Source organism: Anoplopoma fimbria, chromosome 18 (genome assembly GCF_027596085.1).
Source record: "Anoplopoma fimbria isolate UVic2021 breed Golden Eagle Sablefish chromosome 18, Afim_UVic_2022, whole genome shotgun sequence".
Classification (NCBI taxonomy): Eukaryota; Metazoa; Chordata; class Actinopteri; order Perciformes; family Anoplopomatidae; genus Anoplopoma; species Anoplopoma fimbria.
Window position 1 is genome coordinate 5,924,488 of NC_072466.1, and position 231,648 is coordinate 6,156,135.

At 40.9% G+C, this 231,648-nt stretch overlaps 11 protein-coding genes across 21 annotated transcripts; 6 read left to right on the forward strand and 5 right to left on the reverse strand.

The window, feature by feature from the left end:
• The first annotated feature begins 68,638 nt into the window (after window positions 1-68,638).
• dll4 (delta-like 4 (Drosophila)) lies at window positions 68,639-78,509 on the forward strand. Of its 2 annotated transcripts, XM_054618302.1 has the most exons (11): window positions 68,639-68,848; window positions 69,048-69,308; window positions 69,660-69,717; window positions 70,386-70,649; window positions 72,908-72,968; window positions 74,218-74,348; window positions 74,585-74,754; window positions 74,865-75,084; window positions 75,593-76,319; window positions 76,680-76,788; window positions 77,270-78,509. In XM_054618302.1, exons 1-11 carry the CDS (start codon window positions 68,795-68,797, stop codon window positions 77,273-77,275), a joined length of 2,061 nt encoding a protein of 686 aa, XP_054474277.1. In that variant the 5' UTR covers window positions 68,639-68,794; the 3' UTR covers window positions 77,276-78,509. The 2 variants fall into 2 exon arrangements, with proteins under 2 accessions (XP_054474277.1, XP_054474278.1); XM_054618303.1 differs by lacking the exons at window positions 68,639-68,848; window positions 69,660-69,717 and having other exon boundaries at window positions 69,289-69,308.
• A 4,267-nt stretch (window positions 78,510-82,776) lies between these two features.
• chac1 (ChaC, cation transport regulator homolog 1 (E. coli)) lies at window positions 82,777-84,783 on the forward strand. The gene is made up of 3 exons (XM_054618739.1): window positions 82,777-83,391; window positions 83,696-83,731; window positions 83,874-84,783. Exons 1-3 carry the CDS (start codon window positions 83,221-83,223, stop codon window positions 84,255-84,257), a joined length of 591 nt encoding a protein of 196 aa, XP_054474714.1. The 5' UTR covers window positions 82,777-83,220; the 3' UTR covers window positions 84,258-84,783.
• Window positions 84,784-86,628: 1,845 nt separating this feature from the next.
• ino80 (INO80 complex ATPase subunit) lies at window positions 86,629-123,110 on the reverse strand. 5 transcript variants are annotated; one of them, XM_054618673.1, is made up of 37 exons: window positions 122,983-123,110; window positions 121,690-121,755; window positions 121,102-121,293; window positions 120,702-120,862; window positions 120,488-120,555; window positions 120,110-120,256; window positions 119,848-119,968; window positions 119,503-119,708; window positions 119,336-119,389; window positions 119,027-119,230; window positions 118,687-118,885; window positions 118,123-118,211; window positions 117,797-118,012; window positions 117,303-117,383; window positions 116,726-116,821; window positions 115,770-115,829; window positions 115,482-115,624; window positions 114,824-114,908; window positions 114,602-114,719; window positions 114,330-114,415; window positions 112,989-113,156; window positions 112,482-112,615; window positions 112,079-112,146; window positions 111,763-111,856; window positions 111,414-111,630; window positions 108,832-108,972; window positions 107,810-108,035; window positions 99,123-99,250; window positions 93,754-93,848; window positions 93,283-93,355; window positions 92,638-92,796; window positions 92,442-92,544; window positions 92,233-92,321; window positions 91,599-91,754; window positions 90,962-91,133; window positions 88,942-89,157; window positions 86,629-88,370 (listed from the first exon to the last, which is right to left on the reverse strand). In XM_054618673.1, exons 3-37 carry the CDS (start codon window positions 121,251-121,253, stop codon window positions 88,087-88,089), a joined length of 4,809 nt encoding a protein of 1,602 aa, XP_054474648.1. In that variant the 5' UTR covers window positions 121,254-121,293; window positions 121,690-121,755; window positions 122,983-123,110; the 3' UTR covers window positions 86,629-88,086. The 5 variants fall into 5 exon arrangements, with proteins under 5 accessions (XP_054474648.1, XP_054474647.1, XP_054474649.1 ...); XM_054618672.1 differs by having other exon boundaries at window positions 86,629-88,367; window positions 91,599-91,757; XM_054618674.1 differs by having other exon boundaries at window positions 86,629-88,367; window positions 91,599-91,757; window positions 118,123-118,190; window positions 122,983-123,109.
• A 3,595-nt stretch (window positions 123,111-126,705) lies between these two features.
• On the reverse strand, window positions 126,706-133,397 carry vps18 (VPS18 core subunit of CORVET and HOPS complexes). The gene is made up of 9 exons (XM_054618441.1): window positions 133,178-133,397; window positions 132,229-132,370; window positions 132,010-132,101; window positions 131,038-131,288; window positions 130,406-130,759; window positions 128,984-130,246; window positions 128,614-128,823; window positions 128,192-128,428; window positions 126,706-127,641 (listed from the first exon to the last, which is right to left on the reverse strand). Exons 1-9 carry the CDS (start codon window positions 133,275-133,277, stop codon window positions 127,345-127,347), a joined length of 2,946 nt encoding a protein of 981 aa, XP_054474416.1. The 5' UTR covers window positions 133,278-133,397; the 3' UTR covers window positions 126,706-127,344.
• A 1,378-nt stretch (window positions 133,398-134,775) lies between these two features.
• On the forward strand, window positions 134,776-136,606 carry rhov (ras homolog family member V). Its single transcript, XM_054618367.1, has 3 exons — window positions 134,776-134,980; window positions 135,733-135,791; window positions 136,160-136,606. The coding sequence occupies exons 1-3, from the start codon at window positions 134,776-134,778 to the stop codon at window positions 136,604-136,606; spliced, it is 711 nt and encodes a 236-aa protein (XP_054474342.1).
• Window positions 136,607-152,192: 15,586 nt separating this feature from the next.
• pigh (phosphatidylinositol glycan anchor biosynthesis, class H) lies at window positions 152,193-155,137 on the reverse strand. The gene is made up of 4 exons (XM_054618777.1): window positions 154,435-155,137; window positions 153,009-153,218; window positions 152,810-152,893; window positions 152,193-152,681 (listed from the first exon to the last, which is right to left on the reverse strand). Exons 1-4 carry the CDS (start codon window positions 154,609-154,611, stop codon window positions 152,610-152,612), a joined length of 543 nt encoding a protein of 180 aa, XP_054474752.1. The 5' UTR covers window positions 154,612-155,137; the 3' UTR covers window positions 152,193-152,609.
• Window positions 155,138-156,210: 1,073 nt separating this feature from the next.
• Window positions 156,211-164,090, forward strand: zfyve1 (zinc finger, FYVE domain containing 1). 3 transcript variants are annotated; one of them, XM_054618263.1, is made up of 13 exons: window positions 156,211-156,292; window positions 156,650-157,152; window positions 157,224-157,467; window positions 157,785-158,045; window positions 158,491-158,705; window positions 158,883-158,989; window positions 159,959-160,067; window positions 160,155-160,252; window positions 160,435-160,552; window positions 160,844-161,014; window positions 161,544-161,724; window positions 161,812-161,925; window positions 162,406-164,090. In XM_054618263.1, exons 2-13 carry the CDS (start codon window positions 156,664-156,666, stop codon window positions 162,636-162,638), a joined length of 2,340 nt encoding a protein of 779 aa, XP_054474238.1. In that variant the 5' UTR covers window positions 156,211-156,292; window positions 156,650-156,663; the 3' UTR covers window positions 162,639-164,090. The 3 variants fall into 3 exon arrangements, with proteins under 3 accessions (XP_054474238.1, XP_054474239.1, XP_054474237.1); XM_054618264.1 differs by having other exon boundaries at window positions 156,258-156,468; XM_054618262.1 differs by lacking the exon at window positions 156,211-156,292 and having other exon boundaries at window positions 156,481-157,152.
• A 90-nt stretch (window positions 164,091-164,180) lies between these two features.
• On the reverse strand, window positions 164,181-169,299 carry wdr21 (WD repeat domain 21). Its single transcript, XM_054618265.1, has 13 exons — window positions 168,876-169,299; window positions 168,643-168,791; window positions 167,557-167,714; window positions 167,367-167,449; window positions 166,908-167,010; window positions 166,611-166,754; window positions 166,432-166,481; window positions 166,237-166,316; window positions 165,882-165,974; window positions 165,543-165,640; window positions 165,213-165,389; window positions 164,987-165,101; window positions 164,181-164,802 (listed from the first exon to the last, which is right to left on the reverse strand). The coding sequence occupies exons 1-13, from the start codon at window positions 168,986-168,988 to the stop codon at window positions 164,558-164,560; spliced, it is 1,608 nt and encodes a 535-aa protein (XP_054474240.1). The 5' UTR covers window positions 168,989-169,299; the 3' UTR covers window positions 164,181-164,557.
• A 538-nt stretch (window positions 169,300-169,837) lies between these two features.
• On the forward strand, window positions 169,838-189,595 carry dpf3 (double PHD fingers 3). Of its 3 annotated transcripts, XM_054618636.1 has the most exons (12): window positions 169,838-169,910; window positions 177,482-177,642; window positions 178,770-178,877; window positions 181,707-181,840; window positions 181,982-182,077; window positions 182,321-182,393; window positions 182,894-182,935; window positions 184,733-184,870; window positions 185,004-185,132; window positions 188,477-188,589; window positions 189,277-189,358; window positions 189,509-189,595. In XM_054618636.1, exons 1-12 carry the CDS (start codon window positions 169,879-169,881, stop codon window positions 189,574-189,576), a joined length of 1,176 nt encoding a protein of 391 aa, XP_054474611.1. In that variant the 5' UTR covers window positions 169,838-169,878; the 3' UTR covers window positions 189,577-189,595. The 3 variants fall into 3 exon arrangements, with proteins under 3 accessions (XP_054474611.1, XP_054474612.1, XP_054474613.1); XM_054618637.1 differs by lacking the exon at window positions 182,894-182,935; XM_054618638.1 differs by lacking the exons at window positions 188,477-188,589; window positions 189,277-189,358; window positions 189,509-189,595 and adding an exon at window positions 185,981-186,054.
• A 4,551-nt stretch (window positions 189,596-194,146) lies between these two features.
• leg1.1 (liver-enriched gene 1, tandem duplicate 1) lies at window positions 194,147-205,707 on the reverse strand. Of its 2 annotated transcripts, none has more exons than XM_054618478.1 (9): window positions 204,763-205,707; window positions 197,381-197,655; window positions 197,059-197,145; window positions 196,884-196,957; window positions 195,958-196,062; window positions 195,722-195,840; window positions 194,966-195,107; window positions 194,769-194,865; window positions 194,147-194,597 (listed from the first exon to the last, which is right to left on the reverse strand). In XM_054618478.1, exons 2-9 carry the CDS (start codon window positions 197,595-197,597, stop codon window positions 194,449-194,451), a joined length of 990 nt encoding a protein of 329 aa, XP_054474453.1. In that variant the 5' UTR covers window positions 197,598-197,655; window positions 204,763-205,707; the 3' UTR covers window positions 194,147-194,448. The 2 variants fall into 2 exon arrangements, with proteins under 2 accessions (XP_054474453.1, XP_054474451.1); XM_054618476.1 differs by lacking the exon at window positions 204,763-205,707 and adding an exon at window positions 198,191-198,231.
• Window positions 199,960-209,999, forward strand: stx7l (syntaxin 7-like). Its single transcript, XM_054618479.1, has 10 exons — window positions 199,960-200,043; window positions 202,539-202,632; window positions 202,839-202,908; window positions 203,276-203,366; window positions 203,516-203,653; window positions 207,030-207,076; window positions 207,163-207,253; window positions 207,366-207,438; window positions 207,929-208,011; window positions 208,459-209,999. The coding sequence occupies exons 2-10, from the start codon at window positions 202,548-202,550 to the stop codon at window positions 208,552-208,554; spliced, it is 774 nt and encodes a 257-aa protein (XP_054474454.1). The 5' UTR covers window positions 199,960-200,043; window positions 202,539-202,547; the 3' UTR covers window positions 208,555-209,999.
• The last annotated feature ends 21,649 nt before the right edge of the window (window positions 210,000-231,648 follow it).

Here is a 231,648-nt window from a genome sequence, read left to right on the forward strand (position 1 = left end):
GTATTTTTTTGCTGCTAGAATAATGCTCTGAATATCGAATTTATAGTACCTTTAAATAATGTGCACATCAGTAATATAAATACTTTATTATAAACAGCTGATGAAAAGAAAATTATGCTAAATGGTATTTTAACATTTTAGAATTTAAAAGCACTAAACTTCTTTAAAAAAAAAAGAAAGAAATGCCTGCATATTCTTTTCAAATCTGGTGACAATGGCTCCAGATTGATGCTTTTCATCCCAAACATTTAATTAAGAGTGAGGTCATGAAGTGAAACTTAAAATAAAAATAGTGTAAAAATAGACAATGAAAAGGTCAGAGGGCAAAATACATACTGGAAAGAAAATTGGGAAAAATTAAAGTATTTCTAAAGCAGTTTTCTTATCCTCCATGAACCAATCTGTCTGCGTTTAACCTCTACAAGAATTCACAATGCTTTTTGAACAATATATTAAAAGGTTCACATTTTCTGCTTCAAATAGCAGTGTCCCATTAGAGTGCCTCCATTTTTAGATTAAACCCCCACAGTCAGCCGGTAACCACCTCCCCAGTGATGGAGCACAATAGTTCACATTGTACTAAATCCTCCTTCAATCCTGTCTCAGCAGCAGAAAAAACCTGCACTGCTAACACCTCCCCACAATGTACCCACAGAGCTGTTGGCAGCAGCCACCGCAGGGGGAATAAAAGATGAAAATGATTCATGTGATGTTATGTTGTGCTCCTCTGTAAATCAGCCAGAACAAGTAAACAAATTTATGTCTTCTACAGAACACAGAGTGTGACAAGTGAGGGAAAAAATATGAGTGAAAGGTTTTATTTTATCCTCTGTGTCCTTCAGGAGCCTGAAAGGGGCTGATTTATGTTGGTCTCTGTGAGGCCATGTATGAGTGAGTGTGTGTGTGTGTGTGTGTGTGTGTGTGTGTGTGTGTGTGTGTGTGTGTGTGTGTGTGTGTGTGTGTGTGTGTGTGTGTGTGTGTGTGTGTGTGTGTGTGTGTGTGTGTGTGTGTGTGTGTCAGCCACCTTACAAGACAGCTGGGCTAGCAATTCTCAGTTCTGGCCATTCCTCCCTAAACTGCCAGGCTAAACTGTGATGGATGGAGGTCAGAGTTCCATACAAATCAAAACAGACAGGTGACAACACACATGAACAACACACACACTCAAACACCTGCATTATCCGGGCTACACATCCTCCATCCACTCATATTCTCCACAGCAGTCCTAGCTGCCAGATTGTCCATATTTGCTATTCCATCACACCATCTTTTGTGATGCCGAGGGCACCAGAGACCGGACTTGTCACCATTAAACTGGCCGTCAAATTTAAATCTACTGTAAATGACCTGCCATCAACATTCAGGCCCAGAGCTGAAGGAGAGGATACACCATTCACGCTTATATGTCCATTTAATGCTCTCACGGTCTCATGCTTATGGTAGAGTAGTTCTGACATGCTGATGATCACTGCCCCCCGCTGATTCTGACTAGAACTACATCATAATGTGCTGCCTGCTGAAGCAGAAAAAAGGTCTGCAATATGTTACACCATGAACCCTTAGACATTTAAAAAGGAGCTGTGAATTGTTGTTATAAAGTGATGCTGTAAAGAAGCAACTTAAGGAATGTTTTGCACTGAAAAGTAACACAGGAAACCAAGCGTAAATGCAAAAGTAGATATCATTTATAAATGATTCACTTGTTTAGGGGGCATCTCCAAGACCCTAAGCAGCTGCTATGTTTATGCGAGTGTAAAACATATGGTGATAAACACACAAAACTGCTACTAAATCTAAATGTTTCCCAGAGGAAGACACATAACATTGGTCGAAAATGGAAATGGAAATTGAAATGCTGAAAGCTCACACTCTAAAGAGATTGATTTTCTATACTAAATTGCCATTTCTGTGAGGGGACATTGGTCTTTGGTCTTTGTAATTTCCTGACACCCATTTTTCAATAGTGATCAATAACAATTTGATAGGTGTTATGCTGTAAACGATAGATTCCCAATGTTTTCGACACGTGTAGTGTGGAACAATGTAAAACTCCTCATTACCTAAGGCAGAACAGGAAATGCATTATTTTACACCCTGTGGCAAGGAGGACAAGTGTATATTCGTGTGAGTGTGTGTGTACGTGTGTGTGTGTGTGTGTGTGTGTGTGTGTGTGTGTGTGTGTGTGTGTGTGTGTGTGTGTGTGTGTGTGTGTGTGTGTGTGTGTGTGTGTGTGTGTGTGGTTGGAGGACAGGGGAGGGTAGTGAGGTCGTAATTAGCAGTTATAGTAATTAGACTAAAGGTCGATGTTAACAAGACAGAGTATCTAATTTCTCACTAGATATGAATCTGCACACAGACCGCAGGCTGTGAGGACACACACACACACACACACACACACACACACACACACACACACACACACACACACACACACACACACACGACACACCATTCGTCATGTGTACACAAAAAAAGTGAGCTGACATTTCCATTCTGGAGGTGAGGTGAACTTGCTCGTGACATTTTGCCCCCATCGCTTAAACTCCCCTCTTCTTCTCCTCAGCGCCTGCATCTCATTAATGCTGATAGCCAATTAACATAAGCAAGAATTACTAACCTTTCCCATTTCTCCTCCGTACCACTAATGACCCCAGTGTGCTCTGCTACTTATCTTTATCCTTGCTATCCAAGACACAAGTGAGTTCATTTCCATGCCTGGAGCCGGAGTTAATGCGGCAGCACTCATGAGGAGGAAGATGAATATAGTTGTGGTTCTGTTTATTGTCATAAAGGGCACCACCATCTAACAGGGGCTTTCATGAAGATTACATCTAGAGGTGAACCACTCAACCATGAGCACTTACTGCCAAGCCTGTCCGATCTTTTTTTATTTTATGCCTTCTATTTTTTACATTGATAGTGCCAACCTTTATTTGGTAACCCCTGTATCTTATGCTACAACAGTGTCTCACAATAGGTTAAACACAGTAGGCGATGCTCTGCACTCTGCATGGAAGGTACAAACCAGAAGAAAGCTTTAAAAACATCACAAAGAGAACTGTGCATGTTTTCCGGGCTTGTGCGATGTCTGTGCAGAGGTTTCGAAAAAAGAAAAAGCTTTTGAGACGCACATATTCAAGGACTGACATGAATGATTCACACTACTTAGCTTGTAGGAAGCAAATGATAGCGTTAGACAAAGTATTAAAAGCTCAACAGCCTGCTCATGCTTTGACGCTTTTTTTTTCATTCTTCCACACAAGCTCAGAGGAAGCCAGGAGAGACACACCAAACAGGGAAAGGAAGATATATAAGGGACCGAGCCTCGCAGCCCAATCCATCACTTCCTCAATTAACATTTGATTAGGGTAGATGGTGGTCTGTATCGGCATTTCATTAGCAGCAGTGTCAGTATAGCACCTTGTCAGTTATGTTAATGGCCTGGCTGGGATGGAGCCTTGCAGTCACACACCAAAAAGTGGAAATTAGAGCTAGGAGCGATAGAAATAATGAAGATGTCCTCCTCCCTCTTATTTCACCTCATTCTGCCTTCGAGTTGGTAAAACAATTAGCCTACATTTCTGCCTTGAAACGTAATATTTTCTTCTCAGAGATGCACTTATGAGGAGGAAGTAATAAGGTCCGTAAGCCAAACACACAGAGGAAGAGATGAAACACTCCTCTGTAGTCAGCTCTTGGTTCTGTTAGTCATTTTCTATGAGATAGTTACCTTACCTTGGCTTGCACATCTGGACAGAAACAATTCTTTATCCCTAGCAGACACTTGATTCCAAACTGAAGCAAACTGAAGTTGTTGATCACTTAAAGCCAGTTAAGAGTGGTGACAATATCAAACATTTAATAAAATTGCAAAAAAATTGCAAACTGCAAATTTCCCCACTGCGAGACTCATAAAGGATTATCTTATCTTATCTCTTAAAATAAGTTGTTTTTTAAAACAACCATGAGAGGTCCTTGAGTTTTCTGTCAAAAATGTGCACAAAAGATATTAGGCTGATAGGATTAGCTGCAGACAGACAGATAAGCACATGCATGATGAAACGCAGGATCCCTTACAGATGGGCTAGTTAAGTTTATTAGTTTAGTTTAGTTTATTTGCACAATTGAAGAATATAAAAACATAACATAGATACATAATATTACAGTGCAGGAAGAGGCAGAAAGCCCACTGGGCTTATTTGAGGCCTCCACCTATATAATATAAAAATTACTATAACGAATACAAAAAGAATGTGCATATGGTATGAAATATTGTTGAAAAAGCATTTTAATTAGATTTAAGAGTTAGGAGGAAAAGAGAATAAACTGGTCCTTCAGATGCATTCAAGTTACCATCAACTTGCAAAAGCGTCCTTTATTTACCACTTCATCTGAAACTCACTCAAGTGAAGACATCTGGATTGAGACAGGGGTAGATGGAAAAAAAGATGGATGGATGGAGGGTGTGTGACCTTTACTCCCAGCACCTTACGGGGCAGGGATATTACCCAGCAGGCCTCTGACTGAACGGATCGATCCAGGTGCAAGGCTCGGCCAAATCAATACCAGCCTTAATATAGTCCATACTAAACATTGGCTTTCTAATGAGATACCTGTGGCAGTTTTTTACCTCACTTCCCTAGTTAAAGTGCCGATCATGTTTCATTTCACTCCCATCTCAACCTCGGGCCCCTCTGAACTCTGGGGGCAGCTGCAAACATTGAAGTTAACATTTCGGTCGATTTCAGTGTGAAGTATTCTTATCTATGTTGTCTAAGGCCATTGTCATTCCTACCAAACTATCTCAAGGACTATAAGTGTGTGTTTGTGTAAGCAATTTTAATGAACTATGTAATCAGATGTGTGTATTTATGCATTTATTCAAGATAAATCCCAGTGACCTCCTTTGTAAGTTAGACTATTCTTATTTTCTACCTCCAAGACTATTATTCATTAATTATAAAGTTCTTTATAAGTGCTGCAGTTGGTTATATTAACATGTTTTGAGGTTATGTGACATCTGCAGCTCTGGAAGCTGTACGGTGTACTTTGTTTGACAATCATCTAACGACAGCACCCTCATGTGGTGAAAAGCTCCTCTGCAATGATCTGCATGTCTCCTAATTTGTATTCCACAGGTTGGAGTTTGTTTTTACCTTTGCTTCGAGAACGTTAAAAAGTTTCCATCCGAAGCTAAACCAGGATACCAGTCAGTCTCTGAAGTTGGATCACTTCCACAAAATGTCAACATTTGTTCAGACAACTGAAGATTATTCAACCCAAAATGTCACATTTGCATTCTTTTGTAGGGCCAATTCCCCTGCAGCTCTAATCTGAGATACATCCTTTTACCTTCAGGCTAGACTTTTGAACTGATAAGGCATCTCACCACAGCAAACCGCAGTCAATACATTTACAGATGGCTATGAAGTGATTCTCTCACAGAAATCTTTTTTCTTTTCAGCATCAAAAGTGAACCAACCCTGATGTGACTACAAATAAAGGTGACTTATCTTTAGTTCTCATTTGATTGGCCGATTCAATGGTTCTTGAAATATTTCCTTTCCAATAGTCTGAAAGTTGTCTCAGCTAAAAGACACAGACGTATTGTATGAGTACACACAACACCAACAACAACAAGCTGTGAACCCTTCTCCAGCAAGTGCTCAGGCTCTCAGGAATCACAGTTCATATTTATTGAGGCCAGTCTGCTTTTTGAATTCCTGGATAAACCTGGGAAGAAGGAGTCCTTGAGGAGGACCGAGGGTCCAGGATTTACTTCATTCTTCCCGGTGCCTCTTGCCCCCCTGGCATGACCTGGATAAGGTCTGATCGCACTGCCCTGCCCTGGGAAAAGGGAAGCCATTAACAGTCCCGTGAGAAGGACACATTCAAATAGGAAACCATACAGAATAAACACGGCGTGAGCTCACCGTCGCGTTCCCATGACCCAAAATGACTGGATGTGAATGGGTGTGTATGTGCGTGGGTGTGTGTTTAGTGTCAGCCAGATAACCAGGAGTGTCGTGTGTTGATCTAGACAACTCCCTGCATTAGTTTAGACTACAGCTGGCACCTCACATAGCAGTAACCATGCAGGAGATTTGGATCTTGGGATGATATATGTAGGTAACCGCACCGTAACAGAAGCAGGGACAATAAAAAAATTAAACCTAAATAAAAAACTATGAAATACAAACAAAAACTAACACGTTAGAAAATTGAGAGGCTTTCTTTCTACACATTAAAACAGTTTTCCAAACAAAAGTGGATGTCAAATAATGATGAAAAGGCAATTACAACAAAAACAATTATTTTAATTAGCGACTAATCTCGCAACTTCCTTCATTTTTTAATAAATTGGAAAAATACAGATTAAACAAGCCCAAGTTGAAACCTTCAAAGCTTTTTTTTTTGTCCTTTTTTTGGTCCAACATTCTTAAACACAAATATATTCCATTTATTATCACGAAAGACAAGAGCAAGCAGCAAATGTTCCCATTTAAGGAGATGGAACCAGATAAATTGGGGTATTTTTTACTTTAGAATCAAAGCATTCTCCCTTTTTTTCCAACATTCTGTCAATTTTTGGAGGGTTTGTATTTTGTCAAATCGCTTCTCAGTTCCAGATGTGAGATCAAAGTCATCTCGCTCTGAGTCAGCCGCTGCCCACTGAGAGGCAGTAGAGACCCAGTGTTCAGCACACCGCACATGCAACCTTAAGTGCTGTCTACGCCTGGAGCCAAGCATATCAAAACACTTTCAAATATTTCTTGATATATTGCAGGCAAAGCCACATTAAATCAAGCCCCAAATTCACCTTAATAAAACACATGATACCAAAAGGCTGCAGAACAATGATGAAATCTCACCACATTACTCCAAGTCTACATTCACACCACATAAAGAAAAAGACCATTTCTATCAAAATAAAAACACAGACTTTGTGCAAATCTTAACACTCGAGGTTTGAGTTACAGCCACACCTCGGAACGATAACAGTTTTGCTGTTCATTATTTCATGAAGATTTACTATGTGAACAATTTCAAGCTTGAGGGTCTTTAGTGGCGTCATTTCGTTTGGTGATGAGCCAAGCACACTTAGCCGGAGGTTGCCAACACCATGTCACCCCACTTTCTCTGCCCTTGGACGGGCAATCAGAGCGAGCTTTGCACTACACACAGGTCACATCCTCAGCCGGGGCGACCTGAGAGTTGTATATATTATGTATACGTAAATGTGGTGTATGACTAGTGTGTGAGTGCGTGTGTGTGTGCAGGGGGATCTCCTCAGGGTTTATTCAAGGAGGCTTTGATTATGCTAGAATTGAGCCTATAAGGATAATAGACAAGAAAGACAAGGGCGGGTTTGCCTCTTCGGATACAAATCAGGAAAGACATACAACTAAATAAAGAAGGATCTAAGAAAAGTACAATTACATGAAAAGATGAGGGTACACTCGTATGAAAATAGTATTTCAGAAAAGAGAAATTGATATTTCTTAAGCTGATCTGTAGCTAGGTTTGTATTGTATATTCAATAAAGCATGTAAGAGGAATAGTCTTTTACAATGGCTTCATTTAATTTGTGCCAGAAATCCAAATAGAGCGTAGGCACGGACAGATTGATAGAGGGGTTTACAGGCTCAGTGATGGATATAATAGCATGTTTATCTTTACAGGCCTGATGTTCATGCATGTGTTTGTGTGTGTGTGTGTGTGTGTGTGTGTGTGTGTGTGTGTGTGTGTGTGTGTGTGTGTGTGTGTGTGTGTGTGTGTGTGTGTGTGTGTGTGTGTGTGTGTGTGTGTGTGTGTGTGTGTGTGTGTCTGCACACATGTACCCATATTTCTGCCTGCCTTCTTGTGTGTCAGATCTTCTTTATGTGAGTGTGTGCATGCATGTATTGTGTGTATATATCAAGGGGGATGGGGGTTGTCACTGAAAGCATGGTGCAGATTAAAAAAAAAAAGGGGGAGTGTGCAAAGGAGTAATGACAAGAAAGAGGGAGCCGAGGGGTTCCCAAGGCAACCTGCTGCTCCCTGGCCCTTGCGAGCTGGCGTGGGGGGCCCTGTCTCATCTTGTGTTGTGCCTGAGCACCTGCACACTGTTTGCACAGGCAACAGTGATTATTTTGATGATCTCTTGGCTTGCTGGAAGCCCACATCGCAGGCCGCATCTACTGATCTAACATCTCCCTCTGGATGTCATTCATTTATTCAGCTGGAAATGTGGTGGGGAGATGTCATATACGCAGTAACAAAATAAAGACCCAGCCCAGGAGTAGAGAAACAATCAGACACTGAATCCAAAACAGAGCCTGGCGGTTGCGACATGCTTGGCGTAGCCTTAAGCGATGGATCCCCGGTGATGTGTTGCAGCCTAATTTCTACATTTTTTAATCAAAGTAGGGGATCTCAGTGGGAACTGGATTGGATTTGAGTCGATGACATGTTGGAGGATATGAAAGCATCGACAGCATTTGATGGGTCACAGTATGAAAAGGGTGGCAAACATCAAGCTCTTGAACATTAGGCCACTGAATCACAGGCTGTGTGTTTCTGTGTTGGGCTGAAAGGGAAATAACAGCACGACCATCTCCGGAGTATCATATCAAACTATTTAGAAATCATAAAAAGGCCATAAATAACAATTACACTGCACGACTGTAGGGAATAATGGCTAGACTGGGGTTTAGAAGAAGAAGACAAGTGCTCTTAGTTAGTAGCAAACAGCTGAGTCTGACAAAGTTATTACCACATGACATTCTGTAAAACTCATTTAGTTTTTAAAATGAGTAAAGTGCCTTGGTCTAATTTGCTGCAAAATACGGGATTTGATTGGATTTCAACACATTTTTGGGCACTTTGGGGCAAAAGAAACAAGTTGAAAACACAACACTGACAAATGAATCATGTTATAAATTAACCGAATAGCAAATTCTTAATTATTTATATATTAACACAAAGCAATGTTAACATACATTTCATTGTGTTGTGGAATTGATGCTGATGAGAGCAATTAGAGTGAATCAAAACAGTGAAGTTGCTGGCCGGAAAAACAAAACTATAATGAGCTGGAAGAAGATAAACCTTCAGACGAGCGGAAGGGAACGCGGAGTCAGCTAATAATGATTTGTGAGTTTTTCAGAATGCACCTAAACATAAGCATAGTAATGTAATCCATTGGTTATATAAACCTATTGATCACAGCAGCTTTAAATCATCTATTTTGTTTTCTTTCTTTCTTTTTATATTGTTTATAATGCATTGTTATTATAAATCATATCTTATTAAAATGCTTTTTCAACAATATTTCATACTATATGTATATTCTTTTTGTATTTGTTATAGTATTGTGAATTTTTTTATATTATATATAGGTGGAGGCTTCAAATAAGCCCAGTGGGCTTTCTGCCTCTTCCTGCACTGTAATACTATTTATTTATCTATGTTATGTTTTTATATTTTTCAATTGTGCAAATAAAATAAACTAAATATTTAAAACAAGGTGCGTCGGTCTGTTCAAAATAATGATGATTATTAGCTGCAACAACAACAAGCTACCGTCTTCAGTCACACACACACACACACGTTACTCTTCCTGAAGACCTTTGCATTTCCTGTTAGTCCCAATAATGCAAGAACAAGCAGCTCTACTTCCTGGTTCTCAGGCTGGCGAGGAAGGAACCACAGTCTGGTCACACGGTGCTCACCGCTTCCCTCTTACCCCGCCCCACCCACCCTCTCTCCGTTCTTCACACTTCTCTCTCCCTCTCTTAGTTTTTTTTTTCATGTCTCATACTCTAACTCTCTTATGTCATTGACTTTTTTTCCTCTCTCCTCTCTCACCTTTGTCTCCCTCCACCTCCCACACAGGCCCACACACATTCTCACTATGTTGAAATAAAGGACGACTACCTCTTGCAGGAGAAAGCACGGCGCACAAACAAACACGTAACCGTTTTCTCACTGGAGGCAGGATGTTCCCCCTAGATCGAGAGGATATTTTTACATGTCACTGGTATGGCATGAGAGTAAAAAACACAGCTTCTATATTTACAGACTGTGTTTATCTGCTGGTGTGGAAAAGGGATGTGGAAGTTGTGTTTAAAAAGATACAGCGGTGGAGAGTTTTGGAATAGGACAGGACAAGAGCCATCAGTAGAGAGATAATGAGAGGGAATGGAGCTACAGAGAGGAAGAAAAAAGGACACAGGCAGTCAATTTGCTATGCGCTGTTGCGGTAAAGTGCAGGGAAAGTGATCTACTGTCTACTCATCTCCTAAAAATGGCCACTCAACACCCCAAAAACCCTGTTATAAATCATTCATTCAGGCCTCCAGAGCACCATACGGAGACTTGCTGATGCAGTTCCAGAACAAGTGCCCGACAAAATAGTGCTCTGCGCAGCTATGTGTCCCCATAGACGTGTTATAGCATCATTGTCTGGCTGTGAGCGCCGTGCTCTTTGCTCGTGCTCCCCGTGGCGTGTCCCATTAGTGGGCTCTCCTCGCAGGCCACAACTCATTCCCGGCACAAGCCCAAAATACTGCATTATTAATCAGCCTTGCTTGTTTACCCTGTGTGATCAACCTTCAAAGCAACCAGTATGATATGGCCACACGTGTACACCCGGGCATTCACGCGTTCACTGTCCATGTACGCACACACACACACACACACTTTATTTACTCTCCAATATTATACCCCTAGGCCCGAAGCCCTGTGGGAAAAAAAATTGGCGCTCTGGTTACGGGCAACAATGGTGGCATTTAATATGGGTCATGGTTACTAGGCAACCACAAGCAGAGTGGACTGGTGTTGGATTACTGATCGTTTCATAATTAATTACGGATTATGAATAATTGATTGAGGAGTGTTGGGTAATTTACAGTCGTGTGTAAATGGGAGCCACTCCACTGCCTTACCCTCAGAGAGTGTGTGTGTGTGTGTGTGTGTGTGTGTGTGTGTGTGTGTGTGTGTGTGTGCATGCATGCATGTGTGTGCGTCCACATGCAAATTATATGCATTTATGCACACAGCATTCATCTCTAGTGGTGTGAGGGGTGGATGATATTTATAAGTAAAAAAAATCAATTGTTTTTTGTTTTCATCAGTCTAATAATAAGATTATCAGTATGCAGAATTTTCTTGATTTTACCTTCTTCATATTTCCTTTTTCTCTGTCTATTCCAGTGATGAGGAAAATACTGAACGGAAAACTGTCGTCGTCAGTTTGTGGTTCATTTCCAAAACAAGCCAGATCGAGTCCAAATGTTGGGGGTCAGTGGAAAATTCCCCAAGTTTCTGTCTGTATTTCTGTCTTTTTTGATGATGATGATAATGATGATACAAAGTTATAACAGGGCCCTGTTGTTCTGGGTACTGGCATAGAAGCATCGATGATTGGCTGCTTTAAAGAAGTGTGTGTGTATTAACAGATAGATTAGAAAGAGAGGCAAAAGAAGAGAGGAGGATGTAGGTGAGAGGTAGATAAGCGATGCGTAGGAGTTTGAGTGGGCCGAAGAGAGAGGGAGAGAGAGGGAGAGAGAGGGAGGGAGAGGGAGGGATGGAGCAGAAAGCAGATCTGAACAACGGACCAGCGAGGAGAGAAAGCTTTATTCCTTATTTCAAGCTGAATTTTAAAAGCAAGACTAGCTTTTTTGAAACAAATGTTTTGATCAGTGACTAGGGATTAAGATAGTTATCATTAACATGTCTTACACTAAAACAATAATTTTGCATGGCATGACAATTTGAGTACAGTTTATTATGGCTTCAGTGATTGACCTTAGATCATCTACATTTGCTGTTCTGGAGGTGACCAGTAGGGGTCAATGACCAACGCAAAGTCCTCTTATCAAATACAACAGACACTGTGGGTGTTCAAGTGGCATGGCCTTGAGAAGAAGAGATAGATGGATGGATGGATGGCTGGATGGATGGATAAAGTAGATTTATCCATCTATCCATCCATAGATAAAGTAGATAGATAGATAGATAGATAGATAGATAGATAGATAGATAGATAGATAGATAGATAGATAGATAGATAGATAGATAGATAGATAGATAGATAGATAGATAGATAGATAGATAGATAGATAGATAGATAGATAGATAGATAGAATTAAGTAAGTACAATTTTTTCAAGTTGTCTATCCTCTAGCACTACAATCTGTTACTATGGAAACACAGAGATATGTCAAAAATATGTTTTTACATTGGCATTGTGGGTAAGGAGAATGGTGTGAGGCTCTCAAAGAAGCTGAAAAGGAAAGATGTCTAAAAATATATGATCTTAAAAGTTTCATATCAATGTTTTTATGTGCAAACAAACTGTTAAAGGAATACATAAGAACTGAGATAATTCTAACAACAGCCTATTTTCAAAAACATTCTGACATGACTGCTGTGATACTTAAGCAGAAGACGCTGTGGAGCAATAAAGCTGGTATTACATGTCATCATTAGGATTTCTTTTGAAACGGCATAAAACACCAGAAAGAAGGAAAGAAAGAAAGAAAGAAAATTGACACCACCATGTAAGGATTGAGCGGGAGATGCTTAAAAGGAGGGAGGGAGAAAAAGCACGGGACTGCTAACCCTGACCCTGTTGATATGTAATATACTACTGATTGTAAGTCGCTTTGGATAAAAGCGTCTGCTAAATGACTGTAATGTAATGTAATGTAATGTAACCCTATCATTTACCTCCTTCTCCCCCGCCATCACTCCTTCAAACCCCTCACACAAACACACACACAGTAAACAAGAATCAAAAGTGACGCAGAGTTTTCTGGAAACCTTTGAGTAAGAAGCAGGAAACCCGAGACATCCAGGCACTCATCTCCTTAAGACAATGCATGGGCTTTTTTTGGCATACCAACAAAAACAACTTATTTTTCCATTAAATGGAAAAATAAGTTGTTTGTTCAAGGGTTCTAGAAAGACACAGAGATGCCTTTTCTGATCATTTCTCTGTGCCTTTCTAAAACCTTGATGTTATCTTTATTGGAAAATGAATCTGTTTTGGTAGAATGGTTTTGGTTAGTTTTATCCACACAAACAAAAATAATAACCAAGTGGGAAATGTCATGGAATAATTATGTTTATTTTTTAAGAAAAACAATGTTGACTGTCAGTTGGAAACGAGAAACAAATGAGGGTTGCCCGTGTTAAAGTCTGAGTTTTGTTGACTCATCCGTCCACCCTGACCTCCTCCCTACGCGGACTTTGTCGCTCTACAACATCACTTGACTTCCTCGTTTCTTATAATTACTACTGCCACTAGATGGTTTGTCACTCGAACATTAACATATATTGCCCTATATCAAATGAGTGATAAAATGGGTGGATGGACAGTCTGGACAGGAAATACAGCAATCTGATGGATTAAAAAGGGAGCATGTAAAAGCAAGAATAAGATAAGTCCCAGGATTGACCCCTGAGGAACACCACAGTTCAGAAATGCAGAATCAGACACTTTGTTAGAAATGAAAACTAATAAGTGACGATATAAATAGTAAGAAAACCACTCTAAGTGACAATTAGTTGAAATCACAATTTCTGAGTAAATCTTTTTCTTTCATACCAATTGAAAAGGGTGGATGTGTTTGAGTGAAAGAGAATGTGTGTACAGGTAGGGGGTAATTGTGGTGAAAAACAATTGTAGAGGGGTAAGAAAAAAAATGTTAGTGGCGAGTTGCAGGAGATATAGTACATTTGTGTATTTACTGAGCAGTAGTAAAGCTGCCAAGGGGTCAAAGTACAGACATAAAATAGCCTGTCAGCACCACCGATAAACTGCAGGCCTGCTGTCCTGTCCAGTTGTGTGTGTTTATTAGCACGGTTTTGAATCCGCGCTAATGGGCTAATAGACTATACAGCGTGGACAGCCAATCCATCACCATGATAGCTGTTCCAAACACAAAGATTAGGTAACATGTCTGTTAGGTAACATTCAGGAACTGACTTTGAATTGTCCCTAAGGTGCGAGTTTTAACAGATGCTTCAACATTCACACTGGTTTCCTGCTTTTTTTTTTTAAAGCCCTTAGAGATGTCCTTATTTATCGTGGCAGCATCCTGCATAAAATTAAGAAGAAGGCTGAATCCGCTTTTACCACAGAGTGGCTGTGTTTATCTCTAATGGGCAGGCTAGCTAAGTGCATGTGTGCAAGCGTGTGCACAATGACACTGACATCCTCCATCCTCCATGCTCATCTGCCTTTAAAACCTATTAATTAGAGCGCTGCTATCGCAGAGCTTGTGGCAATCTATCTGTCGCTCACTCTCCCTATCTCACTTTGGACAAATAATCTCTCTCCTTGGATCTGTCCCTCTTTGAATCAACGAAGACAGCTTTCTCTTTCCTTTGAGTGACCCGACCTGTATCTTTAATTTTCATTCTCTCAGACCGTCATGTTTATGCAGACAGTCTCACAAAACCATGCCAGCGTACGTTCATAAAGGACTATTTGACCTTTGCTTTCTTTTTTCTGTCTGTCTTTCTTTCTTTCTCACAAAGGTTGAGAGGTAACAACATGACTATTACAGGTTTACTGGCAAAGTCAGGAAGGATATACCTGAATAAACACGCACTGTGTGTATATGTGGGTGTGTACTTGTGAGTGAGCGCATAGCCCACGCCGTCCTGCAATAGGTAGTTGTCCTCTTTTTATACGTGTGTTAGTGTGTATGTGTGTGTGTTTGTTTGTGCATATCTATACAAATAGAATAAACTGTTTGCCTACATACTGTACTACATGTTTAGGAGTGTATGTTAGTCTGTGTGTGAGTGTGTGTTATGTCCACGAGAATTTGCGTGTTTGTGGGACAGGTTGTAATTTAGCAAGGGAACAGAGAAGCACATGAAGGGGGCAGGACTCAGGGGAGCCATCAGGCTGAACTCGCTGTTCCCCGGGACGTGCCCCTGGAAGAGACCCGATGTCACTCGGATAAAAACAACACACACACCCTGTCAAACAGCAGGGAGGATGGATAGATGGGGAGAGGACAGGGGAGCGATAAAAAAAAGATGGAAAACAGAATAATGACCGCCACAGTTTAATGGACAAAGACGGATGACAAAGAGAGAGATGAATAAGATACAAAAAAAGAAGGAAACAAGACATAGAGAGATAGGAAGAGAAAAAGGGAAGAGTGAGCAACCTATGGTTCCCTGGAAATAGCACGTCATGACACTGTAATGTTTTATAACAATACCTCACACTTGAACCTTTACTGGATTCCATCCCAGTGGATGGCTAATGGCTAACAGATAATTGTTTGAAGGATTAAGTAGAAATCTACTCAGTGTTACTGTTCAAAGCCAGATAAAATATCCTTTTTGTTTTTGTTGTAGGTCTCTTTAAACTGGACGGAGAAGAAAAAGCATGTTTTTTCATCACAATTGCAGCACCACCCTCCTTCCCCTTCCAAACAATTCTGCATGGTGTGAAGAACCAGCACAGCGGCAGCAGTCCAACAAGTAGAAAGCAGACTTATGTGACAGCTGTGTTGGATAAAGCGAATGCAGATGATCCAATAGGCTGCTGTCACTCATGCATCTCATCTTTATCACCCATGAGCCCCACCATAAATATAAAGGCAACATCTGTGGAACATCCAGCCTTTACTCTGGGCTGCAAAGATTTATGAGAGACATTTGGGGGAGTTCAGATGGATTCATAGTATCATTAGAAGCTGAGCAGAGAAGAATGAGATGTGTTTTGTGCTGTTATAAACGTGTAGACAGCAGGCTCTAATTCAAATTTAAACCCAGTGTTTTCTGCACTGCTGCTCACATCCCAATTACAGAGACTTCCTAATGGATATCCTCTTGTCTCTGCTCTCTGATCCTCTACTGCTCCTCAGGGATGAGGCCCTGTTTGTCTGCAAGTGCATTTGTGTATGTGTGTGTGTGTGTGTGTGTGTGTGTGTGTGTGTGTGTGTGTGTGTGTGTGTGTGTGTGTGTGTGTGTGTGTGTGTGTGTGTGTGTGTGTGTGTGTGTGTGTGTGTGTGTGTGTGTGTGTGCTGCATTACTTTACTGTATGTATGCACCGTAACTGGATAGGACTCTATTCTACACAAGCATCCTCAGGGTTGTTCATTGCAGGTTGTACCGTATGACCTGGCGGGTGACATTTGACCCTTTGCACTGGTCTGTGAAGTGAGCCACCTCATGGAGACTGCTGGTCAGCCAGAACATGCATGTCAAAGGCTTATGCATGACATTTAGCATTCTAGTGGAAAACATAAAACCATTAATTATCCATCTATCATTTTCATTTTCAAACTGCGATCCATAAGATACTATGATATAACTTTACTATAGTTTACTATATTTTACAATAGAATATATATATATATATAGTAGTATAGAATAGTATACAGTGTATGATATAGTATGGTATATAAATATATATATATAGTCTACTAGACCATACTATATCATACCTAAATACACTGTAAATTATACTATACTACTCTATACTATACCTTAATATTCTGTACTATACTATTCTATACTGTACCTCAATATACTGTTGTATACTATTCCATACTTTACCTTTATATACTGTACTATACTATACAATAACTTAAAATACTCTACTACTCAATACTATACCTTAATATACTGTACCATTCGATACTATACCTTTATATACTTTGCTACTCAATACTATACCTTAATATACTAAACCATTCAAAATTATACCTTAATATACCGTACTATTCTATAGCATACCTTAATACACTCCTTTACAGTATAATATACTGTACTATCCTTTTCTATGCTTAACCTTAATATACTATATTATACTATGCTTAAAACAAGTATCATATACATACAGGTACACATAAAAATTTGAACTTGCACACCAGCTGGCAGTGATAATATCAATATTGCCTTTTGTATTTATACCCACTATAATAAAATTGTTCTTGTTTTTGTTCCCAAGATTTAATTTGATCCACAAAGTCCTTCTTTTGTATATCATATAATTTGATATTTACAAAAACAGGCTGGTTGGTGTAACTGTGTTGACACTCACAACCTCTACACTACTAAATCTACGTCAGTGAGGAAAAAACACTCTGTTTTTGTGTCACTAGTGATGCTGGGAGTTCCAGGAAAAGTGTTCAATTCCTCTTCCTTTTCACAGAGATCAAACAGCAAAGGGATATTTACTGCTTTGTTTGGTTCTGAGGTAGTTCTGAGGCAGATTAGATGCAGATGGAAAACAAGAAACGCTTTACTTGCAGTCATAAACAAATTGACATGTGAAACAACAGAGCAAATGGCCTTTGCTCGCCCTTAACTTTAATTGAGTGTTTGAAGCAGACAAAAGACATTTACGACTTGTGATTTTTTAAGGATTTTTCATATTAATATTGTTTTACTGTTTTATAAGGCATCTTCAGTCAATAAGTTGAGAAATAGAGTAACAGATTTCCAGTCCATCTCCTGGATGATACTTGCTCTGATCACATCCCATTAGTGGAGCATTTAGTTTTTACCCCAAAACATTAAAAACACAATACACATGAAACCTCTTAGTATGGTGGCCCATTAAACACTCACCATAAAAACACAATCAGAAAAAGGTTTAATAATAAAGCTATATTAAAGTCTTGTTCGAATGTAAACGGGAGCATATGGCCAGTAAGTGTTAAATGGATGACTATCAGTACAAATCACTGATAAAAAAATCTAATGAAGTCCGTTATGAGAAGCAAAGACAAGCAGAAACAGCTGTTTTATGATTTGAGTGTATAGGTAAAGCACACCTGTGTGTTTTTCCAAGTAGCAATTAACGCCCAGAGTGATCACTGCAGTTGGTTCTTCCATGCCATTTTATAGTACTATTGTGATATACATGACAGGTGTTTCATTATGTCTGCCTCACTGGTCATTATTTGACTGAACTGTTGATAGAGACAAACAATAAAACAATGGAAAGGAGGATGAGTAGGCTTCTTCAAACATCCATAAGTTTATGATATACAAAATGATGTGTTTTATGCTCTAGTTCAGTTAACATTCAAATAAATGCATTCATAAATTTTAACATCAGCAGATAAAAAATATTTTAATAAGAGGATAGACTTAAGACTTTTACAACTTTTAAATGATTAAAAAATAACATATAAATTCAAAAAAGGACAATTACTACACTGATTCATATTTAAGTCCCATTGCTTCATGACATTTAAAGAAATTCATCTTACTCTAATGTATGCTAAATTGGCATAATTGGGATATTTATGATGTCTTAATGTGCATTCACATGAGCACTACATTAACACACATGTCAGATCAGTGCGTTTTTCTTTCTCCAGCATTTTTTCATAAAAGGGTACAATATAAACCAATATTTCCTTTGGTGTCACACAAGGAAGACAATTGGGCCCTCTTCTGTTTCCATTTTTAACAGTTGGTTACCATTAATGATAAAAATCTAAATGCTGATAAAGCGGTATTATGCAGAAGGGATTACTCCACATCAGTGGATTTACAGTAGAATTAAATTGCTAAACTACAACCCATCACTGAATTGATGAATAACCAGACAGATTATAAATCCTCAAACTAATCCTTAAAATAACAAAAGGGGTTTTTAATTAGTAAATGCCTTTGAGTTGAGTTCGTGTGATACCAGTAGCACGGTGCGTAGCGGCCAGTGGGGCATGCACATATGTAAGAACATAAAAACATGCACGCATGTAAACAAAGCAAGGAGAAGCTAAAACCAAACCGTCATTCAAGATATAACACGTTCAGGTGCTTTTTGAGATATTACTTTGTGTGTAATAAATGTATACTCCAGCGAAACTAGTAATCATAATACAGACCCTACATAATGTAAATCCTGTACGGGTTAATTGAGGAGTCCCTGTGCTACCAATCTGTTTAGGTGAAAGCACATTTCTAGACTCATCCTCTAATTTATAGGGTGGCAATATAAGAAACAATTGTTCATCCGTTCCAGAAACAACAAACCTGTCAGTGGTCGCTGCTGATCAAAACATGTCATCATGCTTGGGATTACTAGAGGGGAATAACTAGGCCATAGAGTCACCCTGTCAACTTGAATCTTTCTATTTTACGATCATTTATTTTTGTTAAGTCACCCTAGGTATCCAATCGATCCCTGTCAGGTCCTCCCTGTCCTTTTGGCGTTCGCCTGTTAAGTCCTGTTCTGGCAACAGTTGGGGAGCTTGGCTGTAGCGGCCATCTCCTCATCCAGATGAATAGTGGCCGTTCCAACGAGCAGTTGTAGAGCGTCTGGGCCCCAGGCCCCAGGCCCCAGCTGCTATCTCAGCTTCACAGTCAGTCTGCTGAGTGTGAATATTCATTTAGCTGGCCAAATAATGATAGGCTCACCAATGTTTGTGTTGCTGCCTCAGGGGTTTATATGGGGGCTGAGGGGCCCATTCAAACACATGAGGTTCAGTTTATTGCCAGCAAACAATGTAACATGTTTTTAGTATATGTCTCTTATGAGCACTATATGATTGTGTCATACACATTGTTTTAATAATTTCATTAAATAATAGTACATCACACTGCAGGCATATAATAACTGTACTTTTTCTCTGTGCCCCTGGGATGTGGTCTAAAGGAAAAAATGAGAAAGGAAACATGCATTGCCAGGCGTACCTATTATGATTACGTTACATGCACATTCTTCAGCCTAAAGTTAACCACAGAATTTAACCAAAACTATGGTGTTGGGAGCTGGCCGGCCTGACAGGAACCAGAATAAGTAGTTCTGGGTCTTTGTTGGCCCACATGAGGCTTCATGATCCTGCAGGCCTGGATGGCACAGGGACGTTGAACAGCCTTAGCATCTTGCTCTACTGAACCAAGTAATTCTCTGCCAGTTGGAGGCTTATAGAGACACTCTGCTCCCTGGGAAGACGCCTTTCACAGCTACAACACCGACAAATCACTATTTTCATGGCTTGACTTCCCCTCCAGAGCCGGGGCTCTTGCCCCCATGGTATACTTATAGGAAGACGGTTAATTCCCGGGTGTCTTTTACCCGATGCTGTTAATAAAATTGGGACCTCTGACTGGGCGGGAAAAAGACTCTATTTTGGGGGATAGGCGTAGGACCAGATGGTCAAATGCCCACAATTTTCTTTCCTCTGCAAATTAGGTTGGATGAAGTCAAGGCAGCTGCTGGGGAACCATGGGGGATTGGGAGGATACTGGAGGTTGACATGTTTTGATTCAAACCAGGGTCACGCCAATTTATAGAAAAACTCTACGAAAATTAAACTTAAGAAAATATAAAGAAAATTCAACAGGGCTGACGTTACAGCACGTAATCCCTTAGCAATCTCTCGCTGTGTCCAATAATTCCTCTACGCGACAACGACAGCTTTGCAGATTTGCAGACAGCTCCTTAGGTCTTGTACACCATCTTTTGGATAATTCATCCTGCCTGTTTAGGTGAACATACCACAGGGAGCAAGTGTGGTATCCTCTTTCCTTTCCAGTGGTCTCCTCTTCTGTCCCTCCTCCTCCCCTTCTCTCTCTCTCTCTCTCGGCGGCGGCACTCGTGGCGGTAGAACGGATCCTCCAGGTGATCGAGTTTTCAGCCAAAAGCACCTTGAATAATTAAACACGTGGTGGGCGAGCCTGCTCAAGTTTCGCGGTTGATTCAGATTACCATGTGTATACAAACAGATGGGGGCGCGTACGTAGGCACACTTAAACTCACACGTATTCTCTTCAGCGTAAGGTACACACAAACACACACAAACACACAAATACGAACACACTTCCCAGTATCGCCGGGCTCTTGGCTATGCAGCTTTGTGGGAGGCTATCTCGCATCATTATCTGGCTTTATGGGCCAGCTACCTCGCTCACTATCTGCTGCACAATCAACTGTGGCTTCAAAACAACTTAATCCCTCCGACTGGCACAACGTGCTGTGTTGTTGCTATGCCGGCTAGATGTCCTGCACCAGGGTACAATTTCACACCATTGTATCCCACTCAGCCCGGTAGTTATGTTTATCTTTAGAGGTATTATGGAAATGCATTTTTCCCTATGAATGAGCAACAGCACTTCACTGATGATTTAAACATACTTCCTTCATGCTGTGGTCACTAGATTAATGGTGCCAAGCACAGGAACTGTGAGTCTTTTGTTTAATCATGTTGGTTCATGGCTCCAAAGGCTTAAGCAACACCTTACTATGCTTTAAACATGGCTGCATACAGTGTGTGGAAATGTTTTGTGAGTGGATATGTAAAGGGAAAAGTTGTTTTTTTTTGTTGCATATTGCTAGGGACACTTTTACTGTGACACTAGTTCCCAACATCTTTAGCTTTTGACTATTTGCAGCCACGCAATGACAACTCTTGACCTTTGATCTCAGGAGGTGTTTGTCAAGAAGCTGTGAGACGTTTAAACAAAGTGTTCCCATCTTCATTTTATTACTTTTTGGCGTCCTGAAGAATAGAGAACTCACCAGCACTCCTCGAAAAGATGATTTGATTTTATTAATCATGCATTATCATTGTCATTATAAATCTAGCAAACTTTCAGATTAATCAATCCTTTGAGGTTCCCCACTGCTGTAAAACACGTCTTCTGCTATAAATGTCACCTGTGACGGACGGAGTATTCATATTCTTCAATGTGGCATAAGAGGCAATACTCCACTACTAAAATAATACAGTTTAAGTTAAATTCCTTCTTAAGTAAAAGTAAAAAAAATATATAAATATATAAATAAATATAAACACACATACATATTTAAATATGTATGTATATTTATAGAGAGAATTGCAGGACTATGACTATTAACAAATTGACTTACATTTACTTGTAAACAACGTTTCAACTATGTATTTAGCAAATTTGACCTATGATACAGGCCTGTATCATAAGATGATACATGCTTTCTATGAAAAAACTCTGTCAATAAATGTATTACATACTTTCCCTCTGAAATGTTTTGGAGTAGCAGTATAAAGTAACATAGAATAGAGTGGTAACTCTAAAATATTAAGTATTGATGTGGAAATAAAATACAGAAAATAAATAATTTCTTCTTTGATAAATTCTCACATGGACATTTAAAATATTTCCCTAAAACCTACTGGTATGGTTCCTGCTGTGCCACATGGCGACCCTGCTGGCATCACCCCTCTGCACTGTGATACCGGGTGATGTCACGCACCTGGCCGGCCTCTGCTGCCACTGTGACACCCGATCGCGTTTGGCATGGCCTTGGCGCTGTTCATGGATGTTGGTACAAGTGTAATGTGACAGCTCGTTCCTTTCACATGGCATCCATCTGATGTCGTCTCTACACACACTGATAGGCTTATGCTGCTCAGTTACAGCACTCTTCACTTGCCAGAACACGAGAAACGCAGATCCATTCGGATCACTCCTGTCAATTGGGTTGGATCAGGTGTGCATTTTGGGGATACCAGTGGCTGTTTTGATGTAAACATTGCTTTGAAGATGCTGCGACAGGCTCGTGATGTCGTTCATCACTTTCATTCACATAGCAAATGCACTGAAACATTTGTCAACTTCTAACAATAGGATTACAACAATGCAGCCATCTTACAGGTCAAAGCTCAATACACTCATGATATTAATAACAAAGCTAGAAGTAGAAACGGTTAGCATACAGTAAAAACATCCTAATTTATTCCTTCTTAAGTCTACAATGTGCAAGAACTGTGTTTCCAACATGGACAAGAAGTCCAAGAAGTGCTCTGAATAGTATAAAGTTTGAACATTTACAGTTGTTACATATAAAGTTATCTTTATCAGCTGATGAAGAATGTGTGATTCGAGTTGAGACCTTATTTTGTCAACTGCTGTTTCCAAGGTGACGAATAAATTGCCGACCCAATATAGTTTTCCAATTTCCGTGAACAAAGAATAAAACCACTTCGACATAAAAACTGAACTGAAGAATGAAAATGTTTTAGAAAATGTCCCCATGCAGATAGAAAACAAATATCTGAACCTGGCAGACGACAAACATCTCCAACAAACTGATTTTAGATCTGTGGAAATCTACGGTTTTATTAGGTTGTTAACATTTGCAGGCAGCAGTTGAGATCACTGACACCCCGTTGTGTTAAAGAATGACATCATTCGCACCCACTGGCATGTTTAATGCCTGCAAATAAATTGGAGTCATATCAGGTCAGATTGAGTCGATAATGCAATAGGCATGCGTACAACATGCCACAGTATATTGTAACACCCTTATCCAAAACCAGAACTTCACCTTACTGGTGAACTTACTTTCCAGACCTGTGCATACTCCATGCGGTCACAGAGACAGGATGACAGAGCGGAGTGGTTTACACCTGGTAAGGAAACAACCATTGGTTTGAGTGTGGCGATGGGTATGGGAGAGCCTCTGGGCTTCCACCACCTGCTCCATTTCTCACATTCTGTCACACCTTAGAGGACATATCTCATCCGGTCCACAACCCAATTACTCCACGACACGTTTAACTGCCATCAAACGCTGCACAGCGGGGGTGCAAGGGAGCCGCACAGAGCCGGGCTGTTGCCATGGCCACTGTCACTCAGCAGATTTCCAAGGATGGAAAGAGATGGAGAGAGCTCTCTGATTGGTTGTTGTATTATTTTGAACCAACAGAGAGAGGGCCAGCACTCACAACAATCACAGACACTGTTGTTATGCAATTGAACGACTAGAATATGCACATTTGGGAATACTGGCTGGTCTTACTCGCTCAATTGGAAGTGCGTCAGCAAAAGTGGTTGGAGGCAAATTGTAGTATCTCTCCCTCTTTTGCGTACCAGATAAACCATGAATTAACTCTATGTGCTCCCTCATCTACGTGCTCCCCTATGTGCTCTCTCATATGATCCGTGAGGTACACCACCCAAACATTCATTTTTATGTTAGAACACAAAGGTTGGCATACTGCGTTTTCAGGCAAAACATAAACAAAAACAATATTATGTCTGGAGGCTAATCCCTATCAAAATACATAACCGTCAATGCTATCACCAGGGTGGAGAGTTCCTGGTAAGTTTAAAGGGAAAACCTGAGTTTGACTCAGAGGCTCGGTTTGAGATACAGTGGAAACAGAGACATGCAGAGACACAGAGGAAGAGAGAATGAAACGTCACCAGCAGATGATAAGACACCTACTTGTCTCAGTCAAAACCTTGTCTTTTGCCGGGCGGATAAATGGAGAAAAGCATTTAAGTGTACAGCAGTGCTAAGGCCTTAAAGAAAAGCAATAAAAACTACATTTCAAATGAATGTGACAGAAAGTTGTGGGGGAAAAAATATTTAAATTTCACATATTGGGAGGCGTCGGTGTTGCCGAAAGGTCTATTTGCAATGTGTCCTGGTTCAATTTGGGCTCAAAATGTCTAGAAACCAGAATCAGAAACGATTTTTTTTTTGCCAAGTTTGTTTGCACATAGAAGGATGGACAAAGAAGGACATTTGGCTTGGTTATTGGTGAATGACAATATTCACAGTCAGAATCAAAACTAAAAATATAAAAGGGTGTGCTATTAATCCAGATCCTGTCGAGGTGTGGATGTAGTTCTTGTGAAACAGCAATGAAGTCATGTGTTCCTATTTGCTACTTGTCTTGGTGACAACATCGACAACAGGAACAGGACCTGACTAACTATCTCATTTCCCCTGAGCTTTGTTTCCTCTGACTCAGTGCCTTTAGACCATGAGAGCAAGAAAACCCATGAGCACACCTTCCTTGTTAATGCATTTAAATACACATGCTTCCTATTCTAACAACCTGTATTTGTATTTGCACACATACGAGAACGAATAAAACATTTTAAATGGTATCTTGGGACATTTTGGGCATCAAAGCGGGGGAAACTCAGCGCTGCTCCATCATCATAGAGAGCTAATGTGGAACGGAACCCGGCGCCTGGGTCTTTTAAATATCGGACCCAGAGATACTGTACAAGAGGACAGGAGGGGCGGGCGGGGGGGTTACTAATGGGGACCAGAGGTCTGTGGTCTACGTGATGCTGGCCAGAGAGACCAGACGGCCGATGACTGACCTGGAAGGAGGAGGGAGTGAGGGGGGGGTCATTAAGGAGCTGCTCCGGCTCTAATCATACAATAACACTCCTTCTTTTATCTACCTTCGGCTCCATCTCACCATGAGAAAAAAACAAAAAACTGAGTGTAATCCAAGCCCTGGTACAGAAGTTCACTGATGAGTCCTCGTAAAGAAACATCTGCAAACCATCCACTTGGAATGAGACTCAAAATGAGGGGAGCTTGCCCAAAATCAGGAGGATTAATTGGATTATTTCGAGGAGTAGTTGCTTTTTTATTGCTATGAAACTATTTGCATTGTGCAAGAAGGCATGGCTGCGATGTATCTTCTCGTAAAGTAAATCTCAACCCTGCTTGCCAGGGGAATGTATAATGCGGAATGTTACAAAGACTAAACGTTTGTGGTACAATGTACAGTAGAGGCTGGATGTCTGCAAGCAAACTATCTAACTGAAGTAACTTTCCAGTGTGTCGTCCGCTTCTGTTGCAGGTTTGGGTGCTAGCTAAATAAAGTGAGAGCGTAGCATATTAGCACCAAGAAAGCTACAATAAATATACAATGGAATCCAACGCACTGAAAACACACATTAGATGTGTGAACAGGCTCATTCAGATGATTTGCTTTGACGTTTTCATTTGTGAAGATTTTATTAATCATGCATTATCATCGTCATTATAAATCTAGCAAACTTTCAGATTAATCAATCCTTTGAGGTTCCCCACTGCTGTAAAACACGTCTTCTGCTATAAATGTCACCTGTGACGGACGGAGTATTCATATTCTTCAATGTGGCATAAGAGGCAATACTCCACTACTAAAATAATACAGTTTAAGTTAAATTCCTTCTTAAGTAAAAGTAAAAAAATATATAAATATATAAATAAATATAAACACACATACATATTTAAATATGTATGTATATTTATAGAGAGAATTGCAGGACTATGACTATTAACAAATTGACTTACATTTACTTGTAAACAACGTTTCAACTATGTATTTAGCAAATTTGACCTATGATACAGGCCTGTATCATAAGATGATACATGCTTTCTATGAAAAAACTCTGTCAATAAATGTATTACATACTTTCCCTCTGAAAGTATTCATATTCTTCAATGTGGCATAAATAATTTCTATGAAAAAACTCTGCAATAAATGTATTACTCCACTACTAAAATAATACAGTTTAAGTTAAATTCCTTCTTAAGTAAAAGTAAAAAAATATATAAATATATAAATAAATATAAACACACATACATATTTAAATATGTATGTATATTTCAATGCAGATCTCAAACTGATTAAATAGTCCCGGGGAGGGAGAGCGAGAAAAGGGCATTAGTTAAGAAAACAGAGGCGATCCTGAGAGCGACGGGGGCTCGGCTTATCTGCGCAGTGAGCCGGGGCACTCTTGATTCATTCTGAATTAGCTGAGTCGTGTGTGCTGAAATAATCATCTACTTGTTTGTTTGCTCAGGCTTTGGCACAAGCCTTTATCTAGCTGGCTAGCAGTCACACCTCCCTCCTTCCCGCTCAGCCTCCTTCCACTCTGTCTGTCTTTAAAAACTCAGTCTGGGTGATTTACAAGGAAACACAGGACGGAGGGTCACTGGAACCTGTCTTACAAAGCCACCACTTGTTTTTCTGTAAGCTTTGGCGCTCCATCAGCAGCTGGAGAACATGACCGGGCCGGGTAACTGACAAGCCCTACAAGGAAAACCTGCCTGTCAGACCAGTGTTTTTAAAAGCCTTAAAACAGAGGAACCCCCCACAGAAAGTCACACCTCAGACCGCGCTGCTCGGCCTTGGCATGACAGCCAAAAAAGACAGTTATTGAGATGAAGTTATTGCTCTTGTGTGTGAAGTGACAGTCTGTAAACTGAAGTGAAACATTAATTGGCACTGCAGCGGCTGAACTGTTAAACATAATAATACAAAAACACGAAGACGCACGTCTCAAGTTTGACAGCCTGCCTGAAACTTTGCAGCAATATATAGATAACAACCGTCGACTATGACAAATTATCATTAGAAATCACTTCGGAATTGACTGCATCTGCGAGGAAACCATGAAATTGTACCCAGCATGCTTCATTAATTTTGCAGATGTGCTGACTGATTCACTTATAGGGCTGTGCAAATATCCCAGAGACTGAACAGAGCGGATTACACAGACAATCCAGACATCGGTGCTCTGGCTAATTATGGTCATTACTCAATGGAAAAAAAGTCTGTTAAAACACATTTAATGAAATAAAGCAGGGAAGAAATATTTTGTGATCTATGAATAAATGAAACCAGGTTTTTTTTGGTGAATGTCATTTCATAATATTTACACAGTATGTTGCATGAAATAAGGCACCAAATCCTTCAAATCCGAATCACTCGGCTTTTATGGCTTTTTTTGACTCCTCATCGAGGCCTCATTCCTCACCCCCGGAGCCATGAACTTTGAGTTTGCATGCATATCACATTGGCACAGTCTCCAGTTTGATTTCCATTGTGGCTGGGTCTGTCATTAAGAGTGCAGGAACAATGGCTAGAATGAGTGGTGCCACAGCAAACAGCTCCCCTGTGAATCCAAGCACAACAGTTCCACATCGCGGGAATGTGAGCTTTAGCGACCATGCCGTGCCCGCTCTCGAGCTGCAAATCATAAAATGACAATATTGTGACCAGTAAAAAGCTCGCTCCCCACACACAATAGCTTTAAATCACTGCATAACGGAAAAATGGTGGGTGTATTGCAAAAATGATAAGTGAGAAAGCAGCCTGTGTCTCTTTGGCCCTCTGTGCCCTCACCGTGACCTCTCTGTGGTTTACCACATGGGACAGATTGTGCTATTGTGGGTGTGGAGCGCCAACTGCTGTCTGCCAGTTGCTCAACAAAGAGCCCCACAAACACTTTTTGGGCTCTCCTTAGAATATTTGCAGCAAGATTCAAAGAGACGTGTATTGGCAGGGGCATGTTTATTTAACCGTGGCACCCAAAGTGGTGCTCGATGATAGAAGACACTTGACTTCAGCATGACGTGAATGTTTGGAGTTTCCACCCTCTACGTTTGATCGGCTCGGAGATCTTTCTGTGCCCTCTTTCACTAGCTTTCATCAAAATCCCCCTCTGCCATCACTTCTTCTACCCTGCTGTTCCTCTTCTTGGCCAACATCACTGGTGTGTTGCATTAGGCTGACATTAATTTGTGCATGATGTGTAAAATCGGCACTCTCAACAGGCAGAATCTGTTTCTGCCCTCTAGGCAGCAAGTACATGGAGACGTTTAACTACAACAGGATTTTAACTAGGGACAAATACATTTTTTAGATGGATTGTGTAGTTCAATTCTTAAAGGAGCAGTTTGAAATTTTGGCAAATAGGATTTCTGCTTTTCTGTCGAGATTCAGATAAGAAGATCACTCTATTTGAAGCTCAGTATAAATACAGCCATTAGCCAGTTAGCTTAGCATGGCATACGGACATGAAACAGGGGAAAGAGCTAGCCTGATCCTGTCCAAAGGTAATATAATACTCCTACCAGCACCTCTATAGTTCATTTATTAACAAGATATGTATTGTTTTGGTTATCTGCTCAAAAAACAAAGTGTAATGGACAAATTGGGGTTTCACCAGGGGTTAGGCAGGTTAGGTTTTGTTACTTTTGATAAAAGGTCCCACTCATTCCAGTCTTTATGCTAAGCTAAGCTAACTGTCTGCATATTCTTTGTGCAGTCATGAGAGTGGTATCGATATTCTCATCTAACGCTCTGAAAGATACAAAATAACCATACAGTATTTCCAAAAATGTCAAACTATTCCTTTAAAAATAACATACCTTTATTTTATGTCTCTAAAATGTGTTGTGCGTTCACCGTACTAAGAGGTTCAGCTGCACCATAAATAAAAACAGTGTACGAGTCAGTATTTTGCAAACACTGTGCTAGTAGTAGTTGCTTACCACTGCAAGAACAGGTGCAGAAGTAGCAGCGGGGGCACTAATACCCGTTATAAGAGTCAATCCCGAGTGAGAGCTAAACTCTCACCTGTCAGCACACCACAAACACACTGCTGCATGAACCAGCTTTTCCACTCAATTACACCCATTGGCCCTGTGGTGGCTTCCACTGTCAGCAACCAGTTTAATGAACCGCTACTCTGCATATTGGCAAACACTGAGCTCGATCCTCATCTCTTTTTTTTTTTCTTTGGCTTTTTCAGCCTTCATTGCAGCCATGTAAGAATCATGTTAGGAAATGAATTTCAAAATGGGGCTAATTTGTATAGTAAAATATATCAGTGCCCTAAAGCTTTATAAGTATTAAATGGTTGGAGCATCACCACAAGGGCATCCTTTTTCAGTGAGTCAGAGGAGAGACTGCTGTTTCCAGACCACATCACTACTATCAGCGTTACTTAAGACTCCGACCACTCTCACACATTTACACGCACACACAGAAGGATTATGCTGCTCGTTTGTAATCTCAGCCTCCGAGCGTAACTGCGTATGTGAATGAGTAGATTACCCACAAGTCAGAATGACATGCTGACAAATAGACACTTTTTTCTATAGTAACTCATACGGAGATAAGGAAAGGAGGCAACACCACTGCTGCAATCATAATGCAACACTTAAGATGACAATGAGGTGGAGAAAGAATTATTGGAAGCATTATAGATGCCCTGTGGGGTTTTCTAAACACATAAAGTTATGTTTATAAGAAGCGATTCATGCCAAAAGTGAAACTGCTAAATGCATTAAGCATCTCATGAAACAGCAGATTTGTTTCTGTATTTTAAACTGTGCATTGTTTATATCTGAAATGACCATATGGCATCACCTGCGTGTCATGATACAAACAAAATGGAGACCCACTTGTCGAAACTTGCTCCAAAGTGGTCAAAACTCCACAGGGATACTTTAAAATGTCCAATTTCCTATTTTCATACCTCTGAAGTACAAGAAAATGGATAAAGAACAAGAATGAGGACATAGTTTTACATCTAACAGTAACTTCACTTCTCACAAGGAGTGTTATTTGTCCTGTTGAAGGAGCTTTCCAAAGTTTGACAAAATGTGTTGATGACATAAGTGTTATTTGAAAAAGGTTCCATTACACTAAAATGTACACATTAAAAATGTAACCATGGTTCCCTTGCAGTAGTACCATGGTAACAATAGCAAATATGGCCAGTAAGAAAGAGAACATAGTTAAAGCCCTGCATGTTTTCAGATTGTAAGAAGACTAATCTGGTCTGACTGGCACTTTATAAAAAACATATTGAGGCTTCAGTGGGAAGTACCTGTTATCTTTGTTGTTTGCTCTCTGAACTAGCCTCAAACTATAGACTCCAACTCCCAAAACTAGCAGGAACAACAGACATCCCTTCTAACTCTCTGCCAATCACAGGTTTCACACAAATCACTGTCATAGGTAGCTGAAGTGACCGCCAGGCCTCACAGTTTCTAAGCTTACAACATGTTCACTGACAACATTGGAAATCTCAAACTCCTGTCGCTTAACACAGTGAAACTCATAACACAACAGTTAAACACTTACGTGTCATCCAGTCTGTTACATATTAGTCTTTCTTGGGGAACTTTTGCATAAATATGATGCTGTAGAAGGAAATAGAGAAATACAGGAAATGCCAAGAGAGAGATTCAAACTGGGAAAGTTGCAACTAGATGGTCAAAATCTTAGAAGCTTAAAGCTTCTGTTTTTTACCCAGGAAAGATAAATTACAGGACAATTCTTGCATGCTATGATTTCTGGACAACTGTTAATTCATTGAAGCAGTTTTTCTTCAAACGTATTCTCTGAAAAGGAAAATGGAATTACATCTGGTAGGAGTCAACATGAGGCTGCTGTTGCTGATTATGAGATGAAGAAACTCTCTGGGAGACACATGTTTTCAGTCTTCCCCTAGTCAAACACTGTTTAATAAATATTGAAAATTAATAGTTTCTGGGATTAGATGAAGAAGAAATGGAATTGGATTAAGCTGTGTATCACCATTTTCTCTGCTGATGAAGGCAATGTGTGCAAATTGACCCCAAAATAATTGTCAAATTTGTTATTCGACTCATAACTTACGTATACTGATAAGTCTTTTGTCAAATGTTTCCAGTTAAACAGTACTTATATTATATTAAATGGTATCATTGAATCATGAGAAGGGACCTCCGCTGCTTTGTGCCAAATCTCTATATTCCCATGCAAAGCTAAATGAGAACAATGTGTAACTGTTTGATGATACCGCTGCTCTCTGTGGCCAGTGAAGGAATCTTACCTCCTCACCCAAAAAAAAAAAAAAAAAAAAAAAAAAAAAAAGCTCAGTCAAACACACACATTTGCGGCGACAAACAGAATAACCAAGAGACATCAGCATTACAGCCATCGCTCCCATCACAGACACATTTACACTGTTTCCCATCCAAAAAGGAAATGACCTGATTCTATCGACAAAAACCTCGGCCCCAGAGAGGAACTTTAATAAACTTTAAAAACCTTGTGTGCACATTTTAATAACTTCAACTATACCCACAGTAATCCCCCCCCACCCCCATCCGCCCTCCAGCAAAACCAATAATTTCAAACTTGGCTCCTTTTGTTCAACGGCTTGGTTTTTTGGTCACGGCTTGTTTGCAGCAGGATGCTCTCATCAAAAAACTAACATCCTTATATTGGACACAGGTTCGGGCGTACACAGTGTCACCGTCTATGGCTCTTATCGTTCCCAGACAAAAGCTCGCAACTGGCTCGGCATGGATCCGCCGCGTCGACACAGTTTGTCACAAACGGTTAGATCCAAACCTTTAAAGAGCTTCCTGTGTGTTAGCCCAGCATCTGTTTTCTATCTACCCCGCCTCACAAAAGCACCCCGACCATGGGTAAGGAAAGTACCTGAGAAAGAAGGGGATCATACTGGGCGAGCGGTTGTAAGACAGCGGGTGTGTGTGCTAATCACTCTCATTTTGGAAATGGCTTTTAGTGTTGCTGGTTTACCTGGGTCATGGCCGAGGAACAACACTTCAGAGCTTGTTTTCTGTTTACTGCCTCCATGCATCTATCATAAAACTACAAAACAGGAGTTCATGTTCCAGTGCTTTTTACTGTTTATTAGCTTTATGGAAAGACAAAATATGTCCCTCTTTGTGTGCGGCCTGTTTCCTTTTTTTTAACTGTTTAGATAACGAGACCAAGCTAGCTGAGACTTGATACTTTATTTAGATAAATAATGTGTCTAGCTGTCTTAAAATCACTTTGGTAATCCAAAAATAAATAAATAACTCTTAGGGGGATCAAATTTACCAAATTTCATGGCAATCCATCCCATGGTTGTTGAGACATTTCACCACAAATCACAAATGTAAACCTCATGGTGGTCTGTAAGCTTTGTCCTGTGAGGACCTTGAATGTGTGTACAAAATACTTTACGGCTATCGATACCTTAAGATATTTTTGTGGGAAACAATGTAATTGACCCACCGACCAACAGATGGAAAATGCCATCCCCAGAGTCATGTCGCTATCAGTAGCGTGCTACTCAGTTGTGAAAAAGGCAAGAGGCATGGACATAGAAATGAAAAATATTGAGAGCAAAAGTTGCTGGATCTACTTGGAGCAGAAGGAGAATCAGGAGTTTTCTGTCTTTTGCACTTTCCAAACGCCAACAAGTCAACTGAAAAACAGACGAGTGATCCTCTTCCAAATGTACTCAATCTCTCCTCTGACTGATTGACCTCTTGGGACTTTCTACACACACACCATTTTTCCTTTTCTCAGCTTGTTATTTAAGACGGCATTTGATGCCTGAGTCGCTGCGTCTCTTATTCGGCCAGATTGCTTAACAAGCGTTGAGAGCTGAACCGCGTGCTGGCGCCTAATATTACAGGTCGCTCAGGTCAGGTACAGGTAACACCTCAAACCCTGCAAGCACTCGCCTCAGCATGGGGTGTCACCTGTCGTTTTAAGGTTCGAGGGAGACAAGAAGCAGACTTTTCTTACTGTCTGACCGTTGAACTTTGAACATTGAAGTCTCTGATCTCAAAGGAAGTGGCCTCATCCAAATTGAGAATACTGACCTGTACTGTTACATGAAAACAGCTATTAAAGGCTTATGATTTCCAGACGTCAGTTTCGGTCTGTGGGATCAAACAATGCTCTATGTCAAGGTCTATAAGCCACCTGAGCTGCTTTTTTTGCAAAGCTTCCCATGTGTGGGTTCTGACTCTTTTACAATGTAAAGCTCTTTCAAGGGGTCGGAAAAGCAGCTATATAAATTCTCTCCATTATTGTCTGCATATGTCGGCACCATTGTGTGTCGTCCCCCCCACACTGCCTTATTGTGTTCTGCCACATTTCTAGACTAATGGTTTAAACAGAAGGAGAGCCACCTGAAGTAAGTGTTTCATCCGTGCTACCACATTGTAGACCCGGAAAAGAGTGCGAACTGGAGAGTAAATGAGCTTCAGCCATATACTGTGAAGAGACAGGAAGTGCAATAAAAAGGTGTTTAAGGGAAATATTTTATATATGTGTGCGTATATTGTTAAGGTTTTTTATCAGAGTTGCTGAGAATGCCTTGAAAAAAGCTGAAACCCAATCAGTGATGCTGTAGCGTGATGCTGCCAAAGACGCTGAACTCTCAATTGACGGAGGAGCTGCATCGCAGGAGTTTGATGGAGCGGAACAATTTCACGCTTCATCCCCTTCCCGTTTTTTTTTTCTTCCAGGTGCCTGCCCTTTGTTTTCACTTTCTAAGTACGAGCACGTTCTCTGCAGCCCCAAGCTGTATTTACGATAAAATAGTGGAAAAATAGACTCTTTGCTTTGACCTGTCAACTTGTCCTCACCGTCAACAGGTTGAGCTCCCTCCACTCCTGCCATGGGGGTGACACATGCAGACAGAGCCATGCACACACTGTAATATATGCTCAAAAACCACAAAACTGTACACAATAAGACCAAGGATGCACGCACACAAACAGTTTTCAAGGGAACGCAAAGATCACATTTGTTTCCACACTGTTTTTTTTTTTTTTATTTCCATTGTGCCATGGTCTGTTTGTTACAGGGGCATGGTGTCAGGGAGATAAGAATAACAATGCACCAGCGAGCACGAGTGGCAGAGAACAGTTTATGAGAAACTGAGGAAATGTTCATGCCATATTTCGATAAGGGACAATGTAAACTATTTGGAGTGTTTTCAATAAATGGCATCCGTACAGCGGTGTCAACTGGAAATCACTGAAAAGTATTCGCGACCAGGATTCAAGGTCTCATCCAGAGTGCTGTTATGTGGTCTGAATGAAGTGTATACTGTAAACACAGACTCACAATTTCCAACTCACCCATAAAAATCCAGCCCCTAAAAATATATATGAATATTTGACCCAACTCAAGAGCTCTGGGCAGATGTGTTCGCCTACGAGATAATTCCTTAAATATCTCTCCAAGTATGAGAAATATTTTGGTCTGTGACAATAGATCAAAGCTGATAAATCTATTTAAATTGATGGTTACATTGTAAATGTTGTGTGTCACTTCGTAGTACTATTTAATGTCACGCAAGGATTCTGCCTTTCCTAGAAGTTCTTTTATTAGTCCATCTCAAAGGAGTAATGTTTAACCTTTCTTTACACTTAATGCATCTTAAGTATGATTTATATTGCATGAAGCAGTTTCCAAAAAAAAGACAGCTTTTTCTCCCTCCCTCTAATGAGAAATCTGCATTTTGAAGGTTCCTCCCTTGTTGCTCTTTTGGCCTACAATGTTTTTCTCTCTCCTCCACTCAAAATCCAGATCCAGACGATCACCAGGCGAGCTGTCATTCTTCCAAGCCTCTGGAATGTCGGTAAACCTCCTGCTGATTTCACACATTAGCAAAAAAAAAAAAAAAAAAAAAAAAAAAGATTGAGAGGGAGTGGCATGGCTTGTTTGTGACTTTTGGACACCATGTCAAATGGACTACACTTAGTAATTAGGCCTCGGATTCATTAGGAGACAATGTCATCCGCATTGCTGTGTGAAATACCTCTACAAACAAACACAGCGGGAGACAGGAAGGGGACTTATCGCTCTGACTTTGGCTGATTCAGGCCAGAGGCAGCACTATGGGACTGATGTGCACAGATTGTAAAGCCCTCTGAGGCAAATTTGTAATTTGTGATTCTGGGCTATACAAAATAAACTGAATTGAATTGAATTGATGTGACATACTACTATTTCCACTGCAAGAAAATCGTGCACATGAACACGCATTACAAATAAATGCCTGGCAAAAAATATGGATTCAATTGATTTTAAGGCTTTCTTCATATCTTTAATAGCAAAAGTTGCATAAAAAAATCAATCAAATGTTGAATAAAGATTAAAAAAAAACAGTGTGGAAACAAATGTGATCTTTGTGTGTCCTTGCAAACCACTTGTGTGCGTGCATCCTAGGTCTTACTGTGGTTGATGCGTTGGAAAAACAAAGGTGTTTTGTATTTGGTTGTATATGCATTGTGTTTGTGTGAGGCTCATAATACGCTTTCAGCTTTCGAAAGTGTCTTACTGCAGCAAACTAGATTGAAATAAACAAACGATCAATCTTCCTGTCATGCCAGCTCTCAAGGGGATTCGCATTTCTCCATTCAAGTCGAACTACAAAGTGCTGTCCATGCACTTAATTGAATTTCTCCTTGGAGAAAAAAAAAACGTTGAACTCCACAAAACAATCCCCTCAAGCGTGTTGTGTGTTGAGACTCCAGATCAGCGCAGCGCACTGGTTTGAGAGGCTACAGATAAGAACGCTCCGAAACAAGATCACACACGCAGGACAAGAGATAAGTGTGTCCACCGTGTGCCTCTTGTGTAGGACAGTAACAAAACAAGGAATAATGAAAGTACCCTGACACTGTATGATCGATCAGATAGAAACGGCGTTGACATGAGTCTCATATTCAGACGCTGTGCAAGTCAGTGCACGATGGCTGCTGTGATGTTGAAACTGTTGCTTAAGAAGAAGAAAGAAAGGAGGATGAAATGGTTTGAATGATTACATCTAAAGAGTTGTGCTGCAACTAGAGAATACTTTACTTTAATACTTTAATCAAGATTGTGTGTGTATTTGTGTGTGTGTGTGTGTGTGTGTGTGTGTGTGTGTGTGTGTGTGTGTGTGTGTGTGTGTGTGTGTGTGTGTGTGTGTGTGTGTGTGTGTGTGTGTGTGTGTGTGTGTGTGTGTATAATTGGACAAATGCTAACAAATGTGCACACATAATAATGATTGTTGTATGTTAAATCCAAGGGTTCTTAAGATTATTAACAAGATAGGATGTTTGTACTACACAAAATGATGCAACTGGTAGAAGTAGTCACTATGACATCACCCAGTGGTTTATGGACTGTTTTGAAGCCTAGAGTTCAACATTTTGGCTGTCGCCATATTCTTTTTTTGCAACCAGAAGTGACTCCAGAGGGTGGAGCTAATTACATTGAACGGTGTGTAAGACATATTTAGGTTAAGAGATCAAAGACCAAAAAAGTTTGGCAAAATTGTCTGAATGAAATTTGAATTAGCAGATGATCACAAATGACAAATCCCAATGTGAGGTTGAGGCATACTGGTTCAAATGTTAGTAAGAAAGCATGATCCCCATATTCTAAACTCTATCCTGCAGCTTGTGCTATGATTGACAGCTCCAGGAATAAAAGTCCACCTTGCGTTTAGAATATTTACCACATATATGTGTTCTGAAGTACATGAATAAATCATGCTGTCCTAATATTTGGTGTAGAGACACATTGCAGCTGCAGTGCCCTGGTGGCCTAACAGGAATCAAGGCGTCCGGTAAAAGACCTTTGTTGTTTTCTCCATCTCTCTTTCCCCTCATTTCCTGTAGTCTGTCTAATAAAGGCACACAATGCCCTTTGACATACCTTAAGATAGTACATCTATAAATATGAGTCCACATTTCCTGTATTTAAAAAATATATATTAAATGCATAGAGTCCCGAGCCTTAACTTTATCTTGTTTTTGATCTATTGAGGAGAGAAAAATATAGACGCTCAAGTTAAAGCTCAAATTTCATTTATATTCAATGATTAATATTCGGATTAAGAGTAGGTCTGTTGCAACAATACAGAGTAAATTCTGCGGAGCTCAGATGACATCATCACAAAACTCCCCATTTATAAGGAAACAGCTCCACAGTGGCATTCATCACACAGGCCTCCACAACGTACAGGTTTGCTTGATCTCCACTGACACAAGTTTAATTAATGTGTCACCAAATTACCCTTGAAACTAGTCCCAAACCTGTAGTTCCTCTATGTGGACATTTCCCAGAACACTCAAGGAAACAAGCATTTACCTCCGCAATCATAATTCTGACATCATGAAACTGGTGAAATATTTGTTTCTCACAGCTGGAACATTTTGGGGATAATTGAGCCGATACATCAGCAAATACAGTTTTTTCCCCTAAGCACAGAGTCGAGGCCGAAGACCGACGCACCATTCATTGAAGTGGACCAATAATCATCACGTTTGTCAAGTTTTTACTTTATTGTTAGAGGAGACTTATTGTTTGCAGGTAAGCTGATAAGAAATGCATTGCTCATATGTTTCCACAATACATCACTGCACTACAGTATACATCGTTGTTTTTTAATGATTCTACACTGTGACTTCAATTCCTGAGTGACATGAGTTGAACTGGATATAATTGACGTTTGCCTTGCCCAGATGGCTGTGTGTATTTGTGTGTGTGTGTGTGTGTGTGTGTGTGTGTGTGTGTGTGTGTGTGTGTGTGTGTGTGTGTGTGTGTGTGTGTGTGTGTGTGTGTGTGTGTGTGTGTGTGTGTGTGTATGCGAGGCCATGTGTTCCACTGTATGATGTAGGGGCTGCGTGTTTCTCCCACCAAATCACACTCTGGCCAATGTCACTCTTATGCCTCAGGGAGTAAATATCCCTGGGAACTGAGCCCCTGATGAGAAAACCTTTAGAACTGAATTCACACATGTACACACACACACACACACCCCAAAAAAACCTTGTCACAAAGACAAAAACACGGAAATTGCAGCGTAAATAGTGACACCAATCTTGATTTCATAACGTCAAACTCGGCCAGGAGATGGATATTTTCATGCACAATCAAGACTAGTCCCAGACAACAAAAAGCATCAGACACTGAGGTGACCACCCTGACTCCTAATCGCGTGCATTGAAATCTGATCCAAAGCCAACTCACACAATTAGCAGTCACCACGACATTTGTTGTCGACCCACATGGGTATACAGCCCAATTTTAAATTGGACTTTTTTTTTTTTACTTAAGCCCTCTCAGCCCTCTGGGAGAAAGTATGTGTGTGTTGAGGGGAGGGGGGGTGGGGGTTGTTCACTCACAGAGAGATCATTAAGAGCACATGCCATTTACCAAACAAATGGCATCAAACCGTTGCCCATTAAAAGGGAAATTACTCGAAAATTACCCCCAAGTCAATTAGGCTCATTATTTTTCCTTCAGCATTGGGGGAGATGGGGGTGGACCATAAGGGAACCAGTCACCTTTATCAGTTACTTGTTTCAGTAATTGTGTCACAGGAGGTCAAAAAAAAAGGGAGGATTCAGGGGGGTTTGAAACACCTGCTGGATAACAACATGCACACAACCCTGAGTGCTGAGCAAAGTGCCCGAAAACAGGCCGGTTTACAAGAAAGAAGCAACCCGCTTGTTGTGGCGCGATGGATCCGTGCTGTTGATAAGAAACAGAAAGCAACATGTTAAAGCTCAGGACCGCTGTGATTGAAGTGGGGGATTCTGGGAGTCTTTGTTACAAACCAGACTGTACTGACAACAATCAGAATCTATCTAGATGTGATAAGGCTCCGCTCAGATATGTCGTACTCTCGTGTCTGTTATCTGCTACCACAGGCTGTCTGGGTTAGTCAGTGTAATTGTACTTCATGTATTTGTCCTGTACTGCATGCAGCAGTACAAAAAAAGTGAAAGTGAAAGGAAATATGAAGACTGAGGTGCACAATTGTACATCGTCAAAGGGGTAGTTTGATATCTTGGGGAAATATGATTATCAGCTTTCTTGCCAAGAGTTAGTTGATAAGATCAATAGCACTCTCATGTTTGCACGCTACGTATGAATCTAAAGCCTGTTAGCTTAGATAAGCATAAAGGCCAGAAGAACGGGGCTACAGCTAGCTTGTTAGCTTGGAACACCGAGTTTGATCACAGTAGTCTGATTCAAGGCCTTTAACTAGTAGCACCAGTGAAACAGTGGCACAGACAAAAAGCACAGACAACATTTGAAGAGGCGTTTGCTCGAGGCATATGACGGGAAGAGTTGAGCAACATTATGAACACAATAACAATCCACATGTCCAAGGACGTGGTCATGCAAGAGACAGTCAAGAAATACGAAAATACTTCAGCCAAACTGCTATCCTAACATTATACCCACAACACCAAAGAAAGCTGAAAGCAGAGCTATGACACGGGCTCCCACTTTTCCATAACAACAAACCTCAAGATCAGTTTATAGTGGTTTTTTACAACAATATTTTGTTTTGGAAAAGGATGTAGTATTGAAGTTGTTATTTTTTGCATCAATGTAGTGGTTTATTTTTGCACACGAGTCAGTTTGCACAATAGAAAATGTTCTTGCATTCTGACTCCTTTATAGATTGTATGTACTGTATATATTCCTTCAAACACTATTGTAAACAAAGCTTTTTAAAAGGCCATGAAAAAAAATAAATGTAATAATAAAATACTGTGATTTACCATGAAGCTGCCTGAATCAAAAAAGAATAATTCTGCCCAGCACTACTGGACACAATGATATGATATATGATATAAACTGATGATATAACTTCACTTAACTTAACTAAGCTTTCAGCCCAGTTATTAATCTGTAAACGATTCAATCAAATTTGTAAATTAATCATAATTTCCAAATTCCAATAGCTCAATAAGGATATATCAAAAATACATGTGACTGCACACACCAATGTCACTGTATAGTACACACTTTTATTCATTAATACATTTTTGGGGAACACGTCATTTAAAGACAGTCGCTATACTTAACAGTATACTGCAATAAGCTTCAGAGATATTGTAAAATATTAAATGTAAGGGGCATCCCAGAGATTTTTGTTGCTTATTTCCAGGCTCCACTCCACTAAAATATATAAAAAAATAAAAATAAATGTATATGAGTATATTCAATCTTGGTGCGGTTGCATGAGCCAATGGGCAATATCAATGAGTCAAACAAGCTGCAGCTGATTCACGTTAAGTGTAAGAGTTCTAAAGGTATTATATACACAGATGATGTGCCAATATGTTATGATCTACACACACAAAGAATTAGCATTTACTCATCATTAAAAGAAAAAACTGGGTTGAGGGGCACTTTAGACAATTGAAAAGCACTCTATGGTTCCTACATATGGATCCCACTGCCCTCCTTAAGTGCAATGTTAGAGAAGCTATCCGGACTGCATTCTTTACAGGCACCATACCATTAGACTGAGAGAAGTAAAAAAAAAAGCAAGAGGGCACGCCATGTCACACAAAAAGTAATTGAATCGCTTCCTTTAAGCCATATTCAATTACTGCCACTCATAAATGCACTTAGGTTAGCTGTCCTATGGGTCCACTTATCAAGTCGGAGCAGCAGTCAGGATGCTCTTAAGGAATAACAGTAGGTATAATTTGGCAATGCCGGGTTTCTCAGTGAACAGTTATTGTCAAAATACAGTGTCACAGTGATGTTTTCTTGAATTGCTAGTTGGTGAAGGGGAGGGTTTGTCCTTGTCCAGGCAAGGTCAGTGAAGGAAAAAGTGCTTTTTCAACCAAATTATTATTACTCCCTATTATTACTTTCTCACATCTGCTCTTCTCTCCTAGTCTGACCTTGACGTTAACATGATGAAAGCTTCAAGCTACAGCGCGTGTTTGGAAGCCATGCAACACAAACAATCTGAAGCTCTTTGTGCAGCTTAAGTACACGAGAACGTTACAGGCTGAGGTTAATATTTATGTATAACTGTATATGGTCAAAGAACATCCTTTTTTGCAGGTTTTTTTCTTCAGTTTGAGGCCGTTTGCACTACAGTTTTTAAATTTCGAGCAAGTAAATGGGAAGAGAATTTCATTATAGGGATCGATAACGTATAAGCAGGCTATTTGCCCATATCAGGAGGAAACACCGGTACACAAGTACCTAATTGTGCCTGATGGGGGGAGGTCTGCTGACTCTGTTTTGCTGTTTCTGTGCTCCCACCATCATTCAATTCCCCAAATGATGTGTGCAGTAACCCAGCTGGTCTCGTCCTGGGCTTGGATCAGAGAATACAGTAGGCTTCCTTTGAAGGGATCAAGGAAAAAGACTCCTGCTGGTTAACAAACAGAGTTCAAAACCTTGCTGGCTGGAGGTTAAAAAACAGGGTAGATTTGTTGTAAGCAGGACCGATTTTAAGAACTGTGGTGGCTTTCATTGATCAATGAGTATGGTGCCATTATAACAAAAGGGGCAGGCAGAGAGGCAAAAAAAAAAATGAGTGAGAAAAGAGTGCAGAATAAATAGAAAATGTGAAATATATAAGCCAAAATCATAAAATGAACTGTTTTCTGCATTTGCCCAACAGATCATTACTGTGTGACTACTCCAGGGGATCAGAAAATACATATTACGGGAACGAACCAGCGGGGCGGACAACAGAGTAATCAACAGAAGGATGAGAATAGGACACGAGTGTCCTGTTTACCAGGTGAAGAAAGGCTTTGATGAAGGTTGTAAAGAGCGCAGGGGTTGAGGAAGTCTCTGCGGAGTCTTAAGTGGGCTTTAGAGAGACTATAGTTAGAGAATGACAAAAAAACGTGTGCAATATTATTTTTATATTACCATTTTCTTTGCCATATATAAAATATTGGAGTAAAACCAAAGCATTTGTGGATGCCAGTGATTGAGTGTTTGCTAAACCCAGTCCCAATCTTAGTTATGTTGTTATGACTCTCAAGCTTTCTGTACCCAAGCAGCACATATTCAGTTCAAATTGATAAAAGTAATACTCAAAATCTTTCGTAATTTTTTAAGCAAAGGCTCTTTGATTTCAAACAAAGTCATTTCTACCCATAGGAAAAAGTCTGTTGCTTATCTGCTGTTCATTCTGATTTTGTGAGACTAACTGGAGCTTCTCATTTTTTTACAAAATCATAAGAATGTTAATCGACATACAGCCAAGGCAAGTATGATAATGAAAAATGGAAGATCTAACATGTTTGGCTGCTTGGCTAACACACTTTTTCATATTTTCAAATTAAAATAAGTGCTAACGATGTGCTCCTTTGGCTGGAAAGTAACACTCGGCATGAAGGTAGTGAGCTAGTAAATTTACATTTTTAATTATTTTGCTGAATTTATATCAAGACCCTTTTTAAAAATACATCAATAAATAAATCACCTTTTTAATAATCCTTAAAAACAACAACAAAAAAATAGGTTGACCCTGCTACTGTTCGCACCAGAACCTGATTCAGATCATTAAGAATGTATGTAAATAAAACGTACAGTTCTTAATGTCATATTTATTCAGACACTTGTAAACCATGGCTCGACCCAAAAGCATTTTATCTAACCATGTTCCATTTTTACAACAGTTTCAATATTACGAGGGATGATTGAAGAAAAAAAAAGCCTGCGTCTAATGTTGGGCCTTGGAAGAAGTGTGAGGAAGGCAACAACCCTCCAAAGATCAATGGGCAGCAGCGAAGGAACGGGAGGAGCTTAAGTCCACCAATCCCAGCAGGCCTTGGGGAGCAGCATCTGACGCAAAACCAGGAAGCCACCTGATGTGAGAGGGGTCAGATAAATGCAACAGAACTGACGGTCACACGGGACAGGTGCTTCCTTAATGATACACATCGCACTCGCACACACACACAAACACAAACACACACACACACACACACACACACACACACTTGCAAACTATATTAGGCCTGTTGCTCATCTCCTCCCTCAGCTGTGTCAGAGGCTTTCCCAGACATCCAGCCCACGCACACATACATACGCACACACACACAAACACACACATGCATCCTCAGACAGGAGGGGCGGGGTCGGGGAGGACAAGCAGGCCAAGGAGGACGGAGGACAGGGCACGCACGCAGACGAGCCTGACAGCAGGCAGGAAACTCTAGAGAGCAGCCACTGCTATTTTCCCTCCTCCTCCTCCTCCTCCTCCTCCTCCTCCTCCTCCTCCTCCTCCTCCTGCCTCCTCCATGCTCTCGGTTTCCATTTCGGACAAAACAGGTAGAAGAAAAAAAAAACGCAGTCATGAAAAAAAAAAAAACTGGAGTGCTATAAAAAAGTCAAATAAACCTTGAAGAAGGTTATTTAAAAGGAAACGGAGCACCGAAATAGGAATGTCTCCTGTCCTGTTGCGTACGAGAGGGATTTGGATGGCTCATCCTTCCTATCGTGTTTCCTCCTTGCAGTCTGCAGGAAACGCATACATCGAATACAGAGTTAGGGGCTCCAGTCGGGCCGCTCCGTATCAACTGTATATATACCGCGATTGAAGTATGATAAGGCAGGGAGGAATGTGGGGTTCATACGTGCACAGACTGCATTAATAAAACAATGGGACCATCACGGGCTCTCGAGGGGGTCGTGAGAGGGGACGGTCGGGGTTAAAGGATGGGGGAGGGGGTGGGGTAGTCTGAGTCAGAGCCGAGAGGTGCACGTATGCAATCCTGCTATTAAACCCACAGCGCACACATATGCACACACACATGGACACACACATTTGGAACTTATTAGCCGTCTGACCTAAGGCGGGCTGCAACCAAAGACGAGTAACTGCTCACTCCGACCTAAACTGGGCCACAGGTCTTCATGGCTCCTCAAAAAACTCTGTGGTAGCTTGACAAAAAATAAAACATGTAATTTAGCCAAATCATAGGAAATAACTAATTACATATGATAACAGAAGTGCATCCTTTTTGTCAGTTTGTCAACCCTTTCAATTTCAATAGTAGCTTTGCTCTTGTTGGAAATAGGGCTTGGTCGTTTAGTTTGGGGTTTTGTCTCTAAGATGTGATTACAGCTACTAGTTTGGCTCTTCCGGGGCTTATTTATGGGGCGAAATGGGTTTGGCCACAAGTCAAAGAGGCCAACGCCAAAAAGATGAAGATGCTCTGGAGAGCTTCATTTAAATTGTCTTACATGAATGAACCAATGCATGGACAAACTCTCCACATACTCTTTGAATATACGCAGATTCATTTTTATGAGAATTTGGATGACAGGAAAACATGAAAACTCGTGGCCCAGGGAGCAGCAATCTTTTTTTTTTTTTTTTTTTTTTTTTTTTTTTTTTTTATGACAGGAATGTTTCAGTGTTTTGCTGAGACCCAGGCGGGCGGCGGGTTGGGAGGGGGGGGGGTCTAACCGATGCTGCTCAGGCCCACTTAGAGTGATGTAAAGTAAGTCTGCCGTCTGTTTGTGAGCGTCAGTTGGGCACAGTGGGATCTTTTTTTCCCCCTTTGTTTGTTTTCAATGGCCCATACACAGTCTGTATAAACCAACAAAAAGAAAAAAACTATTTTAATTACATTTTTTTCTGCAACTCTCTCCGTTCACTTGTTCTCTGGGCTGCGTCGCTGCACCTCGTACCCACGAAACACTCTGGGATTGTTTTGAGCTGTCCGGCGGAGGAAGGAAAGCGGTGTGAGAAAGTGGCTGTTTTTTTGGAGCGGACAGGAATTGGCCTCACGGCGCACGGTTCCTCTCCTCGCAGCGGGAACAATGCCGTGGCGTCACACCCCTGCACTGACCCTCGCTGTTTCACATGGAAAAATGTTCCCAGAATTCCGCTCCCAGGCTTAGAGGTATAAGGCCAAGAGCAGGGAGGGAGAGAGAGAGAGGGAGAGAGAGAGAGAGAGAGAGAGAGGGATGTCAGGGAAGGTAATAGGGTAGAGGAAACCTATGCTACCAGGAGCATTTGTAGCCATGGCGACCTAAGCTACCACTCCTGAAGCTGATTAGCTAGATGGAGGAAAGGGAAGGCGTGGCTATAAATCACGCGTCCCACCAGCCAGTCACCATCATGTATAGCTGGGAGTACAGACAGGGCACTCTCTCAAGGTAACCCTCGTAAAACACAGCTTCAACTTCTTGCTTTGTCACAGTGCCGCCCACTTTCACTCCCCGGCTCATTACCACATTGTTGCCCCTTTCCCGCTCTTTGTATAAAAACTAATCAGACTAATCAGCTGATGTAATAGAAGATGTGATATTGGCACGCAAAGCTTTTACTTCCCCTAAAGTGGACCTTACGAGAGCCACATTAGGGAAGCCAAGCAAAGTAGTTAGCTGCTCTCCTGCTGGTGTGGATGTTGGGCGCTGCAAGCCACTAACGAGGTAGCGGTTGGCCCAACATCGGGCAGCCGCAGCGGGGAAGGGACATGGGTGGGGCTCCTGGCTAGCTGTTAGTTGTTAGTTACTAATATTCACAAAGTTAGGTTTTGGAAATGAGTGGTAGAAAAATAGGTTTGGCCATTGATTTCTTCTCTTTTAAACTTTTTTGAAAGAGAAAAACAAAAGCGAAATCACAGCTCGCAGATGTTCTGACTGCAATCACTTTCAGTTTTACCTCCACATAACCCAAACTTTTGGCTGATTGTTTGACCCATTGTGTTTCCCCACAAGATCAAAGCCATACTGGTGGAAATGGTGAGTACAAGCTTATCATTACATTACAGTCATTTAGCAGACGCTTTTATCCAAAGCGACTTACAATCAGTAGTATATATTACATATCATTCACCCATTCACACACTGATGACAGGCTACCATGCAAGGTGCCACCATCAGACTCTAACTAACATTCATGCAACATCCAGTCCACACCGATGGCAAGCCTTCGGGAGCAACTTGGGGTTAAGTGTCTTGCCCAAGGACACATCGACTGCTGAAGCCGGGTATCGAACCACCGACCCTCTGATTGGAGAACTACCTTGCTCTCCACTACGCCACAGCTGCCCTTATCATATCCCATAGAAATGATGGCCAAAATAAAAAAAGACTGAGGCTGTTATAAACAATAGTTATCCTTAAAGAGGATATCAAGGAGTTTACAAGCTATGCCCCAAAATGTGTTGTTTGTGCTAAAATGGATAAGGTTATACCAGAGTTCAAATTGAATGTCACATCTTCGTGCAAGAATTTCATGAGAAACTGACACAAACTCTAGTATTCACATCAACATAAGGTCCATCTATAAGTCATCTGATTGCATTGGTCCTTATTGCCTTTAAGCCAATTCATTTTAAATTCATCATAACAATCTAAATGTAGCTGATTCATGTCACACTGCAGAGAACAAGGGTCAAAAAGCATTTTGCAATAATTCATTCACAGCGGCCATAAAACTATGCTATTGTGCTGCCTTGCCAGTAACATTATACCCCTGGTGCACAAAATGCTGCTTGCTGAAAAGCTATAACCATTTTATATGCCCTTGTGAACCTGGAGTGTTTGCATAAAACCCCAGTAAAGAAAACAGTGCTGATCTAGCAGGGGAAACGTGGCACTGTGTGTTCATGGCTCTCTCTGGGAGGATTTGGCATCATAGCATGAATTCTAGACAAAGATTAAATATGTGATTTGAGCTGACATGTTTAGAATGAGGTGTTGTTTTCCATCCTCCGCTGTGTGGAGTTACTATAGGGAGTTCGAAGGAAATAAGTTAAGTAAATTTGATATTTTAAGTAACATCAATAAGTATAATTTACTGAATAAAGCATCAAAATCAATATTTCTCTGTGTTTTTTCCTTAACAACAATTGTAGATCAGGCTCTGTGAGTTCGGCGGCCATCACTTAAGATATACGCTTCAGACAACGAAAGATGCTGATTAGGACAATAATACGGGTATAGTAAGGGCGGCACAGTTCGCTAAATATGTTATTGGGTGGCCTGGTATTTTGATTTGAGTGCTGAATTGTTAAATTCATGGATGACTGAAAGAGCAGCTCTGCTGACGTGACAAAACATCCTGAGCTCATTAAAGCATGAAAAAAAATAACAGATAACTCTTTTCCCAAAGAAAAATCTTGCATGAGATCAATAAACCATCTAAGTAGAGATTTGTTCTTGCTTGTTCTTCCGTTTCTTACAAACAGACGTCTGCGTGGACAGTAGAGGTGGATGAGACCAGGAAGAGGCGAGAGATGAAAGAGGAAGCTGGCTGTGATCTGAGAGGAAATGGGGTGAGGAGGAGGAAACTCAGGGGGATGCCTCCCTGCGTTCCCCTCCTCAGTTTTGTTTTAACAGTATAGTTGGCAGCGCAGCGCTCGGCCTTGTTGGCACTGAGGCAGCAAACAGTCTCCGCCCTGCACAGTGACTCACCCTGCTGGAGTATCAGAATGAACGCTACGCTGCCAAACCTTCGTTCATCGCCTCTGTTTGTCTGCTGCACTCTGCTCTAATCCTCTCTTTCACAACTGCACAGTTGTACTGGCTTTTCTCTCTGTTTGCTGTCAAATCTTTTGTTTTTTTATCTAATTATTGAACTGGGATATTGATTGATTCTGCACTGATTGATATGGTCATTAGAGCCAAGTTCATCTGTCATGATTTGTTTTATTCTTTAAAGGAACAGTGTGTAGAACTTTTCAGGTTATATTAGTGGAAATGTCATATAATATTCATAACTATGTTTTCATTAGTGTATGATCATCTGAAACTAAAGAATTGTGTTTTTGTAACTTTGGAATGAGCCATTCATCTCTACATAGGGAGCCGGTCCCTTCAAGGAGTCCACCATGTTGACCAGCCATGTTTCTACAGTAGCCCAGAACGGACAAACCACACTGTAGTAATGTGGGCCGCGACCACAGTTACCACAGTTTTGCACGTCTTGGAAAGGGAGGAGTGGGCGGAGGGGTGTTTAGTTGGTTGCAATCTGCTACCACACACCATAACCTCACACTGTACCTTTAAATTGGTAGTTCAACATTTTGGGAAATACGCTGATTTGCTTTGTAAGCGAGAGTTAGATAAGTAGACTGATACCACTCTTGTGTCTGTAAAGTAGATGTAAAGCTACAGACTGCAGGCGGTTAGCGTAGTATAGCTTAGCACAAATACTTGAAGCTGTTTAAATAACCTACAGCATAGTCTACTTTTATACTTCCCAACGGGTTTTACACTTCCTGTGTTTAGGATGTAATTGTTTTTAGAGCACAGTGTTTTTTATTAAATTAAAGTAATATTACAGTATAAAAATGTTTTGTTACTAGTTTAAGTCCTGCATTCAAAATATGACTTAAGTAAAGTAAGGTCCACCCACCACGTTCTCTAAGTTCTCTAAGTCTAGTGGGTGACACTGACCACTAAAGCTCCTTGATCAACATCTTATATGTAATTTATTACATCCATAAAAAAAAAACTAAATGTAAAAGTAGTGGCGGCGGATCCCTGGGACATAACCCCCTGGGAAAACAGAACAAGTAATCAAACAAGTCTTAACGTGTTATTTAGCTTTTGTTGCCAGCTGTTTTCCTTTTTCCCAGTCCTAATGCTAAGCTAAGCTAACCAGCTGGTTTGCGGTCCCTACATTATGTAACTGCACAAAAACTTTCACCATAGGACAGTGTTGGCCAAAAGTGATAAATTATATTTTCTTAGGGTTGATGGCGGGCTGTATGCTCGTGCCCCGACACATTTAGGCTGTAAACTTGCTTGCGTTTCCCTCCACATTTTTGGAGAATGCTCAAACAGATTCCAAACTTTGAGGTGACTGACCTCTGTCAAAATTATATTTACAACCCTTGTTTTGAAACGTGTAGTGGGATTTTCATGCAAAGTGTTTAACTTTTATCTGAGACATATAGATATGTCAAAAAATATTTCATATATAGTATTTCATCATCAAAGTGGATGTGGTCAAAGGTCTATAAACTTTTCTGAAGTGTGCTAAGTAGGCAAGCTTGTTGTTTATATGTAGAAGTTTATGAGCGTGCTGCAGACAGAGACCGTGTCTGAACAGGACTCAGACATGTAAAGTATGTTTCTTCGACACATTCTCATAAAATTGACAGATTGATGAATGGTTCCAAAGGTGTGAATATCAATCCATTCTGATCCATTACGCAAGAGGCTGACAAGTGTTTGGATCCACTGCTGAGCTATATATGGATATAAGGAGTGCACATTTAAAAAACAAACTGCAGATCATTTCCTCTGAATATATGCTTTTCCTTCCACAGTCGACTTATAAATTCAAATGTTGAGCCATGGCTTCACGATCCTGATAAATATAGCTTACCTTGGTTCCCACACCGTAAACAACCTTGTGATGTCAGTGATGATCCCGGGGCCAGGATGAGGACAATAAACAGGAAGTGGCTCAGCAGCAAGCTGCATCCCATAATAATCAGGACAAAAACACAGACAAACAATCCCAAATCACAGCAAGACACAAAGTGACAGATAACACGGACAAGAGACCCCGAATCTCTGCACAAACTCACAACAGCCCCAAAAGAAACACGCTGGAGAAATCCAAACAAGCCACACTCACACAGAAAGTCCCGAAGCCAGAGAAGAGAACATTGAATGCACCAATTTACAAAATCAAAGACATGTAAACCCAAACAATCCAGTAAACAGAGAATAAGATATATGGAAACGACTAGAGATGTCAGAGAAGCATACAGTTGGCGTACAGTCATATTAGACTTGAAAGAACGACATGTGAATCCAATGTTTTAAACTGAAGCATCACATTAGATTGTTAAAAGCCAATAGCAGTGCCTCATTTCAACAGCGAGACTCCTTCTTTTGCCACCTGATCTGTGTCAAGGCCACATAAACCCACTATGAACCTCTCGTGTTGCCTGTAAACAGCTGGAGCCAATGTTTTAATGCACTACAAACACACAGAGACAGCGGCATACTGAAGAGATTCCTTAACTAGCTCTGCCCCGACAGCAACCTGAGGTAAACCATCTGCACACTGTTTCTCTCCCATTGGTCCCAAATCTACATCTCTGAAAAGCGAAAGAGTCTCACAAGTTGTGCATTCTGGGTAACTTACAGCTAACATGTTAAATTGCTTCTTTCATTGCTGGAGGCAAAAAACACCTTTTTTTTTAATAGGGTTACTAATTTGCCTGCTGTGCCATGACAATGAGCTTTAATCTGAAAAGCTTTATGCTGTGAAAATTCTCGAGCTCCAAATCAGACAGACAGACATCAACAATATAATGTAGCATCATCCTTTCTAGTCTGTCTGACCATCACTTTGATCCACACTGAAATATCTTACATTGATTGGATTGCCATGACATTTTGTAGAGCAATTCATGGTCCCCAGAGGTTAAATCCTGATGACTTGTGATCCCCTTACTATTTCTTTAGAACAAAAGGCAGGCTTACATTTTTGGTCTGGAGTCAAATGTGAAAGAAAATAGCAACTTTAAGCATGCTAACACCCTTAATGGTGAACGTGGTCATTGTGAGGATGTTAGCATGCTGATGTTAGCATCAGTCAGAATTAAATCTAAGAAAGCTGCTTGTATTTAAACAAAAAATAGTCGGAAATCTTATGTTAAAGGAATAAAAAAGGTTTTTGTTTGAAAAGATTATATTCATAAAATGGAAAAAGTCTCGCTTTGGCATCTGTTCTGAAACTCAGGTATCATATTGGCAACAGTATCGACCAATTTAAAATGATTAATGTTTTAAATTCCATGAGTCACATGAATCATAAAACCGGTTAGGACTTTCAAAGGAAAAGATAAAAAAAATAACATTTAATATTTGAGATGCATGTCTCTACGTTTATCCTTTCTTGTCAGCTTTTTCACGTGTCTCTAAAATGACATCATGCTGGACTCCTCTGCTGGCAGACAAAGTCCTAGGATGAACTCTGGCCATTATACTGCTCACTGGAGTAGACGTTTGTCTGGAGCTCCTTCCTTCATCTGTGGGCCGACAGACTCGCCGAGCCTGTGCGGCTCTTAATCCTGTTCACTTCCCAACTCTGACTACTGACCACAGTCAAGAGAGGGGCGGGGGTGGGGGGGTCGGACGGACTTGAAAGGCAACCTCGGTGACTGTACTTCACACCTATTTCTCTGCGTTCACACACAACAGCGCTGACACACATGGATGCACACACACACTTTGTCTCCCTTCTTTCACACACACACACACACACACACACACACACACACACACACACACACACACACACACACACACGCACACACACAGACAAACACGCAGCTGCCTGGACGCTGAAGATAAGGAGCTGGAGCTGTGAGAGAGAAAGGAGGGGGGGGGGGTTGTCGGATGTGTGTATGTGTGTGTGTGTGTGTGTGTGTGTGTGTGTGTGTGTGTGTGTGTGATTTTGGTGGTGGGGGGATGGGAGACTACTCTACAGGACGTCCTGAGCATGGTGAGCTTCTCACCACGTCGAACCACACAGGGCTCACATATTATATGAAAGATCAGAAAAACGTAACAGTGTGACAGCTGATGAGCAAATGTTCAATCCGTCAAAAAGGACATTAAATATCGACGATGGTACATTGTTACAGTTAAATCTGCATCTGGCTCAGCTGTTCTAAAAAGCAGCTGTTTATGTTAATGAGGGGCTAATATATTATAGGCTGATGCTTTAACCATGACCAGTGGTTGGGAAAACAACAACAGCAGCAGATACACAGCGTCGATAGCAGCAGGCGTCAATGGAACTGCCTCTCCATTTCCCTAACGACTGCACCATAGGAAGAGAAGCAAGGTCTTCTCAGCATTGATTTCCCTCCTGGGTCCATGCTGTGTGTGTTTTTGTCTGTGTGTGTGCGTGTGTGTGTGTGTGTGTGCAGCAGCAGCCATCCTAATGGGATGTGTTGTATACAGGGGGGGGCCTGGGAAACAACAGTGTAACCAAAGGGAAGAGCAGAAGGAAAACAAGGACCCCTCCCTGTCCGCGTACGGGACAAACATGTTTGACACACACACACACACATTGACACACACCTCCTCGCTGTCCTTTCAGGCTTATCTGGAAGAGAGCCAAGTTCCTTTTAAACACCTTTCTCTCAGTGAGCTCGGTCGGCCACGTCTCACATTTGAAGAATATGTTTTGATGTCAGATCAGACGCGGTGCGGCTCAGCTCGTGCGTCCCAGGCTTTAAGTTTTTCAAATTAGGAGGAAGATGAGGGCCTCGTCTATCTCTGTGTACACTCGCTTTTCATCTTGTTTATTGGCCAACATGCCCCGTGGACCTGAGAGCCGCCAGCCAATGACAGGCCTGGGATGGGAACTGGCACGGTGCCCCCGGCTAGAGCAGGTGCAACCAGAATGGGGAGATAAGGAGGACATGCTGACAGATCTGCCGATCAACTTAAAAAAAAAAACACTGATTGAGGCGATTGATGCGAGGCTCCTTTTTGGCTGAGGGGGACACTGCCGCATTACACAGCACCCATGTGGGGGCGTGGGTGGCCCTGTTTGTGTGGGATTAGAGGTGGGACGGGTGGGGGGGGGGGAGGGTAAAATAATGCATGTGTGTGTTTGTGTGTGTGTTAGTCGGCTCTAGTGCCAGGGCTCCTGTGCGACATCGTGGAAAATCCTCCTCAGCCGTTTCCTGTGGGTCTCCATTATCAGGCCTCGTTGATAGACCAGCTTTTCCCCCCTACTTCCTGCCTCGTTTCCTCCCCTTCCAACCCGCTTCCCCTCCCACACTCTTTCTCAATCACATGAATCACCGCTGCCACGGAGAGGGCGAGGGGGCTGGCAGCGGCTATAAACTACACTCCCAACCTGCTAATAGTCAATTTACTCTGTATAGCTTTCACTGTACAATGAGCTCATTTCTTTCCCTTGAAGTCATGTAAAGCAATGCCTGTTAAGTCGCATGCATCGCTGCACCACTCGGGATTATATTTCATAATCGCGCTGATTTCACTTATAGTTCTACTTAAACACTTTAACGTGAGTTCCCCCACTTCTCTGTTGGATGTGAAACCAGTTTGCCAGTCAGGATGGAGCTTGTCCTGCTCAAATGTCCTTGGCAAGGCCTAAAAACTCTCTCAGTCTCACCGCAATCACAGTTTTTGCCAAGATTTCAAAAAGAGACAGCTCTGGATGTCGTGCCACTTAAGCTTGAGTGATGACACTGTTTGTCATAGTTCTGAATATACAACTTCAAGAAGTGTTTGCCAAATTTTGCAATTTGAACATTTCTTCAAGTTATGGGGAGTTTAAGATGAATCGTCTGTGATAAAAACTGATTGTTTTAGAGTTAAGGGTATTTTAAGACACAAAGCGTTGGGGGTCGTGCTCTGGTCGTATGACACTTGGCAACATATGTTGTTGCCAGGACAACATCAACAAACACAGTTCTACCTGATGATGATGATGAGGGCTGAACGATGGCTGCAGGTCAATAAACACACAGAAAGAGGTGAAATGAGAGTGAGCTTCAAATGCTTGGTACCTTGCATTCATTTCAGTGTGAATCGATGGGGGATGGGAGAGCATTAATGAAAAAAAAAAAAAAGATAAGTGTTTCTATTATATGTGTCAATAGAGAAGGAACACAGTGTATAGAGAGAGAGAGAGAGAGAGAGAGAGAGAACGTGAGGTTGGAGGGATACAACATGACTAATCTTGCTGTCTTCCATAAAAAAAAGTCCACAGTAAATCTTTTCTCTCAGCGTCCTGTCAATCGTGCACACACGTAGAGAAATTGATCTATGGCAGCGATCATCGTGCCTTCCAGGGAAGGTAGGGTTGTTGTTGGCTACAGGACGTGACACAGAGCATGTGTGAGGGCCCTGATAGAGAGGCAGAGGCCGATGAGAAAAGGAAAGAAAATAAAGAGAGAGAGGAAAGGGAAGCACTTAGGTGTGCTTGATATCCTATCAGCGCCCAATACCCATCTCAGGCATGGAAAAACACCATGAATGGGATTCACAGCTAGGGCTTTTAAAAAAATCAGCCGGAGCAGGCTGAGCACATTTTGGACCGTGGACGGGAGCGAAGATCAAATGGTTTTATGGATAAAAGCTTGCAAAACAATACCCAGTTCCCCGTGTGTGTGTGTGTCCGAGAGCCAAATGTGCAGCCGCAATACCAGTTCCTTTTTGTTCTTGAAAATGCTCCTCAGATGTTTGACGCAAGACCAAGAGAGGGAGGGAGGGAGGGGAGGGGGGGGGGGGGGGAGACAAAACAAACAGCAATTAAGGTAGTTTGTGAATCCGTTTGAAAGGCTTCAAGATCCATCCTTTAGGAAACATCTGCCATATTGATGTATGAGGCCAGGAAAAGACGAATTCCTTCTAACCCAGTAAAACAAACCTTAGCAGTGGCGAGTTGCCTATCCATGCATTTCTAACCCGGCGATGTTACACTAGCCTTCCTGCGTGCTAACATACAATAAAACACAAACACTCATACACAAGGTCTGTTTTTTTTGCTACAGTCCAAAATATATCCCTCGTAAACATTTATAGTCTAAACACAGATAACACCCGTATCACTTTACTTTCAGCTAGAAAATTCCAGACAACCGTCCAATGGGCCAGGATAAGAACATATCTTTGGAGGCAGAAAGCTTTTGCATATCTCGGAAAGAAACATTTTTCATAATCCCAGGCAAATTGTACAGCTTCTATGTTCCGTGTAGATATGACTGGAATGAAAAAAAGTTCAAGCATCTCAGCTGTCGGCCAGAATAACCCCCGAAAGTCCCTGAGAGGAAGCAGACAAAGAGCAAACTACAAGATTTACTGTGAGAGATAGATGGGAAAGAAACAAACAATAGCTTTACAAATGCACCGTGCACTTTCCTGAACATTAACGCATAACGATAGTAAAAGCAGAACTAGGGAAACACCACCGTGCTGTTTACTTTACACAAGTCTTTCGGGAAAACATCCCCTTTGGGAAAGCTGGGATTCATCAATCTGTAAATCTGATATATCAGGCTGAATAAAACAGACGAGTGCTGTCTGGAGAAAAGATAAGATAAATGGGAGAACCCCACAGTGAAAAACAAGTCTGACATGCTGCTTTCATGTGCATGTCGGTGTGTTTACACTCCACAATAAACCATACAGCTTGGTCGTGCAGCTAAAAAACTGCAGACAGAGGAGAAATCCAATATGGCGGTGGCTTGTGTGGCTTGTTGTGCAGTAAACAGAGGAGCAGGCTGCAGTGTGCCTTTGTTTTTATGTCAACACTGAGCTGTTCATCCAGAGCACAAGAAAACACACACACACACACACACACACACACACACACACACACACACACACACACCTGTTTATCTTTCACCTTTGACCTGCAACTGTATGTCACCTGTTTAAAATCTCTGTGACTCCAGAATGAATAATTTAAATGACTAATAGAAGCTACCACCAGCCCCCGGCTAACTTAGCTTAGCACAATGACAGGAAACGGGGAAATAGCTAGCCCTTCAAAGTTAACCTTTAAAGTGCACATAATTCCCCATAATATACTTTAGCTTTTGTACATTAAACAAAAACAATATGTGTTATTAGTGAGCTTTAAACGTGCTGGTAGGAGGATTTTTGTTACCTCTGGACAGAGCCAGGTTAGCTGTTCCTCTGCTGTTCGTCTGTATGCTAAGCTATGCTAACTAACTGCTGGAGGTAGCTTCATACATAGTATACAGACGCAATGTTGGTATTGATCTTCTTACATCACTCTCAGAAAGACAGTGAATGAGTGAATTTGCCAAAATCTAGAACTTTTCCTTTAAGGATCTCATGCTACTTTATATTTATATATTTTCAATGTGATTAAATGAGCAGATATGTCTTTTCAGTTCCTATGAATTTGAATAATTTACATAAGAAAATGAAAACCGAAAGCAATGTCATCTCACGTGACGAGGAATAGAATCAATTCTCTTTCTTCAGTAAATATCAGTCTAGAGTAAATATTAGGAGGAGAAGTTAATCATTTTAGCGTAGGGCTACCCTGATCTTTATTACGATCCGTCACACTGACTGTTTTACATGCTTCATCCTTTCTGTCCAATGAAGTCACGGCATCCGGGTTGAAAGGTCAGCCAGACTGACACAGACAAAAAGAGCAGTAAATCTACTGTGAGGGACTAAAAGTGCCGTAAATCCATTTATCTTTTATTTGACTTTGTTTAGTTCAGTCAGTTAGACTAACTACTAAATTACAGCAACCGTCAGCGCAGCTTGCAGGTTTCGGTTGTGTAGTAAGGACAGGCACAACAGAAGACCCCCAAGACCCTTGAATAAATGGTTGAAATTGGCACAGCTGGTGTTTTCCACGCAATTTTTAAAAAAGCAACATGTGAACGGCCCTTAAGAATTAATGTACTTCTCGTTTTTTTCAGTTGCTCGGCTGGTTTATTTCCCTGACACTCAAATACAAATTGAGTTGCACTTTGTCCTGCGTTGTGTACAACATGAGTCATGTATTTCTCTGTTGGGATATGCAACAGGAGAAATATATCATACTTTGCTTCTATGCTGTGAAACAGAGAGACCTCAATAATCCCAACAAGCTCACAGTTTTGGAAGAGAAATGTGTTTCTGTCCAACACTTGATTCCTTCAAGTGTTTACAATCACGTCATGCAATCATAAAACAAGGTTGCACTTCAACGTCTGGATGAAATATCAAAATCAAATATGTAAACATTTGTGGAAGAAAATCGCAAAATAACCCAAAAAGCGTTTTGTTCCGTGATCTTGCAGCCAAATGTAGATATTCTCTCCCATGTTTTTAAAATTGTAAAAAGCATAAAGGAAGACATCAGCAGATACGATGCCAGTCCAATAAGGAACCCCGTTCCAAAGTGTCAAATTAAATACTCAAGCAAGATTAATGTTGTAGCTACGTGTGTGATTGCGTGGCAACCAAAAGGCAACAATGCAGCATGTTGTTTATGGGATGCTTATTGATTCAGATGCAACCGCAGGAGATTGCCTTTGATCATATAGATGCAAACATTGCATTTTATACGGATTTATGTTTTTCTTCTTTGCAGCTCGTTTAGATAAAAAGCAGGTTTATTTACAGGGAAAGACGCAGAGCGATTTGGCCTGCGTCAGGTCTGAACGGTTAGATCAGAAGCCAGACTCAGACAATATCGGCCAAAAGGAAAGATCCATCTGTCTGTTCCTTGCTGAGAGGAGCGTGTAGGGCGTAGAGTGCACACACACACACACACACACACACACACACACACACACACACACACACACACACACACACACACACACACACACACACACACACACACAGAGACACATCCCATCACCAGCTGGATCGGAGAAAGCAGCACTTTGGGAACAGTTGACACGCTGATCTCTTTAATGGTTACATCCTCCACACCCGAGACACTACACGCTTTTCATTAGTTTAAACTCACTGACTGAAAAAAAAAATTACATATTGCAACATTCCTTCCCTCCCGATTCACACACGCACACACAGCTCCCCCTCCGCTCTCACACACACATATACACACTATCCTGTTAACCAACCCCCACTTCCATGCAATCAGAGGCTCAGAATAGGAAGGAGGGAGAGGAAGCGGCCGTGCATTCACAGGCTGGGAACAAGGAGAAGGAAAAACAGCCGGAACCTGGAATTTACGGAGGAAAAAACAACGGCCATCCAAAAATACCTCAGGACCATCTCCGCAGATAAACAGAAACATCATTAGTCTCATCCTCTTGCCCAGGACAGTTTTCCTTACACACTTCCTTTCATCTCGACTTTGCTGCTAGCGAGTCAATATCGAGGAAACTTCAAGTAGCGCTGCTTTTTTACATGTATTTGCCAAAAGTTCTCCTCAGATCTTTCTCTCCAGCTTTCCTCAGGTCAGGAAAGACACGCAGAAGGTCTGAACCTCATTAGGCCCTGAGATAATTAGCGCTAACCCCTTAGCAGTGGGTCTCCCTCCCTGCCGCTGTGGGATGAGTCCAGCCTCTTACATGTCTTATTTCATTACTTTCCATTGTCATTTACTTCCTAAAGAGGTTTCATAAAGTTTAGCATTTGCTGAACAAGAGCTGCAATCTGATGTTCCCTCTGAAATGTGTCAGCATGCAAGTGACGTAGATATAGGGAAAGAAAAAGATGATCATTGGGGTGTAGCAAGGCTGAACCATCCATTATGATAAAACGTTAATGTGAGTTTTACATAAAGATCTGCTCCATTCAGCAGATAGAAGTTAACCAGGTTGTCAGTGTCAGTGGACAGCACCGTGACAGAGCCCTTCCTGTGGCTAAGAGGTCAGGTTCACTGACCCCGAGGTCATTTCCTCTAACCTCTTCTTCCTAATTGATTCAATTTCCAGGCCATTGGTCTCCTATTAGGATGCTCTAATAGACATATACCTCCTCTTTCATATACCCTTCCTTTGTCTCCAAAAAAAGGACAAATTTTTCACTCCGTGTTACTTAACCTCGTCATCCTCTCCACATGTGATGTCAGTTAAGTGCACAACTCCATCCCCACAACGCATATTTGTTCCAGACTCTCAAAAAAATGCCAATAACCTTTAAATTACATAATTAACCTTTCGGTGACATAGTGGCGTCATCTGCTCAACTCAAGCGGAACGCTGTAGATGTGGGTCAACAAGTGGAAAAGAAAAAAGAAACGTGGCGATTGTGTCATCTTCAGTTTACCCGAGCTAAATGACAACAATGTCTACGCACTCAGTTACACCCAGAACGTCTCCAAACTGTCTTGAACCAGATCCAACTGCTTTGTGTTTACACCTTAAAGTTACATCTGGCACTTAATGTTTACTGCTTAACGGCCTCGACTTCATTACAACTGCATAAAAAATTAAGAGCTTTAGGCTAGAGGTCATTTATATCCTGTAATATTAGTTCAAGATCAGCATGCAACTTATATCAAGTATTTTTTCCATAGTATTACATACTATGTTGATTTAAAAAACATGTTTTTGAAGCATTAAGAAGTGTGGTTTTGATATGATCAGATATAAAACTGCAAATTTCTTTCACTAAACTTTAGTTTGATCCTTTGCCCACCAAAAGGTAGATAACAGCACCGTTTCTGCACCGACCTGCACAAGTGGTCGCCATTTAAACACAGTGCACTTAACACTAAGATCCCATTATTAGTGCTGATTCATTTTCCTGTTGCGAAAGATCCACATCTTCATTACTCGCACTGAGACATGGACACGTTGTTTCAACTGTCACTGGTTTCCTCGTCCCGCTGCAGGTCAGTTTCTATGATGAAGATACTGACAGATGCATGAAGGAGACATGTCAGATGGGTGTTAATATCCGTAAACAACTCAACCCAAGTCAGACCCGTTTCTGTGTGCATGTAAACACATTATGACATCAGGGTAATTAAACTAGTTGTGAGGACTCCAGACTGGTCTTCGTCTGTTTCTTCTTATGTCTGTTTGTTCATTCAATTTACTTTGTGCGTTTGTTTGTTTACGCAATCGAAACAGACAAAATTTCTCGTGGAGATAATGCATCCCACCACTACACAATAAAGCCTGAGGCGAGATAGTTTGTTTTGCATTTGCAACAGGGATTGAATTTTGAAATTTGGATGAGTGATGAATTTCGTCATCCTTGAATAGAATAAACTTCTATTCTTCTATCAAAGCACTGTTGGATAAAGTTTCTGGAAAACAGTAGGCATTACCGACAGTGATGATGCAGATAATGCTTCATCAGCAAAATGTTGCTTTTTGACAAAAACTACAGACCACACAGTTGCCAAAAAATAAACAAGGATTTCAATTTGCTTGTTCTTTCTTTCTCTCTCCTACACTGTTGGCACTCAGCCTCAAGTGGGTGGAAGAATTTCTGTTTTCTTTTTTTTAAATGACAGTTCAGGGGATGCAAAATCTCATGTTTGCTTGGATACACTGGAGCTAACAAACAGTTGCAGGATTGTTGATTAACTAAAAAATATAAGATCTGACAAGTAAGCCACGTCTGGCTGCTGATGCAGCGCTTCCTCTGACTGCGCTGTCCCGCTCTCGCTCTCACTAAGTGTCTTCATCTGCAGCAGTTTCTGTTTATTAGTTTTAGTGTTTGACATTTTCCCAACGCAACGTCTTATTCAAACAAGCCTGCTCCGAGCACGCTGCTTTAATCACAAACTCCTCTTTTAGGGTAAATACAACTGGATCGCCTGTCAGATAGGCATTTCACAAAACTAAGTTTGTGGTTGTGCGGTATGGCATTTCAGACGTGTATGTGCACACACGTCCATAGGTGTGTGTGTGTGTGTGTCTGTTGGCCCCACTGAGAGCGTTATTACAAAGAGCCAATAGGAGCGAAGGACCACACTCTAGCACATCCTGTTTGACTTGACCTCAGAGGATATTCTCCTTTCCCAAGCAAACAAACCGCCGGGCTTTTGGATCGTACCAACGTCGGAGGGGAAGGGAGGGGACGGGAGCCGGGGGACGTCTCTGGTGGGGAATCAGCGGGTAGAACGCAGTTTTTTTGCAGCAGAGAGTGGCAAAAGAGTTACTGCAAAACAACATTTAACCTCCGAGAAAAACACCGGCAAAAAACTTCAAACACTTTCCGTAAACATATAATCGTACACTGATAACAAAATAATCAAACCCCAAATTTTCACGTACTGGCTTCTTTGAGCTTTCAACCAAATCTCTTGGTCATCTTCAGCAAACAAATGTTAGTATATTGAATAGTAATCATAATGAAGACACATCAAGAGAGTATAGATGCCACTAGGGCCGCAACTAACATTTTTTGGGAGATTGTCAATGAAACTGTCCATCATTTTCAAAAATATTTTATTAAATAATTTGTTTTGTCTGTAAAATGTCATTAAATAGTGAAAGATACAAATATTAATTTCCTACAGCTTAAAGTGATCATTTCAAATGGCCTATTTTCATCCAAAGCTCAAAAAAAAAGATATTCAGTTTACTGTCATATATGACAAAGAAAAGCAGCAAATCTTCACATTTGAGAACAGGAAAAAAAAGTAATTGTTTGGCTTTTTTTTGCTTTAAAATGACTAAAACAATAAATTGATCATCAAATTAGTTATAAATGAACACACACAAAACAACTCGATGGGATTGTTCAGTTTATTTTAGAGTCACACCCTTACAAACTGGACCCTAATTTAAAACCAGCATTTCAAATATTCTTCCATGATATCACTCAGCCTGCCCCATCTGACACTATTGTATCACTGACATCCCAGCATTTGTTTTGCTCTACGTATTATGCAAAAAGACGTCTCCTCCTCTTGCTGGATCTGATTAATCCATTATTTGGTTAAGTCGCCACAGCCCACTCCCTTCAGTCTCCCCGTGGTGTTTTTTTCCTCGGCTAACGGTGGGCCAGCTTGGTGCTGCTGCTGGGAGACTATTGGGATTAATGCCGCCGACTGACACTAATCTCATTGTGGTTGAGGATTTGGAGAGACTGTGTACACCCACTTCACTCTCACTCCCAAACACTCGCATTTGTGGCACCAATCCGCTGGGACATCTATGCACGAGGTGGTATCTTGTGTAGTGGATTCTCTCACTCACTGCTCATTTTATGGTTGGTTTGGTTTTTAAATCACTAATATGTGAACTCTTGAAGAACTTTGAAGATGAAAAGATGTGAATTTGCTTAAGGCAGGGTTAAATCGGATCATATCGGCCCAATTATGTATTTGTTCAGATTTAACACACAAAATAAAAAATAACTGTGGTTTAGTTTTGTATTAACTGTGTTAGTTTTCATTTACCACATGATAAAGCAGTTATTTCACAGCAGGATTCCTGTCTAATCTACGGTCTTGATCCTGGACTACATGTTCATAAATTTGTTCCAAGCATTATTAATCAGAGAGTGGTGTGAGTCCTTCCACTTGTCTGAATGAATAATGAAGGTTCTGTGTTCATGGTGAATTATATTCAATGCTCATATCAACTTCAGGAGCTGCTGTCACTATATTTAGCCTATACAGCCCTGTGTTTCCATGGCTACATGGGTTGAAGTGTGCTGAAGGCAGCACATTCATACAATCTATATACTCTGAGATCATGTCAGTAATCACAGCATGACTTCTGAATCATTTCCACCTGGGTCCCATGATACGATCCTCCCTAAATGTCATTAACTTACAGACATACTGCATCCAATTTGAAGGGGGTTTTCCTAAATGCTCTCAGCCCACTGTGGCCAATTTTCAAAGAAGCCTTTTGTTTTTTTGTTTTTTCTCATTTTAAATAGAGTGCAATTTGTGCTTTGGTTTGATTTTCACTAAAAGTGTACTGAGTGAATTCTGCAAAGCCCCTCTTTAGTTACACTCAAATCCAATCCATTATGTTTAGCCTGACAACTAAGACTACTTTGGTTCTTGCCTTACCCTTATTGTGCTTTGAGTTACCAAACTAAAAGGTCACCTTAAAAACCCTAAAAAAACATGCGTGAACTCTGTAAAGTTGACCGCGACCTCCTCCACCAGATCATGATGTTCTCAGGAAAGGTGAGTTTTGATGACCATGACGACACCTTCCCAGTAGTTTTGCACAACGGCTAAACAACCCTGTTGGTTCATGTTGCCGGTGTACTCGTCCAAAGGCCAGGTGAGTGCTGGTGCACCGCTGTTTCTAGTAAACACCGAAAAGTCAGAGAAAGGAAAATAAAGTTCCAAAACAGAACATGGGGGAGAACATTTATCAAGGCACACGGATGAGACGTAAAGGGGCATTACGCTCCTGTGAAGCCAAAATGTCAGTCGGAAACTAATGAACTTGACCGTAGTTCTTTGTTTTAGTGTGTAAAAGGTCATGATAACCTCCGTATTTGTATCCAAATACTAATTTGTGGATCATTAAAAGTATATTTCGACTGTTATTTCCATTCCCAACAGAAAACTATTAACATGTTTTTATCAGATCAAATAACACATAAAGGACTCTGGGTTTGAGAACCTTTTACAATATTCAACTTCCACATTCAGTCATCAAAGAAACCAACAAATCTTGGTCCGCTCCACCTCTGCGGGTCACTTCCTTCACCTGCAACCGGGGCAAATGAGAAATCCAGAAAGACTCGACTCCGATGGCTGATTTTCTCTGACTTTGTTTTATGTAGGTCACCGTTGACTTCCTTAACGGGGGTTTTCAGGTGTGGCTCCGAGGGAACACCAACATGAACCCGAGCCTCTGGAGAGCAGGTCATAAATCTACCTTTCCTCCTCTGGTCTTACAGCCGACGTCACTGTCAATCTTCTACAACATATTGGCCTCCCTTCACTTAAATCATGTTTTATAATACTTTTACGATAAAGCCCAGCTGGACTTCAAACATAAGTTCCATTACAGACAGCATATATGTCCGAGGGGGGGCCTCCTGATCAATATAACAGGTGGTCCGTCCGCCAGCTTAACAAGATCAGATAAATATGACCGACACATATATGTAGTACGTCTGCTGTCATATTCTCATAACTGGAAGTCTAAATCTATTTCACCTGCTGTGCTTCTGTTACTTTTTCAATAACCTGCATCAAAGATTGTTAAGACGCCTAAAAACTGCCACGGCTTTAAACGAAAACGTGTGTTATCTGGTAACGGCCGAATCTGCTCCTTTCTTCTTTTCACCGTCTGCAGTCTAAAGGCCTAAAAATGACCATTGTTATGGCTTTTTGTTCTAAATTATGTATAGATAAATAAATGATTGTATACATAACATTAAAGACATTTTGTTTTGCAATTTGAAAATTACGATTACAGAGATGGACAACCAGAGTTAGGACTTGTATTGATTAGATCATTTTGCAGAATTAGATGGTATTAAATTACGATTCTAATTGAAAGGCCCAGTATTGCCAAATATGAGCCTGCAAATTATGACTATCTCTAAACTGATGTTAACTGCTAAACCTACTACCTGCTTCCTAAACTTTTAAAAGATCTCTGGCCATTTCTGGGACTGACATTGCTGAATATTTATCACTTCTGACTGGCGATGTTCCCACTATGTTTAAGACTACCGTAGCTGACCCTCACCTTAAGTTTTCCCTCATCAAAATGGAGTACAGAACGTGTCACATTTCAGGTTGCATGAATAAAACTGACTTGGCTTGGCAGTGAAACAGCATATCAACATAAAAGTTATTTATGTTGCTCGGTTCAAGTTGCATTGCAGATGTGTTCATGTACACGGCAGCTTTTCACTCCTCTTTTTTTTTCGGATGACTCATAAAACGCAGGTGGTAAAACGGGAGGCTGACGTCACGGCGGCGTTCTCGCTTCATATTTTATAGAGCAGCATTCTCCGCATTCCAATCGACAACAATAGATATTCACACGTCTGCTCTCCGACAAATCCACCTGTATAAGCTTCCTTGTCAGAAGATCACGGTTTCGTTCATGAGAAGTGATCAGAATTGTGAGAACAGGAACTGCAGCTTTCTCTCCACAAAACCACAAACGATCATAGAAGCATAACCCGCAGGTTTTCTAACTGAAAAGAAGCGAGGGGGAAGCAGAAGAGACGGGAGACGAGATGCTCTTCCTCGTCCTCCATGACACCCACACACACACACACACACACACACACACAAAGACAAGATTGTGCACACACACACACGTGCAAACATCAAAGCGTCTGGATGAAGACTGGAGTATGAACCTCAGTGTGGTCAGTCAGGCCCTGCTGTGTTGCTGGAAAGCAAAGGGCTTTGATGCATCCTCTTAAGATATGCAGGGTCCCAGCTAGTGGTTTTAGTGAATGGGTCCAAATAGCCTCGGCATGAGAGCAGTTGGTTTGTCGTAGGCTCCAGTTGCTGCCCGGCATTGCATAAGCGTGTAATAATACAATGCTTTTTCAGCGAGGCACGTTATAAATAAAACCACAGAAAGCATTCACTGACAGCAGCTAAGCTCTCTCCGTAGACATCGCACAACATGTGTTTGACGTTTTCTTGATTCTGATTTTCCAAACTTATCTTCACCCTGAACCGTTTATGTGTTTATTTTTTGACAGAAAGTTATAGCATAGTTCCCTAAAAAAAATGAAAGGGCTGTTAAGGTAAATCAACATGTGAGATGTGCGGCCCTCATGCAAGCAGAGACCATCTGACTTTGACAGCATTATGATAAAGTACAGCCGGCGTGTATGCTTTGTTTCAGCCGTGTGGAAAAAAAAACATACGGCTCACATATCATCCACTTTTCTTCAAAGTGAAGTGAGTTTTGTGTTATCAGCTGTGCCCACCTGTTACACCTGCTATAAACGGCAATTGTCACCTTTTTTATGGCAGTTTAGCGGGTAGCTGGATTGGAGACATATGGCCATAAAAAGGAGATAAGATAGGTAATATTCACAATTAGAAAGTATTATTGGCAGGACAGGCAGGGCAATAATGAGGGTAAACCTGCAATCACTACTCAATTCACCCATCCAGGACATAAAACAAACACTTTGAGTGCAGATGAATAATGTTGCTGCTTAGCACTCGGACACACTGTGCCGATAACTTCAGTTACTCTGTGAAGGGAATCAAAACCTGCACTTTACCAACACCCAAAGATTCTGTGCTCAGCATGAGATTTCCAAGAACCAACAACACCGTAATGTCAACAAGTAGCAGAATAAGCAGCCGGCTGCATGTAGACACAGAGAAGAGCCGCATGACAGACGGACCCGCAATGCCATTGTGTCTCTGTGGACCCATTGGAGACACAACAGGTGTGTCAATATGACAGGCATTCAACCATCCACTATGTCGGCCTCATATAAACACTGAATAAATATAGACGCTTTCCATTTTCACTCTCGGCAGCGCACAGCTACCATACGAAAACAGATGGAACGCAAACATTCAGGGATCATGTGGAGGTCAAAGGAAAATCACAGACGGAACCGAATATTTAGAATAAATATAATTTGAAATAATCGTTTTTAGATCCACTTTCTATTGAGATAGATAGATAGATAGATAGATAGATAGATAGATAGATAGATAGATAGATAGATAGATAGATAGATAGATAGATAGATAGATAGATAGATAGATAGATAGATAGATAGATAGATAGATAGATAGATAGATAGATAGATAGATTTTTCAACAGATTTCTATCGCAACATTGAACAAAATATAAACCACAATATAGTCAATGACTTAAAAGCAAATAAGAAAAATGACAGATTGGTATTCACTTTTGAATATAATAGGTTTTCATATCTTTGTATGCCACTTTTAAAGTATTATTTACATAAAGTATCAGATGCACAACTGCACAGTTAACAACACTTGAGAGTAATGCACAATGTTGTGGTACTTGATAATGTCTTCAGTGACCTTATTATCATATTTCACAGAAGCCTATACTGTATCCTCTCTCTCTCTCTCTCTCTTGTGGCATAATTGTGGACAGAATTGTGTTGCTGCATGATATTTCCAGTTTCTGCAACATGGGAAATAACACATCCTTGTGCATGTTATTACTGGATTACTGTAGTTCTTTCTCACAAACGCACCACTGATGCCAAACAGAATTGAGATGAACAGGTTGGAGGAAATTGGCTCGTCCCCTCCGTGAACAGACGAAAGAAAAACGGTGCGTCGGGGCTGCCAGTCTCCCACCAGATGGTAAATGAGAGAGACACGGGCGATCGAATAACAAATACAACCAATCAGACTATCAAGAAACAGCCCATGCATAGAGGGGGAACAAAAACATTAAGGGGGAAAAGCAATGGGATATTCAATTCATACCTCCAGACACAGCATTTATGTAATTGTATTTGTTTGTATTGAATTTCTTTAAATTCTTTGATTTCTTCTTTAGTTACTTTAGGGACTATTTTTCTTCTGGGCTGTTTAAGAGTGTATATGGAGGGATTGTATTCAATATTTCATTTTGATTGTGTCCTTAATTGCATCCTTCAATATCTAAGAGTCTTTCGGGACTATTTTTCTTTTGGGCTGTTCCTCCTTATTGAGTAATACAATAAAAATCCATTACTTTAAGAGTGTACATAGAGGGATTTTATTCAATATTTTGATTGTATCCTTAATTGCATCCTTCAATATTTAAGAGTAAAGTTATTTTTCGTCGTTGCCAACTGATTCAGGGAGCAAGACATTGTCAGTTTATCACGGGCCATCAAATGAAACATGTTATCTCAATCCTGTCATTCCTATTAGCTGTTAAAGGCCATGAGGAAGAATAAAGCAATGTTACAGATCCAGGTGATTGTGTGTGTATATGTGTGTGTGAGAGAGAGAGAGAGGGAGAGAGAGAGAGAGAGCTCATTTGCATACAGCTGAATAGTTATGTCCCCCGTCCCGCACATTACACCCGCATGAGGGCGAAAGAGAGAGAGAGAGAGAGAGAGAGAGAGAGAGAGAGAGAGAGAGAGAGAGAGAGAGAGAGAGAGACACGCGTCTCAACAATAGGAGGCACGCTGCCTCTAAACCGTGAAACGCATGGGTGGGCATGAAGGGGGAGATGAAACACACCCCGAAATAACATGTCACTGTGGGCCTGTGTGTCTGTGCGTAAAAGGGAACGCGTTATGGATGATATTAAATTAAAAAAAAAACAACAACAACACATATTTCATGGGTTCATTTATACATAAAAGGCATGTGATCTGCACAGTGTATACCTAAAGAAAAAAAGAAAATGAAATATGAATTTCTCCTTCAACAGCAATTGAAACAAACTTCCATTTAATCGCATTTCTAGTTCCATTGTTGGTGGTGCAGCCCGAGGGAGAGGCTGTCTGACCCCACAGAGAGTGAAGGTCTGGAGAGGAAGCTGAGGGGCTAATTAGGCGTGCAATTGAGTGGAACCAAGGGCAAAAAAAAAAAAAGGGGCTTTGCAAGGAGTAAGACAGTAATTGAATTCCTGCTTTTTCCATTCTCCAAGTTTGGGCTCTCCTTTATTGTCCTCATCCACCGTCCACGGTGTGTGAATGCGCATTGTGCGCTAAAAATAAGTCAACAGATGTTTGTGGCTTGTTAATAATCGCCCAGTTACCCCCATGGTGGTCAGCCAGCCAGCCCCAGTGCCAGTGGGTATTAAATCTGGATAATTGTTGTTGGGTTGGAAGGGAAGGGGGTTGAATATGTAGAGTGGGCGGTGTCAGCGTTGTGATTGACAGTTTATGTAATGAGCAGAGCAGTGCAAGTCTATATATGTGGGAGGAGACGCACCGAGGTTCATTCACGAGTAATAAGACGAGAGGAGAACATCCGAGGCGCACCGACGCACCGGAGCACCGACAAGCTCAGCGGAGGGACCATTGTGGAGGACCATTGTGGAGTACAGCACCATGCGAGGAGCCTGCTGACAGAGAGACGCGCAGCTACACTGGATATTAGTCTCCCCCCCTCCACCCACCTCCACCCTCACCTTCACCTTTTTGGATAACTTGGAGACGCTTCTTCTCTGGACGCTTTTTGACGCACGCCAACGGGGGAGCTCCCTGGGAGTGAAGAAGGATTTATATTTTTTAGAGATTCTTCTTTTTTTTTTTTTTTTTTTTTTGCACATTTGTTTACCTTGGTGTAAATACTTTAGGAATAGGAAAAAAAAAAAAAAAAAGGTTTTGCTGCTTTTACTGGCTGGTGACGCGGCTGCCTTGGAGAAGCGAGAAGGATGGCAGCCTGGTTCACCTTCACCGTCGCAGTCAGCACCACGTTGATATCACAGGTATGAGGGAGGAGACGCGTCCTGCACAGACCTCCCAGTTAACAGATGGAGAGACACTTTATGTCATGTTGTTTTTCTTTTTCTTTTTTTTTTAAATCTTTTTTTAAAGAATATCTTTTTAAAGAATAAGCAAAAATGTAACAGAAGCCACCTTTTTTTTTTTTTTCTTCCTAAATCCTATTTCCCCCTTCTCTTTTAGGTATTTGGATCCGGTGTTTTTGAGCTGGATCTCCACGAATTTAAAAACAACAGAGGTTTGCTGGCAAATGGAAACGCATGCAAACCCAACTGCAGGACTTATTTTCGAATTTGCTTGAAGAACTATCAGGCTGTGGTCTCGCCAGGTGACTGCATCTTTGGAAGTACAATGACAGCAGTGCTGGGGACAAACTCTTTCAGCGCCAAGGACAGTGGCACTTTACCCACACCGGTCCAGATACCGTTCACCTTTGGATGGCCGGTAAGAGCGTGGAGCAGCACGTCCACTTTATGTTTCTGTCTTACTATGTTATGTTGTTTATGGGGAACTGCTTTGCATTTTGGGAGCGCACCGGTTATTGGTCAGCTCATCTAATCCACATCATTAGGTAATACTGTGACGCGACCAACAGATTGGGAAAGCTAAGGCGTCGCTCATTTCATAACCGAGGAGGCTGCATGCAGTGAGCATTGGAAGTCATGTTCAGTGGAATTGAACATTTACAGCAATCAGAATACAATACAAAAGAAAAAAAAATGTTGTTAAATTATGAGCTTTGTAACAAAAAAAAATAGAACAAGAGATATTTATTAATGTGTGTTTTGTTCTTAGGGGTCATTTTCACTAATAATTGAAGCCTGGCATTCACCTTATGGAAATCTACCTGTAGGTAAGTGCAACCTTTTTTCTTTTTTTTTAACCACAGGAGGGAGCTCTGTCAGTGCATTTAACACACACGCCTCTCCAACTAGTTGACCATTCTTTGCACAAATTGTACAAAAACAAAAAACCCCAGCTAAATGTTGGCTAATAGATAAAGCTCAGTCACTCCAACATTCCCCTCTCCACCTCCTCTTAATTGTTCATAATTTCACACATTTTCACGCCTATTCTCTTGTTATGAACTTCAGAACACCTTTTTCATTCTTATACCCAATACAATTGAACTTCCTCTGGTTTATTTTGGTCGTGGGAAAGAGCCGTGGGCTTTGGTGAGAATACACAGTGCCTGCCAAAAACCCCTGACTGCATCTTCCTGTATTTTACACCTTACTCTGTTCCGCCCTTTGGAAGAGGGGACTGGGCCTGGGAATGTTTTTTTGCTGATGGAAAGAAAGAGGAAATTTCAACCTGAGTTTATCTTTCATCTTGTATGGGATTTGATAAGGGATGCAGCTTGGTCCTGGGCAGATTATTAAAGCGAAAGTGGACGGCTTTTGAACCCACAAGTTATTTATGATGCAGTTTTTGACATTAAACCACAGTCACTTCAGGACACGAGCAGGTCGTAAGCTTAGATAGCCTGCATTAATTCTGACTTCCTTCCCTCTTTTTCAGATACCAACAACCCAGACTTTTTGATAAGCTTCCTGGCCATCCAGAGACAGCTGGGTGTAGGAACTGCTTGGTCTCAGGATACTAAGACTGCACAGCAGACAGAGCTGAGGTATTCGTACCGGTTCATCTGCAACGAAAGCTACTACGGGGAGAGTTGCTCCAAGAAATGCGCTCCAAGGGACGACCGATTCGGCCACTACACCTGCAACCGAGACGGGCAGCTGTCCTGTCTGCCTGGCTGGAAAGGGAAATACTGCGAAGAACGTAAGAAATCTTCTATTGGGGCCTTTTCACCTGGCTGATTTACTGCATAAACACCGGTCTCGCTCCCTTCATTGTCAGTTGATACTGGAGTTTTGTTGTTCAGTGTTGATCTGAGCCTGCGGCGATGTATTCTTTTAACACGAGCAGGGTCATCCAGATGTTTTGCAAATGACTTAAAGGCAGCGGAATCTGTTTTCTGCCTATTGTGGTTTGATAAGAACTCTTTGTAGGAGTGAGTAGAAAGCACTTACCTTTAAAGAGTTGCTACTTCTGCGAGGTCTCCTCATTACGTTTGACCTTTGCCCTTCATCATCATCATCATGGCTTTCAGTCCTGGAGAGGAAAAACAAAAAAAAGATTTGTGAGCATGTTACAGATATCAGTAGTTATTAAGCGGAAAGATAACCCTAAAAGGTCATCACCATTAAGGCCACATGATGCTGAGTGCAACTACCAGACATGACTTAATGATATCTGGCAAGTCTGAGCGGCAATTTTGGTTGCAGAATGAATATTACAGCCTCATGTAATTTGAAATCACATAACTCTTGATGTGTAGCCGGTTGTGGGTTTGTGGACACTCATTGAGTATGAGTTGAGGGACAGACGGCTTAGCTTGACAACAGGCACATTATACTTTCGCTAACCCACTTGGCCAAATCACAGAACAACACTCCCATGTTTTGGATGGCTCTGAATGGGCCCCGTGAGGAGGCCCCGGTGCCATTTGGCTGCACAATAACCCACGGGGCCCCCCTTTTTTTCATTTTTTTTTTCACCAAAACAAATTAATCAAAGAAGTAGATTGGAAGGAGGCACCGTGAGAGTAATAGTTCCCATGTGCTGGATGTGTGGCAGCATTGGGTGACAGCGGAATCTGTCATCGGTGTCACTCGGTGGTGAGAGAGAAATTGGCATGTGCTATTTTGACCGTGGCGCCAAATTCTAACCAGATGGGCTCACGTGCCGCAATTACAGACACATCAATCGTTTGTGACTACAGAAAATATACATGAGAAAGACAGATTGGGCATCTTTCAGACACTATAATTTCCCCTTTTCGCTCTCACACTGTCATACATCAATGTAAAGGAGCCGGTCTATGGGCCTACATGTTTAAGGAAGTTGAAGAAGCTCCATATTAAAGCACAATAAAGCTCACATTATATATGTTTTTAGATAACCATGGGCCAGAAGTAGTAGATCAAAACCATCCAAAATCAAACCAGAAGCAATTAGTTAATTAACAAAACTGTCAAAGTAAAAGCACCACCTCTTAGTTTATCTATTTCCTCAGCTTGTCAACATGAGATGAGTTTACACAGGTGTGCATTCACCTGGCGTTTTTTTTTTTTCTTTTCTTTAAAACAACACATGTATGTCTTTTGTACCTCCGCGCGTGCCCTGTAACATAATCCTCAAACAAGAGGGTGTGTGTGTGTGTGTGTGTGTGTGTGTGTGTGTGTGTGTGTGTGTGTGTGTGTGTGTGTGTGTGTTTGGGGTGTGTGCACGCATGGCATCGATAGGAGGAGCGACTGCACGCGCCAAGGTTAATCGTGGCGTTATTATCCGCCACGCGCCATCAATGTTCGGTCCCCCACCCCACCCTACACCACCACCACCCCCACCCCTCCATTGTTGGGCGCGTGGGGGCCAGTAGCAGCTGCAAATATGGTTGTGGTGCACCGCAAACAACAATAGTGACAGCTGTCCGCTATTGAGAGCGAGCATCTGTTCGGGACTAAACCGGCCGCTTACCGTCAGCCGCCTGATATGCTGCCCCCTGAATCAGTGTCATGCAAGACCGGTACACTTAAAGCAGCACAAACAAACCCCTCAACCGGTTTTTCCTTCACACACACACACACACACTCACACACACACACACACACACACACACACACACACACTCATCCCATGGCAGCTGAGTGAGGCGGACAGGTTTAGATCTAATGAAGGCTTCTGAGGAAAGTTGAGACAGATTGAGGCCCTCCTGTACTTACAACATAAATGTTCACAGTTGGCTATTTCAAGGGAATGAGGGGCTCTGTGGCCTTGGTTATTATGACGTATGAGGGTTAAATCACCTATTGATTTAACTTTAGGAGTATTTCTGATGAGTAGGACACTGTGTTCGCTTCTTATTTGTGTTTTAAAGTTGTTGAACTTAATATTTGATATATTTAGTCTCTGCAGGCACAGTTCTGCTAAAAAAAATAATACAAATAAAATAACCAGGTTTTCTTTTTTTCTTGCAGCTATCTGTCTGGAGGGCTGCAGCGAGAGGAACGGAAACTGCTCCAAACCTGGCGAGTGTGTGTAAGTATTAATAATAGTGAAGTGTTGAAGTATGCGTTGGCCGGTTGTGTAGGAAGGAACACGTTTGGGAACGGTGTGAGTTACATCCAGGTGGAGCGCTTTGGTTGTGTTTCTCTAAAAGAAATCCACTTTTTGGTTATGTTCATATACGACTAATCACATATAGATATTTCATCCTGAGAAGATTAAGAAAAACTATTCTGGCATCCATAACATTTTATTAAAAGAGGTTAAAGCTCGCTGAATAAACAAAATATAAGTATTTTCCCTCTGTGGTCTGCACGCATCACTCACTGACTTCTCTTCTTCCCATATTCCTTTCTTGTCACTACCATCTATCACTCACCAGCGGGGATAATTCACACACACACACACACACTCGCTGTGAGAAATTCCCCCTGAATCCTATTTTGCCCTCTTTTCAGACATAAATCCATCATTCCAGTCACTAAAACTGACCCAAATGTAGGCTAAACCCTTGTGATACCCATCACCGTAAAGCTGCTCACTTGGCAAAAAAAAAAAAAGAAAATGTTGAAACCTTAAAAGTACATCGTCAGTCCCACGATCTCATGGTTTTGACAAGGTTGCTGCGCTCTGTGCTGGGAAACAGATTCATGGGAAACAAGAAAAAAAAAAAATGCTTTGGCTTGCTGCCAGAAATCATGAAAGCAATATTTCACCTTTGTGCTATTATGTTAGCATTACTCATCCTTAATATACTGCACAAACCTTTAGAATTGTTTGGCCTGTAGCTACTGCATCCACACTGTTTGTAAAAATGACAACGCTTACATCATCCTTCACCATGGTTACACAAAAAAAAAAAAAAAAAACAATGTTGCTTACATGCAATAACTGATGTGTAATGATGTAATGAGGTTGGGGACAACATAATCACCAGTGCTGATGCATGATTTCAATTTACACTTCATCATATGCCTTCAGAAAATAAATACTTTTAATTTGTCTTTTTTTAGTGATGGATTTATATGAGCACTTAATGACTGTATGGTCTGTCTGGTTGCATGATTGATGGCTGATTTCTTAATGTAATCGGCAGCTAATCCATGACGGGGCCATGAAGCATAGACGTCTGCTCTCGTCTAATCCAAGTGGACTGTTTAAAAAGAACTTAAATTGTCGGTTTTAACCACCAGATTCAGTTATGTTCATTCACGGCAATTGTAAGATCTACAATATGAGGAATAAGTGACTAATCAAGGAACACATTTCATTGGTTTTGCAGATGCAGAGAAGGCTGGCAGGGCACGTTCTGTGACGAGTGTAAGAAGTACCCGGCCTGCAAGCACGGCACCTGCCAGCTGCCGTGGCAGTGTAACTGTCAGGAGGGCTGGGGAGGCCTATTATGTGACCAAGGTACACCGGACTACTTGGACCACTGCTGCTGTCCCTTCTTTTAAAAGATCTTCTCATATTACCTGTGCACTTGTTTTCATTTGAATTAACTTGAAAGCATTAGTAAATTAGGTGAAGTGTTTTCTTTTGCTTTGCACACATCCGGAGTAGAGAGTTGTTTTCTTCTTCTTTTTTGTTCGTCCTGTGAGCTCCCTGTAAACAAACACTCTTATCTCCCCCCCCCCCCCCCCCACCAGACCTGAACTTCTGCACCCATCACCATCCCTGTGTGAACAGTGCCACCTGTATGAACACGGGACAAGGCAGCTACACGTGCACTTGCCTGCCAGGTTTCACGGGGGTCAACTGTGAGCTGGAGATGCAGGAGTGTGACAGCAACCCCTGCAGGAATGGAGGGATGTGCACCGTAAGTTGGAAACAGACACATTTCATTCAAATGATTCACGATTCACTGAGGCTAATTCTATATTTCTAACTGTTTGCCTAACTTTTCCTTTCTTTTTCCAATTTCCCCAGAATTTGGAAAGTGGCTACATGTGCACGTGCCCCCAAGGTTTCGAGGGCTCCCACTGTGAGCACAGCCTGCTGACGTGCGCCGACTCCCCGTGTTTCCACAGCGGCAAGTGCTGGGAGAAGGACAATGGCCGCAGCTACATGTGCGAGTGTCCCCGCGGCTACACGGGACTCAACTGCGAGAAGAGAGTGGACAAGTGCACGTCGCTTCCCTGCGCTAATGGTACGGCCTTCCCTTCCCTCTTTGCCCCCAAGCCCCCCCTCTTGTCTGAACTTCCCTTGCTCTTCTCCCCCCCTTCTTCAAATTCCTGCAACTGGAAGCAGTGTGGAACAACAGGAATTGGTGGGAACTCGGTGTCTATTGTCCTCCATATAAACACTCGGCAGCTCAGAGCAGCAGCTTGTAAATGTCGCCGCAGTTTTTTGATGAAAGGGGGACAAATAATCCAGCTCAGCTCGATTTCTGTCTTCTTGTAAACACTGGGGGGGGGGTCTGGGATCGGTTTGTGTTGGGAGAACAATACAGGGTGCTGTGGTCACAATGTGGATTTGATGGAGATGTGTGAACTGAAGAGGCCTCATGGGAGGGTTTAGTGGTGATCATGTTCTTTATGATCTTGTGAGGCCTTTTAATGTCTCATTTAGAGAATCAGTAGCTGTTGATACTAATTCTTCTTCTTCTTCTTCTTCTTCTTCTTCTTCTTCTTCTTCTTCTTCTTCTTCTTCTGTAGGTGGGCTGTGTCTGATCCACGGTGGCCTGCGTGTGTGTAGCTGCCGTGCAGGATTCACCGGCCAGCGCTGCGAGATCAACATCAATGAGTGTGCGGGCAACCCCTGCCTCAACGGAGGCACCTGCCAAGACCGGATCAACGACTACACCTGCGTCTGTCCCGCAGGCTACGGAGGACGAAACTGCGACAGAGTCCTGGATGAGTGCTCGCTTCACCCGTGCCTCAACGGGGGGCTTTGCACCGGCGGCGGCGGGCCGGGCAAACCTCCGGTGGCCTGCATCTGCCCGTCAGGCTTCACGGGGCCACGCTGCGAGTTCTTCGCCGCCGTCACCAACGAAGAGATTCAAGACAGCTTCCAGTGGGCGGCGGTTTCTCTGGCTGTGGGCCTGGTGGCGCTGCTGGTGCTGCTGTGTATGGTGGGCTTGGCGTTGAGGCACATCCACAGGCAGGCCCAGAGAGAGCGGGGAGACACGGAGACCATGAACAACTTGTCCAACGTTCAGAAGGACAACCTGATCCCAGAGGCCCAGCTGAAGAACACCAACCAGAAGATGAGCATGGAGGTGGACTGTGACTCGGAGAAATCGAACTTTATCCATAAAAACTATCACTTGGACTCTTACCACTCTAAATCGAAGGAGTTCAAGGATGAGAAGTCACAAGAGGATAAAAGTCATATTTATGACAAATGTTTAGAAGACAAGATGCCCTTGAGTAGAATGTACAGGTAAGAAGAACCATATGCACACTGCTTGCACTAAACTATAATGTAGATGTATGATAATGTGTAAAGCACTACAATATTTCCTCTATTAATGTTTTCATAAAGTGGTGCTGAGTGGAAATTACTGTTAAGTGCTCTCACTCGCCCACTGCCTCAATTCTGATGTTAGAACCCAACAATGAGCCTCCATTGTTGTTATTTTTCCAAACTTGTAAACACATTGTTCCTCATTTACACTTAATATATTTTATATTGGACAATAGCTTTCTGCTGCCTCGCTGTATATGTGCACGTGCCCTAATGCACAGCTCTGCCATGTGCTTCTAGTTTGTGTTAACACAAGGTGTGATTTGTGTTTTGCAGTGAAAAGCCAGAGTGCAGGATATCAACGATATGTTCCTCAAGAGACTCCATGTACCAGTCGGTATTTGTTATAGCAGAGGAGAGGAGGGAGTGCGTCATAGCAACCGAGGTAAGCCAAAAAACAAAATCACATCTTCATCAGCATTTTTTTCCACAGATCTTCCACTTGAAATGCATCATGTCCCAAGGGCATCATCCATCACTAGCGAAACCAACATTTCTGACAGAGGTCACTGTAGGAAGACTGAACTCTAGGTATTTGGACATAGTGTCGGGGGAAAGCCCGATCAACTGCATTATTGGTTTCTGTAAATTACTTTGGCTATTCTTTATCTTGGCCACGTGATGACCTGAAGTCCGAACTTATACTGATGCCTCACATATGTTTGGCTCCGCTTGGTCTCAGAGGTGCCATGTTTTACTGCTGTGGCATTTAGAGGAATATTTTAGATGTTCATTTCCAAGGAAAATATAATGGTGATACCGGAGCACATGACCAATATGAGGTCAAAAAATGCTAAAAGAGAGTTTTGGCATTATTCTGTTATTTTATTGTGGTGTAATGTTCTCCTTTTTTCTTTTTCTTACAGGTATAAACTGTGAGGGGTCTGAAGGCGAGGGAGCGAGGAAAAAGAAAAGACACAATCGAGGCAGAATGAAATATTCTGGATTGTTTACAAATTTGGAGAAGAGAGACTGGAGATTGTTTTAGATGTCCACTGCTGCTCTGGAACACTTGAGAACTGGAGAGGGGCAGAAAAAACCTCTGCTCTGCGTTAAAAATATAGAAAAAAAAAAAAGAACAGAAACTGAGAAACTTTATGTTGACCGAGTGTTTGTATGCAACATAATGTACAGTGAAGGACCTCTCTCAGTGGTGACAATGGTCGGAGGGACTGGTGAAAAAAAGACTGACTACACAAAGGTGTGAAGACCCGACAGAATAATCCTGGACTGTGGAAGGAGGCGAAGGTGGAAATCGTTACCCCTCCTACGTGACCCGGCCTTGTGTGATAATCATGATGACTTTGACAGCCAACCAATCAGTAATGAAAAAAAAAAAAAAAGGTGCCTATGATTTGACCCCTTCAAATCCCCCCCACCCCCCGCACTCACTCCTGCCAGCTCCGCCTGCTATGCAAGACTCAGGGTCGAGACGAGTGAACTCGCCCGCTGTCACAATCCAACTTCACAAACACTGAGAGTTATGAATGTCTGAAACTAATCTTCAACTGTCAATCACGTGAAAATGACGTTTTTTTGGGGGGGACTTTTCCATGCAACGGTGAAGATTAGATTGCAGCCCAAATTCACTAGAAGCCTTAAAAGAGGGGGTTTGAATGCTAAATTTGTGCCCTTGTCTGTTCTTGGATCATTTGCACTACAAGAAGAAGAAAAAAAATTGGGGGGAAAATACTTTTTAATCAACATGGATTTGAGGAGAACAAACCACAGGAGCGCAATAGTCAGTGCCAGCGAGATCCAAGAGAAAGGAAACGTTTGCATAGAAAAGTGTTTTTTATGCAACTCAACTGAGAAAAACAAAGAGACTCATAAACGAGGAGAAAAGACTGTCACACCACTGCCTGCCTATAATAAATTTCAAAAAATACAGAACCAATAATGTAATTTTTTTAAATGATTATTTCCAGAGTTTAATTTAAATATGACACACTGCTCTTTATATGTTTTATAATATTATTTTGTATATAATGCATATTTATAAGGACCAAACTTCTGAAGAATAAAACTTCCTCGAAAACTGTTTTTAATTTGATGTCAGTAAAATGGAAAAGGAAATTATTTTTGAGGTGTTTTTCAAATAATGAAATTGAGTACAAATGATGATCAAATGTGTCTTGTATTTATTTATTCATTCATTTTGCAGGGGGGATATTATTGAAGCTTCATGCTGTACTCCCAATTCATACCCATAATGCTCAGCTAGTTTATGAATATGAAATCCAGCTGCTGTCCTGCATTAACACATCATATTTCATGTTTTGGACAGTAGATAGAAACATAAAGCCCCCTGAATGTAGCATCACTACAGTACGTCCTAGTGATTCCTGGAAAACGCCTTTGGCTGCCACCCCTCTCAGTCACCCACCCTCGGTCTCTCTCCGGCCCTAAATTGGCTTGAAATTCAAATCCGTTTCCACGGATACCACCCCCTCAAGCTGGAAATGGCGAAACAAAGCCAGGCGCAGGGCAAAGGGGAACGCCCCCACCTCACCACAACCCACCCAGCACCCCTCATAATGCTCGCACGCACACACACACACACACACACACACACACACACACACACACACACACACACACACACACACACACACACACACATAGCCAACCAAACAGATGCCGTGGGGGAGCTCGGAGTGAGTCTGCAGTGCCATAAAAACAGCAGCATATGCCAGGCCTCTCGCCCCGTGTGCATGACACAGAGTGCACAGACCTCCTCCCATAAAAAAAACACACACTCGAGTACTTACAGGCTCCCCAACTGCTGGCCTCCCCTTCAGGGTTAAGAGCAATATTTCAATGCCCGGCTCTGTACCACCCACTCCTGCAGACAAAGCTGGGGAGAGGGCCTGGCACCCAAACGGGGAGCCAGTTCTGAATCCACATAAATACAAATATTTTTTCGGAAAGTTGACTGATCAGAGCTATCTGCTTAGTTCTATTGTCCTCTTTGGCTTTTAGAAAATGCGTTTTTTTCACATATATATGCCCCAACTTGTTGATGTTGTGAGGATATTGTGCATGCATCGGTCCTAAAAATTGTTCCAGTGTCTGAAACTCCATTTTTTGGAAATGTTTCATCCACATTATCAAATGCAAACCTCCCGCCAATTAACAGCAATCCTGCGACAGTCAACACCCCCTAATCATCAGCAATCAACACTAGGCAGAGAATCTGGATGGCTTTTCCCCTCACACACATCCTGTTAGTCTGTTGACCTAGGCATCCTCATCTAAGGGCTTGTGTGTTCATAAAAAAAAAAAAATACCTCGGAGAAGGGTGCTTCCGGCCTGGCTCAAGAAAAACATACATGTTATCACGCCGATTAATCATCCAGTTAAAGCCAGGTTCTTTTCAGTCTGTTACCTGACCCAGCCTGATAGTACTCTGGAGTTGATTCCCACCATCAGCACACCTATAAGCAGACAAACACACCCTCTTTCACACTTGAACGCGGTGGCAAACACATGCTAGAGCTTTGCTCTTTGGCCTCTGGGTCCCCACCGCCATGGCCAGGCGTTTTCATTGTGTTATAATCACAGCATCCTGTTTGTGACCTGGTGACATCAGTTCCTGTTTCCTCCCTGATTAAAAAATGCAGAACATGCCGGCGTGGGTCGACGGCTTTTCTCACGCATCGCTCTCTTCAATCTGCACTCGGGTTTTCAGGAAACAACCCCCCAAAAACAAGTGAGAGCGCAGACAAACACGCTAATCAGCAACTATTTGTTCTGAAGAAGGAAAGATGGGGCAAATATGTGACATGGATGTTATGAATGGAGAATCAGGAAGCAGATTTGAAATTGAAATCTTTCTATCTCTTTATTAAAGGATTGTGGAAGTGACTCTACATAACACTTTTCAAAAATGATGATGCTTAGTCACAATCAAGGGTGCAAAACTGCTTAGCTCTGGCTTTCTACAATCGATCCTCAGTACCTGTACTCCTGACATGCATGTACATGTATACTTACATCATGATGCTGTTACCCAGTGCTCTTTAACATTGCCCTGTATCGCTCTTGTAGTCGTCTCGCTAATTAACACTAGGTGTCAGTAAGAAACCCACACACAGGAAATAGGTTGTCAGTATGCCAAAATAAAATACTGGGTGTTTAAATCTAAATCAACATCAACACTATCAAACAGCAGCACACGACCTAAACACTTTGGAGCATGAAACACTGTTTTCAACATGTATTATTGTGATTTCAACCATAAATCAATAATTCACTCCAACCTACTTGAAGAATTTGAGACGTAATCTGTGTCGAGGGTGTTTTCTTGCAAGAAAATCAACCTTCTGCAGAACTCTAGCTGCCCCTGAGCTGTTACCCAGTGACAAACTCCTGACTTACAAAAGAATGCTTGTATCATACTCAAAAAACAACAACGTGCACCTTCACTTCTGCAGGAGTGATATATGGATTGCTGCCCCTACCCCTCTTAAACCAGAGCAGCATCTTGTTTGTCTGAATTTACTCCATATCTTGCAAACTGGAAAAAAGAGCAGAGAAAAATTCCACACATGTTACTACACGAGTTTATATTTTAGTCAGCCCGGTGATCTGAATGGTGATCTATTTTAAATGCATTAGTTTGACAGCAAAGACAAACAGGCAGGGGGGATATTTGATGAATCAACTGGTCATCGAAGCAGCGCACTAGATTAGATTACAGGCAATGCTGTCAGTGTGGCTTAGCGAAGCCTTCAGTGGCCTGTGCTCGGAGCAGTCCAGAGTGACTGTGGCAGCAGGCTGCAGGAGCGGAGGGACATGAAAGGCCAAGGCATAATGGGATGGAAGCCTGTGCATGACACAGGGTCGCCCAAAGGCCTGGATTGTGTGGTGATTTAGATTTATGAAGAGCTGATACAGTTGTCTGGCCTCTTATCAAGGCAGTTAATGCCAGCTATTTATAGATAATCTATCTATTGAGAACAGATGAGCCTCTACTATTACAGTTTATCAGATCCAGCAGGAGGGATGGACATTTTTGTACACTTGCTCAGGTCTTCCATCTCCCATCCCTTTTTTGTTGTGTCTCTGCGGTGGACAGTGTTTTGGCAGTTTTGATTCACCATTTCTTCTATTTACTTTTGCTACTTTGTGTGAAGTTTTTGGTTTAATAGAAGTGTACATTTGTTGTCCACATAGTCTAAACCTGGGGTGGTTATCAAACTCAGAAATCACCCATGCCTAATAATTAATGAGCCTACATTTTGCTGCCAAAGTAGGGTGTTTTTGTAGGGTAAAGTGTATTAAAAGGGACTTTTCAATCAGAACTGACCCAGCGGTGAGCCAGCCAATAACGTGTGACCTGTCAAAATGACCATACCTGTTGTGTCAACAAAAAAAAAACTGTGATTTTAAAAAATACAACAAATTTGACAAGAAAAATGTCTTTCCACCTTCTTTTAACAAGTTCTCTCCCTGGTGCCAGAGGTTGAGATGAATGAGGTGTTGTCCTTAACTTTGACCTCTGTCTGCATTTGGGTCTGTGAGCTGTGGGACTAGATTACAGCCTGTACCTGCCCTGACTGATTTAAACATCTGGGGCTTATTTACCTACTCACATGTGAGGAGTGCACTTATCCTATTCGTAGTAGTTTGTAGCACTTACTATATTCGTATTAGTCTGTTGCAATTATTGTTTTCGTAGTAATTTGCCTCTGCACTATACTTTTGCTCTGGTTTATGCTTTTAGATGCTTGTTTAAGAAAGGAGATGCACTTATGACTTCTGGTGACTAGTAGTTCTCTTGAATACCTATGTTGAATACACTTCCTGTAAGTCGCTTTGGATAAAAGCGTCTGCTAAATGACTGTAATGTAATGTAAATGTAATGTAATGAGTGATTTCCAACTAGGCTTGTATTGTAATTGTATTGTGTTTAACTTTTGTCTTCCTTTATTATGATATATTTTCTTGTTGGTAATGCCACATATAACAGATCACCCTATATAGGCATCTCTCTCCTGGAACAAGTCTGATGCAACGTCTTGGTTTGTTGCTTTGGTTGCTGCATTGGTCTGAAGCCTGAAATGCTGAGGGAAGTTGCATCAGCCAAACCGCTCTGAACCCTTCAATGAATGACAAACCAAGCGACCAATCACACAACGAGTCAGTTTGAGTGACACTTCAACGTCCAATCAATTTCAAAAATGAGCTGTACGCCACAAGTTACAATCCAGCCAATAGCAGTACCCAGTTTCATTCGAAGCCCCGCCCTTTTTGGCGCACCAGAATATGATTGGATAAAACGCGACGGCGGACGAGCCCTCCTTCAATATGATTGGTTAAAAAAGCCAAAGTGGCCACGCCCACCTGTGCTGGACAGTATAAATACATAAACGCCACTGCGCCATGTTATCGAGGAGGAAAACGAGTGAAAACGTCGCTGCTGCTCCACCACGAACGCGTTTAAATCTCCATTACCACTAAATATAACCTCCATATTTTTAACTCATCCTCTTTAAACCTCGCACAGTGGCCTACTGGCCCAAACTTGTCGTTTTCTCACCGTTTTCCATTGGTTTTGAAGGCCGAAATGGCTGCCATGTGTTTTTAAAGGCGTAATGCGGCAACACTAATGCATCGGGCAATGCATCATGCACGGAGGAAACAGCTGCGAAACTCCATCTTCGCCACTGCAAAGCAGCTGGGCTCCAGTACCGTCAGAGGTATACCTGCGAGCCAGCCGGTGCCGCTGCTCCTGGACCGGAGGAGGAGGAGGAGGGGAGACCCTGAACACCAACACTAATCAATAACCAATCAATCATCAATAATCAATAACATGAAGCCTCAAGACATCGTCGCCGGGAAGCCCAGCATGTGGATCTTCGGGTACGGGTCTCTGGTGTGGAAGCCGGACTTCAAGTACAGGAGGAGCCAGGTGGGCTTCATCCAGGGCTACAAGAGGCGCTTCTGGCACGGAGACAACTTCCACCGCGGAGACGACCAGCTGGTGAGAAGATTGATGTGTTTAATGTGTGTTTTTATGTGTTTTTAATGTGTTTTTATGTGTTTTTAATGTGTGTTTGTAATGTGTTTTAATGTGTTGCTTCACTTCACTTTTAATTGATTTTGTCACTTGTTATTTCATTTTTCTTTCTTCATGTGTCTTCTATTGCAGGAAGCACTTTGTAAACCTTGTTTTTTAAAAGATGCAAATAAATAAAGTTGTTATTATTGTTGTTATTGTTGACACACAATGCATGGATTGCTTCAGTGACTCACTCATTTTTCTCTCTCTCTCTCTGTCTCTGCAGCCCGGAAGAGTGGTGACGCTGATTGAAGATGATGACGTAAGTAGGGGAGAGCTGTACTTTCCTATGTGGTTACTGGTGATGCTGCAAAGGAAGGGGAGGGGGGAGTTTCCAGGCTTCCAACTCCCATCTTCTACGTCATCATGACTAATGTTTCTCCCCCCCCTCTCTCTTCTCACAGGCGAGCACTTGGGGTGTGGCGTTCGAGGTGACAGGCGCCGAGGTGGAAGAGTCCCTGAAGTACCTCACGGTGCGCGAGACGGTCCGCGGAGGCTACGTCACCAAGACGGTGGAGTTCTTCCCCGAGGGCGAGAACCAGCCCCCGGTTCAGGCGCTGGTGTACATCGCCACGTCGGAGAACGCCCTGTACCTGGGGCCGGCCAGCCCGGAGATGATCGGAGTCCAGATCGCCGTGAGCAGAGGGAAGACGGGCCACAACCTGGAGTACCTGCTCCGACTGGCGGAGTTCATGAGGCTCAGCTGCCCACAGGTGGAGGACCATCACCTGTTCTCCATCGAGGCGGCGGCGCTGACCGTGGTGTCCTATCTGTTAACGGCCCAGTAGCTCGTACCCTTTGTCTCACTAGCTTAAATAGTGGAGGAACACATCTCACACACACACACATACATGAAGTCCACCTGTATTTAATGTCGTAAAATCTAACTACTGCTACTGAAATAATAATAATAATAATAATAAAAGGGAAGCATGATATTAGGTGTTTTTTTTTTTTTTTTTTTTTCTGATTTATGACCTCATGTTCACATTGTAGTGTTAACTCCTGTTGCACGTTGGTACATCCCTTTACAAAATGTATGAAGAATGGGTTGTTCTTTACTGTAAACATCTGTGCAGTTTTGTTTAAAAAAAAAAAAAAAAAAAAAAAAGCACTTTAACATTTTTGCACATTTCAAATAACGTCCGTTCCAAACTGAGTACACCAAGGAATTGTGTGGCAATTCCACAAAAAGCTGCTGTGGTGTTGTGTCTATTTTTTTGTTTTGTTTTGTTTTTTTAAAGGCGCGGATCTGTTTTAAAAAGTTGCTGTTGGCAACTTTTTTATCCAGTTGCAAATGCCAATAAAAAGTCAAAAGAACTCATTTGTTTTTGTTGTTTGTGCCTTCGCAGTACCTCTGAGCCAGGGACGTTTGTTTTGCAGAACAACCTTTTATTCGCTAATTTTTACGAAACAAATCCTATATGGTGTTTGGTTCATGGCCTCGGATCAATCTAGTAAAGCTTTATATATATATATATATATATATATATATATATATATATTGCCTCCTTACTCTTGTTTTTGCAGTTAAGAAAAAGCTGGCAATATAAAAATATACTCCTGAAGAACAGGACAGTGTAATGGGTCCATATCCATCGATGGAAAGGACACAAAGGCTGAATTAAACACAGGCCAGTGGTCTTTTATTTTGAAAAATCTGAAGGACACTAGATGATTACAGGGATAACATAAACTTTCCCTACCTATAGCTTTTATTTTCTTATGGAATACTAAATCCTTACCTCTTTAGGCCTTTAAAGATCCTTCAAATTTAATTTACAGAGAAGGAAAACTCAATTGTTGAAGCTGTTCACAACACATTCACATTTAGGTCATAACCTGTGATGAGACATTGATTTGTTTAAGATGTCACAGGCTTAAAATGTTCTTAACAAGATGGAAAAAATGATGTCACATTTTACATATATGGATGTCAACTGCATACGTACATGCCACGTTTGACAACCATACAAGGCCTGAGGCTTGTTCCAAGAAGCAGGTTTACTGAGAGACAGTCGGCTAGAGATCTTTACAGACGACCTGGTTTCAGGTTTCGACTGCGTTGCAGAAAGTACTCGGCAGCATCATCCAGAGAACTCTGTAAACCTGCTTTTTGGAACAGTACACACATACACAAACATACATAGGACACTCCCAAAGCGCTGGCCGGAGGAGCTTGTAGACCCTGGAAGTCCAGAGTCTATCTAGTCACAGAGGGCTTATGTAACCACCGGCCGGGAACAAGCCCAGACCTGGAAGTCCTGTGTTTACGCTCTGCTTAGTGTTCATGTCAGAGAGCACCAGGAAGCAAACTATGAGAAAATATACTGGCATCCATTCAGATGCACTTCAGAGTATTGACTTCTCAGACCTTAACAACCCACAAAAGAAAAAATTCAAACGTACAATGTATTTTTTAAAAGGTTTGAGTACCCAAATTACAAAAAAAAAGAAACTGCCTTTAACATTCCCACCTCCATCCTCAATACAATGGAGCTGAGAGGAATTAAGTTTGGTCTTCTGAAAGCACTAAAACTATGTTAGAAAAAATCAACACCAACATGTCTTTTCCAAAAACAATGTCCCCGTTACTGAGGTTCAAAGGGACTATTTCTTCAGTGGAAAGTAGTTCCAAAGAAAACCATCCACAGCAAGGTCCTGAGGCAGAGGGACATCGTTTCTGGAAAGACTACAGTTTCATCTTTTGAATGTAATTTTTCAATGCTGAGAGCAAACGTAATTAGGTCTTCATGTAACATGTGGGTGCGTAAAAGGTTCGTTCCAAATTAGATTTAATTATTTGAATTTCGCATAGTTTAGACAACTATGTGTGTGTGTGTGTGTGTGCAGTACTCTGAAGTTGTAGTTTGCAGACAAGGTGAGAGATTTTGACCTTAAAATCTATGATTGCATGTGTATATTTGGTGCCCGAGACCACAAAATGATGGTTTCAAAAAGCCACAGATGATTCAATACTTCTGTGATAGTCTTGACATTTTGCAAAAACAATTTGTATCTGAAAACAGTGTGCAAAGCGGCAAAAACCTGTATAAGTATTAAAAGGTATAGTTTATGTTTGTTATTATTTTATCCATCTGTGAGCAATGTAAGATTAATGACCACAAAAAAACGAAATGATTCAAAATAGTCAGGAAGGCTGATTAAGCACTCTTTTTATTTTCAGTTGGCTCCTCCTGTTAGTAAAATGGCAGACGCATTTCTTCGTATGTACACATGACCTATAAAAATAGACAGGCAAATGAGGGGAAAAGCCAAAAGAAAACGTCGCTCTCATCATTATGTACATCAATATAGAACATCGGATTTTTAATCACACTATTAACACAAAACAAACAAAGCCTATAACAGATGTAGTGCTCAACTTAGGACACTGATGCAAACTTTCGTTCCTAAAACATCAATGACATCAAAGAGAACAGCAGACTCATCACGAAAAAAAAAAAAAAAAAAAAAAAAAAAAAAAAAAGAAGCAATTTCTGAAAAATAAAAAAAATGGCTTCAGTACAATTTACACAGTTTTACAGATGAATACCCCATTCGCAACAATTATGAATTGCCCATTTATTTTCAACATAAATGAAATAACTTAAGTAAAGACAACCAAATAATCTGAGTTAATTCATAAATTTACTGTTAGCAGCATTGCCGGATCAACCAGTACTCCTCGTTTCGGAATATCATTTTTTTCCACATCATCCATTCATTCATTTTCCCATCGGACAAAAAATATAAATCACTGATTTTCATTTCCGTCTGTAACGGGGAAAACATTTTATGGACAAAAAGATTTTCAAAATGCTAAGACCTGCCATGTTGGTATGGGTACTCACGCGCATCATTGATTACAAAAATAGGAGCTTTAGTAGAAAAGCTGTCGATATTGTTTGGTAAAGTTTGGGGGTGGTAAGGTGTATATATATATATATATACACGTTCACAGCTCTGTGAAATGAAGAACCATCCGACAGTTTGCACTGAGCATATCTACACAACAATTAAATAACCTAATGTACATGTGTGAGAATATACAACACCAAAAAAAAAAAAAAAAAAACGGAAGACGTGGCTCAGTGCATTTGACAGTTATACTCCTTTGCCTCCTTGAACTGGCAAAACATTTCAAAGCCCTTTAACCTACGTGTGTCGGTTCACCTTTATGTTGTAACATCACAGCTAGGTAGCAAATCAAAAGAGCTTCCTGTCACGAATAGAAAAAAGTACAGTCTTGTCTTCTCAAAAAAAGCATTTGGAAATACTTTTGTCGCAATGCAAACAAAGATACTCAAGGCGGATTTTGTCCACTGATCAGGACTCATTAAATTAAAACCGAGAAATGTGAAGGCTGGTTGGGACTGTACCTTCAAATGATTGTGTGTGTGTGTGTGTGTGTGTGTGTGTGTGTGTGTGTGTGTGTGTGTGTGTGTGTGTGTGTGTGTGTGTGTGTGTGTGTGTGAAGAGGGTCATTTTTAGTTGCTGAGCCAGCAGATGCAGCATGGTCCTCCAGGTAGTGAACCTCTGTTACTATATTTTTTCTGCATTCCCTATTAGTTTAGGCATAAAGTCGCTGTTGGGATCACAGTGAGAGCAGGTCAGTTATCTGTGTGTGTGTGTGTGTGTGTGTGTGTGTGTGGTGGGCACATTTGTGTGTGTACAGTTTGCATCATCGAGCCCCGGGACCGCTGGGGCCCTTGCCCTTCCTGACTGCTCCGTGGCTGCTGTGGTGGTGGTGGCTGTGGGCCAGCTGTTTGTGGGGGCTCGTCGTCGGTGTGGAGGAGCCTCCTTTGCCCTGGGGGAGGAGCTCCTGCTGGGGTTGAAGGCGGGGCTGGTACCGGACCGGCCCAGGGAAGGCTGCAGGGGGCTGGACGCAGCGAGGCCTGCTGGAAGGAGGGACGGACATAGGCATAGGTTACTCACATGGTGTGTGTGTGTGTGTGTGTGTGTGTGTGTGTGTGTGTGTGTGTGTGTGTGTGTGTGTGTGTGTGTGTGTGTGTGTGTGTGTGTGTGTGTGTGTGTGTGTGTGTGTGTGTGTGTGTCGTCATGGCAAAATGTGGTCCTGGCGTCATCTACGTTAAGGGGAACTACCAAAAAGCGGTTTTGAGTACTTTGCCGCATGTTAATATGTCTGTGGGCAGATCTTGTCACCGCCATGGAGCCACAAGCGTGCAAGGTGCAGTCACCAAACTGTACAGGTATGTAGGTGAGATCAAAAAGAAGTCAGAGTTTGAAGATGGGTGTGGTCAAAACAAGAGCGTCTGAAATAGTGGATAGGAAATGGGAAATTTTACGCCTCTGGCCTGATTCGGCATCTCAACAGGTGTGGTCACACCGCAAGATGATCTCCAATTAAAAGTTATTATCTTTGTCTTGGGTGTCTCTTCTTTTTTAACTCTGTGCAGGGCTCACCAGTGTGCATGCATTGGTGTGGAAGCGTCCCCATCGTCCACTAACCTTTAGAAACACTGTAACCGTAAGCAGCATAAGCTGCCGCAGAAGCAGCCGCCGCACCGGCCATCGCCCCCGCCATGGCCGCCGCACTGCCCGCGGTGGACTTGCGCCCACGTGCTTTCCCTCCCGACTTCGTTCCGCCTCCTGAACCTTTGGGCCGCCCCCGACTCCGCGCAGACCTGCCTCTGCCGGGACTGATTGCTTCGGAGGCTGAAACGCCTGAGGGAGGAAGGCAAAGACATATAAGTAAAAAAAAAAAAAATCTGAAATAGTTTTTTCAACCAAAGCAACTAGTACAAGTACTTTAAATATATATATAATGGAACATTGTAGACAGACAACACATAAATTAAATAAGTTTGGCATGATTGACATGTACCCAGTCCTTCAAAAACACTGACATGATAGTTTTACTGTAATATAGAAGAATAACTACTTATCGTTACTCATCATTACACTAAGTACAGGCTAAGGCAAAAACCAGGATTTTGCTCTCATTTTCCAAACAGTTTGCAGAACTAGAGCCAGCTCCTGCCTCACTGGTACTGTGCCTAATCCCTCCATTACCTTCTCCCCCTCTTTCTGACTCCCTACTCTCCCCACTGGCCTTCATTTCTCTTTGCATGTTTCCATTCCAACACTGTATAAACGACACTTCTCTGAGAAAGTATGAGCCTCTTCTATCACATACACCCAAACACAGATGAAATCCATCCACATACCCCTCACCCTCACTCTCCCTCCAAGGCTAAATCTCACCCTTCCTCCCTTTACACAATTGCTCCCTCATTCTAACCTTCATTCTCTCTTTTAAACCCGTCATCACAACACCATTCACACCTCTGAAAGCACCAACTTTCTCCCAGCATGCCTGGCTTTTTTTTTTTTAAAATAATCTCTCCCCTCCTCTTCACATGGTGGCCAAAAATCCCAAATGGGTTTCAACAGAGCAGCATGTATTTAGGAGGGATTACTTTGTTGCATCGCATCCAAAGTACAGATATAGTGTAGAAGCAATGTAAACTCTCCATCAATCTGGATCCCAAAAGTACAGAACATACTTAAACATTGAGGCCAAGGCAACATAAAGCTCTCATAAATCTAAATAATCACCTGCACAGTACATGTGAGGTAACAGACAAGCCTGTTACAACACCAGTCCTGATAGTGAGGAGAACATAACAAGCAGGGCTTCAGTGTGCTGCAGTGACCTTCATGTGAGTCACACAGATTTGCTTCTCAAACACTGTTTCACAGATAACGCAGGTTATTTGGCACATTTGGAGCTTTTAGGATGACAGATTGCATGTACCGATATTATCTGAAATCAGGAAGCCATCAAATATGAACATTTTGACAGTGTACACTACTTGTGATTTATGATAAGAAAATGACGCCCCTATAGGAGGCAGAACAGTGTTATGCACTGATAACATTCACAATATCCTTTGGGGATAAATTAAGGAGCATTTTTATTGTTTTACTACTGGAGCTATTTTGAACTACCCTTTTTTTTTTTTTTTTTTAAATAAAAATTATAATATGTTTGTAGTAAAAAGTTCAATGTTTCCCTTAAAATGAAGCAGACTGAAGGTATAAAGTTGCATAAAAAATAATTACTGAAGTTCAAGTATCTAAAAAAAAATTCTAAATGACTTGTACTTGAGTAACTGTACTTAGTTACTTTCACCACTCTGTAAATTTGACAGAAATTACAATTTGAGTTTTCATTATGCAATTAACCCCAGAATATTATCGTATAATGTATTTAAACAGCAATCCAATGGGAAATACCAAATGTTAACGGTATTTAGGAGATTAATAAGAAGAATTTAGTTAATATTTTACAGACTGCAATTGCTGAAGCTTTAAGTAAAATCAGGGCTATAGCTCCAACATATTTTTGGGGGAATCTGACAAGACAATATTCCATTTTCAATCATTTCTGTACGATCCTGGAATAAGGCAACTCTACAGTGTATTGTTCAAAGCTCGACTAAAACTTTTTTTTTACCCGGCTCACCGTTCATGTTGTCAGAGACTGATCCAGACACAGAGGACGGGGAGTTGGTGGCGCGAGACTGCGGCGCCGAGGACACCGGGTCGTCCACGATGACCAGCATGTCGCTGCTGCTCTCGTCCGCGTCGGCGTCCGGGGGTAACGAGCCGGGCTGGAGCTCGCTGCTCAGGGAGATCTGGCCGTGCAAGGGAACGCACACACACACACACACACACACACACACACACAGGCAGGAGGTCAGCACCACAGGGAATGAAGGGATCGGGCCGGCACAGCAAAGGGAAACAATAAAGGAGCAGTGTAAGGAACAAGGAGGAGAAGAAAGGGGGCATTTAGGGAAGAAGAGAAGAATGGATGGGATAGAAAGGATGTAGAAAGTAAGAACAAAGAGAGGAAGAAGGAGGGGAAGCAGAGGTGACAGAAGGATAGAATAAAAGAAGAAAGTAACACATGGAAACAAAGGAATCAATAACTAAAAAAGGACGTTGATTCACGCCAAAGTGTCCTGATGGAGCAGCCATTACCACTCTCTGTAACATAAAGTCAGCCCTATACAGTATTTCCATCCTCTTCCACTTCCTTCACATTAATAAAAGGACACTCTCGCCCTTCTATTTCCTCCCCCATTGATTCCCCTCACCTCACTAAAGGGACTGGGCATGGCCGAGTCCATCTCAACGCTGATGAAGGAGTCGTCTCCATCTGCGGAGAGGTTGGAGTTGTCGGCCGAGGGCGCATGAGAGATGACCAGGTTCACCTCCTTCTTCTTCTTGCTCTCCGACTCCTCGTTTTTCCTCTGCTGGTTAGAGCCAGATAAAAAAAACACATTCAGCACTTTTGAAGTCCATGAAACTGTTTCTCAAACCAACGGTTGGGTTTCCATGAGAACTAAATTTGACTGTTTTTGGTGAGTGACTTATTCTCTAGCTTCACCGAAAAGGACAAACTATACATAACATGTATCATATATAAGAAATAGAAAAATGTTATATCCAAAATGCAATTAAGTTTGCTGATATTAATCATGCTTACACTTGTGTTTCTTCTAGTAATGTTTGGAGTCAGTACTGGGTATTAAGATATTAATGCATCCTTTCCTTTTCTTCCTCCGTTACCTCATTCCTTCCATTCTCATCTCGTTTTTTATATTTCACATCCCACATTTGCTCTATCATTTATTCTTATTCTACACTCTTTCGTCTCTTTGCTCTACTGACTGCAGACTGAGATGGCTGCTGACGTTTGAGGTTCCTGCTGATCGTGTTGTACCGTACCTTCTCGGCGTACTTCTCCCTCTTCCTCTTGCGTTCCTTCACTTTGCTGCACTCTTCCACCTGCCTCTTCTCATCCTGTCTCTGACGCACTGGAGGAGAAAGACAATGTTTTTATTATTTTACTCCCTCCTCATAGTCATGGTGAGGATTAGCTTTTTGAGCAAAGAAAACTGAATTCAATCAAGACAAAGGTGCCTTAAAATACTCACGTTTCTTCTCCAGCTCATCGTCGTCCAATAGCAGGCTGACCACCTCTTTGGGTTTGAGTGTGTCTGGTTTGAAGTTGCCTCCAGAGATCACCACCCTTTGGATCTAATTACATAAGAACAAATGATTTAATTCAATAATTGAAGCTGTTGTCATATGTTTTGCTTTGACAGAATGAGAGCTTGTGTTTTTTCAGACCTCGCTTTTCTCCTTGGCCCGCTGAAGGATCCTCTCCTCGATGGACCCCTGGCAGATGAGCCGATAGACGGTGACCTGCTTGGTCTGACCCAGCCTGTGAGCTCGGTCCATGGCCTGCTGGTCCACCGTGGGGTTCCAGTCGCTGTCGTAGAAGATGACCTGGAGGGAAACATCTCAACTTTACTCTTTCTGCTGTACTGTTATTGTTTACAGCACGGTTTCAATATGCGTGACGACAGTAATTCCTGGGACCAATTGGAGGGATGTGTTATCCCAAGTGAACTCCGCTTTAATCACACAGATGTCTCGTGTTAACGGCCATTTCAAAATCCTTGTCATGAAAGCTAATCCCACTTGAACAGGGCTTTAGGGACACAGAGGGAGATTATGCTGAGAGATGCTGATAAACACAGAGAGAGAGAGAGAGATCATCATTTATATATGAATGATCACCCCTACTGCAATGCACACACACACAAACGCGCAAGTACACACACTATTTTGTCATCGACAAACTATCTTTCTGACTCTGTTGGTAAAAGAAACTTGGCAGGGAATGTACAATGCAATATTTAGGAAATATTAGCACAGTTTAAGCTTTGTTATTGTATAAAGTGTTTTTCCTTCAGTGTGTCGGTGACTCACGGTGTCAGCAGCAGTCAGGTTAATGCCGAGACCTCCGGCCCTCGTACTCAGCAGAAACACAAAGATGTCCGTCCTACAGAGGGCAGAGGGGGAGGAGTGGAAGACGGGGAGAAACACACAAAAATGGAAAGATATCATTTACAACTGTACAAGTACAAATATCCACACACGGTATCATGGCACAAAATTAAGTTACAATGTAATTTAGGAACCATTCTCAAAAACTTTAAGCCCTCCACACCCCGGTGCCTCGGAACTGAACGCTAATGTAAACCAGAACATGTGGAATCCATAGGAATTATACGCACACACATATTTGGACATACACGTGTAAGATTAAACCCTTCGCTGATGGCTGCAATATACAAAAAAAAAGGCGGATTTACAGTTAGGTAGCGGCTAAAAGCGGGTGTTTGGTTTCATGCACGCATTCACACACAAACACTGTAGATCATATCTATCTTCACCCACCGGCTCTGGAAGTCAGCCACCATGTCTCTGCGCTCAGAAATCTTGGAGGATCCATCGAGGCGCATGTAGGTGTGCTTACGATAAACCATGTACTCCTGGAGAGAAGGGAGAAAATAATGAAGAGAGAGAATTATGTCGAGCAAACTCCTCATTTTATTCTTTTTGAGTGTCTCTTAAAATTCAAATATTAGGAAATGTTTGCTATAGATACGTTGTCATAAGCTATCAGTCACTTTAAAACTGGATCCAGGTTTGCATGGAGTTCATGAATAAGGTTTTTTTTATTCATGGACTGAACTAAACTTTCCTGGATCGCCATTAGTTTTCATTTTCAACCCAACAGACCTACAACCTCTTGTCATCCAAACTTGGAAAAAATGGAATCTGAAATTGTTTTTTCTGAATTTAATAAGTTCTCAAACATGCACAGCTAATTGAGTCCTTCTCTGGAGGAGCAGATCAACCCTGCAGTTCTACTTGCTGAGCCCCAAGGGTGAAGAAATACTGATCTTCAATGTAAGAATTTCAGTCCGACAGAAACGTTTCAGTCCAAAATATTAAAATCCCACATTTCTTAAGCACATTTGCTGGAGTTGAAACCTCAACCCCGGCCAGAGAGACACACTGAGAAAAGCCGAATTTGATACTCAATCCCCCCAAATGTCTGCTAAGCTGTCCGTGTGTGTGTGTGTGTGTGTGTGTGTGTGTGTGTGTGTGTGTGTGGGTGTCAGATCTGATGGGAGGGGATCTTTAAGTGCAACAGCAGTGATGAGGTGACATGTTGATCTCTCTTTAAGCGCTGCCCTGAACCCTCGACCTCCTCACTCAAACATGTCCGTGCCCCCCGAAAACCAACGGAACCGGCCACAATCACTGTCGCACATCACAACTCACCTCTCGCAATCATTAACAATGATATCAATGATTTGACAGTATGTTTTCTGTGACACCCCCCCACCCAAAACCCGTCATGACTCTCGGGGCCTCAGTCCCGGCAGGGCCTGCCCTCCTGGCTCGGTTCCCAGCAGCCCCATCTGCTCTGAGTGAACACTACATTAGGGACCATTAGCCCGCTGCTCGCCAGAATGCTGCTAACCTTGTTGAATCGGGTTTTGATGGCTTGCCAGCAGGATGTTGCAGATATTGTTGCTCTCACACAAAAAAAAAGCCTTACTCAGCTTTCCCAATCTTAAAAAAATCATCTGCCTTAATCATCTGAAAAAAAAAAAAAGGTTTCAGAAGTAGACCTGAGGCCTCTAAATCTGTTACAATCTCTGCAACATTCAGCTGACATGATTTAAAGCTTGTCCAGTCCCAGTGTGGACTTTCTCCCAGAGCGCTGCCACACTGAAACCTTTACCTCAACAGCTTGCAATTTCCTCTCGTACTTTGTTTGGGTTGGTGTTAATCATAAGTGACACTGCTGTATTTCTGCAGTTTTTCACATATTTTTGTAACGTGTTTCATTGGAATGTTGAACCTTTAACTCGTCAAAATGTTAATCTTGTTCAAATAACTGTCAGCAGCCTATTATAGAACGTATTTAGTAAAACAAAATCTGTACGTCTGTGATATCTGACAACAACAACAAACGTGAAATGATGTATGGGAGGAGAGAGGCATGGGAGAGCCAAAATTTGTTTAAAAGCATGACAACATTTCCTCTTATGTCGCCGCACCTTTGCACTTAAAATCATCAGAGTTGGCACCTGGATGTGCAAGAAAAGCAGCGCTTTGAAAAAGCAAGGGCGTGGTGGCAAGTTTGTTACTCAACTTCCCAAACAATAACGAGCCCCTAAAGTCAAGAAACACAGTGTGTATTTATTGCAGTTCTCCGGTTGGGAACATGGTGTCACAGCGAACAGTCTGTTCCCAACTCGTCAACTGCTAAAAATACTACATAAAGAGAAAAGAACATGTTGTGCGGCACGATGGATACACTTCTGCCAGCGAAACAGTGTAGGCTGCAAACATTGGCTGAGTTATTTCACGTCAGTGTGTCATGACTGTTTTAGGTGTCAAAAACAACCATTGAACAACTTGTTTGAGTTAAACAATTAACTTAAAAAGGACTGATTTTACTCATCGAAGTCCGTTTACTGGTTTTGGGAAGTACAAATAAGTTGCATGAAGTCTTTTGTAACTCCAAAGGGAGGTGCAAAAAGTCTGATAACTAGCCTTCAGTCAACATGGAGGGTGAGCCAGACTACTTTTTGATGATTAACAATCTGTCGGTTGCCGAGATGCATTGTGGGTAATGCAGGCGGCAAGTTTTTACAAGGAAGAAGAATGGATGGAATAATAACGACGACATCACTGGTTGTGTTGCATGGATTTTGATGCTTTTGGTTTCATACTGTTTACCATGAGTCCCACAATATCATAAGAGTGCAGTGCTAAATGGGTGGAGTACTCCTTAAAGGGATTTCATATTGGTTAACAGGCTCACAGTAGCTTCTGGGCCAGTCATATCTAAAAACAGCATCCCAGTTCAGACTATTGCATGAACATGGACCATGACAGAAGATTGGACAAAGCTGCAACACTATCCATCCATTCATCAGAGCCTCCAACATTCACAAAAAAATAAAACTTCACTACCCATGATCCCTATAAGATGGATCTTAAATTACACTTTTCCTTTATATTTACAACCACAGTGTAGCAGAAGTCAGAATGTATCATGACACAATCACAGTCTCATCCATGCTTTGTATTGCGTAATGGGTCACTGTATCTCACTTCATGAACACAAATCTGCTGCTGATTTTCTGGCTGCAGTACCAGCAAGTCATTGTGGGCGTTCTCACCAGCACTGCAATCTCAGCCGCAGACTTACAGTGCTGTCTACCCAGCCACAGACACACAACTCAAGCAGGAGGGCAGTGACTTGGCAGTGCCGCTCCACTATCGGCTGCTGCCAGAGAAACTCAACAATGTTATTTTTTTTGTTATTTTTTTTAATCTTCGGGCCACCCGGATCCCAAACGATCCATCATCCGACTACGTGATGTCACCAGAAGAAGCAGGCAGCCGACCGGCGACGAAAACAATGACGCTAATGACAGAGATTAGCATCAGCCTCTCCTCCACTCGTTCTCTTAGTCACAGTCTCGTGTTCAGGAAATCAACTCCATCTGCAGAGTTTTCATCCCCGACCGATGACAAAGATAATGTGGTCTAGGAAAAGTGAAGCCAGAGTGGGAGAATACATGATTTTTTATTCGTGAATCTCTTTAACCCATTTGTAGAGGAGACGCTGTCACAGCTTCACATTACTGTATGAGGTCACTTATACTGTGCGGCTGCCTCATTAGACCTGGAGAACATACCTTGGTGGGGCAGTGGGAGGAACATTAACCCTTTCAGTAGGGCTGGCCGATACAGCCAAAATCCTCTACCAACATATAGGTCATTGCATATCTCTATAACATGGATCACAATATGGCATCTATTATGGTTATTCAATAAATCAATATATGTGAAATAACCACATGTTTAAAAGCTTATGTTTGTAATCTCCTATGTGAATTAAATACTCGACAAATTTACACTTAACTTAAGTGAAAATGTAACGTTAAATTTTCAAGTGAAATAGACGCTGTTTTTTTCTGGAACCATGACAGAAACAGTATAGAAATAGAAACAATAGACTTAACTTAATAACTTTTACATTTTTTAACTATCACATTCGGTTTAAAGCCATCCTTGTGTGTCCATTCCAAGTGTGTTACTCATTAGTTATGATGATTTAGTGACTTATTCACATTGTAGGTATTATTAACCCTAACCCTAAACCATCCCAATGAAGTCAGACAAGTTAGTGACACAGTTTGATTCGAGTTAAACCTGATTTAAAGTTTCACATTAAAATGACTTGTTAGCTCATAGTTGCTGTCAGGTTCAACAAAAACATCATAGATTACACTGGTTAGTTGTGCTACTGTTCTGTAACAAGCTATCATGAATGACACCTGTACAATTTTAGTAAAAAAGCATTTTGTAGCAAATCTTTCTAAGCGGACCCAAATTACTACTTTTATATATTATCCATTTTAATCTTGATTGCAACCATTCACTTGTGCAATTCATCCTTATATCAAGCTAATAACAATCTTTAAGAAGCGCATAAGTGGCCGTAAGAAGACGTGTTTTTTTGGGCCTGGGACTAAAAGGGTTAACGCGGAATTGAAGTAGCCTGCATTATCAAAGCCGTCTTCCCATTGCTGTTTTCCTTCGACCTTAAAACACAAGGCGATCCCACTGTTTCCCAGACACACAGGAAGACAGTCCTTAACTACCTGGGCTGGGTCCTTCTTCCATCAAAAGATTTGGCTGTGGAAACAACACTGCACCGTGTGAATGGGGGAAGGAATTCCCAGTGACTTCATGCCAGAGCCTTTTGGCTCCATAGTGATGTTTGGAACAAACATGGAGGCAACAATAGAGTATTGCTCCGACGCTGTTGACACATGATCACCGGCAGAATTGCTTTGCGCCATTATTTTTCCTTCAGAGTCCAGATTTTACAATTTATTTGACCTTCAACCTCATAGCCTCTGACTTTCAAAACAGATCACAGCTCGCCAAGAAGCTTAAACAGAGACAGTTTCTCTGCGTTTGATGTAGTGGTTGTCTTCAGCATGAATACAACAGTTACCTAAACAATATGATGACGTATCGGTGTTGACTTTGTGCCCATCCAAGCAGCTTAGATCACTTATCCTCTGTAGATAAAAGTAATAAAAGTCCCTAAAAAGTCCCCACTCTTTTCTCCCTCTCTCTAAACCCCACCTTTTGTCTTCTGCATCATTTCTCTCTCTCTTCTAACCCCAAGGCCCTTGCCACTCCCATCGCCCCCCCTCTACCCTCCACCTCACCCCTTTTCCTCATTCCTTCCAGCCATCCCTCCCATCTGGCTGCCTCCCCTGCAGATGAGACCCCGCTAATTAGCCCTGACCTGTTAATTAGCCGTCTAATGAGTCCGCTAACGAGGGACAGGCAGGCTGATTAGAGGTACTGGAGCTCAGTACCTCGCTAGTGGGAGCCGACCAGTTCAACAACTGGCTTGGAGCAACACGGGTTTATGCAAATGTGACATTAAAAAGGTGTGTTTTGAGAGAACAAGATTTCCCTTTTGTGCAATTGATTAGGGTTGTTGGTACAAGTGTCTGTGTGCTAACGTGTGTGTGTTACACATAGGACTCTTTTTTTATGATTCTTAAGTCTTCAATAATGGCACAACTAAAACAAAATATTTTATCAGTTTCAGTAGAGGTAGGTAATCCAGTGTGTGTGTGTGTGTGTGTGTGTGTGTGTGTGTGTGTGTGTGTGTGTGTGTGTGTGTGTGTGTGTGTGTGTGTTCATACCTCCAGTAGGTCTATCATGCGGGTCATCTGGGAGTAGATGAGGACTCTGTGTCCGTGGTTCTTTAGCCGACTCAACAGGATATCCAAGGTGTGGAGTTTGCCACTGTCCGTGATCAGGCTCTCCTTATCTAAAAGAGGAAGAGACAAAGAAGTTAAAACCCCAAACTACCTGGATCGCAAGAAAGACTTATTTGACACAGTGAGAGTTTTGTAAACGCTTTTCTCTTGTATCCAAGTGTGTGAAATGTCCTTTTAGATCATTAAAAAATCCTGAAAACGCCTATATATGTATTATTGTTTACCAGAATGTAAAGAACTCAAAATCAAAGCTTGTCATGTCCCTCTTTTCCCTTATTGCAAATATTTAGTGTGTTTACTTGATATCTTTCGTAAGACGTCTGCTTACAAGCAGAATACAGAAAAGCAGCCCAATCAATTCAGAGGTTATTAACTCTTCCCTAATCAATACACGTCTTCGATAAGACGGTGTTCTCTAGGATAAAGACCCTTTCACCGGAGCAGATCAGCCTGAGGATCAATACTCCTAAATCTGTTTCTAATCTGGTGATTGTTTAAATAAAGCATGTGCCTTTATTGACTGGACCGCTGATGAGAGCACAGAGAGAGAGAGATGGAGAATGAACAAGAGAGAGAGAGAAATTGTGAGAAAAAGTGATTTACACTCCACACAATGGCACAAAAGACGAACAAATAGGCCTGCCAGTTGTTCTCGGTCACGTCCCTGCCAACACCACATCAGGTGCTCTACGGGCCCTCGAATGACCGTAGAGAGCAAACGGGGGCGCAACCTGATCCAGGGTCTGCTGTTGAAAGTGTTTCCTTCCATGTCCAGCTGATGAGGAATTAACGTCATCTGGCACAATGGCAGAATGAGAAAAAGGGGCCGGGGCCGCCATCGACCCAGCGACAGGCACACTGTGGTGTTTGACCACGGGGTCGTGACCCTGAGCGAGGAGAACCTAAGGGCCAGGTCCAGGGTCGGGTGACATGGTCGGTGGGGTGACAGGGTTACAAGAGAGTCCCTGTGGGAGGGTCAGGCTCGGCCATCTCGCACTCCGGTCGGACACTTGTTCCCAAGCTCCTTTTGTGTAGCGAAAACCTGGACTTATAAATATTTCCCAGTCTTGTTTCCTTGCTTTGTCAATGTAATGTAACCAACCGCGTTTAAAATGCCGTCCCATTAATCCAAAACACATGGTCAGGACTGAGGCCGCGATAATACACGAATATGACGACTTCCTACAACAATACGTGTAAAAACCCCGGATAAGAAATCACTGCGTGAAGACAATAACACGCACGAAAGTATGCTTCATGATCCAACAACACAACACAACACAAACTGGACCTTTCTCTATTCAAACCAGTAGCATTCTATGCTAATGTGCTACTCCGACTGAACCCTGACCTGTGACCCTTTAGTATAACCCCCCCCTAACCCCTAAATAAGAAGGTCAGGCCCTGTAGAGGTGTTAAAGAGGAACTAATAGAACAGATGAACAGGGGAAACACTCTGGGGAGGTATTGGAGAGCTCACCTACAGGTCACTGTGGAGTGGTGGCAGACTGTCAAATACATTCGGCGCCTTGTCACACAGTCCTAGAGCTCCTAAAGTGTTGACAGGACGAGTTTTGAATAAAAAAACATCGATGTTTTCCTCCACACAGCTGGTGTATTGCCTCAAAGTTAATTTCACTATTGTTTTCATTGATGAAATTGACTAAAAAGGTAGAAAAAGAAGGGAAAATGGACAAGGGGGTGATAAAAGACACTTAAAACTCACTAATAGCAAGAGACAAACTAAATCTGAACCAGACCCAACTCAACTAGAGATTTACTAGGTAGGCAGTTACAGATTGCTGTGGCTCATTTCGGTACGTAGCGAGAGACCAGCACGCCGCACTCCCCCGAGATACACAAACACTGTATCCCGCCATCAAAAGGCCTATAATTGGCCGTGGCGTCAAGAAAGTGCGGGAACCGAAAAAGTAAAAAAGGAAGCGAGCGTGAGACATGCAGAGGATTAGACATGAGCGGTGAAGAAAAGTGGTCCAGACGGAGAGTGAAGGGGGTCTGCCTCGGCTCCGGTATTAGTGGCGGCGATGTTGTGGTTTAAGCTCAGACATGGGCCTCCTCACCACAGGTGCCAGTCCAACCAGGGACGCTGCTCGGTCAAGGGCACCCGGCAGCGCTGCGGTGCCACGATACCAACCACCCAGATGTTAAAAAAAACCACCACTTGGCAGAGACGCAACTGCTGATATAAGGGAATCTTGCTCAGACCCTGCCACCAATCCGTTTCTGTTTAGCAGATTATACTTAAGCCGGCAGACTCCAATGTCATGTTTGAAGATGAATTTAAAATCCCCCCTATCTAAGGATTTCTGTGGCCCAACAGGACTGGATGTAGTGTGTATTTAATCTAATTCTTGAAGGGGCAAAAAAAACCTGTAAATCTGAAAATCCCATATTAAGCATTTGGATATTATCATTTCTGTGTTAAGAGACATGTCAGTCGGTGTAATCCTTTTGTTTATTCCTGGATTATGAAGGAGACCATTAATAAAAGAGCTGCTCTGCTACTTAAGACAGCCACCGTGTGATATTTGACTACACTGATGACATCTCTCTTACATTGTGATCTTTCTGTACTCGCCGAGGGGAGCACATCTGATCACTGACATGTTTGAAACGCAGTTGCATTCGGCAAACAGAGAAATGATCGCAACAAAAAGGAGATGGTACATGTAACAGATGTCCAACAGAAATGACGAGGCCGTGTGGCCCCTGCAAACTATCCAAACTCCCCGAAGCCCGGCGATGTGGCTTTACAGAGACAGAGAGAGAGAGAGAGAGAGAGAGAGAGAGAGAGAGAGAGAGGTGGGCGAGTTCAAAACATTTAGAGCTGCATATAGAAAATCCCTATTTCTAAACATCGCTGCCATACCCTATGAAGCCAGGCCAAGAGAATGAATAATTGGGATTTTGCGAGGGCTCTGGAGGTCTGTCTCGTTCCAGCGTAACACTTATGGCTTACATTATAAAGCTACATGTGGCTGCAGTGAAAGGCATGAGCGTCGGTCATAAATGTGAGCAAACTGGAAGAAATAAACCATGCATGTAACATGAATTATGGAGAGCTTGGAGGGATTAAAACGGATACGTCTGTACATCTAACTCGTGTGGCGCTCAAAAATGAATTGGCCTTCAAGATTCGTTCAGTTTGAATATCGGTCAAAATTAGTCAATGCAGTCTTATTGTATGAAGCTAATGGCCTTCACATTTAAACCAAACAGCAGAACATTTGGGATCCTTTTTTCTAATAAAATCTGAATTCAAATGCACCGTAATAAGACTAGCTTCAGATATCTTATCACGGTGTCCCCTTTCTCCATGTCTCCATAATGTCATGTGATCCTGCTTATATTCTGCATTTCACCTGTTTAGTGAATAAACTAAAGACAGAAAAAAACAACAACTTTCTAATCGTGGACTGACGAGGACGAGGTCTGCGTGGAGACCGCACCCCGAAAACACAAGCAAATCCCATGTGGTGTCACACCACTCTGCTGTTGCTATGGATACACATATCAAGCTTCACCACCTGCCCTGCCCCCCCCCCCCCCTTTCATAGCACCCCCTCTCTCCCCCTCTCCCCCTTCTCCACCCGCCTAAATCCAATCCAGTCTAACAGCGGCATTCACCCGGCCGGCCCTCCCTCGTCTCCTCCTCCCATCCTTACCTCCTGCTGGCAGATTAAGCTACACTCCCCTGTCCCTTCCTCTCCACCCCCACCAACCTCTCTACTACATCCACTGCACCCTCCAGCTCCCTCTCGATTCTTCCCTCCTCCGCTACTACAAAACTACCCCCCTATACACCCTCTCTCTCCCTCCCCCCTGCTGTCTGTCCCCCGACAGTGTAATCCAATCCCTGTAGGGCCAGAGCCAGGGGCCTGACACGGTCCTGACCCAATTAGAGGCCTGCTGCCAGCTAATTAACCCCGGCCAAGCCCTGGTGCCTGGCGCCTGATACTCCCAAACCAACTACGGTGCTAATTTCATTAATATACGCCGCAACAGTCTTCTGTCCTGTCCTGTCCTGTCCTGTCCTGTCCTGTCCTGTCCTGTCCTGTGCTGTCCTGTCCTGTCCTGTCCTGTCCCCTCTGCTTCTGCTGCCGAAGCCAAGAGCAGAGCCGCCCCAAAAACTAGAGAGGGAAGGGCGGACCAGATGCGGATCGTAAAAGGAGGAGACGAACAGCAGCGAGATTACAGAATGGAAGAAAAAGAAAAAAGAGAAAAGTCAAGCGCTGATGAAAGAAGATAGATGGATGGTTATGTGAGAAAGAGAGACAGATGGGGGGCCACGGAGCAGGTCGAATGGGCGATCGAATGGAGCGGCAGGCCCCTCACTGTATAATGACACATTACACTGTGCAATCAATAAGTCAATGGGCAACACTTGTTCAGCACCGCTGATGATGGAAATATTAGCCCGACACTACTTCGCTGCCTCTGCACGTATTGACAAAAATCGAGACTCAAACTTAATTTTGCCTCGCAGCTTACAGCGTCAGGAAAGCTAAGAGCCAGATGCCAGCGGGGAACGGTTTTTCGGGGATGCGGGGAGTAAAGGGGCTGACAGAAAGCAGGAAGAGTTTAAGCTTCTTGTTAGGGCTCGGTGAAGCATTGCAGACGCTAAACATGAAAACATGTGTCTGCAACTTGAGCAAATGTATCTGGAGAAGAGCCAAATGACAAACACGCATTCCTGAAAAGCCCCCAAATGAGTCTGTGGAACCACTTGTGACAGAAAGGACTGTTTTCTGTATATATATCCGAGTGTATATATATATATATATATATATATATATATATATATATATGGAAGATGTTTGTTAATGCATCACTGTCTCCCCTCAAACATGCAAGGGGGGAGCCCTTCTCTTGGTTCTCCAGGAGTCGTTAAGCAGGGGAAGAGACAGACAGTCGCGGGGCAATCCGACCACAGCAGCCCACTGTGAACTCTGTCATTAAGATGGATTACCGCTAGTTACGCTTGGCCCGCGCTGACTCGACACACACCGCAGATGAAAAGCTAGATGGCTAAGAGACGGAGAGAGATACCACTAGGATTCATAGGTACACATAGGGTATAATGTGGCTAATGTCGCCCCCTTCAGTCTACTTTGGGAGTGAAGTTTCTAAAGAATCAGTGAACACGCTTTTCCATCTTGCGGGACACATTAGTAGTCATAAATTGGACTGGGAAAAGCAAAACATCTCTATCCTTTTACAAACTTGGCTAGATGTTTTTAGTTTTTTTTCGTCTGCTGCCAAAAAGAAAAAGCTCAAATTCCACAGACGGTAACCGGTGCCAGTTTAATGCACATTGAGAGGGGGCAGAGTCAGACGGTGAAGTGTGGTTGAGGCCGGCCGTCTGTGTTGCTCTGTGCCTGTCTATCGGACGGCCGGGGGGAAAGCTTCCTGCCATTTTGCTGGAGAGCGGAGTTTCTTTGAAGGGACAGGAAGGCAGAACTGGATTTCCCACAGCCTGATGTTGGCTGTCGGGTTCAGGCCAGACCTGACGGGCCTCTCTCTCTCTCTCTCTCTCTCTCTCTCTCTCATAGTCTGATAGATGCAGTCAGTAAAAAACAAGTTGCACAACAAGACGCACATAAATAAAGTCCTTTACCCGCTCCTTCACACACATACCCTCCTCCCCAAGCGGAAACTGTCAATTTCCAGCTCACAACAAAAGGGTAGAAAAGAGAGGCAACAGTGGGCGCTATAGTGAGCAGGCTGTCATTTTGTGGAAACGGTCCCTTCTAATTACTGAGAGCGACGCAGGGGCCACACGGACAGCGAGGAAGGTTATTTCCGTGTCACACAGGAATGTTCTGCAAATAATCCTACAATTTCCCTTTTCCAAACTAATCTTTAACCTGACTCATAACATTTTTCTCGACATGAAATTTGTCCACATGTGAAGTTTTCCGGAGAGTGAAAGAGAGACGACCGCCGAACTGCAGCAATTTAGCGAAGTCAACAAGTCTGGAATGCCTCTGTGATTATAGTCAAAACCTCTTCTGGTGGCACAGACTGGTTCAATTCATGGCTGATACTACCCTGCATGCATCTCGCTCTCTCTGTGATCAGATGCACATAATTGTCCATATTAATATTATCAGCATAGAGGAGATAGTTTATTCTTTTAATGCTGACAAATATCTTTCCTCCAGGGGAATTCTTGCCATCACAATAACATCAAAAACAAATAAATCTGAGATCATCCAAGACATTCCAGCCTCAACTGTTTTTTCCTCCTCCACGGCCCCGATTCTTAATCCTCTGATTAGATTCCTCCGTCGATATCAGTGGGCAGCCGTACTCACGCCATGGCGCTCAAAACAAACAGTTATTCGGCTCTGCCATTTGTTCTAAAAAAGGTGTGGGGCTGGGAGTGAGGAGGAGAGGGAGGGTGGGAACCTTCAGCCGGGCTACTGTACATATCTGGGCCTTGATGTGGCAACAATGTGTTTCGGCGGAGGACGGGTGCCGGAGTGTTGGGTCACTTCCTTCCTACCGAGGCTGAGAAAGAAGTGGGAGACCAGACGGAATGAGAGCTACTGATTTCAGATCAGCGCCCGGTCCTGTCTGTTAGCGGGGAGAGACGGAGGTGAGGCTTGTGAGAAGAAAAGGCGACGAGGCCCCGAGCGTGGGAGAGTGTGTGGGGAGAGGTGAGAGACACCTCAGGGCCCCGTGTGAGTGCTGCACAATTCCCTGAATGGACCCGATGGTACACACACACACACACACACACACACACACACACACACACACACACACACACACACACACACACACACACACACACACACACACACACACACACACACACACACACCATCTATTAGTGTTACCTAACTAAGCACTTGAACAATGACCAGCAGCTAAACTTCCTCGCTTTGTCTGCCTCCGTATAACTTCACAAGAGCTTTCAAGACCGTTCTCACACAGACACACAAACACTTGTTTTGTTTCTCACTTTTACACACAAACACTCTCACGAGCACATGTATACACAGATGGGTAGAAGAAAGAAAGAAAGAAAAAAAAAAAAAAAGAAGCATTACGTTGCATTACTTTTGCAAATCTGTGAGAGAGTGGGATGTTTAGGTCAAAAACAGACAAAATGAATGTGTTGCAAGGCTTATCAAACAAACATAAAAAGGAGACACACACACACACATCCATTTTCTGTTCCAGGAACCGTATGTTGCCCCCCCAAAAAAATAGCAGTCATCATAATCCATGACAGAGACAGTTTATCAGACGTAGAGCGGGGTCAGTGAGAAGGGAAGTGTTGTCTGTAAAGCCGTAATGGCCTCTCTCACCCTGGACATCCATCAGTCATCTGAGCCCTGGCAGCAAATCAGCTCCCACTCTGCTCCGGCTGACCCTCGACTCTGGGAAAGCCGAGCTCTGCTGATAAACTCGCCTGCGAGCACACGTACGCACACACGGCCCTGTGTTCGCACCTGAATGGAAATCGGCCGGTACGCGTTAATTCTAGTGAACTCCTGCCGAAGCCCCCTTTATCTCAGCAGTTCCGTTAGATTGTGAGGGATCGGCTGTCTGGGGGACTGACGGGTGGAGACGGATGAAGGAGATGTGCCCGGATTAGCCCCGCTGACCCTGGGGTGGCCTCTGTCGATTCTCCCACGGGCCCCAGTTCACCCTTCATTCAAAAACTGGATTTCCAGCATTTGTTAAAACTGTCAGTTAAAAAACTGCTCAAAGGTAGTAACTCTGGGCTACTATAGGTGAATTTATGAGCTGAGAAAACACTTGACAGCGAGCATCATTTGTATTTTTGACACACTTTCCACAAAGTTTTGCCAAGTCACTGTTTTTTCCTCACAGCAATGCAGCGTGCTGCTACGGACTAACTGGCAAAAATTGCTTTATTTACTTCGGCCTTAAACAGGCCTTATTATGCTATTTTCCGGGTGCATATTTTTATCTCAAGTTACAGTTACAACATGTTTACATGTATTAATGCTCATAATCCTCCTTGTTTTTCTCATCCTGGCTGTCCTGCAGCATCTCTTCTTACCCTCTCTCTGAAATGCTCTGTTGTAGCGCTTGCTCCTCCCTCCAGAAAGCAAAGTCTGCTCTGATTGGTCAGCTAGCCCGCTCTGTTGTGATTGGTCAACATTTCACAGTTCAAAAAACTCTTCCTCCGTCTCTCTCTTTTGTTGTTTGAGGGCCAAACTAGCCTGAAGGAGTTTTATGTCACTTCCGTAACATTATGACCTCATAAAGTTACTGAAGTGAAGGAGAGAATTCAATGGAGCCGTTTCAGGAGCTCAGGAGCTTCTGAGGGGGAGGGTAACTCCTTTTAGGCGTGGACTTCAGGTTTTACACTCTACAGACCTTTTACATGTACAGAAATATATATAACACACTAAAGGAGAGGGAAAAAGTGGAAAAGCATAATAGGGCCCCTTTAAGGTAGTCATTTACTGATTCCCAGCATCAACTTAGCCATGGCGAGCTACATCACAGCTGCACACCTGTCCGATGAAAAACACCACGGCAGGAACTCAAGCTCTAAGTGAAGCAACAACATTACATAACACACAAACACAAAAAGTCCTTACCAGGTATCCGAATGTAGGACCATCCGTGCCGCGGGTAGAGGGCCATCACACCCCCGGGGCATTGTGGGTGGAAAGCGTTGGACCTCGCGAGCCAGTCTGAGGCAAGTTCCGGGGAGCCGTAGAGGAAACACTGTTTGAAGACGGCGCCCCCTCCGCTGCGTGTCACCCGCCACTCGTACTCTGCACTGCGGTCGTCACAATAACGCTCCATGGGAACTGCTGTCACCTAGGAAACCAAATAAAGAAAAGATGAGGTTTTGTCTACATATGAAACAAAAGAAAATATGGTGGGGTGGAGAGAATGGAGATTTTAGGATAATGTGTTGCAAGCATGTATGTTAATAATTTTCCTTTGTAATATATATATATATTTTTTGTCAAAACATTTGATTCTGTTTGTATTTCATATCTTTACCACCTAGATTTAAACCTGTGCAGAGATAGAGGGAAAAGCACTGCATGAAGGCAGATTTCACTGAATCAGCAGGTTCTGTGTGTGTGTGTGTGTGTGTGTGTGTGTGTGTGTGTGTGTGTGTGTGTGTGTGTGTAGGAGGGGGGCAAAAGGAAGCTTGACTACTGGTTAACAACCTGAGCAAGAAGAGTCTCTGTTTGTTTTAAATGCAGCTGGAAGCCACAGCGGTGGCCCCCACAGCCCAACCACACACAGTCAACACACACACACACACACACACACACACACACACACACACACACACACACACACACACACACACACACACACACACACACACACACACACACACACACACACACATTTCACAGATAAGAGGTGCTCATTGTTGAGAGCCTACAAAATACAATGTGCACAGCGCTTCCCTCTTCCCTTTGCACGACCACCCAAATGCTTGTATGTCTTGCACGGGTCAGCAGACACACACACAGAATGTCCAAACGAACACACAAGAGGACATGCAAGAGTGCCTTTATTGGGCCACTTGCTGCTCACACACACACACACACACACACACACACACACACACACACACACACACAACACACACCCTGGGCGTGGCAGCTAGCAGGAACTTGGGTGGTAGGGTTAGCTGACAGGGCCGCAGCGTGGTGGTGGAATAGTTTCGACTGTGGATCTTCACATCTGTGTGTCCCATCATGCCGGGTCTTAAGGCTGTGAACACCAGGTCCTGAAACAAACACACACACACACACACACACATATTACTACCCTGTTTCATTAAGGCCAAAACTTTTCATTTACAAAAACACCACAATCGATTTTACACCTCCTGCTGAACTAATTCCTGCTTTGATTTATGGCAAAGTGGGCAATTAAAGAAAACAGTGTCTGCAAATTATAGAAAACATAGAAAAAAATAGGAAGCAAAAGTGCTGCAAAACAGAGTAAACAAACATTTAGCTACAGAGATTACTTAGCGCGGCGCTCGTGTTTTTCTATTAACTGCTCTGATGGTATTTATGCTTCATTGGCTTCATGCCTGAAACATTATATAAAGTGTCAACTAAGTGCTTAAAATGTTATGTTAAATCTATGATTATGCAGCTTATATGATTTCAGTTGAGTATGTCACAGGATTACCAGCACGGCTGATCGTGTAATCTTTTTCCTGCACACACATACATTATACATGCATTTTAAGCAAAGACATAATGATGAATAATTTATGTTTGTAATGCTGTGGTAGGTGTTATAGGAGTTATGGATATGTTGCGGTCTCTGTGCTGTGAATGGTGGATCCACAGTGCCATCTAATGGAAGAGTTTATAGAATGACATCCTAAAGGCTCAGGTCATCTCCAGCATACACAAAATATGATTCTTTACAACATAAATACACCAAAGCAGATACTGGTTTCTGAAGACAAAGCGTGCCCGAAATAGGTCATTAGTGTTTTACATTTGTTTTCACCACTTTGGACGAAGAGGAGGAGGATTCTTCACAAAAAAACAGATTTTTTATTCTGCATAAGAGGAGAAAAGTTAGAAACTATGTTGCCAGTGCGTTTGACTGATCTACTGTGGTCACGTATTGTTGTTTTAAGATGCATGATTGATAGACTGCATGAAAGAATATAATCTAACTGTAAAAAAAAAAAAAAAAAAAAGGTTTTAAAAGAAGCCTTTTTACATTGAGATTGATTCAGAAGGACACAGAGACCATTTGAAGCCCCAAAAAGCTATATGAGTAAAAACGTGTTGAGGAGGCTTTCAGAGTTGCCCGGTTCTCTCAGATTCTCAACAGGAGCAGCAGGGAAGCCGAAAGCAACACTGACCACACAGTCTAGTCCACAGCCAGAGAGAGGTGAGCCAAGCAGAGAGAAGAGGCAGTCGGTGCCAGCTACACACGGCTTCAAAAAGAAAAAACGAAGAAGCTTAAGCAGGAGTCTGGGGGTCAGCATGGACGATACAGTATTAGCTCTCCAGGTGTTTTATAAGTTTTTCTCTTTTCTGTTCACTTTTGAACTAGCTTTTTTTCCGGGTTTTTTTCTGCTCTTTCATTCCTTAAGCCGCTCTGGGGGGGAACCTAAGATGCTAGGCAGCTGCATGACTCCGTGTGGTGAAGCCAAGAGAGGAAGAGGAGGATGGAATTACCCCCACAGCATTTTCCACCCAACAAGTTAAGTTCAAACTGGTGGAGGATGGTAATCGGATACTTATCTGTCCACTGGGTGAAAGATTCGATGGGATGTGTTTTTAATGCTTTATTCTAGCTTAGAACAATGACTCAAACACAGCGAACTTTGCAGTGTATCTGCCAGGCTGCAGCTGCTCACAGTCTTTGGTGGTGGTCTGTGTATTTGAACTGGCACTTTTGCTTTGTGTGCTGTCTCTTTCCCACCAACCAATTAGATTTCAATATTGCCAAATATTACAAAATATGGGGCCGTCTCAATGTAACCCCTGTGGTTCTGAGCCTGCAAAATCCAACACATATGAAAAGCATTTGAGTGAAGTTGAAAAGAACTGTGGTGGGCTACATTTATCCTGAGTTACGGAACTGACAAACGTTACAGACTGCAATATACCACTCATTCATAACCATAAAGTGTAACATGACAGCTACCATTTAACTTATCCATATTTCCAACTTCTGTTAAGACCAGCCATGTCCTTGTTACCAGCTTTCCTTTGAGCGTTAAAGCCTCTGAGGTTGTGAAAGAACGGCGGTCAGACAAAACTGTTTTCTTATCGCATCCTACTAACTTTGCAAAACTAAAAAGCATAAAAAAACTGAATGGGTTCCATCTTTTAAATTTTGGAAATGTGACTGTGCTCTGTGACAGTAGAAGTAAAGATAGACACTGGCCTGCTGCACATGCCCTGGAGACATATAGAGGGAGGACAGTGTTACTGGGTCACGGGGCTACAGAGGGATTGGGTTCCACACTGGATCCCAGAGGACGGACAAGAAGCCCGGGGCAGAGAGCAAGCTGTGTGGTCAAACACAAGCTGATGCTCTGGGGGACATTTCAGCCTCGTCAGCAGCACATGTCTCACTGCTGCAGTTTCTCCTGTCTGTCATACACCCACAAGCACTGCAGACGGCTATTTAAAAAGGTTCTTGTATAGACTGTGTGTGTGTGTGTGTGTCTTGTAGCTTTCTCACCTGTATGACAGGGCTGGTTTGCATGTTTGGGAAGTTGGTGGGTCTGTTCAGCCACAGAATTAGGTCCTTGTGAGACAGACACTTACTCCTGGGCTGTAACCTCCCACTCTCCCCCTGCGAGTCTCCGGCTTCCTCCTGGCCCTCTCCTTCAGGGCCGAAGAGGCGCTGATGGTGGAGCCGATATGAGGCTTTGAGGGACAGAAAAAGAGCTAACCATCTGTGAAAGAAAGTAGCAGGAGGCGGGAGAGAAAAAAAAATGTAATTACAAAAATAATTTCCATAGAATTGCTATATAAAGAATCTATTATTAATCATCTAACAGACATGAAGCTGGATACTCAAAGCTTACCTTGCTAAGGTGCCTTGCAGCATGAGATTGGACATCTCAGCCGGTGACACGTCGATGAAGCGCAGGAAGGAGAAACAGCTTCCTTTGTCATCACCTGGAAGCGGTAAAAAACAGAACAAAGAAAGAAGAGTATGAGACCAAACAAAAGCAATAAATAAATAAATAAGTACATATATCTAGATAACTAACAAGGAGAATAGGAAGTAAGGACGTAATAGTGAAGAGGAAGGAGGAGAAGGGAGGCACTGGGGTGAAACTGAGGTTTGAAACTCCTGGTTCTAATCAAATCTGAATTCAAAGCTCAATATGTGCTCACCTTTTCTGTGAAAAAGAGACTGCTGGATGTGATTTGGGGAGAAGGGAGACAACAGCACTTGAAGTAATCTGAGGAGGAAGTAGAGACGGATCTAGTTACACCACTGAAAGTGAGAAAAGCCCAAAAAAGAGACTGAATTTGGGTTGATTATCGGATTCCAGTCTGACCCACAACGAGTATTAATAGCTATAGATGGGATCAGCAAATATGTACAACAACAAAGACTCGTTTAGATAAAGTAAATATTTAAAAGTGATTTATGCAGAAATTAAAAATATATACCAAACACTATTAAAAACAACGCTTGTAGAATTTTTGATAGACCGGTTTTCATTGGATTTCGGGGGGCATACTTGTCAAGATCAAGTGCGTCTGTCTGCTGTATGTGTGTGGACAAACTTACTTGTTTCTGGCCTGGTTGTGTGCGTGGATGAGGCCGTGACGGAAGAGGAACTTTGACATGGTGAAGGGCTTCAGGGACATGTGGAAAGGAGAGCGAGTCTCCTGGCGCTCAAACAGGTCAGGGTGGTTACACACCTACACACATAACCAAACACAGTCAGTGTATCTTGAAGGAAAAAAAGACATCAGCACTACTCATGCTTGTGCTTGTTCTGCCAATTCGTTATTCAATTGTACATCTCAAATTTTATTTCCACTCATAAAATATAGTGCCATTATTACTTTTGGAACATCCTTTGAAAATCCACTGGAGAAAAAAGAAAATCTGAGTTTTGATAACATGATACTTCAAATGATCCTCAAATCATTTGGACTAATAAAAGTAATCCATCATTGAGACTGCAGCGTCTGATTAAATAACCATCACGCTTTATAGCCGTACTCGTCTAGCTGTACTTTATTCTGTTTTTTGCACTGGCGACCAGAAAGCAGAGGCTGCAGCTCGTACCTTCCTGAACTGCATGACCAGGTTCATGAGGGAGGAGGTGGTGTTGTGGGACTGCTGCGACGTGCCCATGGAGGACTGCAGCAGATCCTCGATGGAGATCTTGTTCCTCAGAGCCTGGTAGAGCAGCCTCTGCCGGGAAGTCAGCTGGCAGTAGGTCAGGATCTCGATCTGTGTAGGGAGAGAAGAGTAAGAGTGTGAAAAAAAGTCTTAAACCGATTAGCATTCAGATGGATATACACAGACCTGCTTTTTGGAAGCAAAAAGAGGGAGGAATTCAAACTAAGCTATTAAGGCATCATCATCACTGCTATCTTGTTTCTTGAGAAATAGAGATAAATTGGGAAGTTCCTGAATGCACCGTAGGATTTCACATCCTTACTACTTTTATGTTTCCACTTCTGAATGATTAGAACATAAAAATCAATTTTTTGGGCCAATGACTTTGTAAATAGTCGAGTCTATGTTTTTCTTGAAGGAACAAAAGGAATCTGTGTTTTATGACAGCAGTGAATGAAAATATTCTCAGCTGGACCTGGTTGGTAAAAAGATTGAGTTACAAAGTAAGAGTTGTCTGCATATAAAACATGTGGCTACAGGAAAGACAAATTATTCAGCATTACTGCTATATTATCTCTCCATCTGAACGCAAAATATTCTCTTTTCATAAGGGCTACTTCTTTATGGGTGCAGACCTCATGCCCAGCTCGACCCACACATCAAAATCTCTGGTTTTATCTGGTGTCATGCTTTGATGAAAGAGGTGAAGCGGAGCGTCAACAAACCCTATAAACCCAACGATGTGCCACGAGTGAACTCAAGTAGTTCCTATTCGCTTCGGCGCGCTGACAAAACCGGAGAAAAGCAACAAGTGGAGAAGAAGAGGAGGAGGAAGTGGGCTGGCAGAGCTGCATGTGGGTACGAAGGAAAAGTGAAAAAGACAGATGTGGGGGAGCGGCGAACTCCATTCTTCTGACTCAGTGTATCGAGGCTCCCACAGCGTAAGAGCGTGTGTGTGTGTGTGCTTTGTGTGACAGCAAGAGACCCAGAGTCCAACATCTGTCAAGATGTTCTGCCAGCACAAGCAGCGCTCACAGTCTTATTACAACACGTTCTGTGTCAGTGAGATGAACGGGGGAGACGGATGGGGGATTGAAAAAAATACATTGTAACGTAATTTCGTCCAATCATATGCCAGAATCTTCCTGGAAAACCTGAATCACTATTTTTCCACATGTTTTTGTCATTTTGAAAACAGAGCTAATGCTATGGCATAAATGTCCCAAAAAATTAGCAACTCTGGACCAGAAGCTAGTTTTCTGCAAACGGAGTTCGCTCCCCTACCTTGTCTGAGAGCTCGTTCTCAACATCCTTCTTGATTCTGCGCAGCATGAAAGGCTTGAGGATCATGTGCAGTCTGGAAAGTTGGTCTGAAACACAAACATCGAACAATGGTGTGAAGCTGTGGAGCAGATTACACGCAGCGCTGAGCAGAGATTAAGAGTTCAATGTTGGCACGCAAATAATAGAACATCCGTACATATGAGCTGGAAAATATAATAAAAAAATGTAAAAACTTGAACAAGCAGCAGTGAGGAACATTGTTTTGTACTCACTCTCGTCGATGGCAGACTTGTTTTCAGCGTGGCTCTCGATGTCCTTGGAGAACCACTCGTTGAACTCTTCATGGGAATCAAACAATGTAGGCATGATGAAGTGCAGCAGGGCCCACAGCTGAGGGACAGTAATAACACACCGTCAACAGTTCCGTCTTTCTCACAAGGTCTCACATGAACATGAACACAAACACAAACACAAACACACACACACACACACACCTCAGCCATTGTGTTCTGGATGGGCGTCCCGGTGAGCAGCAGCCTGTTTCGACACTGGAACTGCAGAAGGATTTTCCACCGAACACTGAAAAAACACAGGGGGGAACAGATCTGTAATCACAGCAATTACTAAAAGTGTGGAACACGAGTTTATGTTTCTCATTTATAGACTACATTTTTGATTTTTTTTTAAGAGTTTAGCCAGTCGCTGCTGCTCTGCATGTTCTGGCCAATTTATTACATATCAAAACTCTTTAAAGGAACCCCTGTTAGCACTGACAATCTTGAAACTCACCATGTTATTATATATGACTATGTTTTTTCTGTGTAGTTAGTGAAGCACTACAAAACTACAGAAAGTAAGTATAGGAAAGAAAGTATTCTGGACGGTATCTGCTAGAACTAGTGGCTGAATCTGGGGCAGGAAAAATGTATCACTCTACAAAACCTTTCCTGTTTTCTTTTGAAAACAGAAACAAAGTGGGCTGAAACACGTAAATACAGCAGTATGGTCCTTTAAACTCTGAAAAGTACCAACATGATGATCATGTATAATAATTATTGTATTGAGTATCAGCATATTTTAACACACCTGAACACCTGCGATGTGTTTTGGGAATAAAGTATTAAATGATGAACTTGCTATTTTTTTTTTTACCTGGTGCTGCTTTTCAGTGCCTGGGCCTCATCCAGAACCATGTACTGCCACTTGACCCTCTGAAAGTACTTCACGTCCTGGACCACCAGCTGGTAGCTCGTGATCACCACATGGAACGGCGCATTTTGAGTGTAAAGGGTTTTCTGTTAAAATAAAAGACATACATATGAAGAGACGGGGATTAAAAGACTAGAAGAGTGAAAGAACATCATTTATAGAGAAAATACAATAAAAGCATAGCATTGTATCTCCACAACTCCATGCTCATTCTCTTCATCGGTTCCTTACCTGGCTCCAAAATTTCCGAATCACCTTACGATCATGTGGATTCCCCCAGTATGGCAACACCTGATGGAAAAAAAAAATCAGTTAGGTTAAAACACGAGGAAAAAGTGAATCAGACTGTCAGGACACTCACATACTCTCCACTACATTCATACGGCGCTTTTCCTAAAGCGCAAACATTTGTAAGTAGCAATGTAATGGAAACAACCTCAGCGATGTTCCCTGGGGAAACATTCAGGCAAAGCATCATGTATGAATCACAGCGTCGGCCGCTGAGTTGTTGATGCAGAATGCGATGTGAAAGGATTTACACATCATTACATCATTCAACACACGCTGGTATTCCATTGTTTGCAGTCAGTCTTGCTTTGAGTGTTCAGGAAGCTTATCTCCAAATTGTGTAATGGGGTCTTTTCACACCTCATTAGCAAAACAGACTGCAATTGATGTATTTTTTCAAACTTGCGGTGAAAAATTGGGCAAAGTTGAGTGTTGAGCACAGTAAAGAGCTCTTCATATAATGGTGAGTGTGTGTGTTTGTGCATTTAAGAATCGCTGACACATTGATGTGTTTGATAAATTGGGGTTTTTTTACATTCAAGAATGAACACAGCCAGTCGGGGGCCAGTTAAGACGTGCACAAAGATTTTACAAGTGCAGTCACTCAACAATCAAAGTGTTAAAAGCTTTGGAGTCATGAGTTACCAGCAGTGTTACCAAAGTCCTAGTGCAACACTGCCCCCTAGTGGATGGTTATAGATATGCTTGCAGCTTAGAGCCTCTTATCCTCAACATTTCTCAGATTAAAGACAGAATTTCTAACAAGAGCAACGCAGCACTTGAGTGTAAACAACAAAAGAAAAAAGTGAAAATGAGGGTGCCAGGATTCCTGCGGATGTGTGTTTTTCTGCAGGTGTTTCCGCCGGCGCGCTCACTCGGCAGCGTGGAGGAATTCTCACCTTGAATTTGGGCACAAAGCGGGTGAACTCCTGGTGCCAGTTGTTGAGCGTGGATGCAGGAGAGATGATCAGGAATGGACCCCAGATGTTGTCTCTCTGTGCAGGAACAAGACAAGAGAATAAGTCGTCAGCTGTCACTGCAGGTGGTCTTTGTGTGTGTGTGTGTGTGTGTGTGTGTGTGTGTGTGTGTGTGTGTGTGTGTGTGTGTGTGTGTGTGTGTGTGTAACCCCAATAACAGGAAACCCTGGAGGAACACAGCATGCATTTTCCTGTCAGCGATTGATCGACACTGTAAAGCACACATTTCCCATAAATTCCACTTTTTCTCCTTTCGGTGTACTGAGACCAAACGATCAAAAGAGTTGGCAAATCAGCTGTTCACAACAATGAAATAAGTCAATGAAATTCAGAGCCAGAAAACAAGGGACTCTTTAAAAGGATGCAGGTGCACGAAGGAGCTGGATGTGTGATGTTTTCCGTAAAATCGGCGACAACAGCAGAGACAATTGAATATTCCACAAAGCTGTTTTGAAAGCGTACGATGAATGAAAGCCTTTGGCCCGGTGCTCCCTCTCACCTCTGCTAAGTGAGCCAACAGGGCGATACTCTGCACCGTCTTCCCGAGTCCCATCTCATCTGCCAGGATTCCATTGATTCCCTGCAGAGAGAGAGAAAGGAAAGCAAAGGAGGAAATAAAGCATTCAGCGTGTCTAAATATGCATATACCGATAGGGAATCATTTGAATGCCCCCCCCAAAAAAACCTGCAATGAATATAAAAACAGAAAAAAACATCAAAACTGTTATAATAGATTTAGAAATACGAAAAAAGAACATTTATGCAGAACATCTGGTGACCAAAAAGGACACATGCAACTTATCTGTTACGTTAGTGGTTTCACACCATATGAGTGCAGATAATTCAAGGTTATTCTACTAGCATATTATGAACATACTCTCCAGAAAACATTAGTATAAAGCTGTTTTTTGTTAAGAGAAAATATTGCAAAGAATTCAAAACACAAAAACCTTCCCGGACAGGCCTCTTAATGTCGGAGATGGTTGCGTGTACCTGTTCGTAGAGGTTGGCCAGCCAGTTCATGCCCTTGAGTTGGTAACCCTTGAGTTTGCCGATGAAGATGTCGGGCTGAGGAATTTCTTCCCCCGCGTGGATGGACGGGTTGGCGAGGCTGTAGCTCTCTCCGAACCCGCAGCCGGAGGACGGGCCAACGGCGGCATGTACCGACGCGCAGCGACTGTCCTTAGCCTCCTCATCGAACATCCGCGTCTACGGGGAGAGATTTGGAGATTAGCACAGTAAAAGTGTGTGTGTTTGTGTGTGTGTGTGTGTGTGTGTGGGATGAGTGCACCTCTGAGGGTGTGTGCGAGTCCACTTACTCTCTCTTGATGAATCTGGAAGGCTTCTTTGGCGTTCCTCAAGGCCCGGGACTTGTAGTAATCGCTATCTGAAAAGGCATTACGATCATCTTAAAACAAAAGAATCAAATTCAATCTCACATTTTATTTCCGATACACGAAAGCATTTATCAGTGTAAAACAATTATTAATGAATATATTACCATGTACTTCCTAATTAAGAATAAAAAAACAATTGTAGAGTGTCATCAATAGTAAACAGTGGATTGTAATTGGCAGTAAGAAGAGATCTGTTGGTTGAAAAACGATATTTTTTTTGTATTTCAATGGACAGATATCCTCGTTACTCAACAGCACATTAAACTGTGGGGAGGGAAAAGCATGACATACGATCTACAGAGAGGAAATTAGCTTAGGATGCAATAAATATAATGATAACTGGTCCATTTGCCATTTAATTTGATGGGACATATTTCAGGGTATTTGATGAGCAGATGATTTACTGACATCAACTTTCAAAATTGAGTTACTAACTTAGTCTGCTACATTAACAGAATGATGAACAATGAACAAATCTGTTCGTACCATAGTCCTCCTGTCCCATGTTGACCATAACACCTCCCCCGATGTCGATCTGTCTGTGGCCCGCGGTGTCTTCCAGCTTTCTCAGAATTTCCTCCTGAGACATTTCCCCGTCTGCACTGCTGGCTTTACCGCCCATGAAGTGAGCATACAGCTCTGTCTGGGTGATGAGGAAGTTCAGTTTACGCTGCTGCCGCTTGGCCTGCGAGAGAAAGAGAGACAGCTTTTAATATCACCAATCAAGATGTTCAGTGTAATGTATTTGAAATATTTACAATTCAAAACCTTTTCAAGTGTTCAAAACTGATATTAATGCATGTATTTCTGGTTCAATTCCGCCTACTTCTTTCATCTCTTCGTCCAGCTTGCGTTGCTCCAGGGCCTCCTTCTCCGCCCTCTTCCTGTGCTCCTTCTCCACTTTGTCGTACTTCTTCCAGTAGAGCATCATCTCCTTGGTGAGGCGGCGGGCGCGGGGTAACGTCTCCTTGCAGTTCTTCTGGGCCTGGATAGCTGCACGGCGAACCTCTCTCATGCACTGATGGGCCAACTGGGACAAACAAAACAAAACAGAGGTTAAATGTTGAACTTTATCTACAATTCAACTTTTAAAAAGTTGATTTTAACAACACAGTAGTGTCTCCGCTTAACATACCTTTTTAGCATTGGTCAATACTAAGTTCTTAGCAGAGGTCTTCTGCTTGAAAGTCTGCAAAATAGGCATAACAGGATTATTAGGACTTTCAACAAAGGTAAATAATATTTAAACAAAACAAACTAGAAATTCGTGACCATCTTTTTATCAAGGTTGTGCATACGAACCTTGGGAATCTCCTTTTTGGCGATGGTGAGCCAGACCTTACGTCGCCGCGCGTTCAGCTGCTCGATGGTGAGATGCTTCTTCTTCACCACGGGCAGCGGAGCATCATGGGAAAACTTTGCGAAGATCTTGGTGATATAAGGACGCCCATCATCCAGAAACTCTCCCTCTCCTCGTTTCTTCTTCTTCTTCACCTTTTTCAATTTGGCTAAAAAAGAAGAATGTGACTGATCAATATTAAAGCGTGACAACTCACTCCAATATTATTACTTTAGTTCGTTACTCCCTAGGGCATCACATAATCACGACAACAACATATCCCAGTTATTCTTTTTTATTGTCTTTACCTTTGAATTTCTTTTCATCTTTGATTTTCTTCTTCTTCGGGCCCAGTAGGTGGCGCTGCTGCTCATAGAAGGGGTCATGGGAAGAGAGGAGTCCAGTGCTGTAGTACTGATATTGGTGAAGCTGTAGGACAAATACACACAGACAGATATTACAAAAACATACGTCAGAGGTATTATTCATATCGCCAGACACTGTGTTTATGTGTGTGTGTGTGTGTGTGTGTGTGTGTGTGTGTGTGTGTGTGTGTGTGTGCTTTTGTACCTCCTGGTCAGAGTGGAACTTGCTCTGATGCTGCCTGGTGTAGCGATGTAACCGCAGCATGTCATGCAGCTCCTCCCGGGACAAGCTGAAGTCAGAGTCATCCGAGTCTGTGTCTGAGTCTGTGGTGTCGTCACTCAACAGAATACTCTGCAGGAGACGGAGCAGGAACATGGTTAAAGACAGCTGATGGTGTACTGAATACATACAGATATAAAGTGCTCGAGAAAGGAGGTGAACGTAGCAGTGAAAAGTTCTGAACAAGGGGGTGAAAAGAGGGGCAACATCAACACTCATCTCTGTCTATTAATCTATTCGTTATTTGTGTAATCTACTAATTCTTAAACCTATAGTACGATAGAGAATATGTCCATAAAATACCTTAAGCCATTTCCTGTTCTTCTTCAGCTTGGAGAAATTGTAGAGGTTTGTTTTATCTGCCTTTTGATCTGTGGAGTTTACAGTGAAAAATGAAAAATGAAAAATCACAACATATATGTGCATGACGATGTCTCCAATGTTAAATGATACAAGTGTGGCTGTGCATGTGTAGTAACACTTGAATAACATAAATACTATACTGTATGTATCTTACCTTTACCCTGCAGCAGAACTCCATTGAGGGGCTTTCCCTCTGACAACCTGTCCCCTTGGTCACATGACTCACTCTTCACTGTCAAAGCTGTGTGCTGACTGAGTGAGGGGTCCAGGGACAGCCCTGTCTCCAGTGCACCATCGCTGTCGTCACTGTCATCACTAGAACACGAGAAGCATGTAGCTGTAAGCCCACTCTTTGCATCCTATTTATAAAAACATTAAATCTTCTCTTTGGATATTTGGCTTGTAGTCTAAATACAGTATCCATGACAGCGGGACATTATGTGGTAGAACATTAGATACTAATGACACGATCTACTAGCATGAGCCATCTTGAAACTGCAGCACCTACTGAAACTGAAAAGTGTATGCAAACCCCAGCTCCACTTAGCCTTTACCTGGTTATGTCTCCGTTGAAGATGGCGGCTGTCTGGCGCAGGAAACTGTCCAGCCTCAGGGATCTTTCCAAGCGCTGCAGGTAGAGAGGTTTGGCCAGGCCAGAGCTCCCTGATGCCCCCGCCTCCAGTCGGCCACCCTGACCTGACGCCATGCACCACAGACACCTCTGCCCAGCAGGGCAGCAACTTTTACTGAAGAGAGAAAAAGTAGAGAAGAGATAGAAAGAAAGATGGATCAAGGTCAGAATGAGCAGCACAGGACGCTCTACTGTTGTATGTAATTCACCAGAAACATAGCAAGAACTGGATGTATCCAGCTTAAAGGATTTGCAAACGATTCATAGAGGTGTCATAGCCAGCTGCTGAAATTTGCGTTCATTTTCACAATCCAAATTTTCTCAGCTAGTCTCGGATGTGGGAGATTCTCTCTTTATAGCTTCTGCTGCTGCCAACGTCTCAAATTTTGTCATGGTAACACTATGTCCATTTAGTCCAAATACCAGGATGCTCTCCTCCAATGACCGTGCATGCAGTGTGGTAGCGACAGATAGTTCACTGAGCAGAACACAGTATAAACAGTGGACCCACCTTCTCAGTAAAGGATGCCATTGTTCTTGATTCCAAGATTAATGATCAGACAATTGTGAAAATCTCCTACAAAAGGAAGAAGGCCATAGTCACGTGACAACATCAGTGTTTTTTATGGGGAGCTCGTGCAAGAACTTTTTTCCCACAATTAAATATTTTCTGCACAAATGTGAAAATAAACAAAAAAAGAAACCAAAGCTCATGCAGCATTACAATGCATTTAAACTGTGCATGCTTTGCTATCATGTCTATGATATAATGTTGAATAGAAAAATGCACTGAGTGTATATTCTACTTGTTGTTTAGCTCTTTACACTGCATAAAGTCACTATTTTAATATCAGTGCATTCAGTTTATTAAAAAAGGTCAGACTGGACACAATCACATAGAAATCAACATATAAAATGTGACTTAATGCCCAAGCATTACTGCATTGCCCAAGTTATAATTTCATGGTACAAGAGCTTATTTTAAGTGTCATTTGTAATAAAATACTCATTAATTCACTTTAATCAGAGTAAAGTGAATTAATGAGTATTTTATTACAAAAAACTGTGTTATGTGTGTGTGAGAGAGAGGAAGGCGCTTATTAAAAGCCAAGAACAAGAGTTTATTGCTCATTTTTTAATTGTAAATAACATGTATCACGTTGTTACTATGATTAGCTTGTTAGCATCTCCAGGCTAGCGCTAGCCAGCGAGCTAACTAGCTAACCAGCTAGCTCGCTAGCTAGCTAACCTTGGACGGCGCAGTGTGTTGTAGCCTGCATGCTAACGACCGTTGGTTGTAGCCTGCATGCTAACGACCGTTGGCTGTAGCCTGCATGCTAACGACCGTTGGCTGCCTCGTTTGCTAGCCAACGGTCAAGGTGCGCGTGACACTGTGACAGCGTTACTGCTTTACGTTAACCACATTCATTAATTAAGTTTAATTATTTAATTATCTACGCATCCAGCCTTTATAACGGCTGCCCTACCCTACTCCCCCTCCTCTAATGTGGCTTTTCATTTTTAAACGTTACGCCCGTTTGGACACCAACGGCCGCTCGCTCCATAAATACGAAGCATTCAAATATCGGGCCTGTCTCTTTAAGGCCGCCGCCTCCTCCCCGCCTAAACGGCTGTTTTAAGATGATATTGGTGTAACGGCTATTGCATGAACGTTCTATCGGCGCGTCGTGCCCTTGCGGGTGGGGGACTCGGTTGCCTGGTGAACGGAATGATCCCCCATGTTTTAATTCTCCCTCCCGGCCATCTTCCCCCCGCCATAACGTCCACCAAGGAGGTCTCTCACCTCAGCCCCGTGTCCCCCTTTTTTCGCGTCTCTCTCCCCGCTGCTGCCGACTCTCGGTTCTCTGACTCCAAAATGGCGGTTTGAGGCGCCGAGCGAGTCTGTGAGCTTTGAGTCGGCAGCAACAGCAGAGAGGCGGCCACTTTCTGTTACTGAGAGAGCAGAGACACGACGCCATGGCGAGGGTACAGCAAGGAGCAGGCGTTATAATCGAGCCCAGAGACAGGGACGCTCGCTTGCCGGTGTCTCAGAGGACATGTTTGTGACAATAAACCACTGTTGCATCTCTCATGTGTGTCCTATAAGCGTTCATCCACCGTGTGTGTGATTTATGGCCCTGTATGAGCAACAAATGCCAATGAATCGATTAAATTCCGATCTCGATTAGTCGGGTCTGATCACTGCGAAGATTCCCGAGCTACGTCTGACGTCATCAGACGGGAACTCCGTTTTAGGTATGGCGAGGGCCGCTGGGATGCCCAGAGTAAAACTGGACAGTTTTAATATCTTTTGTATTATTAAAAGCTGATGATTTATAATAATTTAATAATATTAATTATGCTTATACTGAAAAAAATATTTACTTTAATATTATTATTTTATTATTATTATTATTATTATTATTATTATTATTATTATTATTATTATTATTATTACAACAGTACCAGTCAAAAGTTTCTCATTCAATTGTTTTTTTATTTTTATTTTTATTTTTATTTTTTTCTACATTGTCAAATATCTACATTGTCTCATTCAATTCAGAGTAAAACTGGACAATTTTAATATAATAGGTTTTTAATATCTTTTATATTATTAAAAGCTGATGATTTATAATAATTTATAATAATTTAATAATATTAAAGTGCACTATAATTATGCTTATACTGAAAAAAATATTTACAATTATTTATTATTATATTATATAATAGGTTTTTAATATCTTTTGTATTATTAAAAGCTGATGATTTATAATAATTTATAATAATTTAATAATATTAAAGTGCACTATAATTATGCTTTTACTGAAAAAAATATTTACTTTAATATTATTATTTTATTATTATTATTATTATTATTATTATTATTATTATAGTACCAGTCAAAAGTTTCTCATTCAATTGTTTTTCTTTATTTTTTTTTTTTTTTTTTATACATTGTCAAATATCTACATTGTCTCATTCAATTCAGAGTAAAACTGGACAATTTTAATATAATATGTTTTAATATCTTTTGTATTATTAAAAGCTGATGATTTATAATAATTTATAATAATTTGATAATATTAAAGTGCACTATAATTATGCTTGTACTGAAAAAAATATTTAATTTATTATTATTATTATTATTATTATTATTATTATTATTATTATTATTATTATTACAGTACCAGTCAAAAGTTTCTCATTCAATTGTTTTTATTCTTTATTTTTTTTTTATTTTTTTCTACATTGTCAAAGATCTACATTGTCAAAGATGTTTTTATCTAATCATAAAAAACACACCTTCTCATTCAATTCAGAGTAAAACTGGAAAATTTTAATATAATAGGTTTTTAATATCTTTTGTATTATTAAAATCTGATGATTTATAATAATTTAAATAATATTAAAGTGCACTATAATTATGCTTGTACTGAAAAAAATATTTACTTTAATTTTATTATTATTATATTATTATTATTATTATTATTATTATTATTATTATTATTATTATTACAGTACCAGTCAAAAGTTTCTCATTCAATTGTTTTTCTTTATTTTTATTTTTATTTTTTTCTACATTGTCAAAGATGTTTTTATCTAATCATTGTCTTTTGCATTTAGGAAAGCTAATAGTAAGCATGAGTTAATGAGATATTCCTGTGTTTCTGTACCTTATTACAGTTGTAATATCAAAAGTTTGGACACACCTTCTCATTCAATTCAGAGTAAAACTGGACAATTTTAATATAATAGGTTTTAATATCTTTTGTATTATTAAAATATGATTTATAATAATTTAATAATATCAAAGTGCACTATAATTATGCTTATACTGAAAAAAATATTTACTTTAATATTATTATTATTATTATTATTATTATTATTATTATTATTATTACAGTACCAGTCAAAAGTTTCTCATTCAATTGTTTTTCTTTATTTTTATTTTTATTTTTTTCTACATTGTCAAAGATCTACATTGTCTCATTCAATTCAGAGTAAAACTGGACAATTTTAATATAATAGGTTTTAATATCTTTTGTATTATTAAAAGCTGATGATTTATAATAATTTATAATAATTTTATATTATTAAAGTGCACTATAATTATGCTTATACTGAAAAAAATATTTACTTTAATTTATTATTATTATTATTATTATTATTATTATTATTATTATTATTATTACAGTACCAGTCAAAAGTTTCTCATTCAATTGTTTTTCTTTATTTTTATTTTTATTTTTTTCTACATTGTCAAAGATCTACATTGTCTCATTCAATTCAGAGTAAAACTGGACAATTTTAATATAATAGGTTTTAATATCTTTTGTATTATTAAAAGCTGATGATTTATAATAATTTATAATAATTTAATAATATTACAGTGCACTATAATTATGCTTATACTGAAAAAAATATTTACTTTAATTTATTATTATTATTATTATTATTATTATTATTATTATTATTATTATTACAGTACCAGTCAAAAGTTTCTCATTCAATTGTTTTTCTTTATTTTTATTTTTTATTTTTTTCTACATTGTCAAAGATCTACATTGTCAAAGATGTTTTTATCTAATCATAAAAAACACACCTTCTCATTCAATTCAGAGTAAAACTGGACAATTTTAATATAATAGGTTTTTAATATCTTTTTTGTATTATTAAAAGCTGATGATTTATAATAATTTAATAATATTAAAGTGCACTATAATTATGCCTATACTGAAAAAAATATTTACTTTAATTTTATTATTATATTATTATTATTACAGTACCAGTCAAAAGTTTCTCATTCAATTGTTTTTCTTTATTTTTATTTTTATTTTTTTCTACATTGTCAAAGATGTTTTTATCTAATCATAAAAAATGCTGTCTTTTGCATTTAGGAAAGCTAAGCCATAGTAAGCATGAGTTAGGTATGAGATATTCCTGTGTTTCTGTACCTTATGAGTACAGTATGTACAGTACCAGTCAAAAGTTTGGACACACCTTCTCATTCAATGGTTTTTCTTTATTTTCTTTATTTATTTTTTTCTACATTGTAGATTAATATTGAAGACATCCAAACTATGAAGGAACACATATGGAATTATGTGGTAAACAAACAAATGCTCAACAAACCAGAATATGTTTTATATTTTACATTCTTCAAAGTAGTTGAATGAGAAGGTGTGTCCAAACTTTTGACTGGTACTGTATTTTTTACATATTATTAATAAACATGTTTTGTCACTTATAATAGTAATGATTATGTGATAGACACAAATTGTTCATGGTGTTGGCAGGGATCCAAACAATGCTTTCTGTCACAGTAGCCTAAACTCACGTCTTCCTAAACACAGCTTGCACCAAACCATCAGTTAGTCACACTGCCTAAGTATGGTGTTGTTCATGTCCTGGTTCAGCTCACTGATGAGCTGTTATTTTGGACTCCTACAGGGAGATGTAGAAGCCCTCCTGAGGAACTTTGATAAAGGGTATTGATTTCTCAGAGTCCAGACAGTAAACATTATTTGTTAAATATTTATTACATTTAAACAGCCAGAATAACCAGTGCATCCGTGCTACAAGCATTTAATTATCCACAATTTAATTGCAAAACAGGGAATGTGTGAAATAAAAGTTTGATGATCCATCCCACATTAACTGTAAGATTAACACAGAGCTGAAGATTTGAGCAGTTGAATTGAGCTAAGGAAGCACAGATAGTGTCCAAGTGCAGGATATGTTTCCAATAGACAAAACATGTGCATAACCTAATGTAATTAACAGATGAATAGTGCAGTAATATCTGATTCTAGCATTTTCTTCTGTCATAATCAGAGGCTCAGCACATTGTAAGCACTGTACATCCCTGGCAATATTTTACATCCATGTATCACCTTGTTTAATTTCCCACAATGTCCACCTTTCACTAAACACTCCCATACAAAGTGCAAAGGTCTTTAAATCAGCTTCAAATACTGCAAACAAAAAGAAGTGTATTTGGGTCGAGAACAACAGAAGCTGATAGTTTTAAAACAGTAGGCACTACTGACAGGCAATCAGGTGAATGTCTGTTTCCTCTGAACGGGTCCTACGGATGCTGAAGTTTCATTGACATATAAGATGGTGGTGGGCTGTTGTGTCTTTTCACATTGAGAGGAGGCCTCATTCATAGCCAGCTGGACTTCTCCTCCTCAAATTTCTGCGGATCAATGAAAGGCTTGTCGATGGACTTGATCATCAGGTCGCCGCAGTACACGCATTCGGACGCAATGATGTCATCCATGTCTGATTTGATCTGCTCACGACTTGTGCCTGCATTGCCCTTCCCCAGGCTGGAGGTGTCGCCTTCGTCCTTGGTCGCCGCGCGGTGGCGAGACTTGGAGGATTGCGTGGTTGCGGCCAGCTTTTTCTGCAGCTCCTCCAGACGATTCTGCTTAAATGCCGTCAGGTGAGGGGTTACTTCCTGGAAGGTAGAATAATAATGAAAAGAAGGCACACATAGGAATTATTACCACACAAATGTTGTATCGGTATCTTTAAATTGTATCACTTTATCTAAGTTTCAAACATGATACTTTTTTAATAAGATAGTGAGTGATCTAAGACGACATACAGTGGGGCAAAAAAGTATTTAGTCAGCCACCAATTGTGCAAGTTCTCCCACTTAAAAAGATGAGAGAGGCCTGTAATTTTCATCATAGGTATACCTAAACTATGAGAGACAAAATGAGAAAAAAAATCCTGAAAATCACATTGTCTGATTTTTAAAGAATATATTTGCAAATTATTATTATTAAAACAAAAGCCAGAAATCTTGCTTGTTTGTAGGTGACCAAATACTTATTTTACCGAGGAATTTACCAATTAATTCATTAAAAATCCTACAATGTGATTTCCTGGATTCTGATGAAAATTACAGGCGTCTCTCATCTTTTTAAGTGGGAGAACTTGCACAATTGGTGGCTGACTAAATACTTTTTTGCCCCACTGTATTATGTGTTCCTGAGAGTTACCTGGAACAGGCAGTCATAGTGGAACATGTGTCCACATAGGAACAGGTAGAACGGCCTGTTGAGCAACGGAAATTCACAAGCGGCACACTTTTCTTGGGAATCCACTACGCCATATTTGTTCCTCATTTCCTGGATGTCTTCTCTGATGCGTTTGGCACTCTCCGTGGCCTCCTCCATTTCCTGTTTCAGCTCCTCGATGTGCTGGTTGTACTCCTCCAGGGAGCTGCAGATGGCCTCCTGAAAAACCAGTAAAAGTACATTAATTAGAAGAAATATACTATGTTTGTATGTTAATAACCCAAAGTTACCTCCACAGTCGATAAAATGAAGAAAGAAAACAATGAGTGTTAATGTATTATTCATTTGATCGTGTGTAATTATTATTAATACTAAAAACAGGAAAGGAAATACTATAAACAGACCTTAAAATGGTCGATGGTGACAAAGTCTGGGAAGAAGGGCAGGATGTCTTCGATCTTGAGCAGGTTGCAGCTGGACAGACAGTTCATGGCTTTCTTCACATCTTTCTCCTCCTGCACCACATGCCGGGCGATCTTCAGCCAAAGCTTTTTCCTCAGCTCCTCGTCATCTTCAGGCAGGTCTGCACAGGACTTGGCCAAGTCTACATCTACCTATGGACGGTAAAGGCATTGTAAGTTAGTGGCATTTGTCAAATCCTGTCAAAGATTTGAGATTACAGCATTTTTTTGGGGGCAAAATCTTCCACAGTGGGGCTGGATGATTTGGATATGTTTTGCACCTGATTAATACTGATTCACATGGAACACTTACTTGTAAAGCTAGATCCACTGCCTCCTCATACAGTTCCATAATCCTATAAACCAGGACACAGGCCCGGAGGTAGCCCTTTTCTGCGCACAGCCTGAGGGCGTACTTCAAGTCATAGTGGATCTCTGAGGAGTGTATGCCTGCCTGCTCCAGATACCACAGCAGAGAGTCGGGCTTATACTTGGCATAGAGGGACAGCAGGTAGTTATGGATGGCCTCCTCTGTCACTGTGAGCTCGTACACACAGAACTCCATGTAGCGGATGGTTTCACTGATCTGCTGGGTGCTGCCCATCTGGCTGTAGTTCATCAGAGCTGGAATGAGTTTCTTTGGGTCCAGCCGCTTGCCCATCTGAATCCACGCGTCCACCACTTTTTTGGGAATATGCTGCATGAGGACTGGGGAGAACTTGTAAAAGAGCTTTTGATCACAGTGCTTGGAGAGCACATCCAGAGCGGCAGTGTAGTCGTCGTGTTGGCAGTAGTGGGATATCACTCTCTCGTAGTCCTGCATGACGACTGAGAAGTAAACCATGTCGTCCACGTTGCCGTGGCTGGCCAGCAGGTCGTAGATTGTGCTGCGGTTGTTGTACAGGCACTCCTTGTGCTTGGAGGTGCCGAGGAATTGGCGAAACTCCTCGCGGGTCTCCTGGAAGATGACGCTGTTGCCGTCGCTCTCCAGCTGGCCGAGCCGGTTCAGGTAGAGCTCGGCCAGCCAGGTGACCAGCAAGGTGATCTGCGTTCTCTCGCTCGGTTTCAAAATATTCAGCTTCTTCAGCAGGAACTCCTTCAGGGCTTCCTCTTGTTTGACTTCGATGAACTTGAGCGCTATCTCTTCAAAGTAGTTCTGGGTCAGGGCGTAGCACTTGGCGCTCTCGAGGTATCGCTTGTTCTGGAAGCAGTGCTCGGCCTCCTTGGCCAGCACCATGTCCATGCACTCGGGGCGGTCTCGGCAGTACTCTTTGGCCAGGTCAAACTTAGTCATGCTCATGTACATCTGCCAGACGTCCCTGGACTCGCGTTGGATGTGGTACCGGAAAACCGCCCGCTCAGTGTAGATCCACACCAACCCACCAACGGGGTCCTTGATCATCTTCTTGAGGGCGCCAAATTTATCTGGGAACACATCCTCATATACCACCTGTCCGTTCAGAGTGCAGATGGCTTTGACTCGGTCATGGAGCAGCAGAAGGAAGTGGAACTGTGTCAGCACAATGGAGATGGGCTTGTTGAGACTGAGGTCTATGTCGGGGGTGTACTCCCATACCTGTTTCATTGCGAGGGAGAAAAAAATGGAGGATAAGTATGTGAAACTTAAAGATAAACAATGTTGAATGTGGTAGGGTAGAAATAAACATTATTGAGAGATGCATTAGTTTAAGTTCTATTGAAAGAAAAAAACATTCTCACACACAAAGACATTTACCTGCACATCACTCAGCAGGGAGTCAGGCCTGACGTAGTCCAGCTGACCATAGAGGACCCCATTACCCATCATCCAGGCGAACGCCTTAGGGGAGGTCCGGAGCTTGGAGGTGTAGAAGGTGATCTCGCTGTAGCCCATGTTGGCTGGGAACTCCTGGAAGCTGGGCAGCAGGTCCTGGTTCTGGCTGAAGATGGAGCTGAAGCCCTGCTGCTCCGACCCCTCGGCCACCTTACCCACGAACTGGAACAGGCGTTTGCGGGTGGTGGCGATGATGAAGTACTTGTTCTCCAGGGCCCGCTCCACCTCCAGGCAGCAGACTGGTGCAGGCTTGCCATCCTCCTCCAGGGAGTGGACCTGTATCAGGAAGAGAAGGTGATATTGTTGCATGCCAAGAGGAAGAAATAAGAGAAAATATGTCGGTCAGTATTTTCTACTGTTCTACTGTGTGATTAAAGGAGAACAAATAAACCTAAAACTACCCAACAAGTACATTCTTATGACAAAGTATTGCACTTTCACAGATTGTTCTAGTTAAAGCAGTTGAAACTATTTTCTTAAACATCACCAACTGTGTATTAAAACTGGATAACACATGCTATATACACATAACAGATGACCCAACATGCTCTGACCTGTCTGAAGTATTGATCCGGATTGGTGTTGAACAGGCTGCCCTCAGTTGCGGAGATCTCCGCCTCAAAGATGATGCCCTGACTGGTGCCGACCAGTATGGGTCCCGTGTTGGTCTCACTGCCCAGCACCTTGTTCCAGCCCACGCTCTCGATGAGGTGGCCTCTCCATCGGGACAGACTGCGCACCTTCTGCGTGTTCCTGTTGAGGTACAGACACTCACTGGTGCTCAGGCAGATCAGCAGATGGGAGCCTGCAGTTGGGAAAAAATATGGAGGAGGATACCACTGCTGTTAATAAGTCATAACTATGATACTGCCACAGTAATGTTATACATATTCTAGTAGCCTTTAATTTGAGGGATTAAGATGTTGCTGCAGTCAAAGATGTTTTTATCTAATCATAAAAAAATGTTGTCTTTTGCATTTAGGAAAGCTAAGCCATAGTAAGCATGAGTTAGGTATGAGATATTCCTGTGTTTCTGTACCTTATGAGTACAGTATGTACAGTACCAGTCAAAAGTTTGGACACACCTTCTAATTCAATGGTTTTTCTTTATTTATTTTTTTCTACATTGTAGATTAATATTGAAGACATCCAAACTATGAAGGAACACATATGGAATTATGTGGTAAACAAACAAATGCTCAACAAACCAGAATATGTTTTATATTTTACATTCTTCAAAGTAGTTGAATGAGAAGGTGTGTCCAAACTTTTGACTGGTACTGTACTTGATACAATGCACTAGAAGACAGAATAATTAAAAATGTGTGACATGTAAAATGAGAAGCGGCAATCAATATACTTTTTTTTAAAGCACTACGCAAATCTACACATAACAACATAGATAGAGAGCAGACTCACAGGAAGTGTGATCAAAATAACCAATATGTAAAGTGATGAATATGGCCTATGTGCAATGTTTTCAACGGAGAATCTGAATATGCATAATGGGGTTTTTTGTTTCTCACCGGTGGGATCCAGGAACAGTCTGTACACTTTACTTTCATCTTTCCTTCCTAATTCAATCTGATTAGGCTGATCAGGTTTAGCCAAGTCAATCCTGCACAGACCAGAACATGAAACATCAGTATCTTGTATCAGTTGTATTAACACATTGATGAGCAGCCAAATACAAAACACCAGAGATCATCAACAGTGTCTGAAGCCATCATGACTGTGGTATTTGCCTCAGCAGGGTGTCCTTCCCCAGACTCATGCATAGCTGATTGTTGCAGACTGCGAGATGGTTGATCCTCTCTGGTGGTGTAAAATCAATCCTCTGCTTGTTGAATATTGGCTTCTCTTCCTCCAGTCTCACATTCACAAAGCCTAGAAAGGGGTATTAATAACGTTATAGCATCCTTTGCATGTGTGTTTATCAGACGGGGCTCATGCACAGAGGAGGGCGACCTACCTACCCCCCCCCCCATGTGGATATACATGTACATTTCTATTCCTGTTCTATCTTTATTTTGTTGTATAGTATGTGTATTTATTGTCTGTGTAGTTGTATATTTATTGTCTGTGTAGCTGTATAGTATTTATTGTCTGTGTCTGTGTAGTTGTATAGTATGTGTATTTATTGTCTGTGTAGTTGTATAGTATGTGTATTTATTGTCTGTGTAGTTGTATAGTATGTGTATTTCTGTGTCTGTGTAGTTGTATAGTATGTGTATTTATTGTCTGTGTAGTTGTATAGTATGTGTATTTATTGTCTGTGTAGTTGTATAGTATGTGTATTTATTGTCTGTGTCTGTGTAGTTGTATAGTATGTGTATTTATTGTCTGTGTAGTTGTATAGTATGTATCTGTGTAGTTGTATAGTATGTGTATTTATTGTCTGTGTCTTGTATAGTATGTGTATTTATTGTCTGTGTAGTTGTATAGTATGTGTATTTATTGTCTGTGTAGTTGTATAGTATGTGTATTTATTGTCTGTGTAGTTGTATAGTATGTGTATTTATTGTCTGTGTAGTTGTATAGTATGTGTATTTATTGTCTGTGTAGTTGTATAGTATGTGTATTTATTGTCTGTGTAGTTGTATAGTATGTGTATTTATTGTCTGTCTGTGTAGTTGAGCTGCTGCAACACTCGAATTTCAATATCAATAAAGGAATATAATAATATAATAATACCTGTATGTGTTATCCCGATGTTGGCAGTGGACAGGCGGCTCTGCTGCTGCGCACTTCTGGTGTTTTGAGAGTCCTCGTACTCTTCAAGAATTGAAGCCATTGTTCAATTTACCTTTATTTCAATATCTGTAAATTAATTATGAACATGAAGGGTATAGTATCTTTCAATCATTCGTGCTACTAGAACAGCTAACGTAGCTTCCGACTACACAACACAGGGTGGACACGGACAGTCAGGTGACTCGGGATCATGTGATCACAGTGGGTGTAGTTCCTCTCCATGCCGCTCGGGGGCGCAGCTGGTCCAAAAGTTTAGAGTGAGTGACTACAGTCTAATAAGATAAGATAAAATAAAATAATCCTTTATTAGGATTACAGCAGCAGAGGTTATAGTGCAAACATGAGACATAGTAGAAGAAAAACAAGATTAAAAATAAGTATTATAAATAAGCAATAAAAACAGTAAAGAATCCACAATAACTGAAATATTATATGTACAGACAGAAAAACTATTATAACTGTATTGTATTGCAATACTGCAATAAGTAAAATAATCCTTTATTAGTCTCGCAGTGGGGAAATTTACAGGATTACAGCAGCAGAGGTTATAGTGCAAACAAGAGACATAGTAAAAGAAAAACAAGATCAAAGAAAAGAAAAAACAAGTATTATAAATAAGCAATAAAAACAGTAAAGAATCCACAATAACTGAAATATTATATATACAGACAGAAACTATTATAACTATTGTATTGCACAGTGTATTTGTATTGCAGAGGTTTTTAGTGTCATGTGGTCTACTGGGAGCAGAGCTGGTTGTGCAACCTGACAGCAGCAGGAAGGAAGGAGCATAGGAAAAATATAATAAATCAACTTTGTTATAATTAAAATGAAATAAATCAAAGTATTATAATAATTATAGTACACTTTAATATTATTAAATTGTATCAATTATTTTAAATCATCAGCTTTTAATAATACAAAAGATACAGTACCAGTGAAAAGTTTGGACACACCTTCTCATTCAATGCTTTCTCTTTCTCTTTCTTTTTCTTTTTTTCTACATTGTAGATTAATATTGAAGACATCCAAACTATGAAGGAACACATATGGAATTATGTAGTAAACAAAACAAATGCTCAACAAACACAGAATATGTTTTTTTTATTTTAGATTCTTCAAAGTATTTGAATGAGAAGGTGTTACCAAACTTTTGACTGGTACTGTATAACAAAGATATTAAAACCTATTACATTTAAAAGTGAACACCAATGTCTGCTCAATTTCCTATTTTTGTGTCATGGACCATTTTGTTAAATGTTCTGATTGTGAACTTTTTACATAAACACAAATCACATGTCTTTCCCTCCTCATGGTATAATGAGTCTTTATCTATCCATCTATCTTGTTCCTCAGGTGGGAGTGTTTATGCAAATCACAACCTGTCTGTGCACAAAGTTCCCCTTAACCCTCCCCACACATGTCTCCCTCCTTCAGAACAGGACAGACAGCCTCTTGCAGTGCTTGTGACAGACCAGTGATCAGTGAGGAGAACAGAGAGTCTGCAGGTCCCACAGTCTTTGAATGCTCGGCTCGTCATGCCACCTCACATGGATTACTTCTCCCACGAATCCCGAGTCCCTTCCTCTTGCGGGCTGACCCAGGAGGACGAGCTGGAGCCCGGCGTCATCAGCTGCATGCTGGTGGGAGACGGAGCCGTCGGGAAGACCAGCATGATTGTCAGCTACACCTCCAACGGATACCCGACGGAATACCAACAGACCGGCTTTGATGTCTTCTCTGGTGAGTGATCATATATTTTTTTATTATTATTTATTATGTCATTATTATTTTGACAATATAATAGTAAGGAGTCATTAGTTTGATTAAGAGTAAGACTGGCATTAATTTGCATGAATCCTAGTCTTTTTTTTAAATTATTATTATTTATTATGTCATTATTATTTTGACAATATAATAGTAAGGAGTCATTAGTTTGATTAAGAGTAAGACTGGCATTAATTTGCATGAATCCTAGTCTTTTTTTAAAATTATTATTATTTATTATGTCATTATTATTTTGACAATATAATAGTAAGGAGTCATTAGTTTGATTAAGAGTAAGACTGGCATTAATTTGCATGAATCCTAGTCTTTTCTTTTAATTATTAGTATTTATTATGTCATTATTATTTTGACAATATAATAGTAAGGAGTCATTAGTTTGATTAAGAGTAAGACTGGCATTAATTTGCATGAATCCTAGTCTTTTTTTTAAATGATTATTATTTATTATGTCATTATTATTTTGACAATATAATAGTAAGGAGTCATTAGTTTGATTAAGAGTAAGACTGGCATTAATTTGCATGAATCCTAGTGTGTGTGCTTTGGATCAGGGTTTATATGAAGGGTTTAACTTAAAACTTGTGCACATTATTACATTTGAATGTGTTTTTTTTTATGTTTTAAATGTTTTCTTTCATTGAAATGTCTGAAATAAAATGAAATAACTTGATGATGACTAATCCATGTTATTGTTTTTTTTTTAACAGGTCAGGTACAAGTTGAAGGAGCTCCGGTTAAAGTTCAGCTTCTGGACACTGCTGGACAGGTAAGACTGTTTGTTTGTTTGTTTGTTTGTTTGTTTGTTTGTTGTTGAAAAAAAAAACATATTGACTTTTTTCTTGTAGTACCAACTTGTCATCTGTTGCTGATGTTGAGTTCATTGTTTCAAGTGAAGTGACACAAAATATAGTCCCAAAACTGTTAATATAGGCTAATATTCCTATTTATTTTTTGTAATGTCATGAGAGCTGAATTATGAATGAGCTTAATTGCTTCATCCACTACATGACTCAGTAACATCACTTCATCATGAAGTTATTAACATTAGTGAGTCAGACTCTCCCTCATTGCTCCATCATCATGTCTGCAAGTAGTTTCACTGATACTAACCTGTGCTTCCTGTCTTCATTTCAGGAGGAGTTTGATGAATTCAGGGCCCTGTCCTATGCCCACACGGACGTCTTCCTCCTGTGCTTCAGCATGGTCAACCCCACCTCGTTTCACAACATCACCAAGAAGTGGGTCCCAGTGATCCGGGCTCACAACCCGTCCTCGCCCATCGTTCTCGTTGGGACTCAGTCGGACCTCTTGTTGGACGTGAACGTCCTCATCAACCTGGACCAATCCAAAGTCAAGCCCATCCTGAGCTCCCGGGCTCGGAGCATGGCCGAGAAGATCAGGGCTTCGGACTACGTGGAGTGTTCGTCACTCACGCAAAAGAACCTTAAAGAGGCGTTCGATGCGGCCATCTTTGCCGCCATTAAGAGCAAAACCCGCAAGTCCAAGAAGAGGAGGTTTTCTGACAGACGCACCAAAGCTTTCTCCAGGTGCAGCTGGAAGAAGTTCTTCTGCTTCATCTGAACTCATGAACAAGACTGCCAACCCCGTGGGTTGTGAACAAAACTTATATTTATTTATCTCATTAACTTTCGCTTGCTGTCACAGTTATGATTTGTGGCAGTTTAGCATCCTTCCCTGTTAAGAGTTTTGGCTTATTTTACTCTGGGATGCCAAATGGTGCAAGGGTAAACAACATGAGCACGGGTTGCATTGGGAAGTAACATCTGTGGAGACAGCAGAGAGGATTCTGGGTCTGGTTTCACTCTCCAGCAGACAGACACACGACAGCATTGTTGTTTACATTATATATAAATGTAGATTGCTCCAGGTAAATGGGTGGAAAAAAAAACATATATTTCATGTTAAAATCAAAGTTTGTGTATGCTTTCATGTGTACGTATCACTGGTGGGCAGTGAAGTCAGACTTTAAAAGGAACATATCAACATACAGCCACAGAGAGAACGCAAAGGCCGTCATGTAAATGTGGTGGATTTGCATGCTGTGCTTTGCAGCCAGCTGCAGCATTAAATGTGTGAGAGAGCGAGAGAGAGAGAGAGAGAGAGAGAGGGAGAGACAGAAAGTGTCCGGGGGTTTGAGCAGATGGGCGTTAGCTACTTTGTTGTATTCTCGCTGTCTGGCTCCACCGGCCTATTTGTATGCAAGTTCAGATTGCAGTGCGAGGTGCTACATTCTTACCTGTGTGTCAAAAGCTCCCCTGGCTGGTTTGGGCTGGGGTGTTCTTTCCAGTTAATCACGTGACAATCTTATCACCTCTAGCATATATGTTTTAATAAGGATTTTATCAACTTATTTACCTGTCTGTGAACAAGAAACATGGCGGGATGATTTGTCGGGACAAATGTGTTTCCCCTGTTTTAATTCTCAGATTGGCACAGGAAAAAAAACAACCTTTTGTCTGGTGGTGAAAGGATCCAACCTTTGTTTTCTTTGTCAACCAATCTGCATCTGTAAAATCAAGCACTGTAGGAGTCTTGACTTCCACCCTGCGGATTCTCTCACCACCGCCGTCAGCCTGGCTTTTTTAATTCGCCCCTCTTTGTTTTCAAGCTCAATACACTCCTTATCTCCTCAATAGCCCAGTGTGTACAGACTTAGAGGACACTAAACAGCCTCTGCTTTAATGTAAGTGAAAGGTAATACACTTTTTTTTAAAGCCTTGTGTCTGTGATATATGTAAGAAAGTAAGATTTTGCACTCCAGTGTAAAGATATCTGGTGGATATACCCGTTTGTATATAAGCCAGGGATAGGCTTTACTATACTTCTTGTGGAAGTCAGCTTATTGTATATGCTATTCTGTTTGTTAAAACAGGTCATTCTGTCATGTCTATGTATATGAAATATTAGATAAGACATGGATTTTTAATGCATTAATGTACTCCACATATGTTTTGTTACATTTTGTATCACTTTCACAAATCTGGATTTACCATCTCCTTCTCTGACCCGCATGTCTTTTTTCTATGCAGGGGAGTGATGTGATGCAAATAAAAGAAGTGCAAATTATAGCATCTGTGTTACGTGTATTTTTAGAACTGCTTGGCTCCGATGTTACGACCGTGAGATTTACAACAGATCACTTATCAAGTCTGATGGCAGCGGCTACTTTACATCCAGGGAAGAGTCACAAAAAGCACTTAAAAGCATGGAGAACTGCTCTCTGCAGGGAGTCCGAATAATCCTCATCAGCATTTAGGGTGCTTTTCCTGACCCATCTCTCGGTGCAAGGATATGATAAGTAACCCCCTGGCCTCCAGCTGTGCCTCGGCTCGACCGTTTCTAATGCAATCCACATGACTGCTGATGGGGTTTGGCAGTGCCATGCTGTGACTGACGGCTGTGTCGGATTTCCAAAAGAGCTAAAGACGTGGGAGAGTTTGATTGAGTCAAATTCACTGATTGAAAAGAAACAGTATCAGTATGCTGGTTTATCTCAACAATGGAGTGGGCACATTGTCTATGGAACTTCATTGACAATATCATTGACATTTGTCTGATAGGTGTGACCATGACAACTGCAAGAAAACTGGCTGTTTTAAAACAAGACATGAGCAGAGGATTCTTTGTACAGAAAACTAAAGTGAACATGACAGAGTGAAGAGAGACGTAAGAAGACAAAACACATGCGGAGCTGATAGATCTGCAGTGCATTGTTTGGAACAGGGCAGATGAGTCACAGATGAGCGAAACAAAAAAACACACACTTATTCCAATACATCATGAAATGTGTTTTCCATTAGTCAGCGTGTTGTCCATCTCACAGCCACGTGTCAGGTTCTGTTTGAACGGCTGTAATCAATGGGTTATAGCAGGACATCCTTCGTCTCGGGCTTATGACCTCCTATGGAGAGGTCACGGAGAAAAGCCAGCGGTTTGACTTCTGAAGCAATTGGACCAATGGTGAACTTTGACCCTCAGGGACATGCGAGCAGGATATGAGAAGTATATGAGGATAAATAGCTGCTGTAATGAATATGTTTATGTTAATAAAATGACTATGTATAATATGAAAAAAGAATTACCCTCCACAGTTCTTCTTAGTTCTGTGGAGCTCTAGAGCATCTTTAAAGTAAACGTTTTGTTTTAGTGTTTTTATGGCCCACAACTTTAATGTTACAGATTGCTCTAACTGCTTTTATCAGCATTTTTCTTAGTTTTAAGATGCAACAGATTGTCGTTTTAGTGGAAAAAGGCTCCAACAACCCACCACCAAACAGCAGGCAAAGCTAGCTGCCAGCTGGTGAACATGACTGAACATTTAGCAGCTAAATAGCCAGATAATTCCCTCAGGATCTTTTTCTGAGTCCGAATGAATGCTGACGTTTCTTCATATCTCCACAGACTGGCCACACTTACAGCTATATCTTTAAGGAATAATTTCCTGTGTGGCCCCGTCGGTTTAGTCTCCCCTAACCGTCGGGTAACCACAGCATTGACCCAAACAAGTCCTCTTCTACGATGCTTAGCCATAACTTCTAACAAATGCCTCAACCCCCAAGCACGGAGGACATCGCTACACACTATTTGCAGGGAAGAGAGGCATTATTCAAGCGCGACAGACTTCAGCACAACACCGGTTTATTACAGCTTGGGTCAAATTTTTTGTTCCATTTTTCCTATCAGTAATAGTATTGTTGTATTCACCAGGTCAAAGAACAAATCCCAGGATAGCCAAACTTATTTGAGGGAGAAAATAAGCAAACGATAAAATGATCACCAAAAAATTCATCACAGTGTGCAGGTTCAACCTTGATTGACTTTACCTACCGAAGTTGCATGCACACTGTTTTTTATTAGCAAGGATGGATTATTACCAACATTTCATGTGAGCTCATTTTCCATTTGACCTTCCAATAAAGTGGTGTAGTTAAATCTTGCTAAAACATGCCTCATCGTATCATGCATGTTTCTTTTTTATGTTCCAAAATCTGAGTGATTTACATAGTGAGTGTAATGTTACCATGACTGAAAGCAATTAAGACCAAATTCGGAGTTAATAGCAATAACCCTGTGAGTAAGAGTAGGCATCTGTGTGTTCTCAGTTGTTTTGAGGGCTCAAAAGGATTCAGGGAAACACAGTTAAACGTGATCTCTGATCAAAAGGTTTAAACCGTTTGTGTCTGCTGTTCAGCTTTGTGTGAGGGCAGGTGAAGGTCAGGAGCACGATGGTTATTAAGATCTTGAGAGGTAGCAGCCCTGGGTCAAAGCAGGCCAGGAGACTCCTTTGGAAACACACTCAAACGTCATGTCTTATTTATGACTCCTTTCCACTCAAACTTTTTCCCTCTCTTTCATTCAAATGCAAAACACAGATGCAAGTTTCAACTTTTTCAAGTTTTAAGATGCAACTTTGCAAGTTTCTTTACTCTAATGCAGAAAAAAAACAATCTTAAATGCATGTGATTATACACTCACACATGATGCAAACACAGACAATTACACATGCAGGGTGTGCAACAATAGTGTAGTCATTGAGCAATCGTGAAGGCCATGTTGGACAGGTTTTTGGTTCCCAGGAGCTCAGGGAACTGTTCCTCCTCCTCTCGTTCTCATCTCAGGGTTAGTCATCTATTTTTCTCATCTCCACACAGGGCTGGTCCTTCTCCCAGGATCCCCTGCTCTTAGCGATTGTGTCAGGAGTAGTCAACCAACTCTTCTTCTGGCTCGGGGCCAGTTTCACTCTTGCTGGGTTTCACTGTAGTCGCAGATTGGCAAGGAGGCCTGGGAATCAGCAGGTGCACCGACAGGTCTGCCTGGCCCAGGACAAAGACAATTGGCTCACTACGGCTGCTCCTCGGCCATCCATATTGGCAGTTTGAACTTCAGTCATGCTTAGGGGAAGACTTGGAACAGCTCACAGCGTCTTTTTCACACAGACAAAAATACTCTTTGTTGTGATATTTATTTAGGTTATTGTTGTTTTTCCTCTTTATGGCCTGAGTCTGTGTTTGTGACTTTTTGATTTGGTGGCAAAGATTAAGATTCAAATATAGGATCGAAGGCAGAAATTAAAAAAACATATACATAAAAAATTTAGCTAATTTTGCCAATGATTAATTAGAAAATATTCAGTACTGAAAAACACATGGCAATATAATGTTTATTGCATACTATTTTCTTTTTCCTTATTTCTCATGTAAGTTATGTATATGGTAAATTTGCATATGAAAAGGTAACTGTCAGTCACATTAACTGTGCAAAAAAAACAACAACCTCCCATTATTTCTGTAAAACATAAACTGCCAGTTTCGATGTCGAGCAAAGCCAATGAGAGTCGTCCCTCTTACTGAACTGTGACTGCCTGGAGGCAGCAACGATTATTTCTGTCACACAGTCAACAGATTTAAAAACGCCTCAGCGAATCTGCTGCGTTGTCATTCATGCAGTTGAGTAATACACAGGGAGGTTGATAAGCAGACTCCAACACTTGCAAACAAAGTCAACAGTGGATACTCACAAGCCTTTGCTCATTTTACAGGACACTTCAATGACATTGAAACACATCTGGGCCATTCAAGGCATTTATCAGATACACATCTTTCTACTCTATGTTGTCAGTGTTTTCCTTTATGCTTATCTGCAGTCATCAAGGGAGATAATGACTTCATAGTGACCATCAATGACTACACATGATCAAAGTCGTGCACGGCTGAAGTACATGCAGCTTTGGATGAAACAACTGAAGGGTGCATTTCGCAGTCTGGGAACAATGAGGTGATTCGCACTTCAAACAACCTCATTATGTCACCGACAACCTAAAGAAAACCAGGACATGTTTGTGTTTTGTGGTGTAAAAGCAGAGGAGTGGTGTGTAATCTCTGCTGCTTTCATGTGCATTCAACACAATCACAATCATATTGTGACAACATAGTTGAATAAGTGTATTATTCCAAATGGATTGGCAGTGCATGCACATGAAAAAGAAAATACACATATGAACAACTTGACAGAGGCCCCAATATAAGCAAAAGGAAACAACAGACATATGCAATACACAGACAAAATACTATGCAGCACAAACCTGCAGTGTTAATATTAAAGTACTAATATTAGCATATTAGTTAGCCATGAGGCTTATAACAGTACTAAATTAATGCACAAAGTTAAAGTTGGCATAAATTAATGTGTGCACTGCTTCTTTAACTTATGTAGAAGTGTTACAAAATGACAAATTATCAATAGATTATTGTAAGACTGGTGAATCATGCAGTTGCAGCAATAGCTACTAATTAACCTCCAGAATGAGATTTTAATGTAACAAATAAAAGCCCTAAATTATGTTCTTATTATGACAAACAAATATTATTGTCTCAACATAAGACACAAAAAAGAGTACTTTAAAAATACTTAATTAGATTATATTGTAACTTGCTCATTAGTTGTAAGTACAGCAAGACTCAATGCTGTTGTTTATTCTGAAATCATCAAGTCCGGTCTATTGTCAGTGCAAGCTTTGATGGAAAACAGACGTAATCTGACGAACGTCCGACTGATGGTTCACTCACTGAAAGCATCGCAATCTTATCAACGCACTGTTCCCAAAGCAGCACACATCTGTCAACCCATTCTCCTGATGATCTCCAGTAAACGACGGCATTATCCTTCCAGAACAGAGAGCTCTTAACACTTTCCTTCTGATTTGAGTTAAAAGAGTCGATTATCTGTTGTGATGAGTGAACCAACTCGGCATCATTATCAGTGTGAGATACACATTGGTTGTAGATTAAAGACCCTTGGAGGTGCATACCCTTTTTGCAAGAGTAATGTGGTCTTTGAAGTGATTTTGATCGATTCAGATTGCCTAAATTCATGTTTTAACCAACCAGAACAGATATATATTTAAAATTGCTTAAAAAAACATTTTGTTTAAAGCACAACTGCTTTGGCAGGGTTATCCAGAATAATATAGTATGTATTCAAATATATTTAGGTAACACTGAGGATGTTCTATGTGAGTATTTGCTTCTCTATTATCCCAAAGAGGTATATATTGTAATAGCAAAGGTAAAGTAAATTATAAAGTAAAGATGGAGCCTCAAGCAGTTTGTGCAGTTTATCGAGCAGCATCTTAATCTGAAACCAATCCGGGGAAGAGATGGACAGATAAACATGATATAACTACGAAAAGTGACAGTTAACCACGTTCACAGGTGAATACTGAGAGTCATTTGCATTTGGGATGTGTGTGATTTGATTGGCTGCAAGTCTTGTGCATTGGGTGTGTTCACGTCTGGGAATCAAGGGGGTGAGGTGTTCTCACAGTGGCGTTGAGGGGGGTAAGGAAAGGAGGGAGGCAGGGGCTGTTGTGACATCCACACAACACACATGGTGGCAGTGAAGCAAGTGAAGACATGATGTAAGTTGATACAATGCTCATTGCAGCACGTATCATCTCCCACATGCGTGTTGGCACACACACGCATACATGCAGGTACAAATATACACACACACACACACCGTTAAGTGATATATTATATATATATATTATATATATATATATATATATATATATATATATATATATATATAACCCTGGACAAGCAGGATGGATGGTTTTCTAACACATGACGTGTTGTAATGTACTCATGACAATAGATATTGTGTGTGTGTCAGTCAACTTTCTGAGAAAGCGACGAGGTGTGTCTGGACATGTTCAGTAGAGATTGACTGGTTGCTGTCCGGTTACTCACAGTACAGTTAATCGGCTTACTCAGCTTGTCTGTGTCTCAAACATGAAGGAGTGAGTTGACGTCTGGGGTCACCTTAATCAGGAAGAGAGAAAAAAACCACAGGTTTCACATGGTTGAATCAGTGTGTTCAGTGTTGAATCACACATGACTGCTCAATGACTAATGAACTAATATAATCATGAAATCAAATGGGATATAGTTCAACATTTTGGGAAATACAAGATCAATACCACTCTCCATCGTCCATTAGATCTTCTTGTCCAACTCTTGCAATTAAGCGAATATCTCAAAATATCTATTTATTTAATTAGTAGAAATATCATAATGTGACATCAAAAACCCTGCATTTAAAATCTTACCCATGTAAATGTACTTAAAGTAACAAAAGTAAAAATACTCTCTCTCTTCTCTATTATGCAGAATAGCCCCTTTCATATTGTTATTTCTATTAAAAATGATGCATTAATGTGTGAGCAGTATTGTTGTTGTTGTTGGTTGAGATGGAGCAGCTTTTAACTGCTTTTTAAAGTCTTTGCCGGATTAGAAAAATTTTACATAGAATTTTACAGTAAGCGTATTTCAACCTGAAACATGAAAGAATAAGGCAGGAAAAAAAGAATTTTAAAGAATTATTAAAATGTGTTCATTTTAAATGAAAACATTGTGAAATATTCCTGCTACACTAGCAGATACATTTCACTTTTGATAAAAAAATAAAACTTTAAGGACTTAATTCCAGACTAGAATTACTTTAAATGTGTTTTGTGTAATAAATAATTTTAATATAGTTAATACAAAAATATCTGTCAAATGTAGTGGAGTATAAAGTACAATATTTCACTATGAAATGTGGTGGAGTAGGACTATAAGGTAGCATACAATGGTAATGTAATAGTGAAAGTAATATACAAGGATCTCAAAGCCGTACTGAAGTACAGTTCTTGAGTAAATGTAAATACCGTTGTTGGCTAGTCGTACAAAATGTTCTGAATCCCAGAAATCCTCACTTTTTCCAGCTGTTCATCATCTACATAGTTAATATTACTGTTACTACTACTACGATACTAAATCCGATGAGGTGGACATGTGAGGATGGAATCGGACGTATTTTTATGTTTTTGTACCGAAGCTCTGTTTCTCCCAAAAACATGCTAAAAGATTAGCAGAAAAACACAAGTAAATATAGTCACAGCTCTACAGAGCAGGGTGTCAGTGTTGCAACATTAGGAAAACAGTGTTCATTTATTCCATGTAAACACACCTGTGACGTAAAGGAAGGCCTGTTGACTACACTGTTTATCTGAGCAAAACAAGATGGAGCTTCAGCTGTGGGTTAAAACCAGAACGCAGACAGCAGAAATACTCCTGAACTGGACCCTTTACCTTTTAACACTATGCTCATTAAGTGTTGAGAAGTCCACAGATTTTGATAGCAAAGCTGTTCAGATGCAGTGTTTCCATTCCCTTTAGATACATTAGTCTTTTTGGACTGTTTGAATGTCTCATATAATCTTGATGTAACGGAAACTTGTCTTCCTAAGAAACAAGATAAAGATATGACCTTACTATACAGTGTGAGATCCACGTTGGTTATGGATTAAAGAAAATCTGTATTGGCTTTTGTGACAGAAGTCCGAATATCAATTTTGACTGTTATATGTTGTAAGGAGGTGCGTACCATTAAAGAAAAATCTTGGGAGGGATTTAAGATGATTCAGATTTCCATTATTAATGGTTTAACTAACCAGAGCAGGACCTTGAATTTCTCAACAAACAAAAAAAGATTCAGTTTATCCAGCTGCATCTTAATCTGTAGCCAAACCCGAAAAAGAGATCAGTAGCCATGACGTAACAGAAACTCGGCTCTCTAAGACTCAAGATAAAGAGATGATCCACATGCAGGGCCGCTCATAAAGGGGTGAAAAGGCCAGAGTTTGGTGGCGCCAATGGAGGGGAATGGCAATGATTTTGATCACAAAAATAAACATTATATTGAAATAAAGCCTGTTTCTTAATGGAAATGGTACGAGTCTCTCTATTTTGCAAAAAAAAAGTATAATAAGTCTCTCTCAGTCATTATTTATATGTTTTGTGGGACAGAAAAAGCATGCATCCATTTCTGTGGGCGGGCCTGCAGGATGAAGATATTGTCCAGAGAATGTGGCCTTCACTGTTAACAGCAAGTAAATCTAAGATAACAACTCTAATCACATGATATAAAGTAGTTTTAATGTTTAACCTTCAGGTCACATCCTGATACAGCACTTATACATGGAAATAGATATACCAAAAACTTAAATTAACATTGCAATCTCTCAGTTTTGCCCACGTCACACAGAACCACAAACATTTTTGTGTAAGCCTTGGTGCAGACTATTTATCATGGGAGTCGGTGAAAATCTACAAGGTCCATCCTTTCTGTTACATTTGGAACCAGAGACTTACAACATAAAGCATGCCAAGGTAAAGGCCTTGTAAAATACCAAACCTGTGACAAAGCCCCATACATACATTTCTTCACGTCCAAATTCTTTCTACCACACCTCGTATGTCTAAAAGTTTTTCCATGAGCTGCAAATGAGGTAATGCTGAGTAAAAGAAGACATTTGTTCTGGTGGATCATTTTCATGTTGCATTTATCAACAAAGGAGCACATTTTAGCATGTTCACAAAGTTAAACACATTCAGATTTTCCAAAGAACACAGATTACAGTACGATTATCCTATTTCCCAGCTTCATGGTGATTATACTCTAATCCTCGCTCACCAGTCCCGGCCGTCGTCTTCACATGTGATGTCATTTCGCGTGTGGATCGCGTGCCATCGGTATGTGGAAACCGTGTGGGTATTTCTGAACAAGTGACATAGCATCTTCAAAATTCACATCTCAGCAAGAGCTGATTACAGAGCGGCCGTACTGCACTTAGCCTTGACACATATATCTGTGCATGCCTATCTATCATCAAATGTGATGGAAACGTCCCTGTCATTACATTAGCAGGCGTCTAAGGGTTTTCAGTGTTTGGGTGATTCACAATTAAGACATAAAGGGTTTAGAAAAAGCATTATAGCACAAAATGATATAAGTTGGTGGTGTTTGTTTTGTGGTCTGCTTCTCCAGCATGAACCGTTGTAAAATTTGCATTTGTTTATTAACGGCCCTTTTATGAAGTCATTGCCTTTTAAGTTTTATGCAAACCACATTATTGGTGACTCAATCACTGGTCACAGACACTGAGGCACCACTGAAAGTCAAGAAACCGAGGATCTGTCGTCACACAGCAATGGTATACAACTGATTTAGGAGTGGGAATAGAGCAATATTATGAGGAGACAAACACACACAATAGAGGGATAATCAAATCACTTATTTCCAGAATGATTAAAGCACAAATACGACCAGATAATTTGAATATGGCAGTTTAGACCTGCCTTCATACTAACACACAAAACCACAGGCTCATAACAATGGCTGGGCTCTTTTCTCTGGAGACAAACAGAGAAAACGGATGTGTGTTTGCAGGCAGCTCTCCTGACAGACCTGTAGAGCAGGCTTCTCGCTCTCTTATCCTCTGCCAGCTGGTCTGACTAGAAGTCAGTCTCACTTACCTCACTTCTACCGGGTGACGCTGCGAGGGCGTGGCCTGAGAAGAGTCAGTGTTTTCATTCTGGTAGGGTTTTTTTGTCTTAATCGTTTGCATTTAAACTGACTAATTCAAAATCTTGAAAGGAGGAAGCTTGGCTGTCAGCTTGCCAAATGTCCAATAGGCTCACCGGGGTTGTATCAACAGTGTCGTTAAAGGTTTCACTGAGTTGCAGGCTGGTTGAGGTGATAAAAATCTTTGGGCAAATATATATTTGGCAGCCTCCACGCTGAGGTTTGACATTGTCACCTGTCAGAGGACAGAAGGAAGGCAGCACCGGACTTTCCTGTCCTTGAGGGAAACTGCTCCCCGAGCAAATAAGAGCAAGTTGTCACTTGAAGAAAGAGAACTATAAATCACGCTGGCTACAAAAGTCCAAAGTGTTGATGGATTACAAAAATTTCAAAGTCTTTAAACATATAGTGATATATAACAATATATAACTCAAAGTCCTTGTCAAACAAAGTAGTTTAATAGGGTAAAGACCAGAGGTGGGACCAAGTCATTGTTTTGCAAGTCTTTGCACTTTAGTCCTAGTCCTTAACAAGTAATAAAGCGCTCTTCACCAAATGCAATGATTTTGCATCTCCGTTTGTAGTTTTTGTTGACCACCACATAGTTTACGCACGCAAATGAAAATGTAAATAAAAATAATAAATAAAATGCCGCCCACGGTTCTCTCCTGAAACTTTGGCTTGGATGCTGTTGGATCGGTTCAAATAAAGTAGATCTGGGGAATTAAGTCCTGCTGGGAATGATTAGCATTAACATTTGTTGATTCAGGAAGTGAATTGATTCGTGGTACACTTTTTAGATAACATACTTTATCAAGTATTTTTTAAGTAAAAAGGCTAAAGTCCAAGTGGAGTTGCGAGTCTTTCTATTTTTATTTTATCGAGTCAAATCTACTAAATTAAATCTGTGACTCCAGTCTGACTTAGTGCAAGTCATGTGACTCAAGTTCCCTCCTCTGGTATAGTGAACTGAGATGAATATTCCACAGTTATTGTGCCATTTACTCAAAGTACCCATTTAAGACAAACACAAACATTGCTAGAAATAGACCCAGCTTTAAATTGAGGAAACAAGACTGGAGTTGCATTATTTGAAAGGAAGGGAGTATTTGGCAAGCCTGCAGCCCAACGACCCTGAGACTAAACTACCATCTTAAAGAAGAGTAGAAACTGCACGTTTGGTTTCCTATCGTTTACTTTTTCTGCAATGACCTGTAGCATCCACAATGCACCTTTAATGTGGATCATGTTACCATAAAGGGTTTCAGAGAGTTTCAGTGTTCCTTTGTGCCCAGAAGACCGGTTCTGCAATGCCACCCAGCAGACCAGGCTTATCCCTCAACCTGCAGCTCAGTCTTATCTGCACCTAAGATGTGGTTTATGTGAACACAGTCTAGTTTAGTGTGGAGAAGCCTGTCGAACATGAGTAGATTCTGTTTTCTGTAAATTTGCACACCTGTAAATGCCACTGCGAATTGTGGAAAATCTATGAACATTTTTTATAGACTTTTGTTTCGTACTTTTTTCTTTTAGTATTTAATATCCCTGTGGTTTGCTTTCTCTTTCAGTGGCTGCATTAGCCGGCTTATGCATTTATTTGTCCAGGTGATCAAGTACATTTTAAAAGTTAGAGTAAAGGACAATAAGGTTCTGCAGTTAGAGTCCAAAAAGTAAATAGATATGAAGCCTAACATTACCTGCCGCAAAAAAACAAAAAACTAAATGCTCCACTAACCTAAGAATTTTTTTTGGTGAAATTGACATACAGAGTAAAATCCTAGATGGAGAAAATGGTTTTGCAGGTTAATATGTAAATGCAAGTCCCACAGGAAGTTTACACTCAACACAACACTGTAATCGTGTGTTCAGTAGAAGTAGAATGACGTGGCCTCTGATGACACCAGTGAGGCAGGGAGGGATTTTGGCAAATTCAAATCCAAACTGACATCAGGTTACACCTGCCTGTATGGACCGGTATGGTTGAGCGGATTAACCGACACATTTATAACAATGACATGACGCTGTCTTCCTTCCGCATCTGTCAGCCAAAAACTACAATACACAAGAATAACAATACATAGATACAATACAACATAGGATCATGTCATCATCTGGGTCACTTTACCTTTATACTACCTTTACTTCCTGTTTATACCTGCACACATCACAGTTTATATGTATATTTAGTTTATCCTGTCTATATGACAGTTTATCCATTTTAACACTACTGTAAACCGGTCTACCATTCAATTTCATATTTTATTTTAATCTATTTTATATGTTTTGAATTGTATTTTAAGGTCTTTTTTTTTTTTATCTCTTGGATTCTCATTTTTACTTTGTGTTTTTCTTTTACACATTTAGTAGTAGCATTGTTGGAGGGAGACTAGGAACAAGAATCTCATCGCCAGCGAATGCTCCACTGTAAATGTTGTGAATATATATAAAATAAAGACCTGAAACTTCAAACTTGTTTGTAATGTAAATATGAAGCTACCGCCTGCAGCTGGATAGCTTATTTTAGCTTAGCTTCAGACTGGAAATGGAGGGAGACAGCTAGCTTACTCAGGGGTGTGTATATATAGACAGTGCAGCTGCTGCAGGGCTCACAGAGAGAGCTATTCCCAACACAAGAGCCAGAGTGAATCATTTGACTATCCACAACATTGTTGGTGAAATAAATACACCCCATATTGCTTATCTGTGGGCTTCATAACTAGTAACTATAGTGTCCACTAGAGCCCGATGTAGCTACCTGTGTTAATTAAGTCCTTTTCAGACATTTAGCTAAGCCGTTGGTTATCTTAGCTTAGCATAGATACTGGAAACAAGAGGAAACAGCTAGCCTGGCTCTGTAGGAAAGAAAATTGGCCTTCCAGCACCTCCAAGGCTCGCTAATTAAACCATTATATCTTATTATTTTAATCCGAACCCAAAAAATTGGTTAGAAAACTAAAATTTGCAGTTTTACAAGGGGTTATGCACTAGACTTTGTTGAACTATTCCTTAGTCTTACTTCACAACTGTCAAATGTGTCAAGATGAGCAGGGTTTAAAATGTTTGTGCAGGTTTATAATAGGCCAACTCCCCTCAGTAGGGCTCCAAACCCTCTGCCACTAAACCACAAGGATCCTACACCCCAAAACACCGTAAGACGATTTCACACATCCTACATTGAGATAACAGAGAACTACAAAAATGAAACTTAATGAAAACCAACAGTAACAGGACAGGCAACATTTATCGCTGTGTATTTTTTTTTTTTTAAAGTTGAAGACATTCACAGAAACTCTGCAGGTGAAGCACAAAAGTAAATGTGCAATTACAAACAAAGGTGATTAAGAGTCCACACCTCTTTCTGAAGAAAAACCCTCTGTGTTTTGGGCCTGCCAATCCTCTACACTACCTATGACTCACACTCAGGGGGGGGTCGCTGGTTTATGAGGCCTAATCAGAAGCCCTGAGGTGTCACTTCGGGTCACTCCCAGGCTTCTCCTCCGCCTGGTCCCCGACTGTTTCGCACCTCCAGGACGGACTATTATCCTGTCAGAGGGCCACTCTTCACAGCAGCGTAACGCTTCGCCCCCGTGAAAATCACACCCTTCTGCTTGTTTTGTTGGCCTGTGGAGCTCGAGGTTCACGCACGCCTCTGACCGGGAAATGCAGATGGTCACGGAGAATTAGAATAGGGGAAAAAACTAAGGCCTGGAGGGGTAAACAGGCCGAGTGGAGGTGAAAACAAGGACTCTGAACTTTGAACTGTGGGCAATGGAGACTTTAAACTTTCAATCATATTATTAAAGATTAGTTACAACCAGGAGGAAAATGTTTTGCTCCTGGTAGTGAGCACATCATACTCTTATATTGTCCTCAGTTATATTTTTATATAGCAATTAATTAAAGCAGTATCACTTTACAATAAGTACTGGACACAGATTCTTACTCAAAAGAAACTGCTTCTTTGTTTGGTTGTTATTCAAACGAATTTTGTGTTTTTCAAAATGTTTTTTGCATTGGTGGTGAGTTTAATCTGAGGCAAAATGTAATTTGTTGCATAATACTTCTTATAGTGACAGGGTAACAACTGGAAAAATAATTGTTCCAATCAGAAATGAACAAGAAGGTTACAATATAGAAAGTAGTCTCAGGTCAGCACTTAAGGCCTAAGTAAACTATTAGGGTAATTCCCTAAGTAAACTATTAGGGTAATTCCACTGCAAGGAAGTGTTTGGCCACTCGTTCTTAACGGGATCCTACCTACGTCATTATTGTGAGGTAGCCTTGAGTAACATATCTGAAAACAGGTCTGGTAAATCAACAGTCTCAGGTAAGGTGACAACTGGTATATGCAAGCAACTTCCTCTAAGCACTGAATGTGTGTGTAGTTATGAGCAAGCTAAACTATATTTGAGGAAGAAGGTGTGGATGTTTATTCATAATAATGTACTCTATATATATATATAACATCCGCCACTACACAATTATTGACTCGATTTGTAAAACGTTCTGTGTACATACAGGTCAATGAAAAAGGTCTCAGATGTTATTGTGGACTGACTCATGAATCTAATTTCCAAAGGTTTCCTAAAGCTATACTTGAGCTGGAATAAGTGGGGTGCTGCCCCCTGGTGGGGAAGGAAAGTAAAGCTCCTCAAAAACATTAGACCAAAGCAAACACCATCTACCAGTGATGGCAAATAATTTAGGAACAATATTGATTTTCTTATGTTTTTAACAAGTTTATTTTTTATCAAAAATACAGTATGGGAATGATTGTAAAATACAGACGTTTGCATAATTAGTCAATTAAAATCTTAAGTTGAAAGTTTGGCTCTCTAGGTTTAAGTAGTCTAACACCAGTGCTATTTGCACACATTATTCAAGTAACTACACAACAAAGTACAACATAAAGTTATTATTAAACTAATATTGATGTTTAAAAACAAGGCTGCGCTTGATTTTGTATTCAACCGATTACATTCACATTCATACAGGTAAGAAAGGGAGGGAAATTGTGAAAAATACACTGTAGATCAAATGAAGAAAAACTACCTGCCTTCTACTTCCATCCACTAAAATTAAATTAATTCAACAAATAATAATAAAAAGCATACTGCATTGCCAGAAACATTGCTAAGGTATGACTTGTGTGTCATCAGCACTTTGAAAGAATCTCCTGACAGCTTTTGTAAACTTTCACCAAGCAGTTCAGCCTTGGCTTTGAACTCTGAAAAATGAGAAAAATAAGCTTCATTAGAAAACAGGTTACTGTAAAAATGCATCATGCAAGAGGTAAACAAGTAACACCAAAAGTAACTTTATGGGATATGTGTACACCTTTGCATTCAACCTCACCTGAAACAATGGCACAACACTTAACACGGCGTCAGGTTGTGAAGGGTCCTTCAACAGCACACAAAGGTAGTAGATGATTTGATGCTGAAATAAAAGCGTATAAACATCAATGCACAAAACTGTAGTATATAATATAAAACAATGATGTAAAAATGTGAATTTTCACACAACCGATACGTGCATAAATGTCCTTATTCACCATGTAAATAGCCTCATTGATGACAATATCCTTGATCTTGCTCATCTCAATGAATGTGGTGGTCTCCCGGCCTGAGGCGTAGCTGGAGGACAGCTGAATGCCCATAGAGTGGATGAGGAGCAGGGACTCGTGGTCAACCTTCACGAAGTGGATGTGGAGCATCATGCCAACCAGGGTGATGAATATGGCACTGGACAGAACAGCTGTGTTCTGCAAGAGAAGGAGAAGACATTTAACATCAAGAAGTACTACCCTGAGCCTTCCACTTAGCATTTATTGTATTCTTATTAGTTGTTGCACTTATTGTATTCGTATTAGTTTGTTGCACTTATTGTATTCGTATTAGTTTGTTGCACTTATTGTATTCGTATTAGTTTGTTGCACTTATTGTATTCGTATTAGTTTGTTGCACTTATTGTATTCGTAGTAATTTGATTCTGCACTATACTTTTGCTCTGGTTTACGCTCTTAGATGCTTGTTTAAGAAAGGAGATGCACTTATGACTTCTGGTGACTAGTAGTTCTCTTGAATACCTATGTTGAATACACTTCCTGTAAGTCGCTTTGGATAAAGCGTCTGCTAAATGACTGTAATGTAATGTAACATTTAGATCTTAACAAAAATAATACTCTGATTATTTAAATTTACAGATCACAGGGAGTATCACAAATATTTGTACCACTAGAAGTAAATGGGTGTTTTTTCATACAATAAGTAGTCCTGCATGGGTGTTTAATATGGTCAGGTGATGATAATAGGATAGCAAGTATGACAATAATAAAGATTGATAATATTACTTAATGCTACCTTTATAAGATAAAATAAGATAATTTACAGGATTACAGCAGCATAGAGGATAATGCAAACAAGAGACATAGTAAATAAAATAAAAAACAAGATCAAAAATAAGTAAGCAAATGAGCAATAAAAAAAACAGTAAAGAACTCACAGTAACTGAAATATTATATATACAGACAGAAACTATTATAACTATTATAACTATTGTATTGCACAGTACCATAGTTATAGTACCCCAAAACCTCAGAAGATAAAGTAGATCTGGATGCTTGAGTAAAGAGATGTCCTGGTACATCAACATGATTTAGATCTATTATTATTATATTCCTTTATTGATCCCCATGGGGGAAATTCAAGTGTTGCAGCAGCTCAACTACACAGACACAGACAATAAATACACATACTATACAACTACACAGACAATAAATACACATACTATACAACTACACAGACAATAAATACACATACTATACAACTACACAGACAGACAATAAATACACATACTATACAACTACACAGACAATAAATACACACATACACATCTAGTCAATATTTACAGATATGTGCACAATATTTACAGATATGTGCACAGGGATGACTGTTTTAAGAGCTGCCACTCATCCTTACCTCTGTGAAGAAGAACACTGCATATGCTGACAGCCAAACACAGCAGGTGTACACCAACACCTTACCAATGGACACTTTGGGGACACTGACAGTGAACTCCCTGCACAGGCTGGAGTGACTCTGACAGTCCAGAGATATGGTTTTGCCATTAATGTCAGTGAAAGCTTCATCTTCCATCGTGAAAGAGGGGAAAAAAACAAAACAAAACAAAACAGGGAGAGCAGAGAAAAACACAGTTAGCTTAGCCAGCTAGCAATCAAAACAAGTTAGCATTGAGCTAGCTTTAGCTATCTGTGCACAGGCAAGGTCAGACGCGTATGAAGACATAAAGTGATGCTTTCTTAGACGTGGAATATATCTATGCACATATGATGCTAATTTAATAAGTGCAGTTAAATGTAAGATAAGAAAAACACGTGGTGGTAAAAATACTGAATTTTCCCAGGACTATGCACTCGTTACATACACCGGGTTGTTCCGGTTGGATGTTGTTAGGGCGACATAAAGGACGGGGGGGCGGGGTCAGTGTCGATCGGCCTGTTTTTCATCAACAATACATTTAAATATTCAATATAACTAGTAACACAACACGTATGACGCTGCTGTTGTTATTAACACCCTGTGTGCTTATATCACTGGTTGTCTCCGTCTCTGTAGAAACACCGGTGTACTCCGGTACGAATAAAAGTAGACACTCCAGCGGCTAGAAGGTGCAAAGCATTGTGGGTAATGGTCAGCGTCTTGTCACTATATCAACTCTGTTTGTTAATTAAAACAAGTATCTTCTCAAAAACTACCTTTATAAAGCATTAAAGGAGTATAAGATAGTATTTATATCATATATGTATATATAATAGTTTATAAAATCACGTTTAACCCTCGTTTTTCTTCCCGACTCCAATTCCTCCATTTCCCAGAATGCATTGCGCCTTTTATGACTTTTGAAAAACAAAAACTACCTTTATAAAGCATTAAAGGAGTATAAGATAGTATTTATAATATATATATATATATATATATAATATTTTATATAATAAAATCACATTTAACCCTCGTTTTTCTCCGCAACTACAATTCCTCCATTTCCCAGAATGCATTGCGCCTTTTTAAAAAATAAAAACTATGAAAAGCATTTAAGAATAAGATAGTATTTATATCAAAAAATACACATTTATATACACACACATATATATATATACAATAGTTTATAAAATCACATATAACCCTCGTTTTTCTCCGCAACTACAATTCCTCCATTTCCCAGAATGCATTGCGCATTTAATGACTTTTTTAAAACAAAAACTATATATAAAATATATATAGTTTATATAATCACATTTAACCCTCGTTTTTCTCTGCAACTACAATTCCTCCATTTCCCAGAATGCATTGCGCCTTTTATGACTTTTTTAAAACAAAAACTACCTTAAAAAGCATTTAAGGAGTATAAGATAGTATTTATATCATATATATATATATATATATATATATATATATATATATAGTTTATAAAATCACATTTAACCCTTGTTTTTCTTCCCAACTCCAAATCCTTCATTTCCCAGAATGCATTGCGCCTTTTATGACTTTTTAAAAACAAAAAATACCTTTATAAAGCATTTAAGGAGTATAAGATAGTATTTATAATATATATATATATATAATAGTTTATAAAATCACATTTAACCCTCGTTTTTCTCCGCAACTACAATTCCTCCATTTCCCAGAATACATTGCGCCTCTGCATGACCTTTGAACCCTGGGTAAAAACAAGCCGATCAGCTGATGTGAAAGCAACAACATCTTCAGGGGTCCGACACAGACAGAGTAGCTCAGCGGGCTAACTTTTCCCAACAACGTCAGTCTTATGTGTGTTGTTAGACATTGTTTATTGGTTTATTTTTATTTTTACATCTTTTAACCAGCGTATTTAAATAGCAACGTTGCAAGGAGGCAGTAATTATCTGCATGGTTATAAGTGTGTTTGACATATCTGCCTGGTCTTTCTTTAATACTGATTCGTTAGTAAAAAAGGTAATAGTAAAGGTCCCCAGTTTTTGTCAGTATTGCATGAGTGAATTTTGTTTTATTGGTGATTTTTTTCAACAACAAGGTCAACATTACATCACATCTGTTCAGAGTCCCTCAAACGCGCCATCATTGTTTTTTTTCCTGCAGCTGCATTGCTTTTGAAATCTGATTTTCTCTTTTCAAGTTAAAGATCTCAACATGAGTGGTCAAGGTCCAGCTGTGGATAAAGCGGTGAACACCGTCCTGGGCTGTCAGGAGAACTACGCCTGCGGGGGGTCAGATGAGGCTGCCTTTGAATGTGATGAGTGCGGCAGCCTGCAGTGTGCACGCTGTGAACTGGAGCTCCATCGCCAGGAGAGGATGAGGAACCACGACCGGGTTCGTATTGCACCGGGCCACGTTCCCTTCTGTGACTCCTGCAAAGGTGATGGCAGCAGCTCCCTCAACGGTGGACGTCTCAGAGCAGTGGTGCGATGCCAGGGGTGTAAGATCAACCTGTGTTTGGACTGCCAGAAACGCACCCACAGTGGAGTCAACAAGAGGAAGCACCCTCTGACACCTTACCCCCCTGCCAGAGCTTCCCAGGATAACAGCGAGAGTTCTGGGGAGTCACAGATGGAGATCCTGAAAGCCGAGCTGGAGAAGGTGTTCAGCTTCCTTTTGGTGGACGAGAAAGAGGAGATGCAGGTAAGTACTTGTTCATTTGATATCATAGCATCTTGTGAATGGGCTGTCATGACGATGGGGCTGATTTTCAGGTGAAGGACGAGGACGACTTTGTGAGCAGACTGGGCTGCAGGCCGGATGAGCTCCTCAAAGTGGTCTCCATCTTCGGAAACACCGGGGAGGGCAAGTCCCACACCCTCAACCACACGTTTTTCCTCGGGCGAGAAGTGTTCACGACCTCGCCCACTCAAGAGTCCTGCACCGTGGGCGTGTGGGCAGCTATGGACCCTGTGCACCGGGTGGTAGTCATCGACACAGAAGGACTGCTCGGGGCCGGTAAGGTGCAAACAATGGAGTACAGTACCAGTCACAAATTTGGACACACCTTCTCATTCAATGTTTTTTCTTTATTTTTATTTTTATTTTTTTCTACATTGTAGAATAATATTGAAGACATCCAAACTATGAAGGAACACATATGGAATTATGTGGTAAACAAACAAATGCTCAACAAACCAGAATATGTTTTATATTTTAGATTCTTCAAAGTAGTTGAATGAGAAGGTGTGTCCAAACTTTTGTCTGGTACTGTAGCTTATTTTCATGTAATAAGCTGATTTTCCATTCTACCCTACTGTGGTTTCACTCATCAGGAGCCAATCAAGGTCAGCGAACACGCCTGCTCCTCAAAGTCCTGGCTATCTGCGACGTGGTCATCTACCGAACCCATGCCGACCGTCTCCATGACGATCTCTTCAAATTCCTCGGTGACGCATCAGATGCCTACCTGAAACATTTCACCAGGGAGCTAAAAGCCACTACAACCCGCTGTGGTCTAGACGTCCCGTTGTCCACTCTGGGCCCTGCTGTTATCATCTTCCATGAGACCGTCCACACCAAGCTACTAGGATCAGGTACTTCAGTCTCTGGATTCTTTTTCTATTTTTCTGATTGTACCTAATTAGAATTTAATGACATAAGAATCAAGAAGTACTACCCTGAGCCTTCCTCTCAGCACTTATTGTATTCGTATCAGTTTGTAGCACTTATTGTATTCGTATTAGTTTGTTGCACTTATTGTATTCGTATCAGTTTGTTGCACTTATTGTATTCGTAGTAATTTCCTTCTGCACTGTACTTTTGCTCTGGTTTATGCTTTTAGATGCTTGTTTAAGAAAGGAGATGCACTTATGACTTCTGGTGACTAGTAGTTCTCTTGAATACCTATGTTGAATACACTTATTGTAAGTCGCTTTGGATAAAAGTGTCTGCTAAATGACTGTAATGTAATGTAATGTAATGTGTTCTCTCTCCTTCACTCTCCGTCTGTTTCCGTCTCTGTTTGTTCTCCATCTCTAGACAAACCGTCCGAATCGGTAGAGCGTCTTCTCCAGGAGCGTTTCAGGAAGCTGGGTCTGTTTCCTGAAGCCTTCAGCTCCGTCCAGTACCGTGGGACTCGGACCTACAACCCTCCGACGGACTTCAGCGGTCTGCTGCGCACCCTGGAGCAACAGCTGGACAACAACACCACCCGCTCGCCACGCTCCGCAAGCGTCATCTACAAAGCTCTGCAGGTACTGAAGCTTGATTGTATGAGTGTGTATTATACTCATGGCTATGGACATCTTGTAATGTGGCACACAACGAATGCATCTCCGTTTATACACCAACAATGTTTTAATATCAATATTGACAGTGAACATTATTGACTCTTCCTTTTTTCTTCATCTCCTCCCGGTTCCTTCCTTCAGGCCCTGAGCGATCGCTTCAGCGGGGAGATTTCAGATGAGCACATGGCCAGTAACTCATTCTTTCCAGATGAGTACTTTACCTGCTCCAGCCTCTGTCTCAGCTGTGGGTACGTGTCCCTCTGCACGCTGCAACCTTTTCAGTTCATTAACAGAAATGTAGAAACTAGAATGAGAAGAAACCCCAGAAAAGTTGTTTTATAACTAAACATTCTCAGATGTCACAGCCAACTTCCGGGCAGTGCAATTTTATTTCTGATGTACCTGATCACACGCAGGCCTGCTTGGTTTCACTCAATTAATAACAATAAAATTTAGCTTTTCAAAGTAGGACAAAAAGTGAATGTCAGCCAATTCAATTTATTGTGTAACTGCAAAAAATGTTGCCAAAAATCTTCCGGAAGATCTATTAATGAGAACTTTTTAAACTTGAGCGCACTCAGTAGGGTGAAGATCTCCGCCCGGTGTGTCTGCAATGACCACAGCTCTATTGTGGGAATTGAATGAACACAACCAATCATTAGTCTAATTGCCTGAGTTTCACAAAGAGACAGCAGTTCAGTTAGAGGTTAGTCAAACAAACCGTCACAAACAAGAACAGTGAGCCCCAGACCAGCAGATGAGAGGTATGCAGCAGTGTGTGTACTGGTAGTTCCTTTAGCTGTCAGCCCAGCGCTGTAAAAGGTGTTTTGAGAAAGTGTGAGTCACGGAAACCATGAGAGCTTCTTCAGCATGCAGCCATAACTGTACAGCCAAGATATAATGCAGTTAGCTGCAGCAGAATGCAATATTAGCCGTGGACAGACACATAGGCACTCACTCACTCACTCACTCACTCACTCACTCACTCACTCACTCACTCACTCACTCACTCACTCACTCACTCACCTACAGACACATTCACATGACCGATCGCGTGACCCTCCTGATGGAGATAATAATAAGATAACTGTTAAATGAATAAGTAATGGAACAGTATCTTTGGAAATATGATTAAAAAATGTTAATGTTTAAAGTCACCCTAAATTTTTTTTTACTTTATCCCTTATACATTTCTGGCCTTTGTCTCTGACTTTCAGTTCCGGCTGTAAGAGGAGCATGAATCACCTAAAGGAAGGACTCGACCACGAAGCCAAACATCGCTGCCGCTACTCTGCACAGTATGACAACCGCATCTTCACTTGCAAGGCAAGTACTGGCCCAAAATGCCACACGTGTGTATGTTGACGTGTACCGGCTTTACGAGGTTCTGAGTGTCTGTGCTGATCTTCTCAGGCCTGCTATGAGGGAGGGAAGGAGGTGGTGGTTGTTCCCAAAACGACAGCCTCGTCTGACTCACCGTGGTTTGGCCTGGCCATCTACGCCTGGTCTGGGTGAGTCCAGCTACCACAATGTGATCAACCCAGTAATTAACCTGGAGCCATTTATCCATTCACATTTATAACAACAGAAAGTGCAAAAACAAATGTATTGCAGCTCTGCTATACAAACCAAGAGGCGTTATCATCTCTCCCCTTTGTACTGGAGCTGACCTATTTTTCTCGTCTCTGTTCAGGTATGTAATCGAGTGCCCCAACTGTGCAGTGATCTACAGAAGCAGGCAGTACTGGTACGGAAACCAGGATCCAGTGGAAACAGTGGTCAGAACAGAGATTCAGCACATCTGGCCTGGGGTAAGTCCACAGAAGAACAGCCTAATGATATGCTGCCTTTTTGTCTCGTCCATTGAGAGCTGCATTTGCAGAATATTCATGCCAGTCAGTGGAATGTTTATGCCCAGGAAACTAATGAAAATGTAGTTTTGGATAGTGAATCACACACTAAAATACTTTGTTTACTGCACACAACTAATGTTAAATTAGGATTATCTAACAGTGTGTTGTTACAGTATAAAATAAAGTCTGTCAGCTAGTGTTTCCATTTGTATCTTTACTTTGCTCTTCCCCCTCTTGTCTTCTTCTCAGTCTGACGGTTTCCTGAAAGACAACAACAACGCAGCCCAGAGGTTACTGGATGGAGTCAAATACATTTCTCAGTCAGTGTCTGAACTCAGCGTCAAGCCTGCCAAAGCAGTCACCTCCTGGCTCACCGACCAGATCGCTCCAACCTACTGGAAGCCCAACTCTCTTATCCTGGTGCGTGACAAAAAAATGCACTTAAACTACATTACATTACATTACATTACAGTCATTTAGCAGACGCTTTTATCCAAAGCGACTTACAGGAAGTGTATTCAACATAGGTATTCACTAGAAACTAGAAAGAAAATACAAACACTGTGATGAAAATTCTCAACAGTACAATGAGTACATGCAACTTTGTACTTGAGTCAAACTTTTCTTCTCACCTCAGTCACTGCCAAGAGGAAAAAAAAGTTCAAATGAGTCCCTGCTGTACTCTGCTCAGTCTTTTTTCAACAAGTATTTGGCATTTGTCACAGTTAAATGGTAGACTTGGCAGTATCAGCTTGCAGTTTTACAGCAATGAAACATTTTAAGATGAAGATTTGATTTTAAAGAGGACCATTTGTTGCTTTGATGCAGCAGCTGTGAAGGGGCAATGAAGACAGATGGTGCAAAATGTTACACTATATGGAATTATATCCACAGTGTGACAACTGGTAGTAGTTCTCGTATGTCATCCTCGTGTGTGTGTGTGTTGCAGAAATGCCATAAATGTGGGGAAGAGTTCCAACCCAACGACACCAAGCACCACTGTCGGGCCTGTGGAGAGGGCTTCTGTGAGACCTGCTCCTCTAAAACCCGGCCGGTCCCAGAGAGGGGGTGGGGGCTCGCACCTGTCCGAGTCTGCGACGCCTGTTTCCACAACAGGGAAATCTCAACTGGTAAATCCCTGTTTGATGTGGTATCAGTTTTATGGGTTTCTGTGTGTGAGTTCCTGGTTTTTATGTGTGCATGCTTCCTTGTTGCAGAGCTGCTGGACGCTGCCCTGGAGGAGGAAGGAGGCACCCTGATAGCCAGGAAGGTTGGGGAGGCGGTTCAGAGCACTTTAGGAGCCGTGGTCGGCGCCATCGACATACCTCTAGGTGAGCATTCGACTGTTTTCATCATCAAAACAATGCAGATAAACCTGAAATGGTCCGTTGTAGCGTTTGCTCCTCCCCCCAGAAAGCAAAGTCTGCTCTGATTGGTCAGCTAGCCCGCTCTGTTGTGATTGGTCAACGTTTCACATTTCAAAAGACTCTTCCTCCAGAGCTTCAGCTCCGTCTCTCTTTTGTTGTTTGAGGGCCAAACTAGCCGGAAGGAGTTTTAGGTCACTTCTGTAACATTGTGACCTCATAAAGTTACAGAAGTGAAGAAGAGAATTCAATGGAGCCGTTTCAGGAAGCTCAGGAGCTTCTGAGGGGGAGGGTAACTCCTTTTAGAAGTGGACTTCAGGTTTTACACTCTACGGACCTTTTACATGTAAAAAAAACCATATATAACACACTAAAGAACAGGGAAAAAGTGGAAAAGCATAATAGGGCCACTTTAACAAACTACTGTTTTCTCTCCTCTGCGTCCAGGCCTGGTTAAGGACGCCGCTCGTCCGGCCTACTGGGTCCCGGATCAGGACATCCACTCCTGCAGCGAGTGCCAGAGGGAGTTCTCCCCACGTCTCTCCATCCACCACTGCCGCGCCTGTGGCCAGGGCGTGTGCGACGACTGCTCTCAGGAGCGCCGCGCCGTGCCCTCCCGCGGGTGGGACCACCCGGTGAGGGTCTGCAACGGCTGCAACCAGAAAGCTGGGGAGCTCTAGCAGGACGAGGAGCGGGACTCAAAGAGGGGACGGTTGAGGACGCCGGCCTCTGTGAAAACTGGAAATTGGCTTTTTGACATTTGGCTAAAATGCCTCAGTTCCCTTTGGTCTCATTAGGGGCATTCCTTGGCTGCCACTGGACCGTCTGTGGCAGGTTGGACTCTGTTTTTCCAACACGGTTATCACATCACATCAGTCCCTTGATGCTATTTCACTTTATTATGCCTATATTTTACACTGTGAAGAATATCAGCCAGAGTGAGACTTGAATATCAATAAGGGAGCTGAGATAAAAAGAGAAAGAACTTTATGGCGTTTTATGAAAGAGAGTATTGTACGTGCTTGCTTACTATTGAGTTCAGGTAAATGTCCGTGTACCTCCTTTGATCCCTTTAAGATTTGTATTGATGCACATGAACCCCTTTGACAATCCCTCCCCAGTGTGACACTAGTACTATTAGCACCTTTTTGTAGTCTGGGGCTACGCGTGTGAACCGTTTCGTAATAGAAGTACTGACCGAGCATCTTAAACTGATTACAGGCAAGAACTTTTATTCTAAAAATGTTTCTGCAGGAATCCTGGATGTATTATTTGGGGCTGGCTCTACAGGAAATGATGGAAAACCTGAAAAATGATCTACCATACTTGTTTCTGATCCTTTTTTCAAATGGATTTACTGTAGTTTTTCCTCTGTAGTTTTCCTGCCGCTCTTTGGGTTCAGGAGGTTTGGAACATTACAAGCCATTTAAGTACTGTAGCACCGAGATGCATTCCAACTTATATAATTACTCCTTATTAACTTCTTATATAAGAACTTCCTTAATAACGCTGTCCACATTGTTTAAATTTTACATAAGAATATACATATATAGGGGGAAAGTTTACTTTCATAGGGAATTTTTTTAAATGGCCTTTGTTTTGTTTTTAAAATGTTACAACTACTTAAAAATCTACAAATCTGACTGCAGTGGGATTAAATGAAACAGGAACTGCTTTTTAAAAGGAGTGGCTGGCTCACAGTAGCAATACAGAAAAAGACTTGAAACCATCTTTGAGGCTGGCCCCTCAAACCGGGAAAATAATAAGAGTAATCTATTACTCTGCCAACTCAGGCTGTGTTAGTTCGTAGCACCAAGTGAGACAGGGTTTTGACTGAACTGCGCTTTTATCTGACAAATCCATATGATGACGCAGTTACGGTTTTGACTGAACACCCGGGCATTGTGAGATCTGACTGGGTTTTTATTTAAATTGACTGACTGGGAGAGTCGGTTTGCTTACTGTGTCAACAAGGAAGCAAATAACACTTTTCCCTGAATCGCTGAACTATCATCGTTGTTCCTATCTCAGAGATGTTCAATAAATAAGAATGTCCCAAGGAACAAATCAATACCTTTATGATCATGTATGCTCATATACAGTATGTATTAAACTGCAGAAACTCACTCTGTGTGTGTGTGTGTGTGTGTCCTTTAGGTGAAAATACAATGCAAGAGTCCACTGTGTTTACTGATTCTTTTAAATAGAATTATCATTCAACAGTTGATTTACAGTATCATCGCTTTTCAAATTCAGATCAGAGACACCCTAAATCACATTAAAAATCAAAGTCAATCATGTCGTAAGAGCACTTTTTTTTTTATAAAGGTTACAGAAATCTCATCTCCAGTCATTGTGTGCGCTCTTGTATGTGGCACACCATTTGACACAAACAAGTGGGTCAAAAAAAACATTCCCCTGAGACTTCAATGTAACTCTTCTGAGGTCAAAGTTCAGTGCAGCCTTGTGAAAATCAACAGCACACTGGCCGAACCCTTTCAATTATAAAATACCTATATGAAATACCACTCCATCCATAAATTTGGCAAAAAACCCCCCAAAAACATGGTGTTTTAGGAAATGTGAGATGATCAAATTCTCAGTCTTTTCCTAAAAGCCGCGCCGGCTCCTCTCCTCCTTCCTGGTAGTCGGTGTTGTACGGGAAGTAGTAAAGGTCGTGTTTGACGGCCATGAGCAGGCCAGGAAGCCCCCTGCAGCCGCCCAGCTTGGAGGAGAAGACCACGCTGGGGATCAGGTCGTTTGCGGCCGGATGGGGCGATGGGATAGTCCTCAGTAGATGGCCATCTTTTAGGCTCCATAACCTTGTGTAGCAATCCTGACCGACTGGGGTAAAGGACAGGGAAGGAGGAAATGCAAAATGAGTGTATTGTTTTTTCCATCAGAGTTGGAAAGCCCCTTAGTAGAGACGTTAGACAATCTCGAGCACAGTAACTGTAAACCTGGTATCCCTTTTATTAAGCCAGTCCTTGTTTCACAGTATGTTTATAAAGCATGTTGTGTCTCCTACCTGCCAACAGAAGCCCCTCAGGCTCATTGACGTGGATGGGAAGGTAGGCATGCTCATTGTGGTGCCCTTTGTACTCCTGTACTGGCTTTGTGACACGCACATCCCACAGCTTAATCTGCACATGAATGAAGGTAAAACAGCAAAGTTAAGGCAATAATAAAATCCACGTCATTAGCCACATCTCTGGCGTATGATCCACTCTAAAAAAAAAGCACATAAACCTGACCTGGCCCAGCATGTCAGCAGCGAGCAGGTAGTTCTCGTCCTGGAGGATGCGTACGGAGGTGATGGCCGACTCTTGATGGAAGCGACTTGCCTTCCAGCTCTGATCCCTGCGGCCACGCTGACGCAGGTCAATGCTGAAGATCTCTCCTGATCGGCAACCGTTAAACAGCACAGGGACCTGAGGGAACAAGGAGGTACTTTACCTTCTAGGCCTTTCTTTTTTCTTTCTCACATTGTGCTCCGTCACACTTGAAGAGAAATCCATACTACAGCATGTTATAAGTGAACTCAATTGGCTCAATGCAACTGTGTAATGCAACAGATGACTCACCCTGAGGGCGAACTGCTGGGCCAAGACGTCGCTGCCGGTGCTGTACGTCTGCGTTCGGCCCGTCTCTGCATCTTTCACTATCACCCTACGAGATAAGCCTGCCAACACATGCAACCATTTCAATAATCGTAAAAATAATAAGCTTTATTTGTAAAGCAAGAAATCTGTAGCTTTTTTCTGCCCAAACAAATTGAGTATGATTCAAGAGACTGTTTAACACTGCAATACTTTAGCCATGCCAACAAATTCACGGCTCTACAGAATCCAATTATAGTTATTTGATTATGAATATCTTATTCAATCATGAGTTGCAAGACAAAGGATGATGGATGCACAGACCAGTGCTGAAGGTCTTGTCAAACTGGGGGTTGAAGCACCAAGCACAAGACCAGGCTGAGGATATTTTAAAGCTACACAGCATCCCGGGCTGGTCTGTGGAGAGACGGGGAGAGGGAGAAATGTTATAATGGAGTCGCAAACAAACAATGCTAAAGTGAAACATGTTTTTTTTCAGTCTGCAGGCATATGAGTACATTACAAATTCCGGAATATTAAGCAAAATGTGGGTTAATGAACTAGAAAAGTTTGTAATTAACTATTATTTTAAATAAAAAGCCTCAAAATCAGACAATGGAACCTTGATCTACTATCTATATTGTCTTAAATAGTGTGAGAGGATTCTATTCAGTACAACCTGGGTTGGAGTTGCTGAAGAGGGAAGCAGGAAGTAAACTGACGCAGCCGGGGGTGTCTGCTGCTCCAACCAGACACAGCCTGTCAGTCAGCTCCGTCAAGGAATAAACAGGCAGCACTTGAATCTTAAGCTTACTTAGTCTTTGCTTATTAAACATGCATGCTGACTAAGCTCACTACTTAAGCTGAAGGATACAGGACGTGGGAGTCTGGGTAGTTGACCGAGGCCCAGCAGATGGAATTCACCTGAAACACATTAAGCAGAATAACCTTTAGCTTATGTAAATAAAACATAAAAGCTTTCCTTAACATGTACGGCGGAACACGGATACGGTGAAGTACATGAAATCACGTTCTCCTGTGAAACACTCCCACCTTGCGGTTTGTGAAGTAGAGGTTGTCGCACATTTCCACAGACAAAGATCCCCGACTGCTGCTGCTGAAGTTCATGATGCCGTACTTGCAGCCTCCGTGTGAGACGTCGTTGACTGTGAACACTCGCTCACATGCAGAGTCCCCCTGAGAAAGATGAGAAAAAAAGAGGGAGAAATGACAAGAGAAATCATTAGAATTATATCTTTAAAATGAATAGAAAATGTGTTTATACAGTGCATCTACTACGACTGCATTATTGTATGAGCCCTAGCGTGTTTTCAGTGTCTACGCTCTCACCACTATGAGCCTGAAGTTGTCGGTGTTGGGGTTGCTGTTGTCCGTGCTCTGGATCTCCAGTTTGTGGCGTCTCATTCCGCTGACCTTCACCTCATGGACCAGCCTGGAGACACACAGTAAACCACGTTAACACCAACTGGAACCATCCACAGAATCATGAACACACCTCCTCTGAGGTCTCTGAGAAATGAATTATCCTAACTGAAATTGTCAGGCAGCACAATATTTTGACTGCGTCTTCGCATGCTTATGTTTCTGACTCACGTCAAAATGGATTTGCATCATTGTTAGTGGCCCGGCTATGCTCCAAAGAGAACTCATTCTACACATGCAGAACTGATTAGCATTAAAGTTACTGTGTTTTCTGGAATGTATTACAGCTGTGGGGTACTGCAATATGGAAAGGATACAAGGAGAAAAGCTCTACGTCCATGAATGAATGTGTGTGTGACACAGTACCTGCAATAGGAGTTTGCAGGTAACATGCCGAGGTGTCTCTTCTGCAGCAGCAGCGAAGTGTTCAGTCCTGTTCTTGGTGCTTTCTATGAAAAAGACAACACATGTCCCATCATTCATCCCAAGCAACAACTGAAGCTTCAAGCACAAGACGCTCTGAAATGATTTCCCCTCCGCCTCACAACAAACTCACTTTTCTGGGCTTTTCATCCTCTGCAAGCATCTTGTTTCTCTGTTTCTCTCTCTCTTTCTCCTGCAACTGCTCTCTGGTCAGTGGGTTACAGTTGTTGTGTCCGGGCAACAGGCGGAAGTAACGATTTTTCTCCTGGTCAAAGTAGAAGCCGGGAAGCTCTGGCAACAGAAAGGGGGTGGTTAGATTTAAAGCATGGACAAATGTTGCTCTTGTGGGATCTGACATGGGCCCTTAACACCTCCCACCTGGTGAAGAAAGCCCAACAGAGGCTCTTCTTCTTGTGGAAACTCAAAAAAGCCCAACTCCCCTCTCAGCTCCTAGTCTACTTCTACAGGAGCACCATAGAGACACTGTGTGGTACACCAGCTGCACAGCAGAGAACCGGAGAGACTTGGCCCGGGTAGTTAAAACAGCTCAGAGGATCATAGGAACCAAGCTCCCGACTCTGGACACGGTTTATGCTAGTCGTCTACACAAGAAGGCTAGCAACATCAGCAAGGACCCAACCCACCCAGGTCACACTCTGTTTGTCCCCCTGCCATCGGGGAGAAGGTACAGAACCTGTTGTACACAGTAAAGTTTTCATTCCTTTTGTGTATTTTTATCTGTACATTTTGTGTATTGTGTTGTATATTGTTGCTATTGTGTTTGTTTGTTGACAATAAAAACCTCTTTATCTTTAAAGCCTTCATGTGGCCACCGACTCACTGGCAGCTTACTGTCACTGACCACAGAACTAATGGTTGTTCATTTCTGGAGAGGGTTGGGCGGCTGTGGCGCAGTGGAGAGCAAGGTAGTTCTCCAAACAGAGGGTCGGTGGTTCAATACCCGGCTTTGGCAGTCGATGTGTCCTTGGGCAAGACACCTAACCCCAAGTTACTCCTGAAGGCTTGCCATCGGTGTGGACTGGATGATGAATGTTAGTTAGAGTCTGATGGTGGCACCTTGCATGGTAGCCTGTCATCAGTGTGTGAATGGATGAATGATATGTAATGATATGTAATATACTACTGACTGTAAGTCGCTTTGGATAAAAGCGTCTGCTAAATGACTGTAATGTAATGTAATGTGTTGTGTGGCACTGACCTGGTGCAGCACTGCTGGTCTGAGAGGAGGAAGAGGAGGAGGATGAGGAGGAGGAGGGGGAGGAGGATGAGGAAGAGGAGGACTGGTTTTCCAATCTCCTCTGAGGTGCTCTTACTGGTGGCCGTGCATTATTATTATTACTTCCAGTGCTGTGAACAGAACACCACCATTACTGACATTAGACTCACACACCAGATTGTTAGAACTACCCTTCAATGTTTCCTTTAACATACCCATGGTCGTCCTGTGTTGCCCATTGCCGGTTGCCTCTGTACCATCCATTGCGTTGCCCGGCTCCCCGTCGCCTGTACGGCCGTTGCCCTTCTCTCCAGTTCCACTTCTTCATCCCTTCTTCTTCTCTGGGGGTCACCAAGTACGGATCCTCACGCTAAAAGCCCCAGTGTGTGGCAGCATGTTTACTTGTAGCCATTAGCATATTTGGAGCTAACGTCAACTACACCTCTTCCTCGACACATTTAACATTAAACATGAGTACACGTAAATGTATTTCTTTAATATGTTTTTAAACAAACTTCCTGTTGAATGCAAACAGGCTTTATTTTCTTATTAAACTGGTTTTACAGCTGGTTTTAGCACCTCATGAGCTAGCTAGCTAACTGCTGAGTTCCTGCCATGTTGGCCCGCCCCCCCGAACGCCACTCATTGGCTGCTCGCTAACAAAGGTGCGTGACGTGGCAGGCATTCATTGGCCGATCGCTAACAACGTTCATTGGTTGTTGTCTTTGCGAACGTTCCAGCCACACACCAGTATAATAATGTGGGAATTTGTTTTATTTCATATGATTGACGGACTATGGACTTTCACAATACTAATATGTAAAGTATTAACGCAAAATGTGTGTTCTGCAAAAAAATATAATTCAAAATAAACACTCATAAGTCCACACAGCCGTCAAAACAAACCAAAACTACAGAAAACATCCTGACAGAGCCCACACTGTTTGATATGCTTATTGGTGAATAGTGACATTCCCCATCACAATAAAGACAAATGCATTTTATTGCATTAAATGATTACAAGGCTACTCTCTGAGGACTGGGACTGTGATGTTGACAGATTGCTGTGAGGCCACGCCTAATGTCTCCATGCTGCTGTTGCATTGGTGGGGAGCCCGGTGCCAAGGACCGCATTGGCTGTTGTGCGTGTTTTTTTTCTCACAAGGGTCCCAAACTACACCGAGATTTGGAATATTACGTTACAGTCGTGCAGGAAAAATGGCGACTGTCATTCATAATCCTCTGAAATCGTGAGTAAATGTCTATTTTGAAACTGAAACCATTCCACTGTTTGATTGCATGTAGTGATTGGTCTGCACAGGCGCGTTTAAACAAGAACCGCACAATGAAGACTTTCGCCATGTAGTTAATCCAGTGTCCGTGTGTTATCTGCAGGTACCGATGCCTACTTGCTCTGTTGTGTAATACTAATATAAAGGCATGCACTAATGCACAATCTGCACAGAGAAAAACATCTCCAAACACCCCCCAGTGTAAATATCCGCACTCTGCACAGAAAGTTGCATCGTCAACAATCTGCTCCATGAACACGGGTTTTTTTTTTTGACAGAAGTTTGCAAGCACGGCTCCTTTGTCAGCTCGAGACGGGTCGGATTTGCATAGATCATTTCATGCAATTAATGTCACAAAGCGCACATTTGAGGAGGCGAATCTGTCGCTCACTGCGCCGCTCCGGGTTTTTTTTTTTTTTTGCTGCGAATGTTGAATGCAATGGATGGCGGATGATATGTGTTATTATTATTATTATACAGTATTGGTGTCCCTTCTTTTCGTGCATGTGGAAGAAAAGATGCAGTGATGTGATGCAGATTTAAGGGGGCGTGTGTTTGCCTCCAAGTTAGATTTAAAAAAAAAAAAACTGACATACCACATTTTAGTAATCGGTGGATAAACATTTTCTGATTTGTAGAGACATGAGGTAATGTGCAAAAAAATGGACATATGTTTGGGGAAAAAAACAACTATTTTAATATAAACAATTGTACCTTATTCCACACTAAATTGCGAATAAAACATTCGTGAATTCTAAAACTAATTCAAAATGTACTTAGATCTCCCCTCCCTCATGTCTGCCCTGTATTAAGTGCACCTATAACTTCCAGCTATTTATCAGTCTGCATTACTAAATGAATGGCTGTGTTCCTAATGGCTGACAGCAGATGTTTACCAGTAGTCATGTGGAATTTGCAGAGAGGGAGACAATCATCACATAATCTGTTGTACAAGAGGCAATATCAATCTTTCTGATGGCGTGGATAAGTGTGACATATCTTTGCTTTCACTCAGGGCAATGTTGTAATAAGGTGCCCACAAAGGAAGTGTAAACATATTTTTTCAACTGTCAAATATAGTCATTCATTAGCTGTACACCCACGCTTTTTTCCCCCCCATGGAACTAATAATATGGGAATAACATATTCTTTATTACTCATCAGAGGAAAGGAAAAGCAGCATTAAATGTTTCTGAATTACTATAGAGAACTGGCTATGCTCTTGTATTGTAGAGCTCTTTGTTTACAACCTAAAGAGAATTAACTCTCCACACAGCCAAACCTCTCTGAGCGGCTGTATTCTACTAAAACAGATTAGGCTGTAGTGAATGTAGGTATACGGGTGTTTTCTGCGTGTGTTTACTTGTGTGTGTGTGTGTGTGTGTGTGTGTGTGTACGCGTGTCTGCGGTTTGTGCATGCAGAGCGGCAGATTAGAAGCGTCCCAGTATTCTCCTGGGTCCATCTGTTGAGAGAGGGAGAGGTACATGTAAAGACAGACAGACTGACTGATGGAGGAAGGGAACCCCATCTGCCCTTCATATATGACAGGATTCTCGCAGACAACCTTCCCCCACCCCTGACCCCATTCCAATATCTGCAAAAAAATTGGAAAACAATGTGTTTACGTGTAGGTTGGACGCAGGACTCAACCTACCAAAACAGTCATACACGCCTAAGCCCACACCATAATAATAGAGAAAACCCGTTGTTTAAGAGTGTAAGAGCTTATATTAGGTGACATGTGAGTTACTACCACAGGAAATACTGTTGCGGTGTAGTTTTCAGGCTGAACAGTTGTTTGAGTCCACTCTCTGGTTGAAACAATGGGGCCACCTTGTCATCTGTCCTCAGGATGTGGACATTAAATCATATGCAGTCAATAAGGACGTGATAATAATCTTGCCCGCTCTTAAAGATGAATTACACCCGCCAACTGCTTGCAGAAAACACGTCTGACTCCCTCCACTCAGTCAGTCGTGTTTAGCCGTGCATATTTACTTGATTTATTTAAACTCTCTCTTCTTTTTTTTTTTTTTTTTTTTATATATACAAAGACCTCTTTGTGATTGAAACCTGGGTGGCTGTGTGGGATGGGACTTAATGAAGAGCTGACATGAGAAGTATTCAAATGAGCGGCGTAATTCATATGCAGAGATGTGTTTAGGTGCATGTCATGTGTCCTTTTAGCTTCCTTTTTTTTCATCATTATGTTTGGATGTGTAGTGAACAAGAGAGCTCAGGTAGAAGGTGGGTAAGCTGTGTTTGCATGGAGATTGAAAGGACGTGGGCTGAGATTTAAGGAAATATAAAGGAGATTGTGTTGATGCCTGTGTGTGTTGGGGGGGGGGAGTGTTTATGTGTGTTTTTTCGCATGCTTGGGCGGTTGTGTAGCTGGCCGCCCCTCCCCCAATTTGGGTGAGTGATGGAGGTTTCTTTGGGGGGGGGGGGGGTTTGGTTTGTCTGTCTGGCTACATTTACTCCATGCATTTATACTACACCCTCAGCTCAAGGGTGAACTCTGGCCTTTGTCTGCCGGGGACTGGGAATGTCCGGGAATGGTTTCCAGGCATGGGGGAATTAAATGGCCAGGAACATGTTTTACAGAGAGCTCCATGCGGTCACCAATCCTGATTTTTCTTTTCTTCCTTTTCTGCAAATGGAGCTGACACATGTTCCTCTCTTTATGTTTGTTTTTGTCTGCATGTGTGAGATTTCTAAGAGGATGGTGCAGAGATGAGAGACCTGTTTGTGTGTTATTCTCCACATAGAAAGCATAGCATCTGAATCAGGGTTTCCCTTTTGCAACACCCTCCACTGCACTCTGCACCTTTCCCTTTCATCCCCTTTGTGTGTCTGTTTGCGCACGGATGAGTGTGTGTGTGTGTGTGTGTGTGTGTGTGTGTGTGTGTGAGTGCGCCCGTGCGTACACACATCCGCGTTTTTTTAGAGAAAATGAGTGTGACAGGGTTTGAAAGGGAACACGTGTGCCCCGGGACATATCGGGGCCCCTCCTCTTCCCTCCCATTCTCTCTCCTTGGCCCCTCCTCATCCTCCTCCTCATCGTCTCCCTCCTTCTCTGCTTCACCCCTCTGCTCGGCCTACAAAGTGCCATAATGACGCCTATCAGTGCCCACATGCTGTTGCCCTGCCCTGCATTTCCTTTGGGGGCCTCCTACAAGTGGACTTCCTTTACCCCTCACTATCTTTTGCCTAATTTGTGGTGAACCACCATCATCCCCCGACTCTACGAGTGGTGTTTAAAATGTTCCTTTGAGACTCTGCGTATGTAAAGGATGAGCAAATCTGCAAGCTTTATTAGAAAGATGTGTCTGGTTGTTGGAGAGGCTTTTATTGTGAAAGAGTTAGAAGATTATAATACAGTTCCCCATTACTGTACCTCTGAGTCATTGGGCTGAATGAGCTCATTCAAACAACATTTAAACAGTTCAGGATGAGAAATGTGGTGCCTGGAAGGTCACACAGACTTTTATCAGCTCATGATGGTGTAGTTACCACTCAAATATTCTAACTTATGTAGCATTTAAAACCAGAGTTTGTGAGGTATATAATGAAAACAATAACAGTAAAATAGATGAACTGAATCATAAAAGATGCATTAACATTGAAGTGATGTGTTTTAACCCAGGATGTCTGAACATATTGAAGCATACATGTTGAAGAACTACTGTTATAAATGTCCATATAACATAAACAACATTTAATAGTGCAAAGTTCCATATACGTTTTGAAACGTAGGTATAAATCATAGCGACTCTTTCAAATGTCATATTAAATGCTAATAGTTTCAGAGGCAGAGCAATCTTTCAACACTGCCTCAGCTTTACTGCACACACACCTGCAACAATGCACACACACACACACACACACACACACACACACACACACACACACACACACACACACACACACACACACACACACACACACACACACAGCTGGCTGGTGGTTGTTGCAGTGAAATCTATCGTTAAACCGTCTGCAGATCACCTGAGGCTGATGTGAGTAGTTCACTTTCATGTTCCTTTGATTTTGCAATATGAACACTTTCACACATTCAATTCTCATTCTCATTATAATAACAAAACATAAATAGAATATATTTACATTTTTTAGATGCTGCTTCAAAGTAGAGAGCTTAAATGAAATGATTGGCAAGATGTGATTATACACCTCTTGCCTCGAGCAAAAATGTGTTTGGGATTTCGTTTTTTAACCTGGTAAAGAAAAACAACACTTGTTTTCATCATCAATTAATAGTGAGTATTTTTGAGTATGTTCTCAAGTGATTGAAGAATTATTCGATTTATAAAATGTAAAGAAATAGTGAAAATGTGCACTATGATCAATGTAACACATTCAAGTCGTTTTTTTAATGACATGATAGGCAAAACATTCAAAACCCTAACAGCTGAGAAGCTAGAATTTGTGAATTAACAAATCAACTAATAGATGTGTCGCTTTTGTTTTTCCGAACTTGTCGAAACAGGAAGGAAACATTGTGAATGGGAAGGAAATGAGTGTGAATGTGGAGAAGAGTGTGACAGTTATTTATTTTTTGCCACTGATGAGTTTCAGGGATTATTCTTTTCAGCTAAGAGGAAGAGAAGGTGCTGTGAGCAATACATAACTGACAGATATATGTGGCAGTTAAGAGTAAGATTAATGGAGAGGAATGACAGCCGACATCCAGGAAGTCTGAGTAATAGAGCTAAGGATTAAGTGTAAGTTTAAACATCTATATAGTCACTAAGCTTTTTTTACCCAGGAACATTGGAAAAAGCTGACCGCCACACACAAAGCTCCTCTGTGCTAGTATGGGAGCAATTGAGACAATCACAGTGGTACACAGGAACACACACACACACACACACACACACACACACACACACACACACACACACACACACACACACACACACACACACACACACACACACACACACATGCACACACACAGAGCAACTGCAGATTCCATCAGTATCCAGGAAGCTGTTGACCAAGAGGAATGTGTTCCCCGACAAGCATAACTCCCACTTACATAAGCTCCATCACTTGGATCAGCCATACGGTCGACTAACGGGTACAAACCGGAGAGCAGTACAATCTCTGGTGATTGGATCTGGTTTGGTGGTTGTGTGGGGGGGGGAGGATGTATCGGGACAACGCAACCCATAGACCCAAGATGTTGGAGGCATAGAGACACACACACATATATGTTTCTTTACTCTCCCTTAACCCAAACACATGACAAAAAAAAAAAATCTGTCAAACATGTAGGCACGAACGCTGGCTTACGTTACACAGGCGCTTTGTTGCTGGAAATGTACAGGCAGTATGGGGTGACACAGGGAGGGAAGAGAGGGAAGAAAAGTGGAGAAGACAGATGCCTGTAGGTACACTCACTCACTCACTCACACACACACACACACACACACACACACACACACACACACACACTTCAGAGTTCAGGCCCCAAATAGTGAAAGCAGAGATAACGCTCCACCTCTGGGAATGTGAGTTATGTGACAGGAAGTCTCTTCTGGAGATTTTTGGATTTTTGACTGGATCGCTGCAACTGCTGGTTGGTCACATTGTAAAAGAAAATAAATTAAAAAAACACGCCAAAAAAACACAGCAGCCGCCTTCCTCGTTTCTGTCGGTCTCCTGACAAAAACCTGAGCCAGCAAACGCCACATGTGTTGAAGATCAGAATGTATGCATAGGCTGTGGCACTGAGGGTGCACACAGAGCTTCTATAGAGGTTCTACTTTTTGCATGTTTGCTGTGCTGCTGTAAGAACGAGAATCTGTGGTTTTTATGGGAACTTGCTTGTTGGACTATTTGGTAACCAGTAGCAGTGACTTACTGGAATCTCCTCTGGTTACCTAGATGTATATAATATAAGGTCAACATACAGTCCTATTAATTATGTTGGATTTTTCACCTTATATGATTGTAAAATAGTATGTTTTAGTGTTATAATTGTTGCTTCAATGCAATAATTTAGATTAAAAGATGATTTCCCTTCTGGTCAGGTTAAAAAAACTGTTCTCCCCTCAGTTTTTTGCTCTGTAAATCTTCGTTTTTGTTGCCTTCTTCATATATACATTTCCTCCTGTCAACCACAAATCAAGCACCTTCTCCATACCTGTCTCCTCTGAACCCTCCCCCCTTTCTCCTTTAATCAGTACATGCAATCCATCGCTCCCTCTCTGCCGCTACTCACTCCAACCTCTCACCCTTCTCCTCCCCCATCCTCTTCTTCACCCATCCACCCTCCTCCGCTCCCTCCACCTCCTAAACACTGCACATCTTTGTGAGATTCAGTGCCACCAGAGTGCTGGTCTTTGTCCAGCTTGGAATTCTTAACATATCTGTGCTCGGCCAGTCAGAGAGACAGGGTGACAGACAGACAGACATGTATGCACTTTAACAGAGAGACAAGATACAAGATCCCCCTGCTTTGGGTGCTCTGTCTCCCCAGCTGCAAGAGATACTGGTGGCACTCTTTTTAGCTTAAACAATGTCTGGTAATAATACACACTGAGAGCAAATTCTCCTTCATGGCAGTCTCATTTAGTAAAAGTAACTTAACTGTAAACTGTGCCCAAAGATGGTCGACTTGTTCAGTCCCCTTCTTCATGAGCTGAGCCATGTGTGCTCCTGCTGGCTAAAGATCAGACCCCATTCTTATTATTATTATCTGGAATTTAGCTATGTAATTATAGAAAGAATAACCTACTCAAGGTGTTTATTTAACTTTTTGGCAAGTGAGTTAATCTTGTTTTTTTTCTGTCTGTCTCAAATACTGTTGCAGAAATCTTCCCTTTGAAGTGAGACTGTGGAGGTTATTAATGGCTCACATTCTGATTCATACCCTCTCTTATGCGTCAGTGTGTGTGTGAGTTTGTCGATCCAACACTCTCACTTATATATCAGTTTGACAGGGTGAGACATTTTATTATCATTCTTACGGTTCATTACTGTTTCCTGCATGTGTTTGCCTTCACGGCCCTTCTTGTGTGTAAAGATGTTCCTTTCAGCTTCGTGCTTTATCCGATGTTTGCAGCAACTCCCGACTTTACACAACAAGCTGAGCTGAAATGTAGAGAGGACGTCAGGGAGTGTTATATCGAGCTAACGTTAACTGGGACTGAACAGGCCCGCTCATACTTCATTTGCAGGCCGTACCAAATCATCATCAGCCATCCGCGGAACACGTTATTGCCATTTACCATCCCCAAAAAATGTTTGCATTAAGCTAATGGGACTACAAGAGCGGGGGGATGACTCAGCGCACAGAAAGCAAAAATCAAAGCAGCATGCTGCAAATAGCTTAGATCAAGGGGCAGCAATAGGGCTATAATGTTTCTGTGGGTAACTTGAGTCAGATGTTAAATGAATGGGGCAGATAATGTAGACGTACATGATATTGAGCCTGGTTCTTCATGTCTGTCTGTCTATCTGACTGTTAACCTGTCTGTCTGCCTGTTTTGTCTGCGCTCAGGCTTGGTGACCAGTTCTATAAGGAGGCAATCGAACACTGCCGCAGCTACAATGCCCGCCTCTGTGCCGAACGCAGTGTGCGCATGCCCTTCCTGGACTCACAGACCGGCGTGGCGCAGAACAACTGCTACATCTGGATGGAAAAGTGCCACCGCCAGCCAGGTGGGAATAGTTTGACATCTTGGGGAAATACGCTCATCACCTTCATGCCAAAAGAAAAATGAAAAGAAAGATACCGACATCATCTTTACGCCTAATATGAAGCTACAGCCTGTGAAATCTAATGAGCTTTAGAGGAGCTGGATGGAAAATCTTGTAACCTGTTTCCAGTCCTTATGCTAAGCTAGGCTAACTAGCTACTGGCTGTCTATTTGACACGAAAAAAGTGGTATCAATCTTCTCATCTAATGCTCAGCAAAAAGCAGAAATGCATAAATATATATGCATAGAAAGGCTTTAGTGTAAAGCTCCCCTCCCTCAATATAAAAAGCAAGTCATCCCATCTTTTGTATATTACATGAGTTACCACTTGCTGGTTTATCATGAGACATGCAGTCAGAATGCACATCTGGGTCGCCTGTCCAACCAAAGGGGAACAATCTGCTCTTTACCGAGAGCTGGACACAAATAGCCTGTTCTCCATCTTGTATGCAAAGCCCTTCAGGCCCCACCCTATACTTTGTGGCAGACCTAATTCGCATTATATGAATTTATTCTGAGTTTATCCCTACCCCCTCCTTCTCTTTTTTTTTTCTCCCTCTGCTCATGCTGAGAGAGAAAATAGCTTATTCCTGTCCATCTCCGTCTTCATCTCCGTATGATTAGACATACAATTACCAACTCATTCAAATCAAGCACAAGACGTCTGCTTTTCTGAAATAGTGACAAAGCAAATATATAAATTGTTCATTGGAGTAAACCTGTATGTTATCATCCTCAACATTAAGTAATGGTTCTACACTGATATTGTAAAGAAGCCAAAATTCCAGGTTTTATGTGAGTTTCTGGAATCAGCGGGATTTTTCTGAATATGTGGACCATTAGACTGAGCAGTGAAATCGAGATATATTAAGTGTCAGGAAAACAAGACCAGTCCACTGTGTGTGGGTGTGTGTCTGTGGGTGTGGGTGTGGGTGTGTGCATGTGTGTGTGTTTGTAGTGGTCTCAATGCAAGTTCTGTTAAAATTGTAAGCCTGCCAATGGTTGTTAAAATTCTTCCTGTGTGCCTGTGCATGTGTGTACACTTATATATTTATGAATATGTGTGTGTGTGTGTGTGTGTGTGTCAGGCCAAGCAGCAGGACAGATGTACACCTATCCTGCTCGTTGCTGGAGAAAGAAGAGGCGACTCCACCCTCCCCTGGATCCCCAACTCCGCCTGTGTGAGCTTCGACTGGGTAAGACAAACATAGCACACACATATACACACACACACACACACACACACACACACACACACACACACACACACACACACACACACACACGCGCCACGCAGCACATTGACATGCATGCACAGTGAACGCCAAAGCTGCAACTGTATCGACCCACAGTTATACAATGAAAGCCACTTTAACCGGTGTGTCCTCTCCTTTCTGTGTTCATCTCACCCTTGATGCACACATGCATTGTGTGTGTGTGTGCCCTCTGCGCTCTTGTGTGGCTACACAGAGCTTCAGGCGTGCTCGGTGGCGTTAACGTTCGCTATCTGACCATCTGGCTCTGGTTATCCCGTCTCTCTCTCGCCAGGTCTCCAGGTTCATTCTCTCCCCTGAATCAATACCTCCTCTCACTGTTCTCTGGCAGTAGACACACACACACACACACATACACACACACACACACACACACACACACACACACACACACACACACACACACACACACACACACACACACACACACACACACACACACACACACACACACATGCACACAAACACCCCCACACATGACTCTTGCTCTCTGTTGCAGCACAGAAGCACCCTAACTGGGCCTCTATAATCATTTGTCCATGAGGCATTAGACTGTAAGTGAGTCTTATGAGTTGGAAGTGTGTCCTTTTTTAAATGTGTGTGTGTTTGTGTGTGTGTTGGGGTGTGTATCCATGCATGCATATGTGTGTGTGTGTGTGTGTGTGTGTGTGTGTGTGTGTGTGTGTGTGTGTGTGTGTGTGTGTGTGTGTGTGTGTGTGTGTGTGTGTGTGTGTGTGTGTGTGTGTGTGTTATAGGGGATTTTAGCAAAGGAATGCCTCAGATACCCGATAAGTGGGAGACATAAAGGCGGGTCTTTGTATCCGCTTTGCCACACTATTGTTTCCACCTTGCTGTCTCTTCCCGACGCAATATAATACTCCAAAGTGTTCCACCAAGAACCATTCAGCTTTAAGCAGAAGAGGCATTTTCAGGAAAAACTTAGAGAGAAGAAATGCCCCAGAAGCAACCAACCCACTAAAATCACTTAAAAGGGGAAAGAAAACTAGCACTACACTGTAGTTAACAGGAGAAAGACAGCCATTGTAGGGTGGAAGAGTAGAAGTCTCTCAGAGTTCCCATTTCTGCAGTTTGGCCCAGATATCTATCATAACGCGACAGAGGAATGCGAGTGCTCCCCTCTCAGACTTTTGGAAACGCTTTATGTTTATTTAATGCTTCCTGAGCAGAGAGGTTTGGCTTTTGTTCATGTTGAAGAGACACAGAGGTTCTGTCACAAGGTTACTTTAAAAGTACTTTGAAACCGGAATCCATCTCCTTGTTTCATACAGTAGATCCTCTGCTTCTTGGTCATGTCGTTGCTAATCATGTCAGTGATCATGCCTCAGCGGCCATTTTGCTTCCCTCACTATCAACTCCTTTTCAATTATTGAGGGTTACAAAAAAGCAAGCATTTGTGCAATACTTAATGTTATTTAAACATTGCACAAATGCAATTTGAGTTCACCTCTTTCTCAGTTTTTTTCTTAGTTCATGTCTCTAGACCTGCTTTTGATGTCAGGGGTGTGATGGCATGGACCAGTTTACATTACAAGTCACTCCAGAGATTTAGTGTTGCATCTCCATAAAGCTATATCCTGATTTTTAGTCTGTAGTAGGAATCAATCTCAAAGCTGGATCCTGCATTTCCCATAATGAAAACCACATTTTTGAAACCTTGTCTTGATGTCAAATCTTGTCGGACTCAAAGTTGTCTTGGTCTCGGGCTCAGCTATTGAAAATCCCCCAGTTGTCCTCTTTTTTCAAATCCCACACCTCCAGTGTGAAACCCTAGCTTTCTGTTAGAGATTTAAGTCTCAAGCCCTAACCCAGATAATGATATCATCAGGCTTAATTTTCTAAAACGTTGGAAAGCTTCTACAGAAGAGGTAAAAACAAAATCTGCCGCATAGAAGACAACTCTACAACTGCTTTCACAGGCTGCGTAGAGTAGTACGAGTAAACTGACCTCCATGTGTAAAATCGGTGGAATGCCTCTTTAGGGTCAGCAGTGGATCCACATCAATATGATATGTGAGCACGTGTGGATGTTTGTTCGTACGAGGTCGGGGGGTGTAGGTCGTTTCTTTGCTTTTTACGCTGGCAGAGCAGAACATTCAGCTCCACATTCTCCCCTCCACGTTTGCCCTGGAGAGTCAAGAGAGGGAGTGAGGAGGGTATAAAGGGAGAAAGGGAGGGCAAATAAAATGGGGGCGAAGAAAGCAAGCAGTGTAGAAGAGGAAGGGGGGGGTGTCAGAGCAGCTATGTACTCAATAAGAACATCTCACACACTCCCTGCCTTTCTTATCACATCCCTGCTTCCATTCTGCTCTGATCCCGGTGTTAAGAGTTCAAAGACGAGGACGGCTTGTCAATCCTGCAGCGAGTTCACGTCCACGGAAATGAATAAAGGGAGAGGAAGAAAGACTAAGAGCGGACGCAAGAAAGAGAGAGAGAGACCGGAGATGTAATTCAGGCCTTTGTGCAGTGTTTTCTAGTTTAGCTTCAGTATTTCCTCTTCTGTTACTGTGCACCTGGTGCCACTGTTACAACAACTCCCTTTACATGCAGAGGAAGCACTCACACAATGTCCACATTGATACGGATACATTTTATCTGTCTTGGTCTGCAGGCAGCCAGTAGAAAATTGAGAGTTTTAAAGCAAACTATTTGAAGAAAAGGAATTAGCTCACACACCTGCCATGTAAAATGCTTTTTTCCTCCTCTTATTCTCTTCTGCCTCCACCTCCACAGAAGCCGAGCTGGCCCCCAAGCGCGAGGTGCCCCCAGGGGAGGCCACAGCCTTGGAGGCCCTGCTGAGGGGGGACAGCGTGCTGGAGAAAAAAAACAGCATCTGTAAGGAAGAGGAAACCATGCTAGAAATACAGGTATTTGATCATGTGTACATTATGTATACAGTATCATACATTATTAATATCTATATATCTATTGCCACCCATATCTCCCCCTGTTTATCTTCTTACTAACCTCTTTTTACTTTTACCTAACCCACTATGTGTGTTTTGTAGAGAGTTCTGGAGGCGGAGGAAAATGGGGACGGTCTCCATGATGATGAAGACTTTGACCAGGACACTCCAAAGAGAAAGAACAGAAACAGAAGCAAAGTGAGTGGTATAGAATAGAATAGTAACACAGTTTGATAATACAAAATCTAATAAATGAAAAAGGGAATCGTATTTCTACAGCATCTTCCTACCAATAAAAAATGTTTTTTGACAATTAACCTTGTTTTTAATGTATGAAGTAATGACAAGTTAAAAGACATTAGCTGTTTGCTAATAAATATGAAATATTCCAAACATACATTGGAGGTTTAAACATTATATGAGTGTTGTGTTTCCTTTCAGAACAGAGGATCCAGTCGCAGGAGGACAGAACCCGTTAACCTCGACGACCAGGACAAACCTTACGTCTGTGACAGTAAGAGAAAAGGAAACTTAATTATTTGTACATCAGGTGTCCTCATGTGATCGGTGTCACTAGTTTTTGCGTAACACACTAGTTTAGCCAAATTCAGAGTGTTTCCTAAAGCTCAAGGATGTGGAGAAGCTCTCATCTCCTTAGATCTGGCATTACAAAAGTTAATTCCTTCATGATGTATCAAGAAACCCTTCTCTACATGCTTGTTCCAAAGTCTTAGCTTATATAAACACAGAGAAATCCAGCAGACATTCTCTCCCAATGATAGCCCTCTTTTCTTCTTCTGTCCTAAAAGCTGTGCTCTGCAGCATGAAGAAAGAGTCTGCCGTTACTCCGATACCTGACTAGCATGCCACTTGCGTACTTGGACAGAATCCCCCAAAGAGAGAGAGATAGCCGCGCTGACTTGACTGAGCCCCAAAACAAATGAATCTCATCCTCATTTTGTGTCTTGTGCTGTCTTTCCTTTATTGTTTGCTTTTGTGTCTTCTCTGTTCCAGATAAATACAAACAAAAGCATAACTCAAAAAAGGCTGAAGAAGGTATCTGAACCTGTCGCCATCCTGTCCTTCTAGGGGCTCCATGAACTGTCTTTATATTTTTTTCCTTTTTTTTTTTTTTTTTTTTTTTAGCTCATGGGCATCTGGTTCGGGAATGGCTAACTGAATGCTAATCCCTTGGAGATATCTAACGCTTTAAATGCTTTATGCTAGTTCCTGAATTCAGTGCAAGCATTGCATGACACTAACGCTGTGTGCCTTAATGCTTGCATATTGCAAAGGAATGCACCAAATGACGCTTAAGCAGCAGCTCCACTAATGTCGCACTGAGGGATGCATGTTTTCCTAAAGCCGCACTAGCTGTGATGTGATCCGCAGATGTAGCCATTGTAGAAGTGTTCACACTGGGTGGAGTTTCTTAACATGTTCCATAGTGATCGTTTTTTTTTTAACTGTGGGGTTGGATTGGCAGTGATTTTACTTTGAAGCCTTCTGGTGAAAAAAAAAAAAAAAAAAAAAAATGGCTGCAGAATTAGGTCTAGCAAGGAAAGCAGCATAAAAAAAATACAGTTTAATAAGAATCTTCTATGATGGCTACATCTCTAATGTGTTCATTACGTTCTCCAATGACCCCTAGAGCTACTACAATATTAGACTATAGATTATAGTTTTCTTTATGAGCGCATAAATGCTTCTATATCCTGGTTTTATGTCTTAGAGGTGTGGCCCCCTTGGCTTCACAGTGCACCAACAGCAGGATAGTGACAGAGCGCAAGGAGGGGAAAACAATTGGCCCCATAAATAACCAAGGGCTGAATGTTAACAAAGTGCTCGTAAATAGCTAAAAAACATTATATTTCAGCATGCCTTATAATAATATAAGCACCCTATGTCTACCAGGGGTGTAGTTGATAACTAAAATTATTCTTGAACATGTTAGCTATGTGTTAGCAAGCTACTGTAGTTAGCTTAGGCACTTGCAAACATAATACTGCATAGCTCACTGGTTAATCCAGAGAAGTTTCACACTGTACAAATGCTTTAGCTTAACATAACTTAATTAGTTTTCACAGTTTTCCTGAGATGCATCACGTTTTATTGCCTGTATCCTCATTCTTTTTTGGTGTTCCAGGTAGTTTATACCAACACACAGAGGCTTTAGAGCATTTTTCAGTTTTTTTGCTATCAGACAAAAGTGACAAGTAGGCACATTCACGCAAGACAAAGTCAATGGAGGTTGATGAATTGTTTTCCCCTGTGTAGTGGCCGTGACAAGTAAGCAGGACTTGAACGCGCTCTGTCTCTATTAAAAGGTGCCAATAAAGCTCTAGCCTTGTGTTGGTTTCTAGTAATATTTGTTTCTGATAGGTCTGTTGTGTCCTGTCCCCATATGTATTAGTCCTTCCACTAGCCTTCCTTGTGAACACTTATCAATTAGGATTTTCTATTTTTAAATAAATGCCTGACTTTATGTTAGCTTTATGCCTTAATTAAACTATGTTTCAATAACTCTTAAAACTATTTTCTTGGCATTAAATATGTAGTAGATAAAGCCCCTCACTGTCTCAGCAGCAATAATACATCCTTTAAACTACTCTGTCTTAAACTAATGGTTACATCTCATTTTTATTCATATAAAATTACTTTAAAGCAGTGCAAATCATCAAACATAAATACTGACTGCTAGTTGAAGTTCCTGCAAATTAAAAATATGTTATAATCCAATTAAGACAGGGATGACAGATGCTTCTGAGCTGACTAACTACTAGACAACTACTCCACACTATGTTGCACAAGGTTTTCTGTGTTTCTAATGGACCTTTGATGTTTTATCTGTAGTCTGTGGAAAGCGCTACAAGAACCGGCCCGGCCTGAGCTACCACTACACCCACACTCACCTGGCGGAGGAGGAGGGTGAGGACGAGAAGGAATCAGATATGGCCCCCTCTCCTCCATTCAACGTAGACAACCACAAACGTAAGCTGCAGGCTAGCATTTGATTACATAGCCCGTCAAAAAGTTTATGATAAACCACATGACCTCAAGCTGTCAGACAATGAATGGCAGCTCATGCGTCCGTCTGTTTACATGTGTTTGTTCCTACTAACAGCTCAGAAAGGTCCGGATGGCAGCATCATCCCCAACGACTACTGTGACTTCTGCCTGGGAGACCAGGACTCCAACAGGAAGACCGGCCAGGCCGAGGAGCTGGTGTCCTGCTCCGACTGTGGACGCTCCGGTGAGTCTCCGATCTCATCAACATGCAGGATTTCCATCAAAAGCTTCAGGTTCTTTGTTGACGTCAGAATTAGATGTAGATCATGAGTATTTTTCGTGCTAATCACATTAGTGGATTTTAAAGAACGCTATGTGAGGGATTTTAATAGGACAGCAAGAAAACTACTCTTAATAACCCCACTCTTAAAATAAAGGTAAAAGTGTGAGGAGACTGGAGTCAAAAACTAGAAACAGGGGAAACAGCTAATCTGCACAAAGGCAGCAAAGTCCGTCTAACAACACTTATACAACTCAAACAATATAGCGTTATATGTTGTTTGTTCAGTCTGTTCAAAATCTGTAAAAGTGTAAAAGTTGTGGTTTTACAGGAGGATTATGTTCTGGACTATTTCTTGGCCCTGTGCAGTGACTTCCTGGCGTATTTTTTGTCACCATGGGGTTTTTGTAAGGATTAAACAAACAAGATATAACGGTGCTAATATGTGAGCTTTAGAGGTGCTGGTAGACAGATGTTACCTTAGGACTGAGCCAGGCTAGCTGTTTCCCCTTGCTTCCAGTCTTAAAGCTACAAACAGGAGAGTTTCATTCATCTTCTTGTCTCACACTCAGCAGGAAAACAAATAAGCATATCTCACAACATCTCAAACTCTTACTTTAGAGATTTTCGGAAATAAATTGTTTGTCAGACTCATACTTTAATTTGTGTCTACTACACATCTCATTTTTGTTTCCCTTTACTTCCTTTTTATCCACAATCTTGTTCGTGTCTGTTCCTCGCTTCTTTGCGATGTTTATTTACATTACATGGACTTAATTGATTCTTCAATAATGGCCACAAATGTGGTGCAGTTTAAAATCTGGATCAGATATCCATTTAGATCATTAATTATAAGATATATTTGTAATATCTTTTGTAAGCCACGTCAATAAAATAAACTATTATTGTAAAACTTTACGTTAACATTCACACAGTTCATTTTAGTTCAATTATTCCATGTCATCTTTGTTCAAACCAACCTGTGTCTTTACCTGGAGATGTAGATCTGATTATACATTTAAGGCGTGCAATGAATTGAGCTTTCATGTTGCCGCGCTGTCTTTTCAATGGGTTGTCAATGAGCCTTGTAGACCATCGAAAATGAGAACCAATTGCTGGAACGTTTTTGCAATTTCCCTCCTAAAGATAATATTGATTCCAAGGCTCCGCTGCTTGCTTTCATCCTGCATGCTTCTCCATGTCAACCTCGCCCATCAGTGAGGACTTCTGCCTTTTAGACGACATGCATTCACTCTTTTGTTGCTCAGTTTTCACGCATTTTCTTGTGGCACTTTTGGCTGCATTTTTCTTTCTTTTTTTCCCCCCCTTTTTTTCTTACCAATAGCCAAAGCCGGATATCCCAGCAAAACATTTTTCTCAAATCAGCTCAAACGTCTTATGTAGTAAGAGAGCATTCATTTCAGCAAGTGAGATGTTTTCTTGCCATGGTAGACTTTGGTAAAACAGCTGCAAGAGTTTGTGGCTTTTTCTATGTTGCTCTGACGCTGATGTTTTCATGGTAGCTGGAAGAGGAAGAGGAGGGAAGAAGCATGGGAGGAAGCCGAGTGCTCTAGAGGAATTGTTCGGCGACGCTTCAGACAGCGAGGCCTCCACGTTTCATGGCTTTGAAGATGCAGAGCTGGAAGACATTACGATCTCAGACAATGAAGATGACGGGACTTCCTGACTACCTGGACCTCTTGACGATAAAACCAATTTTTCTGATTACATTTTTTCATCGAGGGAACGCTAGAAGACTGGACATCGATGCCAGCTTGCCTTGAAGATCTCCAGATTTATTGTGAACTTTCTGTAGAAGAAAATGTAGGACAGGTATTCCTTCAAAAGACATTTAAAGCCATCTTTTTCTTCCAATGGATACAGGGGCATTTTTTATACCATGGTCAGATGGATTCTACTATTCAACTCGTTAAGACATTTCCATTTTTTAATAATCTCGTCACACTTGCTTGCGTAAGATAATCAAGATCAGAAACTAAAACCTCAGCGCTACATCCTTATTAATTCTGGACTGAAACGCTTAATAGCAGACACGATGGACCAGAGAAAAGTGGATGAATAAATTACATGAGTGGTTGCTAATGTAGCAGGAGAGGGATGGACATGGACTCTTGTGTCACTCCATTGGTAGTCAAGAGGTAAGAGCCAATCGGCACTCCATTGCTCCTCTCTGTCTTTAAGGATACATTCCTTTCTGTTATCAGTAGACGTCGAGTAGAAATGCTTTTTCTACAGCCTCATTATGTGAAATCTATTTAAGACGATAGGCCATCTTTTAAACTGCCACAGCTTATTTCTTCCTGTCTTTAATTCCTCAGTTTAATTTAGGAGGCAGGCATCCGCTTAAACCTTTCTGCTTTGAATTCCGCTCAGATCACATTTGTCTTTATTCACCCATCGCAGGCTGAAGAACGTTTTTTTTAATGTCTCTCTGGCTGCTTTCCCAGTCCAGATGTAAATCCTTCATTATGGCTCATTCATGGCTCATTGATACCCCATTGATATCAGGGTCACGCAGATAACTGTGTGCACGAGAGGCTGACAGCACCGTGAAGCTGTGCGGAGGCTACAAAAGACATTGACAGTAGCTCTAAAATGTTTCTTCTTAGATTTAAATTTTTACATATATAACCAATAACATTCTTTTTTGAGTTGTCGCAGCTTTGAATTTTTATGGGAAGATGATGGAATACTGCTTGGCTGTGTTTTCATGTGCACACATCACGGCTTGTGTTTTGTTCTCCAGACATATAATCACTTTGATTGCTTTGGATGCTGCATTTCATCCAGCTGTACGGACTGTCAACACTATGGGGTGCAATTACATACAATCATACCACTTACTGCTGGCTCTTATAAAGACATAGCAATCTTCTTTTGAAGGGAGAAACAATCTTTTCTAAATTACTTTTCAATCACTTGCATTTCTTTTTTTGTTTCTCCAGATAACCATTTAAATTTACAGCATTAAAAAAGCAGAATAGTATTTTCTTTCTGTAATTTCTTTTTAAATACAAACTGATTTTATTGCTTTTTATTAACAAAGCCTGAAGCAGGGACTTGGGCCATCAGTTACAGCTCTTTATGGATTATTTAAATATCAATGTGTGTCTTTGTCTGCTATCAGCTCCAATCCAGAGCTCCTGCAATGTGTCTCTCAGCTATAACATACAAATCACCACTGACATTGTTTTGTAAACTCTCTTCTGGCACTCCGCTCTGTCACCCCCTTTTCTTCCTTCCTGTCCTTCCACTTTTCTCGCCTCCCCCTCACCATCCCACTGCAGGTCACCCCACATGTCTGCAGTTCACTGACAACATGATGCAGGCTGTGAGGACGTACCAGTGGCAGTGCATAGAGTGCAAGTCTTGCAGCCTCTGTGGCACCTCAGAGAACGATGTATGTATACTGGAAGAAAAGATCCTCTTCGGCCATTATTCCTCTGTGTTTGCTTTGAAGCGCACACGATTTGACTTGCTTTCCTTTTAATGATGTGACCTTTCCACTGTCAGCACTCAGCCTGTCAGAGGCAATACAGACTTGGGAAGCAGACATTATATGTGACAAGTCACCCTTGTTGTGATTTTCTTTATTTAATGATGTGTTGTATAAGAGTGGAAAAAAAGTCTTACTCTTTTGGATAAAAGATGTAAATCATCATAAATTAATGGGAAACATTTATTTGTGTAGCACCATTTTATGCAAATCTACAGTGATTTACAAGATAAGAAAGCATACAAAAACAATATTTATGTTAACAGTAACGATAAAAGAGGACTTCAACTTTAAGGTAATAAATAGCAACGAAGATTTATTATATAAGGTTGCATGTTGCAGAAGTTCGGGCATAAGGACATCTCATTGAAGCTGTCCAAAGATGTTTTAAAAGCTCCCAGTACTACTTGCACAACTTCTTTTATAGCTGATAAATGCTGCAACATAATGTGGGTAACATTTATAGCAGTATTTGTAACACCAATTTACTTACTCCCACATTTATATCCTTTTCCAGGCAGGATTCATGTTTATTTTTGTTGCCCCCTGTACATATATATTTAATATTATGATGTTATGTTGCTAATGCAGGACCAGCTGCTGTTCTGTGATGACTGTGACAGAGGATACCACATGTACTGCCTGAAGCCTCCAATGACCAAGCCTCCAGAAGGTACGCTCTCATGGCTTTTATTATACATCATTGTGTTGATACTATATATGTCAAGTACTGTATATTTGAGAGAGACTACAAGCTATATATGGAAAACCGCAAGGAGGACAACGATTTCAGCCCTTTCTTTCTTTCTCTCTTTCTCCGCAGGGAGCTGGAGCTGTCATGTGTGTCTGGACTTGTTGAAAGACAAGGCCTCTGCCTACGGAGAGGCTTAACCTCCTTGGACATTCTTGTCAACACACACGTACATATATATATATATATATATATATATATATATATATATATATATATATATATATTTGTACCTATACATTAACTGTTTGACATACCCAAAATGTTAGCAAACACATTCTCTCAGATAGAATCAAACACACACACACACACACACACACACACACACACACACACACACACACACACACACACACACACACACACACACACAGAAAACACTCTTTCACACACACACACACACACACACACACACACACACACACACACACACACACACACACACACACACACTCCAGTGCATTAGCAGGCTCAGGGCTGTTTCCTGTTCGAGGCGCAAAGATCTTTGACCTCTCGTGTAGCCGAGCAACACTCCGAACGGCATCAACATGCAATCTCGACCCTAAGTCGTCTCACAGCGGGTCGGTCTGCCGTTCAGTCATCTCTCTACCTCACCACTCAGCAGACGGCGAGCAGCCAAAGCAAGATTGATAATGGCCAATACTGTGTGGTACATGTGTATGTGAAAAACATGCTCATCGTAAACCAACTGTGGATGTTTTCCCCCGTTGTTTAAATTCATTTGAGTTTGATTTGGAAGACGTTTGTCGCAGTCTTTCCGCCGAAGCTGTTTCACTTGCTTCCCTTGCTGATCTAGCTCCACAGTGGGTTTGACTAATGTTTGTTTAAATTTCTTCCTCTCCAGCTCCACTCCTCTCTCCTGTGTTTAGACTTAACAGTGACATTCCTTCCTCATATCTGGACTGACTCAACGTTACTTATGCCATTTTTCACAGGTTTTTGTCAAGCTTGGTTAAATTTATATCCTGCGCTAAGAGGAAGCGTAGCGATAAAAACGGCCTCGGCTCTCATTCTTGTCGGAGCGTGGTGACATTTCCACTCCATGTCTGTTTTGTGTCCTTGCAGTCACCAGGATACAACGGTGCTCAATTTACCACTTTACAAGAAATTATAACATTTCTTCACATAGAATGTTATTGTGTATTTATTAGTCCAATGTTACTGTCAAGGAGATCATTGTTACTGTAAATCAGTGGTTCCCAAACTTTTTTTCCATCATGTCCCCTTTGAGGAAGCCAAAAATAAATAAATACAGGCCCCTTTTAAAACACATACATTGAATTTTTATCAACTGGTTACGATACTGAGGAAACTATTAACAAAAGGAGATGAAGTACATTTAAATAACATTTGAGCACAAACAGCATTTTCTAGAATTTTCTCTTTATGTTCTGGTGTTCAACATAAAAATATAAATGTAATTCTCTCCAAACTCCTCGTGTCTTTACACACGCAAACTACAGGAATCACCTGATATAATCTAGATCACAGCTGTAGAATTAAATTAGTAGTAAACAATTTAGCCGAGCGTACTAATATTTGCAGTTTATGCAAGAGCAGATTAACACGGTTTTATGTATTCCTTACCATCTAACTCATGTGTTTTTGTTTTTACAAAGGTGTTTTTTTTCTGACCTCAGACTCTTTGAATACAGAGTATCACCTTTAAACATGTCCCATGCAGCTACATTGCTTCACCATGTGGACAAAATTCAAAACTGGACAACAAACCATGATTGGAAAAAATGCTTTTCAATAAACATTCAATTTAAACCTTTATTAGTTACACCTCTGTTGGACATCTTAAAATAATCTGCTGGTAAATACATTTCACCCATGAGTAATGTGTGGCCCTTACAATACCTCTGTGGCCCTCTAGAGGGCTCCACCCCACAGTTTGGGAACCACTGCTGTTAATTAACCAGAGAAATGTGTGTGGAAGCAAATGTTGATTTTTCATAACAGACAGTGTGGTAAATCATATAAATGTCCTTAGTGAGCAGTGATGAATCCTGTCTGGAAGTTAACACAGGTTATATGAGACTTCATTACAGTTTTTTATGCAGTTATAGTACAACCAGTATATATTCTGGACATTCTTGATTTGTATTACGACATGAGTAAGGTTGATATGGTATATTGTAACAGGATATCTTCAAAGCCCCATCAATGTAATTTTTCTTTTTACAGAGCAAGATTTTAGTAGCACAAATCTTATGAACATGAAAATGAAGAACAATAAAGAATAAGCTCAAAACTAAACAGAAAAAGCCCTTAAAGTACACATACACAAAGTGTGCAAGCCTTCACGGGATATCACAATCTGCATTTATGTATTTTTTATTTTTTATTGTGAGTTTGTATTTGATATTACTTTTTCCACAGACAATCATGAGCTAGTGTAGATACAGTACATTATGTTAATAATATGAAGATGGTTTTATTGTGCTTTTCCATGGCGGGTGTAATGACCCTTTCTGTCTTCCTTTAAAAAAATGTCTTGGATGTCATTCTTATTTGATGCCATCACCTTCAGTGATTTAACATGCGTGTTGTATTTTGTTAAAGTAAATGTTATGTTTTGTGATGAAATAAAGATTTTTTTTCCATTAGTCTTGTTAATTTGCTTGTTAACTATTACATTTGTCCTCAGTTTCACATTTTTCTTGTAAAAGACATTCACAGAAATACTATTCCGAGTGCTTCTGTTCCCTTTCATCAATCCATTACCAGGAAACCCTAATGCTGTGAATTCAATTTGAAAATAGATACTGAGGCTCTATGGCTCTTGTCAAGATGGCTGCATCTGATATATCCATTATAATCAGGGCTAAATTAACAGATAAATGCGGGTGAAAATTCATTTTGGCGTGTATTAAAAAAAACTTGGGCTTGGCCATTAAATGAGTAACTTTACCATCTATTTCGCGGGACGCGTGAGCACGGTTTCTATGGGAACGCATCCGTCGAGGCTGCCGTACTAGCAGGGGTCACTCTCAAAAAACGATAGACGCCGGTACAAATACAGACACAAACACAAACACAAACAAGATGTGGCGATGGTTGGGACAGCCGGCCATCAAGAGAAAGGATATTCCTACCAAAGAGGTAGGGGAGGAGGAGGATATTGGACCTCGCGAAAAAAAAAAAAAAAAAGGAAATTTAACTGTAAATGGCTAACTGATGTTTAACCTGTCTTTTGTACATAATACATTTGTGTAATTTTGTACATTATCTGCACTAAAACATGTTTAGAGTTGTTTAAAGTTTTAAGTTGTAAAACGTTTCTGGCGGTTAGGATTTAATTTTAATTGGATATACATTCCCAACTTCACTGTAAGATGAATTTAAAGCTTTAGTTAATAAAATGATCAAATGAATTCAGTGGCTCTCATAATCTGTCTTTTTTGCACGGGAAAAAATGTGGCTAGTGGAAATTCTGATTGGCTGGTAACTTCAGAAACTTACCAGCCACATTGGCTGGTGATCAAAAAAGTTAATTTAGAGCCCTGATTATAATGTAATGAACAGATAAGTCATCATTCTCCCCAAAGATTTGGCTGCCATTCTGTTTGTCTGGTAACGTTTCTTTGTGTGGATATTCTCTCTAGTGAACAGAATAAACTTAAAGGGCAACACCACCTAAACAAAGAAATCCAATAAGCTATTTCCATGGCCTATAAAAGCTTGATCAATATCTGTGAACATGAGCTTCTCCATTTCAAAACCAGCTCCAAAACTGTATAATTGATGTTTTCAAGTATACAGTTTGGAGCTGTTCCTTAGACAATGAATGGGGGACTTATTTTATGGGCCCATAACTTCATTGTTTTCAGTTCTCAGTTCTTTCCAAACTCATTGTCCATGTCTTTTGTTCCAGGCTTTGGATACTTCACAGATTAGAGTTTTATCGCTCTAGTTTTTGGATTTTGGAGACATATATTTTTGGACAGTCTAAGATCATATGAATAACGTCTGAATTTTGAAAATGGACGTAGTTCTCCTTTAAAAAACAGGTTACAAGCATGTGCATTTATTTTGCAGTATTAACCTGTAGTGTAACACTGTTCAGCTAAGGTAAATTGTCCAAACCCTCTGAGATTTTTTTGAATAATTTTACAAAAAGACTATTAATTTGTTTTATGTGACATTTCAAATTTCATTGTCATCTCAATACTGGAAATGTTACATTATTTTTGCTTTGCCAATTGACAATTCATGATAGGTTAGCACTCACATAAAATTACCACAAGGAGGTGCTGTTGTTCTAGAGTAAAGCACTCAATGGATCAAATTAATATCTATATTATTTAACTCATATAGTTGTATTGTTACTGATCCATAAGTGTGTAAGAAATACGTTTTAATGTTGTTGTTTTTTTAACACACTTCTAGTTTATTAAAATGCATCATATTTTAGGAAATCATCACTTATTTTGTAGGAGGAATTAAAATCTGCAAAGTAACAAGTAACACAGCTTTAAGATGAATAGAGTGCCATATTTGTTTATGTCATTTTGTGGACTAGAATGATCAAATAGTGAAATAGTGTTTTATGCAAACAAATCTTTTTGTGCATCATCAAACCAGAGTTTGAGAACTTACTCTTTCTCATCTTTGCCATTTTTCTGTACTATTATCAATGAAGGTGCAATAATACAGTACTGACAGTAATATTTGTGTTTTTTATGCTTTATTGAGGTATATGTATCCACAAGAGAGTGATGAAAACAAAGACAGACAGAAGACTACCATCTTTAAACTGTAATATAAAACACCTTCCAAGTAATGACATATCTTACTTTACTTACAAAATGTCAGTTATGTCTTTTTGAATTGCAAATATCTTCTCTTAGTGTAACCTCCCTCCGAGAAAAGCAAAAGTAATCCTGTACTATGTTAAAAAAAATGCACATTTGTCTTTAACTTTGAGATGAGAAAGTGACTACATATATGGAGTTGATATTTCTCTCTGTTTGTGAGAGTTTGTTTTAGCAGCCAGCCATTCCAGTGACGATGGACAGGAAAGTGCTTGTGGCGAATCTGGGATTCAGAAGGAGCTGCTCCAGCATCTCTCTGCCTTTCTCTCTTGTTGTCACTGAACACATGGCATTTTTCCACATACGCACAAGTGACCCACCTGGTAGAGGACATGATCATCATTAATAGTTCAAAAAAGGCTTAGTTATAATATTTGTGTGTGTATATAATAGTGTGTGTGTGTGTGTGTGTGTGTGTGTGTGTGTGTGTGTGTGTGTGTGTGTGTGTGTGTGTGTGTGTGTGTGTGTGTGTGTGTGTGTGTGCGCCTTACCCAGTATATTGTTGATGTTGGTCATCCAGGAGAAAACATATAGTGTGTGGTTCTCCGCATCACTCAGATCGGCTATGTTAGGTGCACTGTCGCCCTCCTAGATGTTCAGATATGACAGACAGAACAAGAGATGAATAAATGTGCAGGTTGTATAGAAAAACTGATAGAAATGGATGGATGCAGTTGTAGGTGCTTACCTGTAAAATGCGACCTGGGAGAGGGTTCATGAACATTACAGATTTTTCCAGATTGGATTGGAAATGTGCTGCAGCGACGTAGTCGGCTGAGTTCTGCCAGCTCTTAGAAAATGACTGCTCTACAGAGGAGTAGTGGCTCTGCCTGAAAGAGAGGAGAAAACAAGAGAGGTTTGCAAAATATTTGAATTGTTGCAGAGAGTTAAATGAGATAAATGATACCACTCTACATCATGACAGTGGTACAGGGGCCTAAATACAGGCAGTGCAGGCTGAGTGGTTGAACTGATGCCTGTGGGGTTGGGGGGGGCATAGAAAGAGCCATTCCCAATACAAATCCATCCCATTTTGGGTTGTATATATATATTTATGCCTAATAATGTGTGTCTGAGTGTGTGTCGCGCTTTATAACAAGTAACCAGCATGCACTAGGCCCGTCATGATATCGTGCACTGGGGCCCGTGAAAACATACAAGGAATTTGGTTCAATTTTTTTCCATTGCTCCCTATAAAAATTCACTGTAATCTCAAAATCTTCTAAATTGATTTACATGTGTAATTTCTGTCATATGGTTTGTTGTAATTGTATCATGTTGTTCATTCTGTACACATGACATCTATTTTTTGGCCCTCTGAGGCAAATTAGATAGATGGATGGAGGGATGGAAGGATAGATAGATAGATAGATAGATAGATAGATAGATAGATAGATAGATAGATAGATAGATAGATAGATAGATAGATAGATAGATTGATTACTTGGCGTTGCAGGCAGCAGAGGCAGAAGTTGAAGCCATTTGTCCGTCCCAGTAGAGACCGAGGATGGAGTCTTTCTTCTCATTTTCAGGGAGAGGAGACTCAGTCGCAGCCTTCAGACCCTTTAAACACAAACATACAGTATTGAGGAGGAACCTCCAGCGATTTAGTATTACACCTCCATATAGTGCAGCAGAGATAATCATTCAATCTGTTTGTGTGTGTACTCTATACGGTACCTGGAAGAAGGCATCCCACTTGGACATGGCGTCAGGGTGGCTAGTTACACAGTCAGCATATGTTGTGCAATAGTCCTGTACACCTGCGGGGACCTGCATCTGGACCTAATAGAGTCAACATCAATCCTCATCATCATCAAAACCATAACTGTGGGGAAGGTTGTCACACTTTCAATTTCTCCAAACAGGAACAAGCTACAAATCATCTTGATTCACTCTGCACATGATCAGTTTATTCCTTTATTATCGTGTGAGGAAGTAGCACCTTGTGGCAGACACAGCCAAATTTATAAGGAAAAAACAGTTGAGGCTGGTGCACATTTGTACATTTTGTTCAGATTTATTATTATGGTTAAATGTTGGGCGAGAAATAAGCCATGCTGTTGATGAATCTGTCTTCACTTCATCAACAATGCTTAGTCTTAAAGTTTTTGGGACCTTTCCAGAGGCAGCGTTTTGCATAAAGATGCCTAGACCTCAACTTTATGCAAATGAGGATCAGCCAATGTTACAGTCTGTCTCTCGAAAGGCAATGCAGCGCTACCAGAATGCATTGCACAGCTGCTTACATTGACAATGAATGGGAAGTATAGAATTGAAAGATCCTGTGGACTCCGAAGTGTTAGGGTTATAATACTTTTTCATAATAGTCCAGGCTATGTTACAACTAATCAACTATGTGGTGAATTGTAACATTCCCTCCTTGTGTTTTGAGACTGAACCATGTATTTTCTGTTTGTGTCACAGAGATAACAGATACACCATTTAGTAGCAGACACATGGAACTAGTTTGTATCACTTTTCGAACGCAGAGACTGTCATCATCACTACCCTGCAGACTCACAGAGCCAGGCCTAGAGCTAGTATAGCTATAGACTCAGTCATGTTTACTACTTTCAGTTTGAGGTGTCCAGCAGTGCACATACCTGAAATCCTTCTCCCATTAAGCCCTGCTGTGCAGCGGACAGGAAGGGAAGTACAGTGGCAAAGTAGTTCACACCTGGAGGAGAAAGATGTGGGTTAGGGTTAGTGTTTTAAGTGTGTGTGTGTGTGTGTGTGTGTGTGTGTGTGTTTGTGTACGTGTGTGTTTGTCATACTTACATCCCCACCAGCTATGAGTAGAAACACACATAGTATCTCCTGTTTGAAGGCCGCAGGTTGTAGCACCAGTGGGGTCAGCGAGACGACCTACAGAAACAACACATTGTACATAACGTTATCAGTTTGTGTCAAGATTGTTCGGTAGCTGGTGGCCTTGTGTTGCTATGTTCACTCAGTTTAGTCGGTTTATTTATTCATTAAATGGTTGAGAAGTCATTGCCGATAGTGATATTACTTCTCCTAAATGATTCACAATCCACCTTTGCACCAATTCTGATTTTGGAAAGGGGAACAAACAATTTAAAAAGTATTTTCAACTTACCAGATGTTAGCATCCATCCAAGCTGCAGTGGCAGTCCCCACAGTGGACTGTCTGTGGCATTTGTCCCCATGGATCCCATAAATGGGTCTGTGGCAGCAATCATCAGCCGGTTAAGACTCATGCGGTGAAGGAAGTGCCAGGGGTCGGGTGTCAGAACGGCGTCCTGTATCGGCAGGTCAGTCACTTGGCCGGCCGTTTGAGCCCACAGGATGGGCATCCCATTCTCTAGGATCACAGCACAGCTGCTGAGAGACACCGCACATGCCAGGAGGAGGCTGAGGACCACAGGGCGTAGCATGACTGAGGAGCTGGGAGGGGTCTACTCTGGACTGACACTCAAATAAAAGGCTTATATAGTCCGTTCAAATGTTCTGACCCACATGGTAAATGAGTCAAACATGTGACATACGGTTCAGTGGACTCTCATTGACAGACAGATAAGATAATGTATGTACTCAGAGCTCTATACTATCCAAATAGTCAGAGACAGAAAGTGTTTTTGTCATACGGGCACAAACACACACATACACACAATCAAAGATGAATCGAAGCAATGGGACGTTGAATGAAGAAAATATAAAAGAGCAGTCATTCTGTTCAACCGGCAGACTTTCACCATGATCCAATCACCGACATTTAGGATTTTAACTAATCACCAAACAAGTCAAGCTGAATACTCAATCAATGGCCCGTTGGATTTAAATTTAAAAGTCATCAGCAAAAGCTACGAGACTCTTAATCTATTCACAATGATCAATGCTCAATATCCCTTTGCTATTCTCTATCTTAAATTAAATCTAAAAGTATAACCTTTTTTCCACTGATGAAGTCATTTCACCGTGCATGGAAACCCAGTGACTGTTTTCTGACTGACAAGATAAGCGCTATGTCCTGTCGGTCAACATTGCTTAACTCACATCTCCAGATGTAGACAACATAGTCGCTGACAGAAAGGTCAGTGACGTTTTTAGGCCCTCCGAAGTTCAAAGAACAAAGATCACACGGGTTTCTCGCCCCTGTGTTTTTACCTGACAACTCAGAGAAAAACAAGTCCAACTAATTCACATTGTCATAATGATCCTATGCTTTTTGCTGACCTTTTGGTAAAGCAAACTCACTCTGAACTGGATTTCCACGAACTTGGGTTAGGTTCAGGCAGGTTAACCACACAGCTACATAACAGATTATGTAGCTGTGTGGTTAACCTGCCTGAACAGTGCGCTGCGCTACGTACACATGACAGCAGATAAAAACATCTGTTACCTAAATGGCACTGTGATGTTTGCAGGGTTGAATCAGGGCTGCATACATCATTTTAGATTAATTTAGGTATGCACCCATCTGACTTTTTCAGTACTGATACCTGTGCTCTGGGTAATCTGACAATCTGATACCAGTGTTCAAATAACAAAGCTGTGTGCCTAACTTTGTGAAAGAGACCGGTATCGTTCTTTTATGTGTAGGACAACGCGAGGCTAGACTTAAACACTGGCATCCTAATTGTGTCAAACAAAACATAACAAATGAATACAAAGATATAGATGCAGTCAATTGTTGCGTTATGAAATAATGGTATCGGACACCAGTTCGGCCTATTCTCACAGATATCTAATACAGCTATTTGAATGCAATCAGTGTTAGTCTTGCTGCATCCCTAGAACAATACGTCATGCGTTTAAGTCCCTCAAACCTACAACCGCACCGTTCTGGAGTTATGATATCTTATTTATTTAGGGCATGGTCCAATTATGTTTTCTGTAAAGAACAATGTAAAAGTCTAACGTCAGTTTTCAAAGCTTTCTTCACACTGCCAGAGGGTAATCCACTATTCATTTATTTTTTGTTGACATAAAATGGGGCAATTTTAATTATATTGCCTTTTAAAATACTGGAATCAGCCTATAAAATACCGTCTATGAGCAATTTATCAAATTAAAATACTCTACTACAAGTACTAGTATAAGTTCACTTATAGTAAAAGTCTTTGTTATGTAGGATGATCCTTTCAGATTGTTCTATTATTGTATATATAATATTTCAGTTATTGTGGATTCTTTACTGTTTTTTATTGCTCATTTGCTTATTTATAATACTTATTTTGATCTTGTTTTTTTTTACTATGTCTCTTGTTTGCACTATCCTCTACGCTGCTGTAATCCTGTAAATTTCCCCGCTGCGGGACTAATAAAGGATTATCTTATTTTATCTTATATATAATTGCAGTAATGCATTTAAATATAAGCATCATTTCATGTTGCCGCTTGTTGAAGAGGAGCTAATTCAATGCACCAGTATAATGTTTGGTATTTTAATCTATAAGAATGCATCATATTTCAAGAGCTGTTAGGGGTTAGGGTTAGGGTTATGTAACAAACAATACAACTGTCAAATAATGAAGGTGTAATGCAAGTATAAAACAGCATATGATGGAAATACACAAAGTACAGAAGCCTTGAATCACATACTATTCACGTGATTGGACTTTTTCTTCTAGAATATGTTGTCAGATGTCTTTTTTATTGCTTTATACACAAGCCTTCCTTTGTCAGAGGGGGATCTATTTCTCCCAGTGTGTTTTTGCAGCCCTTTGCTGGCAGACATCATGTGACGGGGGAGGGGCCGACAACCAGGAAACACACCGCTGTTGCAAGTCACAAGAAAAGGTAAAGTCTAATCTTCTACACAAATGCTCTGAAAATGAAGAATAGCATTGACAATACACACGGATGCGTGCGACAATATTGTCATTATGGTGCCTTTATCAGCAGAAAAGGCATCATAATCATAATCATGTTTTTGCGCAAAAAACGAGAGAAAAGAAACCTTGAAAATATGCTGCGACTTTGATTGTAACTTAATGACCAGCTGTTTTATTAGAGTCCACATATGACTGCATTCACATTAACATTACTTTACCTTAAATAACAATACGTGGATCAATAGGGAATGGTGATCATTTATTATGATCTACTCTTCTTGTGATTGTAAAGCTCATGTGATTTCCGCATTTTTTTTTTTTTTCCTAATGTATTAGGGACACACACACACACACACACACACACACACACACACACACACACACACACACACACACACACACACACACACACACAGGGAGGATGCAACAAGTTTCATTATAGTAAAGTGTTTCAATGTTTCAATTTGATTAAATCTTAACAGGGCTGCTTTCTGAGCAGATGGTGATTTGCATGGGTTCTGTCCTCTGGAGTCAGTACAGGAAGTCTGCTTGACCTGGTTATGGTTACATTGCTGACACAACCTTGTTCCAATATTGGACTTCATATACAGTAAATAAGAGCAGAGGCCCTATTGGAAAATGTAGCACAGATATCATTTGGAATCGATAAACTCTAAGGTCTACATACATAGGGCTGTTTTAATGGTTTGGGCTAATGTTAGTTCCAATTAAAGGGAATATTTTAATGCTGCAGCATACAATGATATATTTATACAACTATACAACTATATTTTACATTGGCTCCCGAGCCTTTTTGTCTATTGTACCTGTCAGAAAGGCTCAATACACCTTCATTCACCCATTAGATTTTTCCAAATCTGTTAATGTTACGTCATTTTGGAATTTATATTGTTGCAAGAATTTTTTTGTACAACTGATTTGTTCATGTTGAGGCCAGTTGGGTCAAGTTCACATTTGCATAAGTGCCATTTGGAGTGTCAGATGCTGGCTCCTTCGACCATGTATGCATTACTTGTTGGTTACTGTTTCAACTGTTGTTTACTTAGCTAATTATTTCAACTATTATTTTCAATCCTTTCTTATACGTTACTTTTAGCTGACTAAGGAATTGAGCTTCTCTGCTCGCTTACTAACTAGAAGTCATGCATTCTTAATCACCTCATGTGGTTAAGGTGTTATAAATGACTCAGGCTGGGTGGAGGCGGGGGTGTGTAATGAACAAGAAGCCATCATAGCTGGTAAATTACTTGTTATTGTGACAATACATTTACTAACAATTAGATCCTCTCAGATGCTAAAATCACACAGATATTTATTTTCCTTAAACACCAATATTTGGATTATACTGTGTGTGTGTGTGTATATATATATATATATATATATATATATATATATATATTAGACAAAAAGAGTATAAATCAGTCACCAAATATATTATTTACCTTTTCTCCCCCAAAAGAAAAATAATTAATGAATGAAACTAATGTTTAGTCGATGTCCCCACAAGTTTAAATGCCATGGGAGTATAATGTTGGAAAAAAATTTCACCAATTACCCTTAAATTTTTAATTTGGTTTCCAATGCAGAAAAGCACAAGTGACCCTCGATCATCATTGAACTAAAACTAAGCTTCTATTTGGCTTCTAAATATTCTTGCTAGCTGTTTTTCTTTGGGCCCTCTGCAGCTTACTCAGTGGTTGGATTGAAGAGGTTTAAGCTGTGATTCGTCAGTCCGTAGTATGTCCATCTGATATTCCAATAGTGCCAACCCTACACCAACCTTCTGTTTCTATTGTGGCATTTTGCACCACATATGTAAATATTCCATCTAGTTATAGGCGTTGTTGTGCACTTGAGACTGAAACAGGAACTTGCCTTTTTTAATTTAACTGTTGTTCAGAGGGTTATTTGTCTCTTTCTGTGCTTTCAATCGTCAGTCTTGTGGAACTATTTTAACTAAGTTTTGTTCTCCATGTACAAAACATGATTTTACTTCCAAAGTCTCATACAAAATAACATATATTTGTAAGGAGGACTTTCTGCAACCTAAAATCATCAAAAAAAAAACTATTCAAAAATAGAGAGCAGTCCTCACAGCCATCTGACTGTAACAAATCAAGCATTTGTGGCGGACCATCACAAACTGTTGAGCGGCAGTGCATCTACCATATATATATATATATGTATGTATATATGGTAGACAGACATACATTGATAACTATGTCAACCATTAACTGTTGCTCACAGTCGGGTAGGATTAAAACTTGTGACTGAGACACACCCACAAAAAAAATTCAAACTAACCAACCAAATACTTGCAGCGCAGATGCATGAAGGTATTTACACACATTAGTCACCAACACACTGAAATAATCGCAGTAACAGACATGTTGACTGGTGAATGAATGGAATGATTAAATACGTTGTGTTTCCTCACAGCTCTCCGTCATGGCCTACCAGGCTGGGATGCAAGAGGAGCCCAGCGCTCTGGTCCACAACATAAGCACCAACATCCAGAAGCTCACACTGCTAAGTAATATACACACACACACACACACACACACACACACACACACACACACACACACACACACACACACACACACACACAGAAGAAGTCATCATCATCAGCTGCAACTTTCATATTATACCCATTTGACTGACTCCACTAAGTGAACCATGGTTGACACGTGGAGATTCTTCAGATAAACAATGTCTGCATTCTTTCTTCCTCTCCAGCCTCGGAGCTGCAGAGGGCAGTTTCTCAGCTGGGAACGGAGCATGACAGCGGCCAGCTGCCTCAGACGCTGTGAGTAACGGGGGCACGGCTTAGATCATTTGTCTACTACTGTACTGCAAACATCTTGGTTCAAATGCAGGCGGGGAAGAAGTTATTTTAAGCATCACTTGACAACTATCTGAAAGTTGTCAAGTGATCAATCATAAAAATATATATATTGGGTTGGTCTTGATTCTGCATTTTAAATCCAGCTTAATGCGATTATTGGCAACTCTTCACACACTTCACACACCAACTGCCCTTTATTTCTACTGAAAGTCAGGTCTCATGATATCGGGCCACTTCTACCACTTCTCCTCTCAGCAATCTGTTTTTTTTAATGTCTGCCAGTATTTCTCTACTTTAACAAATAAAAACAAATATCTTTGGTCTCCAGGCAACAGAAACAGCAGCAAGGCAACCAGCTAGCGAAGGAGACTGACCGACTAATCAAAACATTCAGTGCACTTCCTGTTGGCACTGATCAGGTACTGAACTGTAATCGTCTTACATAACTATCATTAAAAGTCATAATTTCCCCCACTTGGTAATACTGATCTGGTACTAAACTTTTTTCCCAAATGTTTTATGTTTTGTGGTCTTTTCTCTTCACATTTTTTTTCCACATGTGTTTTAGCGGCAGAGAAAGCTACAGAAAGAGCGTCTGGTGAACGAGTTCTCCGCCGCTCTGAACAGCTTCCAGAAGACCCAGCGGCAGGCGGCCGACAAAGAGCGAGAGTTTGTGGCCAGAGTTAGAGCCAGCTCCAGGGTGTCGGTGAGTAAACTGCTCTGTGTGCAAGGTCACAAGGTCAGACTGTAGACCAGTGGAAAAAGCAGTGATTAAATGAGATATAAGTGACCGATAATCCATACACCAGTGAGTAGCCATTAATCCACATGTTTTAATTTGTCGTTATGCTATGTCAGTCAAACCTGCCTTTTTTCTGGCCTCTACTTACTAAATTAAAGCAGTTTTTCTGCACTTTGATATCAGCAAAAGCTTGATAAATGGAGACAGACATATCCGGAGGGATGGATAGTATGCCCATCCAACCTCAGAAGAGTACAGATACATACAAAGGAAAAGGAGAGGCTGTCTGCTTACAAAATATTCTAAGATTCCCAGAAATTTAACTATGAAACTTTTCGACCTTTTTAAGGTTATCATTTGGCATGCTTCCATGTGAACAAAAAGAGGACATGCACACGAAAAAGAAACAAAAAGTTCCAACTCCCATGATACAAAACCCAGAAACTCTCAAGTGGGTGTATTATGTTTTTTAATGAGGAGAAAACTCCCACACAAAAAAACATTTAACAAGGAAAAAAATGGAAGAAACCTCAGGAAGAGCAACTAGATGTCGTCTGAACAGAATAAACAATGTAATAAAATCACACCATAGAAAATAAAGGTGACAAGAATTATACGAAAGAAAATTAAGTTCCAGGTGTTGCCGAACAGATAGAATATATCTGAACCACACAACAAACCAGTTCCATAGCTTATCCAGAGTTAATTTGGGCATGTTACAGATATACAGTGCATCCGGAAAGTATTCACAGCGCTTCGCTTTTTCCACATTTCGTTATGTTACAGCCTTATTCCAAAATGGATTAAATAAATTGTTTTCTTCAAAATTCTACACACAATACCCCATAATGACAAAGTGAAAAAAGTTTGTTTAAAAGTTTTGCGAATCTATTAAAAATAAAAACCGAAAAAAATCACATGTACATAAGTATTCACAGCCTTTGCCATGACACTCAAAATTGAGCTCAGGTGCATCCTGTTTCCACTGATCATCCTTGAGATGTTTCTACAACTTGATGGAGTCCACATGTGGTAAATTCAGTTGATTGGACATGATTTGGAAAGGCACACACCTGTTTATATAAGGTCCCACAGTTGACAGTGCATGTCAGAGCACAAACCCAGCCATGAAGTCCAAGGAATTGTCTGTAGACCTCTGAGACAGGATTGTAGCACAGATCTGGGGAAGGGTACAGAAAAATTTCTGCAGCATTGAAGGTCCCAAGGAGCACATTGGCCTCCATCATCCGTAAATGGAAGAAGTTTGGAACCACCAGGACTCTTCCTAGAGTTGGCCGCCCAGCCAAACTGAGCGATCGGGGGAGACGGGCCTTAGTCAGGGAGGTGACCAAGAACCCGATGGTCACTCTGACAGAGCTCCAGTGTTGCTCTGTGAAGAGAGGAGAACTTTCCAGAAGGACAACCATCTCTGCAGCACTCCACCAATCAGTTCTGTATGGTAGTGGCCAGACGGAAGCCACTCCTCAGTGAAAGGCACATGACAGCCCGCCTGGAGTTTGCCAAAAGGCACCTGAAGGACTCTCGGACCATGAGAAACAAAATGATCTGGTCTGATGAAACAAAGATTGAACTATTTGGCCTGAAGGCACCGCTCATCACCTGGCCAATACCATCCCTACAGTGAAGCATGGAGGTGGCAGCATCATGCTGTGGGGATGTTTTTCAGCGGCAGGAACTGGGAGACTAGTCAGGATCGAGGGAAAGATGACTGCAGCAATGTACAGAGACATCCTTGATGAGAACCTGCTCCAGAGCGCTCTGGACCTCAGACTGGGGCGAAGGTTCATCTTCCAACAGGACAACGACCCTAAGCACACAGCCAAAATAACAAAGGAGTGGACAGCTCTGTGAATGTCCTTGAGTGGCCCAGTCAGAGCCCAGACTTGAACCCGATTGAACATCTCTGGAGAGATCTGAAAATGGCTGTGCACCGACGCTCCCCATCCAACCTGATGGAGCTTGAGAGGTCCTGCAAAGAAGAATGGGAGAAACTGCCCAAAAATAGGTGTGCCAAACTTCGTTTTTTTATTTTTAATAGATTTACAAAAAAATGTGAACAAACTTTTTTCACTTTGTCATTATGGGGTATTGTGTGTAGAGTTTTGAGGAAAAAAAATAATTTAATCCATTTTGGAATAAGGCTGTAACATAACAAAATGTGGAAAAAGTGAAGCGCTGTGAATACTTTCCGGATGCACTGTATATATCTGAACCACACAACAAACCAGTTCCATAGCTTGTCCATAGTTAATTTGGGCTTGTTGCAGATATATCAATATCTGAGGATACAGTAGGAGATGAGCTGCAATACATACATTTTTATAGACTGCATGTTTTAAACATATTTTCCTTAACAAAGTTTAATACTTCTTGCTATATTAGTATTTTTTTTGCATCATTCTTAATCAAAATATTTTAATTCTAGTGGAGTTACTGATCAAAATGTATGTTATCTCATTATATTTATTATCAAATGTTATTTTCTTTTACAAAAGAAAATTTACACCTGAACTTTTTTACTTATGTAATACACATATCTAAAACTTTTGCACAAACTTTGAACTCAGGAATTCTGAACACATGAGAAATATATTTTTTACATTTCCTCAGATTTCTTCCTCATCATGTTTCTGAATTTTAAATAAATTCCCTTGGACTCTGGAATATCTAACCTCACACACAGCCTTCTTTTGGATCTAAATAAGTGAAAACTGTATTCTGCTACAGTATATTTTTTTAAAGTTGAAATAAATCCGAACAGTAAGAAACGTATCAGGGAAGGTGCTGCTGAGCCTGTATTTGTTGTTGGTTTCTCTCCTTAAGTGGTCTATTTGTATTTGTTTGAAATGAGAGTTTAAAATAGACGTTTCACAGGAAGCTGCTCTCACATTATGGTGCCACTAAATGCGACAGTTTTGGACATCGATTCCCTCTGGAGAGCCTGCTTGGCAACTCTGTCCCCGCACTGCTTATCTCACTACACAGAAAAAGTTTCTGTATCTGCTGCGTTCATGCTGATAAGCAGGAACAGTTTCTTACGGATTTAGAAATGGTTGTTATGGAACATTTCTGGCATGGGAGCTAGATGCTACACTCAAGGCTTTTATGTGCTCTATGGCAACATGCATACATTTTGTAAATGTTTGAACAAATTATATTTAACGAGGTCTTATGGGCACTGTAGGTTTTGTAGAACCTTGTACATAATGAATAATTGCTGTTACTGGATCACAGTAAAGAACATCCTCTACAGTATATTTGCAATAACTAGCTCATCAGCGCAGTATGTTTATTTAAACTTCTTAATTTCCTTTAACAGGGAGGACAGCCTGACGACAGCTTCGGAAATGTGCCTGCTTTTCTTAAGTAGGTCCATTATTTCTGATCATTATTATAGTTTCTGTTGTTATTATTACTATTATTATAATTTCGTCTACATTTGACCCCTGCAGTGATTCCCAGGTGCAGGCTCAGGCCGAGGCCATCACTGAAGACGATCTGAGGCTGATCCAGGAGAGAGAGTCGTCCATCAGGCAGTTGGAGGTACAAATAAGAATTAAATGTGTATATATTAGCATGAACACTAATATGTACAGTATCTCATCAGTTCTTTTGTTTCCCTTTCACGTGAACCATCTCTCTCTATGTTGCTCAGTCGGATATCACAGATATCAATGACATCTTCAAGGACCTGGGGATGATGGTCCACGAGCAGGGAGACATGATAGGTGAGCTCTGGACACCTGCTACTAGATTTATTTTCTGTCCATCTTATAATGTAACAATTTACAACGGAAACATTTACTGAGTAACTTAACAAGAATATGTTCTGGGTCAGCAGTCTTGCATTAGCCAGCTTTGTTCTATATATATATATATATATATATATAATATAATAAAATGCATAATTACCCGAAGCACAATGGTTATTCAAATATGCATGTATTTAAACTGTGTATATATATATATATATATATACTGCACAGACTCTCTCTTCAGATAAGAAAAAATCTACCAAAAAAAACATAACAATAACTAAACAGAATCATGATATTAAGTAAATAATGAACAAACAACATAAATAATCACACCTTTTCAAAGTGATCTTCTGTGTTGTTCTGTCTCGTTATCTAGTTTGTACATTTGTGCCACATGTGCTTCCTGCTCCTCCCACATGCTGCATGTAAACTGTGTGTGTGTTTCCTGTGTGTTCTGCAGACAGTATAGAAGCCAATGTGGAGAGTGCAGATGTGAATGTCCAGAATGCGACCCAGCAGCTGTCACGTGCTGCAGACTACCAGGTAAAACACAGTAGGACAAAGAGGATGGGAAGGGATTGAGGAAAGGAACAAGGAGAGGAGGAGAGGGGAGCATTAAGATGTATAAATGTTAGAGAAGTTGGCTTGTAACTGGTGGGCTGATTAATAAATATAAGTAAGAGTGATAGCTCTAGGGGTCTATGAGGTAGCAATATATGTGCATGTATGACTCCTCTACCTCCTGCACAAGTACTCCCTTGTGTAAAAAAAAAAGTTCTTAGTAAGTTTGCTTTGGCAAAAGACGTAGATAAAGAGGCTTAAAGGAGAAAATACAACACAAAGCTGAGTCACAAGGTGATCTGACTCCTACTGTGGTTGTGAGTCACTTCAATACGTCATCAATACTTAGTAAAATAATCTATCCTTCTATTAAAATCCAGATTGTATCTCATTACACTAACAATTTGTTTTTTTTTGTCCCCCCCCCAGAGGAGCTCACGGAAGAAGATGTGCATCATGGCGATTGTGTTGGTTGTAGTTGTTGTTATTGTTGCACTCATCATCTGGGCTTCTGTCAAACAATGAAGACTTCTTCCTCCTCTCCTCCGCCTCTCCTGGTTAGTCATCAACCTGGATAAAGCATGAAGCACCGTTCTTCCTCTCCTCCTCTTCCTCATTCCCCCCCACCCCACACACACACACACACACAAGGGGGAATCATTGGGACTGTCAGTCTTTCTTTGACTTTATTGTAGTTTTAAGATGTAGCTGTCCTCATTGACAGGATTGCACACTCCGTCACTGTGAAACCCAAACCAGGGGTGAGGGTTTTTTATTGTTATAACCAGCTTTAATTGTCTGATTTAGGCATGATTTACTTTACGGGAAAGCTTTAATGTTTGAGTCCTCACCAGATTTTCAAAGGGGAGGTGTAAACACAGGTGGAGTAATGCTGTGTTCTGTGGCAGCCCAGTTTGCTCAACCAGCCCTGAATGTTGAATAAGACACAGTTCAGACAATGCTTCTGGGTGCAATGGAGCAGCAAGTTGCCTTAGGCAGGTAAGAGGCGATAAACCTTCAGATCAGTTCCCTCTTTTTTAATCTTATCACCTCCCTTATTTAACGATATAATTCATTAAAATGTATTGTTGATTTCTATACAAATTCATGTCCTATACTTGTATTCTAATGATAATTATATAAGTGCCATATATAGCCATACTAAATCTTGTGACTAGGACCATATAATACACTCCAATACGCCACCAGTCATTCCAAGTAATTAGAAGATTTTGGTCTTACTTCACGTCGGTAGTTTTTTTTTCCTATGTTTTTTTTATTTTTAAGCTAAGAGAAGTTGAATGGATGTCAAGTAAAGACATTTTTATTAAATTGAATCACATGTCACATCACAAAAAGAATGTAATTACAACATGTGATCGTTAAATATGTGTTTTATGGTTGTTGTTTTTTCTTTTTTTAACCCTACTATATTTAGGTACGCTTGTTTTGAAGGCTATGCACGCCACACAGGTATTTTCAATTATCTGGCTGATTAGAGCTTGATACAGTTCGAGGATGGGCCATAGCTACAATCAATCGTGGTCCAGAGGAGAGGTCTTACAATCCAAATTAAGCAAAAACACCTGCGTGGGTGCTCTACTAATTGAAAAGTTATTTCAGTGAATGCCAAACCACAGTAACCATCGTCATCTCTTTATTTTTAATCTGGAGGGAACCATATATGTAACTGAAAGCAAAGTGAGTGAGAGCAAACACTAATTATTATTTGCTACAACCATTTGACCTATATGTAAAATTATGATCATCTGTATATTTTAAATACTGAGATTACGCTGCCTACAGTATGCTGAATAAATTGAGTGAGAACATTTTTTTTTCATGCTGATCTGTTATTCTGATGTTATTCTTAAACTAAATTCTGAATCATCATTGAAAGTTCTTTTTTCTCCCCCAAAAAAAATGTCATCCGAGTCTAGTCTTTTATGTTTGTGCATGACTATTATTCTGCAGTAAAAGTACAGTATATTATATTTGTTTTTTATTTTACTTATTTCGTTAAGACTATTCTACGGTGTTCTTCAGATTCCACATAGCATACTTGTCACCAATGCTAAAGAAAAACAATGTTCATTCAATTCTACAATGAAAGTTATATAAATAAGAGACAAACCTGCAGTTTTCTTAATGAAAGCCAGAAGACAGGTCTCTTTACATAACGTTTGTTTTCTATTTATTTGGCTGCAAGTGTAAAAACAAAGAGTTAATGTCATTACAGTCCTTTGTCAAGGGTTTTGATCGGACCATATATTGGGAAGATAAACGAATAACGGTCTTCTGTTGATAACTATGTCCTAACTCTGATCAAGACATTTAATTGAACTGCTTCTGTACAACTCAGTATTCACCAGGAGACAGTATATTGTAGTGATGCTGAAAAACAACATTTAGCTTACTTTCCCTGGGAGGATTTAGGTCCAAACATCATTTGAACAATTAGAAAGGAAAAATGGTGTTGTGGCTTAACTTTGTTGCACAATGAGGAATGTTTTCGATGAAAGTGATGACACTTAGCATTATGTTGGTGACAGCTGTTTTACAGTTGAGACAGTTATCAACTGCATCTGCCTGTAATGCAAGAGTGTCTTCCTGTTTTCGAGAAAAGCATTAACTCAGCATTTTGGGCATGTAAGAACAGCTATTGTCAAGGCTAAGACTTAACTTTATTAGAACCCGACTGCAGCTGGGAAGCCTAATGCCTCATTAGTTGTTGGGGCTGAGTCAATCCTCTGCATACATATATTACTGCATTTTACATGTAACAACTCACTTTTTTCTACATTCTTACATAAAAATAAATAAATATATATATATATAAGAGGACCAAAAACAGATCCCTGTGGTACACCTTTTGTTAAAACTGTTTTGACAAACATAAGGTCTGAAACTAGTTTAAAAAACTATTTTATTTATTCTCCCTGTCTTCCATAAAGATTGAAGAAAGTAAGTTTCAGGCAGCCATGAGAGGATGAGATCACGGAACAGACAGGAGGTCGCTTGTTTATGTCAGAACAGACAGTGTTGGACTTGGATTTGGACGTGGAAGTAACAGACAGCTGTGACACAGAAGGAAAAGTTTCCATGGCAAAGAGAAAGATGTGGAAGATTTGGACACAGTGTTGTAAATACATCACTTAGGCAGAGAACAAGTTGAACCGGGGCGTCAGTAGGACAGAGAGTATTTTCGGCTGGTTACGCACACAGAAAATAGCAGGTTGCTGCAAAAAGCTGAGCAGGATTTTCCCTTCCAAACAGAAACGTCAGAGCTGAGAAGGATGAGGAAACTTTGACTGGGTGCAAAATGACTGCAAAGGAAGTATTTGGCTTGAGCTGGATAGACACATAGAAAATTATTGTGCTGACATGTAACACATGTCAGCACTATTGAAAATAACCTTTTTATGTGTCTCCTTTCTGATAACAGCATAATGTGTCTGAGGCACAGAGACTGGTTTGCCTGCTGATGCCACACATGTGAATCCATATCTAAAACCTGTGTACACATCTTTGAACACAGGACAAAATTAGATGAGTAATGCTGCCAGTAGGGGGCAGTGCTGTAGTTCTTACCATTACCCCCAAAAGTCTGCAACAACCTCTAACTATTATCTTGTTCTGGTATTATTGTTGGTATGCCTGAAATTATACAATAGCCACACAGAAATTCAGTTATTCACTAATGCAAGGGATAAATGTGTCATTAGAATAATACATCTCATATCATTGAGTAACAGAAATAAGAACATTCAACCTTTATCACAGTCTTTTAAGGCTTTGATCTCTCCCTAGTGAGCTCTTTCTGATTTGCCCCATGCTAATTATCGAGATCAAAGTCTGGACTGTCCTTCAAAGTGGCTGCTCAGTTTCAATCCCTTCAGCAACCATCATGCAGAAGTGTCCTTGAGTGAGACAATGAACCGCTGTCTGCTCTGGGGGTGCAGACCAGCTAATAACAATAATCATCCAATGGATAAGAAATAGCTATAAAGTAGAACAGTATTTTTTCAGCTGAAAATGTGTTAGCAATCAGCTTGTGCTTGTCAAAACTGTATCCTCTCCTCTCCTCCTACCCTTCTCTCATTCCCCCTCCTCTCTTCTTTTTCTCTCCATTACAGCACATCTACAGTGCTGTGTTTATGTCTGCAGATGCCCTCACTATTTTTAGGGCTATGAATTGTGAGTGTGTTTATGTTGAATTTAGCCACATCCTTGCTTGCTGAAAAGTCGACTAAGCCGTTTCATCACTGAGTATCATACCTGTTTTAAGACTTAATAAGTATTCAACACAGTATCATTAACTCTGAGAATTCAAATTGAGATAACATCTGTGTTCATTCGAGGACATTTTGCATTTTAAACAGCCACCCAGAATCACAGTTCACAAGTAAAAAGTGACTCAAAATGATCACTAAAGTATCAACGCTTGTAAAATGCTATTCATGCAGTGCCTCTAAAGGTTAAACCATTAAAGTCTGTGTTAATGAGCATGTGTTGTTGACGTCTTGAAAATGTACCTGTAACTGAGCATCCCAGTCCACGTCCGGGATCACTGACTTGTAATCCTCAGGTCTGGTCCAGAGCCCCAGAGGGCAGCATTCCTCCCAGCAGCCAAGGAATGTAAACTTTACTTTGGAGTCCAGCACACTCGGTCCAGTGGGAGGAATGCAGAGTGTTTGCTGTTAAATAACTTCCCTGAGGTGTACTCTCTCTGAAAAAGAAAAAAAAAGTCATAAATAAAGATGTGGTAGAGCTGGCATAGGTGGCATGACAGCTGGCACTAGAAAAGAAAAACATGCTTGCGGGTAAGGAGGGTTTTTTAGATTTAGAGCCCTCTCTGAATTCTGGTAAATATTGATGTTTTTCTGAAGAGGAAGTAGCTCTCAGGTATGTGACAGGATGTTCCACGCTGAGAGGAAGCTGCTGCCCTCACCTGCCATTTCAAAGTAAAAATTTGTAGCTCGCACACCGAAGAAACCCACATTACACCTGTGCTGAACTGTTTATTCCCTCTGCACTGAAAAGCAAATAAATAACTAGCATCAAGTGAGTGCAGATTCTCTGTTTTTGAACATGGATGGCCTTCTCATATTTAAACCTTAAGTGGGTACCTTAATATGCTTGTGGCTGCTGGTGGGAGCTAGTGGTAAAGGTCTCAACCACTTCAATAACCAGAAACCTTGCGATGTGATGTCAGTAAACATTGTGCAGGGGGGTGCAGGGCGGCTGTAAACAGGAGGTAGAGCGTATCGTACACTAATAGTAAGATTTGCAATTCATTCCAATGCCTACGTCTTAAGATACTGATACTGAACCCCAAATTGCTCCTGAAGGCTGAGCCAGCGGTGTGAATGAGCACCGAATGGCCGTCTCTGCAAACAGTGTATGAACGTGTGTGTGAATGGATAAATGTTGTCATTGTGTAAAAGCTCTTTATGTGGTCTAAAGACTAGAAAGGCCCTATTTAAATGCAAGTCCATTTATCCTCATATTTGTCAAAGTGGCTGGTCTTTTCATATCAAAGAAACACCAAAGGGACAAAATATCCATTTATGTTACCCACATTAATCCCCTTTATAGTGACCATTGCCTGTTTCTCATTTTGTATTTGCAAAAAGAGAAAAATGTCTTTATTCGTGGGAATAGCACCTTATTCTCTTTTACAGCCTCAATTGCCTCATGCAATATTTAGTACTACTTCACTTATGATGAAGTATGTTTAAGCTGCACAGGAAAATATTTGCAGTTCCCCTTTCAGCTCATTATTTGTATTTTTTCATCCAGCTACTGTACTGTCTTGGTTCACTCCCACTGCTCTCATCAACTGTGTTTCTAGCTGCATAGTGGAGCATTTATCATCCAAAAAGCCAGATATTTTTTGCTCAGGAGATGGCACAGAGCCAAAAGGAGAATGAATATTGGGCTTTTGCATTCTCTACGTGTCCAGAATAAGTCTTAAATTGCATGTTAATGTTGGTCCATCTCTGCTGGATGTGTTAAATAGGATACTAGTTAACAAAATGTCGATATAACATGTTGTGTTTACAGCTCAGTGCAAGTCATCTTCAAGAAGTCTAAAATGAAAGTCTTGCTGCTTTTGACTCACCACTAGATTGGCCATGGCCTTTTTACCTGTTGCAGATTAAAATATTTTTTTCCGAATTGAGTCATTTGTGGCTTTTTGTCATATATCTGCAGTTCTTCTAGTTCTAGCCACTTGTTTTTCTCTCATAGCCAGATGTTTCTCAAGCTACTACTTTACATGTCTCATAGGTCTATGTGTTCCACATCTCTGAATCACAGGGATACCACTATATTTTCACAAATCTGGGCAGGTCCTAGCGTGGAAAACTTCTCCTAGTTTGCATTTCTTTTTTAAAAGTCCTATACTTGGTCCAATCCCAGTTCTCCTACACTTTGTTTACAGTCTCCAACTTGTTCCTATAAGTACTTTTGCCTTGTGATTTAAATGCTGACCCTAAAACTTGAGGGTTGTTTTCTGCTGGCGGGAGTAGATATTGGATGATGATTTGTTTTGACGCTTTTCTGGACTCCTAATCTCTCATCTTGCAGACATCTCTGATTACAGCAAAATTGATTTATTCATTTGTAACAAATGAGTGAGAGAGGCCCTCATCAACCTCCACCTCAAATATTTTTTGTTACATCCTGTGTGAACAAGTTTAAATGCCATCCTGGTTTGCTCACCTCAAATCATCTCCTTTATGTGTATGTGACTGTTTGTGTAGGCAAACGTAACCAGGAGTAAAAAATGCAGTAAGACAAACTATTGTGACCTTGTGTATCGCTACGGACGTCATAACCTCCAGCCGCCCTCGCCCGTTGGTGGGAATGTAGAATGAAGGACGGAGGTAGGGATGGAGGAAGGCAGGGAGGTAATTGAGGAATGGATGTGTCTCCTAGGTGGCCATGTTGCTGATCTGGAAGGATGTGGGCACTGGTCAGACCACACACACACACACACACATACACTCAAACAGAGACACACATATGGACACTAGCAACAAGGCCTAACCAAGCATCAGCTTTTATTATTGTTATGTAGTGGTTAGGATTTTACTCTGGGCCTTTACCATGGAGGGAACATAGGAATTAGAGTCAGGGTTAGCCCACTAGTAAGTATTTGATTCTGCGTTTCTATAATGGTGGGTGATAAATTGTGGGTGTTTGTTATGGTGGGACTGAAGGAATTGCGCTCTGGGTTAGAAGTTCCTGTGGAACTACAGTTACATTGGGAGGATTTGGATAAAGCAGGAAAAACATGGTTAGCAGAGTAAGATGGAAGATTTCCCATCCAAGCTGTATAATTTTAGATAATTAGGGAACCAAATCCATGTTATTTTCTATGTTAGTTGATCCTTCATGGTCATAGCTACGTGCAATCAAACGTATTTTTCTATTTAGATTGATAGTAAACTATAAAATGTAACGGAAGAAGCAGAGAGAGGTGACTTGCATTACAGAACATATACTTTAATAGTTAGAAGAATAACATTTTTATTGCAAAGCTTTGATTTTAAAGCTCCCGAAATCTTGGTTTAAATTCCTTAGCATTTGTCTAAAACATTAAATATTCATGAATAAAAAAGCCACAACAACAAGTTACCCTTTGGAAAATACAGTGATGGTTAAATGATGAAACAACCCCACAACTGTCAAACAATTCAATTCAAATATTGCTAAATCAGGATTGGTTAAACCCAGCCCAACGGGGAATCAGGAAGAAATGCAATTGACCCTTTTAACAAAGCAGACTTTGCTAAATGATTGATTTCTCAAAAGTGTGACATAACTTTTCATAAGTTTTAAAGATAAGTTTTCTTTGTTTGCACAAATAAAGTAAAAAATTGAGATTTAAAACACTTTTTGAGATGGATTATTTGTAGATTATTTAGCTCAATGCGGTGGATTTACCGTAAAGCACCACACAAGCAGGAATGAACACTCATTATCTACAGATCCTGGCCCTGAGCCCCGAGTGAATTATACCTGTTAATCAGCTGCATTGAAAGGCGTTTGACGTCAGAGGTGGACAAAGCTAACAGAACAAGAGGTGGGAAGAGTGTGTGCGTGAGCGTATTTGAGTTGGCAGGTGGGGCTGTCGAGGGTCAAAGGTTAAGAGGGGTTGATGGGTGGGGCGGCGGTGGAGGTCGGGTGAAAGCTGCTCGGCAAACACAGCTTGCTGTCACAAACACACCAGATATGTGAATAGCCAGAAGAGTCCGTGAGAGAGGCAGGGGGAAGGATGTGAGAGAGAGAGAGGAAGGTAGAGTGGTAGACAGACAGCTGACGGGAGGGAGAGAGTGAAGGAGGGAGGCCCTCGGTTTACTCACAGTGTTGTGATATGTTCGTCATGTTTTCACACCGGGGGGATTCTCAGACTGCTTGTTTCCATTTCACTGTCTGGGATTCATCCTCCGCTGTCAGGATGTAGCTGAGTACAGCTGATAAATAGGAACCTGACGAGATGAGACAGGATGAGAGCAGGTTTGTTACCTTCACAAATGAGATATAAAAAGAGATTAAATTATTCTTAAAATAGGTTTGATTAAATAACTGATGAGAAAAAATGAGAAGAGGTGAAATTAACTATACGAGAAAAGGAGATTTGATTCATATATTTAATTGATTCAAATAAATGAGATATTAATGGTGAGACAGAGATAACACCAAAATTAGATAACATCACCTTGAATGAGATGAAATAAAACAAGGTGAACCACAAGATGACATAAACTTTACTAAAACGGCAAAATGAGATTATAAAATTAACGATGAGATAAGATAAGAATGATGTGATATTCATAGGTGAGTTTGAATTTTTTTTTTTACTGAGAATGCAAGATGAGATGATACGAAATGACAAGACAATAAGAGGGGGTAAGGTTAACATTATTGATGAGATGAAATGCGAGATTCAAGTTAGCGATGAGATCAGATGAATTTGGTCAATAAGAAAAAAAGGAGACAATTCAAGATGAGACTAAATAAATAGAATGGGATGTACCGTACTATAAATATTGGATGAGTTTGAGATGAGATTACCTTCTCTCGTGTAATAAAAAAAGTGAGATCACATGCATTTATGTAAAATGAGATGAGACAAGATTAACTTTTTTAATCAGATGAATAAAGATATAAATACATTTTTCTTAGGGGAAATATGAAATAATATTATATGAAATTAGATAAGAAGAGAAGAGGTGAGGCTAGATGAGATGAAATAAGACAAAATTATCTTTAATAAAATTGATAATTGCTGCTACGAGATGAACTTCAGGATGGGGACTTTATGAGATTATATTTATGAGATGGAACTGAGATGAAATAATACAGGATGACATTCACTTAGGCCAGATTATATAAAAACAAATAATACAAGATGAAGGTTGGTGAGATTTAATTAAATCAGCCCAACTCATGACATGATACGAGATGAAATGTATAGATGAGATGAAATTTGGGGAAAAAATGAGTTGAAAGGATATAAAATAAACTTTATCAGTGAGATTAAATGATGATAACATGATTTCAATTAAGAGGGTAAAATAAGATATGTTGTAAAATAAGACAAGATGATCAGATGTAAGTTTAGATAAGATTATATTAATGTCAGTGATAGATGAGACAAACTAAATTGATGAGAAGAAAAAAGAGAGACATAATTATAACTATCAGAGCTTCGACAGGCCGGACAACAGGATTAATTGATACATTTTTTTGAAACTTTGATTTTCTTTAGATGTTCTTCTCTGTGGGCTACAGCAGCATCTTCTAAACCAAAGATACACAACAAAATAAATAGACTCTGGGGAAAGACTTCATTTAACTCCCCATGTTTCTGTTCTGTGACCGGTTCAATCTGACCTTCAAAGCACAAATCTGCCAACACATCAAACGTTTTCTTTTACTGTAGATCTCAGTATAGACTTATGCTTTCTGCCTCGGTTTATCCTGGGAATATTTGCCAAGCACACATGCTCTCTTTCATCAACACTCTCCCTAACACGTTCAAAGTTACACACATTCATACCTGGCCGCTGCCCAGGGCGACCACAGTCCTCCAGTGTTGGTCCAGTGAGCAGCTCCACCAGAGCAATTTGGGGGTTAAGAAATGTGCTCAAGGACATTTCTATGGTGTTAGCTGAAGGAGAGGAGAGCGGGCTCTATTCACTTCAACGAACTACATTTTTCTTGGCAAATCAGGCATCCGACATTTCAATCTTCTCATCAGCCCACTTGTCTAAATTTAATGTCGGCACATGTTGAAACTAGACCTTTTGCGTTATGAAAGACTTTTGGAAGAGAAACAATCCAGCATTGGTGAAAGGATTTTGGAAAGCAAATCTAATACCACCTTTAAACAAATATCTCTACACCTATTTTATTTATTCTATCAAAGCAACTTAAAAAAACAAAAATGGTTACACTTCATTAGAATATTATAACTTTAGTCATAATAGTTTATTTTTGCAGATAGTTATTCCAGGTTTGGTTTACCTTTCATCAGAGTTGGCGAAGACCAGAGAAGAGTCAACATGCTAGGTTCTGTTCTTTTGTTAATTAATACAAAACAAAAATAACAGCAAAGGCTCATGGGATTGTCATTAGTTTTGCAGGTATTTGGTCATAAAGCAAAGTACTGAATACAATCTTGATTCTCAGCCTCATGGTGATGAAAGTTATTCAAATTCATCTAGAGGGGGACATGAATGTCTACAGAAAATTGAATGGCAATCACTCCAATAGTTGTTGAGATATTTCAGTATGCACCAAAGTGGTGGCTGCTGCTAGCATGGCTCAGAACAGATGAACCATATAAAAGCTCATCTACTGTTTCAGTCCATTATGCTCAAACTGTTGGCACTCAAATGACACATATTTCAACAGAATTGACATTATATAACTACAAAATTGCCGGACAGCATGGATGGTCATCCTCAATGGGTTCAACTGTGGCTCACTGTTCCGGGCAAATGGCTCAGTGCTCACATCTTCATAAAGAGCCCTCCCTTCATGCGGCAACATGTTGCTCTGCTCAGACCAGTCTGAACTGCCCCTCGCTAGGACGAGGCCACTCCGGCATCAAACGATATTTTTAATCAAGTGGTCAAAAGCTATTGCACAAACATTCTAAAGTAGCTTAGGTCAACAGTGTCCCAGAGCCTGTTCTGTTAGCTGGAATGCTCCTGCACGCCGCGAACAGGCCTCTCTTTGTGTGTCAGTCCGGCGGCCTCACGCCACACCGCACAGTTCTGGAATCCTGTTTGTTTTCTTTCAAATTTCTCAACCTAGTTCACTCCGATGTAGAGGCGCAGTGTACTGTATGTGTGTGTGTGTGTGTGTGTGTGTGTGTGTGCTTATGTGTTTTAATGTGTGCGCCGAGTGTGCATCTGTGTTTGTACCCATGCAGCAACAGTATGGCTCATTGAGCATGTGCTCATTTTAAGCTGGTGCCAAAGTTCACATGCTTTTAAGTGGAACATACTAGAGAGTTAAATAATTATAAAGGTTGAGCTTAGTATATCCACCCAGCTCCACTGTAGGTTGTTAATGTAAAGAATTAAAGATTGAAACAAAACTCAGCTTTCTTTAGCCAAAAGGCCAGGTTTTTAATTTACATTTAATTCAATCAAGGCAGGTTTTTCTTTTGCTCTGGTATTTTAATGTGTTCGTCTTCCTTAAGACTTATACATGTTAAATATCTGCTTCATTCAGGGACAAGACAAAACCTTGACCTTAAATGTGTTGTTTTGCATTCCTGGACTCCAACACATTGAATCCACTAATCTAACCGGTAATCTGCAATTATCCACAATACTACAGTGCTGACTGGACAAACACCTTTCCTTTCAAACAGTCCACCTCCCCCTTTATCCTAATTTCCGTTGTTGGCTGACCAAACAAGAGGAATTCATTATCCTGGAAACTTTTTGGAAAACAGAGCAAGGCTGTTCTTCTTTCCTGTACTTCCTGACAATTAAACCTTTGCATAATCCTATCATTACTGCTACAAATGATCACTATTATTTTGCCATATGAACTGTGTCCTGGCTATCTGAAAGTCATGTTTTAAACCTGAACAGACTGGTTGTGTCTGTAAAAAGAACTACATGCATCTGAAAGCTAAATTTCAGGCACATCACAACTTTCTTCCAATAGTATGGAACTTTGAATAACTTTACAAAAGCTGAGATGACTTAAAATGTATTTGGATATCTCAGTATAAAGACAGATATTTCTCTACATGGAGTTAATTTGACTTTTTTACAGAAATGAAACTTTTTCCACATGGATTTTGGTATGGGACTGAAAGATTTCAAAATATTGCAGTCCTCTCAACAATTGAGTAGTCATTTCAATTTCAATGAGACAAATAACAGGAAACCTATAGAATCATGTCGGTGCAACATACCAGACTCAGTGAAGAGGACCCCAATGTAGATATGAAAGGCTAATTCTAAGCTAACGAAAGTCTGAGTTACAGGTCATTATACTAATGGAAAATAGTTATGAATACTATATTCTATTTCTTGCAATAACTCCCCAATTTTAGGCACTGGTCCTTTAAAATGTCTTAGAAAATTTAGGTGTATAGTACGCCTTTGAAAAGTCATAAAAAATGCCATAATTTAGCGTGTCACAATAAAGTCATACAAAAAATTATAATAATGTTGTAATATTATAGAATGGCATATAAAATCTCATCATCTGTCATGAAAATTGTAAAAAAAATGCTTTAGCCTGTTATAAAAAAGGCATAGTATCATATGCCATTACAATGTAATTTAAAATATCATAGTATAGAAGGCAACCATTTAAACTCACATTCACAACTATGGGCAGTTTAGAGTTGCTCATTCACCTAACCTGCATGTCTGTGGACTGTGGGAGGAAACATGTGCATACATGGGTATACAACAAAGAAAAAAAAACAAAGTAGGCTGATCAACAAGAGAAACTAGGAGTAGGTGAGCATATTAAAAATGTTACATTTTACAACTCACATAGAAGCCTATAAGAATGTAATATTACATAACAATTTGTCTTGAAGGTGTGAAAAGGCAGAGATGGTCTGTTACTACTTGGGAAAGCATATCATCAGCAGACATAATATGTCCAAAAAAAGCTGTTACCACTGACATGCACTGTCTTATGTCTTTCCTTGCTGTTGTTATGAATCGAATGTCCAAAAATGTCCTGCAGTTGAATGACTCGTTATATCAGTATAGCTGCCTTTTTATAATAAACTCAAACAAGAAGCCTTTAAACTAGGTGAGTTTTTTTACTCAACACCGTCTTTTGACGCACAAGGGACACAAGTGGCACAGTACTGTTTCATTCAACTGAGGTATTTAACAAAGACAATTAGGTAATCCTCTCATTTGCAGACCTGAAGGAGGTGTATCTCCTGCGGATAGTTATTATTATTAACTGCAGGAGCATAAAAATCTTTTTGCATTGTAAGAAAAAAGTAAGAATTAAGATCATAAGTGCTGTATTTAAATGTCTAGTACATAGTATGTTCAAGAAACTTTCTTTGAGCCACACATTTACTAATATAATACAAATGTGATAAATGATCCAATGCATATTGAGCACTTTTGTCCTTCGTGATGTTTTTCTGAACATCAATCTTTCACCTGTCATTAAAACTTTTCTCACTTTGATGTATTTGACTTTGTTCAAAGCCTTCACTGCTCCATTTCCAGTAACCTGAGGAAATGCCTTTTCTGGGCTGTCCCACTAAAATGCCACATATAGGCGGCCCCTTCAAATACTGCAGGATAGGCTGCCCTGAAAAAGCCCCTCTAAAGTACTCTGCAGGGCGGTGTGTCCTGAATGTCCTGCACCTGCATAAACACACCGAGCCAGGAGAACTGCCTGCCGCCCTGCCAGGCACGCTAAACCACATGTCCAAAAGGCAGGAGAATAACATACCTGGGAACAGTTACCGTGAGAAGTAGAGGTAAGGTAGAATTCAGTTAACCACCAAAGGTTTCAGTCACACAGTAAGAAATGTGCAGCCATCAGTTTTTACACGCTTAGTAAAAGTCAAATTATAAAGATTTGAATTTAGCAAAAACACACAAAACAAACCTGGTAACGTAAAAGAACAGCAAAGAACTAGTAAAATATCGTTGGCTATCAGAGGCAGGAAGAGAAAGAATAGAAACCAGATGGGTGAAGGAGACAGAGAAAGGGGAGAAAATGTCAAAAATTAAATCACATTGGGTGAGAAAAATAATTTGGAAACTTCAAGAATGATTAGGTTAAATGAGCGTATAAAGGTTAAAAGGAAAAATGTGCTAGGACCAGAGAGGGTGCAAATCGGGCCCCTGAGATAGGCTGCGTATTGACACACTGTGATAGAACACCTACCTGTCAGACGTGCCCCGTAAAGGCTCTCCCCAGTGGGACAAGGCTTTATATTCACACAGCATCACACAACACCTTGGAGTTACGTAACTGTCGCACCGTTCAATCATTGTACTGTAAGTGACACCTCACAAGGGGCCCTGGTCATACATGCCGGACTCTTATAGCACCGGAGTCCTAGTTTGTTTTTTTGCAAGCAGGCCTCCATATTCGATCCTTTAGGACTCTGTGAAAATATGATCTCAGAAACAGAAACAGAAGTAAAAGCAAGAATGTAATGCTTTAATTCAATCTAGCAATAAAAAATACTCAAAAACATTACACATTCTGATAATAACCGGTCATTATGCAGTTACAACTACCAAATGCATTACATTGATTGTAAAATATCCTAGTTTGCTGCCATAGATATGACAGATACCAGCATGATAGTTCCTTCCTGCGTCATCGCCTCCTCCTCCACCGCTGTTGATGGATTTATACACGGAACAGGACTGGATACAGCTGGAAAAATAGCTGTGAACTCACAGTTGATGATGCATGAGATGCATTTGGGGTGACACATGTGGTTATACTAAATTAAGGTTTGTAAATCTGACAAATTTATAATCCTTAAAACAGAAATTACAACATGTGGCCATGTGTTTTGGCTCTAGATTAAGACTGTTAATTAAGACTGTGAATCAACAGCCGAGAATCTGTCAACCAGTACTGAAGGGTGAAGTGTTTTTGCACATGGTATTTGAAAACTGACAAGATTAATGAAATAAACTAATAATTTGATGTTAAAGGAAATACACATACTCGCTTTCTTGCTGAGAATTAGATGAAGAAGATTGATATCACTCTCATGTCTGACTGTTGAATCTGCAGCAGGGGTCATAAGAGGGTTAGCTTAGCTTAGCATAACAATTAGAAAAAAGGAAAAGCAGCTATTATGGCTCCATCCAAAAGTAACAAAATATGCTGATCAGAATTTCTAATCTAAAATGTATATCTTGTCTGTTTAATCAGTACAAAAAACAAAATGATATTGAGCTATATAAATAAAATGAATTTAAATTGAAAGCCTTGCTAAACTAAGCTATTCTATCTCCTGACTGTAGCTTCATATTTACCTTACAGACATGAGTGTGGTATCCATCTTCTCATCTCACTCTCCGCAAGAAAGAAAATAAACATATTTACTAAAATTTCAAATCATTCCTTTAAGCTGATGCAAACTATGCAAAGAAATATAAATATGTTGTCGAGGAAACAATTAAGCTTCCTTAAATTGGCTGTTGTCCACATTGTAGTAAGTCCTAAATGGACAGCATGTTCTACTAGGCACAAATTACGACTAAGATATTCTAAAACCTTGGTGTTTACGCTCTGACTCACTCCTGCCGAGAGTGGAAAACAAATTTCTTGCTGTCTGTGCTGAGGTAGGAGAAACATGTGAAACCTGGGACGTCTGCTCCCGGTTTGACAGCTAGCTGAGCAATGACCCCTTTATGCGTCATCACTTCCTCCTCACGTCGCTGAGAAATCCACCTTCCACTGTTCCAGCTGGGGAATATTCCATGTTGTTGTGAAGAGGATGATGGGAGCATAATATCTTTCCACTCTCAGTTTGGACTGGGGCAGGTCTGCTGCAAAGTACGGACACTTGTCTAGCATAAGACACAGTTGAATTGCATTGCACAGGCCATCTGTAACCTACAAGCAAGGACGTATAGACAAGCACAGAGGGGTCAGATTGACACCAAACAGACAGACAGAGAGCGAGGGTTTAGGCTGCAGTCTGACCTTGCAGCTAGCAGACAAATGGGTAGAGGCCTTTGGTTCCAGACACACAGACAGACAGGGAGGGGTCCAGTTAGCCACTGTGCAGAAACTTCATATCTGGAAACAATTAGAGCAGATGGGAGCTATGGCCAGGCTGTTTCTGTAAGGTACAGCACAATTCTATCAAGACGTTATTGGTAACAGTTTGCTCTCCTAATGACCAAAACCCACCAGTCACAAAAGCACAGTTCCTTATTCCATCAACATCCTATGAGGCAAGAGCTTACAATATTGTTTTTTTCAATCCTTCATTCAGTTAAGAACACATTTGTGTTTACTCTGACAGCCTAGCAAAAAGGGAAAGCCCTTGAAGAGTAATATTTTCACAGCCGTTTATAAAGGAACAGCCATCCTCGCGCTAATCGTTCACCTTTTGCTCATTTTGATTAGTCATCTGAGAACGGTGTTACCTTTTCAGCGTTCAGCACTAAAAACTTCATCAGAGGACAAATCTACTGTTGATTTAGAATGTTCTTTCAGTCAAGGCATCACACAAATGCTGGTTATCGCCAAAGGGTCAGACTGGGTTTTCATTGGTAAAGTCAAGACTCCTGCAGTGATGAGAAACGCTCATTGCAAACTTCTCTAATTGGAGTGTTTTTGGCTTGAACATTGTCCTTTATTTTCTTTGTGTTGATGTTAGTGCCAGTATAGGAAGTTGAATCTGTGGTCTGGTTTTATGTTTAAACCACACACAAAATGTTAATGAATTAGTCATATGTTGGTATAGTCATACAGTGCTACTGCTATTTCTGATTAAACAAAGACAATATAGTGTACAGAAATACTTATTAAGCTATAATCAATATTTTTACATTAACAATGGATCAATTGACAGTGTGTAAGTGGAAGGGGACGCTCAGAGTTAGAAATGACTCCACAGCTTCCATCAGCTAAAAGGAGCTTCTCAGCGTCTTTCAGCTCATTGTTTTGGATCGCAACTTTAGTGTTTTTGTTCCCTCTCACCACTCTAATCAGCGTAAGACCCAATTAACCCACTTTACACTACCTGCCCAGCACCAAACAGCAGGCACACACAGTTAACAGCTAGCTGGTGAACCCAGTGGAGCATTTAACAGAAAGAGACAGATATTTCATTCAGGAGGAGACCAAAACAGAGCAGAAAGGAGAGTGAATATTAGACTTACTGCTTGCTGTTTGCCAACATTCAACAACTTATCAAATAATCAAAGATGCATTTAAAAGCTCCTTAACATCTACTTGACCTTAAAGGGAGATTGTTTCCAAGTTCAGAAATTAACTTTTAAACCTCTCATTTATCCATTATAATTATAGGGAACAATCCTATAAAGACACATAAAAATCTCCACATGCAATTTATGAGGCCTTTTTTAACTAAATAAATACAATTATGTGGGATGATGTGTTCATATATGAGGTAAATAAGCAGCTAAAATCTGGTAAACAGCTTGTAAATAATTGCTAGGTTTGATTGAGGTACAGTAAATTGAGACTTGTGTTACTGGCAGGCAGCTGCTAAATAAACAGAAACTAGTCAAAAGCTCCGTAGCAGGAACACTCTGTTTCTGACAGTAAACCAACAAACTGTAAAAAGCAGCCACTAAGCCTTATGAAACTGTATGAGACCACAGTTCTCCTGCTCACCGCCGGTAAATAACCATACAATAAAACAGACTGTAAACACAAAGACCAGTTTGACATCTCAGGCTACCTCAGTTTAAAAGAAGAAGATATATGAAATTTAACTGAAAGCCTTTAAAAAAGTCTAATGATGGAAAAATAGTTTATTTGATGTTTAGAAATGTTGAGGTGAAGTTTTGACCTGGATGGCTGAACATCACGGCTTGAAACACCTGTCTGGGAAGCAGTAACCCTCAAAGCAAAATGTCTGTTTTTTTCAACGCTTGAAGGAACATTTACCTTGGCAGCGAATGAGACAAAGCAGCAGCGTGTGATTAAAGCTGATGTTTTTATTCAAGACTTTTACAGGAAGCTAATTAGCCGAGGTATGCGGTCGTGTGCCAAGCTAATGGGGGGGATGCTGACATTCCTGTAGCGGTAGTCTCGGAAAGCTACAGAATATGTATTTACATTCACGGCCTACTCTGTGTGAGCCACAAGACTTTAAATTCAAACACTTCACGACATGTTTTTTTTTCCTTTCAAATTCAAATATTTCAAAAAAGGTTAGGATGTGGTCTGGCTCGAACCACAAGGTGAGTAAATTTGAGTATATACTGAAAACCTGCAGAGATTATTTGTCCTGTTGAAACTGAATGATAAAAGTGACTTTGAAATTGAAAAAATTGCAACAGTGACTGATTCTGATACTTCAGAGACTCTCTGCTACAGATGTGTCCACTTCAAGAATGGCAGGGTAGACCTTATTGGGCAAAAATACTGTAATGCACCGGAGGCCACAAAAGAGCAAAGTATGTCGTAAGAAAAAAGGCATATGCAAATTGTATTGTACAGTGGCAACGTCTCGAAAGTAAACACTGTTAGCTCTGTCAGCACTGTTGCCGGTTTGTACTGTTTGTGCTGTTAGCACTGTTAGCACTGTTAGCTGTGAGCCGCCAGCTCAGCAGGCAACCAAAATGCTCCTAATCTTCAATTGTTCTGTCCAATAAGTTTCCCAGTGAGTCATAACATCATCATAACAACGGTGTGACAGTGAGCTAACATGAACAATACCAGGACCCTGAAACTGGAGCAGCTAAATGGAATCCAGCCATCATTCATTTTATCATTTAACCCAATGATTTGTCTACTATGACATGTAAAAATGTCTACGTCAAATCACAACCTGTCATTTTCATTTCTGTTTGTGTGTGGATTGAACAAATGAGATATAACATTATTTAGTGAACTTTAAGGTAGTTGAAAAGTGTATTTTATAGCTCTGGAAAGAGCTAGGCCAGCTGTTTTCCACTACTTTCAGTCTTCATGCTAAGCCAGACCAATCACCTCCTGACTCTAGCTCCATACACAAAGTGCAATCATGAGAGTGGCATCTTTTCATCTAACTCCTCGCAAGAAGCATTTTTAAGGGCATTTCCCAAAATTGTTAATCTATTCCTTCAAACAAACTGACAAGCTGAGTCATTCTCAATGTTCCAGTAAAAATGCTCCCATTGCAGCTGTAGCACTGTGTGTGGCAGGACCGACACTATATTTAGAAAACCATCACCTGCAAAGGTCAGACCGCCTTTAGGGTCATAGGCACTATATGACCCCAGGACTTGGCCTGGTTTCATCTGGTCATCAATGTGACTTCCAGAGGAGGAAGCACTCAGGGAGAACTAAGTGTGCCGGGCATGATGTCTAAGATTAGAAACCCCCGTTGGCCTCCAGCTTTAAAGGTCACTGAAACAGAACAGAGGCCATCCTGGACCCACATGGAGCTGTGTTTAAGTACAGACCACCTGACTTCCACATCCATGTGTGTGGCACTAAATCCACAGCTGAGATGAGTTTCTGCTGTTTGTTGAAAGAGTAACAGACCAAATTCTCATCAGTGTCTCTAGTCTAAACACTTTCCAGGACACAGGTTTTCAGAAAAAAGGCCCTGTAGACTCTCTCTCTCTCTGCCTTTGACATTCCAACCAGCCATTAATCCCCCTTGTTATATCTGCACAAATGTTCCCATGCACTATATCAAGTACTAGTTTCCACCTGTGAGCTTCTGCCAGCCAAAAAATGCTTTGTCCAAGGTAGATGAAAGCAATATCTTCTCCCCTGTTAACACAGACTGGCAAATGCATTCCCCTAGATGTGCCTAACTAAATGATTTATGGGATAATTTGACCAAAAAATGCTATTCACCTTCCAAATATGCCCCTCTGGCATCAAACAGTCAATATATTATACCTCGGCCCATTACCCCGAGTAATCCTAAACCCAACTATTTCGCGCTGGCTGAGCCTTAAAAAGATTGAGTCTCATGCATGTTTCCAGTCTGAACATTTTCCACCACCAAAGGCTTTAAATAGACAGAGTTTCCATCTTGACAGTTCATCTGCCCACCAACCCCCATTGTTAAATGTCGACAAATCATCCCAGGCTCCAGATCCATTATTCTTACTTTCCACTGCTCGTCTCTTTATAGACAGGCTTCAAAAAGTTTTCGAGTCCTTCATCTCTAAGTAATTGACCTGTCCCTTCTCCTTTGTTAAATTTCAACAGATCACTGTCCCATCCATTTAAAAAAATAAAATAAAATCCATAAGTATTTTTGCAGGCTCCAAATTGTAGAAGAAAGCAGCATTTTACTTTTCCAGCTAGTCTTTATTAGCCTGTGTACTTCGCTGATGAGACACATATTGCAGATGACACAGTAATGTTATAAACTTATTCTACTGTCTTGTCAGGTTTGCTCCCTTCGTCTGTTTTCCTCACATGTGGCTGTGTGTAGTGTTGATACAAATATATGTGATTATGTTTCCACTGCGCTATTTGAAAGTAAACTAAAATACCCATAATATCCATCAATAACAACATTACCATTTCTCTCCTGTTTAAAAACCATGTTGTTTTCAACTTCTCCACCCTCACTGTCTCTCTGCAGGCAGGCAGCCCAAGAGTTCAAAGAAGCAGAAATATACAGGCAGGAAAATCATTTTGAGATTTTGGTCTCATGTTCAGTTTACACAGTGGTATATAGATGGTTGGTTTGAAGGCTAAAGCCAAGGAACATTCCTCGAATAGCCTGCCAGCTACCACTAATGGAATTTAGTTTAATGGACAGCTGAACCAAAGCTTCAAATACAGACCCACCCGGTTTCGGGAAAAACACTCTGGGTTTGCCTACATCTCCATATACCGTACATGAACATGTACATTTTCATGGACACACACAAAAGCAGTAGTTGCCAGTTCAACCCAATTGAACAACACAATTACCGTAAGTTTTAATCAACAAAAAGTGAATATTTTAATGAATATGGGTTTTATTGCAGGGCTGTTATACTGTATTAGACCGCATTTTAACTAGTATTACCTAATAAACTAAATGTGCATATAAAGTCTAATGCAGCATGGTTTGGATGAATGTAATAACCTCACACTTTTTTTTTTCAAACTGGCATGAAATAAAAAGCACACAAAAAGAAAGATAAGATAAAGAAACAAAAAATATTCCCTTTGAAATTAAATTCTAAATCTGGCCTCTGGAACAAAAATGCAGCCTCAGTTCAGAGTGTTCGGTGCAACTGACTGGCATTTTTTACTTTTGATGTTTATCTTCCTATTTGGTGTAAAAGTGCAGGGAAAAAATGACTGGAGCTGTGCTGAATACGAGCAGTGTGTGGGAACCGTGGAAACAGCTAGAAAAGGGCCTCCTCTGTGACATCAGCACCAGGTATGACATCATCAACCATGGTGTGATGGAAATGCACACACATGAGGTGTCAAAGAATACAGGGAATAATATCCTCTTTCTACGCGTGACGGAGAGTAAACCAGGACAGTGTCATCACCAGAGCCTGATGTGTGTGCATAAGAATGTAGCACCGGTCAGACACCGAGTCTGTCATCACCACACGTCCTTAAGTTGGAAAACTCCCCAGCTAACATGGTTATGCACCCTTGTGATGTCACACGGTAGCTATGAAACCAGTAGAAAAGTAGGAGGCTATAAGTGGCAGACAGTGATGTGCGTAAATCCAGACAAGGATAGAAGGCCTTGACCTGGAATAACTACACGGGTCACATGACCTTAAATCGGTGAGACTGCAGAGCTAAATTAGGAGCATCACTCATTCAGTTTATTCTTTTGGGATGTGATGTGGATTTGCTGTGGGTACATTTTCATTTTGGAAAAATAATACAATGTGAGAAATTGCATCAGGATGACGTTATTATTGTTGATTTAACTGGAGTCAGCAGTAAACTGGAGACTGATTCCTGTGATTATATGGTTAGTTTAATATTCTCCACATCTGTCACATGGTTTGCCTACATTTACACTTTTACATTGTTGATCAAAGTTTTCTGGACTAATGTTGGTACTGAAAGTCAGTTTTAAGTGAGAAACACAGTTTTGCGAGGCTGCTACTCAGTTAGCAACTAGCTGGTGAAAAAAGTGTAGCATTTGGTTAAAAAGCCATTTCAGCTGGTGTAGACCAAAACAGAGCTAAAAAAAAGAGCCAATATTGGACTTACAGGTTTTTGTGATTGCTTACATATAAAAGTGAATGCTTGGACAAAAGCATAAAAAACTTAACTTTTAAAACCATGCCTTTATTTTTATTTTATTGTATAATATCTTTTATTTATTATCTCAATCTGTTTACTATGTACTTGAGCTGCTGCAACACCCGAATTTCCCCCATGGGGATCAATTAAGGAATTTCTTCTTCTTAAACAAAAGGCACCAAAAGTACAAACACATTTTCTGCTTTGCACTTTGTTTACAATTCTGCACCACACTTTTTAGAAAGCTGTGAAAATGAGCCTCCCGACTCACTTCCACTTCGGGACGTAGCGGTTTAGGACGCAATGAAGGTCTTTGAGTAGGCCGCAAAAATTCAGCCAGCAGCATAAATTAGTTGAAAAAACTGTGATTTATTTTCCATGCTTGAAAAGTGAAATGGCCACGACAAACAACATACTTTGATAAACAAAACAAACAAGCAAAGTTCCATTAATCTGAACAGGTACCAGCCTCACAGCAAGCCGTCTCTCTATGCCTCCACACACCCCCTGAAAGCAGAAAATACCGGGCTTAAATAAAGCCAACCAATTACACAAAATGGTAGATACCAACTGCCATGGGGGTTCACTGACCCAAGACATACATTTATATTTTATAACGAAATCATAATCAACCAGACACTTCATTGCATATCTTAACAGTTTGCATCTTGATCATAAAGTTCACTGTTGCACAAATGCAAAATAGCATGATAATTAAACATAGAAAAATAACGTCCCCCCCCCTTTACAACCAGTCAAGTTCCTGCATCCCAATCAGGCAATGATTAAATTCCAGGTGCTCATGTTCGTGAAAAGGAGGGCTACCTTTTCTTTCAATCATTGGGAAAAACACTTCTATTCAAAATGCAAAATATAACTGGATTTGGCAAAGCCTACACAGACACAAGAAAACACTTTTACACTAATTGAACACCAATCAGTCTGAGCCTTTGCACTACAAATAGACCTCAGGTAAAGTCACCTCTTTTATGAAAACTTGAAAAAAATGGAGGCAGTGAGAGTTATCAGTGAATCCCATCATCAGCTTAATACTTAGAATTGGTTTCCTTATTTCATTTTTCCAATGTGTGAAAGTAAAAGACTTAAGGTCAGACAGCTTGCACACAGGTATGTTCAACAACACTGATGCCCACAAGCACCAAGATCAACAGACTCCCCTCACATTGTATTACC

What these genes read in the sequence shown, in the direction of transcription:
- stx7l (XM_054618479.1), top strand. Translation starts at nt 202,548, where the DNA reads ATGGCCTACCAGGCTGGGATGCAAGAGGAGCCCAGCGCTCTGGTCCAC. An exon ending in TTCCTGTTGGCACTGATCAG is followed by an intron (nt 203,367 to 203,515) that starts GTACTGAACTGT and finishes CATGTGTTTTAG; the next exon opens with CGGCAGAGAAAGCTACAGAA. An exon ending in CGTCCATCAGGCAGTTGGAG is followed by an intron (nt 207,254 to 207,365) that starts GTACAAATAAGA and finishes TATGTTGCTCAG; the next exon opens with TCGGATATCACAGATATCAA.
- ino80 (XM_054618670.1), bottom strand. Translation starts at nt 121,253, where the DNA reads ATGGCGTCAGGTCAGGGTGGCCGACTGGAGGCGGGGGCATCAGGGAGC. An exon ending in CTGCAAGGCACCTTAGCAAG is followed by an intron (nt 111,631 to 111,762) that starts GTAAGCTTTGAG and finishes TTTCTTTCACAG; the next exon opens with ATGGTTAGCTCTTTTTCTGT. An exon ending in ACCTGACTGCTGCTGACACC is followed by an intron (nt 92,797 to 93,282) that starts GTGAGTCACCGA and finishes GTTTCCCTCCAG; the next exon opens with GTCATCTTCTACGACAGCGA.
- dll4 (XM_054618302.1), top strand. Translation starts at nt 68,795, where the DNA reads ATGGCAGCCTGGTTCACCTTCACCGTCGCAGTCAGCACCACGTTGATA. An exon ending in GCACCACGTTGATATCACAG is followed by an intron (nt 68,849 to 69,047) that starts GTATGAGGGAGG and finishes CTTCTCTTTTAG; the next exon opens with GTATTTGGATCCGGTGTTTT. An exon ending in AGGGAAATACTGCGAAGAAC is followed by an intron (nt 70,650 to 72,907) that starts GTAAGAAATCTT and finishes TTTTTCTTGCAG; the next exon opens with CTATCTGTCTGGAGGGCTGC.
- dpf3 (XM_054618636.1), top strand. Translation starts at nt 169,879, where the DNA reads ATGGCGACTGTCATTCATAATCCTCTGAAATC. An exon ending in CAAACCTTACGTCTGTGACA is followed by an intron (nt 182,394 to 182,893) that starts GTAAGAGAAAAG and finishes TCTCTGTTCCAG; the next exon opens with ATAAATACAAACAAAAGCAT. An exon ending in CAACGTAGACAACCACAAAC is followed by an intron (nt 184,871 to 185,003) that starts GTAAGCTGCAGG and finishes TCCTACTAACAG; the next exon opens with CTCAGAAAGGTCCGGATGGC.
- chac1 (XM_054618739.1), top strand. Translation starts at nt 83,221, where the DNA reads ATGAAGCCTCAAGACATCGTCGCCGGGAAGCCCAGCATGTGGATCTTC. An exon ending in ACCGCGGAGACGACCAGCTG is followed by an intron (nt 83,392 to 83,695) that starts GTGAGAAGATTG and finishes CTGTCTCTGCAG; the next exon opens with CCCGGAAGAGTGGTGACGCT. An exon ending in CGCTGATTGAAGATGATGAC is followed by an intron (nt 83,732 to 83,873) that starts GTAAGTAGGGGA and finishes CTCTTCTCACAG; the next exon opens with GCGAGCACTTGGGGTGTGGC.
- vps18 (XM_054618441.1), bottom strand. Translation starts at nt 133,277, where the DNA reads ATGGCTTCAATTCTTGAAGAGTACGAGGACTCTCAAAACACCAGAAGT. An exon ending in CGGATCAATACTTCAGACAG is followed by an intron (nt 130,760 to 131,037) that starts GTCAGAGCATGT and finishes TTCCTGATACAG; the next exon opens with GTCCACTCCCTGGAGGAGGA. An exon ending in CCCTGCTGAGTGATGTGCAG is followed by an intron (nt 130,247 to 130,405) that starts GTAAATGTCTTT and finishes GCAATGAAACAG; the next exon opens with GTATGGGAGTACACCCCCGA.
- wdr21 (XM_054618265.1), bottom strand. Translation starts at nt 168,988, where the DNA reads ATGAAGAAGTGGAACTGGAGAGAAGGGCAACGGCCGTACAGGCGACGG. An exon ending in ACAACTTCAGGCTCATAGTG is followed by an intron (nt 166,755 to 166,907) that starts GTGAGAGCGTAG and finishes CATCTTTCTCAG; the next exon opens with GGGGACTCTGCATGTGAGCG. An exon ending in CCCAGCAGTTCGCCCTCAGG is followed by an intron (nt 165,390 to 165,542) that starts GTGAGTCATCTG and finishes TTGTTCCCTCAG; the next exon opens with GTCCCTGTGCTGTTTAACGG.
- pigh (XM_054618777.1), bottom strand. Translation starts at nt 154,611, where the DNA reads ATGGAAGATGAAGCTTTCACTGACATTAATGGCAAAACCATATCTCTG. An exon ending in TCAATGAGGCTATTTACATG is followed by an intron (nt 152,894 to 153,008) that starts GTGAATAAGGAC and finishes CTTTTATTTCAG; the next exon opens with CATCAAATCATCTACTACCT. An exon ending in GTGTTGTGCCATTGTTTCAG is followed by an intron (nt 152,682 to 152,809) that starts GTGAGGTTGAAT and finishes CTCATTTTTCAG; the next exon opens with AGTTCAAAGCCAAGGCTGAA.
- zfyve1 (XM_054618263.1), top strand. Translation starts at nt 156,664, where the DNA reads ATGAGTGGTCAAGGTCCAGCTGTGGATAAAGCGGTGAACACCGTCCTG. An exon ending in TCATCTACAAAGCTCTGCAG is followed by an intron (nt 158,706 to 158,882) that starts GTACTGAAGCTT and finishes TCCTTCCTTCAG; the next exon opens with GCCCTGAGCGATCGCTTCAG. An exon ending in TTCAGCACATCTGGCCTGGG is followed by an intron (nt 160,553 to 160,843) that starts GTAAGTCCACAG and finishes TCTTCTTCTCAG; the next exon opens with TCTGACGGTTTCCTGAAAGA.
- leg1.1 (XM_054618476.1), bottom strand. Translation starts at nt 198,225, where the DNA reads ATGCACGGTGAAATGACTTCATCAGTGGAAAAAAG. An exon ending in TACTCATAGCTGGTGGGGAT is followed by an intron (nt 196,958 to 197,058) that starts GTAAGTATGACA and finishes TTTCTCCTCCAG; the next exon opens with GTGTGAACTACTTTGCCACT. An exon ending in CAACATCAACAATATACTGG is followed by an intron (nt 194,598 to 194,768) that starts GTAAGGCGCACA and finishes GTCCTCTACCAG; the next exon opens with GTGGGTCACTTGTGCGTATG.
- rhov (XM_054618367.1), top strand. Translation starts at nt 134,776, where the DNA reads ATGCCACCTCACATGGATTACTTCTCCCACGAATCCCGAGTCCCTTCC. An exon ending in CGGCTTTGATGTCTTCTCTG is followed by an intron (nt 134,981 to 135,732) that starts GTGAGTGATCAT and finishes TTTTTTTAACAG; the next exon opens with GTCAGGTACAAGTTGAAGGA. An exon ending in TTCTGGACACTGCTGGACAG is followed by an intron (nt 135,792 to 136,159) that starts GTAAGACTGTTT and finishes TCTTCATTTCAG; the next exon opens with GAGGAGTTTGATGAATTCAG.